At 48.0% G+C, this 268,395-nt stretch overlaps 41 protein-coding genes across 41 annotated transcripts; 18 read left to right on the plus strand and 23 right to left on the minus strand.

Annotated features, from left to right (window-relative positions):
• Positions 1-24,152: 24,152 nt before the first annotated feature.
• On the plus strand, positions 24,153-24,416 carry PtA15_8A377 (uncharacterized protein; the record flags this gene model as incomplete). Its single annotated transcript, XM_053171800.1, has 2 exons — positions 24,153-24,265; positions 24,341-24,416. The coding sequence occupies 2 exons, from the start codon at positions 24,153-24,155 to the stop codon at positions 24,414-24,416; spliced, it is 189 nt and encodes a 62-aa protein (XP_053023028.1).
• A 656-nt stretch (positions 24,417-25,072) lies between these two features.
• On the minus strand, positions 25,073-28,803 carry PtA15_8A378 (uncharacterized protein; the record flags this gene model as incomplete). Its single annotated transcript, XM_053171801.1, has 9 exons — positions 25,073-25,180; positions 25,440-25,469; positions 25,578-25,682; positions 25,841-25,931; positions 25,996-26,197; positions 26,573-26,593; positions 26,678-26,822; positions 26,940-27,191; positions 27,619-28,803. 9 exons carry the CDS (start codon positions 28,801-28,803, stop codon positions 25,073-25,075), a joined length of 2,139 nt encoding a protein of 712 aa, XP_053023029.1.
• A 10,109-nt stretch (positions 28,804-38,912) lies between these two features.
• PtA15_8A379 (uncharacterized protein) lies at positions 38,913-39,516 on the minus strand (the record flags this gene model as incomplete). Its single annotated transcript, XM_053171802.1, has 2 exons — positions 38,913-38,920; positions 39,186-39,516. The coding sequence occupies 2 exons, from the start codon at positions 39,514-39,516 to the stop codon at positions 38,913-38,915; spliced, it is 339 nt and encodes a 112-aa protein (XP_053023030.1).
• Positions 39,517-46,072: 6,556 nt separating this feature from the next.
• PtA15_8A380 (uncharacterized protein) lies at positions 46,073-47,332 on the plus strand (the record flags this gene model as incomplete). The annotated part of the gene is made up of 1 exon (XM_053171804.1): positions 46,073-47,332. The coding sequence occupies one exon, from the start codon at positions 46,073-46,075 to the stop codon at positions 47,330-47,332; it is 1,260 nt and encodes a 419-aa protein (XP_053023031.1).
• Positions 47,333-48,604: 1,272 nt separating this feature from the next.
• On the minus strand, positions 48,605-49,894 carry PtA15_8A381 (uncharacterized protein; the record flags this gene model as incomplete). The annotated part of the gene is made up of 1 exon (XM_053171805.1): positions 48,605-49,894. One exon carries the CDS (start codon positions 49,892-49,894, stop codon positions 48,605-48,607), a length of 1,290 nt encoding a protein of 429 aa, XP_053023032.1.
• A 4,497-nt stretch (positions 49,895-54,391) lies between these two features.
• Positions 54,392-56,380, plus strand: PtA15_8A382 (uncharacterized protein; the record flags this gene model as incomplete). Its single annotated transcript, XM_053171806.1, has 5 exons — positions 54,392-54,731; positions 54,806-54,850; positions 54,954-55,168; positions 55,250-56,248; positions 56,309-56,380. 5 exons carry the CDS (start codon positions 54,392-54,394, stop codon positions 56,378-56,380), a joined length of 1,671 nt encoding a protein of 556 aa, XP_053023033.1.
• A 1,815-nt stretch (positions 56,381-58,195) lies between these two features.
• PtA15_8A383 (uncharacterized protein) lies at positions 58,196-59,192 on the plus strand (the record flags this gene model as incomplete). Its single annotated transcript, XM_053171807.1, has 5 exons — positions 58,196-58,562; positions 58,638-58,731; positions 58,846-58,893; positions 58,973-59,005; positions 59,090-59,192. 5 exons carry the CDS (start codon positions 58,196-58,198, stop codon positions 59,190-59,192), a joined length of 645 nt encoding a protein of 214 aa, XP_053023034.1.
• A 773-nt stretch (positions 59,193-59,965) lies between these two features.
• PtA15_8A384 (uncharacterized protein) lies at positions 59,966-61,222 on the minus strand (the record flags this gene model as incomplete). Its single annotated transcript, XM_053171808.1, has 1 exon — positions 59,966-61,222. One exon carries the CDS (start codon positions 61,220-61,222, stop codon positions 59,966-59,968), a length of 1,257 nt encoding a protein of 418 aa, XP_053023035.1.
• Positions 61,223-66,733: 5,511 nt separating this feature from the next.
• On the minus strand, positions 66,734-68,275 carry PtA15_8A385 (uncharacterized protein; the record flags this gene model as incomplete). Its single annotated transcript, XM_053171809.1, has 4 exons — positions 66,734-67,296; positions 67,388-67,449; positions 67,521-67,800; positions 67,876-68,275. The coding sequence occupies 4 exons, from the start codon at positions 68,273-68,275 to the stop codon at positions 66,734-66,736; spliced, it is 1,305 nt and encodes a 434-aa protein (XP_053023036.1).
• Positions 68,276-74,370: 6,095 nt separating this feature from the next.
• Positions 74,371-76,840, plus strand: PtA15_8A386 (uncharacterized protein; the record flags this gene model as incomplete). The annotated part of the gene is made up of 7 exons (XM_053171810.1): positions 74,371-74,395; positions 74,555-74,593; positions 74,665-74,728; positions 74,795-75,097; positions 75,181-75,677; positions 75,752-76,023; positions 76,103-76,840. 7 exons carry the CDS (start codon positions 74,371-74,373, stop codon positions 76,838-76,840), a joined length of 1,938 nt encoding a protein of 645 aa, XP_053023037.1.
• An 804-nt stretch (positions 76,841-77,644) lies between these two features.
• On the minus strand, positions 77,645-78,093 carry PtA15_8A387 (uncharacterized protein; the record flags this gene model as incomplete). The annotated part of the gene is made up of 4 exons (XM_053171811.1): positions 77,645-77,732; positions 77,772-77,879; positions 77,941-77,980; positions 78,051-78,093. The coding sequence occupies 4 exons, from the start codon at positions 78,091-78,093 to the stop codon at positions 77,645-77,647; spliced, it is 279 nt and encodes a 92-aa protein (XP_053023038.1).
• A 1,357-nt stretch (positions 78,094-79,450) lies between these two features.
• PtA15_8A388 (uncharacterized protein) lies at positions 79,451-81,663 on the minus strand (the record flags this gene model as incomplete). Its single annotated transcript, XM_053171812.1, has 9 exons — positions 79,451-79,826; positions 79,902-79,990; positions 80,176-80,241; positions 80,362-80,459; positions 80,545-80,633; positions 80,746-80,799; positions 80,884-80,921; positions 81,017-81,275; positions 81,395-81,663. 9 exons carry the CDS (start codon positions 81,661-81,663, stop codon positions 79,451-79,453), a joined length of 1,338 nt encoding a protein of 445 aa, XP_053023039.1.
• Positions 81,664-82,288: 625 nt separating this feature from the next.
• Positions 82,289-82,997, minus strand: PtA15_8A389 (uncharacterized protein; the record flags this gene model as incomplete). Its single annotated transcript, XM_053171813.1, has 5 exons — positions 82,289-82,357; positions 82,458-82,484; positions 82,627-82,641; positions 82,755-82,803; positions 82,870-82,997. The coding sequence occupies 5 exons, from the start codon at positions 82,995-82,997 to the stop codon at positions 82,289-82,291; spliced, it is 288 nt and encodes a 95-aa protein (XP_053023040.1).
• A 7,228-nt stretch (positions 82,998-90,225) lies between these two features.
• Positions 90,226-93,244, plus strand: PtA15_8A390 (uncharacterized protein; the record flags this gene model as incomplete). The annotated part of the gene is made up of 10 exons (XM_053171815.1): positions 90,226-90,231; positions 90,302-90,388; positions 90,482-90,550; positions 90,630-90,690; positions 90,773-90,903; positions 91,051-91,713; positions 91,845-92,070; positions 92,175-92,502; positions 92,606-92,761; positions 92,842-93,244. 10 exons carry the CDS (start codon positions 90,226-90,228, stop codon positions 93,242-93,244), a joined length of 2,130 nt encoding a protein of 709 aa, XP_053023041.1.
• A 1,366-nt stretch (positions 93,245-94,610) lies between these two features.
• Positions 94,611-96,052, minus strand: PtA15_8A391 (uncharacterized protein; the record flags this gene model as incomplete). Its single annotated transcript, XM_053171816.1, has 4 exons — positions 94,611-94,706; positions 94,772-95,395; positions 95,508-95,683; positions 95,806-96,052. The coding sequence occupies 4 exons, from the start codon at positions 96,050-96,052 to the stop codon at positions 94,611-94,613; spliced, it is 1,143 nt and encodes a 380-aa protein (XP_053023042.1).
• A 737-nt stretch (positions 96,053-96,789) lies between these two features.
• Positions 96,790-101,837, minus strand: PtA15_8A392 (uncharacterized protein; the record flags this gene model as incomplete). Its single annotated transcript, XM_053171817.1, has 9 exons — positions 96,790-96,924; positions 97,002-97,493; positions 97,568-97,761; positions 97,836-97,969; positions 98,037-99,153; positions 99,227-99,550; positions 99,622-99,776; positions 99,856-100,091; positions 101,697-101,837. The coding sequence occupies 9 exons, from the start codon at positions 101,835-101,837 to the stop codon at positions 96,790-96,792; spliced, it is 2,928 nt and encodes a 975-aa protein (XP_053023043.1).
• Positions 101,838-108,275: 6,438 nt separating this feature from the next.
• On the minus strand, positions 108,276-109,805 carry PtA15_8A393 (uncharacterized protein; the record flags this gene model as incomplete). Its single annotated transcript, XM_053171818.1, has 1 exon — positions 108,276-109,805. The coding sequence occupies one exon, from the start codon at positions 109,803-109,805 to the stop codon at positions 108,276-108,278; it is 1,530 nt and encodes a 509-aa protein (XP_053023044.1).
• A 9,711-nt stretch (positions 109,806-119,516) lies between these two features.
• On the minus strand, positions 119,517-122,718 carry PtA15_8A394 (uncharacterized protein; the record flags this gene model as incomplete). The annotated part of the gene is made up of 10 exons (XM_053171819.1): positions 119,517-119,584; positions 119,689-119,743; positions 119,844-119,907; positions 120,003-120,108; positions 120,200-120,494; positions 120,565-120,713; positions 120,824-121,680; positions 121,783-121,952; positions 122,027-122,177; positions 122,264-122,718. The coding sequence occupies 10 exons, from the start codon at positions 122,716-122,718 to the stop codon at positions 119,517-119,519; spliced, it is 2,370 nt and encodes a 789-aa protein (XP_053023045.1).
• Positions 122,719-138,540: 15,822 nt separating this feature from the next.
• On the minus strand, positions 138,541-140,814 carry PtA15_8A395 (uncharacterized protein; the record flags this gene model as incomplete). Its single annotated transcript, XM_053171820.1, has 10 exons — positions 138,541-138,561; positions 138,687-138,763; positions 138,858-139,140; positions 139,215-139,323; positions 139,408-139,517; positions 139,591-139,642; positions 139,709-139,843; positions 139,929-139,961; positions 140,044-140,224; positions 140,304-140,814. 10 exons carry the CDS (start codon positions 140,812-140,814, stop codon positions 138,541-138,543), a joined length of 1,512 nt encoding a protein of 503 aa, XP_053023046.1.
• A 5,818-nt stretch (positions 140,815-146,632) lies between these two features.
• On the plus strand, positions 146,633-147,861 carry PtA15_8A396 (uncharacterized protein; the record flags this gene model as incomplete). Its single annotated transcript, XM_053171821.1, has 2 exons — positions 146,633-147,035; positions 147,524-147,861. The coding sequence occupies 2 exons, from the start codon at positions 146,633-146,635 to the stop codon at positions 147,859-147,861; spliced, it is 741 nt and encodes a 246-aa protein (XP_053023047.1).
• Positions 147,862-158,002: 10,141 nt separating this feature from the next.
• Positions 158,003-158,582, plus strand: PtA15_8A397 (uncharacterized protein; the record flags this gene model as incomplete). The annotated part of the gene is made up of 3 exons (XM_053171822.1): positions 158,003-158,165; positions 158,263-158,375; positions 158,502-158,582. 3 exons carry the CDS (start codon positions 158,003-158,005, stop codon positions 158,580-158,582), a joined length of 357 nt encoding a protein of 118 aa, XP_053023048.1.
• A 565-nt stretch (positions 158,583-159,147) lies between these two features.
• On the plus strand, positions 159,148-159,398 carry PtA15_8A398 (uncharacterized protein; the record flags this gene model as incomplete). Its single annotated transcript, XM_053171823.1, has 2 exons — positions 159,148-159,259; positions 159,349-159,398. The coding sequence occupies 2 exons, from the start codon at positions 159,148-159,150 to the stop codon at positions 159,396-159,398; spliced, it is 162 nt and encodes a 53-aa protein (XP_053023049.1).
• A 1,011-nt stretch (positions 159,399-160,409) lies between these two features.
• On the plus strand, positions 160,410-160,970 carry PtA15_8A399 (uncharacterized protein; the record flags this gene model as incomplete). The annotated part of the gene is made up of 3 exons (XM_053171824.1): positions 160,410-160,572; positions 160,681-160,775; positions 160,893-160,970. 3 exons carry the CDS (start codon positions 160,410-160,412, stop codon positions 160,968-160,970), a joined length of 336 nt encoding a protein of 111 aa, XP_053023050.1.
• An 860-nt stretch (positions 160,971-161,830) lies between these two features.
• On the minus strand, positions 161,831-164,440 carry PtA15_8A400 (uncharacterized protein; the record flags this gene model as incomplete). Its single annotated transcript, XM_053171827.1, has 3 exons — positions 161,831-162,841; positions 162,912-163,163; positions 163,247-164,440. 3 exons carry the CDS (start codon positions 164,438-164,440, stop codon positions 161,831-161,833), a joined length of 2,457 nt encoding a protein of 818 aa, XP_053023051.1.
• A 126-nt stretch (positions 164,441-164,566) lies between these two features.
• On the minus strand, positions 164,567-166,568 carry PtA15_8A401 (uncharacterized protein; the record flags this gene model as incomplete). The annotated part of the gene is made up of 8 exons (XM_053171828.1): positions 164,567-165,078; positions 165,155-165,284; positions 165,377-165,562; positions 165,674-165,808; positions 165,925-165,949; positions 166,021-166,151; positions 166,211-166,409; positions 166,495-166,568. 8 exons carry the CDS (start codon positions 166,566-166,568, stop codon positions 164,567-164,569), a joined length of 1,392 nt encoding a protein of 463 aa, XP_053023052.1.
• A 142-nt stretch (positions 166,569-166,710) lies between these two features.
• Positions 166,711-167,978, plus strand: PtA15_8A402 (uncharacterized protein; the record flags this gene model as incomplete). The annotated part of the gene is made up of 4 exons (XM_053171829.1): positions 166,711-166,912; positions 166,999-167,157; positions 167,265-167,488; positions 167,583-167,978. 4 exons carry the CDS (start codon positions 166,711-166,713, stop codon positions 167,976-167,978), a joined length of 981 nt encoding a protein of 326 aa, XP_053023053.1.
• A 687-nt stretch (positions 167,979-168,665) lies between these two features.
• On the plus strand, positions 168,666-170,076 carry PtA15_8A403 (uncharacterized protein; the record flags this gene model as incomplete). Its single annotated transcript, XM_053171830.1, has 5 exons — positions 168,666-168,861; positions 168,955-169,194; positions 169,295-169,395; positions 169,481-169,909; positions 169,993-170,076. 5 exons carry the CDS (start codon positions 168,666-168,668, stop codon positions 170,074-170,076), a joined length of 1,050 nt encoding a protein of 349 aa, XP_053023054.1.
• A 963-nt stretch (positions 170,077-171,039) lies between these two features.
• Positions 171,040-171,851, minus strand: PtA15_8A404 (uncharacterized protein; the record flags this gene model as incomplete). The annotated part of the gene is made up of 4 exons (XM_053171831.1): positions 171,040-171,196; positions 171,308-171,483; positions 171,613-171,696; positions 171,810-171,851. The coding sequence occupies 4 exons, from the start codon at positions 171,849-171,851 to the stop codon at positions 171,040-171,042; spliced, it is 459 nt and encodes a 152-aa protein (XP_053023055.1).
• A 28,392-nt stretch (positions 171,852-200,243) lies between these two features.
• PtA15_8A405 (uncharacterized protein) lies at positions 200,244-201,776 on the minus strand (the record flags this gene model as incomplete). The annotated part of the gene is made up of 4 exons (XM_053171832.1): positions 200,244-200,434; positions 200,523-201,363; positions 201,435-201,464; positions 201,555-201,776. 4 exons carry the CDS (start codon positions 201,774-201,776, stop codon positions 200,244-200,246), a joined length of 1,284 nt encoding a protein of 427 aa, XP_053023056.1.
• A 4,071-nt stretch (positions 201,777-205,847) lies between these two features.
• PtA15_8A406 (uncharacterized protein) lies at positions 205,848-206,781 on the plus strand (the record flags this gene model as incomplete). Its single annotated transcript, XM_053171833.1, has 3 exons — positions 205,848-205,898; positions 206,053-206,222; positions 206,364-206,781. 3 exons carry the CDS (start codon positions 205,848-205,850, stop codon positions 206,779-206,781), a joined length of 639 nt encoding a protein of 212 aa, XP_053023057.1.
• Positions 206,782-207,727: 946 nt separating this feature from the next.
• Positions 207,728-208,799, plus strand: PtA15_8A407 (uncharacterized protein; the record flags this gene model as incomplete). The annotated part of the gene is made up of 4 exons (XM_053171834.1): positions 207,728-207,904; positions 207,988-208,218; positions 208,301-208,392; positions 208,454-208,799. 4 exons carry the CDS (start codon positions 207,728-207,730, stop codon positions 208,797-208,799), a joined length of 846 nt encoding a protein of 281 aa, XP_053023058.1.
• A 399-nt stretch (positions 208,800-209,198) lies between these two features.
• PtA15_8A408 (uncharacterized protein) lies at positions 209,199-212,879 on the minus strand (the record flags this gene model as incomplete). The annotated part of the gene is made up of 10 exons (XM_053171835.1): positions 209,199-209,250; positions 209,321-209,534; positions 209,598-209,975; positions 210,036-210,378; positions 210,452-210,480; positions 210,553-210,639; positions 210,707-211,603; positions 211,667-211,712; positions 211,778-212,035; positions 212,727-212,879. The coding sequence occupies 10 exons, from the start codon at positions 212,877-212,879 to the stop codon at positions 209,199-209,201; spliced, it is 2,457 nt and encodes an 818-aa protein (XP_053023059.1).
• Positions 212,880-214,839: 1,960 nt separating this feature from the next.
• Positions 214,840-216,532, plus strand: PtA15_8A409 (uncharacterized protein; the record flags this gene model as incomplete). The annotated part of the gene is made up of 3 exons (XM_053171836.1): positions 214,840-216,152; positions 216,239-216,298; positions 216,394-216,532. The coding sequence occupies 3 exons, from the start codon at positions 214,840-214,842 to the stop codon at positions 216,530-216,532; spliced, it is 1,512 nt and encodes a 503-aa protein (XP_053023060.1).
• Positions 216,533-220,240: 3,708 nt separating this feature from the next.
• PtA15_8A410 (uncharacterized protein) lies at positions 220,241-221,759 on the plus strand (the record flags this gene model as incomplete). The annotated part of the gene is made up of 3 exons (XM_053171838.1): positions 220,241-220,286; positions 220,363-220,414; positions 220,592-221,759. The coding sequence occupies 3 exons, from the start codon at positions 220,241-220,243 to the stop codon at positions 221,757-221,759; spliced, it is 1,266 nt and encodes a 421-aa protein (XP_053023061.1).
• Positions 221,760-221,999: 240 nt separating this feature from the next.
• PtA15_8A411 (uncharacterized protein) lies at positions 222,000-223,666 on the minus strand (the record flags this gene model as incomplete). Its single annotated transcript, XM_053171839.1, has 6 exons — positions 222,000-222,099; positions 222,175-222,344; positions 222,413-222,678; positions 222,765-222,963; positions 223,070-223,290; positions 223,360-223,666. The coding sequence occupies 6 exons, from the start codon at positions 223,664-223,666 to the stop codon at positions 222,000-222,002; spliced, it is 1,263 nt and encodes a 420-aa protein (XP_053023062.1).
• A 553-nt stretch (positions 223,667-224,219) lies between these two features.
• On the minus strand, positions 224,220-226,540 carry PtA15_8A412 (uncharacterized protein; the record flags this gene model as incomplete). The annotated part of the gene is made up of 4 exons (XM_053171840.1): positions 224,220-224,725; positions 224,819-225,146; positions 225,232-226,300; positions 226,434-226,540. 4 exons carry the CDS (start codon positions 226,538-226,540, stop codon positions 224,220-224,222), a joined length of 2,010 nt encoding a protein of 669 aa, XP_053023063.1.
• Positions 226,541-227,473: 933 nt separating this feature from the next.
• PtA15_8A413 (uncharacterized protein) lies at positions 227,474-228,763 on the minus strand (the record flags this gene model as incomplete). The annotated part of the gene is made up of 3 exons (XM_053171841.1): positions 227,474-227,943; positions 228,003-228,312; positions 228,380-228,763. The coding sequence occupies 3 exons, from the start codon at positions 228,761-228,763 to the stop codon at positions 227,474-227,476; spliced, it is 1,164 nt and encodes a 387-aa protein (XP_053023064.1).
• A 480-nt stretch (positions 228,764-229,243) lies between these two features.
• On the plus strand, positions 229,244-231,728 carry PtA15_8A414 (uncharacterized protein; the record flags this gene model as incomplete). Its single annotated transcript, XM_053171842.1, has 10 exons — positions 229,244-229,324; positions 229,410-229,486; positions 229,594-229,836; positions 229,937-230,179; positions 230,252-230,432; positions 230,509-230,698; positions 230,785-231,162; positions 231,227-231,299; positions 231,367-231,445; positions 231,516-231,728. The coding sequence occupies 10 exons, from the start codon at positions 229,244-229,246 to the stop codon at positions 231,726-231,728; spliced, it is 1,758 nt and encodes a 585-aa protein (XP_053023065.1).
• A 9,655-nt stretch (positions 231,729-241,383) lies between these two features.
• PtA15_8A415 (uncharacterized protein) lies at positions 241,384-241,764 on the minus strand (the record flags this gene model as incomplete). Its single annotated transcript, XM_053171843.1, has 2 exons — positions 241,384-241,668; positions 241,717-241,764. 2 exons carry the CDS (start codon positions 241,762-241,764, stop codon positions 241,384-241,386), a joined length of 333 nt encoding a protein of 110 aa, XP_053023066.1.
• Positions 241,765-242,578: 814 nt separating this feature from the next.
• On the minus strand, positions 242,579-243,375 carry PtA15_8A416 (uncharacterized protein; the record flags this gene model as incomplete). The annotated part of the gene is made up of 4 exons (XM_053171844.1): positions 242,579-242,926; positions 243,019-243,117; positions 243,183-243,234; positions 243,326-243,375. The coding sequence occupies 4 exons, from the start codon at positions 243,373-243,375 to the stop codon at positions 242,579-242,581; spliced, it is 549 nt and encodes a 182-aa protein (XP_053023067.1).
• Positions 243,376-243,765: 390 nt separating this feature from the next.
• On the plus strand, positions 243,766-244,389 carry PtA15_8A417 (uncharacterized protein; the record flags this gene model as incomplete). The annotated part of the gene is made up of 4 exons (XM_053171845.1): positions 243,766-243,916; positions 243,984-244,102; positions 244,179-244,245; positions 244,325-244,389. 4 exons carry the CDS (start codon positions 243,766-243,768, stop codon positions 244,387-244,389), a joined length of 402 nt encoding a protein of 133 aa, XP_053023068.1.
• Between the last annotated feature and the right edge of the window lie 24,006 nt (positions 244,390-268,395).

The raw sequence follows: 268,395 nt of genomic DNA on the forward strand, positions 1-268,395 counted from the left end.
GGATAGCGGCCAGCGGAATGGGGCCACACTATAACCTTTTCAGGCCAATGGGAAAGAAACCACACCTCGACGCTGAATAGCGGAGGGGCTAGCTCCCTTACAAAGGTAAGGGGACGCGGCGATGACTCGAGCCAGGCGCCGTAGCTTAGAACACCAAAGGTTTATTTTCTAAGTTACAGGTGTGATAACAATCACCTGTAACTAGAAAATGCACAAGTAGAGGTCGAAAAAAGCTGTAAGGGAAGGATAAAGTTAGTTGATTATTGTAAACCCCACTCACTATTGATTTTATAGTAAGGTTGGCGGGTTTTGTATGTGTAATAATCTTGGGGGGAAATCTCTCTAGGGGAAAGATCCCCCCCTTTTATATTACAGGATCAGCTCCTCTCTTTGAGTCAAGGACCTGAGGGATCCTTAACTCCAAGGAGAGGAAAGATCACGGAATTCAGAAGGGGATTTACATAAATATGTATGTAATCACCCTATTTGTACATATATTAGGCTTAATCAGGACAAATACATAGAGAGATAAGATTATCTCTCTCTGCATAAACACATATGTAATCAATGTGAAATAAGTTTAATTATATACTTAAAAGAGTGTGAAATATGTAGTAAGTACATAATAATAGTACATTGAAATAAAAGGTACATAACTAATGTAAAGACAGGGAATTGAACTCTTGAATTTATGTACATGAGTCAATTATTGAAGCAGTCTTTAACCATTAGGTTATAAGACATGTACTGTGCATTGTAGACACATGGACTTAGTGTCTCAGTGTCTGACAATGAGCACACCCCAACTGTGTTTGCCCGTGCGCCTTGTGAGTTATTTCCTAAGTTGAAGCTCCCCAAGGAGAGCCGTACTTTCATAGAGGCCCATATAAGGGCCAGCTTGCCCCTCCGTTAACTGTCATCCCACTTCCACTGTTTCATTTCCTAGCATTACCCCCAGCTGCTTCCCCATCTTAGTGTTACTCAGGCCTGGTGCCTCCCTTGATTTTCAGCTTTGTTTGCAACCCTCCATTTTCCAGCTTTGTTTATTCTTGTTTGTGACACAAGCTACATACCTCGTTTTGCATATTTTGCCGTAATTTTGAGCTTCTACTTTATCATCACAGCACCACAAAACTTTGCACTTCCCCAATTTTCCCCCTCTTGACTCCGCACAAGTTTCCCTCTCTTGAACGCTCTCAACCCCTTTCGCCATCTTTCACCCAACTTTCCTCCTCTCAGCGCCCCTCAAGTCGACTCTGTCCGCCCAATCTCTTTGATTCCTGTCTCTCCGCTTCCCCCGCCAACAAAAAGCCAATCCAATCAATTTTGCCATCCTATTCCCCAACCATGACTGAAACCTACCCCTTCATTGCCAACATCAAAGATGTTGTACCCGAACCGACCACCTCAGAGGTGCCAGCCCCCCGCGGCACAAAAGCCCACCCCTCTGCAATGCAAATGGTCCAATGGCTAAATGGTGTAGCCCCATCATTCCCACAACACCCATTCAATGACATGCAGGCCACCCGTCTTCCTGTCTCCGTGCACCAGTGGGTTGTTGACCGTGTTGATTCGGGCATTGGATGGAAGGGGATTCAAAAGCTCCTGTTGGCCCCGGACCTCAACACAGTAAGACAAATTTCTTTTGTCTAATCGGACAAAAAAAGACACTGATTCCATCTTTTGACACATCATCAGCTTTGCAAGACCGTCTCTGCTGCCCCCGAGGTAAGGATGGCTATAGGGCGGGCCGCCCGAACCCGCGCGGGTTTGGGCCGGGCTCGGACACACATTTCAGATAATAATTTAAAATCGGCCCGGCCCATCCGACCCGTTTAGCAAACGGGCGGCTCGCGGGCGGCCCGCGGGCGCCCGTGGGCCGCCCCCGGTCGGGGGACCGGTGTTCTTCGAAGCGGGACTGGCTGCCGCTGGCAGCTGCAGTGCCACCTCAGCCAACTACCAGCTAGCCATCGACAGTCGACCGGTGACCAACTCACCCCCACGGGCCACAATGGCAAAGAGAAAGACACGCGCACACCCTGGTTTGTCCGAGGAAGAAGGCAAAACTGACGATATCCGCGTCGCCGAGAGATCGGAACCAGAAACTCCATCGACTACGCAGCAGGAGATCGATAGGCAGCCACCTAGAACTGATGCTTCAGCCCCCCAGACACCAGCCCCCGCCGACAGTTTGAGTGAATCACAAGAAACCGCCGAAGGGAGCTTGTTCAAAAAGCGTAAACTCACCAAATAGCGGGCGGCCTGCGGCCCGCGGGCTGCCCGCCACCCGCCCGTTTAGTAAACGGGTTTGGGCCGGGCTGCGTTCTTGGCTGCACTGGCCCGGCCCAGCCTGTCCGCTAACTTCACGGGCTAGCGCGGGCCGGCCCGCGGACGGCCCGAGCCCGCCCAATAGCCATCCTTACCCCGAGGGCCGGCGCATTATGTACGACCTTGTTCACAATCTCATTCGCACCCAACATATCGCTCCGGCAAGATGGGATCCGAACGTCTTCACCTCCTTGGCCCTCTGGCAATCTTACCTCGACGGGCTTGGGTGGTACACTTTTGCCCTGGCACTTACATGTTTCTCTTTGCGCTCCAGTCCCCATGGCAACACGAGATGATGCTTGCACACGGGACCACCATGCTGTTTGTTGACAAACCTCACAACGCGGTCAGCAACCATTTCCTTTCAGGTGATTGGAAGGCCAGCCTCTATACCATCATGATCCGCAATCCGGTCACAGGCAACAGATTGCCGGTCTGCTGGGCTTTCATGGGATCACTTTCAATGTCAGTGGCCCAATCTCTCATTCTTCCTTGACTCACAGCCCGCTAATCTCTTCTTGGCTTTCAATCCCACGCTTTAGTGAACCTTTGGAACAGATTCTCAGGTGGTTACGGTCCCTCGTGCTGTCATGAGTGACTGTGCATTGGCAATCAAAGCAGCTGTTTCCTCATGTTTTTGCAACCTTGTGGACGGAGCACCAAGGCACTATTGGTGCTACTTCCACGTCATGAAAGCCTTCAAGGCAAAGGCAAGATTGTATTTGGGTCAACGTTCAGCCAAGGCAATCAGCAACTTCCAAAAGCTGATGCATGCAAAAATGTTCCCAAAAAGTCGAGCAATGATATTCCTCAGCAAATGGCGGGAAATTGACGAGCCCTTTGCAAAGTACGTAGACTCACAGTGGTACACGCATATCAAAAATTGGTCAATGTTCTACAGAGTTGTAAGTGCTACATTTTTTTCTTGGCTGTTTAATACCATAAAATCTGACTAGAGAACCTTTCGTCACAAAGACCTCTCAACAGAATATGCACACCAACAATTACACCAAAGCATGGCACCTTGTACTCAAGACCAAATTCATTCCCCCACCTGAGCGTCGTTAAATTGATGAGCTGATTCAAATTCTCTGTGATGTTGTCAAACCTCACTTCAGCCACAAGCTCTACCAGGTGGATACTGGATTCCACAAGCAAGTGGTAAATTTATACCAGGAACAATCAAAGACCTGGGCAAACGGATACACAAGGGAGCATTTGGCAGTGATTGGTGCCAATGTTCAAAGGTTTGCCACACATGTTAGTAATATTTTTCATTGTGCATGGAATTGATGTACACAATGTCTAATTGCAACCACTACAGTTTTTTGTCTCTTCTTTCTCATCCCCGGGCTCACGATTCTACCAAGTTAATTTGTGAGCCCCCTCCCAAGGTGTCACACAAATATCACAAGACACTCATTTAGTCCCCACTCCTCCTCACCTACCTAGCTCTGCGGAGATACTGATCTCTCAAAGCTAGGTATGTCCTCTTTTTCTCTTCTCTTTTCCCTCAGCTGTAGATAGCAGAGATACTTATCTCTCAAAGCTAGTCTTCCTCCATTCTGAAATAAACACAGTTGGGCACTAGAAACATTCAAGACGCGGTCTCTGTGCCATCTTAGTTCCTTCAGTGAAGAGTCCAAACGGGACTCTTACACTTTTTTTTTCTAGCCCAAGACCCAGAATTTTTTCAAACCATCCCTTCAGTTTGAACATGCTTACTTGCAACAACTAAGACTTATTGTTGCAACCTAGCTATTGGGCTGGTCGCACCCAAGCTCAAATTTGGCGAGACGCCGGAAAACCGGCCAGCCACGAAATATCAGCGACAACGCTGGTTAAATGTTTATTGGCCATCAAGGCCTGGCACCTTGACCACAAGAAGCCGTACCCAAAAGAATTGGAGGGGCGAGTTGAAATCTTTGTGAAATCAGCAGCTAAAGCGGACGCCGCAGCACCTAAAAAACCAAAAAAAGAGGCAATACACCTTTCACATATGGTGTTTTTAGCCAAAGAGCTGGTAGACAGCACGCCCGAAGAGAGAGCCGTCTTGGATCTTGCTATTGTAGCATTCTGGGGGATGGCCCGACTAGCAGAACTAACATACAACACAAACAAAGGGTCGCTACAACGCTCCATGAAGTTGCTGAACTCTGATGTCTCAACCAAAGATCCAGAACATACAGTCCTCACGCTACGCAGCGCAAAGACATGCAAGCCAGGGGAAACCCAGCAGATAAAATTGGCACGGCTACCGAATGCCTTATGCCCGTCCTGGGCAGTGCAGCGACGTCTAGACGAAGCAGGTACAACCGCAAAAACATCTCTTTTTGGTTACAACGCGGACGGGAAACGCCACCACCTGACAAGGTCGGCGGTAATCTCAATACTCACAAGGACCTGGACCAAAGGGAGGTTCCACAAACTCTCCGGACACTCCTTCCGAGTAGGTGGCACATCACTATGGATGGCCTTAGGGATTGACGTAGACAAAATATGCTCTCTGGGGAGGTGGAAGTCCGACTGCTACAAGCTGTACATCAGAGAATACACGCCTACCCAAATAAAAGACACCCTTGTCTTACTATCTGACCTGCAGGATAGGTGGGAAAACAGAAACTAGGAAATATAACACGTAACAACTCAGTCAAATGACCACCAGTATGTGGGGTATTGTGCGAGGCTCAGTGGTCTTTTGCCAGAGTTGATGGGTCTAGCACTGATCCCCCACTAGCGTGCTCCTTTTCTTCTGCTCTGGGGGGTTTTTCATTCCTCTCAAGCTCCAAGACACAAGACAAAGTCTGAGGTGTCTTTGGAGGCTCGGGGGACACGGGGTGGAAAGCCCCCCCAACCCACACACGGTGAGGAACTCTGGCCGGTGCTAGGCCGGCAGCAGTTCGGGGAGGGGAAAAAGAAAAGCTGAGATTTATCTACGTATGCCCTCCGGGATGATTGGCCGAAAAAGAGCGCTGAGATTCGTGTAAGCGTGAAGGGGGTTTGATTTTACGACGGCGGGAGATGCGCGTCGGCGGGTTTGTTTTGAGAGAGGCCGGGATACTGCCGGCAGGAGTGAGAGGTGTGATCTAAACCAGGAAGGTGGAGGAGATCGACGTTTTGCGGGGTAAAGAACTTAAAAGCCGTGAGATTCGGGCAAACAAATGCCAAGACGTGAACTTTGAACTTTGATGGATTGACTGAAAACTATATCGTTCAGAGTGGGTCCATGCCGCTCCAAAGCCTGAGTTCAAACTGAACTCAAACCTTGGAGTTGGTGACATGTAGCAGACATCTCATCACAACCTAGCGCGCACGCGCGCGCAACAACAACATAAGACAAAGACAGAAACAAAACAAAACAAAACAGAAACAAAACAAACCAACCCTCCTCATACAAAACCTATCCAACGCGCGCAATGCGAAAGAGGAAATAACAAAACATGATGAAAGATAAACTTAAAAGAAAACAGGACCAAGAAAGCCAAAACACAAGGAAGAGGGGGGGGGGAAAGAAGACCTGAAACGCCTTGAGGATGCGCGCCACGCCGCGCCGTTGAACTTGAGGAGGCCTCAAGGGCTGAAAGCTGAATCTTGATGTCTTGAGTCTTGACGTCCTCTGGCGCGCGCCGTGCGCGGCAAAAAGCTTGATTCCTCCGCGTGTACCAGATTGTCCACCACATCCACCCATGACTTGCAGTCTGTCCCTAGACTGCTCGTCCAATACCGTGCCTAAAAGAACTCCAAGTCCTAGAGAAAGAAAGGGAAACAAACCAGGGGCCTCCGCGGTGCTCACGAGCGTGGCATAGAGTAGGGTTTTGACGATACGCGGTAGTAACTACCCGGGAGATGCATACTTGGAGAGGAACTTACTTCTGGTCAAGAATGTCCTCGCGAGAATAAAACCGCTTGACCTGGTCCGCCGCAAACCGACGCTTGAGCTCGGTGCCGTCGAGTTCCTCCAATACATACGAGCCGCCGTCGACTTGCTTCACGATGCGGAAGGGCCCGTTCCATCGATGGGCAAACAACTGTCCCCACTGAGTCTCGAGGGAGCGGTTGTAAGCCAACACTTTGTCGCCCGGCTTGAGAGGTTCCCTCGCGACACCCGGCTGCTTTTCCGCCCAGTAGCGCACCGAATCCCCGCGTGAATCCATCATCCTCCTGTACGCCAATCCACGAGATTCTTCACTGCGCTCCAGCTGGCGAGAGCGCGCCACCAACAAGTCCGCCGTGGTCTTGACCGTCTCCCAGTCGACTCCCAGGTAAGATTCGATCTCCAAATCCAACGGGAGCACCGCACGTTGCCCAAACACCAACTCATACGGTGAATAGCCCGTAGTCCGCTTAGTGGAAATGCGATCCGCAAAAAGAACTAAAGGGAGGAATTTCCTACAGTTCTTCCCGCTTTCCCCGGCCAGCTTCACCAACGCCGCCTTGAGCGGTCCATGACCCCGTTCGACCATTCCTTGACCCTCCGGATAGTACGGTGTGGACACTCTGTGCTGCCCCGGCAGCGCCCGCAGCATCTCCGCCAACGCGCCTCCGAATTCCGATCCTCCATCCGTCGAGTAAGACTGGGCCAACCCGTAGCGCATGGTCCAATGGTCCTGGAGAAAAGCCGCCACTGCCTCAGACGTAAGATTATTAAGTATCTTGGCCTCTACCCAACCCGAAAGGTCGTCACGAGCTACGATTAAATACTTAGCTCCGCCCGCTTTAAGGTGGACCACATCCATTGAGACTCGCCCAAAAACCGTAGACTCGCCAGTCGGGTACCGCAGCTCATGCGGCCTCCGCAAGTCCTTCTTCTGACAGGCCTCACAACTCTGGCACCACTTGACCACCGCCTGCTTCAACGCTGGCCACCAAAAGCGCTCCGAAATCCGGCGATAGGTTTCCGTCGACCCCCGGTGACCCAAGTCCTCGTGCATCCTTGTCAGAATCTCCTGTTGTTTCGACGGCGCGGTGACCACTATCCTAGGCAGAGGGGTTCCCCTCTTCATCAGTCGACCAGCCTGCAGGAAAAAATCCGAAGACCGTCGCTTTAAAGCACGGAACTCCCTAGCGTCCATTCCTTCCGGCCTGTGCAGCGTAGCTAAAAACCTTTCCATCTCGAGCCAATAGCCTTCTTGATACCCAGAGTAGTCATCCTCCGCGCCCACCGTATACGAGTGTCGCGGTTTTATGTGGGGAGATTCTTCATCAAAATCCGAGGGAGGATCCGACTCATCGTCCCCTCTAGGTCGCCGAGAGAGTCCATCAGGCATTGTGAAAGACTTGCCCGGTCTATGCACAATATCAAAGGAAAACAGCTGGATGAACGCTACCCACCGCGTCATCGGCGCGTTGGGCAGACTGGGAGCGTTGATCATCTCTATCAGCGAGTGAGCGTCGACCTGGAGCTCGAAGTGCTGGCCCCACAGTATCGTCTGCATTTTCTTGAGGATACGCGCCACACCGCACAATTCGAGTTTGGGTTGAGAATAACGTGATTCGACGTCTGAAAAAAGAAGGGATTCATAGAGAGCCGGCCGATCTAGACCGTTCGCATCTTCCTGAGTGAGAACCGCCCCTGCTGCATGAAAGCTCGAATCGACCGCCAGCTTGAGCCTGCCCGCGTCCGGCCCGTACGTGATCTTCACCAGAACAATGTCCTGGCCCACCAGGATCTTCAGCCTTTTAAACGCTTCCTCGCACTCCTCTGTCCACTCCCATTCCGAATCTTTCCTCGTCAGACGACGTAACGGGAGGCATATCTCGGACAACTGAGGTATGAAGATCCGCACGTAGACCACCACTCCCAAGAACCCGCGCACTTCCGTAGGGTTTACAGGTGTCGGCCACGACAAGATCTTGTTCACTTTGACTTTAGACATCTTACGACCTTCCTTGCACACTACGTGCCCGACGATCTCAAGTGCCGGAACACACGCGGCCAATTTCGACGCCGAGACGGTTAACCCAGATTCTTCAATGCGAAACAGAATCCGCTCGAGAGTGGTCGCGTACTCCCAGATAAAACGACGAATTCCGGGATGCCACGGTAGACACTCCTGATCATAGTCGGAAACGGGACCTTTTATCCCGCCATCGTCTATAAATATCCCGGCGTACTCCGGGACTTCCTCCTGCAGAATCCAAAGCATCTGCGCCTGATACACGGCCACAGAATTAGTCGCACCCTGTGGGAGTCGCGTTAACTGAAAACGACCCAATGGCGTGTCAAAGGTTGTAAGCGGTCGAGAGATAGGGTGCAGAGCGCGCTCATCATACCCGCCCATAATGTCGCCGAGCCCGTAACACGCACGCCCAGCGAAAGATTCAACAAATTCCTCCGTCGCTGGAGGCACCCCAGCATCCTTGATGGTCACCTTGTTGAGGGCCTGAAGATCATGCACCACCCGAATCTTCCCGTTGCTTTTCAAAACGCAAAACACCGGGCTCGTATAGCTCGACGTGGACTGCTCGTACAGGCCCGTTTCCACGCGTTCACGTATGACCCGGATATACTCGTCCTTTTTAGCGGCTGGGATCGGGATTCGCCTCTTCTGCCAAGGTACGTGCTCTACCACTGGGATGATGTAGGGCAAGCCGTAAGTCTCCTTCAACAAACCCCGTTCACGTTCCGTGAAAGCTATTGAGAGATTTCTTTCCGCCAGCACGTTCTTGATAACGTTCAACTCATCCGGAGACAACCACCCCTCGGGGCCAAAGTTCACCACCTTCAGCCTTTCCTCAGTTACGCGACCCCTAGGCACAAAGGGCCCCGCCATGGATCTCGGCAACTCGCGGTAGGGATCCCTCGACAGCGGCGGTCTTCTAAGTGGCGGGTTAATCTCCTGCGGCATCGGCTGGTTAAGAGGCTTGATTTTCCGAGACACCGGCTTGTACTTGGCAGCGAACGCTAGAAATCCGCCCTTCGCCCAAGAGTCCAACAACACCAGTTGTTCGTGCCATCGCAATCCGCACTCCAGCAGAATCCGTGTTCGATGCTCGGACCGATCCTCGAAGGGTGCCTTCTCTGAATAAGAGAAACCAAACATTTGGGGATCGCTCACGAGTGTGGCACATGATAGAGTTTCGACAACTTCGGTAGTAGATACCCTCGGAGGTGCATATTGGTCAGAACTTACTTCTGTACCAATCTCCTCCCATGGAATCCCAAATTCCACCTTGCCCCAACCGCCTTCCAACACCAGAGAGCCTAGTTTATCCTCATTGCGGAGCGGCTTCTCGGCAAGCGCGGCCAACTTCGGACCTGGAGGGAGCCCATAACGAAATTGTCCAAGGCTCACATGTGTGGCGACGTAATGCTTTCGACAATGTAGTAGAGAGCCCTCGGAGGTGCATAACTGGGAGGAACTTACTTTCAGTTCTCCCGACCTCCGCACGATACCCATTTCTTCCTCCTCATCCGCCTCCACCCGGTCGCAACTAAACCCGAACCCACTGAAAGCCTTAAACGGAACCGCCAGATGATGAGAGTCGAAGGGAGATTGAATAGATTGAGGAGGAACTAGAGACGGAACCGAGTCAACTTGAAGAGAGATTTTTTTAGATTTTTGACGGTTTTGTAAATGTTTTTTGAATTCTTTTGCGTGTTTTTCGGAATGAACTTGAGAAGACAAAGAGAAATAGGGCCTGTGAGTCTCTAGTTTTGCAGTTGATTCAGCGGCTAGATGTCGAGACTCTAAATTAAATCTGCCGCCTCCCGAATCAACCGAGTCTACAAAAAATGGCGACCCTCCAAAGGGTCGTCGCGAGCCTTTCCCTTGTGAGAAAGAACCGCCTTGCGCCCCTGGCCAGGAAATTCGCGCTCCCATCGGCCGGAGTCCACTGAGCACAAAGAGACCTCGATCTTGCGGCCCGTTGAGTCCGGCAACAGAATACGTTCGCCTACTTGGTTATCGAAATTCAGCGTCGCGTTGAAGTCCATGAGAAAAGGCCTGCCGAAAATGAGCGGCCCATCCATACGCGTAATCCAGAAATGACAGGTGCCAACAATGGTCTTCCCTACTCGGATCGGGACATCCTCCGCGACGCCGACAAGCTCACACGCCTGGTTCCCGATGCCATAAACGGCGGAGCTAAAATTTACACGTGGGCTAATATTGAATTTGTTAGCCATCGTGTCTGAAATCAAATTCAATTGAGATCCCGAGTCAATGAGAGGAAGGGCGTTACTCTCCTCGTCGCCGACCAGACACGGCATATGACCCAACGGGCATGAATAGAGCTTCATGCCGTCAATCCTGCCTTCGCCCTCCGAGTCCTCCGCCAATGTCCCTGACGCGACCCTCATCTCTTCAGCTCCAACCTCCACACGCCGCCTTGAAACCCACTTCTTCATGCCTTCGGAAACCGAGGGAGAAATAGCCAAAATTTCCGAAACCGTGACGTTAGGAACTGGCAAGTCGAACATTTTCCGCAATACACCGTCCACTGCCTGCGGATGATCTCTAGCCACTCCTCGCTCAAATCTGACCTTAGGAGTGGGGGAGTTTGGCTTGGGAACTTCCGTCGCAACCGGGTCATCCTTCGAAGCATCGTCGTTGGCAGCGAGGGGCTGTCCTCGCTCGAATAGCTCTGGTTCCGCTCCCATCTCCTCGGTATCTGAGCCGGATTTGGGTGTACCAATGGACTTCTTCCTCGGCGGTCGCTGAGCTGCCGAGGGCGGAACTATCGGAGCCTTATAGGGCTTAGAAGCCTCATGCTTCTTCCGAGCTGGATCCGCCTGATAAACACCCGTGAAAGACTGCGAAGTAATCGAAGGCGGTCTCCACGGCTCAAGCGAACCGCACGTGGTCCTGAACTCGGACTCAGCAGCCGTCGCTGCAGACGTCTTCGGCTGGTAGGACGCCACCACGTGACGGATAGGACGAGAGTTGTCCACTGGAATCAGCGCCCCGTTTGGTAAGAAGAAACTACCTCCTCGCTGCTCCACCAGTTTTTCATCCTTGTCCTTCTGCAGCTCCGCGCATCGTCCCAGCCCGTGACCCTCTCTGTGGCAATAGTAGCACACCATAGGTCCCCGCGGCGTCGTCGGCCGAGCCTGTGCTGAAAACTTCTTCTCCAAGCGCTGTTCGAAGGACTGTAACATTCGCTCTATCTCGTCCACTGTCGCAGGGGCCCGCGTCTGTGTAGGAGCTTCTCGGGGGCGACGGTCCGATTCCATCTTCTGCATAACGTCGTTGGATTGCTTGAAGACTTCAGCAGGCACCGGAACGTCCGCACGAGAACCTTCAAAGGTAAGCGCCGTCTGATTCTTCATCACTTCTTCTACCGCCTTCTTCAGAATCTCGAAGGTGGGGAGCTTGAATCTATTATCCTGAGTTGTGATCATAGTCTTATCCTTGATCAACTGATCACGGATGCGCTCCTGAAGGCCCAATGAAAAAGACTGATAGTACAACCTCTTAATTTCCTCGACGGAATCGATGTGGTCCTTCCGCAACAGGTAGGACTGGATTGGCTGCCACGACTTGCGGAAGTCCTGAAAATCCACTACCGATCGAACGCCACCTTTGTCCTTCCACCCTTGCACCAAATCCTCCAGATCTCTAGTCGTAAAACGCGCGGTGTCGATCTTGCCCCAATGGGAGAGCATCGCCGCTTTGAGCAGAGTCCAGTTGGGAGGGTCGAATCCGTCTAGCGTCTCGACTACATCCTTCACCTCTGCCGTGCGGATGAAAAACCGGACTTGCTGAGCCATGTCCATCTCGGAGGCACCATCTAGACGTGCCGCTAGCTGATAGTCGGCCAAAAAGCGCTCCACGTTGGAGCCATCAAAGCCCAAAGACTTATCTTGCGGCTTGATCTTCACCATCCGCGCTACCTGTTCAGCGCCAACAGGTTCTGCCATCACGACGGCCTAATTTTAGTCTCCTGTGCCTCCGCCGCTGAACCCAAAGAAATAACAAAATAACACCTAAAAAAAAGAAAACAAAGACCGCCAAGCGTCTCGAGACCGTCCAAATCGCCGAGACTGTAAATCTTGAGGTCGCTGGTTCGATCCCGGCTCGGGGGACCAAATGAGGAACTCTGGCCGGTGCTAGGCCGGCAGCAGTTCGGGGAGGGGAAAAAGAAAAGCTGAGATTTATCTACGTATGCCCTCCGGGATGATTGGCCGAAAAAGAGCGCTGAGATTCGTGTAAGCGTGAAGGGGGTTTGATTTTACGACGGCGGGAGATGCGCGTCGGCGGGTTTGTTTTGAGAGAGGCCGGGATACTGCCGGCAGGAGTGAGAGGTGTGATCTAAACCAGGAAGGTGGAGGAGATCGACGTTTTGCGGGGTAAAGAACTTAAAAGCCGTGAGATTCGGGCAAACAAATGCCAAGACGTGAACTTTGAACTTTGATGGATTGACTGAAAACTATATCGTTCAGAGTGGGTCCATGCCGCTCCAAAGCCTGAGTTCAAACTGAACTCAAACCTTGGAGTTGGTGACATGTAGCAGACATCTCATCACAACCTAGCGCGCACGCGCGCGCAACAACAACATAAGACAAAGACAGAAACAAAACAAAACAAAACAGAAACAAAACAAACCAACCCTCCTCATACAAAACCTATCCAACGCGCGCAATGCGAAAGAGGAAATAACAAAACATGATGAAAGATAAACTTAAAAGAAAACAGGACCAAGAAAGCCAAAACACAAGGAAGAGGGGGGGGGGAAAGAAGACCTGAAACGCCTTGAGGATGCGCGCCACGCCGCGCCGTTGAACTTGAGGAGGCCTCAAGGGCTGAAAGCTGAATCTTGATGTCTTGAGTCTTGACGTCCTCTGGCGCGCGCCGTGCGCGGCAAAAAGCTTGATTCCTCCGCGTGTACCAGATTGTCCACCACAACGGCCAACTTGGAACCCCCCCCCCCCCCCCCCCCCCCCAAAGGGGTTCAGGCCGGCCTAGGTTCTGCGTGGAAGGTAAACACTTTCACGCGGACCTGAACCTGTAAGAAGCAAAAGTGAGACACAGGGAGGGACTCCTGAAGCCCTAAATGGGCAAGGAAGCCCTCCCCACTACCCAACCAAGGCTCCCGGAGGGTGCGTGAAATGGATCCCAATCAGCTTTCCAACTACTGTGTTTCCATGTACGCGCTCGCTCTGCTTGTGATTCCTTTATTGTCACCAATCTCTCCCCGAGTTCCATCTGATTCCATCGCCTTCTATGCATATTCATTTTGGTCTCAAACCCACAACTTGATCCTGTGTACATAGTCTATATCAACCCAGCCTAGACACAGTAATCAAACCTCATTGGTTCTTCTTCTTCATTATCCGCACCTCCAATTGGAGCCAATCCGGTGAGCTCTCATCCCCTCACTGTCCCTTCTCAAGCCCAAAGGCTCATCTCTGTTCTTTCTTTGTGTGGCGGTCTTCATTTGAAATACCTTCACAATTAACAGTCAAACTGCGTTCAGACTTTCTTCCATCCTCGCTCCCTGATCAACCATTTCTTCCAAATTGGTTGTCTGCAAAACCAAGATTCTTCTCACCAACAAGAATTACGCCCTCTGGCTTCTCCCAATCAAAGCAAAACTTCACAAACTCAAGTACCTCAACATAGTCAACAATACTGTTGCCATTCCCAATCCCAAGAAGGACAAGCACAACTTCAAGTTATACGTCAAGTACAACGAAGACGCTTATGCAGAAATCATTCAACTCCTCAGTCAAGAGGTTCTTGCTTATGTCAGCTCATCTTTACCGGATGCCAACAAATTCAACGGACAAAAACTGTGGTCGCTCCTCAAGTCCAAGTATGCAGGGGACGACCTCACCGCCAAGACCACTGCTCTCAAACAGTTCCTAGCAGTTGATTACAACAACTTACTTGCATTTATGCCATTGATCCGATTGGCCAATCAGAAGATCAACCTTTCCCGACACGTCCTTGATGATCAGGTCCGTACCATCTTGATGCTTGACAAGCTGCCTCAAGAGTTCCACACCTTAAAGACCAATATCTTGATGAACTTTGAAACAATCCCGTTTGACCAAGTCCTCAAGAAGTTAGAAGATTTTGCCGCTCAAAATCAGCTCAACAATTAAATCATTGACTGTATCTATCACTCAAACCTTGCTTCATAACCAAGCCTTGTTGATAATAGGCCGTGGAGGATCTGGATAGTGCTGTCCGCGGTGTGGTGTGCCAAATCTGTTTCAAGTATCAAATTACATAAAGTGATGGTTGAATACATGAGAAGGAGATATATTCCTAGATTTATTATTGCATAATTAGATTCTGTAAGTCATTTAACCCCTAGTCACTCACTTGAACCACTAGGATAGCTCCACTCAGTCAAAAGTTATTTTGGTTAAATGGTTTTCATCCAACATAAGTACATAGTATAGTAGTACATTGGTAGTACATAATATGGTATTAGAGCCAACCACAACTGAGTCATATTTTTTGTGCATATTCAATTAGATTTAGGGCTAGAACCACAAGTTGGCCATATTTGTATGCATATTCAATTAGACTTAGGGCTAGAACCACAAGTCGGCTGCCTTGTAGATAGACTATATAAGGAGCCCTTCCTCCCCCCTCATTTGAATTCAGCATGTGAATAGCAACCACCAACCAACCAGTCACTCATTCATTTAACAGTGTGATCTCAAACATTCACTCACCCAACACCTGTGATCATAATCAGGTTCTTAAATAGCTTGTGTCATTGCACATCATCTGCATTGTTTGATCTAAGTCTGATAGAGACTACTACACATAGTGATCTCTATCAAGGTTTTGCCACAACAATAAATAATTTTTGTTGTCAGAATCCTTGTGTAGTACAATAGAGGGGCAGGTCCTTCAAACCACCCGTAACATAAATATTGCTTAACTGCAAATATCATATTTGTTATCTCCCCCTCGGAGAACTGCCACCCGTCCCAAAGGAGTTCTCACAGCGGGTGGTGTTGGTTTTTTGATTTGGCGTTGCTGGTACTGGACAGGTTCCAATGAGATGATTGCCTGAGCCGCACTGGTAAAAGTGTTGAGAAGCCGGTGTTCCAAAATTTGCCGGTCAACCAGCCATGGTGTACACATTGTTGGGGTGACTCTTGATAGAGGCACTTTGTTGGGTTTGAGCTGACGCCTTGGCAGCAAACGTGCTTGGAGCAATTTTTGTTGTTAAGCAGCCTCGCGGCCTTTGATCTTCTCCTGGCATTTGTTGAGTATGTTGATCATCTCCACAAAAAGTAGTGGAATTTGTTGCCTGGCAGCCAATTCTTGGTTGATGCGGTAGTCAAATTCCTGTTGGAGCGGGGTACGGTGGCCTAACAATGCCTGCAGAAGCACACCAAAGAGGAAATCCTTAGTGAGAGAGGCGCCAGATTCTGTAAAGTCCAGAAAACACCTGTGGTAGGTAGCCGCGACCGTAGTAGCAGGAGTTGACAGATCACAGGCAATAGACTTGAGATCAATTCATCGATTCATCTGGGCTGCACGGCTGAATGTGGTTAATTGGCGGCGAATAGCGTTCATGATTTCAAAGCTGCTGTTTAGACCATCAACTTCTGTCTTGATCTCCTGGGATAGAGAGATTCAAAGGATTGCTTGCGCAATCTTTTTCACACCGTGTTGAGAGAAGTCCTTGAAGCAGTACTCCTTGTACTCCAAATTGAAGTCCGCCATTTCTTGAACATCCTTGAGCCAGTCATGGTAGTTGCCACCACTCGAAATGAGTCGTAAACCTTCAGGGAAATGCAGATAGGTGTTCTTTGTGATATGCTCCCTGTTTCAAATCTCCATTGCGTATGAAAATTCCGGAGTTGTTTCTTCATCACCCAGTGGAGCAGCAACAGGGGCAGGAATGACACGCGAAGTTGAGTCAATGTGATGTGCATCATTGCAACTCGCCCATACCATTTCCCGTTTGTTGTTGGACCCAGTGGGACTGCTTGCAACTTGTATTCCAGCGGGAATGATGCTGGATGCTGCATTTGGTGCCAAACCAGAGGATCTGGTAGCAATGGAGCTTGGGAAACGCTTGACGGGAGCCATATGTGAAATGTATTTGAAGTGTTGGTGGTGATACTGTAGTGAAAGACTTGTATAGAAAAACCGTGGGAGACACCATGGGAGTTTCCTCAGCACTTGTGTGCAAGTGCCATCTCTGAACTCAGGCATAGATTTGGTTGGATCTCAGTTAGATGCTGGTTGGAAGGCAATTTCATGTCTGCCACAAAGTGAGTTTATAAGAACTGGAATCATACCAAATGTGTTGTGCAATGTCTGTGTAAAATGTATGCCATACCTATGCTGAAAAACAGGCCAATTTAATGATGAGGTTTAATTGATCCTCAAGCTTGACAAAAGTTCCTTATGTATCAACTATCATGATTTTTGACCTCTTTGGAAACCCACCCGCCTTAAAAACCCAGGATTCAGGATACCGGCACCCGTGGGCGGGTACCCGTCACTGAAGGCGGGTACCCGCCCACGGGTGCCGGGTACCCGCCGACAGGTACCCAGTGACATCTCTAACGTAGACCATCACCCAGCCATATCATGCCAACATGAGTGCCCCGCGATCCCATGGGTGAATTAGCTGAATCCTTTAATAATTGTATCTGATTTTCATCCATCAGTACAAAAATCCTGTTGAGGAGATTGTAATGTACCCTCAGCAGCATTTTCTCCCGATCCATTTCATTATTCTCCTAAATCTAGATGTTGCAGCTACCAACTGCACTTGGGCAAACTATTTTTTCAAATTTTATCTTGCACCAAATTCCCCAGGTGTGGGTAGGCGTCTTTGAATTGAGTTGCACTCAAATTATGCCGCAAATCTGGGAACGAGAAGCTTTGCAAGTTGAAGGAATAAGAGACGGGGCCATGGGCGCGATTTTGGCGCGAAATCTCTATTAATAGAAGTGTTCCCCTGTGCCTAATTTTCTCAGCTGGTGACAGTGTGATTCAGGGGCCTCTAGCATTTCGCATCTTTAGCATAAAAGTGTATTGAAAAATATGAGATTTCGGAGCTCACAATCAGACTCGGAGGAAGAGAAAAAAATTTCCGACTTGGCACACAAATCTCTCGTCGCAAGTACTAGTGTCGGATCATTGAAAGAGGACCTCTTGCCGGGGACCTCGTCCCCTCCAATGGCGGACTTTGACATCCTGCCGGAGAGGATTAGCCGGGCTCTGCCGGGTTTGCCAGACAATTCCAGGAAATATGAAGTCTCAATTTCCTTGGTAAACGCTGAGACAGTGTGGTAGCTGCCATCCGCCTAGAACGGATAAGAGAGACGGCATCCTTCAATTCATTAAGTTTTATGGATTGATTAGAAAGAAAAGCCTGGATACATAACTTTTGCCAATCTGCAGAGCACAAAGGGAAACGTGACTCTTTGTTCAGCGTAGAAGCTCAGTCTTGCGTTGTATGCAATCCTCAGTATTTTAACCACGAAACTGTGAGAATACGGAATCAGGCCCGCAGCTATCCTCCGGGAAGCTCGCGCGGCTCCAGCAAAACCCAGACCACCCGCAGCAACCCTTGAGGAAGCTAGCGCGGACAGAACCAGAATTAGCCCCAGCTGCAAAAAGAGATACGGCAACCACACCGGGAACTGTAACGGGAAAAACAAGATCAGACCAAGCGTCCAAGTACGTACCTAGAGAGAGTTAAAGTTTGAATTACTAGCTAATCAACTTTACACTCGTAGAACCCTCGCAGACCAAATCGGTACCCAGAGCCAAGAGTCTATCCTCCATAGGATCTCATCAACCACCGCGCAAGGTGAGCAGAATCTCCTCCTCAAGGATTGACAGAAATAGAACAGACAGCTGACTGAACCAAACTCTGTTCGATAAGCAGACACCAGCTCAGCTCATCCGCATAGGCTGAATAAGACCAAGCTGTTCAGTTAGCTAGCCCCACCATCGGTGAGCTTGAAAAGAACAGACCAGAACAACGCCAGCGGAGACTCTAGCTAACGTAGGCATTCTTCACAGCAACGCCCAAGCTAGCCTTGCATAGCGACCGTCGCCGCACCAGCTGTAAGACAGGCAACTCCAAGAAGAAACTTAAACTAAGCCAAGCACCCAACTGTGCTGCTTTTAGGTAAAGATTCTTCAGCTCTTTGTCCCAAATCTATCATTGTAAATGTACATACAAGATTATTAAGACAAAGGAATATATTTTAGTTGTTCCAAATCTTTCAGATTTACAGTCTCAACCGAATCTCTTCTTTGACTACCTCACAAAACAACTGAAAGCAGCACGGTATGGCAAACACGCGAAACCAAGGGCCCGCCCCCACCGACAAAACCGCGCAATCCTCCAAGAGCGATGCTTACAGCCCGGACAAAGATCACGTCAATGTGCCAAAGTTCGACGGCACCAACTTCCCGCTATGGGAGCGGAAAATCAAAATGCATCTACGGCCTCGCCATCTCGAGACGTACCTTGAAAAGTTCTTGTCAAAAGAACCAGACAACGATGAACTGCAAGGTGCTCTCAGAACCTGCAGCATCTTAAGTGAGGCGATTTCCAATGCGATCTTCACCAGCGTCATCAACAACGACAACAAGACGGATCCCTTCCAAATATGGTCAGACATCAAGACCATATACGCCTCGGATTCCTTACTCTCAGTTTTCCAAGTATGGAATAAATGGTTAGATATCCAATTCAACAAGGATATGAACTCATACATCACCAAGATGGAAGAAAGCCTCGCCGAATTCAGCTCCCTCGGCCTTAGAGTCCCCGACGTCCTCGTAGGCTGCGGAATCGTCGGCAAGATCACCAAACGCCGGCCCATGCTCATGCAGGCTCTTTTCGCCGATCTCAAGGCTCTAGCTAAGCCGAAGGAAATCATCGCCAAGCTGCGAGACATTGGTCGGCATGAAACCTCCACCAAGAGGAAATTTGTTGAAGACGCAGAACCAACATCCACCGCCCTAGCCACAGGCCCTAGCCGAAAGCAAAAGAAACCAGGACAATCAATTATCAGGTGTAGTGGCGGTAAACATAATCCTAAAGCAACGACCCACACAGAAGAAACATGCTGGACGATTCACCCGCTCACTCGCCCACCGGACAAACCGCTCCAGGAGCGTGAAAGACCGCAAAAGCGCCAGCGTAACTCATACCACGCAGCCGCAGAAGAATCTGAAGAGGAAGCCCACCATACGATTGTCAAGCCATCCTTCACCTACAACACCTCCCCGAACTCCTCATCACCACTGTCAACTATTCTTGACTCAGGAGCCAGCAATCACATGCTGAACTCCCTCAGCTACTTCGCCGAAACCACCCCCGTACATATCAGCATTGTCACGGGCTGCGGCAAATTGCAATTAGTCGCTGTTGCTCGAGGCACCGCGCACATATCTCTACCATCCGGACAAGTCCTAGCTCTTCAGGAGGCGCTATACGTGCCGAATCTCTCAAGAAACCTTGTATCAATGATGCAGCTACTTGACCGGAAAGCCTCTGTTTATGAGACAAACGGCAGCTACGAGGTGCGGATTGATAACAACAAGCCGTTCAAAGTCAATATCGCAAACGATTTGCTCGAGCTAGTCGGAGCCGCCCCACCACCACCACCAGCTGTCAACTGCAACACAACAGCCATCACTCAGCTATCCGATTACCACAAGTGGCATAATAGACTCGGACACGCAAGCTCTGGCAGAATACGGCAGGTGGTACCAGACTCCCTGGACCTGACCAAATCTCACTCATGCACGGCTTGCATGCAAGGCAAGCTGACTAGACGGCCGTGCAATGGTCATTTCAAGGAAGCGGAGGCTCCCCTTAGCGTCGTCCACGCGGATCTCGTCGGACCCATTAGCCCACCAACCAACGGAGGGGCTCGCTACTTTCTGATGCTGACCGACCAATTCACCGGATACATCCACACCGTCATTCTGAAGGAGAAGAGCCAAGCAACCCAAGCCATCTTAGACTTTCGTCTCTTCTTTGAGAAACAGACCGGCCACGCCATGAGGAAACTCATATCAGACGGCGGAGGCGAATTCATTAATGGTACTCTCGGTGATCACCTGAAAAACGCTGGAATCCAACACAATGTGGCCCCAGCGTACACTCCGCAGAACAACGGTCTCGCGGAAAGAGCCAATCGCACCATCATTGACATGACGAGGTGCCTTATGATGCAAGCTAATCTGGTGCCAGAATGGTGGGCTGAAGCCGTTCAGACGGCAACCTCCACAACGAACTGCCTACCCTCTCTGGCGAAAGGCCGCAGCTGCCCCATCGAGCTCATGTTCAAGATCAAGCCTAACATCCATTTATTCCGGCCGTTTGGTTGTAGAGTCTGGATAGTTAAGCCAAAGCAGAGGAGGGAAGCTAAGTTCTCGTCAATATCTTGGGAAGGCATTCTGCTAGGATACGACAACAACTATTCATCCTATAGAGTCTATCGCATCAAAGATAAAGCAATTGTCACCGTCAAGCACCTACACTTTGACGAAACCACCTTCCCCGATTGCCCAGCAATGAGCAAGAGCCATGTTGCCTTTGGACCGAACAAGCTGCCTAGCTTCAATGAAGACGAACCACTGCCTTTTAGCGAAGAGGAATTGCTTGAGGCGGGAAACTCAGCCGAACAAGCACTAGCAGAAGAGGAGCGGGACATCAGCCAAATCATTCATGACTTGCGTTCAACATCACCGACACCTGCTCCGGACGCCGCCGCTCCAACCTCGCAGACGGAATCAACAGACCATCAGCAACCTCTGGGCCGCCGCTACGCTTGGACACTCGCACCGCCGCCAAAAGAAATCAGCAGCTCCATTGATTCCTCCAACATCCTGTCTGGCAAGAGAACAAGGCTAGCCTATCTGTTGGAAATCGAAATCGACCCGAAAACACACAGGCAGGCCATGAGCGGATCAGATCGCGCCAGCTGGATCCAAGCAGAGTTGAAAGAAATAGCTAACATGCTCAAACACGAGGTTTGGACTGTTCGGCCACGCCGAGATAGTGACAAGCCCATTCCATTGACCTGGGCTTACCGCCGGAAACTCGGACCAGACAATGAAGTCATCGAGTTCAAGGCCCGAATATGCGCTCAGGGTTTCCGACAGATCTACGGCAGGAATTTCAATGCCATCTACGCCCCAACGGGCAAGGCAGCGTCGTTACGGCTCCTCATCTCGTTCGCCGTCAACACCGGCCTCCAAATCCACCAGCTAGATGTCCGTAGCGCGTTCCTAACGTGCCCTCTAGAAGACACAGTCACCCTTCTTCCCCCTCAGGGTTACGACTGCCCCCCGAACTCTGTACTGGACCTTAATAAAGCAATCTACGGTCTCCAACAAGCCCCGCTAGTTTGGTACAAACGTTTGACCGCTTACCTCAAGAAGCTTGACTTTCAAATTTCTCTTTCAGACCCGTGCGTGTTCTGGAGGCGAGCTGCGCGGGGTAGGCCAGCCACCTGGCTCTTCGCCCACGTTGACAACATTGTCATCATCAGTAGTGACCCATTGGTCTTCAAACAGGAGATGGAGCGCGAATTTGACATCAAATACCCTGGCGAAGCAGAGTTCTTACTAGGCATGAACATAGAACGCTTCAAGGACGGTCTACAAATCAATCAAACTCAATATGTCGAGAGAAAGCTTGTTGAATTTGGCCTTGACCGCGAGCATCCAGCTTCATGCCCTCTCAACCCGAGAGAACGACTAAAGAAAGCCACCTCACATGAAGTCGACACCTTCAAGAAGCTCGAAGTGAACTATCGCGCCCTGGTTGGATCCCTCAATTATCTCAGCATACTCACCCGGCCCGACATCTCCTTCGCAGTCAGTCAGCTCTCTCAATACCTCGAAAACCCCGGCATCAAACACTACCACGCCGCAGTCCAAGTCTTCCGCTACCTCTCAGGCACGCGGGACACCGGCCTTACCTTCAGGCGCTCGGACTCGTGGGACCTGAAGGCGTTCTCAGATGCCGACTGGGGCAACTGCTTGGACACAAGGCGCTCCACCACCGGATTCCTAGTGGCAGCTGGCGACCACTTGCTTAACTGGAAATCAACCAAACAACCCACGGTTTCTTTGTCAACAGCAGAAGCAGAATATAAAGCCCTCTCTGACCTCGGCAGGGACCTAGCCTGGTTTGCAAGTCTCATCAAAGAGATAGACCTCAAGGACTCAATCGAAAACATACACGTCTCAGTTGATAATCAGGGAGATATTGACCTAGCAAACAGTGAAACCTCACAGAACAGCTTTCGGACAAAGCACATGGATATTTGCCTCCACTTCGTCAGGGAGCTGATCCACATGCACCTCATTAAGCTCCGATACGTCAAGACGGGCGATAACGCTGCCGACTTCCTCACAAAGGCCCTCGGTCGCTCAGTCATTTGGCGCTCACTCAAGCAAATCGGTGTTACCCGAATCTCAGACTCTGCTTCTAATCACACGACTAGAAGCATGGCAGGCTGTGAGAATACGGAATCAGGCCCGCAGCTATCCTCCGGGAAGCTCGCGCGGCTCCAGCAAAACCCAGACCACCCGCAGCAACCCTTGAGGAAGCTAGCGCGGACAGAACCAGAATTAGCCCCAGCTGCAAAAAGAGATACGGCAACCACACCGGGAACCGTAACGGGAAAAACAAGATCAGACCAAGCGTCCAAGTACGTACCTAGAGAGAGTTAAAGTTTGAATTACTAGCTAATCAACTTTACACTCGTAGAACCCTCGCAGACCGAATCGGTACCCAGAGCCAAGAGTCCATCCTCCATAGGATCTCATCAACCACCGCGCAAGGTGAGCAGAATCTCCTCCTCGAGGATTGACAGAAATAGAACAGACAGCTGACTGAACCAAACTCTGTTCGATAAGCAGACACCAGCTCAGCTCATCCGCATAGGCTGAATAAGACCAAGCTGTTCAGTTAGCTAGCCCCACCATCGGTGAGCTTGAAAAGAACAGACCAGAACAACGCCAGCGGAGACTCTAGCTAACGTAGGCATTCTTCACAGCAACGCCCAAGCTAGCCTTGCATAGCGACCGTCGCCGCACCAGCTGTAAGACAGGCAACTCCAAGAAGAAACTTAAACTAAGCCAAGCACCCAACTGTGCTGCTTTTAGGTAAAGATTCTTCAGCTCTTTGTCCCAAATCTATCATTGTAAATGTACATACAAGATTATTAAGACAAAGGAATATATTTTAGTTGTTCCAAATCTTTCAGAAACCTCCTAGCATTGCTGCCAAAGTCGGGCTCAGCATTGATGAAAAGTACAAGTAAGCGTACGGTTCCAGCCGCGCTACTATCATCTCCCCAAACCCAGTGTCGATATACAGTCAAACCTGTCTAAGGGCATACCCTTTTAACAGCATAATCTGCCTAACAGCATGGAAAAAGACTTCACCCAATTCTTGATTTCCCAGCAAAATTACCATCTCTAAGGGCATAACCTGCCTCAATTCATACCAAAATTCTTCTCCCAAAGGGTATGCCCTTAGACAGGTTTGACTGTACCCCCTTCCCATCTCACATTTTCCCAGACTCTAGCAGTTGCTCCAAATAACTTTAGCCTTTGATAAATACAAAATATGAACCAAGAGATGTTAGAGTCAACCGAAGAGGTTTCGTCTGACCTTGCGCATGCGGGTGCATTTGGCTCTCCGGAGGAATTCGGGGAGGCCTTGTACCATCTAATGGAATCAGCTAAGCTACGCTTACAGTCTGTGTTTTTTCTAAATTTTATGGATGATTCTGATTTTGCCTCTGGAAGAAGCTCGGGCCAACGCCCTCGCAAAGCGAAGAAAGCAGGTTCAAGAGCTAATGAACTCTTTTTCCAACACGACCGCCGCCACTTCGACATTGGGCAACGATGGAACAGCTTCGGAATGCACAATCTGTAAGGAAGAGGTCTCTCAAGTTGCACAAACAGTTGTTCAGCTCCCATGTCATCCAGTACATCTTTTTCACCGAGGATGCATTCAAGTAAGCAACTCTTTTAGCCCCAGCCTCCATAGTCCATTACTAATTTCAATGCTTTTCTCCTTTAGCCCTGGATAGAACTGAACACAAGCTGCCCCATGTGCCGAGTTGTATTCCAACTACCACCTCCTCAAACTCGGAACCCTCTGGTTAAATCAGCGGAAAGGCATTCTTCTCTTGTATCTCTGTCTGGTACGAACTTTTAGTGTACGATCATTCCTCATTTGTGTTTACATGGATTCTTAGAATAGTAGCAAGCAATGCATATTGCCTTGGTTTGAAATCGCGCAACAGCGCAAGGCTCTCCTTTGACTTGATCCGCTTCCTGCGGTCTATGTAGGCAGATCCAATGCCAACATGAAGAAGATGAATACGAAATTAGGCTCAGCATTTGTCAAGACGCAAGAGGCCTGGTGTTAATTTGAAGACAACATCTCTCTTCCAAAATCTTTTTGTCATAAGATCATGTTCTACATATTCAAACGTGAATAAATGTTGAAATGTACCCTCAACAGCATTGCCTCCCAATTTATTAGATTTATCTTTTAATCCCAGAGTTGACTACCAACTGCGCTTGGCAAAAGATTCTTTCCTTCAAGAACTCGTCTTGCATCTAAATTCACGGGGTGTGGATAGCGGCGTATAAGAATGACCAGTACACAAATCATTGCCAAGGACTGGGAACAGGCAGCTTATCAGCAGCTTATCAAACAACAAGAATCAGCTTCATGGGCGCGGCGGAACATATCATCCTCAGAAGAATGTGTGCAACGTTTTGCCCGCTTATGCCACAATGAAGACTTATTATTTTTAACTTGGCACACACGTCTCGTCGCAAGTAAGGTAAATGAGCGCCTCCTGCCGGGACTTTGTACCCTTCAGCGCTGGCCCTTGCCATCCGAGAGGATGGGCCAGGTTCTGCAGACGAGTCCAGGAAATATAATGTCTCAATTACATTCCAGTCTTGCAGCTGCCGCCCGCCCGTAACGTATAAAAGAAACCAGAGCCTTACCATCTATAGTTTTGGGGATTGATCAGAAATACCATCTTGGAAATACCATTTCACTCAGGCTTCTGAGCATAAAGGGAAGCTAGAATTCTTGTTCAAAGAAGGCGGCTTGACAGCGGAGAAAGGCAGAGCAACCCGTAGATGGTCTAGAAACCAGGCTTCACGTACGCGCCTTTGTCGAGCAAGCTGAGCCTCGCGCTGTATGCAAGCAGCAGCAGTCCTCAGCAATTCAATTAAACCGCGAAGTCTCCCCTACGTGCTGCTGAATTTGGGCTCAGCATTGATGTAGGGTATAAGTAAGCGTACGGTCCCAGCCGTACTGCTACCAATCATCTCCCCCAACTCACAACCAATCTTGCCACCTCCTTCCCATCCCATCCCCTCACAGACCCTAGCAGCTACTCCAGAACTCTTAGTATTTAATAAATACACAATATGGACCAAGACATATTTGAATTAGACGAAGAGGCTGGGTTGGAATTCGCGCCCGAAGGCGAGGCTCAGGTCTTGGCAGACGACCACTACGAAAGGGCTACGCCCGATCTCCTGGAAGACTTCTATCTGCACACCACTTCTCTGGAGCAACTCGCGGAGGGTGCGGCCCGCCTAGTGGAATTAGGTGAGATGTCTCTGGAGGACGCCGAGTTGGCCATGAACAGTCTAAGAGAATCAGGTAGGCCAAACTTAGATCATGTGTTGATTTCACGGCTGATTCTGAGTTTACCTCCCGAGCAAGTTGCCTTGGCACAGCGAAGGAGGCATGTTCAGCAGGGACTGGACGCTCTTCCCCACCCGACCGCCGCCACTGCGACACCGAGCAAAGATGGCGAAGCTGAGAGCTGCACAATCTGTCAGCTTGAACTCTTTCAAGTTGGTCGAACTGTTGTCCAGCTCCCATGCCATCCTTCCCACCTTTTCCACCAAGACTGCATCCAAGTAAGCACATCTTTTTATCCTCTATCTTCATTATCAATGACTGATTCAAATTATTTTCTGCTGCAGCCCTGGATCGAGCAGAACTCAACATGCCCTTTCTGTCGCGTTGTAGTCCAACTATGAACGCTTCCATCGGGCGCGGGGCTCTCCGGTTGAATCGGAGATGCTGGCATTCTTTTCTTGTATCTCTTCCTTGTATGAAATTCCAATGTACAATTGTTTGCAATTTGTATCTCCATTGATCCTTAGCAGCAAGGAGTTTCAATCACTTTGAATCTCAAACGCGCGAGAGCACAAGAACCTTCTTTGTCTCTCCGCTTTTTGGGCTCCAGACATCCATGGCCCCTGCGGAGTCAGGGACATACATACAACATGAGCCTGAGCCTCTGTCGAGATGGAAAACAGCCTTATGCAGTCGAAAATGCCCAGCCGTGTCTCTCTTCAAATGACATTGACATTAGATCACGTACGCATGATGTTGCGGAAATCACTGTTTGCAGTCCTGAAGTTGGACCGTCCCGTTGTTTGCCGCGCCCCGCGCAGTCGCGCAGCCGGGCCTCCAAGGTAATCGGCTCGGCGAGTCGGCCGGTCAAACAAAGTAGTAAAGTACTCAACCTGTACATAGCCGAGAGATCGCAGCCCAAGCTACGACTGGGGGCGGGGCAGAGGCTCGGTTTCCCCCGTCGAGAAGTAGATAAATGACTTCGAGAGCCAACCCTCAAGCGGGCGGACAACGATGCCCCTGCCTGGAAGTAACCGCAAGTCATCCCCGAATGACCAGGGCCCCAAGTAACCGTAAGCAGCCCAGCCGTGTATCATGCTGGCAAGAGGTCTGGGCCGGAATTGTTTCTTGGGCGCAGAACAAGACTTGGTTCTATGTAAATCCTGCAGTGGGCCAGGAGTTTGGCCAATCCCCACAACCAACTGATCCATTGATCCATTCTCCTCAACCTTCCCACTCCAAACGGGAGATATCTCAGTTTGCTAGATGAGCCTGTTCATTTTGTCTTATGAAGCTTTGCTCATGCTGAAGAGGTTTGGTGCCATTTTTTCTTGTTTGGTGACACAGTACATCAATACATTTTAGGATAAAAACCCAGTGTGGTGGAGGAACACGATTCCCAAGGACCAGAGGCGTTCGTTTTCTTAGAAGCTTAGAGGATGTCATCCAGTCCAACCTTGCTGGCGGGCCGGAATCACCCCGATACCAGCGTCTCAGATACATACAATGATCTTGGCAGGCAGGTGTTGATATGAGGGTGACCTAACCAATGTTCTTTTTGGAAGCTCACATCGGAGGCCATTAAACATCAGTGCCAGTTTATGTAGACATGTATTACGCATGGTTATGATCCATACTTGGAGAAAGAATTTCAACCTTAGCTGGACGTTATACTATAGTTATTTTAACTCTGTTAACGGCATCTGTGAACGTGAGCACAGCCAGAGTAACATGGTCTGACAATACAGAAAACAAAGACTTGATGAAAATTTCGGAGGAACAATGATCAGGAAGCGAAGTAGTAGGGATTAAAAGAATGCTCAACAAAGCACATGTCGAATGAAATTGGTCGGCAGTTCTCTGGCTTGACCACAACAATCCATCGAGATGTTGAATGTAGCGTCGTTCCTCCACGAGCATTAAATCCCGCCCCAAGTCCCTGATCAAGTAACGAAGCTCTGTGATTTCATCTGCCAATTTGTTAAATTCACTTGAATTGATCCTAGGCTTGAATGTCAATGGTAATTTGTTTGTTGCCTTCTTGGCTAGTTTGTTGAAGAAGATCTTGCATAGTTTGAAGAGTGGCAGTGCTGATATGAAAAGCTGATCACAGTGTGATGACGTGGAGATGATGGGTTGAGATGGGCTCTTGGTCTGAGCCGAATATAGTCGATCAAGGCAGTCTGTGAGATCATCAACACATTCTTGACAATTGAATTGAATAAGATCAAAATCAGATTGCTGATATTTACGAAGGATATCTTCGATGCGCGAGATGGCTTGGACCCATGTTTCAAATAAACTCTTCTTGTAATCAGATAGTCTCTGTTCATCGTCCGAGGTGAGTTGAGATGAGTTGGATAGCAGCAAAAACTTCTTCGAATACCAGAATAAAAAATTAGCATGTCCTACTAACTGATCTATTTCGTGGATAAGCAGACGTGATCGGTGATGTTTTACAAGTCCGAGATTATAATCGGTTTCTGGGTTGGCCGAGGCTGGATCATAAACAAATCGAGCCATTTTGTGGCGGAAAGTATTGATCTGGTCGAATGTTGGAATCAGTCTTGAGAGGATCTCGAGGGGATCGAGGGAGACCGGATCTGATTCCTCATCCTCCGGATCAAAAACGTTTAATGAGTCTAGTAAGTCGTCAAGCTGCTGGTAAAATGAGGGTAGATCCCGCGTATGAAGTTCGTCAAACCGAGTCCATAGTGCGTTAAGCTCATCGATTGTCATTCGTGGTTTTTCCTCATCCTCATCCACAGAGCGATAGAGCCTGCGTGTTTGGTGAGATATTCCGCGCCGGGATTCCAACTGCTTGACAACAAGATCTGTGAAACAAAATTGAAGGAGAAAGTCAGCCAAAGTCATCTTGTTCTTTTTGGGGAAATTCAAGTACAGCTTTGTACTTGCCGAGAGTTGTTTGACTGAGTACAGTTCTAGGAGCCATCCTGAAGTTGTACGGGTGAGTCCGGACTCAGAGTGGTTTGGGGGTTGCTGGTGTAAAGTTTCTCGAAGCCAGGCCCTGACTATCCATCATCACCGGGTACCGGGTATCAGTGGGCCCGCCCGTGGACCGTACCGGTGATACCCGAGGCCTGGAGGCCATCCCTGGACCCTCGCTGGGACAGGAACAGGGGACAGAAACAGGGTATGTACTGAACAGGAGGACAGGACAGGATTTGACCACTTGGTCGGACAGGAAACAGGGGCCACTTGGCCAGACAGATAATGTGAGCGGAAGATGAAGTCAGAATTCTGACACCTACAAAAACAATTTGGAGGCTTTATGTTGAATTTTGTATTTTTTATTGAATTAACCGGTGATTATATCACCTAAATTTATATCAGTGCCAAACGGGGCCTTATATTTTATTTTTGCCATTTAATTTGCAAAAATTAATATCCGGCTACCTTTCTGTACAGCAGACCCACATAAGTGAAGAAATAATGGCCAAAGGCCTGAGACTGAGAATGGTGAGCTGGGAAATGATCAAGCACAGAATCTGTGCAGGGACTCAGAACAACAGATAAGAAGTCTCAAAAGAGCATGTCTCACTGATATGGGCTCGGAACTAAGTGAGGGTTGTATTTCATGAGGGGACAAATGAAATACATGGAGAAAAAGGGGCCTAAGAGGGGCCTAGGGGGCTAAAGGACCCTGATGGAAAGAAAAGGAACAAAAAGGAAGTAAACCCTCTTCTGGGCATGGGGCATAATTCTAACAATAAGCTTGCGACTTTTGTCGCTCGCGTTGAAACTTTATGCCGCAGCTGCCAATCTTCTCACAGCAGAGATGGACCGTGCACGGGGGATCAGCACCATGCCTGCAGGCCCGCAAGCGCCCAGCCATCCCCCACACCCGACCACCATCACCACCACCACCACCACCAGCGCCACCAACCACCACCCTCACCGTCACCGTTGTCGCCGCTATCACCGTCACCGTCACCTTCACCATCACCGCCAGATAGATCCGGTCTTTAAATCAATCACCCACGTTTTTGGAAAGATTTAAGTGCGCCCAATCCAGAAGAATTTGATTGGGACACTTGGAACTACCCATGTAAGTCCATTTAATTCTTGCTTGTCAATGTTACTCAGCCACCAACTCATAAATGTCTGGTACTATTAGCCCAACAACGTCACCACCAGATTGATCCAGTCTTCAAATCAACCTTCTCCTGCGATTGGGACAAACCAATCCCATCCACCGGTTAGAACAATGCAACACAAGTGAGTTGTTCTTTTCCATCATCAGTTTCATTCTCAAACTGATAATCTCATTCTCTTCAGGATATCACGCAGTCGTTCCATCTCTCCATCTGAATACGAAGAATGGTTCCATCACCCCTTGACCCCACCCTTGGAGCGCCATGTGCCAGGCATTTTTGATGGAACTGCACATCTGGTCAAACTCCGCAATCGCCACCGTGAAGCCTTTGTGCAAAGCCAGCAAAGAGAATCCATCCTTGATCCATCACTCTTTGGACCAGTATCACTGGCCACGGACCGATCAACCAAATCAACTACCAACTCTCAGCAAAGCCCCCTTACCAACTCTCAACAAAGCCAACACTGTCCTTGTTCAGACTCAACCTCTGGCCGCCCCGAGGTTCCAATTGGGATTGACTTCATTTTATTTGTCCCCTGTTCCCCCCCGCCTTCTCCATGCAACTCTTGCAAGCAAAGAAGCCTCATCCCCAATCCTCCAGCATACAAAAAAGTTGTCGCCGAGGTGGGAAAACTAGTTGTCAATTGGCCTACTCATCATTACGATGTTGATAGCTTCAAGGCTGCTGCAATTTCTTCTATTCGCAACAATGAAGACGAGGAAGCTGGAATCTTTGCTGAAGAAAACAAGAATGATGGGAAGATCACTTGGTACTTGATCATCCCACATGGAGGCAGCTTTGCAGCTGCCCAGAAAAAGCGCCTCGACTCTCCAGAAGTCTTCCAACAGTTCATCGTGGCGGCTGAGGGCACTCCAGAACACTGCCAGATTGTATGTCGCTTAGTCCAGCAAGATCCAAGTGTTGTTGCTCAGGTAAGCTGTACATTCTTTCTACTTAAAGCTGTCATTTGTGCTCATTATCTCATTTTTTGTGTGAATAATAGAAAGAAACGGCATACAAACACCTCAAGACGGCTCGCAATGGCGGAGCTTCCACTTCTACCACCCCCGCTGATGGACCCTCTCAAGGTGCCCAGTCAGCCGCCTCTGTGGCCAAATTGGTCAACCAGCTATTCATGGCCCTGCGGAGCACCTTTCTGGAAGTCACAAAGACCACATTTACATCAATCCGGAGGATCCCAATTGATACTTTTACTTGAATATGGGCCGCGCAACCGCGTGGGCCAAAGCAATTGTGAGTTTTTTTTTCTTTGAATTTCTTGAATTTATGCAGCAACCTGACTTTGCCCACAAGTTTGAAAGAGAAATAATCCTGGCATATTGTTAAGGTCTGTTCTGTGGAGAGGAAGATGGAGTCTGGGTTCTGGGGTTCTGGGGGTTCTGGATCCAAGATGGTAGATTGCAGGATGAGGAAGAGGCTTGGATCTCCAGCCTCTCAAACCTTGAGTATGGTCCGTGACATGTACGTGTAGTCTATGTACATGTGAGTCTGCGCTGCGGAGCCCGCACTACGGCTCATAACATTATCCCCCCTTTAATGCCCAAGCCGCCCCCTTTTCTGGTTGGTCAATGAGAAAAATAAAAAAATAAAAAAAATCCTCCTCTTTTGGCTCTGCATTCTGTCCCCGGGCAGCATTAAAAAACCCAGTGGTAAAAAGCTTGCCCTCTCACTTTCTTCTCCGCGTCCTCCAATGCCTGGCCGCCGCCTCCGGAAATTTTGAGTTAAACTCCGCCAATAGGTCTCCGCTGTTCTTCAAGTTTGCCTCCGGCTCCCAAGAATTTTCCGCCGGTCCAAATCCGCGCCAGCTGACAAGGTATTGAGTTGTCCACCCTCTCCGCCGGCTGTCCAGTATTCCGTCAACCTCCCACTCATCTCCGCCGTTGACTGTTACTGGCTCCGGGGTCCGCCGCTGTCGGTGGGCGATCTCGTTGGGCTTGTGTTTGCGGAGTACTGACACGTGGAAAACTGGGTGGACTCCCTGCATGGAAAGCGGAAGGGTCAGTTTGTAAGCAGAGGTTGAAATTCTGCTAGCTATTGGGAATGGTCCAAGCCAGCGGTGTTCCAATTTGGGGCTGGGACGTGTTGTCGAGATATTGCGCCCATCTAGCCAAACCTCGTCTCCACTGTTCCATTCCGGTGTTTTCCGCACTCCGCGGTCAAAATGGCTTTTCATGGCCTCCTGCGCCGCTTCTAGACAGTTCTTCAGTTCGTCCTGTACCTCCGCAAGCTGGCGGAGTCGCTCCGCCACTGCCGGTACACACTGTCCCGCCAATGGGATTCCGCTGTACAATGGGTTGAAACCGTAATTTGCCTTGAATGGTGACACCCCTGTTGACGTTTGATCGTTGTTGTTGTAAGCAAATTCCGCCGTTGCCAGGAGCGGAGCCCAATCGTCCTGTTGATAGCTCACAAAATGGCGGAGATATTGGTCCACCGCTTTGTTTGCGATTTCTGACTGTCCGTCTGTCCTTGGATGGTACGCCGTAGATGGTTGGAAGCGGATGCCAAGTCTGTTGTCCAATTCCCGGGTGATTTGGGATACAAAAATGCTCCCTTGGTTGGAAACAATAGTCTTCGGAGTGCCGTGGAGTTTCCAAACGTGCTCCGCCATCAGGTTCGCTAACTGCTCCGCATTCATGGACTTCCTGCAGGGGATAAAGTGTGCCATCTTTGTCAGACGGTCAACAACAGTCAGTATGCTGTTGTGGGAGCAGGATTCAGGTAGGTCTGTGATGAGGTCATAGCTGATGTCCGTCCACGGCCCCGCCGGAATTGGCAGCGGCTCCAGTGTCCCAAATGGCCATTGCGTCGAGGCTTTAACTCTTTGACAAGAATCACATCCATCCACGTATTGGTTGACGAACTTCTTCTGGCCGTTCCACACAAAACTCCGTCGGACCAGGGCAAGGGTGCGGGATCGGCCTGGGTGACCCGCCGCTTTGGTGTCGTGTTGGCTCTTCAGGATCTCGGTCCGCCGGTACCACTATCCGCCCTTTGTCGTACAAGATGCCATCAGTCTCCGTGTATCTGTTCCGGTTTCCTGTGGGGGTTTTCAAGGATTCTATCCATCTGGTCAGTTGGGCATCGAGTGGGGTCAATTCCCTGATTCTTGCAATGATCTCCACATCAGCCATTGCCAGTTCATTTTCCGCTCCATGCTCCGCGTCTATCCCCAATACGTCTACCTCAAACCAGTGCTCCGCCTCCGCCAAGTCAATTGATTTGTCCTCGAACCAGGATTCAAACTCTGATATCTCCGCAAAAGTCCGCTCCGTAATGTTATTGGGCTTCAGCAGCTGCCCAAAGGTCAGTTTTTCACCAGGGGCGGGGGCTAGGTCCGGTCTTCTTGATAGGGCATCGGGTTTGGTGGCTTGGTGGCCCGGGCGGAAGATGATTTCAAAATCAAAGCAACCCATGGTCTTTGCCCACCGCGCCTGTCTCCGACTGAGCTCCTTGGTGGTCATGAAGCTTTCTAGGTTCCGGTGGTCCGTGTAAACAATGGCGGTCAGGCGGTGCGGGTTTCCTTCCAGGTACTGCCGCCACTCTTTGAAAGCGGCAACAATGGCCAATAGTTCCTTGTCAAAAATCTCGTAGTTCTTCTCCGCCTGCACCAATGATCAGGATAAGTAAGCGACGGGGTGGAGTTCTTTGTCTTTGTTGCAGACTTGAGACAAGACTGCTCCAAGCGCGAAGTCGGAGCAGTCCCATTCCAGAATAAATGGCTTATACGGGTCCGCAATCTTGAGTATTGGAGCGGAGGTGAAGGCGGTCTTTAGGCATTCAAAAGCGGAGTTACATTTGTCAACCCAGACAAAGCGGGTTTTTGCTTTGGTCAGGTCGTGTAGAGGTCTGGTCTTCCCTGAGAAGTGGTCAATGAACCTGCGGTAAAAGTTGGAGAATCCGATGAACCGCTGAAGTTCCGTAACGTTCCACGGTGCGGGCCAATCCGTCACCGCCTTCACTTTTGCGGGGTCCATTCTAATCCGGTTGCACGCAATTAACAGTCCAAGATATTCCACCTCCGGTTTTGAAAATTCACATTTCTCCGGTTTCAGCCATGATTGATGCTTGCTCAGGGTCTCCAGGATTCCGTTGACCGCCGCCGTGTGATCAGAGCCTTTCTGTGTGTATACCATAATGTCATCCAGGTATGCAGCGGTGTCTTTTCCAATTCGTCCAAGGAGAATGTCCTGCATGAAGTATTGAAAGTATCCCGGTGCTCCTGTGGGTCCAAACGGCATGGTGAGCGGAGCAAATTGCCCCGCCTTGCAGATGAACGCTAGCTTATCCTCATCTCCCTCCGCCACTCGGAGGTTTCCGTAGGCGTTGCGGAGGTCCAGCTTTGTGAAGGTGTCAGCATCTAGCAGGCTGTCAACCAGGTCCATGGTCAGCAGAAGGGGGTAGCGGTTCTTCACTGTCAGTGTGTTGAGTTTTTGGTAGTCAAAACAGGGGTGAAGGTTTCCGTTCTTCTTTCCGGTGAATAGAACTGGGGCCGCCCACGGTGATGTGGTCCGCCGGATTGTTCCGCTGGCCAGTCCTTCCGCAATCAGTGTGTCGAGTGCCTGGTTCTCCGCCGGTGAAAGCGGAATGATCCGGCTTGCTTGCGGTGTGGCTCTGGGGACTAGGTCAACACGGAAGTCATACTTTCTTCGTGGCGGTGGGCTCTTAGCGCTGGATTTCCGGAACATGTTGATGAATCAATGGTAGCACTGCGGGACAAGTTCTTTGACGGTCCGTGTTGCAATAGCGGCCTTTCCCGCCACTGCTAGCCGGGCGGAGGTCGACCACGATGTCTTGGAGGCGCTAATCTCTGCAGTGTAAAGTTCTAGGAGAGAAAGGGGCTTGCCAGCTGCTTTGGAAAATGATTGCGGAGAAACTTTATTGGACTCACATTGCAGGGGCGGTAAAATACACACCCCCTCGTCACAAATCCTAGCTTTCCCCATCATGGGCCCTTGGCCCTCTGTTGAGGATGTTTGCAGAGTGGAAAATACAGCCAAAGCGGCAGCAAAATTGTCGGTGGGGTTGGCAGGGTTCCATTCCAGCTGCGGGGGGGCGGGATTCCAGTCGGGGTGCGGAGTACTATCTACGGGGAGAAAAAGCTTGCCAGCCGTTTCAGGGAGTATGGGAGAGGGTAGTCTATTGAACTCACATTGCGGGGGCGGTAAAACACACACCCCCTCGTCACGAATCCTAGCTTTCCCCATCATGGGCCCTTGGCCCTCTGTTGAGGATGTTTTTGGAGTGGACAAAGCTGCGGAGGCAGCTGCAATGTCGGAGTGTGCGGGTGGTCCAGTCAATTTGGTGTCCGTGTTTGCGGATCCATGGTATCCCAAGGATGCCGTCGTACGTGTCTTTCAGCCGGGTGATGATGAATTTTGAAGGGCGGGGTTCTTCATTCAGGGTCAGGTCAATCTCATATGCCGCTTGGGATGTGGATCCATTGAATCCCGACACTGTCCGCCTTGAGGCGGTGGCGTTGCGGAGTAATCCCGCCACGGCGGCGTAGGACTTGCTCAACACGTCATGGGTCGCTCCGGAATAAATCAAAAAGGAGGCAGGGGGTAAGGGGTTCTGGGAGTTGTGATGGTGCAAGAGATGAAACATCTGGGATCAATTTCATTTCTGGTTAAAGTTTGACTAGCACCAATACTACAAGACAACTCTGCCGCGCTCAGGAAAGGCACAACCTTCATTCCTGAGCACCTCCATTTTTTGACGAGTTGGCCCGGCCTTTTCCGCCTTTATCCGCTGGTCCGCCTCCGCCTATCGCCGCCATCCCTTCCACTAATTGTCGGATCTGATCCTCCATTGCTGCAATCCTGGCGTTTCCGCGGCCTTTTCCCTTCTTGTTCGGACAGTCGCGGGAGATGTGGCCCTGCGCTCCGCATCGGAAACAGAGTCCTTCCCGCATCATCCGGGCCTTCTCGGAGTCGGATAGTCGTCCGTTTAACGCCAACGCTGTAACAGATACAATACGATACAGTATCGGACTATTTATCTGTATCGTATTGAAAATCAGATACATGTTCCAGCGACTGTCTGTATCGGATCGAAAGTGCGATACATTGGCTATGTATCGGATCTAAAAACCCAATACAATCTCAGATGTTTAGCTGTATCGGATTGCTAAACTGATACAATACAGATAAATATCGGTATGTATCGGGAAAAACATTGCGTGTATTATGTTTTTCAGAGCATCAGGAATCAAACACAATTTTTTGGGCGGGGGTGAATTTTCAGGGGTGTTGTTTTTGCGGGGAGGGGAATCAGAGAATATAAAATCAGGCCAACAAATTCTTTTCTTTCATACTAGCATCACACATGGAAAACGTGTGTTATTTTTTTTTTTTTTGGGGGGGGGGGGGGGGGGGAACTACTTGGAACTTGAAGTGGAAGCGTTTTCAGGGACATGGCGAGTCTGGGTCTTTTCCTGGTCATCCTTAACTTGAGAGATGATAGCCTGTGCAGCCTTGAACTCGCCATTGGGTTGGACTCCTTGGAGCATCCACTGGTGTGAGCTAACACACCTCTCGATTGTTTGCAACGCTAGAGCCCCTCGGTCGTGTCCACATGTATCCGCAGCGGCAGAGAAACAGCGTTCAACACTAGCTGAGGTTGAGCAACATGCCAAATAGTCCCTTGCCAGGAGGGATAAGACCGGAAACTCGGCAGAATGTTCCTGAAAGATACCGACTAGTCAGTTGCAACATTGATATATGTATAATATATAAATACGAGGTTGGAAAAAGTGAAACTGACCTTCCACCATGAGAGTGGATCGTTTGCTTGTGAGACTGGCCACTTGTATTTCCCACTAAGGTATAGGGAGAGCTCACTGTTGACTGAGTCGACTGTATCAGGGAAGAAATCGACTTCGTCGATCTCTCTGTGAGGCCGTGGCTGTTTGTTGTGATTGCTTTCAGTTGGTTGGGACTTGGGTGGGGAATGTGCTTTGTATACGGTTTGTTTTGCATCGAAAGCGGCTTGTAACAAGAGCTGAGTGTACGAGTAAGATTCTGGGAACCACATCTGTATAATAGAGAGACGATAACTGGGATTCAAAACTGTGGCCAGGAGGATTGCATCACACCTCAAAGCCTCCTGGAGATACTTGTTTGTCTTTGCAATCATTGCCCGGAACATTTGGTGGAATTCGGTTTTGGAAGGCGAGTTCAACTTCTTCGTGAGGAATGTCTTGATGAACCGGTATTCTGCAAGCATCAATCCAGCGGACGATATGTCGCCCTCCATCCGCTTAGTTATGAAGTAGAATTCTCCCAGTATGTCGTTGAGTCGTTTGACCAAATCCCAGTCGCCTCAAAAGATTTCCTGGTTAGCGAAGAAGTTTTTCCCCCCCTTTGGGCCCTCCTGCTCTAGACGATCCTTTTCGTTCTCAATCAGCTTGTTGATAATGTTCCGTGCCTGGTAGGCTTGATCTCGACTTTGGAACTTGATGTTCCATCAAATTCCATAGCCGGCGATGAGACTTGGCCAGAGTAGTCAAGCTTCTTTGCCCAGGTATCGAATTCAGATCGTTTAGCCGCAGAGGAAGTGATCTTCTGGATCACTGAATCTATCTTCTTGAGGATTGAGTCAATACTACGGACACCGTCAGAATCGGATGGTTGGCCATCTGGGCAACTACGCTGGGTTTGAGCCGGAATATCTTCCACCTCGCTATTGCTATCACCATTCAGCAAAGTGCTCTCGGGTTTGTCCTCCACACCTTCTTCTTCAAAAACCTCGGGATCAGTCGGAAGCTGAGATTCTTCAGTAATGGACCCAAGCCCAGGCACAAATCCAAGAGTTGATTTCTTCGATTTGACCAGGCCTTCGTTGGCCACAGAAATTGCTTTGAGGCCCGCATTGAGGATTAAAGCCACCTTGTGGCAAAAACATTTGATGTGGTTCCCCGATAAGTCGAGATCGGTGCCGGCTTTCTCAAGAATTAATTGATTGACCTCAGCAGCCATGGTCCCGTTGTTGGAGCCTGAGTCGGTTGTTTGGGCTAAGATGTATTGGACAAATAAGAAAATGTCAGCCTTCGCTGATCATGACCAGCTTGACGCTGAAGCAAAAAGTACTACTTATCTTATTGTGAAGGGAAGCCTTCATGATGATGTTTGCAAACGGGATCGCCAGATATTTACCCTTGTGGGTCCACGCGATGTATTTCAATCCAAGGTGAGTAATACAGAACTGCCAATCCTCCGAGACAAAGGCAGCAGATATCCCCATGAAGGCCTGTCGGTTGCCCTTAGTTGTCCAAACGTCATGAATGAGTGTAATCTTTGATGGAAGTTTCTGCAAATAACGATATAAGTAGTTGGTTGTGAGTTATGAGTATCGACCACAAATCAAACCAAAATGGAGGAAAAGGGGGAATAAGGTACCTTTAACTTGCATAGAACTTGTTCTTGCAAGTTGCAATAGAGCTTGTGAGCCTCGGTGGCAGCCCAAACTCAAGAGTGGAGTTTGATTCCTGGTCGAACATAGCTGAAAGCAACGGCCAGAAAGAAGTCGCCGATACAAGACCATGGCAAGGCGTTTCGAATGAGCCACATGACAAGCAGTTGATTAAAAATCTTCGTATCAAACTTCCCCGCGTTAGTGTATTTGATTATTGAACCGGACTCCTGCTCCTTCTTTTTGGCAGCAACCTCTTTGGCGGTCAGAGGAAGCTTTGCGCCGCCTCGGATAGCATCGGCTCGTGCGTGGCAAGGTGCCCGATTGACCGCTCCATCTCGGTGCTTGACAAGGTTTGCACGGGTGCCTTCGCCCTTCTTGTACATGCATCCACACCACTTGCATTCGTAATGCATGGGGTCGTCACCATTCTCAGCACTCTAATGAAGAAAAATAAAACAAGAAATGCTTCAGTATTACTATGAATCATAACTATGAGTATAGAAGCTGATATATAAAAACTACATACCTGCCCTTCGGCGTAAACAGGGGGAAGAAAATAGAGCTCGACGTCGTCAATTCCAAACTCAGAGTCTCTTCGGCATCTGGATTTTCTTTGTTTTTTCTTTGCCTTTGCGTTTTCTTCATCTGAGTCCTGGCAAAAGTTCATCGTGGATGGAGGCCGGTCAGAATCGATGATATCACGGCGTCTCTTCTTGGCCTTTGAAGCTGAAGCGTCAGTTGTTTGGGATCTGGAAGTGACAGATGGTCGGGCTTGGCTAGTGGAGGCAGAGGCAGGTTGTTGGGTCCTCTTCGAAACAACAATTGCACTGGATTCAGAGCCGGAATTGACTTCCACGGGTGGTTCAGGTCCAGGATTGGATATTTGTGGTGCTTTGAGGGATTTTCGAGAGTCGCCGCTAGGCCGAATGAAATTAGGATCTGTGCGGATGGGGGTAATGATACGCGTAGACTGGCGGGATGGGGGTCGGGGGGGAGTACCTTGAGGGGATGGAGGTCTAGATGTGCGCGCCATGGTCGAGGGATATAACCTGGTCAGCGATATCGGCCTCCATCGATACCGGAGATGCCTGAGCTTGTGTATCTGTTTGCTTGGTTCAACCGATATTCCCTGGATGGAAGATGCGGCGCAGTCTCACCAGTGTATCTGGTATCTGTGTAGACTGGGTCAACCAATACTTCCTGGATGGAAGCGCGGCGTAGTCTCACCAAATCCACTCAATTAAACCAGGCGATACATACCGATACATATCGGTATCAGATATGTATTGTATTGAATATCCGATACATGATCTGACATATGGATGTATCGTATCTAAAAATCAATACATCCAATCCAATACAGCCCAAAAAGTATCTGTTTTCGATCCGATCCCGATCCACAGGATTGGGACCATTTTCGATACGTTACAGATACAATACCGATTCACGTATTGTATCTGTTACAGCGTTGTTAACGCCAATAGGTCCATGGCTTTGGGGTCAATCTTCTGTTTAGCCGGCGCTGTTCTGGCCTCCGCTCCGCTCATTGCCGTGTCAAGCTCCAGGGCCAAGGTAGCAACCTCATTAATGGTTGTGAATGCGGTGCGGGAAACAATGAGCGCCATCTGGATGTCCCGCTTCAGACCTTGGCGGTACTGGCTGAGGAGGGTGGGGATTTCCCATCCTGCTGCGGAGGCGTGCTGGACAAAGGTGTGGGTGTAGTCCGCCACAGAACCGGTCTGCTTCAGCGCTCGGAGGGCTTGTTCCGCCTTTGCCTTCTTTTCCGGGTCAAAAAACATGCCCCGGAAGGCCGCCGTGAACTCTGCGTAGGTCAGGGTGGGTGGTTCCACTGCTGCCTGGTCAAGGAACAGGGCTGCCCACACGCCCGCGGGTCTGGTCATGTATGAGGACACAAAAAGGATTTGTGTCGTGTTGGTCGGGGACAAGTGCTTGTTCACAGTCATATAGATGCCAACCTGGCGGGCAAACGTCTCCGCCACCGCTCCGCGTTCTCCATTGAACTTGTCGGGTTGAGCAATCTTGGGGGTCTTGGTTGCAGTTGGGGGAGGGGGTGGATTTGGAGTGCGGAGTGCGTCCTCCAACTTGGCCTTGGCCTGGCGGTGTTTTTCCTCCTTGTTGTTGGCCTTTTTAGTAATGTCCGCCAGTTGTTGTCGGAGTTTGGCGGCTTTGGAGGCATCCATTGTATTGCTGTGTGATGTCGGAGCGGGATATTCAAGGTTTCTAGGAGTGGTTTGTGGGATATTCAAGGTTTTGGAGTCGGGATGTTCAAGGTTTCGGAGTTGGAGCAATATGTTTCTTGGTCTTTGTCTCCGTTAAGTAGATCCTGCAATATGTTAAGGTCTGTTCTTTGGAGAGGAAGATGGAGTCTGGGTTCTGGGGTTCTGGGGGTTCTGGATCCAAGATGGTAGATTGCAGGATGAGGAAGAGGCTTGGATCTCCAGCCTCTTGAACCTTGAGTATGGTCCGTGACATGTACGTGTAGTCTATGTACATGTGAGTCTGTGCTGCGGAGCCCGCACTACGGCTCATAACACATAGTAACCCTCCTGGTTCCGCCTAAGTCAGACCAGTTCCAGTACAAGACCAAGGGGGATGAACCACCACCTCCGCCGCCCCCACCTCTGACTCATCCATTCAATTTCCCAGCGATGTTCTTCAACCCCATGAACATGCCAACCACCTCGATGAATATGCCAACCACCCCCGACCAGCCAGCGCGGGCTTTGTCACCTATGACTCCGCCACACCACATGGGTTCCATTGATGAATTATTGCGATTCGCCCATGTTGATCCAAATTCCCCTGATGTCCACAATGACATGCGCGCGCTTGGGATCACACACTGGACAATGTTCAAGCATTTCACTGCGGAGGAGCTCCACAACAAAGGTATTCCTGAAGGTTCAGCCCAATCCATAGCTTACTCAAGTAAGAAGTATGCTCATCAATTGATGAGTGGGTCTAGAACCCAATGAGTAGAATATTTTTTCAAGTTTGTATTGTAAACTTCTTCATGTTCCTTTTCAAACTTATTTAAATTCCTTTTTAAACTTTTTTGGTACAAACATGCAAAACATCGTGAAGTGTAATGAATGGATGAAGTCTAGCAAATTGAGCAAAACAAAAAGCTTTGATTGCATATCTTCATCAGTGATGAGTGAGTCCATTGTAAGCAGTTTATGTTGTTGAGTCACACGAGCAATAATTGTTGCAGCATAATGTTCATGATCAATGGCTCCGCCAATAGTGATTAATGCCTCCATGATAGTTTTAAATTCTCCGTGTGTAGTTCATTATCAATGTATCTGCTGATAGTTTTAAATTCTACATGATTGATAAGAATAGGAAGAAGAGATACAAATAGAGGCCCCGTTTGGACACCCAGTGTGATATGATAAATTGCATCATAATATACATACCACCCAATGTGCAATCCAACTGTAATAAAGCCAATCAAGAAATGATTAGATTTATAACATGGCTGTTTGGCGCATCCGCTCCAGAATAATGTTGGAGTCAATTTATAACAGGCTGTTTGGAGAGCAGACAGTATCATACATGTACACACACCTAGTACACATCTTGATGACCTGTTCAAGTGGTTATCCGGAGGAGTAACACCCTCTCAATGACCGGTCATCTGGTCATCAAAAAGGACTTCACCTCTCAATGACCGGTCAACCGGTCATCGAAGAGGACCTAACCTCTGGATGAACGGTTCAGCCGGCCATCCAGAGGAGTTCACCTCTTGATGACTGGTTGATTGGTCATCAAGAGGTCAAGTCCTCTTTGATGAACGGTCCATCAAGAGCGTTCAGCTCTGACCGGCCATCCAGAGGAATTCAGCTCTTGATGACCGGTTGATTGGTCATCAAGAGCTGAACTCCTCTGGATGGCCGGTCGAACCGGTCATCTAGAGGAGTTCAGCTCCTGATGGTCGGTTGAACCGGTCGTCCAGAGGGCTTCAGCTCCTGATGACCGGTTGACCGTTCATCAAGAGCTGAACTCCTCTCAATGACCGGTCAGCTGGTCATGAGGACACAACCTCTCGATGACCTGTTGACTGGTCATCGAGAGGTGAAGCGGTTGACTGGCCATCGAAGAGGACACAACCTCTCAATGACCGGTCATCCAGACTCCCAAGGTTATGTCCTCTTTGATGCCCGGTTGACCGATCATCAAGAGGGTCTGTCCTCTTCAATGACCGGTTGGCCAGTCATCAAGAGGGTGTGTCCTCTTCAATGACCGGTTGAACCGGTCATCAAGAGGGTGTGTCCTCTTCGATGACCGGTTGAACCGGTCATCAAGAGGATGTGTCCTCTTCAATGACCGGTTGAACCGGTCATTGAGAGCATGTGTCCTCTTCGATGACCGATTGAACTGGTCATTGAGAGCATGTGTCCTCTTCGATGACCGGTTGAACCGGTCATCAAGAGGATGTGTCCTCTTCAATGACCGGTTGAACCGGTCATTGAGAGCATGTGTCCTCTTCGATGACCGATTGAACTGGTCATTGAGAGCATGTGTCCTCTTCGATGACTGGTTGAACCGGTCATTGAGAGGATGTGTCCTCTTTGATGACCGGTTGAACCGGTCATCAAGAGGTGAAGTCCTCTGGATGGCCGGTCAGAACGGTCATTCAGAGGTTGTGTCTGGATGGCCGGTCCAACCGGTCATCCAGAGGTTGTGTCTGGATGGCCGGTCCAACCGGTCATCCAGAGGTTGTGTCCTCTTTGATGATTGGTTGACCAGTCATCAAGGGGTTGTGTCCTTCTCGATGACCAGATGATCGGTCATCGAGAGGTGCAGCTTGATGAGTGGGGGGTGAGTACATATGTAGTCACCGATAGATCACCCGGAAATAGAGGTCCTGACCTCTATTTCCAAAATGGCGGGGGTGATATTTTTTTGGTGATGCATTTTACGATATCATTGGCAGCCCCAAACACCAAATAAACAGGTGTGATACCCCGGCCGCCCCCCGTTATAAATTGCCCAATTTATCACATTACATCGCGCGGCCAAACAGGGCCAGAGAAATGAAATTTCAGTCAGTGTAACCTGAGCCTCGGAAAAGGCCTCACATGAGCTGAGGGGTGAAGGTAAGCCTGGTGAAGGCCTCAATCTGCTCCCCGTCAGTTCCGCCACCATCAAGTTCGCCATATCGTTGGAGATTTGCCTTTAAGACGCTGAAGGCCTTTTCGATTGCGTTCATGTCGGGGGAGTAGGCAGGAAGGTACAAAAGTATACAGCCAACATCCTCAACAAGTTCCTCAATTCAGCCATTGTGATGAATTTGTGCATTGTCCATCACAAGCACGCTACGGGGTCCTGGAAAGGGATTCATGCTTGGAAGCTTCAAGTGCACAACAGATTCAGAATGATTTCATAAGTGGCAATCATTGGAAAAAACCAGACTCACCAAAATATGTTTGAGGTAGTGCTCAAAATCCACACGCTTGACAGTTTCTTGCTGTGTCATAATTGCAACCAGACCACTGAGGGCCACTGCGGGGATCAAGTTGAATCGATGAGTTGCCCGCACCACCGGAAGTCTTGATGTCCGCTCGCCAACTGGGGCCCAACCCCAAGTACAAATTACGCCATCCAGACATACACCACTTTCATCTTTGAGAGCGAGTAATAATATATACATAAGCTAACATAGGTATATCAAAAAAGAAGGGACTCACCAGTGAAGAAAAGGCAATGGGGGTCGTAGTTGGCCATCATGATGATGTAGTGTGCATGTTTGATTGGGTTTTGGTTGGCGTTGACCTACCTCATTGTTTTCTGGCTCATACAGAGGTGTTGATGGAGTTTGTTTGAGATAGTTTGTACAGAGATGTGTACATTACACTGCTCCATGAGGGATTCCTGGATTTCTTCTAGGTAGATCGTAGGATGGTTGGTGACCATTTCCAAGAGAAAGGCCCGTTCTTCATCATTGAGAGCAAAGGGCCGACCCCTGGTTTCGTAGGTAGCCGGATCGGTGACAACAGCTCGGGTTGTCTCATATAACGAACACCAGCGTCGCAGGGAATTGGAACTGACGTTGGATCCGTTTGCAAGATTGATTTCGGCAAGATTTTTCCCATCAAGGGCCGCCTGAACAACAATGTACTTGAATGGTGCGCTGTACTTGACATACATTGAGGCTAGAGAAGGGGAAGAGCTGTCAGCTAGGTAAGCAAGATGGTATTTGAGTTGAAACAAACAGAAGACAAACCTGTTTAAACTGTGCAATGACCGAATGGAATCGATTTAAAGACCGGATCAATCTGCACGGGTGGATCTGGTGGTGATGGTGAAGGTGACAGTGACGGTGATAGCGGCGACAATGGTGACGGTGAGGGTGGTGGTTGGTGGTGATGGTGGTCGGGTGTGGGGGATGGCTGGGCGCTTGCGGGCCTGCAGGCATGGTGCTGATCCCCCCGTGATCCCCCGTGCACGGCCCGCGCGCACAGTCCATCTCTGCTGCGAGAAGATTGGCAGCTGCGGCATAAAGTTTCAACGCGAGCGACAAAAGTTGCAAGCTTATGTGGGTCTGCTGTACTTTAATTTGTGACTTCCAACTACCAAAATGTGCCCGGGTCAGTTTTTGGTCTGCGCAACCCGGGCGCAAATTTGGGGAGTGGTCCTCCCAATGTAAACCGCGTTTGGTAGTTGGAAATCAAATTTTAGGTAGTCAATTAATTAAGACCCTAAAAAAACTCATCATGTGGGAATTTTGACATAAGGCATAGGCCTCCACTGGTGTGGACAGCCCTGCTGCTTGACCCCGCTCCCCAACTGTGCAGGCCTAGTTAAGCTCAAGGTTGTGGGTCTGTTGGTTTGGGCCCTGTTGGGCCAACATTGCAAATTTGCCCCAACAGCCAGCCCAAACCCAGCTGGGTTTTGGCGGCCCATTGGTGGGCCCGCCCAATTGCCATCTCTATATAGGAGTGTGATAAGAAAGTGGGCTCCATAAATATCCGCGGATATCCAGATGTCTGTGCATATCCGCTGGGCCAGATACCCCGGATCTCAGATATCTGGTGTGGTCCGCGTTCCTCCCCCAGATATCTCGGAATAATGCTTACCGGATAACCCGCACGGTTGAAGCGCGATACGCCGTGTCAAGCACAAAAACAAAAGAGCTACTGCATTTCCAGAAACAACTCGAGCTAAGGTGGCAATTTTTCTACCGACGACACCGACGAAGCCTCAAAGGTCCCCGAGGTAGCCGGTCAAGCATTGTTCGGCAATGCCAAAATGCTTCGCATAAGGAAATTTATCTCGAATTTTCTCTTTGATCCTTACTGCGCGGCACGTAGGACTTCAGAGGTATGCATTCCGTTCTGCTGTGGCAGTGTGGTACCGATAGGTTGCACCCGCCGACTGGCTTCATCCTTGGCTTAAACCGGACTATTAAAGAAGTTCCCTTTGCTCGATTCCCAGGGGAAATGACAAGCTATATAAACTCGTCTCCCTCCGGGCCAATCACTCTAATAGCTGTCTCATTTTCATCATCGTATTTAATATCATCATCGTATTTAATATTATCCTCTTTTCCCTGAACCATTCATATGCCTTACTCAAATTCTCCCAAGGACCTGCGTGTGCTCATTTCTGGCGCCGGCATTGGCGGTCTCGTCGCCGCTTATTGGCTGTGCAAGGCGGGCGCTTCTGTGACTATTCTAGAGCGAGCCAGCGACCTACGCAAAGAAGGTCACATCGTCGGTATTCGAAAGGAAGCCGTTCCGATCATCAACTACATGGGTCTTGAAGAAGAGGTCCGAAGTATGATGTCTCACGAGATGGGCCTGAAATTGGTCGATAACAACAACTCGACCTGGGCGGCTTTCCCTCCGGATGATTTGGGCTTCAGCTGTGGAGTGGAGTTGCGACGAGGAGACCTGGTGAATTCTCTCTACGAAAGGGTGAAGGATCAAGCCCACTTCATCTTTGGCAAGACGATCGAGACTATCCAAGAAACCGATACTGCGGTATGCATTACTCTTGGCGGCAGTCCTTCAGTCCTTGAGTTTGATGTCCTCATCGTCGCCGAAGGTTTGAGATCGCATACTCGTGCCAAAATATTCGAGGAAGACGTCGACGCACCTATTTCGAGTTTAGGCGTACTTGCTGCTTCTTTCTCGTTCAAGTCGGAGGACCCATGGGCTTATTGGTACAACATTCCAGATCATCGAGCTCTCTTGATTAGGCCCGATCGATTTGGCCAGTCACGAACGTTGGCCATCTGCAAAAAAGATGAGGAATACACCCCCTCAACAAATTTGTTTAGCTCGAAAACTTCTACAGAACGAAAGAAAGAATTCTTCATCCAGCGCTTCAAGTACACCGGATGGGAAACCAACAAGATCACCAAAGCTCTGGAAGATTCTGACGACTTTTACGTTCTAGAAATGGTGCAAGTGAAATGTGAAAGATGGTCGAAAGGCCGGACTGTCCTCCTCGGCGATTCGGCATACTGCCCTTCTCCTTTTGGGGGAATGGGCACGACTGCTGCAATTATTGGCGCCTATGGCTTGGCCGCCCAATTGGTCCAGAAGCCGGACGACCATAGATCAGCCTTTGAATCCTACGAGAAGTCTTTGAAGCCTTGGGCAGAGTCGATTCAGAAGCCGGTGACGACGACCATCCAATTCGGTTTGCCTAGCTCTAAATTTGGGATCCACTTCTTCCACCTCTTTGGCTATCTCGTCGCTTTGCCTCTAGTCAACACTTTATTACCTCTCCTCATCCCTTTCCTCATCACATTAGGTCTTCCTATAAACGCCGTCGCTCCGAAAAATCCTAAGCCATCGGTATTCGCAAGACGTTGAAGCCCCTCACTCTTCACTGAGCAGTCTAAAATGAAGCTCGCAAAAAATTATATCTTCAAAAAAAATCCACTTTGTGATCACGGACCGTTTTCTTCTTTGCATTTCCTTTTCCGCTCTTCATCTCATGTTTTGATTGTTTCACTTCATGCTTTCAACTTGTCATTCCGAGCCAAAGACCTCTCCGCCCTCTTGCTTTATCCTAAATTCCTCTGACAAATAGACCTAAAATCCATAATGAAATTATATAGCATATTTCCTGATTCAACTTTTTTGAGGATTTCATATTCTGACGTGAGTGAATTGCTGTTTTCAGAAAATACTACACCCGTCATGACGCTTTTAGCGGAAAACCCCGCTAAGATGCGGCATAACGCAGCGCAGCAGGCTTAGTTTTTGTTCGCGGCGGTTAGCGCTAGCTTAACTCCGCTAACAGCTAACAGGGAACCCCGTTAGTTTTAGTGAAATTGGGCTATGCTACGCGGCACTATTGCTAATGATAGCGTAGCTGACCCAGTATTGAGTTATGGTTTCAATTCCACCCACCCCAAATATCTCAATCTATTGGTATAGATGGAGGGAAAAGGTGGGGGGATTTCATGGCGAGCAATTATGATGAATATATCAAGAAAATACCGAGTGAACCACCATTTTAAAAGTTGAATTCCATGTATTTAACCCGGCATTTATTCAAATTCTGATGAAAAAATCCTCTTAAGCACGCTAATAGTAGAGGGCCTCAGTTTTCATTGCCCCAAAAAAAACAAACATTTATTCTCAGAATTTGGGCGCGCAAATGAATTCCGCAAGCTTTTTGGCACATGCGCATTGGGGTTTGCCTCCTCGGGTTGACCCAAATCCCCACGCGCAAGGAGAATTCCCCAGAGAATATAGTGAAATTGTAGAATCAAAAGAAAATGAGCAATAAAAATGAGATTTGATACAAAGTTGATCACCTGGGTTCTAGAGTACAAAGAAAAGCTTCGAACATAGATATCAGATCAACATTCATACTATCCATGAGCTAGTTATCGGCCATTGTTGTAAGGAAAATTGAAAGGGGAAAAGAACTAAAGAGATTTGGAAATGAGTGAGAAAAGGAAAAGTTACAGGATGCCAACAATATCGATTGATTCGGCCGATAGAAACACAGCAGATGCTATTTATTTCTACTCAATAGCTACAAGTACACTTTTTTTATTTTGGGAAAATATCTGATTGTCGGCGAGACTAGAGAAAAGGTCATAAGAATGATGAGTAAAAAAACAAGGTAGGCTATGTTTGGGTTTCACGTTTTTCGAAGATGGAGGGATCAGGAAGGTTCAAGGCCGTCTTTTTAGGGCCAGTGATATCGAAGTAGTTGGCTGGATTGAGAGGACTCAGGAGAGCGAGGAGCCTGCTATTGATGACGGTGGAGACGAGATACAAGCATCCAAGCAGGCACTTGATTCCCCAGCCGGTTTGGGGGTTCATGAGCTTCGGCACGCCGGGCTGGAGCTTCTGAATCTTCTCGATCCAGCCCCGCAGACCGTCTTCGTAGGCGGCGAATGCAGCCCGATGGTCGGTGGGGTTCTTGACGATCTCGGCAGCGAGCACATATGCGCCTACGATGGCCGCGGTCGTACCCATACCGGTGACCGCCGAGGGGCAGAAGGCCGTGTCGCCCACCAAGACGACTCTTCCCTTGGACCACGATTTCGCCTTGGTTTGGGCGATCTCTTGCACATAGAGGTCGTTGGCCGTGCGGAGACCTTCGAGGATCTTGTCGGACTCCCATCCTGTGCCCTTGAAGATGTTGATGAAGTATTCCTTCTGCTTCTCGGTCGAGGTGCGCGAGCTGGCGATCGTCTTGATAGCCTCCCCTTCATCCATGCAGCTGGCCGAAGCCCGTACTCTTCCAAAACCGTCCGGCCGAACCAGGAAACTCCGGCGACCGGGCATGTTGTACCAGCGCGCCCAGTCCTCGTCCGACTCTCCCTGTTTGTAAGAGAAGGAGGCGACCCAGAGATTCAAGCTTCGGATCGGGGCGCGGACGTCCTCATTGAAAGCCTTGGCTCGGGTGCGTGAGGTGAGGCCCTCAGCGATGATGAGGATATCATACTCCATGCTCCTCGTGCTATCCTTCTGCAAGGTGACCTTGACCGAATGGCCGGTCTCTTCGATCGACTCGATCGAATCCCCGAAGATGTAATCGATTTTGCCGCCCGAGGCTTCGTAGAAGACCGTCGCCAGCTCGCCCCTGACGATCTCGAATTCGCTCGTGAAGCTGCCCTCGCCGGACTGGGGGAAAGCAGCCCACGTTTGGTTGCTGGAATCGACAAACTTGATCCCCAGTTCCTTGGTCGTCAGTCTGCGGACCTCCTCCTCGACCCCCATCCATCTCATGATCTTCACCCCCTCGTTCCGGATGTCCACCGTTTGTCCCTCTTTTCGGAGGAGCTCGCAGCGCTCCAACACAGTTACTGAAACGCCCGCCTTGTTCAGCCAATAAGCAGCCACAGGCCCGGCAATTCCGATGCCCGAGATGAGCACTCGCAAGTTTTTTGGATCCGATGGGGTTGCCATCTGGAAGAGTCTGAGCTTTTTCACCGCTTTTTAATCCGAGAGTTTCGTTTTTGACGAAGTCCAAGCTGTAAGAAAGAGAAACTCGTCATTAAAATCTAGCCCATGGTTGCTATGTAGCTCTCTATTTCTTACACTAGCCTTTATCCGACAACCGGATGTGTGATTTGTTTTATCGTAAGAATACTAAAAGGGGATCTTCTGAGGAAATATGTATGCAAGTTGATCGGTATTGATTGAGTAGTGCACTTACACAGGATGTTTCCCAGCGGATTTCAAGAGAATGATGTTGCTGTTAAACACAATCGAGAAAGGATGCACCATTAGAGTTTGATTAAATTTGGCGCAACACAGCGATTAATCTCCGCCCAGTCCCAAGGCTCAGGAGGACTCAGGAAACCCCCCATAAATGACTGTAACCAAAATGTATGGATTTTTGGGCAAAAACCAAAAATGGTACGCACAAAATGTGTATGAATGACCTTTTTTTTGGTCAAACATACACACCACAAAGGTATGCAAAAAAGCCTGGGGATGGGAGGGTAGTAACTCAAAATGTATGTGAGTCAACAGGGAAAAGGTCCTAGTGCTCATCTTTGCACCCCCCTGCCCCCCCCCCCCCCCCCCCTTGGTACACAACCCGCTCAATGACCGGCACATACCAGTCATCAAGTGGGGTTCCGTGTGCTGGTCATCAAGTGGGTTGTGTACCCTCTTGATTACCGGTGTGTGCCAGTCATTGAGTGGGTTGTGTACCCACTCAATGATCGGACTGTGCCCATTGAGCAGGCTGAGACCCACTCAATGACTGGTGTGTGCCGGTCATCAAGAGGGTTTAAAGATCCTCAATCTGAGTTTTTTTTTATGTTTATGCAGGCCCGGTGCCCCCTGCGGGCAAAAAATGGTAGGCACGGAGAATGTATGGAAATTTGGGAAATACTCTGAGTGTACGCACAAAACGTGTATGAATGAGGTCAAAAAATTGTTAGAGTAGAGGCGTCAGAATCACGGTTTACAAGATTACAAAAACTATCTACAACCATAATCTTGTATTTAGTTTATCCTACCCCGGGGGATTCCCCGGGCTAGGACTGCGGCCACTACTTAGCCTGGACATTCCCGCGCCCCGGCTCCAAATCTTTTCCTCACCGAGATTTGGAGACCGGGATCGACTAGTGCCAAGCGCTAATCAGCGATGGGGCTGTTTTGTCCAGGTGAGTAGTGTTCCGGAGTTTGTCAGCAATGTCACCGAGATTTGGAGACCGGGATCAACTAGTGCCAAGTGCTAATCAGCAACGGGGCTGTTTTGTCCAGTTCCCATTTACCATACCACATAGGGCATCTTATAAAAATGTATGAATTTTGGCCAAATTCTGGATTTTAGGTTACGGTCATTTATGGGGGTTTTCCTGGGTCCTGGCTCAGGTCCGGATCATCATCCTCAAGGGCGGTGCGATTTTTTTTCTGCTTCTTACCGGAAAACTGACCATTGGAACACCTTTCAACGCCACCAACAAACGGGCTGCGGCCTCAATGCATAGGGTTTGTTGAGCCCTTTGAAATGGTCTTATGTGGGGGAGTGTCGGGACTGAGTTTGAGCTGCAGGAAAGATATGCGAGCAACTGGTCGGAAATCTACAAAATCGTGACGCAGACGGGATGAAATCCAGACGTGCTTTCTTGTCTTTTGCAGCTTCGATCTTTATCTCCTCTTCACGGTCCTTGCGTCGTCGCGAACCTGTATTGGAATTTTGTGTGACCCTTGGGGTCAGAACGGTTGACGGCGGCCCGGCTAAAAGCATTCGCATTGGTCGGGTTAAATTGCCGGGTTAAGGCAAGTTAACCCAACCAAGCCTGATTTGCCACCATTGGTGCTATGATTGGGTTAGCAAACCTGAAGTTGAATTTCAGGCTAGCAATCACTAAGTTTGACGGCCGCTAGCCCGAATGTTAAACTGGACAAATGTGACGTGTTTGAACTTTGACGCTTAGCTGGTTAGCTAACCCGGGTTTTCTAACCCGGGTTTGCTAACCTAAAATTTAACCCGTCCAATGTGAATGGTCTAAAAGACCAGATCATGAGCTAGCTGCAACTTGTTCTTCACTCAAGTTTTCCTTCAAGACCAGCGGATAGTTCAAGTCAAAAGGGAAACATGCCCAGATTCTTCCAAAGCAATACAAGATGAGATAGTTAAAGGAAGCAGTGCCTCAACACCAATGAAAAATGGTATCCTTATTCTTCAGGGGGGGGGGGTCTGGGTTTTGTCAAGATTCTCAATCTAATGTCTTCTTATATCATTAGAGCATTCACATTTGTTGTGTAAAGTTGACAATTTTGGGGAACATAACCCGGCCAGCAACTGAATTTGTCCGGGCTAACCCCAGGTCAACAAATCTCAGGCTTGATTTCAGGTTTAGGCTTGCTAAATTTATCTAGCCTAAACCTGAAAGCTAACCTCAGGCTAAGCCATTTCTGATGTCAGTTAGCCTGAAATTGACCAAACAAATGTGTTTGCCCACGCAAGACAGGAATCCACCAGGTGCCAATACCATGAAAATTTCATGGGTCATGTGTCAGTGTATGTACAAGTAACAGAGATTCCCCTCCTGCCTTTGTCTAATTGTATGAGGCCTGTTGGATGGCTTTGGCCAATTTTATGAGGCCTGTTGGACCCACCTGAGTGGTCCGCCTATTCCCTCCTTAAAGGATGTCTTCCACACTCAAATCATGCATGTTGATTTGCCCACTTTTTTTTTAAAAAGAAAAAGTTGTCTTGATAAAAATGAATGCTTTTGGCTGGAGGTCCAACTCCCAAGAGAAGTTGCAGTGTGTGAATCTTATCCAAAAAAATTAATGTCTGCTGATTTTCAAATCTTCTTGTTGGCTACTCAGACCATGATTTCTCTAGATTTTCTTCACCAAATGAAAATTTTGGTCTGAACTATCATATTACAGGAGGTGGGCATCTAATCACACTCTCTGGTGCGTGGACTTGGGTCTGTTGATGTGGGGGAAAATGGCCACCCACAGGCACTAGGGGCATTTTGAGGTGGGCTTAAGTCTTGGTTTGATGACCTGATCAGAGCCCCAAAAAATAACTGTTTGTGCCATTGAAAATCTGATAGTAAGTTCTCTAGTGTTCAAATGGGAAAATATGGAGGAAGTTCCCCATGGTAAACCTCAAGATAACTGGGCATCAAGCTTGTTTACCAGATGAAATCACTACAAGAAAAACTCACTTGCAGGTTACTGCTGTGGAACTTCTGCTCTAGCTCCACCCAAACACACATACACTTTTTCTGCACAATGACTGTGCATTGAAGCTTGTTCAACAGTAATCCTTGACAAAAGCTTGTGTAATACCACAAACTTGCTTGGAGTTCTTGCATGTCAACTGCTTGCAGTTGCTTGACTTTTTCTTGCAGTGAATGTGAAAAATGAAGGAAAATATCTGAGTAACATTCTTGGTAGAAGCTTGAAAAAGTACAAGATACATTTTATCTCAGACCTGCCATGCTCCATCCTCCAGGAAACAAATCAATCAATTCCAGCTGAAATGGTTCAAATAATTTCAACCCTCCATTCCCAATTTCCTCCCAAGGTGCAACAATCCCATTGAATAGGGTAAGGCTGACAAAAGGTGGAATATTGCTTTCTGTTAGTTGCATGATCTTTTGACAGAGCCACTGGCAAAAGTGTCATAGCATGGTATAAGGGTCTGGTGTTCCTGTTTTGATTGATCCCAAAAGAGTTCAATGGATTTGATAACTTGATTTGAGAAGCATTTCTCTTTTGATAAATGTTTTTGCTGGCTTTGATGAATTCTTCTGTAGTAGTTGAAAACATGCATAACTTTCTCTTCCTCTTAAAAATTGTCCAGCCAATGGCAATGAAGGATGAGTGCTTTTCCCAATGTTGGATAACAATGTGTGTTTTTCTGTTTGGCTCTGAAAAAATGAGTGGGTGACTTCCCGTCAAGATCTGAGGACCTCCCAGTCGAAGTAGTCTGGAGCCCCAATAGCTAGATTTCCCTATGAAAATCTAGAGTTTTTGGGTTTATCTCATTCCCCACAGCGGTCTCAGATGAAGGGAAGTTTATCCACTTTACAGCTTCACCTGGCGGCGGCACCCAAAAGTTTCCCACGGGGCCGCCGGGGAGAGCGAGAGGCCCGGAATAGATTCTTTCCAGACGAGCCGGAGCATGTAGTCCCGGACCGGAAAAAACTCCTTCCGGACGGACCGGCGATGGATGCTGGCAGTTGGCTGGAGGGATTAACCTCGAGTCATTCATGCAGCGAAAAAAAAGCCAGAACAATTTACCCAATGTCGAAGATTCGCCACCTTGATGCAGGGACCGGTTGCCAAAACGAGCTCTAGCGTGGGTTTACAAACCAAACCGATTGTCGCAATCTGCCTTACAACCTAATCAACCCTTCTGCACACACATTTCCATTCACCCCCACAGGAAGCACCAGACGAGAAGATCAACACCCATACCAGATGGACGGACACGAAGGAGCGCAGAGCTCGTCTGATCGACGAACGACGAAGAAGAAGCCGCTGGTCATTCTGGGGAGCTTCATCCACTCAACGTCGATCGACCGGCTCGCACTGGTCGAGCAGAACGGCCTGATGATTGTCGACTCTGCCGGGACCATAGTCTGTCTCGAATCCGCACCCGTCAAGCCTTGGACCTACCAAACTTTGCAAGAGAAAATCAGGCAATCTTTGCCCGACGGCTCTCACGAAGACCAGTTCGAGAACCTGCAAGAATCCGTCAGGTTGATAGCCTTACGGCCCGGTGAATTTTTCATACCTGGTTTCGTGGATACTCATACCCGTCAGTAGACACATTTCCTTGGTCAACTCCACTTCCCAGAAGAACTAACCCAGGTGACATTTGAATTGATGCAGATGCCGTCCAATATCAGAACATCGGTCTTGGACAGCAGTATACTTGTGAGTCATTCCAGCTTCTCCCCTGATTGTTTCACTGATATAGGAGGGATAGGCTCACGCAATTCATCTTCCGATCATTTATTCCGGGCTTTAAACCAAACAGTACTAGATTGGTTGAAGAATATCACATTCCCCGAAGAGATGCGCTTCGAAGACGAGCTCTACGCTCAGCGTATGTTCGAGAAGGTGATAAGCCGTTCGATCCGGGTCGGGACGACGACCAGCTGCTACTACAGCTCGATCCATCTGAGCGCTGCCAAGATCCTCGCCAAAGTCTGCCATCGGGCTGGCCAGCGAGCATTTATTGGGAAATGCAACGTGAGCGACAGAGGGTCTCTTGTCGATGTTCCTTCCTGAATACATTTTTCGAGCGACTGACATTCGTTGGCTTCGGCATAGATGGATCGCAATGATTCGGTTGATCAGTACAAGGAAGCTTCTGTCGAGCAGTCGCTGGAAGATACAATCCAGCTCATCAACTTCGTTCGCAAGGAGTGTTCGACACCCAGCCACATTGAGCTGGAGAGCAGCTCAGCCGAGTGCACATCACCGGTGTCCTCGCCCACGGGCGGAAGGCAGGCCATGGTCCAACCGATCCTCACGCCGCGATTTGCGCTTTCCTGCACGGATGAGCTACTCGGTAGATTGGGGGAGCTCATGAAGACGGACAAGCAACTTCGTCTCCAAACACACCTGAGCGAATCGCTCTCGGAGATCGAATATACCAAGAAGATGTTCCCGGCGTACTCGACATACAGCGAGGTGTACGACGCCTTTGGGCTGCTGACCGACCGGACGATCCTGGCCCACTGCATCCATCTCGAGCCGAGCGAGGTGGAGCTACTTGCCCAGAGAGGATGCGGGCTGAGCCACTGTCCGACCTCGAACTTCAACCTGAGCTCGGGGATCTCCCAGGTCCAGAGGCTCATCGCCGCCGGGTTCGAGAAGCTCAGCCTCGGCACCGACGTCTCGGGGGGATACGGCGTGGGGATCCTGAGCACGATCAGGGACGCGGCGTCGGCCGCCAAGGCGCTTGGTTTCCCCCACCCCACTCTGCCCGCCCCAGCCGATAATGCTCCTCCCCGGCAGCTGTCGATTGAGAACCTCGTCTATTTGGCCACCTTGGGCGGCGCCCGCGTCTGCAATCTCGATGACTGTGTCGGCAACTTCGCGCCCGGCAAACAGTTCGACGGCCTGCTCATCCAGACCGGAGTCGCCGCCCCACTCCCCCATCAACCCTCCGGCGCATCTAGTGATCCTGATCATCGCCGCTTCTCAGAATGGATCCTCGCCTCTCAAGCGAAACCTTATGTGGATGGCACTAACCCTAACTTCTTCATCGATGACCAAAAGAACCAGATAGACCTCTCACACCTGCTCGAAAAGTTTCTGTTCACAGTTAGTCTTCCCCCTTCTCTTTTGCCCCTTCATTGCTGATTATTGGCATGCTTTCTTTAGGGCGACGACCGCAACATCAGCTCTGTCTTTATCAATTCAGTCTGTGTCGGTGGATCCAGACCTCTAAGTTAACATGACCGACACACCTGTCATCTCCACAAATCTCACTTTCTCGTTACCCTAATTACCGTTCTTTCATAGAAAAGAAATTTGTATCGCCTCATTCCTTGACCAAACCATCAACGCATTAACATTACAGCTTCCAATGTACAATCTCTCTCTCGTTTATGTATCTTACCCTCCTGCCTGTCTGATCAACGTGTACACCAGTATTCTTTGATAGACCGCCATACGTAATGTCTCTTTTTATCTTCCTCCATATGGATGCAATGTATGTTTGATGTGTTTGTAAGAACCATAAGCCTTTTCCGGAACCGAATCTAGCTCGAGATATGGAAGATCAGGAGTGGCCAAAAAACAAAATGCCTCCTGGGCTGTCAGAAGAAATCCGGACTCCGGAGTACATCCCAACGCCCAGCTCAGAGGTCTTCGGCTGGCCAATACTTAACGACCTTCTGGAGTGACTGCATCATTGTCCCGCCGAGCCAAAAGTAATCGACCCTTGCAGGGATTGAACCTGCGATCTTTCTCTGATTCCAGGTTGCCCATCGAGCTAACCGGAGGAGAACACCTTACCACTTGGCCAAAGGGCCTGCCGATGATGATTGGACCCTCACACCGGAGTTTGATCTGCCACTAGACCGCTGCGCATATGGGCCAATTGTTGCTCTGCTGAATTGATGAAATTTTGAAGATAAAGATAGTGGCACTGTTCATTTCTCAGAAGATTTCTTTCTTTCGCCGGAGGAGGATACGGCTGCACATATACCCCAAGAGTGTGGGATGGAATGGTCTCAAGAGTTGGGCCCGGCCTTGGTCTGGCCGTCCCGATGAGAGCAATACCCAAGCCGGTCGGGGTGTGACCTCGCTTCCTGGAACAGTTGGTGTCGCTGTGGGGCAAGTCTTCCTCGCACAGCACCTGCTCGATGGCAAGGGATGCGCCGGGGCCGACGCCCTCGCTGGGCTCGCTGCTGTTCGGCCTCTCACGGTGGAGAAGCCAAGGGCTCACAGTGAAAAAATAATCGGGCCAGGCCCATAATCCTGCACGGCATCCTCGATCGAACTTGGTTATACACAAGCAGGAGCATGTGTCTTTCTCCATAGTGGGGTCGGCTGGTCCCAGCCAGGGGCCAAGCTTCAACGCGAACAGCGTGTCATCGTATTTTTAAATGTAAGCTCCCATCGATGACAAAGAATCCTTAGAGATAAGGATGTGGGTTGGGTGGCCTCCTGATTGCCTCGTTTCCATCCGGGCCCTCTCCTGGGCTGTTCCTTGCTCGTCATCAGCGGCAGTCTCTCTGGCCCACATGAGTGCTTGGTTGCCAGGATGGCGAGGCCATGTCTCCTCCCGCCCTTCCATCCAACGCCGCCCAAACCGAGCATCCCCCTTCCAGTCGATTAAACTTCATTATATCCTGTGTCCTCCCTACCGAGCTCCATCCCCACTGCCCCCCCCACATGAACCCAGATAAACCATGCGCATTCAAAGCCCACACAGAAATTAAAGATTGGTATGGTATCCCCCAATTATAATTCTTCATAGCCTCCGACCCGGCTCGCTTGATCGTTCCCTCTTCTTCTTGTTCGAGCCTCCATTTTTTTTCTTCTTATTTTTTCATGTGCGCTTGTTAAAGACAGCCTAGAGGAAATCCATACTTGCTGTGTGTTTATCGTGTCTGCCCTTGCCTCGCCTCCCTCTCCTTCCCCTGGCCTTTGCCACTGGCCATCTGCAATCGCCAACTCTCCCAGTGCAGTGAGGACGCCCATCCCAACAGTAACCTTATTTTTCGAATCCATCCACCTTCACATTCCAGCACCATCAGCGACATGCCGCCTAGTCTCATTCCTACCGGCGGGCTAGTCTTAGCCGCTCTCGCCGGGCTCGTCGGGGCGCGGGTGGACTTGGGGGGCGGCCACATGGGCCTGGCGATGGCCGGGACGACCTGCAGCGGGGCACACCGAGTGGCCTGTACGGAACTCGGCGACGACTGGCCCGACATGGGCCTAGCCTGTCCACGCGCCCACCACGACATCCCCCGCCACACGCTCGCAATGATGTCGGCAACGATCATCCAGCTCGGCCACTATAAACCCGTGCCCGTCGAGCAGTTCCCCAGCCATGAGTGCTACACCACCCCGCCCAATGCGACCGTCGCCAGCTACGGCTTCATCAGCCAGGGCTCCTTCGACATGTGTGCGTTCTCTGCCGCTCTTCTCTGCGATTGGCTTACCTTTGCTGTCCACGCTGACTCTTGTTAAATCCTATCAGGGTTCTTCGCGCACGACAAGTGCAACTGCGAAGCCGAACAGATGCCCAAATGCGGGATCAGCGCAACCGAAGAAGAGAAATGTAACCTCCGAACGTTGGTCTCTCTTCTCTCAGACATCTTTAGCGGAAAATATTCCAAAACTTGATCACTATTCCTGCGTGTATTTTGGCGTTATCCTTCTTTACTGACTCTTTGCTTCTGACGTAGGTTTACGCTTTGTAAAGTGACCAAAAAAACTGAGATTTGTAAACCCAAGTGAGTCCTGAATCCTACACAGATCGAAGTTGACAAAGCAGATCTGACTCCTCCAAAAAAAAAAAAAAAAAAAAAACAGACATCACCCAGGATGGAAGCCTATTAGCGAGGCGTCCGGCGTTCAGAAATCTGGAGGAGAAGGAGCAGAGAAGGAGAGCGAGAGACGGAACGAGACGGTAGTCGAGGTTGAGCAAAGATTCAGGTTCGACCCGGCCCATCGCCAACAGGCCATGTTCGCCGATGTCACCAGCTTCTGGTGGCGGGTCATGGAGCTCTGGGGCTTCTGGGGCGCCATCTAATCTCAACCTGAAGCGAGACGGCTGAGATACATATGTACTGTCTGCGATGCACGCTTCAATCGGTCGCTTTCTTCATGACAAGCTGCCTCCACACCCTGTCGTAGAGCCTACATGTGCTTCGTCTCTCTCTCTCTCTCTTCATTCCAAAAAGCCCCGCTCTGCTTGGCTTCCCAGAACACGCAGAATCCCAAAAGTCACTCGTCACAGAGAAGCGGAAAAGGCTCGGGTGCGGATGACAAAACTGGACAACCTCTTACTCGATGTCAATCATCACACATCTCTGAATCTGCCTTTTTTCCCACCTTGTTCTTTTGAGAACGCTAGACCTGTTGTATCTGCATAGTTTCTCTAGACCGGATCTCGTATGCCATTGATTATGGGCTTCTTCTTTCTTTCTGTTTCTTTCCGGCTATACATGAGTGCAAATCTAAGAAAAAACATTGAAAGAGAGAAGATTGCAGGAGACTCATGGTTTGGCAAATGTGTCTATGAACCACACACCAGCAACAACAAATAGGAATGGCGGCAGTATTGAGTTGCCAATACCTACGATCAATCTTAGTGTGACATTGGCATGCTAGAAATATATATACTCGAAAGGCTGGGAGGTATGCGCAACTCAAAAAAAAAACCATCCAGACAGCCGAACCGCGGAGGATCCTTGAGTACAATTCCTGAGGAAAAGAAGTGTTGACACAGATGATGTTACAAAGAAAGCAAACTGAAAGAAATCGTTACCGGGCCAATCGGTGGGGGGGGGGGGCGTTCCCATGTCAAAAAGAGTTGAATACCGATGGCGATGGGATCTTGGGAATGGGTGGGGGGTTTGATTTCAAGAGGCCTAAATGTTGGAGGATAAGGATGATCCACAAGAATACATAACGTGCAGGAGAGGTGAAGTAGAGGTGTATGAGCAGGTGGAACGAAAGTATGCCGAAGCGAGTCTCCGGGAATCCGCGCTTGGCCACCATGGGTCCGGGTTTGTGAATGAATTCGATCCATGGACGCAAGGAGTATTCGTAGGCGCGGAAAGCAGCCTGAGGATCGGCCGGGTTCTTGGCGAGCTCGGCGGCCAGAAGATAGCCACCAACGATGGCAGCCGTCGCGCCCATGCCGCCGATTGGGGATGGACAATAGGCCGAGTCGCCTACCAGAACCGTCCTGCCCTTCGACCACACCTTGCACTTGACTTGGGCCACCTCTTGGATGTGGAGATCCCCGGCTTCACTGAGATCTTTCGTGATCTTCTCCGACTCCCATCCGGTCTTCTCGAAGAGCCGCAAAAACTGGCCACGCTGTTGCTCTTTGGATGTCGTCGGGCCGACCAGCTTGTCGCTTGCTCGACAAATGGTATGCGCGTGCGAGATACCCTGCCGATCAGGCCGAATCAGAATCGCTCGTTGGTTCGGGATGTGATAGCAACGTGCCCATCGTTGATCCGACTTGTGCGAGAACGAGGCAACGACGAGTCCCAGCTTCAAGATGGGTGCTTGTGATCCTGCGTCGAATATTTTGGATCGGGTACGCGATCTCATGCCCTCGGCGACCAGGAGCACATCGCAATGGAGGGGTTGGGACTTCCGATTGGTCAAAGTGACGCATAGGGTATCGCCGATTTCTTCAATGGTATCGATTGAATCGCCATAAATAAAGCTCACTTTATCCTTTGTAACGTCGTGCAACGCTGACACGAGCTCGCCTCGATGGATCATCAGTGGAGTGGTGAACCCAGCTTCGCTGACAGGAATCGAAGCCCAGGCTCGGTCGAGGCCATTGACGATCTTGAGGCCCAATTCCCCAGTCATCCGTTCACGAAGCGTCTCTCCGAGGCCCATGCTTTCGACAATCGGGATAGCCACTTTGCGGATGCCGATGATGTGCCCCTCCCGCCGTATCTCGCTAGCCCGCTCGAGTACCGTCACTGAGGCGCCGGCTTTAGCCAGCCAATAGGCCGCAACCAGACCTCCAATCCCACTACCTGAGATCAGTACTCGCTGGTCCTTGAGAGGCGGGTGATTCGAATCGGACATCGCGAAGGCTGATCAAGTCTGTTCGGAGAGCCTAAGGATTTGAACGGTAAGCTTGACTCGGGTTATCTGGTCAAGGCGACTGATGTGTCACTTGGACCAGACCGAGTATCCTTTTTATAGATTCACACCTGGCGAGTCGGACCCAGTTACGCACACGAAATCAGCGATGCAGATCGGACAAGGCAACCTGGTCAAACTCAACCAGACTACGTAAAGATGTATACAAATACACCACGAGAGCGATTCCGGCTCCCTCGGACCGACAACCCAACGACAAAGGGACACACGTCGGCCTACCGTGTGAATGCAGGGCAGCACGGCGTCGGGGTATCCATCCCGAGCTTAACTAAGCCTCTCCGAGCAGGTGCGAAGCGTCTCCGAAGGAGAGGCTTGCCTCTAAAGTCACACCATTGGCCCTACAGACTCCAGAATTTCTGGCAAAAAAACACCTATTTTCTTTTCGTTTTTAGTGTAAAAAAAATCGGAGTAGACAGACTTGTAGCCTGCAATCTCAGCTTCCATTTCACCATTTTTTACCCAACTGGCCACCATGATTACTAGCCCACTCCTCCTGCTCTGAAGTGGTTCTGGAGTGGTGATCCAGCCGTTTTTGGGCTCAAAATTTGAAATTCCCTGAGCCTGCGCGGTCTCAAAGGGGGGGGACTGGTCACATAAATCTGCCATGTAAGAAAATTTACAGGACATTTCTTGCCAGGGGGGATGGATATAATGGGGGAGTTTGAAGTGGGCAAAAATAAGCTAAGAAGCTTGCCATTCCAATGGTGCAAAGGGCGCGGGGTGAATCAAGAGGAAACAGGGAGGTATTGGGGAAAATATAGGAGAGTGACACCTTCCCTGCCATTTGTCTTGATCCTGTAGGGCGAGACATGCGACTTTAGAGGTAAGTCCCTCCTTTGGAGGTCGCTACGCTCCCCCAAGGAGGGTATACTTGTGTTAAGTTCATGCAAATGCAGGGCAGCACGTTGTTGGGGTCTCCCACCGTCAGGCTGCCGTACCTCTTGACAACAGGCAACCACCTCGGTCAATCCGCCGCATTAAGCCTGCCGGTCAGTTGCCTGGCAGCGACCCGGTGGCTCAACCCAACTCGCGCTGCCTGTCAGCCGCCCGGTAGCCGACCTTGTCCTGGGCTCCCTTGCAGCAACAACCCAACAACATAAGACATACTGGATGACTTCCCGTGGGCTAAAAGGCCAGATCTACGGAATCCAAGAGACGACAGCAGTTGCACCAAATCTTGCAAGTCGCAACACAGTGATTTTGGGGGATCAGTCTCAATTTGTGAGAAAATCTCCCACACTATGTGCACATCACCCCCTAGAACAACATCACAGCAGAAGGAACGCTACATCACGTGTATTGATACATGTGCATTGGTACATCAATACATTTGTATTGGGTCACTGATACATATGTATTGCTGCATTGATACAGATGTATTGCCACCATGTGTATCAGCATATCAGTACATAAAAATCTATGTATTGATAGATCCATACCTATTTATTAGTTGTCCAATACAGAAGTATTGGTACATCAATACAGGTGTATCAGTACATCAATACCTATGTATTGGTACATTGATACAGATGTATTGGTAAGTTGACACAGATGTATTGATACGTCAATACATGAGTGTTGCTACATTGATAGAGATGTATCATTAACTATTGCTACATTGATACAGATGTATCAGTAACTCAATACATCTGTATCAATGTAGCAATACTTATGTATTGATGTATTGATTTGCGCTGGAACCCGTGCCCAAGGTGCCGGAGCATACCCGTGGGACGGGGTTTCAGGCCAGTGCCGCCCCGCGGGAATGTGGACCTTGCCCTGCGGGAAGGTGAATTGTATCCCACGGGAAGGTGTATTGTGTCCCACAGGGAGGTGTATTGTATCCCCCGGGGGCCACAGGTCAGCAGGGTATACGGTATACCCGTGTCCCGCGGGTCGGCAGGATATATACTCATGTCCCGGAAGGCCCCGCGGGGTATCCCCGAGTTGGTACCGGGATTTTGACGGGCGGGAATAAATCTGCCCTGTACCCCGCAGGTCCAGCACTGAATTATTTGATATTGATATATCAATGTAGCAATACATCTGTATTGATCTACTGGTACCTTTGTATCAATTTCAATCTACTGATAAATCTGTATCCATGCACCAATACATAGGTATTGATGTACTGATACATCTGTATTGATGTAGCAATACATCTGTATCAAATTACCAATACAAAGGTATGGATGCATAGACACATAGGTATTGATGTCCAATACATATAAATTGATGTACCAATAGGCCAGTACACATGTATCGATTCAGTGATACACATGTATCAGTGTAACAATACACATGTATCAATGCAGCAATACATATGTATAAGTGTACCGATACACATGTATTGATGTACCAATACACATGTATTGATGTACCAATACACATGTATTGATGTACCAATACACATGTATTGATCTACCAATACCCCTGTATTGATCTACCAATACCCCTGTATTGATACATGTGATGTAGTGTTCCTTCTGCCATGATGTTTTTCTAGGGTGGGAGATTTTCTGGGGATCTGCAACACAGTGATTTGGCGCGATGGCGCGACTGCTGTTGTCTCTCAGCTTCTGTACAGATCTGTCAGGCCAGGTTAAACCTTACTGACTGGTGAGAACTTGATCTCACTTTTCACCAGCCAGTAAGGTTTAGATCTGTGAAATTCTAGTCTGTACAGGGGGCGTAGATGCTACGGGAAGTCTTCCACTGTTGGGCTGCCGTGTGAATGCAGGGCAGCACGTTGCCGGCGTCTTGCAATGGCCAGTCTTTTTTCTGACACATCTGATACTGAAGACTTGAGCTCACAGGGCTGTCAAACCAACCCAGAAGCTGTCTTGCCAAGGCTCACCCGGGTCAGGATGACTGCGTTTTGCCGCCGGCTTGCCACCAAGGCCTCCCTCAGGGTTGCATTTCCTATTCATCTCAGAGGTTATTCTTTCACGCAAGAGCTCGAGAAAAAAAAATGAAGAGTTTTTTTTTTGACAAAAAATTGGATCAGCCCATTTTGAGGATGCCACACTCAACGGTGAAACAGATACAATACATGTATCTGTATCTGCCTGTATTTGTATCTGTTTTGCACCCAATACTATTTATTTGTATTGTATTCAAAGACCAATACTATACAAATGTATTCAAACTTTGGTATCTTGTAGCAAATACAGCCCAATACAAGATACTTTATTTTTATGTTTTTTGCTAGTTTTTCTGTATACAGTCCACAGTGGCCAAAAACAAGAAAATCAAGTTTTAATAATTTATTGATACAATACTATGGTATTGTATCTTCAGGCAGATACAATACATTTGTATTTAAAATTTTGTATTTTTCAACAGATACAATACACAAGTATCTGAAGATACTGTATTGTATAGTATCTGTTTCACCGTTGCCACACTCTATCCTCAAATTTTACCTTACAAAATTTCCTCAAATTTTCCCTGATCATTGGAAGATGCAGTGCCTCCAAGCTCAAGCTGCTGCAGCAACATGGGTTCAGTCCTCACTTGGAATATCTTTTTGCCGCGCGCCGAGTGTCTCATGCCTGGAATCTCATGGCCTCTCACGGCAGAGGTGCAAGTACATGATCCCACACACCCATCACATGACGGGCCGCTCCTGGCTGCCCAAAAACAGAATCTCACAACCTGGAGAGTTGCTGAGAGATTTGTTTGAACAATGGCAGCCTGTTGACAACCTGCTGCCTTCAGATATGCAGCAGCGCTTGTGGTCTGCAAACCGCAACACCACAACGGCGGCCAGAAAGAAGGTTTGGCTGGTTTGGGGAGAGTCAGGTTGCCTGCAAAAACAATCAGCAAACCAATGTCGGCACACTCCCGTGGTGTACATATGGCATCTGCCAGTCACAAACTTGACTGTCATGAGCTTGAGCTTGAACAATTTGAGATTTTGAGCGGGCTTATAAGAGCATCTGCATTGGTTGCGGATTAAGGGGGGATTAGCTCAACTAATCCTCCTTGGCAACCAAATTGGGGGGGACTTAATTGGACTAAACTCCTCCCGGGAGCACAATTTGGAGTAAGCAGGAGTAAATTTACTCCTTGCTAATCCTGGGAGTAAGTGCTGCATGCATATTCACATGTATGCAGACACTCCTCCCCAACCAAAAGTATGCACCAAACACAGCTTACATAAGCTGTAGGTGCATACAACATACTTACACAGCTTTTTATCCCACACCAATGTGGTTGCCAGCCGGGATTAGCGCTAATCCAGGAGCAAGCAGATCCCTTGAGTTACACCTGCACCAATGCGGATGCTCTAAAGTTATGACTTTCTAGTCACAGAACCAGTAAAGCTTTGTTTTTCTGCCCAACACAGCTGCAACCTTGGTCCTTGTGACATCACCCTTCTATTATTGCCAAGCATAAAGTGATAAAAACCTGATCAACTCAAAATACCAGGATTCCATGAATTTCTATCAAACTTTTCCTGGAATTACAACAATTCCAGAGCACAAAGCACCCACCTCTGAGCTGGAAGGCCAGCCAAAGTTGCCCATTACGCCGCGGGTCATGGTTAAAAATGGCTTGACATGAAAATTTGTGTTGGCCCGCCCCTCCCGCCCCCGCCCACAGATTTGGCTGTGCTCCCTAGCGGGAAAAGGCACGGCGTAAAACCACCCCGTCCACCGAACTTACAAGTCCCTCCTTGGGGGAGCGCAGCAACCTCCAAAGGAGGAATTTGTGCCCAATGTCCCAGATTTGGCTTGAGGCTGCCCAGCCAATTGTCCAAATTCCCTTTTGAACCCATGTATCACCTGGCACACCTCTGATTTCCTCACAGCCTCTGGCACTTTGAGAATCAGAATTTGTTTCTACACATTATCATGTTTTGAAAATAAGAGTTACCCCCATCCCTTGGAAAAAAATTGGATGTAAAAAATCCACTTGAGAGTCTATATCCGGCCCAATGTTCCCCGGATAGCCTGCCCGGCCTAAACACATGAAAATAAGATTTGACATACCTCCAGTGGTAATTCTGTATTGTCAAGAGACCTGTCATTCTTAAGTCAATACTGAAAAAACCTGTGAGAGTGTGTCCGACCTTGAGCTTTGGATGACCAGACCTTGCCAGAGTGTCTTTCCCTGTTCATGCGGCTCTCCGCCTGTTTCGTCCCATTTTCAGAACAATTGCCCAAAATTAGCCGACGACTCCCTTCCCTTATTAAAATGAAACAGCCAAACAATATACTGGTATGTCAAACGTACAAAGGATGACAAAAGGGCAAGGAGGAATGGAAAGACCGGTTGTAAGTATTGATATACAGAAAAAAAACAAGATACATCGGACGAGTGAGAATGAGGCAAAAAAATTATTGCAGTATCTGTGTATAAACAAACATGCTATCTCTCTCTATCCTTTTCGTACAAAAAACCCGTTCCCAATCGAATCAAGAAGATCTAACTCTCACCGAAGTTCAAGCAACCTTTGAGCAGGTCGTCTAATTTCTTCTTTTGAATCTGATCGATTTCAAGAGAATTCAACTGAGATTCGAGTTCTTTCCATTTAGATTTTTCGACAAATGTGAACTGATTGATTTGAGGGAGGCTCTCGTGATTATTATTAAGTTGACGACCAAAGATATTACTATTATTGGTATCCTGTACGTGTTGGTCGACAAGACTAGAGGAGGTGGTACTAGGCGGGAAGAGTTCCGAGAACTTCGAGCTGAGTATCGTGGTAGCTGAGGCCGAGGTCGGCAGGGCGTGAGTTTCAGCAGGAGCGTAGGAGATCACCGGGCTCCCGTTGACACTCAACAGACTCTCGTTCCGTCGGGCCAATCTGACCGGCTTGAATTCCGACATCTGTGGTGTCGAGGGCAGTCTAGGATTCAAATCGGTCGGCTCGAGCGACGAGTTGGATTGTTTCCTTGCGTGTCCTGCTTGGTTCGAACGTGATGTCGGCGGTTTCGAGCGCGAGAGTGGACGCGCAGTACTTGTTCCGATGGATGGGTCTAGTGGATCTATCAAAAAAAAAACGATCATCTTCTTGGTCAGAGCATTCAAATCAAAAAACGTGATTGGGGGTATATATATATTGGTAGTGATACTCACCGACAGTGTGTTTGCTCGATTTAGAGGATACAGATCCGGAGTTATTTGTCAGCTGCCGTTTACTGGAAGGAAACAAGCGAGAGATGGATGAGTGACGAAGGGAATGAGATGATCTGATAGATTTCTTGCGCACCGTTTACGATGATGGCTTTTCTCCTTCTCGTCCCAGATTTGTTCTTGTTGACTCTGACTGCGTTTCATACCGATCGAGATGGTCTTCTGCTCGATAGCCAGACGAGCGACGTGTTCCATCGTATGTCTCAGGACGCCTTGATCGCGTTGATGGTAGTCAAGCGCCGTGACGTTGGCGATGCTTGGAGTGATTCGAGATAGTTCGAAGTCTAGTCGCCGTCTTAATGCTGGTCTGAAGTGTGCTTGGATTCTATTTCGTAGGAGATTGGTTCGTGTCGAGGCTGAATCCGATACAAAAAAAAACAAGTCTAAAATGAGAACAGCTTCGCGGCGTATCTTGCGACGATTTAACTTACTTTCGAGAAGATAGTTTTCCATGATTGCTTTGCATTGTTCATCACCAAGCGGGTCTTCCTCTTCGCTTTCAGTTACAACTTCTTGCTCGGTGCCCTCTTCATCTTCATCCTCCTCTTCATCCTCCTCTTCATCCTCCTCTTCATCCTCCGAGTCCTCCCCCTCCTGCGCCGAGTCCGATTCTTCTACTGATTTGGTATGCTGATCTTCTTGAGGCGATGATGGAGAAACCTCCTTCGATGGACTGGTGATTTGCATGGGGAATTTCTTGAACAATCCGAATAGTCTTCCCGATATTCCTTGAGTGGGCGCGGGTAATGGACTGGATGGTTCAGTGACTGTCTGCTTGGAAGGCGAGTTAGGACGCGTTGGTGGTTTTGTTTTCGATTTGTGATGAGCCATTTCCCGATTCGTTGGTTGGTTTTTCGGATGCCAATTGGAGTTGGAGTTGAGGTTGTTTGCTGACGGGGATCCGAGCCTCCGAGGCGAAGCGTGAGCCATAATTTTTGGCACGGCGTAAAACGAGTGACACACCGGGATGCATACATACATGTCACCAGCTCACCCCAACAATCAACACCACCAATACCCCTTCACCTCACCAAACCTGCTGTACCTTTTTCCAGTTCTTCATTCTCCATCATCCTTTCCCACTCCCTCTCCATCCCGCCTGATAACTCCGTATTTTTTAAAAAATTATCCAATGAAGCAAAACATTGCAATTTTTTTATTTAATTAAGGTGTTCAAAGTTGAAATCATAAAATTTTCAATACATAAAATCATAAAATCATAAAATTTTCAAATGATGATTTTATATGTACCATTTTAGAAATGGTGCTCTAATTTAAGTGTTTGGGTGGTACATATTTTTTTCAGCTTAGATTTTATGATTTTATGGTGTTATGATTTTATGCAAGACAACTTTGAACACCCTAAATATTTTTGACTGTTTGGTATGTATGCATGTAGTGAGAATTGTTAGGACCCTGGAAACCCCTGAAGTAGGTGGGTAACCTAAATGTATGAATTTTTACATTTTTTTGCAAAATGTTAGTCACGAAATTGGTATGAATGGGGTTTGAAACCCAAAAGGGTACACACCAAACATGGCATTTATGTATGGATTTCTGCTGATACTCAGTTAAATCCCCTAAGACCCGCAGAACCCCGCTTGACTTCGGGAATTTTGGGATCCCCGGGGCAATTTTGCCCCAGGCATAGGCACAAAAATGTATGAAGCAGCCAAAAAAAGCCGATCCCCGGTGCCCCCTGATGTATGAATTTTGCCAAAATCTTGGATTTTTGGTTGCCCACATCTATAGGGGGTTTCCAAGGTCGTGAATTGGTGCTTACTCTGCTGCATCAGCCCCTGAGACCCTCTGAGAAGATCTCTAAAAGTCCTCCTTGAACCTCAAAAAGATCAGAATGGGGCGCCAAATATTGTAGTGCACCCACTGTACACAAACAGTTTAACATGATACAAACCAGAAGCCACAACACAAAAAAAAGGGCAGTGGCTCCCCTCTCTCACTCCAAGATGTGGGTATTGTCCCCGCACCGCTTGGCTCTTAAGCAATTGGCACCAAAAACAGAGCCAAGTGATGCCTTTCAAATGAATGGAGCCCTTCCCTATAAATAGTTTTGAGAATCTCTTTTTTTCTCATTGGGATACAACTGCACAACCTTTGGCTTTCTTATTCCCCTCATTTCCTTTTCCAGATAACTATTTTATGCTATTTTTTTCCTTCCCAAAAAATTATCATAAAGTTAGTCACAGTGATAATCAGCTGAACAAGTACTGGTTCAAAGTTGAGCATGAGCTGGGCTCCAAAGCTGCGCATGAGCTGGGCTCCAAAGCTGCGCATGAGCTGGAAACCAAAGCTGAGCATGAGCTGGAAACCAAAGCTGAGAATGAGCTGGGAGCCAAAGCTGAGCATCAGCTGACCAGAAATGAGTATTAGCTGGGCCCAGCCAAAACTGAGGAGCTCCTGTGGAAATTATGGAAGGTGAGTAGATAGGGGGAGATGGTGGGTGATGGTTAGCAAGCTGGAGCTGGAATGATGTCACTTGTCATCAAGTGTCAATTCTTTTCCTAGTGAAACTTAAAGTGATCAGACAACATGCCTGCCCCTGCTGTCAACCCCAACTAGGTCTGTGGGGTGTTTCCTTTTGTATCATAGGGACTGCACACACTTTGGACTTTTGGTAGAACAGCTTGGATGATTATAATATCTTTTGGGCCCTGTTTGGCAGCAGTGATGTTATGTAATAACCACTGATTTTCTATAACCAGGCCTCACCAAGGACCATCTTCATTTGCACATTTTTAATTTTGAGAGGTTGTGAGGGTCATCACTGCTCATCATCCCAGCCATTCCCCATATTGTACCCTTGGGGGTGTATTTGGACTCTGGAGTCATATTGGCATCCTAAACCACACACCCCCACCCTCCCACAACACTCTTGGTTGGCTACTTGCCTCAATGGCTGGTGCAGACTTTTTACCAGCCATTGGCAGGATTATGCACTCCCATAATTAAAGATTAAACTCTCCTTTGAGGAGGGGATTGTGTTAAGCTTGAGAGTATTTCCCCCTTCAATGGCTGGTTGGACCAAAGTGTGATAATGATGGTGGGTAGACATACCAGCCATTGAAGCAATGGTACATGCAGCCTTTTGGCCATCTGAGAGTCAATGACCAATATGGGTAATCAAAGGGGCTGTGCATTCTGTTGTGACACTACTGCATATCTTGACTGCAGAACATGCCACAGATGCTTGTAGATAGACTATGTGGTTTTTTTCTCTCTCTACTTGATGCAAGTATTGATTCTTGTGAGCTAAACTCACAACACATTCAGGTGCATTAACCTCAATGACTGATTGTGTTGGCCATTGAAGGGATGGTCTATACCCTTGCTGACCAATGACCAGTTGTATTGGTCATAAAGAGGGATGTCCAATTGTACGGGCCATTAACAGGAGTCAAATGGTAGTATAACCCGCCATTACTACTTAGGGATGTGCCAGCCATCAATGGGAGAGTACTGTATGCTGCTTGATGACCAGTTGTTCTGGCTATCAAGAGGATGACACACTCCAATGCCCACTATGTGCTAGAAATTGAGATTATAATGTAGAAATTACATGATGTTGTGACACTGTCTTAGATCTCATCTCCACTGCAACACCTGTCAGTGGCCACAGCACATAAACTATTTAGTTAGATTTCCTCACATTATGAGTAAATCATCACTACTCTCAAGCTCTCACTCCAACTCACATGACTCAAGTGGCAGCCAAACACTTGAGTTATATTGAAATATATGAAACATGTGTACAGTGACCCTGCAATGTAAGCATAAGGATGGGGGACAAAAATCCTATGATTACATTGTGGTATGCTTTCTTATTGAGGTAAACTTCCAGCAAAAACAAGAAAATAGTTGCCAGAAATCTACATTTATGCTATGCTTAAATTGTGATTATGCTTACATTGTGAATGCTTAAATTGTGAATGCTTCTTACATTGTGGGGCCACTGTGCCACATTACAGGGGTTCACAATTGAAATTTGCTTAACTTGGCAGATTTTGAGGTGTTTCTGAACAAATTTTATAAAAATTGTTGAATTGAACTGATTTATCAGAAGCACCTATCTGGACATCAACATATTTCCAATATTGAATTTTCTTTTGTTCATGAACACCTTAAAATTGACTCCAAAGTTCTGTAAAATTCAAAAAAGTTGACTTCAGAGTTTTGTAAGAGCATCTCCAACGGTCCCTGGATCGCGCAGACCCTGGGTCACGGCCCTGGACCACATGTAACGGGGTATCCCAGGCTCGGTCCACAGCGGACTCGCCAGAAATCGAGACCCGACAACAGGCTGGACCAACTCGTTGTCGGCAAGACCACACCTTGCCCGTCAAGCCACACAAGTAGATGACCAGCTCCTGGTCATCCTTTCGATCCTCGGAGTCAAACGCCCGGTCATCCTATCGATGACCGGCCATGCATTGATCCCGGTCATCAATAGGATGACCCGTGATTATATTGATGCCGGTCATTGGTCTCGATGTCCGCTCATCTATGTTGATGCCCGGCCATCGGCCTCGATGACCGGTCATGGGATCGATGACCAGTCATGGGCATCAATGACCGGTCATGGGTATCAATGACTATCGATGCCCGGTCATCGGCTTTGATGACCGGTCATGGGTATCGTTGACAGGTCATCCTATCGATGACCGGTCATGGGTATCGATGACAGGTCATCCTATCGATGACAGGTCATCCTATCGATGACAGGTCATCCTATCGATGACAGGTCATCCTATCGATGACCGGTCATGGGTATCAATGACCGGTCATCTTATTGATGACCAGTCATGGGTATCAACGACCGGTCATCCTACCAATGACCTGATGTGAGGATGGGCCGGTAGGTGATGTAGCGTTAGGTGTAGCATGTGTGGGGTGCGAGGTGCGGCCCAAGAGGGCCGAGTGTCGGGTTGGAGCAGACTCGCCACAAGTGGAGGGCTGTGGCGAGTTGAGGCGACTCGGGAGGCGTTTGGCGAGTCGTGTAGCGAGTCCGTTGGACCCCGAAAACTCGCCCGACTCGCTAAATTGGGGTCGCGAGTCCCGCTTTAGCGAGTCCGTTGGAGATGCTCTAAAGCTCTTTTGCCAAAACCCTTATCAGGCAAGTGCATGACATCACATAACATCATTGCTGCCAAACAGAGCCTTGGTTTTTACCAGTTCAATGCTCAAAACAATCATGCCCCAGCGGGGGCCACAAAAACATGGTCAATATGGGGATCGAACCCATGACCTTGGCATGACAGATCAAAGGAATCTATTCTGACTCTATTAGTACCACGCTCTACCGACTAAGCTAATCGACCGCCCGATGACGTAGGAGGCCTGTTTGAGCCGGTATATTTAACGCAACATTCTCTAAATTGAACTTGGAAATAGATCAGGTGTTGCAATCAGAATCCTACATCTCGTTCAAGCCGGCGAGATTTTGAACCGGCTATAGATCGTCGCCGTCTCGTTCAAAGAAAAAAACTTCAGAGGGGTGAATATTCATTTGTGAAGGCACGCGGTCCAACGCCGGCAAGTGCATCAGCGCAAGCTTGGGACAGGGGCTATATAGGGTATAACGGTTGGTTGGTCGGCCCATATTCAGTGGCTCTATAGCCGACGGATGGCAATCGAGGGTACGAGTAGGAGTAGCTCAGCGAGTTTAAAGAGACTACGCGGCATATCCACCGAGCCTAGCCTGGGTCCGGTCTATGCGAAATAGTCGGAGTCGGACGCGGTTGGATTTGGGACGATGGCGAGAGTGAGGCTCGAGCAAGCCAACCAAGCTGACGTAGTTTCAGGGGCCGAAAACTTCAAAATGAGCAGCATCAAGACAAGCATTTTGTTTTCACGGTGGAGAGTTGCGTCTGACAACCTTGGTTTAGAATGTTTAGAGACTTGAATAACACCCAGAGATACACCCCCGCAATCCGCAATCCCAGAGAGCCTCGAGTCGAATGTCATTTATAACCCAACGTTCAAGTTCCACGATTTCCATTCGTTTTCCTGGACAAAAACAAGTGTCAGACTCAGGATGATGAAGAAAAGATGAAGACGGTCAGACTGACGCTCGTTCGGCTGATGTGCTCAACAGACTGCGACAGGCGGGAAGTCATCTCCGTTCGGCTGAAATCAAGTCCCTCGGGCTCGACCTGGATGTGCCGCGCAGGTTATACATACATGGTTAAATCTTGGCGAATCCCTTCGCTGCAAGCTCTACAATCTAAACCCTTCATAGTCGTACAAAAGAAGCAAAAAAGGACGAGATCATCGTCCAAGACGATCCAGGTGTGCGGTGATCGAGTTTCATCCATAACTCCAGGGGTCAGGTGCACCAGACGGCAATCGGCAGGCCTCGGACCCTATTGCTTTACGTTTTGGGGATGCACATATTACGGTGAGCAGCCCTGGACTCAAACTCGAATCGCAAGTGCCAGAATGTGTATTTGGACATCTCAGCTGATCGGGTATAGCTGTAAACTCAATCAAGATGAAGCTCGATTGTTGTGTTTGCGAGGAGCGATCCCGGAAAAGTCCGCTACCCCCACTGTTGGTTGCCTGGTTCTGGTCCAGCTTCACTCCGACCTTGTTTCGTCTTTCGTGGGTCAACAGCTCGTCTTCTCTCCCCCTTTCCTGAATCCCGTGAGCATATTTACATTGATCTGAATCAGAGCATTGGCTGACCATGGCGAGCTGCTTGCATCCAGAACCACTCACTGCTTTATCGGCATCAGACGATTCTGCATCCACGAAACGAGTGGGATAACACTTTGGACTACAAAGACTCACGATGTACGTAACCGCCTTCGACTCTTTATGTCATTCGAGCGTTGTAGATCACGTGGCTGATTTCGAGGGCGATGTACATAACCAAAAGTCTGGTCGATCTCCAAGCTCAACCCTTTATCATGAAGCATCATAGCCAAATTCGAGGTCGGTAACCACAATAGTTACTTCAATCCAACTGCTACTCTCAGCCTGAAACCTCAATCCCAACGTGCCATTATCGTGCTGGTTCTGATCATTTTTGTTTTTTGTATATTTTTTTCGCCCACCTACGTCCAAAAATCATGTTTGCCTGCTCTACTCCAGATGCCAACGAATCACGCGTCTTGGTTCTTTACACCGGAGGTAAGATTTCATTCACGCGTCTTCGAGCGGGCTGTCTGCCTAGAAGTCTCACAGATTTATTTTACTCTTAGGTACGATTGGAATGCTATCGGGACCGAAGGGATATTCCCCACTCTCCGGATACTTATCAGAGCAGTACATCCGTCAATTTTCCACAGTTCTCTTCGGGGTTCGCTATCTGACAATCAACTTTTGTTTCAGCCTACGCTCCCAGCCGCGTTTTCATGATCCAAGCTCGAGTTCCTTGTGCACCAACAGTCAAACCGTGGATGCCTTCCGGTCCTGGCAATCGCTGGTATCTCTCAATTCTCCATCATCAGCCGCAACCAGCCCAATGCACCCTTCCGCCAATAATCCAGCTTCCCCATCCAGTGTTGAAGCTCTGCCTATGACGGATGAAACTAGCAGGTATAATGGGAACCAGTTGAAAGTCATCACCGAAAGTGGCGCGCAATGGTTGGACAGTTTAGTCATGCAAGCAAGTCATGGATGTCCAAAAATTCGGTCCGTTCTTTTTGCTGGATGTGTTAAACGCCCTTTGCACTCTCGTTCTGATTTTTCTTGGCATCTTCAAAATAAATTCTCAGCTATGCGATTCTTGAATATGAAAGACTGATTGATTCATCCGAAATCGAAATATCAGATTACTTGAGGATTTGCAATTCGATCCAGTCCAATTACTATCTGTATGACAGTTTCGTCATTTTACACGGGACAGATACGATGGCGTATACGGCGTCGGCGCTATCTTTCCTACTAGAAAACTTGGGCAAAAACGTTATCCTCACGGGCGCTCAAATCCCACTCTCAAGTCCCCGGAATGACGCCGTAGAAAATCTGCTGGGTGCCTTACAAATCTCAGGCACCTATTTGATACCTGAAGTCTCTTTGTATTTCAATCATCGTCTATGGCGGGGAAATCGGTCGATGAAAGTCAGCAGTGTCGAATTCGATGCGTTCAAGAGCTTCAACCTCGAACCTTTGGTCAAAATCGGATGCAATGTCGAAGTTAGATGGGACCTAATTTCTAGGCCTGTTGAACGCCAGGCCTTCAGAGTCCATCAAGATATGTGCGAGAACGTGGGTAAGTGTATATTCACCCCGAATGAATTTAATTCTGTACAGCTGTTGATCAAGAAAGGAGTCCTCATTTTGTAGCCGTCCTTCGTCTCTTTCCGAGTATTACACTTGCTTCCGTTCGTGCCTTTCTGGCTCCACCCATCCAAGGGATAGTTCTAGAGACTTTCGGATCTGGCAATGCGCCTCGAAAACCAGCTCTGCTGGAAGCTTTCAAAGAAGCCGCCGACCGGGGGGTAGTCATCGTCAATGTGACCCAATGTGTTGTTGGGACCGTCTCCAGCGACATTTATGAAACTGGACGGGCCTTGGCTGAAGTGGGAATCACTGGAGGTCGAGACATGACGACTGAGGTAGGTTTTCAGCTGGTTTGAAATTCACGCCGGCAGGAAGGCAGCTTATCAAGAGAACTTCCATTATCTCATTCCGCAGTGTGCACTCGCCAAACTAGCTTATCTCTTATCAAAGCCATCCTTGTCGCCAACAAAAATTCGCACCCTAATCAGCCAACCTCTTCGGGGGGAGCTCACTTTACCCGCACGCGTACAGTTTCAGCCTCAGCCGGTTGAGGATCGATTGAATTGGCTGATGAAGCAAATTACATCTCTTAAACTGACCAGCCACAATTCCCCCGTCCCCAAGGATCAAAATGACACCATACCCAAGCACGCCCCACAAATCCCTTCAACCATCATTTCAGACGATTCAACCCCGCTCCTCCAACGGTCACCCAACCTTGGAAGGCTCTCATTTTACCAAGACGTGGGGGTAGAGCTTGAGACGAGTGAAATGTTACAGAGAGAGCAAGACCTGACTGAACAGTCGTTGTTGCCCATAGCTCTGACGGCCGCCTCCGCCCGCGATGATTCAAGTCTCTCTTCATTACTAGAGATCTGCTCGGACCAAATCCAAACACAAGGTCTACTCAACTTGCGCATCGCCACCGGGTTGGGCCAGACCGCATTGCACTTGGCAGCCTTCTACGGACGCTTCAAAAACATCGAGTTGCTCCTCGATCATGGCGCCTCGGTTCATCTGAGAGACGATACCGGGCACACTCCACTCTTCTATGCCATAAACAACCATCATAAAACTTGCGTCGACTTGCTTGTTAAAGCTGGTGCTCATCTGACTGACTTTGAACAGGCCGAGGACTGTACGAGTGCTTAGTCTTACAGAAATGTTGACTGCATCAATCTCATATCCACTCTGGCTGTCCATTCGCCAGTGCGCTCTTTCGCTCCTCTGCTTTTATTTTTCCCTCAGTACTACGGCTTCATATTTTCTTGCCAGTGGCAACGCATCCTTTCCGCTTGTCTCTCCCTCTCTATTTTGGTTGTTTCAATTAAAAAATTCTTGCAAGTATCAATTCTGGTTAGGGAACAAAACAAAAATCTTGGGCTCCCACATCTTGCTAAACAAAATTGAAAAAATGGGAATGAAATGACAACGTAACAGTGCGCATAGGTTCAGCTCCTGCTGGTTATGTTTTGCCCCGCTTGGCTTGAGGTGTATGTAGTTGAAAGTGACTTGCATGTGCAGAAGAAGGAAGAAAAGTTCAAGCTATGGCAACAGGAACTGCGCGCCTGGAGTCTTGGTGGCGATTTGAGCCCTGGAGGCTCCATGGTGTTAACGAATCCACCCCAGCATGTGTTTCCTCCGACCATGTCATCCGGAGTCGCCAGCTAATGCAACCTAGCAACGCTTCCCGTCCGTACGTAGATGGCCCATAACCATAGAAGACAGCGGCCCTGCCTATAGAGAGGTTGTGCCTCAGGCCTGCGCGTGAAGCAAGCGGTATCATTTTCGTCAAGCTCGCCTGGCATGTAGCTAACTAGTTTGACACAACGAAAGCCTTGCACGAAGCATAATGGTCTTGAAATAATCACCCTGTAATTGCGCAGTAGCTAGCTACTAAAAGGCACCACATGATTCGTAAGAAATAAAGTAAAGAATATTGAAACCAAGCGACCACTACTGTTCGTGAGGAGCACCGAGAGTGAGGGTCGCCGCTGGGTTGAAATTAAGTTCATACAGTTGAAACTGGTCAGCTGCCTTGCGGCTGCATGTGATTGCAAGAGAGTCAGTTGGCTTACTTTACCACCAGCCGTAACGGTTGTAGCCGTAAGGGTTACCATAAAAGCCGCCGTAGGGGTAACCGCCGTAAAATGGTCCCCATTGGCCAGCCTGGCCAGCCTGAGCAGCAGCTCTATTTATGTACACCTTCAGTTTCGTGGGCAGCTCATGTGTGCACTGACAGGGTTACTTACTGGGTGTTTGTTTGCTGAGACAGAGGACTGGCAAAGACGCCTGGATTGTACGTTGAACAGACTTCAGTGTCATTGCAACGAGCTAAATTTCTTGATTCACCCGAACTTACCAGTGCAGACGGCAAGCGCGGCAGCTAAGGTAGTGAATTGCATGGTGGCGGTGGTTTAAAGGTTGGGGTGTTGAGAAAAAGCTGTGAACCTGTCAAGCGCGAAAGGGTTGATTATGCTAAGTTGGGGTCGAAATTGAATGTTTTGAAAGTGGATGAAGAAAAAGCCTAGGGTGCGACGCAACGGCTCTTTTTATGGCTTTCTCAGCTGAGCAGCGTCTACCGAAGCACTCCATCTTGAGGCATCACCACTTCTGAGAGAGGAGAGACTCGTGCTGTTTTTCCGCGGCGAACGGCTATTCCACGTAGGTATGGGTTTCACGATAGGGAAACCCGGGCTGCAGTTCGAGCGCTCGCGGTATCGTTATGTTGTGATTTCTCGCTTGACTTGCAGGCCAAATTGTAACACGCGTAAGTAAATTTTGTGCCGCGGGAAGCGAGAAACCTTATCGTGAAACCCCCTCATTTTCCATGCGGGGCTGGATCCGTGTAAGCTTTCCCTCTGATTCAGCCAGCTTGATCTCATCCTCGCGGCCTTAAAGGGAAACCAATTTGCGAGGATTTATCTGGGGCATGATGGCTTGCCGAGAGTTTCCTCTTGTTTTCAACTTTTTTCCCATTGCACCGAAGATCAATCCATCTGATGATTGACAATGACATGTAAACGAAATTCTAAGCGTAAAACAGCGGATGGGCGGGTTTAGCAGTGTCATATTCCGTCCTACATAATATTGCTGGTCAAAATCAATTCATCAAGCTGGTGGAAAATCATTCCCTGGTCATGCATGACCACCTATACCTTTGTATCTAGCAGTTCTTACCGATTTTCTCTACCGGCATAACATGGGACGCTTATTTGATTTTTAGCAAGTTATCCTGGAGTTCCGCTCATTCCATCTGAACATTTATCTTCATTTATATAAGTTCCGATAATTGTTAGCATTAGAAGGACTCGTCACCAAATGTATGCAGTGTTGAAATGGACAGCAACAGCAACAAGTCTAACTTGTTCTTCAAAACGATAGAAACCATTGATATATGTTCATGAAAGATCTGAAGGACTTGTTTTCAAAACATGGCTAAAACTTAAAAGATGCAATTTATCTAACCAAGAAATAACTTGCAAGTAAACTTTCTTCGCGGTTGAGAATTCTGAGCGTAGTAAGTCGTGAATGTTATGTTCCGGTCCTACGAACAAGATTGTCGTAGTTCCATGTTTGACCAAACCCTGCACGTCGAAGGCCCTTCTTCCTTATAACCAACGACTGGAATAACTACGATTACAATTTGAATACAAGAGGTACGCGAGGCGAAGAACTGCACGGAAGAATTTCAGCTTTGAAGGTATGATCCAATTGCGCCAATTCCGCCATACCCTTGTGATCGAAACTCATAGATGAGTTTTAATCTGCCTGCGGTCCGATCCAGTATAACGCTTTTTCTTCGCCGAATAAGATCCCAGGACCGCAGGGCCGTTTGCGCTTCAAGGTTGGCGGCCCGTCCAAGAACCAAAATTCGGGCTCGAAGTCGTCAACGAACATCACACTTGATGCAATGCGACGAGTGGTATGTGTGGCGATCGGCTGTAAGCCGAAACCACAGACTGGCTGGGACTTCAAATCCCAAACCTTGATAGTTGAGTCGCGACCTGGCATGCAGACCAGGTTTCTATCCTTCGAAACTGTGAGTCCAAACGATTGGTCGCATGCGTTATCCCAGCCGTCAAGACTCATCGTCGGATCTGATGTTAGATACCGAATATCATGAAGTTTTGCGTATCTGTGTGAAACACCCAATTAGCTGTTTTTCATTCATGTCACGATTATTAGGATCTCTTTGTCCATTTTAACTTACCCCATAGTCCCAGCTACTAGGAATTGATGATCATCGACGCGTTTCAAGTGATAAATAGAACGACCTTGAAGTAATCCATTCCTATGGAGCTGATGTGCAAGATCCAATTGTAGATAGCAATCAGCTTAGGAAAACGTGGCGAGCTGGTTATAATATTGATTTACAGCCTATCCGAACAACAACAAAAAAACCAATGAATATGGCAAATTACAAAGGGAAGATGGTTTCATTGATTCCAAGATGGATCCCGAAGAAAGATTTGGAATATACTCACAAGGTGCGGTGAACGTATATCAAACTGGATTAAATCCCCTGATCGAGTCCCAAGCAAAAAGTTAAACTGTAATGTATTAGATTAGTCAGACTGCCGAATGTATAATAGTACTCTTGATAAATCTCCTTCTGACGTCAAATGTGGGTAAAGTTAGAAAGTAAGTACGAAATCGGTCAGGCGGCTTACATCATCACTTCTTTCTATGGTAAACACAGACGATTTCGGATTTTGGGAAACAACAGTTTGGCGATGATAGTCGTAAATGGCCAAAGATTTCTCACAGCCTGATGAAAAAAGTAGGAACACGTTTACTAGCCGTTCTGTATTGATAAGCTGTTTGCGGTGAAGTCTTTAGAAAACAATGCTTACCCATCAAAAGATATTGCGGAGTCAAGCACAGCGACCAAGTAGTATTCGTGAATGAAGCACGCTGTATCAAGTCTGGAAGGCCTTCATAACTAATGGCAGAGGCCGGTTGAAAATAATCCCGAGAAATGATCCCTCAGTTTAGTTCATGTGAAGCAAAATGTTAAGAGAGCCTGAGTCTTTGGTGATTCTGAAGTTTCTTACTCTGATGTCATTGGATTTGGTGTTGTGATGACACATCCCGATGTGGCAGCAAAGCTAACACGCGATTGGATCAAGGATAAGCAATAGCAGTCACAACGCCGAACATGCCAAATTTCTTTCAGAATTACGAAGGCTTACCAAGTCACACCCCCATTAGAAGCGATTGAGGTAAATGGCTGCAAGAGAATGAACGCTGTGAGTCAGTCTTGAATATGGTTTGGAGCAAGCCAAAACAAATGATGTGATAGCACCGCGATGGAAAGAAATGTACCTCTGGGGAACCACTCATTATACATGGTGACAAATCTACCTGAGCCCACGCTAAAGAAGGGTGACGATGTAGTAGTTTTCCAAAGTCACATAAGAGTGCCTCGCTGTGATTTGATCCAAGCACTAATATTTCATTCGAGTGCTCTTCAAAGTTGGACACTGCAGCCGTAACGATACGGCCGCTCAGACCACCTCTCTGCGTTGGAAATGCAAGATGGGAGGGCTTTACTGATGATGAACAGGCTTTTCCATATGAAATTCTGTTTGATACGACAGCAAATGAAAAAAAAACGTGTCAGCATGAAATCAGGGAGAGATCTGGATGAGCTCTCGCAACCTGTCGATCAGATAAGTCATGATAACCAATGGGCTGACATACGTTGTTGCGTGCCTTGACCGCTTTGAGGCGGAAGCCCAATCGGTTTCAGGGTTAAATTCTAGCCTTGTGGGACGGCGGACAGATGGGCTTTTGAGATTGGTTGGAGGCAGGGGGGGTCCATCTTGACGATCAGAGACTGTGGTCGTTCCACACACGGCACCTCGACCCGGGCCTGATGGTGGGCATTTGAAGAATCGGTTCAGAACGGGGTCGTATTCGTATCCATGGACTGCTGGAGGGATTCTGCTAGAGCTTGAAGGTGGGCTCATTCAATTAATTTCGATGGTGGAAATTTGGTACCCGATGTCAATATGTATTCAATGAAAGAATAAACTGAGTGTTGGCTTGAGTCGGCAAATGTCGATAGCAACCAAGTTTGAGGTCTGGGTTCCACTCAGACGCGGCTGGCGTGGACCTGGTGATCAGTGACTTGGCTGCAGAGGAGAGCATGGTTGGGAAGCAAGTCCGTTTTGAATAGGAAAGGGAAGTGTTGCTCAAAAGGTACAGCCCGGCACTGCGGCACAGCATATGTATCTGAGGCGCTGGAAAAATCGTGCATCAGCAGAAACTTTGCATTTGAGACCTGCCACGGGTTCTCCTTTTTGAATGCATACTTCTTGCAAAAGAATGGAGCACTTGCCGTTCAAAGATGTTGTTTCAGACCCAGAAAATCTACATAATTTGCGTGGAGGTATAGTGCCACAGCCAGTAGGCCTAACTTAAAGAAGTCCCTCTATTGATTTGGAGGGGAGAGGCTGACCCGCAGGGACCGTCCGAAAGAGGATCATACACATAAATATGTATCATAACGAAGAAAGAATTACGGAAAAAATGTAAAAGGGTACTTTAACACGAGTATATGACTACATAGATTTATATTCACATTGTGAAAAATCAATCAGAAGATGCTAAGCCAAACCGTTCGAAGACTTCGCCTAAAGTTTTTCCCTCGATTGAAGCAATCTACGGACGACAAGTCCATCACGATGAATCAAGAAACAGATCAGCAAGGATGCTGTGCGTGAAACTCGGGTTGATATTTTTTTTTCGTTCGGCAGCTCACTGCCTTGATAATGCTTTGAGTATGTTCCTGAAGGATCAAATCATCCGAGCCGGGATGGGAAGGAAAACGATCAGAAATGTGTTGGAAGTAGGGGAAGTGCGCTTTCCTACCCATTTACCTTCGGCAGAAGGAATCAGAAAGATCAAAGATAGAATAACTAAGGACGTACTTTGCAGGTATTGTACTTTTGTTTGTTTGTTGAAGAAGTTGAGGTCGGTTGGCGAAACATAAAACTCACCATGGTGACTCAGTATGGCCGGCGCTCCTCAGTTGAGATGCTTGGGGGAGTATCCTCACCTTGTCCAGGGCTGCGATATGACTGGCGGTCAATTGCTTCGCTCGCTGCCTTTGTGGTATTGATGAAGGTCGAGTCAGTTGACCATCTTGTTTTGGAGAGATGAAGAGGACCCACTCCGTCATGCCCAGTTGGGATTGGTTCTCAATCGCTTCTTTCAATTCTTGAATTCTATCCGAATGATTGGGGCCATCACGATCGCTGGATCTTTCGTGACCTTTTTGTGTGTTGGTTGTCTCTCCCATCCTCTGCTATTAGTCTACCGAAGCCATCGAAGGAAGACGGCTTCCCAGTGGGGTTCCCTAGCACGGGGTAAAACGAGTGACACCCCAGGTGAACCTTTCTACCAGCCCACAGGCTCACAGGCTGCTGACTTAAGCCCCCTGGGACTGGGGGTACAGAGCACCCCGAACTTAACCCAAGTCCCTCGCTGCTGCGGGCGTCTGGTCTTGCGAAGCAAGCCTCCGATAGCCCTCGGCAGGAGGGACTTACGCCTTATCAACCCGTTTTGCGGGGGCTAGATTTTAAATTTAGGTGGCAGGAATTTTCAAACCTTTATGCTTCCTTGCTTCCGTAACATTTTGTGGAATAAATTACCTTGGGTGATAGCCCTGCTTCTTGCCATCCTCTCCACCAAAACTGTGATCAATCATGATGATCCTGCCTCTCCAAATAAATTTCCCCATTAAATACAAACTTGAAATCCATCGGACTTTGTTTACAGAGGGGGTCCGTGAATATCTAAGCAGGTCCAAGCGCACGAGCATATATACATAACGGTCATCTAGCGATCTAAACGTGAAACCAAGATCACATAATTCTGAGGGTCTGTGCGTTGCAGAGATGAAAGAAATTACAGAATTGGCTAAGATTCTTGGTGACTCTATACATTGCATTTTTCTTATTTTAATTCTAGTAAAATACTGGTATGGAAAAGGATAGAGAAAAAATACCAAAATTTTGCTCAGCATGTTGGGTCTTGAAGGAAGTAAAATAGTAGCAACATGTGAGCGATACGTGATCTGTGGAATTAAAAAAAGGAAAAGTTGTCTGAAAATTTCATTCTAGCCACGCGAGCTTGGGTCAATATGGTGTAAGTTCCTCCTGACGGAGGCTCGCTTTGCGAGTTCAGCCTACCCCCCGCTGCCGGGGGCCCCAAGTCTTGAGGGACTTTGTTAAGTTCGAGAGCACCCCAATGCAAAGCATCTCCCATTCCCAAGGACGGTTCATGTAGGGCCAAAATCAGCAAGACCAAAATAAAGTTTATCCCACGGTCCCAGCCAATTTGGCTGGGAAGGCTTGCTGATTTATAACATCAGCAGGGTTAAAAAATCCCTACGTGAACTGTCCTAATGAGACTTATGAGTTATCAGCATTTTTCCGCATGAGAGCTTTGGCAAAATTGTGGCTTTTGGCCAACTTTTTAGATCAAAGTGACATTACACAGCAACCACTCATTTTGAGATAGCAAGCTGAAGTGCAGAGGATAGATGGAAATCTCAGCTTCATTGTACTCCACAAATGATAGAAGTTACACCGGAGGGGAAGTCTTGCCTTTGCCCAGAAGTGGAACTCTTGCAGCCTCATGTACACCCAACCATTGAGGGGGGGGTGTACTCCTCTTGATGAATGGTTGTGTCAGCCATTGATGAGAGACTTTATAGAATAGGGCCAAAGATCTATGGTATTCAAAATCAAAAATCAAATCAAAGCAATAGTTTACATATTTTCTACTGCAGAATGCTTGGATGTTTTCTCAAAATTTCCAGTTTTATAGAAAATATCGAGATCAATGGGCAGCACTACCCATTTTCCAAAAACCAACTCATAAGGAGGTTCCCTGTAGTCAGCTTAGTCAAGATCCAATTGGCAAACAACACCAAAGGCCACAAACTCTTGCCACTCTCTCCCACCAACTTAACCAGAGCAGCCTTAAGCAGAGTGTGTCCACTCTCAACCATACCTTGATCTTCAGGGTAATATGGTGTGGAAACCAAATGTTGCCCTTGCGGGGAAAACAACATGTCCACCAGAGCTTGGTCAAACTCAAAGCTGCCATCCATTAAATAAGGACCCACCAAGTCATACCACATCATCCAGTGCTGTTGAAATAACACTGCCACCCATTTGGAGGTGAGATCTGTGAGAATTCACGCCTAGGTGAACGGTATCTTTCCCACAAAGTGAGAAAGATGCCGGGATCTCAATCAGCTGCGGAATCTGGTAAGCAAAGCAAACCATTTTCCGCAGTCAAATCAAGCGCCGCGGGATCGTAAAACTGAAATCATCCTTTGATGAAAACAGGTCCAATCCACGTGAGCAGCAAGATTAGGCTCAAGGAAAATCCCGGCCCCAGATCACTATCCAAGAGAATTACAACCAGTGCCAAAGGTAAGCGGTTTAATTAAAACTCAAGGATAGATGATTAAAAAGGAGTCGCTAACGCGATACATAATAGCTCTAGACAACGTCAGAGAAAGCCAGACCAAACACACCGAGTCCACTCAAAGAGTTGGGAATACCGGTAAGAGTGTTCGCTCTTAGATCAGGCAGACAGAAACAAAAGGCTAAGAGAACGACACCGTTGAACTTTTACAGACAATGTTGCAACACTTCTCCGCCGTTTCGCTGTCGCTCAACCAAATAGGATATAAAAAGGCAAAAGCCTTATCCGAGTAAGAGAGATTGCAGCTCAGATAATAGTCAGCAAAGACTGACACTGAACTTGCTCCATTCTTTCAGATCATCCTTAGATCATCGCAAGCCAAAGAACCATTCACGGTTCCTCAAGTTCTCTTATCTCTTATTGAGAATAACTTCCATCCATCCTGTCAGATATTGGTCTTGAGTCTGCTCTTAGGTAAAAAGGAGATTTCACTTCTTTTGCTTTATAACATAATTGTAAATACAAGATAAATTAAACCTGAATACTAATAAGAATAAAAATCTCAGTTCTCTGAATTCTTTCAAGATCATTGAGGAACTTTGCTTTAACCCGGCCGGAGAAATAATTACAAGTCTCAATGAGGTACTTGGCACCACCTGCTTTAATGGGGACCACATCCATAAAAACCCTCCCAAAAACAGTGGAATCCCCAGTTGGATAGCTGTACTCTAACGTCCACCTGAAATTGTGCTTCTGGGAAGCTTCACAGCTCCAACATCAGCGCACAACAGACCAATTTAAAGATGGCCGCCAGAAGCGCTCCACTACTTTACAATAACTCTCCAACAATCTGTGATTTTCTAAATCCACATGTAGCTTCTACAGAACTTGTTCCTTTTTGGTCAGTGCTCCTGCCCCACACGCCCTTGTGCCATGGCTACCCAGTCCAGCCCCTGCCAGTTTGATATCTCACTTCCATTCCTGGGGGTTGGTGCCTGAAATAGCACATCTGAGCTTTCCCAATGAAGGTGGGTACCAGTGGTACCTGGTGTCTGTTTTGGGCTGAAAATTGACCTGGCACACATACCCACCGGTGTTAAACAGGTACAAATTTCCATCTCTAAATCCAGGTGAGCCCCTGAGTGCAGGTGTTTGGGGAGATGCTGAAGTATCCCCCTGACCCCTGGGTGGTTGGTTAGTAGGCAGTGGGTGTGCTTGGATGTTCAATCAATTAGATGGGCTTGAGCCTGGGGGATCTGGATTGGATGGTCTTTGGATTTCTTGGATGGATGGGACATGGAGCCTCAGAGGTTTATTCAAGTTCTATGGGGCCTCAGTGATCTTTTGAGGCAATCAAATTATCCCTGTTGGTCACCTAGATGGTGAAAAGGACAGACAGACCAAGGAAATTTTATCTCCACAACTGATGTGGTTTGGAGTGATGATCATCCCATTATGATAATATGAGAAACCCTGTAGCTGGCTAAAAACACAACCTTTTCAAAGTTTGCAACCCTGCTGCAGTGTGGGCACCTTTGGCCTGCTCAAGATGTGTAGAAATGCAATATCTCTGCAGGGAGAGGACTTTGACTAAACAAAAAATTTGGGCTGACTGGATCTCCACTGGATCTCCAAGCTTTGGTGGTGGTGGATGTTTTCCCCTCATAGCTTTATAACCACCAAACAAGTTCTCTGTCAACTGTGGTCAATTGAATGCCTGCTTCTTCCTGTAATGTACATCTACTCAGAATTTTTTACTTTAATTTTCATCACCCTTTTATGTTTCTTTCAAAACCTTGGATTTGTCACTTTGGTTGGAAAGTGGCAAACCCATGAACTTATCAACCTCCTTTTTTAATCCATCTCATCTTTTGATCTCTTTTCATTTAATGAAATCAGTATGGCATTATTTCAAAATGCCCATAGGCAACAATAGGTATGTTACAGATAATGGTAAGATAATGGTTTCTTAGCTGTTATCATTACAGTTACTCGTAATGGCAGTGTGTTACGTTACTGCCGCAATGTAAGAGACAAATATTAATGTTTGTGGAGTTATTGGTGCCTTCAGAGCGCCAGGTAACTGATCAAATTTGGGCTGGAAAGAGCCTATTTTGGCCTGTTCAGTGGATAACGTGCTGTAACAACCTCAAAAAGAGGGCCTGTTATGTTATGTGCGAGGCCAGAAAAGATCCCTTTACAGATAAAATAAAAGGGTGCTGCCAGTGCAGTTATGTTCCCCAAATTGTGCCAACAATGCACCACAACATAACTACCCATTATTGCGAGAGGTCCAAGCAAGCTTTTAATTGTCACAAAAAAATTTAAAAGCTCAATTGGACCTGAGGAAAGGAGGAAAGCCTTTATTTCAAGAAATCATTGTGTGAAAAAAATAGATAAAATTTTATGAGCTGTAGCACAGGCTCTCATGTACATAGCTAGCACATAGATGTGATGGACTGCACACCTGTGGTTTGAGAGGCTGGAGAACCGGACCTCTTCATCATCCTACAAGCTACCATACTAGGATCGAGAACCCCAGAGCCCCTGTCCCCTGAACCCATCTTCCTCTCCACTAGAAAAGACCTTAACATAAAATGTAGGAGATGAAAAGTTAGGCAGGAAGGAGTTGCTTCATGGTGGTAGGTTGGAATTGGATGAAAAGTGTTTGTTTTTAGTCTGAGGAACAAAGAAAGCTATGGTTCCAACTGAGATCTTGTCACATGGCAAGCTTAACTAAGCCACTTGTGGTGAGCGGGTCTGGGTGGCAGCCCAGGCTCACCAGAGAGGCTTGTGCACTAAAACACAAAGCTTGCGTGAGCCAGATGTGATATACACACCATTAATTCTCTCCTGGTTTCTATTCCACTCATCAGAATTTTTCTTTTTTGGTTTTTCTGACAGGTCACCATCTGCTTGATTTTTTAGTAATTTTTTTTATTGTTGTACTCTCCCTGCTTCATATTTCAAACTCAACAACAAGAAGTGGTATGACTGCGCACGGTCCTTGCCCTATGGGACGCAAGCCAAATCAAAGTTCAAAATTGTGAACTTGGACAAATTTTTTTGGGTCAGCCTAAATGCACTCCAAACTTTTACTTCATGCACTCCAAATTTTTGGCTTTGGGGGGCCAGCACTCCAAAAAAGTTGGAGTGCCTTGATTTTGTACTCCCAAAACATGGAGTCCCCAGATGGGCACTCCATGTTTATTGGAGTACACAACTGGGTACTCCAAAATTAACCAAAATAGGGGAGTGCAGCTAGATGCACTCCAAAAAAAATGGAGTGAAAGCCCAAGCACTCCACCTTTTCAGTGCTTTGCTCTCCAGCTGGCAAATACCAAATGCAGTGCATTGGGGTGCACTCCAATGTCTCCTTTTTTTTGGAGTGCCCACAATCACACCTCTCGATGACCGGTCTGGACCGGTCATCAAGGGGCACACGACCGGTCATCCAGAGGACTCATACCTCTCAATGACCAGCGCGGACCGGTCATCAGTCACACCTCTCGATGACCGGTGTGTACCGGTCATCGAGGGGAGGTGCTACTCTTGATGACCGGTCTTTACCGGTCATCGAGAGGAGGTGCTACTCTCGATGACCGGTTGGTCTGGCCGGTCATCAAGAGGTGGGAGTCCCCTCGATGACCGGTCATCACCGGTCATCGAGAGGTGTTATTACCCTTGATGACCGGTCTGACAGGTCATTGAGAGATGGGACTCACCTCAATGGCCGGTGATGACTGGTCATCAAGAGGTGTTGTTACCCTCAATGACCGGACTGACCGATCATTGAGAGGTGTGAGCCCTCTTGATGACCGGTGATGACCGGTCATCAAGAGGAGGTGTTATTAGCCTCAATGACCGGTGGTGACCAATCATTGAGGTGTGAGTCCCCTCAATGACCGGTCTGTGCCGGTCATCGGGAGGTGTGACCGGTCCGCGCCGGTCATCGAGAGGTGTGAGTCCCCTCGGTGACCGGCACAGACCGGTCATCGAGAGGAGATGTTACTCCCCTCGATGACCGGCACAGACCGGTCATCGAGAGGAGATGTTACTCCCCTCGATGACCGGCACAGACCGGTCATTGAGAGGTGTGATTTCCCTCAATGACCGGCGGTCCGGTACAGACCGGTCATTGAGAGGAGATGTTAATCCGCTCAATGCCGGTCTGTACCGGTCATGGATATCAGGAGGATCAAGTGGGGTGTGTTTGTACATAGCCCGGTTGAAGTTGTAGGCACTCCAGCTCTGGCTGGAGTCCACAGTACTGCACTCCCCTTTTGAGGAGGAGAAATATCAGGAATGGAGTGCTAGGGGAATGCACTCCAATCTGATGGAGTGAGACTCATGGGCACTCATTACATTTCCTGGCCACTGGAGTTCTTTGTGGTGCACTCCAAAGATTCTTGAGTCCCCGGTTCTGCACTCCAATCGAGTTGGAGTACTCTAGTCTGTACTCCAACAATCATTGGAGTGCACACTCCATACACTCACTTTTGGAGTGCTTTTGGGATTTTTTTGGAGTGCATTTAGGCTGACCCATTTTTTTCACTGGATACAATCATGAACATTTTGTGATAAAAAAATAAGGAAAAATCAAGAGCATGTGGAACTATGATGTATCAAAAACTAGAAAGATTGTGTTGAGTGTTGAGAGTGTGGTGATGCAAACAAGGCTTCTCCCAGCCAAACCTTGGAATCAGCTCACGGGAGAAAAGTGTTTTAGTATGCAAGGCCCTCCCTCCGGTCGGGGTCGCGCCAAATGCTGCACGCCAAGGTCGGTCACACGGGCTTCTCGTTGTTACCAATGTTAGGCAAAAGCCCCGCTTGCACCTGGCTTGGTGCTGCCGCGGGCCTTGTCACGCTTGGTCAACAACTCTGCGAACAAATTGTGACCACCCGGGTGGACCCCGTTCCAGCCGGGTGCTCTCGGATATAGGATTCCCGAGCCTGACCCCCGCTCGGCGGTTGTTCAGCCGAGCTGCCGACTCACCACAAAAAGTTCAACTGAGAAATTAGAATCACATCACGTCGATCGAAATTGGACAAACCTCGAATATAAACGCAGCCCGAGTTCATCATTCATGAAAGTAAGCAGGCCGCCCTCATTGACCCATCAGTTGACTGGAACTGAACTGAGTGTACGTTGACTCTGGACAGTTTCTTCTCGAACTGATCCAATCTCAATCTCATGACGCATCAGAATTAGTAGCAATCAGTACAGATGCCCGAGAAAGTGGACTAAGAGTTAGTGAGAGCTCACGTGAATTTCTCCTTGTTTCTTGAGACAACTTACCCTCGACTCATCTCCGTGTCGGTTTGGAATCGGCGGATGTTTAGGACGAAAAAGCTACAATACACGAGTTCATTGATACCTTGGAACGGATCACCAATGAACTGAGATCAGATGTCAGGTTTTTAATTCTTTATACACCAGAGAAAGCAAACTGAAACTGACTTGCTGCAATCGCCTCTATTAATTTGGTAGCCCAATGCAACTGCCTTCCTGAGTAGGGTTAGGAAAGCTGACGCAGCTGATTACTATGATGGTATGTGTAAAATTAGATTATAAAAAAAATGTGCAACTCATTTTTGGGACTGAAAACGTTTCTTTTTTCCCCTTTTGTCAAGTAATCAAAAAACCAATGGATCTGGGTACGGTACTGAAGAGAGTCAAAGCTGGGGTATACAAAACAAAATCAGCATTCAACGATGATCTGGAATTAATTTGGACGAATTGCTTCACCTACAATGAAAATAGGGTTCGTTCTTTCTCATTACTGCCTATTACGTTTTACTATATATATTTTTTAAATATAGTAATAAAAGGAATATACAGCGAATTCCTTGAAGCGTAGTCCAGCATTTCAATTAAATAACAGAACGCGTGCGAAAAAAAACCACCTTAGAACCATCATCTTCGTGCAGCTGCTGAATCCTTAAGGAAAAAAGCCCAGGACTTGTTGAAGTTTGTCAGCGAGCCTTCAATCAATCGATCAACCCCCAACGGAGCATCACAACTCGCCAATCGGGCGGCGCAAGCAGTTCCCGGTCCCTCAAGTCCTTCCACGACACCAAACTTACCACTACTGGGGCTGAAGTTGGCAGAAGAACGGTGGAGGAAGACTGAAAGAGGTCGTACAACAATAACCGAAGAGCCGCCACTGGAAAGCGAAAATCCACCAGCATCTCCAAGCTTTGAACAGAACGCGTCTGATCTTCCTCAGAGTAGCGGTACAATCCCAACATCACAATCTGAGCTTCGATTGGAGCAGCGAAAGGCGCTAATTCGAGACCCTCAACAAATGCGAAATTGGTTTGAATGCCGAGAAGATGAACCATTTGAGATCGTCGAGGCGGACTTACTAATGACTGGTCTGCCCGCTCTACCCTTCGCTCCTCGCTCCATCTCTAAACCGCGTGAACGAAAGAAAGACAAAAGGAAAGAACAACAACAGTCTACTACACATGAAGGACTGAAAACCCCGATCTCAGCTAATATCAACACTTTATGGGAGATCAAAAAGGTCTATCGAAAGCTTTCGAACTTGCTGATGGGCAACCCGCTTAGAGTATGTCAAGAATTCACTTGACTTGTTCATCAGGAATTGTTGTCTATTTGTTTTCTATACAGCAACAATGTTCAACGAAAGCCTGACATTTTCTTCATCAATACCCCCCAAAAAATGGTTTTAATAAACAGAGTGAAATGGGAACAGAACAAATTCTCGAGGAAGATGAGCGGGTGAAACCAATTGGGTCGGACGACAATGGCTCCGATGAAGAGGAAGAGGACGAGCCTCAACCGGCGAAGTTTTTAAAAAACTTGCCTTCGGCTGAAGTTTATGAAACCTGTCTGGCACAATCTGCCGCCCAGAATGCAATGTTACAAATAATTACCATGATGATTGCCCATGTTGGGTTTGACGGTAAGCCGCCTCTAAATTTTGTTCTCCCTTCATTTCATGTGTAAGATTTAATACCCAATACTTCCATATTCACGCTTCCCAATGTTGCATATTTACTCGAACAGCATCACACACGGGAGCGCTAAATTGTCTAACAGAGATCGCGATTCAATACTTATGCAACATTGGCCGGACATTGCACTTTTTTGCCGACCGATTCTCATCAGTGCTATCCCCCAGCGAAATGGTTTATCAAACGCTACGAGCAAATGGTGTTGGTGGGCTGGACGAATTGGAAAGCTACGTAAAAGATGATGTGGATAAATATGGGAACAAACTGAATGATTTACTGCGTAAATTACAAGCCGGCTATGGAAATGGATTGGCTGGAACAGCGGCCAAGGTGATCGGTGATGATGACTTCTTTTCAAGGGACGGTGAAGCTCTGATGACGTTGGTTTCCATCTTGGCAAAGTACTTTTTTGTCGATTTTATTCGTGCTGACTGACTTGCTTGTTTCCCTTACCTTTGGATCGCAACTCGACATACTGAAAAGTGGGGAGTTTACGAGTGAACTGGGTGAAGATTTCTTCGGCTTGCGAGACATTGGACTAGATTCAGAGTTAGGATTGTCCTCTTTGAGGATCCCAAGTCGGTTATTTCACGGGCGGCCCAAACCTGAAGACAATCAAACATCAGCAGAAGAAATCGAGTTGAGTCGCGAATGGGTGTTTACTCATCAGTGAATGTGAAGCTAACTGTTAAAATTTTGATGGACTTTTCGGTCGACAGGGATAAACCAAAACCTGAGCCAAGGTTTATAAAACCCCCGGAATTTATACCCTTACAACCAGAGTGGATAGAAGAGCAGATTGGGCTACTGCGACCGATTTACAAAGCGAGACTAGAGACCAAAGATTTCAAACTGAAAGATGATACTCAAGTGACAAGATTGCCAAAGATCATCCGACCTAAGGTCCCTCCTTCCGGCAAAATCCCTATCAAAAGAAGAGCCGTCCCTACTCCCCAATCTAACCACAACTCCGACTCCATTCAAACTGCTAAAAAGAAGGTTAAGCTTGATACTGCCCCTCAAGTTCTTTCAACCCCTTCTAATACTCAAAAACTCAATAAAAATCTCATGGTTGATCCTCCCAAAAATAATGGGACAACTGAGGATGTGGTCATGAAATGATTGGTTTTTGTTTTGTTTTGTTTTTGCTATAATCTGCTGACACCTGCACATTGTGAAGGGCTAAGATAGTTTATCAAAATAAAGTTCATCCTGTGATACTGAATGGGTTTTTGTTTTTTCGTGTTTGTTTGTGTCCAAGGATTATTTCTTAGTTGTTGTCTTTTTTTGGTTCTTGTTTGTACATCTGATGTTTTATTGTGATGCATATCAACTTGGAGACTAGTCTCATATGCAGACAATCAGGGGATCTCAGGGGATCTTACCAATTAAGATCAGAACTGATGGCAAGCGAGACAGAATCATCCAATTCAAGATAACATTGATTTTGAGCTTCAGCTCCTGAAGAGTTTGGTCAACTGGGTGGAATTCCTCCTAGTGAACCAGGTTGATGTATACTGCATCAACCTGGCAACACTCCTCCCAGTCAGCAAGACTGCACAGTTCTTGTCTAAAAATGAATAGAGCGGCATGTTTGAACAGAAACACATATGTATTTATTGAACAATCTCTCTCTATACGATTCCCCTTCGTCCTCTGCCTTTGGAAACTTCAAACGGCAGGATCAGGTCTCGGACCTGGACTCTCCAAGGCCAAAAAAATATGAAGAGAAGTGCACTGAAAAGTACTTCCCTTGTTCTGGTGGGCTTCTCAATCTGCTGAACAGCCTTCTTGAAAATAGGAAAGTTCCTGGAGCTCTACCAGGACAGACCGCTGGTTCCCCCTTCGAAGGACGTTCGGAGTGGCTGGTTCCTCCCGCCAAGTCAATTGAGAATTCGAAGTGGATTGCTTAAGGGTCAAAAGTTAAACGAATGGTCGGACAGATTTTTCTGTCACATTCGAATGTCATTCGAAGCATATAAAACTTTGGATGGCATTCAAAAGACTTCCGAAGGACGTGACTTCGATGGTTCTCCGAATGAAAAACTCTACTCCGGAAGTTTTTGGGAGGAAAACTCAAGAAGTTGCGTCCGCCATGTATGTACTGGCCCAAAAGACTAATGCAGCAGTCGCCAGCCGGGCTCAATCGCGATAGACACTTCAGGGTCTCGAGGTTCCTCATCTTGAGGGAAGCTCAGAGTCCGGTTGGTTTAGTTTGAATTAAACCCTATTGAACCCCAATCTCCGGTGTAAAGAAAAGACACCGGGAATAGGTAACTGCAGGATGCGACTTTCAGAGACAAATCATATTCATGAAATTTAAGTCAAGACTTATTTATCCTTGAAGGGGGTCACGTTGTTTATGCTGCTTAGGGTTTCTGTAACATACGCTCCCTTTCTATGCAGTTGCGCTCAAATGCTGTTGGTTGAGGTTCAATTTGGGATGCATTCGGTTTGTATTATGTATTCATAATCTTTTTTTTCTTGGTTACATGGGTGGAGAAGGCGGGGTAAGTCCTTTCAAAGAATTTTCATCTAACGGAGACGATTCTAATTGGATTCCGATCCCAAATTTAGATTGAGACTGTATAGATAACCTTCCGTCAGTGATGCACAAGAGGAAAGAAACAGCGGAAGACATAAGCTCACCTTAGCATGGTCGAGTTCGCCAGCAACAGAGAAGGTGAACATTGGGGCGATGCGCTGCTCTAAAAGCATGGATACCTTTCCAGTACTATCGGCTTGGGCTCTAACGGTAGCTTGTCTGAAGTCATACTTCAACCCGACGGTGCTGATGGCCTTGCGTTCGCGGGGGGACGGGTGAGGAAGGAAGCTGAGGTCGACAGCGGCTTCGACTTGGTCGGAGAGTTTCTGCCAATAAGAGGCCTGCAGGGGGCCGGTGGCTTGAAGGGTGAGTGTGGAGATCCACTCTCGCTTGGCGGATTGCCACTTCATGAGGTAGGACATGCTGGCATCCTCCATCGGCGGCATCACTTGCCACACAGACTCGATTCCTAGGCTGAAGCGGGGATGCAAGGACTGCAGGTATTGGGTAATGAAGATACCGGATTGGTTACTGATGTTTGGGTTGTATGCCTTCATCGAGAGTGCATAGTCCTTCCCGTGTCGCTCGTGTTCCACTTGGGTTACCGATGGGTTCGTGGGATTCGAGGGCCATTGGATTTGTAATTTCGAAATGTCTTTTGGACCCCATCGATAATTGAATCGACCCATCAAAGTCGCATCGTTATCGATCGTGCCTTGAGCGAAAATCTGGGCAGAGGCAGATTAAATAAACAAAGCGAAAAAAATTAGACTCTTTCGAAACCCCTTGAAGCGAGATCACACAATTGTGAATCGACAGGGCAGTGTATTTGTCTTTTACATTGTTGGTCGCATACATTCCACCAAAGCTATAAGTACCCGGGTTGATTCCACCCATCGCTCCACCTTGAGCACCCATGTTGAAGGAATGAGTGACATTGAATGCCGGACTCAATGAGAGCGCTTTAGCCAACTCGGCACGAGCTCCATCGAAGATATAGTTGGTCAAATGCACGGCTATCAAAACGAAATCCCCATGATACGGTACGGAAAGACAGATGTGAGTAATCCTTCATGTCGCTGGAAGCTTCGGTTTGAAAAAAGGAGGAGCGAGCAGACAGCGAAGGAGGGTAACTAACCTTTGGCTTCCCTTCCGACTTGTTCGTAAGTGCCGGGGTCGGGGAGATTCAAGGCGTCTCTCCACTTGGAGATCCGAGCAGTGAAATCATGTACCGGTCCGAAGAACGAGCTGCACCCGATGCTTGCAGTTTTTTCGTAAGCGTTCGAGCTCAGAAGGCTTCCGGTGGCCGTCGGGATGGGGGTTTTGATGATCTGGGCCGTCGAAAGATCGAGGTGAGAGCTCGAGGCTGTCGGTTCGGCACTCATGGTTGTTCTGCTCGCTGATGACGGTCAACAGCTTTCGCTCACAGCTGCACCACAGCTGTGGTTGTCGGTGACACTCATGGCGCGCCGGTGCGCCCGCCCCGCCCCGCCCCGCGCACCCAGTCCGGACCGAACCCCCGACGACCTCACACTTTGTTCATTCCACATGCGCTGGCGAGTAAAAGTGAGAGCCCCAAGGCAAACTTCACACATGTAGACCCTCCTGGGGGGAGCGTAGCGACCTCCCTACAGGAATGAGCCAAATGGCAGGGAAGGTGTCACTTTCCCCTATTTCCCCCAATACATACCTCCTTGTAGACTTCTAATTCTCACTGTGCCTTTTGCACCATTGAAATCAGAAGCTTCTTAGCTTATTTTCCCCCAATTCAAACTCCTTCATATCCATCCACCCGGGCAAAAAATGTTCTGTAAATGTTTTTACATGGTGGACTTTGGTAGCAATCCGCCCTAATCCTAGTGAGAATTGAGATTCAATCACGGCGCCTTGTACAAGACTTCAACCCTCATGGCTGCACCCTCGTGCTTTGAGGGTCTGCACTCCAAAATAGCTGGCCCCAGCATATGCAGGCCACTGGAGGCAGCATTCCGTGCATGCGCAAGCAAATCCAATTAGAGAAACACTAATCACCAACACCCACAACCCACCCACCAAAGACTAAGAATACAATTTCAACCGGATCTATTACAAAATAAAGGGGGGGGGGGGATGAGGAGATCTATTATGAGGAGGAAGTAGAGGCGAAGCTCTTAGTGATCACGCCTTCTTGGTCACGTTGTTGGAAGGAGTACCCATTGGTTCTGAATAGTTGCGATTTCAGGAAGGGCGCGACGTCGTATATCTCGACTTCTTTAGCCTACACCAGACAAAAAAAACCTGGATGAGCATGTTTGCGTTTTATTTGTTGGATAAGGGGGAGGGTGGGTACTGAACTCGTTCCTCCAATTCGGCGACCTTGATAGTGACCGATTCGGGCCGTTGTTGCTCAGCAGAGTCGCGTTGCAAGCCTCTCAGTTTGCCGACATGGAACCGGATCTTCTCCTTGACGATCTGGCCGAGAAGGAATCCGAGGAGCTCCTGGTGGTCGTCGGCGACTCGAAGATACTTGCGGAAGCCGCGCTGGAGCTGTTTCTTGATCGAGACTTTCTGGCACTGGATGAAGCTGTTGATGGCCACCTGGATCGCCAGGTCGATGTCGTCCGACCGCACATATTCGCGCAGATGTAGCTTCGCACTCGCCTCTGACATCCGGATCATCGACTCTAGATGCCGCACCGTGATCGGGATCGAGCCCGTCGATAACGACTCCCGTCGGAGCTCTGAAAACAACTTCGACATCTTATCTTGGTCCATCTGATGCAGCTTCGGTCGGATCTTCTCGCGCGCGTATTGGATATACTTGCGCAACATATCTTGGGGAATGATCTAATATGGAAAAACAGATTCTTCTTGTCAGTCCTCTCTGACCCCACCCCCATCTCCACGTTCCCCCAGCTTACGTCTTGATCCAATGAGGTCTGGACATTGACTTCATCGACTTCGGGGTTGAAGTTCGGGTGACTTCGCAAATGACTGCCGACGACAAACTTGGCCAAGAGTTCATCGACGATGGGGTCGCTGTTGTCTCTGACGACGCACAGGACGTCGAATCGCGACAAGATCGGCTCAGTCAACTCGACGTTTTGCGAGAAGGCTGTCCGGAATATACATCCGTCCCGTCAGGTTTCTTGTTAAGATTGTAAAGCTCTCTAATCATATACCACTCACGGATTTGCGAGTTGTATCGGCCCCGGATCGGGTTGGCTGCTGCAATGATTGCACATCTGGCTTGGAGACTGGTCACAATTCCAGCCTTGGATATTGAGATGGTCTGTTGCTCCATAGCCTCATGGATCGACGTTCTTTTTCAACGAGACAGTCTGGTTAGCCCACCGAATGAAGATATTCTGGATATGTAGGGGCACCCACCTATCTTGGTCGTTCATCTTATCGAACTCGTCGATCAGACACGTCCCTTTATCCGCAAGCACCAACGCCCCACCCTCGAGAGTCCATTCTCTGGTCACCGGATCTTTCCTGACACTCGCCGTCAGACCGACGGCACTGGCACCTTGGCCGGTGGCGAAGACGGCTCGATGGGCGGTTTTTTCGACGTATTTCAGGAATTGGGACTTGGCCGTCCCGGGATCGCCGAGCATCAACACATTGATGTCCCCGCGGATCCGATGCTTGTTGTTGATGTTCTTCGAGACTCCGCCGAAGAGACTCAAGGCTAAAGCCGTCTTGATATCCTCGTGGCCATAGATCGAGGGCGCAATCGACTTGATGATTCGTTTCCCAATCCGGTCGTCCCTGCTCAACGCTCTGATCGCCTTTTCATCTTCTTCGGTCAGTCGACCGGACGCAAATTGATCCTCTTTTCTGCTGATATGGTTGGCCTCCAAGATCGTTGCAAAGACCGGGAAGCCGTTCTTGATGTTCAACGAAACATCAAAGTTGTTCTTGTACACTCCGATCACGTCTACCTCTTCTCCAGGCTTGACCCGGTCGATCAGGTCCCAGAGTAAGATGACCTCTCTATGACGGGGTAATCGACCGGCGGGCACCGAGCCCGGCGATTCTTGGAGCGTCATTTTCTGGTAGTTCCGGTAGACTGTCTGTTCGGAATTGACGGTGAAGGGGCCCTTGGAGGCGCAGTTCGAACAGAAACTGATCCGAACCTCTTGGTTCGCATCTTGGAAGAACGGGCCCAAGGTTTCACCGCATTTACCACAGTCGAACTTGACATACTTGAGTTGGGGGAAAACACCGGTGCGACGCGTGACGACTCCAGTGACTCGGACCAGTCGATCGAGATGCTCTTGTCGTAACTCACGCAGGGTATATGACGTCGGCAGCTCGGTAATTCGCACATGGACTTCGGTGTGTATCCGGTCGTATTCCGGGTAGTATAATAAAATCGCGTCCAATGCGACCGTGTCGAAATGCGCAAGCATTGGGGTGGGACAGTTGGCTAAAAAGTATGCTAAGATCGCTTTGGAGTCTGACAGGTGCAAGAAAGACACCTCGAGAGATTCAGAGTTGACTGATGATAAGAAAACACGCGATTAGTATGATGGCACTATTTGGCATGCTCAGACTAAGAAGGGATTCTGAACCTTCTCCTAAAGTTTTGATCCGCTGGCCATAGACACTGGTTCCATTTTCGTCGACATAAGTCATTAAGAAATCTTTGAACGCTCTCATGATCGTCCGACTGACGGCGGGGACGTCGATCCATTCCTTGAGCGAGTTAGATTTGATATCGCTCAGCTGTTCCAATGGAAGCTCATCCTCGTCTTCGCCTTCGCCACCTTCGACCACTTCTGGGATTTCGTCGTACTGCCGTCGTCTTCGTCTCCGCGTCAAAAAGTCATCCGGATCTTCCCCAATGTCACTGTCTGACTGGAGGAACGCCGGCACTCGTGACCTGCCCTTCCGACCTAAAAGCATCCCAAAAAGAGGTAAATTTCAAGTTTGTGTGGGGGTTGAGTGCTAGAATGTCAGGACTGACCTTCTCTGCCCTCCCCTCGCCCATCGCGTCGGTCTCGTCGGGCCATCCTGGCTTCAGCAAGAGCACGTGTCTCGGGGTCCATGGCTTCAATATCGGGGTCATCGTCGATATCAGCCACATCGTACTGATCCAAACGAGCGTTTCCCACGTAGTCCCTAGAGAGAACAACGAAATCTTTGGTGAGCAACTTTTCTCTTTGGTTTGAGTTGTCAGACAAATAAGAAGTGAGCTGACTCCATCATCTCATCGCCGAACAAGTCTTCACCATCCTCAGGCTCCTCGTCCCCGCTTCCGCCGATATCGATGTCCTGGATCTGGTCGAGTTCGTCGACCACCCCGCCGTCGCTCTCGTCATCGCTCGTGAACGGGGGTGGGGGCGAGGAGGGCGGGAGGGATGACTGCGGGGTGGGCGTGTCGACTGGCGGCTGGGGCGAAGAGTTCCTTCTGCGCTTCGATGTCGAGGGTTGGACCTGGCAGCCAGAGCCTGATCAGCTTTGGGTCGATAGATACAGCTACCAGTCAGTACTCACCATGTTTGTTCTGCTGCTGGCTGTTGGGAAGTCGAGTCGAGAGTCGCGTGCCTCGTCAGTCCGAACTTAACGCAAGTCCCTCCTCGGGGGAGCGCAGCAACCTCCGACGGAGGGACTTTGGCTTGAGGCTGCCCAGTCAATTGTCCAAATTTCCTTTTGAACCCATGTATCACCTGGTACACCTCTGATTTACTCACAGCCTCTGGCAGTTTGAGAATCAAAATTTGTTTCTACACACTATCATGTTTTGAAAATAACAGCTACCCCCATCCTTTGGGAGATAATTGGATGTAAAAAATCCACCTCAGAGCATCCTTACCGGTCGAGCTATGTTGGCGCGAGTTTTGACTCGCAGCTGTTGCAAACTAACTTAGCGACAGCGATTCAGCCGTATCGGTTTGGCTTGCGCGGGGTGGAGCTTGTAAAAACCCCGGGGAAGGAAGAAAAGGTACCACCCGACTACACGATCGTAGCGGGCATCAACTCTCCCCCGGAGAGGTATACACCAGGCCATAACACTCCCCCGCAAGCCAATATCACTGATAACAGAGGTGATATTGGATTGGACACCAAATGGACTGGTGTGAAACTACATACAAATCTAAGTGTTACTCCCCGACAGACTTGTTAACTGTCAACTTTCACGCATACTGGCTACTATACTAATGCTATTTTTAAAGACTATACTATGATTTATCCTAAAATGGGACTTTTGGCACCCATGAACCGTGGAACTATTTTGAGGCAACCACACTCCTAAATCAATAATCAATAATATGCTTATATATAAGACTAGGAGTAGCTAACACAGTTATGTCATGTTATGTGAGGGTTACAAGCTGGGGAGATGTGACATGTGCGAGATGCAGGCAATGGGAATTGAACACGCGACAGAGGTAACACTGGGCTCATAACCTGTAAAAACCCCGGGGAAGGAAGAAAAGGTACCACCCAACTACACGATCGTAGCGGGCATCAACTCTCCCCCGGAGAGGTATACACCAGGCCATAACAGAGCTGAGTGGTGGGCGCGGGAAATGGCAGTTAGCTTCGAGCTAACCGTCACTACACAGCGGTTCCACATCGCCGTCAATCCGGCCAAAGTTCGGCCGTCAATTTGACGGTTCCCCCCCAGCCAGTGTTGACCGTTCGCATGCCGGCCTCCCGTCAACCGTCAAGCGGACCGACGAATTTGCCAGCACGCCCGGCGATGCGCAAATGGACAACACGCTGGCAAAAGAAAGGGCGGGTTGACCCATCCGGCAATCTGCCGTCGAACCAATTACTACCCCCAGCCCCGAAACGGGTCGTTCCAGCCTCGATCGCTGCTCTGTGCTGCTGACCAGGCTCTCTGTGCTCATTTCAGCACATTGGTACATTGTTTTTTGTTCTTTGATTGGTTTTTTTTGGACAACAAACTACTGTTAGAGAGGAGAGAAATGGAATAGGGAAGAGAGGTGGAAGGAGTTATGCCGGAGAGAGTGGGAACAGGGGAAAAAGGATTGCAGCGCTTCCTGAGCTGCCCGGCTGGCTAGGACAACCGACAATCGTATTGTGTGGACGGGGAAGGGCGAGCTCAGAGGAGGAAGAGGGAGGGGCCATGACGTCTGAGACTTGGTTGACGACCACGACAATCAGCCGGTATTGGTCCGCAAGCACCTTCAGCCCATCCGCCACTTGGTTCATCTCCGCCGCTCACTCCGTCATCCTGAACTTCACACTGCTCTGCTTTGACTGCTCCAGATCCGCCCGGAAGATCGCCCCGATCCCTGATCAATCGTGGGTGTTGAGGAAGAGCAATAGTCGGGGGAACGAGGCTCGGAAGGAGCCGAGCGAGGTGCGGAGCTCAATGGATGGAGGATGTGATGTGGAGGTGGGCGTGCTGTGGATGGGGAGATGGAGGGTGGCGGTGATCCAATGAGCGGACTTAGAGAAAAGGAGACGGGTGGATGGGCGAGGGCCGAGGATGACGTGTCCCTCTGATGGGCGGACTTTGTCTTGGCCCCCTCTGCCCTTTTTTTTGGGTTAGCCTGGAGGCCAGCACAAGCGCGTTTGTCTGCAAACCAACCCCAGGCAAGTTATGTTAAACTTGCCTGAAGTCAAGTGCCGGCCGTTTGACTGTTAATTCGGCTGGCAGTTTGACGGCTGACGGGAGGCCGACAGGTGGGCGGTCAATCAGGCGGGTCTTTTGTCTTTGACGGCAGTTTTGACGGGCAAAACCTTAATCCGCGCAACTGCCGTGTAAATGTAGTGACGGTTAGCTGAAATTCAAGCTTCTCACTAATTTAGCTTGGGCTTAGCTACACCCGGTGTGGTTGAGATTGGTGGCTAAACTAGCTAATTTCGAGCTAAACTAGTCACCAGTAAGGATGCTCTCAGAGCCTATATCCGGCCCAATGTTCCCCACATAGCCTTCCCGGCCTAAGAGCATCTCCAGCAGAGCTTGGACCGCGCGAGTTTTGGACTCGTTTGGCAGGTCACTCCACATTTCGGGGGTCCAGCAGACCCATTAAACGACCTGTGATCGATCCAGGTCCATCCCATCCCAGACCGCGGCTGGCTACAAACCCCATCCCATCGCCACCCGGGACCCAGGCTGCTACACACCAGACATCGCCCACTTGCCAGTCATCACCCACGCCAACAACATGATTGATCCAACTCTGCAAGATCCTGCTCCTAGCCCTCCACCGAGAACACCGTCTCCACAAGTTGAAAATCATCAACCCACTCAAGGAAAGAAAGCCAACAAGCCTGCGAACAAAAAAACACCAAAGACCAAAAAAAAATCCACTGCTACTTCTACTGGCGCTACGACTGCTACTTCTACTGCCGCTACGACTGCTACTTCTACTGCCGCTACGACTGCTACTTCTACTGGCAATTCTGAAAAAAAAGAAGACATTGAAGAGAAGGAAAAACGAACCAAGAATCCAAACTGGCGAATCGAAGAAGATAAGATCTTATGCATCTCTTGGCTCAACACAAGCAAGGATGCTGATATCGGAACGGGTCAGAAACTCTTGGGCTTTTGGGAAAGAATCCACCACTGCTTCCTTGACATGATGAAAGAACACATCAACGATCATCAGAAAGACAAGAACTTCAAGCCTTTTCCGATCCGACTTCAAGGGGCCCTTGAAAGTAGATGGGGTATTATCCTCCATTGAGTCAACAAATACTGTGGATTCTTTTTACAAGCGGAACGCCGACTCGGAAGTGGAAAGACCCGTGACGAGATTGTAAGTTTTCATCGCTCTTCACTGATCTGATCATTTCTAATGATCCTGTATTTTTTAATCTCAGGCCGTTGATGCTAAGGAGATGTTCAAAGTTGAGATGGGGTTCGCATTCAACCTCGATCACTGCTGGTTGATTCTTCATCACTCGCCAAAGTGGCAAGACACTATGGATGAACTCACGGTACGATCGAAGAAAGAAAAACGACCTCTGAACTCTCTCCCAGCCTCCGAGGCTACTAGTGTCAAAGGCAGAGATGCCGATGACGAGGACAACGATAATGAATTCGAGTCACTTGGCGCTTCTCGACCCGAAGGACGGAAAGCGGCGAAAAGAAGAAAATTTGAACAAGGCGAAGCTCTTGAGGCACAAAAAGAGCTCATCAAGATATCGCGTGAAAAAGCTGCTGCTATGCAAACGGTTGCCGACGACTTAATTATGTCTAAAAACATGAGCAACATGGATCCTATCTCGCGTGCTTTTTACACCGCAAAAAAGGAAGAGGTTGCCAAACGTAATGGCTTGCTTCCCTCCAGCTCATAGTAGTCCTCTCATTGCTTCAGTTGCACTCTCAAGTAGTCCTCCTGTTGCTTCTGAATAAATTTTATCTTCTCTCTGGTGCTGAAATATTATATTTAAGTTGTTTTATGTTATGCCACAAAGACTTAAATTGATTGTGAGTTTGAGAAAAAATGAAAACAAACAAAGAGAATAACAACTGAGAAAAACAAGGAGTTGATCTATCAAGTCAACAATGAGAAAGATAAGGAAAATACATAAATAGATATAGGGCCAAGTTTAATCTTGATCGGACTCATCAGAGCTGCCAGAGCTTAGGTCGACCGGAACATTTCCTAGCGCACGACGTAGCCTGACTCGCTTGAAGTCGGATTCTGGTCTCGGTTGGAGTTGCCTGAGTATAATTACTAGGCTGTTCATACTCATGATTGTCTTCGTCAGGTGTAGTGTGGTAGGCCACAAAGTCGTCGTTGTCGTCCATGAAGTTGAGAACTCGACCGAATTCATCCTGGTGCTGTTTTGCAGGGCAATCTGGCTATCCACCCCCGGTGTGATCGCCAGTCTGCTGTGGAGCTGCTGTGAAACAGCTGAGACAGTGGTGTGAAAGGTGGTCCCGGTCGGCTATAGCTCGCAGGTCCCATCCCCGCTCTGCTGGAGATGCTCTAAAAGCCACCTACAGTGGTAATGCTGTATTGAAAAGAGACCTGTCATTCTTGATTCCATACTGAACAAACCTGTGAGAGTGTGTCCAACCTTGACCTTTGGATGATCCAATGGCTTCATCACATTGCTCAAGACAGCCCCTCATAGGAATGGCCACTGAGCGGCAAGTTTTTGACACATTTAATTGAAAAAATATGTACAAGAAAGCTGAGAATCAGGGCTAAAAAATGGTATAGTAGGTGTTGAAAGGGAAATGAGTAAAAGAGATGTAAACACCAAAGTCATGATTTTCTGTGTAAATGTGTCAGCTCCGGTTTCTTATGTGACACGGAGTTGATAGGGTTTAAATTTGACACAGTACAGTTACACTAGTAAAAATTGGAAAAATTCCAACTTGACACCGGGGGGCGGAGGGACTAGCACCCTTACTTAAGTAGGGGACACAGCAATGATTCAAGCCTAGCACCGTTGCACTGCCAGCAAAATTGGCTGGGCTGAGGTTATCCCAGTTGAACTGGGATGCACTCAACCAAGTGAAACTGGGTTGATCTCAACTGATGAAATTTAAATCCAAGATACCCCCCTTGGTTGAGATCAACCAATTTTAAATTTGGTTGGGGTTGCTCCGGTGGCTGAGTTGCCTTTGAAGCCGTTAATTTTGTTGTCAACCCTCAACGCCATGTTGGCCACTTCTGCCAACGTTGCAAACTGAGTTCTTGACAGAACCAGGGCTAAACGGACCTCCTTCTTCAGTCCTTGGCGGTATTGACTGATCAGCGTAGGGGCTTCCCAGCCCTTGTTGTGGGCGTAAATGGTGAACTGATGGGTGTAGTTGGCAACGGGTTGGGTTTGCTTCAGGAGGCAAAGAGCCCTCTCAGTGTTGGCTTGTTTTTTGGTGTTGTAGAACATTGCTTCAAACACTTGAGTTAATTTGTGGTAGGTGATTGGCTGGTTATGGAAAGCTTTGATCAGCATGGGCTGGGCCCAGCTGCTGGCCTTGCCGGTGAGGTAGGACAGTGGAAAGACAGGCAAAGACAGCTTTTGATTTGTTGTCCAGGAATGCTGTTGGGTTGGCGGTGATGTACAAGCTGACCTGGTTGGCATAGACCTCTGCCTTAGTGCCTCTCGCCCCACCGTTCTTATCTGGCACGCCAATCTTTGGGCCACAAGCTGGGAGTTGGGCTGTAGCATTCGGCCCTACAGCTTCAGGTTGGGCAGCTGCCTGCTGGAGGGCTGCTTTGGCCTGCTGGTGTCCATCCTTGGCCGCCTGGCGCCCGGCCTCCGCTTGTCGTTGCAATCCCTGTTCTTTATTCACAACTGCCATGAGGTTGGCTAGTTGCTGTTTGAGTGCAGCGGCATCCATTGGGCCTTCTTTGGTCTGATTCTGTCTGGTTTGTTTTTTGTTTCTGGGTTTGTTGTTCTGGTTCTGTCAATTGGTTCTTTTCCTCATCCCCATTGGTAGATCTAGCAACATGTTATGGTCTGGGTTGGGGAGGGGGACTGAGTTGGGTCTGCTAGCTAACTAGGTTGATTTCTAGATGGGGAAGAAGCAAGGATCTTCCCCCAGCTCTCCCTTAAAGAAGAGAGCCATGAAATGTATCTACAAGTGTGACATGTCCTTGGAGTAGGCCATGGCGCGCGCGGGAGCGGCTCATAACAAATGTTAAGATTAGGGTGTTCAAAATTGATTTTTTGAATATCATTTTACATAAAATCATAAGATTTATCAAAGTTTTGAGAGGTGCTTGAAATGAAGAGAACCCTCAACTTTCACCCCATCAAAATTTTGGACATGTAGATCTTATGATTTTATGTAGAAAGTGGTTTGAAAATCCATTTTGAACACCATAGATAGTGTATGCATATCCTTGTAGTGTGGTATGCTTGAACTATATAATTATACACCCACAACTTGGCCCATACTATGTATCTATATAGTCTGGTTGTTTTCCTTCCTCACTGAATGAAAATTAGACTTTGGCTCACTGTGCATAGCCTATGCCTGACATCTTGTCAATCTCTCACTTAGTCTTGTGTCACCTTTTGTTTCCCTCAACAGCCAATACTGGATGACAAAGGTGAGGTTTTTCTTGAGCTAAGAAACCAAGCCTTGCAGGACTTGCTGGCTAGTTCAAGATTTACCTAGAAGGTGATGGATGCTCTTGTGATTTGATTTTTAATATTATGCACTTACAATTCCAATTTTGAAGACCACTGTTGATTTATGCATGCATAAATCATAAATTCATAAAAGCTTCTTTGCAGGGGAGCCCACCAGTTTGATTGAATATGTAATCCCACTGAAAAAGTTTTATGAATTTATGATTTATGCATGCATAAATCAACTTTGAACACCATCAAGAGTATGTGTTTAAAGTTTAACTTAGCAAAGTCCCTTGAGAACTTGGGCCCCTGGGGGTAGGCTGAACTCGCAAAGCAAGCCTCTGTCAGGAGGGAAAAAAAACCAACCACCAATTGTGCACCCAAGCTGCAAGGTACAGCGGGCAAGTTGAACACTGCTTGTAAATCCAGCTGTTTGGGGATTTTTATGGAATTTATGTGGTTGGCAGGATTTTTATCAACACCTAAAATTATGTAGGTTGGATGGGAAAAAGCAGGACTGCAACCTAAGCTATTTTATTCCAAAAAATGTCAAGAGGGCAAGGAATTCTAAAGTTTCAAAAATCCCTCCCAGCCAAACTCAGATTCTTGGCCCCACAAAATGGGGTGATAGCGCGCAATTCCCTCCTGCCAAGTGCTGTTGGACGCTTGCTTTGCAAGACACACACCTGCAGCCAAGGGACTTTGTTAAGTTTGGTTCAAAGTTGATTTGTATGTACTTTTTTGAAAGTAAAGATTAAAGAAATTTGGTCTGCTTTTTGGCGCAATGAACGTTATTGGGTCTTCTCCCTTGGAGAACTGCCATCTAGTAAAAAGAGTTGATAAAAAACTTCATGACATTTCCTCCCCAAACAAATTGCTTCTATACATCATTTTTGGGCCTGGCTCTCCCTCCTCTCAACAGTTCAGAACTTCACAGGTGTGGCTTGTGAGTTTACCAGCCAAAATATTTGTCATGAAAACTTGCTTGCAGGCACTGTGCAGTTCTTAACACCAAGCAAGACATCTCTTGAGCTTTATAAAGGCTAGATTAAGAAATTAAGATCAACATGAACTTCTTGTGAGGCATAATCACTTAGGTTCAGCACTCACAATGTTCACATCTTTGATTTAGAATTGGGATCTAGAAGCTATCATTTGGATTGCAGTCACACACCTGGAGGATTTGTATTTTTTTTTTCATCTCATGAATCAAAAATTTGAAAGACTAAAGAATTCGCGAAAAAATGGCCGCCGGTCATTGGTTTGACATGTATTCAAAATGTCTTCATCGGGTCCATTTCTCTACACAGTACCACTAACGGGTCTACTACACACATGCCATGTTTGATTTTTGGTCGTACAATCAGGGATAGACGAGGCTGAGATACTCATACTGGTATGATTCTGCAAGGTCGTTTCCATTGCTCTTGAGACGTAAAAGCCGGTCCGAATTTCAATAGAGGTTTCCAGAACAAACGGCACCATCGATGGCCTTGTTGACTGACTTACCTCCACTCCTTCACCAAAACCAGCTAGCTACACAGTTGAAAACTCAACCGAGGAATCGCGAGTGAAATTTCGCGTCGTGTAGTGTCCATTTTATCTTAAGGATATGGAAGTTTCAATTTCATCGTCCGAGTCGATATTGTGTTCTTCTGATTCCGTAGAGCGATTGTAATCTTGAGATCCAGCGGAAGTCATTGGCAGAGGTTTTGGTGGCTGCAGGACTTTCGAGGCACGAGGTCGAATGCACGTATATTTTTCAACAGGTACCGCGCCATAAGACAGACAGCTGGTGACCCATTTAAAATCCATAATCCAAATCAACTCGTCGCCCGGTGTTTTTTCCAAAGAGGCCAGACACATTTCTTTGATGGTTTGTCTTTCTGAAGGGTCAGATACCACACTTCTGATTGCACGGAGACAAGAATTCCAGGATGTGTCATTTCGAACAATAATGTGAGTGACTTGTTTTGATCGTAACTCTGGTTGAATTTGAGCACCAGCTTCAAAGAGCCTCCGCATCCTCATTCGATCAGCATCGTCCAGATTATGTTGAACTGAAGGATCGATGAGATAATAAATACGACATCGATTCATGAAAACTTTGGCTTTACTCCTTTTCGAAGATATCCTATTCGAGTGGGCAAGGAAGTCTGCCCACATTTCAACTCTCGGAAATCGAGCCGATCGCTCCTTAGCCGTTAATTTGTCGTATGCATCCAATGTATCGATTTCTTTGACTTGAGACTCTCGCCGGGAACGCTTGGTAGTTTTCATCTTGATACTTGCACTACTCGTTTCACTCGTCGTGCGATGTAAGCCAGAACTGTCGAAAGCTTCCGACCGACTTGAAACGCGCCCGAAATTACTCCACCTTTCGCGAACTGATGAGCTGCGATCTACCAGGTTTACAACGTCATGAGAAGTTGATTGCTTGGTTTTTTCACGAGAAGTTGATTGCTTGGTTTGTTCACAAGAAGTTGATTGCTTGTTTTGTTCATGAGGAGTTGATTGCTTGGGCTCATCAGATATCCCAGGGGTAGAACGTATTCCGGGAGACCGGGTATGAGTAGGGGCCTTCTTGAATTGGAAGATGCTTGAGGAAGATGCCGGAGTCTCTGGTGCAAGTAATACACTTTTTGTTTTTAGTGCGAGGGATAAACCTGGTGTCTCTGGTGCGAGCAGTATTCGTCCCGAACGCGTCTTGTTGTGACTTTGAGGTGAAGTAGGCGATGAAGGCCCATTCAGATCTACCGAATCCATTTGGGGGTGCTCCCTAGTAGGTTCAACCCCACTTCTAGTTGCATGAGGGGCTGGCACTACGGGAGGGGAAATTTGTTGGGCACTATCTGATCTGGTCTGGTCTGGTATGAGAATGGGCGAGGTTAAGCTCAAGTATTTTTCAACTGGTCCAATAGGAAGCCGGTTTCGCGCAAGACACTGAGCTACTTTCTGATCATGAGACTTTTTCCACGCTATCGAGGATCGTCGCCACTCATCGATCTCCTCGGATGAAGAATCGAATAAGTCTGGTGAGCTGCTCGCGACTCTCTTCCGACTAGTGGATGGTTCGCAGTAGGATTGTTTCAAGGATGGCACAAACGAAGACTGGCTTGGAGAATCCATCTAAAAGAAAAATTTCATGAACGAGTTAGTCAGACCAATGGACGGGCGACAAAAATGCGTATGTCAGAACAACACAACGCAGGTAAACATTCAGTCTTTGGATCATCAGCTTGTGAAATCAACTGCACATCAAAACGAACAACAATCACCCTCCAGGAAATGAAGTTGAGAGGAATATATCAATAAAGTAGAGAACTCACCCTTGGAAGTTCCAGGTTTCTAGATTGGTTGTGACTATGAGGTGATTTGAAGTCAGATCAAAATTGGGGAGCCGAGGGGGGACGGCACCCAATTTCCGAATGTCACAGGTGGAGATAGGTGGTACAACAAGGTGCGATCAAGTGTAACACCCCTTTCACTTCTCTCAGGCTTTTCAGGGCCTTTGCATGGAAAACCAGTCAAGGGAAAGCCATCCATGCCTTGGGGACTGAGCCTTATTTCTTACTTGGAAATGTGTGACTTCCCGTCGAGATCTGAGGGCCTCCCAGAAGTTATCTGGAGCCCCAAAAGCCAGATTTCCCTACAAAAATATAGACTTTTTGGGTCTATATCCTCAACTGCAAGGGTCCCAGATGTGACAGGAAGTCATCCAATGTTAAAGAGTTTTCTGGAGAAGGGTATGTGGTTAGGTGTAATGGTAAACAATATTTGTGGGCCTCCCAGAAGTGATCTAGAGTGCCCAAGCCTAGATTTCCCTGGCAAAATCTACATTTTTCAGGTCTGAGTCAACATCTGTGAGTGTCCCAGATATGACAGTTAGACATAGTGGATAACTTCCTGTCAGCATTTAGAGAGCTCTAGATGGCCTTTAAAACTAAGACACCTACCAAAACCCCAATCCGTGCACATGAAAGCAATGACCTACAGGCTTAGGAAAACATTTTCCTTTTTACTGAAAAATAAGAGTTTGGGTGTTTAAATTGAGATCTGAGAGGCTCCCAGACTTCACATGAGGTCATCCAGTCACCCAGCTCCTACCAAGCCTGTTGAAAAGGTGACATGATGGCATCCTGTCATCCAGATTCCAGAAAACCAGTCCTCCCAAGAAAATTTGGGCATAAAACCTAATAAGACTACTTGGATTAAAACCTAATAAGACTACTTGGATTACAGCAAGCACATGAGCAAATTTGAGGAAGTGATCAAAAAAATTACAACCAGGTTTGATATCTGTTGAATGACTGTCACTAGAGGCCAAGGTGGCCTCGCCGCTGCACTCTCATGGGATATAGTGTTGGAGCCAATTGCAAATTATGGTACCACAAATAGGTTTGGGTTTTTCAAAATTAAGGAATTAACACTGGATACAGATTCAAAGAGATACCCGTGGAGAGAGCATGAATTATGAGGCCAATGGACATGTTACCATTTATATCTTTTGGATACCAAACATATGCATATAGAAGCCAATCAGCAGTAAATTGATTCACAGCTTTTTACAATGCATTCTCTCCAGAAGCTTGATTTTGATTTTTGAGACCAGTTATCCAGCCATTTATCCAAACCTGGAAAAACTGAAAATGTGTATGGTATGTCAAATTTCTCACAAAAAAGGTGCAATTTTCATTACAGCTGAGGAGGTATTTATGTAAGAGGAAGAAAATTATGAGAAACTGTCATTCTTCTTAACACCAAACATCTCCACAAAATGATATGGTGTGAATTTGAATGCTAATTACAGATGAAAGATAGATAGAGATAAGAAAGGAACACTGTAGAAAATTGTGGTGGGGTCTGGGCCTCCACAACACAGTTGGCAAGGGCCATTCATAGGCGTGAGGATAGAACTGTGTCTGTGAAAAATGATTTAGGTATGTCTATGGTTTAGGCAAACACATCCCTTTACCCTAAACGCACTCAGGACATGCCTTGAAGTCCCGGAGCCGCACACTTTTTCCAAGGAGCAAATCCTTAGAAATGAAAGAAAAAAATGTTTTGGGGGGTTTTTATGATGGCAAAGATGTTGAAAGGAAAAGCTTCATGTCCCAGGGAACCTTGTAAACGCTGAGGTTCTGCTACCTATCGCGGTTGATGGTCGTCCGGCGCTGCTTGAAGAGGGTCCGGAAGGTCTTTCCGTCCAGCTCCTGGTCATATTTGTGCACAAATATTTCATTGAAATGGCTTGTCCTGGAAAAAGTGAGTGTTGGTGAGGGCCCAGGCGCAGCCCCTCCTGTAGGAGGCCGGGCCGAGCGACGCGCCCGCGCTGAAAAATTGTCCGTTCGCCCAGAACAACCCGATCCTCCGCCAGCAACAGCTTTGTATAGAAGTATGGTCAGTGATGCTGGAATCACAGTGGTCAAGAGTTTTGGGGGAAAAAGAAAGACTGACTGATATCCAACTGGGGAATTTGCCAGCGGTGATCAAATCGCGGACGGTCTTGTGGCGACGATTGAGCCTGCTGACATTGGTTCTTGTGCCGCCGATATCGAGTCCAATGAGGAAGTTTTTGATGAGCTCGAAGGCGGTGCAGGCGTAGCCGACGAAGCCACTGGCGGGGCCAGACAGGGCCGAGTGGAGGACGCAGGAGTGCGCCATATCTGTCGGCCCGCCGTCCAAGCAAACCAACTTCTCCCGCGTCTTCCGCTGCCGTCGGTCTGTTGGTCTTGCTTGGCATGGAGACTTCTGTCGAAGCCGGCAAAGAAGTGTTTCAGGCAACGACAAAAGTCCGGCGTACGTGGTCAAGAACATCCGGCACGCGACCAGCTCCATCATCGGCATGAAGAGCAACATATATCATCAAGCTACAGCCCTTTGGCGAGGGATCATAATGGCTATGAACTTCTCCGGGCATCCAGGTTTGTACAGGCCTGAAATGGGCCTAAGAAACAGAGAGAAGTGAGTTTCCATGCGCAGGTCTCATCACTTGGGACCCTGGCCACAACGGGTGGACGGCTTCCTGGGGGAGGTTCAGAAACCCCTATTTTGTCTGCTTAGGTGCAGGGCCCTGGCAACCGAGCTGAGGTGTTCATGGCAATGGTCGTTCTCATGGTGCTGACAACATATTTTGATCCAAGGGTCCTATTGCGAATGCCAAGGGTGGAAACGCGGCCGCAAAAGCAAGACATGGAACACCATTGTGTATGAAAGGAAGGGCTTGATGAACATCAATACTCCCAGGGCGTCCTCTGCCGCTGCACTTCCAGCGGACGGTTCGTCCTCGCCTCCCTCCGCTGTTGCACGTGCGCAGTCTGAGGGGCTGAAGAGTGGGCCCCCCATGGGTCTGCAGCCTTAGCTGCGGGCCGGGGGCCTTCACGTCCATCACTTTTGACCCGTGCGCTTGATGCGGGCTGGGTGGTGAGCCTGGGGGCACAGCTTTGCTGATGTTGGAAGGCTGGTAGAGATTTACTTGTCAATAAAATCTGATTTTTCTTATGTAAAATCCCCCTTTTTTGTATCCTGGTTTTTGTAGTGGGAAAACCCCACCTGTTTTTTTTTTTTTTTTTTGGACTTTTGTTGATGGGGAAAACCATGATGTTTTTTTTCTCATTTTGTATAATTGTAAGGGGGAACCCTTGATATTATTATTTTTGATTTTGGAAAAACTGTGTCTTTAATAAACTTGGATTCTGTTCTTTTTGTGTTGGGGTGGGGTTTCAAACCAATGGATATGAGATCATTTAAAAAACCCACACATTCTCTCCAAATGATCAACAAGCCCATTCCTTTTGGGACCTTGCATGGTGGGAGCCAGGATACTTCAAAAGCTCAACACACCATGGCATGTATAACAATGCAATGCTCCTCAGAGCTGGGGGGGGGGGGGAAGGGCATCATATAGATCCAGAGAGAGAGAGAGAGAGAGAGAGAGAGAGAGAGAGAGAGAGAGAGAGAGAGAGAGAGAGAGAGAGAGAGAGAGAGAGAGAGAGAGAGAGAGAGAGAGAGAGAGAGAGAGAGAGAGAGAGAGAGAGAGAGAGAGAGAGAGAGATAAACAGAGAGATTAGAAATGGAGAGATTTCCAGATTGTATGGCAAAGAGAAGCCTGATAGATTAAATAACCTCTGTATACATGGCTGGAGCCTGAGATTCTTAAGAAACTCAACATAAATTATCAGAGTGGCGGGAAAGCAGATGATTTTGGGAATCTCAGCAAGCTTGTTGCCATAAACCTTCTTCCCCTCAGGGTAGCTGCTGGTGGCCTGTTGTAGGAATAAATTGGTGATTTTGGTTTAAACTTTAAACATGTTCAAGTGAGCGTTCAAATTTGTAATTGATGCCCTAAATATTGTGTTGAAAAAGATTTTGAAAGGGGTTCTTATCTTGTTATCTGCTCCAAATGCAATTTTCATCAACCCCTCATACCCTGAGTTTTTCATCCAAAATTCTGCAAAGGACCAGGTCAAAGAGGCTATGCGCTGGTTGCGCTGGGTGCTATCATTATCTTTGTATGTTCTAATTAAAGAGGAAACTGCAAATTTCTCAAAAAATTTCTTGGCATCTTTCAGCAGTTCTTCAAAAATATTTTTTTCATTCTTGTACTGAATACCATTAGATTGGTTTGGCAGTACAATTAAAATAAAAATCATTTGAACATAATAAAGAAACACTGGATAGGTTTTTTCCAGGAGATGTGATGGGAATTCTTTGTTTTGCAATAATTCTATTTCAAAGTTAAGATCAACTAGATTGATGTTGTTGTTCTGCCTTTCCCAGAAGTTTAACCACAAATCTTTGACTTCCAAAAATTCATCAAATGTTTTAGTCTGCAACTTCTGAGAGAAATTCAGGTCTACCCTTCTTATATTTTTATGATTGTTTTTAAAATGACCATGAAGTTCAGTCCCATCATCTGCAGATTCAATCTGGAAAGCTTTTTGTATGTCAGCAAACCACCTGGGAGCAACACTTTCATCAGCCAATCCAATACTTCCTGTTCTTGGATCTACTCCAATTTGTCTGAATATCTCATTAACTGCTTCTTGGATGTTTTTGTTTTCATCTTGTATAAAAAGGCTGTCTTCATTAAAATACATTCTTTCCATATGAAATTTGCAAGTAAACCTCAGGTGATTGTTCAGTTGTTCAAATGAGGATATCAAAACAAGGTTGAAAAATGACTTGAAATTTGCTTTGACACCTTTTGATCCATTCAGAGCAATTCTTTGCACTTGCTTTGTGCATGAGTTCTGAATCCAATATTTTAATAGGATCCAAATCTTTCCAGGAAATGATTGTCTATCATGATATGCAGTTGGTTCCTGACTCAGTAGATGTGGTGCAGAAGCTTTAAAGATTTCTATGGCCTGTATAATCAGACGTGGAGTATCTTCAATCTTCTCTTCCATGGATTCACCAGGATTCATTATGTGATCAATCATTTGCACATGGAAAAGAAACAAAGGAAACATTTCTTTTGCACTTCCGCCAGATGTGAATATTTTATTTGACATTTCCCTTTCAAATTGGATCTTGCCATTAGTCTGTCTCTCCCAGAATTTAAACCATATCTGTTTGTTTTTTAAGAGTAGCTCAAATTTATTTAAGCACATTCTATGGTTGAATCTCTGCCTGCCACTCAATCCACTTTCCACAAGGTCCTCAAAAACCATGACCCTGTGAGTAACTGAGTGTACAGCCTTAAGAACAACAGTGCAATTTTCAGAATCTAATGTGATACTTCCTGTTTTTCCCAATCTTATTGAGGAGAGAAGTTTCTGAAATTGATCTTGAACATTCCTATATGGATCTTCAGCAAAAAGGCTATCTTTGTTAAAATACAGGATTTTCATCTTTGAATTGGCAATCTTACTGGTAAGTTGAAAGTTGTGTCTTTTATTGCGGAGAGCTGAACATGAAATGGCTCTTGATCGTTCCTGTGCTGACAGGGGAGCCTTAAAAAGTTTTTCCACAAGCTCCTTTTCAGATTTGTTTCTGCTTTTTGGAGAAGAAATTGTGTGGCTTGGAGTGCCTTCCTTGGAGCACCCAACATTGCTTGATTTGGGTTTAATTTCCAGAAATATTTTTGATTTAATTTTTTCTTTCAAGGCCCCTGATCTATCTGCTGATATCTCAACTTCTGCAGATGATGCTTTGGTTCTTAATTGCTTCATAGATTCTGTCACCTGCCTGATCCTGGCTGGATTGGTTTGAGCTTCAGATTGTGAAGGTGATTTTGTAGGATTCTGGCTTTTATCTGTGCTGTTTACTGAAGTAGATAGAATCTTCTTATAACCAGGTGTTTTCTTATCACCAGGTGTTTTCTTATCACCAGGTCTTTTATTTAATTTAGAACTAGATTCAGTGTTGAAATTAGAATGCTTGAGTGCCATTGTCTTCAGAGGGACTGATTGATCTGATTTTTCTTTAGAGGTTTTTGAGCCCATTCCATCCCCCATCTTGTTTATTCTACCCATGTATGGACCATTATTTGTAACTGATCCTTTGGGGAGGACTGATGATGCTATACTTACTGAGCTCTTTGATCCCAAAGATCCTGTTTCTTCAATTTTCTTTTGGTTGATGTTCTTTTGAAAAACTTGTGATGGGTCCATGCTGGGTTTTGTTTTCTTCAACAATCTTTGTTCCAGCTGATTATCACAATTCTTTCTAATCTTATCATTTCTCATAGCACTAGAGGTACCATGATTGAAATTGTATAGTACTGGGTGATTTGATTCAACTTCCTGGATTGAAATGAATCCCGTTCCTTTTTTAAAATCAATTGATCCACCTGAAGAAGAAATATTTATTTCTTTGAATTTTTTAAGAGTGCTGGATTGTCCTATTGAAATGCTTTTGGTATTTGATTGTTCCAGAGAAATCTGTTCATGATTTGTATTTTGTGTCACAAGTTTCCTCAAATGGTGGTTGGCTCTAGGCTTCTTGTCTGCTGGTCCAAATTCAATCAGCTGACTATAAGGAGCCTTCTTGATTTTAGAACTTTCCATTGAGATCCCAATCTTCTTAATTGCATTTGATTTCAAGTCCTTGTGTGGAGGTTGATATTGTGAGGAGAGTGGTTCTCTGTGTTTTTTAAATCCCTGGACAAGTGCAGTTTTCATGTAGGATGATGTAAACAAATCTCCTAACAGATCAACCTTTGTGTCTGTGTTCCTGTTTTGGTTTTTGGTGATTGAACCTTTGAGTTTTGTGTTAGCCATTGGTTTGACTTCTGAGAAATGATGTGGATTGGAGTCTGCATTGGTAATTGGAAATTCAGTCCCAGAATCATAATTGATATCTTTTTCTGGAAATGGGATCCTCCTTGCCATTGAAGATGATGAAGGACACCCAAAAGGGCTAGACCCATCATGGTGTGTTTGCTCTTGAGCTCCAATTTCTACATGAGCACTATTTCTTTTAGCCTGGGACTGATTTGTTGATAAAAGCACGGGCTGCCTAGAATTTCTGAGACCTGATTGTTTGGGGGCAGTGTTTTCATGATTCATCTGTGCCAATGGTTTCATAATTATATTTTCCTTGCACTGAATCCCTGATTTCAATGATAGTTTACCAGAAAAATCTTTAACATTTGTCTGTTCAATCCAATCTTCCTTATGGGTTAAAGGACTAGTATCCACAGATTCACAAAAATCAGGCATTGCATTGCAAGAAATAAGAATAGCCAAAAAGGCCAGGATGTGTTGCACTTTAGGCATTGATTTTGTTCTTGTGAGTGGAATCAATTTTGTTCTAGTTGGGCTGACCAAGTGTGTGATTTATACATTCAATCTGGTAATTTTTGGGAATGGGGAGTGGGAAGAACAAAATAATGTGTGAAGTAAAAAAAAAAGTCAAGTTTTCTGTGGCAGCTTGCACATACACAAGGTAAAACTTTATGTAAAAGTTAACTATCCAAGGAGTGGAGTTGTGAAACAAAAACCCAAAATTTCATATCCAAGGATCGAGTGGAGTTGTGAAACAAAAACCCAAAATTTCAAATAGGGGTGGGGAGAAGATTTTGCATCTGTATGCAGAAGATTTACATACTCCTATGTAGTTACACCAAGGCTTTCATCCCCAATCATGTAACTGGGTGGACATTCCTACATTCAGAGAGGGAATTTGAGTGGCAATTTACTGCTTTTCAATGTTCTCCTGAACATTTTCAAGGTGTAGCAACCCAATGGGAAGACATCCAGTCTGCTGTTAGCCATACTCCTGATTGGGAGGGTCTATCTGGCCTGTGTTTTCATGCTTCAACTTGGTCTAGTAGGCTTCCTAGGAGATTCTAGATGTGTTGGCCTGTCCCAGGAGTGTTTGATCATCCTCAAGCCATCCGGATTCTGGAGACTCCTCTTGACTCTTGAGGCCATTCTCCACTTGTCAGGGGCACTAAGTAGGTTTCTAATGTGTCCCTGTTGAGTTGACACATCCTGAAATTCCCCAGGCTTATCAGTTGCATGCCTTACTCTCATGAACATTGGAGCCCAGCCAAATACTCCGGGGTGCTGGAGCCTGGCTCCAGACCTCTTGCTTCCATCCCCTTTAGACATATGTAGCACATCATGCTTCAGGTTGGATGTTACTAGTTGGCCCTAGACCAACTGGTTGGGTCTGGTTCTGGTAGTGTGCATGAATCTAGAGTTCTATGCAACCAGACCATGAAGGCTTCAAGTGCAACCTAGGTTGTGGGGGAAGCCGGCATGAAAGCCCTGATGACAACCGCTGCTTTTGGATAAACAATATGGCTTTATGGGTCTTGACAGAGATATCTCTTGGGCATTATTTTTGAAGAGAGGAGAAGTTATACACAGAGAACTAACAAACCTGATTACCCAGTTGGTCTAGGGCCAACAAGTAACATCCAACCTGAAGCTTGATGTGCTACATCTAAAGGAGATGGAAGGAAGAGATCTGGATTCCTCTGCTACATACGCCCATATGTATTCCCAATTGCCAAGCTGGATGGGTGTTCAAAGCTGTCTTGCATCAAATCATAAAAATCTAATCTGAAAAAAATATGTTCCACCCACGCACTCAAATTAGAGCAATATTTCTAGAATGGTACATATGAAATCATCACTTGAAAGTTTTATGTATGATTTTATGATTTTTATGCATTGAAAATTTTATGATTTCAACTTTGAACACCATGTTCAGCTTGTCCTATAACCTTTTTGTTCCCCACATATATGCATGCTTGAGGAGTCCATTGAAATCCTCTTATACAGCTTTCTTGAAAAATATTTTAAAGCCTAACGCCACAGAAATCAAGCCGCTACTTGGTCTGCATATACATCCATATGTACTGGGATGTCCATTTCATGTTGAGAATAAGCTCATGGGTTGACTCCAAACAGATGCTCTTGGATTGCGACACTTCAACGAACTTGAGACCCTATCACCACAAGCCATCGCTGAGGACCTTCGTCACCCAACTCATCAGTCGGCCCACCGAAAATTCACCAAAAGCTGCGCGAAGACACTTCATCAAAGCAGATATCTGGATGTGTATATTTCAAGTTTAGGTATCTAGGGTCTGCATGTATGTACTTGTGGTCGAGGCTTTGAACAGTGAGTATTAGGAGCGGTCAAGAATCTAACGTACCGATAATGACGACGATATATCAAGAATAAATCATTTGTATTCACATGGGCGGGTTAAGAGCAAAGAGAAAAAAGAGGAAACAAGATTAAACGAAACAGAAAGTAGCACTTCGATTCGATTCCCAGTGATTTTTTTTTTCTTTTGTTGGAATGTGATAATTGCTCAGTTTGTTTGGCAGTCATTGCCAGGCCATTGAGCTATGAGGCGTTGACGGAGGTCGGTGATTATTGCAGGGTGATTAAGTTTTGAGGATCGACTGAAGCCCCCTCGATCTTTCGCTTCATATACGCCACTATGTTGATCCGCGACGTTGAAAGGCAGATAAGAGATCAGTCAGTCTTACGGATAAGAAGTAATTAGGAGGGAGGGCATGAGTTGGTTTAAGGTTGTGCTTACCTTCTCTGCTGAGTTTTTGGGTAGTCATGAATTCATCTGGCCATAACTGGGACAACTAATGCATTACAGAAGAGTCAGTATGAGTCTTGTGGAAGGCAAAACTGGAGAGAAGATGTCGTGAGAAAGTCGGCTGTTTAGACAGAGATCTCACTGACCCTTAGATAAAACTGTCTTCGGTTACTGTTATCCTTCAGGGTGATATTCTTATCCACGATTTTTCTGCAGAGCGACGAGAAGCAGAAACATCCAGATCAGATTCAGACAATCGCGCATGAAAAGAAAGGAAACGAAGAATACACAGATGTTTGGCTGACTGTGTATCTTTGATTGTCTCGCATAGTTCATCCTCCAACTTGATCAACTCGTAAATAATTTCCCGCATCGCTGTATTAAGCTTGAAGGACTTTGTAGGAGGCTTAGCTGGATGGCCAAGGACATTCCTGAGTCAACTAAGGTGGATTGAAGCAGCTCGAGGTGTATATGAGATCGTTTAGGAGTACTGTCAACTTACGCGGCTTCTCTCCGGATTCAGCCGGGGTTTGCTCGAAGGGATTGTCGGGGTTTTTCATGATGGTGTCGCCCAAGATGGTCGACGCATTTGTGGGCAGTGGGCGCGCAGGTTCGTCCCTGTGGGTTTCTCGCCATGCCTGCATCGCCCTTTCGTGCTCGAGTAACGCCGCTTCGTAATCAGCTCGGGCCGCCGGCATGCCTTCGATGATCATCTGCCTCAGTCGCGCAATCCGCTCATCGATTTGCGTCTCGTAGTACGCTTTCCGCTGGGGCAAAATCTCGCGCTTCACAAACTTCTACATCATTGCATAGGTTGTCAGGATCTTGAAGAGCTACTTGTAAGGCTTGCTGGAGCCATTGGCGTACTTTTATTGTGAAGGTGTTGTATGGGAAGAGTTGGGCCAATCTGGCGAAAAAACATTCATCATACTCGTTCATATCTAACGCCATTTGCGCCACTCGTAAAGTCGAAGGCTTTAATTCGTTTGGGAACTTCTTTGGGACGAACGGGGATACTGGATAGAAAACAAATTAAAAAATATCGGGAAACGAAGGTCAGCTCTATATGTTCATTGAGCGCTACTTGATCAGGACATTGACAGAACGGAATACACCAAATCCATACCTGCTTGAATTTCAACCTTGAGGCTATCGAGCGCCTCTTCTAGGGCCCGTGGTAGTGGGCCAGCCGACTTGCGCTCTGGCAACGAACGTGATTTGAGGTAAGGTAGTCGGACGGACTTCCCGTTTTGCTGAGAAGAACTAGCGACCACCATGGATGTTTGGGTTGAAGGACCAGCGACCGCCATGGATGATTGGTTAGACGGACCAGCGATCGCGCTGGAAGATATGTCGGATGCATGGATGGAAGGTTGTTTCACTTTGGAAGAGGATGGCGTTGTCGTTTGCCGTTCTTCGTCGTCGCAGAGGTAAATGGGGTCGTGTGGTGTTCCAGAGTGACGCTGGAAGGTACCCGGGCGCTGACGAGGTGTAGTTGAGCAAGCCGCAGCAGGACTATCGACAGTTTTGACGGGTGCTTGGGTGCTGGCTGACGGTACTTCGCCGTTGATCGGTTTGGATGTAGTGGGATGGGACGCCGGGGCAGGATGAGAGATCGGGCGAGTATCTGGAGGACGAGCGGTTGCAGAGTTGGGCGGCTTGGACGTGCTAGGCTGAGGCTTCTGCGCAGGCTTTTGTGGTTTGGAGGTTGATTCTGATAAATTGTTCGGAAGTGCCGATGGCAGGGGAACTTCAGATCTCGACACCGCGGCATCGGGCTGCTTTCCTTGAACAGGCTTCTGCGGTTGAGGGGTCGATTGTGCTGCGGAATTGGGCAGAGCAGAAGATGGCTGGAGTATGGGGTTGAGCGGAATAGTCTGCTTGGTTGTCAAGGGATCGCTGGGTTGGGATGTGTGATTGAGGGCCGTAACGGGAGCTGGTTTTTTTGGACCTTTGGCGGCTGGCTTACGAACTCTGGTCTGTCTGGAGGATTGAAATGGGATAGATGTTAGACCAAAGACTCGAGGGAAACTGATGAAGGTTTATCGGACTAAAAAGTTAAAAGAGAAAAAAACGGAGGCCTACTTGGAATCGGCCTTGAGCTCGACTACGCCCTCAATGACGAAGAACCCATCGCGAGCAGGAGGGTGATAATACTTGGGTTCCATGATGAACGCTTCCGAGTCATCAACGAACGGGTCATCTTTATCGTAACCTTCGTCTCGTTCCTGGATCCTCCTTCGTCGACGTCGTTTCTAGCGTTTATGGTGAAAAAAAATATGAGTGATCATCGCCGTCGGCAGGTTGATATGAATAAGAGTGAACTGACTGGTGGTGGAGCAATGTCCAGAGAGGTATCTGCTTGGGGTGGTTGCTCAGGTTGGGGTACAGCAGAGGCCCCAAAGGTGATGGCAGTGTCAGCCGGTAATGTGTAACCAGCCTGCTTGGCTAAGAGTGAGACGCTCTGCTCAACAGGCCGCCTACTCGTAGGAGTGTCGGGTGACGAGACTGTCCTGGTCAGAAGTGCATGCGCGATGCGAGTGAGGAGATAAGGAAAACGACGTACTCGATCGGGAGACTGAGAGGTAGGGCTAGAGTGAGTCGGATGGTCGGGATGGGGTCTGGTTTTTTGGGACGGACCTCCTCGGGATCACTGTCCGTTGTTCCGTCGTCGTCATCGTCGTCGGCCTCCTCGTTTGGTCGGCCGGGATCGTGGTCATCCGATGGCTCGTTGGAGGGAGAAGGCCCGAGAAGGGGGACGAGACTGTCGAGGTTGGTTGGATGGTGCTCTTCAGCCTCGTCGGACATCTCGCCGGTGGGATCTTGAGCAAGATATTCGAGCTCATTGTCATCAGATTCGTAATCCTCAGCTTGAGGAGGATTGGGGTGGGCGGGGTCACTCTGGTTGGACTCGGAGCTCAGGGGCGGCTGGATGGAGACGTCGGGATCTGCACGGGGAGGGGAAAGACCTTGCGTGGCGCGTGCTTCACGCTCCAGCCTGGCGATGAAGCTGGGGTCCATGAGAAAAGTAGGGTATGAGTCCAGTTTCTGATGGTCTAGCAACAGGATACCGGTGAGTGTGTGGGGAGAGATTTCTCAAAATGATATGTATGGGTCACGGCTCGCTCCTAGCGGGGGGAGGGCGTCGGGCTTGGGAGGGAGCGGGCAAGGCGGCGAAGGGTTGAGGATGGTCGTCTCAGGGGAGGGGATTGGGTGTTTCTGGGAGGGAAGTGGGGGATTCAGGAGGGGGGAGAGTGCTGCTGCTCCAAAGGGACTGACTGCCTTGTCCAGCTCTCACTTGCTGGTTGTATTTCTTCTGGAGAGTGTTTGTCTGTTTCTATTCTTTCTCTTCTCTTTTGACTTGGCCAAGTGCCAGCTCACCACTCCAGTCTCCGTTCCACCTCATCAAAAACTACGTATCACTGGAGCCATCTCCAGCCGCCATCAGCATCCATCCTGCCTTCTGATTCAGCTTTGTTTGAGGGTTGGACAATTCCAGTCTTCCAATACCCTGCCACAACATGCAAAGAGAGCTTTGAGAAAGAACTTTCTACCCTTCCATTCATCCCTTCCCAGATCAGCATCGAAAGTAGAACCATTGAGTGTATGCCGATATTTCTGGGCACTTCCCCTTGATCATGAACTTCATGAAAGCTCGTTGGATGGCAATTCTTGTCCAACACACCTTTGTTGGGCAAAAAAGCCATGCCAGCTTGCCCCTTTTTTTCCGACGTCCAGTGGCTGGCCGCCTCATGCCGGGCATACCTAACTACAGGACGTCCTTGCACAGAACTGCACTGGTGGCCCGGAATCTTCATGAACAAATTTCCATCAGATCCACTTCAGTTTTGGTTGGGTTTTTGATTTTTATTGGAGGACTTGAGATCCTGTTAAGCACTACAGATCCTGATCTGCAGCCTCTGGGACAGCATGTCCCCGCAAAAATTAAGGCTTTCTGGCTGCAGATCTGGTTCTGCAGGGGGATGCAGATTGATGGGAAGTCCTCCAATGGAGGGCTTCTCCTATTGAGATCTACAGACCCTGCAGAGCTACATCTGCAGCCTCTGGGACATCATGTCCCCACAAAACTTAAGCTTTTCTGGCTGCAGATCTGGTTCTGCAGGAGGCTGCAGATCAACAGGAAGTCATCCATTGGAGGACTTCCCGTTGACTTCAAAGAAATCTGGAATTCCAGATTTTGCTGGGGAATCTGAAATCTGGAACTCTGGATCACTTTGGGGACCATTAAGATTTCACTGTGAAATCTGAAATCTGTCAGCTCAGATCTGGATTTCCAGATCAACAGGAAGTCCTCCATTGCAACAGATTTCAGATTTCGCAGTGAAATCTTGGTCCCCAAAGCTCCCCAAAGTGATCCAGAGTCCCACATTCCAGATTCCCCTGCACAATGTGGAATTCCAGATTTGTTTCACCAGGGGAGATATGTTCCCACTCCCCAGGGAGTGCCAGAGTTGAATTTTATGTGAGTTTTGGTCGGATGTGAGCCTGATGTGGATTAGTAACTCATCCCCAAAATAGTAAATAGGATGGAGAAGTTAGTGAAAAGTCAGTCACAATTGATTTGGAAGTCAACACAATTAGGGTGTTCAAAGTTGACTTGCATAAAATCATAACACCATAAAATCATAAAATTCTAAGCTGAAAAAAATATGTTGCACCCAAGCACTCAAATTAGAGCAACATTTCTAGAATGGTACATATGAAATCATCACTTGAAAGTTTTATGATTTTATGATTTTATGCATTGAAAATTTTATGATTTCAACTTTGAACACCCTTAATGTTGTGTAGAATTCTTTTGTTTTCTATGCACAGCTGTAGGAAGAAATATGATGAAATGATATTTCACCAAAGTCCAACTCATCAATTGCTCCTGTTTACTGCTTTTAAGGATAGCAAAGCAAAATTCCCATTCTCAAAAGTAATTCCTCCGAAAAAATGGTTTTCTTGTAATTCACATTATATGCCCTGATGTACAAAATTAAACAAAAAGTCAACTTGGTATTATTGGGTTTGAATTTTTGGAATGTGGTAATGTTGCAGTCATTGAAATTTAAACCCATTTTCTTGGAAATGCGGGAATTAATTTGAATTTGGCTGATAAAAATGACAAAAAACTGTTTTAATAGGGTGAAAGTCTGAGTTAAGTCAAGGTTGGATTGCGGTGCCAATTCAATTTGGCCAGATATCCTGTCCTCCTCACAAAAATGATCTAGTGAATTTTGTATTTTTTTGCTTTTCAAAATTCACATGTGCACATGCAAGTTAACTTTTTTGCACTTTGCTAATAGTCACCCTGATGTACGCGCGTACATTGAGGTGGAAATATCACAGGATGGGCCTTTCACAGCCACATGAAAAGTAAAAAAATTGTTTTGAGACACCAATTGTCCCCCTGATGTACGCGAGTACATGAGGGGGAAAAAAATCACAGGCTGGGCCTTTCACATCTCCATGGAAAAGACACACTGGTCATGCACTGCCAGCATAATTGGCTGGGCTGAGTTTATCCTAGTTAAACTGGGATGCACTCAACCAATTTAAACTTGGTTGATCTCAACTGATGCAATTTAAATCCAAGGGATCCCCCTTAGTTTTATATTTCATTGGTTGAGATTAACCCATTTTAAATTGGTTGAGTCCATCCCAGTTAAACTGGGATTACTTCAACCTAGCCAAATATGCTGGCAGTGATGGAGCCAAGAAAGGACTATATTCTGGATGAGTTCTGGATGAATTATAGATGAGTCCTGGATGATTTTTTGGCAAGTTATGGTTTATTTCAGGATGATTTCCAACTGATTTCCACGCTGACTTCCAGTCTTGTTTATACCTATTCAATATTGCTTTACCAAAGGCCTTAAGCACAGTTATGGAAAAAAGTTACGGTGAGGCACCCCCTGGTGAGTGGGAACATATCTCCCCTGGTGTTTGAATTCAGCAGGAAGTCCTCCATTGATCAGCTTCAATTTGGTATTTCAAAAAGATGGTTTACCATGATGTAAAATCCAAAGCTGCATTTGAGTCAAAATTGAAGGACTTCCCATTGGTTCTGCAGCCCACTGCAGGACCAGATTTGGTCCTGCCAAAGATCAAACCATTGCAATAGGGGGGTTCATGCAAGCCAAATTTCAACATCAGTGTCAACCAATTTTGATCGTCCTCTTCCAAGGAATTTGTACTGGCCAAAGGTCTGTCTATTTTCTCTTCTTACAACATTTTCTTTGCCGCTTTAATGCACACTTTCTGCTGATATTATGATGTTTGGTTGGTTGCTAGACTACTTCACCCAGCCGGGTCATACACATGACAGGATCAAGGAAGGATTCAAAATATGCAAACCTGTTCAGAATTTGTCAAAGACAGCCAGCCAAACCTCTGGCCCTCAACCCCCTTTGTCACCAGCTCCATTCAATGATGAGTCCAGTCTCAACAAGTACCTCCGCTTTGTACATGTGGATCCAAGCTGTCCAAAAATCCAGGAGAATCTTGATGGGCTTTTGAGGAGGGGAGAAGGCAAGAAAGATGAGAAAAATGGGGGAAGCAGCAAGCTTTTCTGATGTAGCTGTACATAAATTCATAAATGGCTTTTGGCTGGGATTATGGAAGCATGTCCCTGCAAAAGTTACTTGTGATTTTATGTTTATGAATTCATGATTTCAATTTTGAAGACCACTAGTCAATACTACAACTGTGGCATCTACCTGGGTGCACATAGGTCATTTCTACCTAGAGATGACCCCAGTGGACCTGGGCCATACTCAAGCAAAAACCAGGCACCGGGTTGTCTTATTCAAAAAACAGGCACCTGGTACTGCACACGGCACTGCCAGACAGGGTACCAAGGGTGCAACCGCTGCGCTGAAAGTAGCGGCCCCACCCCTTGCGCTACCGCTTTTTGGGCGGGATGAAAAGCAGGAAACCACTAATTTCAGCAGTAGTGCAGCAGTGGTCCTGCTGTGCTACTGCTATTTGGGCTAGCCTTGTAGCGGTCCCCCACTGGGCTGGGCTGAATGACTGCTTTTTTTCAGCAAAGCACAGCGGTTACACTGTTTTGGGTATATAGCTCTATTAAGAGCATCCACATTGGTCATGGATTAAGGAGAGATTAGCATAACTAATCATCCTTGGCAACCGCATTGGGTCCAATTTAGTTGGACTATACTCTTCCCAGGAGTACAATTTGCACTAAGCAAGAATAAATTTAATCCTTGCTAATCCTGGGAGTAAGTGCTGCATGCAGACACTCCTACCCACTCAAAAGTATGCACCAAACACAGCTTACATAAGCTGCAGTTGCATACAACATACTTACTCATCAATTAAGCAGAATTAAGGCTGCAGTGCGGGCTTTGCACCATGCGGTCGACCACCTGCATTAGTGCTAATCTGCTACTCCTGGAGTTACACTCGCACCAATGTGAATGCTCTAACAGTAAGTACTTTTTTACAGAAAGCGCAGCGGTTTTGCCGGCCGCTGTGCTAGGCTGAAAGTAGCGGCCCCACCTGTTGCGCTACCACTTTTTGGGTTGGATGAAAAGCGGGGACGCGCTAATTTCAGCGGTAGCGCAGCGGTGGCCGCGCCACGCTACCACTATTTGGGCTGACTGCGCAGTGTTACCCCGCTCTGCTGCGCTGAAAGGCTGTTTTTTTTAGCGCAGCGCAGCGGTTGCACTCTTGATGGTACTATGGGGGTACCAACGGTGAAACCATTACAATACATGTATCTTAATGGCTGTTACATTTATGGTATTCAAAATTGCATAAGATTTTTTTACATAAAATCACAAACTGCAATTTTGGCTGGGAGATGTCACTTTAAGTTTTATGCACGCTGAAATCTCCCAGCCAAAATGGGCTTTATGATTTTATGTAAACAGTCAACAGGAAAAAAGAACAATCACTTGCCAACAAGTGACATAGCAAAGTAAAAAGGGGCCTTTGTACTTTTTGATGTCACTTGCAGACAAGTGATCATTGTTTTTTCCTGGTGAGTGGCATATGCAATTTTGAATACCATAATTGCATTGTAATTGGCAAAAGATACACATATGTTTTGGAATTTGTAGCGCATTGCTGTGTTGATGCGCTACCGCTGCAATTTATTGGGCTCACAGAACATCATGTCTCAGCGCATGGAGAAATCTTGGCCGGCCGCTACAAATGAACTGTAGCATAGCGGTCGGCCAATGCGCTACCGCTGCAATTTAACCGCGCTTTTTTAAGATACCCTACCGGCCGCTGAAAATACATTTTGCGCAGCGGTGTGGTGATCAATTCCAGAACACATGTCAAATTGTCCACAGAGCAATCAGTGCGAGCGCAGACAACACAGAATGGAACAGAGCGGAGCGCACAACTGAAGGCGGCGGCGCGCGGAGCTCGACGGCGGAACTGGACTCAAACTGAGCAGGCCAGCGCGGACTGGCTAGTGAAGGCGGTGATTGGGGGAAGCCGTGGCAGCCAAAGCGGGCTACGTCAGCGGGCGTAGCTGGGGCGGAGGCGGTGTGTGGGATCCTGACATCATAGGCTAGACAGGGGTGTGGAAGCTAGGGAGAGGAGTTTGATGGTGGTCAAAGGCAAGCGGTGGAGACAACAGGAGTTAGTGTGAGAGCGGAGCTTGGCGGATGACATGTGTGTGTGTATAGCGCTTGGTGGATGACATGTGTGTGTGTATAGCGCTTGGTGGATGACATGCGTGTGTGTATAGCGCTTGGCGGATGACAAGTGTGTATAGCGCTTGGCGGATGACAAGTGTGTGTATAGCGCTTGGCGGATGACAAGTGTGCGCATGTGAACAGAGTTAGTGGATGGCGTGCGTGGGAGGCGGGAGGATGATATCTTTTAGTTCTCTTCCTTTTCTCTATAAAAACCACAGTGGGGGAGGGAGGATTCTGCATCATAATCCCCACAGACTCTCTTTTTACGGTGTGGTAACCCTGTTCCTGTTCATACCACCACTTTCATATCTCATAAACCCTTCCAAAATACCTCATTATTACTTCATATTCAGATTCTACACCCCATTTTACCCCTAGTCACCCACTCATTCTACCTAGGATTTCCAAATGGATCAGCAGTTATTGGCATTCATAGTTTTGGCAGGTATTTTCTTCATACATATCCTTAGCATTATTACATACATCATTCATTAGTATCAAAGCTACATAGGACTGCAGATTATACATAGTTTAATTACACATTTTTCCCTTCATATGATATCAGCAGTACATTCCTTCATAGTTCCTGTAGATATTACCAAATGCTCATCTTCATTATGTACACTTCTTGAACCTCATATCTGTTACTCCTGTTCATCATTATTTCATCTTCTACATAGTTACCTTTCATGTACACTCCTTGGTCATTGTACCTTTATCATTACTTCTCATCTTCAGATATTGTTACTATGTGCTCATCATGTATTACCCCCCTGTAGTACATCTCACATATATAAACACCCCTCTAGATGTTGTATCCCCATCATGCACTTTCTACTACATCCCCTCTGTAGCACTTTTTACACCACCCTTATATGCACTTTCACCCACTGCACTTTGTATGCACCTTTCTCCCACATACACCCTGTAGCTACCCTTTTAGACACCCCACTTAGATACAGTTTCACCCCATTGAAATATATCTCCCAGCATATATCTCTTTACCTTTTACCTCAGAGCCTTGAACCATCTCCCAGTGTCTCAAGAGCTTCTGCCTTTCCCCTCATCTCACTTCTCCTCTCTCACTCAGTAGGATTGATACACCTCAAACCCATTAGTGTTAAAGCCATCTAAGTCAAAGATGTTATAAGCCACACCTTTTCTTTTTCTTAGTGTAACCCTCTCTCCATCAGCATTAGTCAAGAGGGCAGCCTCACCAGCACCTGTAGCTTCTTCTACATTATTAGTAGTGTAGTTGACTATTTCCCCTCACAGCTCTTTCCTGATTGTTTAGGAGTTCCACAACGGGTTTTTACTTTACTTTGTGGATTGTTGTGCTTATTTAACTTTGTGTACGTTGCGGAGCAGAATTTTACATTGCCAACTTGCTTTATGTGTTACGGTTGTGCTTTGTGGAGTTTTTGTGCCTGCTTTACGGCTGTTTCTTGCGTTTTTGCGGAGTTATCTTCCTCATGCGGCGGAGCTTTATTTTTACGGTTTACGTTTGCGGAGCTTGATTATTTTACGTGCTTTACTTTATTTTTACCCTGCTCAGAGCCCTACAATGTTGGCGGAGCTACGGAGCAGAGTTCTCCAAATCACCCAACTTTACCCGGGAATCATCTTGGAGCAGCGGGGTCGTGCCATTTCTACACAGGGACAACTTTTTTTCACCACACCAGTAGATACACCAGTCTGGCATGTGCCCAGACGCGCTTGATGTACTATACTGTACTTACGGCAGTTTTATACATTACTTTATACAACTTACTTTGTGTATTGTGTCTCACTACTCCTATGCGGAGTGGAGCGGATTTATCCGGGAATAATCTTGTGGAGGAGGTGTCCCAACACTTTTGTGTCAGCAGTCACTTTTTTGCACCACAACAGATTGGCCTCTGCTGCAGAACGTCACGTAACTGCAGCGGTTTATTAGATTATCAAACTCCTGCTGCCACATTATTGATCACTTTTCTGGGAATAATAGACTGCTCCATGATCTCACTAAAGCCAAAGTCCTCTTTGTGTGGGACACCAGATGTGACTCCACTTTTGGACCTTGAAGTACACCTTCACCTCTGCTCCAGTACTCAAGATTGCAGACCCGTACAAACCATTCATCCTTGAATGTGACTGCTCCAAATTTGCGCTCAGAGTGTTGCTATCCCAGGTTTGAAACAAAGACAATGAACCTCAACCCATTAGAAGAAATATGAGATCTTTGATAAGGAGTTGCTGGACATTGTTGCCGATTTCAAAGAGTGGTGGAAGTACCTCAAAGGAAAACCTCACCACCTGACCCCAATTGTCTACACAGAAACGGACAACCAGAACCTGGAAAGCTTTATGACCACAAAAGAAATCACCAGGAGACAAGCACAATGGGTAGAGACCATGGGGTGCTTTGACTTTGAAATTATATTTTGCCCAGGCAGCCAATCCACCAAACTAGACACCCTTTCCCGCAGACCAGACCTTGCCCCAGCTCATGACAAGAAGCTGACTTTTGGACAACTTTTGTGAAGCCCAGCAACATCACAGAGTGGAAATTTGGGGGGGGGGGGTGGCATAGTTTGACAGCTGGTTCAAAGATGAGACAAGGAGGACGCAGAACACTGGTTTGAGATTGATATACTCAGAAGTGGGCCAGCAGAGGCAGAGGCGGAGGATTGGGCCATTTTGGACGCAAAAATCATTCCTAAGATCAGAGAATTGATTCTGCTTGACCCCAAATTGACCAAATGGATTGATTTGCTACGCAAACTGGCAGGGGAACCTGTCAGATATGTGGAGGCAGACGGGATACTCTACAACAAGGGAAAGATTGTAGTACCAGTGGATGTGGCCTTACAGATGGAAATCCTCAAGAGCAGACACAACACCAAAGAGGCCAGTCACCCATGGCACTCCTGCACCTTGGCCCTGGTCTGGTGGAGCTTTTTTTGGAACGGGATCAAGTTTGTTAACCAATATGTCAATGGATGTGACTCTTGCCAACGGGTCAAGTCTGCCACCCAGTGGCCATTTGGAACCTTAGAACCTCTTGCGATCCCAGCGGGGCCCTGGACGGACATTAACTATGATTTAATCACTGATCTCCCCAAATCACATTCTCACAACAGTATACTCACCATTTTTGAAAACCTGTAGAAGATGGCACATTTTGTTCTGCTCAGAAATTCCATGAATGCAGAGCAACTGGCCAAGCACATTTGGAAACTCCACAGCACTCCACAGGATATTTTATCCAACTGCGGCAGTATGTTCATCTCTCAAATCACCCGCAAATTAGGCAACCAACTGGGCATCCGCCTCCACCCCAGGACCAAAGGACAATCAGAGATTGCAGAAAAAGCAGTGGAGAAGTACCTCCGGCACTTGGTGTGTTACTGACAGGAAAACTGGTCACCACTTCTAGCAACGGCAGAGTTTACCTAGAACAACAATGACTACATGTCAAAAGGAGTGTCCCCTTTCAAGGCAAATTACGGGTTCAATCCTTCCTACAGAAGAGCAGTGCATACCGGCAGTAGCAGAGCGCCTCCGCCAGCTAGAAGAGTTACAGACAGAGCTCAAAAACTGTCTAGTGACGGTGCAAGAGGCAATTTGACAGGAGTGTGTGAGACACTCCGGAATGGAAGAGCTGAGACAAAATTTGGTTGGACCAATGCAAAATTTCAACCACCCAACCCAGCCCCAAACTAGAACACCGCTGGCTAGGACTGTTTCCAATAGCTAGCTGAATTTTTTAAGTTGGCGTATAATCTGACCCTTCCTCTCTCTATGCAGTGTGTCTATCCAGTTTTCTATGGCTCCACACTCTGCAAAAACAAGCCGGAAAAAGTGGCAGAGCAGCAGAGGCGGACCCCAGAGCCAGTAACAGTGGATGGTGGGGATGAATGGGAAGTTGCAGAGGTACTCAAATGTAGGTGGAGAGGGCGGAAACTTCAATAACTTGTCAGTTGGAAGGTATTTGGACCAGAGGAAAACTTGTGTGAGCCGGCGGCAAATCTGACAAACTGCGGAGACCTATTGGCAGACTTCAACATCAAATTCCCGTAGGCGGCAGCCAAACACCAACGGACACGGAGAAGAAAGTGAGAGGGCAAGCCTTTTCCCATTGGGTTTTTTAATGCTGCCCGGGGACAGAATGCAGAGCCAAAATAGGAGCAATTTTTTTATGATCAGACTTTAAAAGGGGGAGGCTTGGGAATTAAGGGGGGGATAATTTTATGAGCTATGGCATGGGCTGTGTAGCACAGGCTTCATGAACATAGCTTACATGTACATTTCACTGACGGTGTAAGACTCAAAATTGGTTGTGAAACCCTTTTGCTGAATGGAGAAGGGGATGATGGAGGTGCAAACTCTGCCCTTCTATGCTATCAGTCAACAAGACCAACCAAGCTATGCTTGGCAAGTTTTAATCAAGTGATAGGTCTGGTCTAGTTCCAGATGAAGTTGTTTGATGACAGGTATGTGAGATTTGAGAGTGAGTTCAGTAGTTATTTGCAAATATAAGGGTTGTAGTGATGTGTGGTGGTGATGGTAAGTGTGAAGGGTGGTATGTAAATAACTGGTGAGTACTGAGCTGAGGAGCTGACAACTGGGGAGGAGAGAGCTCCTTATATAGACAAAAGTGGAGCCCCAGAGGGCTTGTTGGTTAAGGGTTCAACTAATCTAGACAACAGTGTGAGGTATTTTAGCTGGTGGGAGTAGATACAAATGATCTCATAATATGTCAAGGGTACATAAGCAATGTCAGAAGAATGCAGTAGGGCTGCATTAAGGCTGCGTAAAGTGACAGTAGACTGCCTGATTTGACAATTGGATGCAGGGGGTGCATAAATGCAGTCTAAGGCTGCAGAGTCAGTGTGTGATGACATCATAATATGGAAATAGAAGAGTACTTGATAATATGTAATGAATGTAGTCTGATGGGGAGATGTATGTTTTTATCCTGTGATGTGTATAAGCATAATGCTGTGATCCTTGACTTGAGGCTTGTGACAGGTTGGTGATTTGGTATGTTGAACGTGTGATGGGTGTCCAGTGTCCAAAGAACTGTAGGTTCCAATCCAGAGGCGCTCCAGTGATGCCTCCAGTAGTGAATAGAGGTAAAATTGGCCGTAGAATCCATTTCTGGGGTCCATTTGGTGGTATCTTGAGGCCCAGTATGAGTAAATCTGTTGACAAGGAAAAAACTTTTGATTTTTCACTTTTCCATCTACCACAACGGCACTCTCAAGGTTCAAGAGCCTGAGGATCCCAGACTGCTTCCTCATCCTTCAATCTATTACACTAAGATATTGAACCCCTGAATACCAGACTTCCTCTTTCTCTCCCAAGACCAGACTATAACAGGGTTTCACAATAAGAATTCCTGGTTGCCTTGGCACAAAGTCTGCTTACTCATGAGTGATTTAGTTGCTTAAAATTTTGGTGTGAATTCCAGCAAGAAATTACCCCAAGCAACTTCATAACAATACTTGCAAGCACTCAAACTCCTTCCCAGTTTTCCCTATTGTGAAACCCATTATTGTAATGGCTGTTGTGATTATTTATATAGGCAGGCGTGGTAGAATGTCCACTCAGAGATAGCGTGGGCAGCAATGCACAGAGCGGCTGAGCGCAGAGTGCATTCTGGTGACATAAGCACTGAGGATGATGTCAGAAAGCACACTAAGAAAGCTTACGGAAAGTTGTGCACGGATGGAATGCACAGATCACGGATTTTGGATCAGATAGTGTCAACCTTAGAGCCAGCGCAGCTGGCCTGAGGTCTGCCCCTTTCTACTTCATTATACCTAAATTACTTTATATCTTTTTTACCTTAAGGTTTAACCTTGGTTTGAATTCAGATTCTGTTTTCTCATGTAATTTTAACCCTAGTTACAACTTACCACTTTTCAATAACTTTATTCCTTCATAGAGCTCTTGAGTTGTGGCGCGCATGCACAGCAGTGAGGTGTAAGCGCTACCAGGCGCTCCAACCACTTGTACATATGTAATTATGTAAACAAACTGTGAAAATTTTTGAAGTGAGGATCCCCCATGCAGCTGGAGGATCCACAGACTTCAGACACCAGACAACCAGCCAACCAGGACCGCAGAACACCCTTAGGACAAACCCCAGGATCACCCACAGAGGCCGCTTAGCTCCCAGTATCAACACCAGATATTGACAGTAAGTTCCCTCTCTGACTGAACTTGTTTATCCAGATTTAACTCTGTTTCTCTTGACTGCTTCTCTCCCTGTTTGTTTCTGCTCTTCTATTTTTGATCACAGGTCATCATATATCCAGACCTCTTATCCCAAGGATCCCTCTGATTGCATATCCTTCTCTTTCTGTGGTTTTTGTCAATAACAAACCACATAGGTTTCCCTTTAAAGAACCTTGACTATCCACAGAGAAGTCTAAAAAATTGTGGCTGATTAGACTTCTCTAATTCAGGTACCTTCCACGTTTCCATTGTGAGAAGAGGCTGTTTCAATCTCAGGCACAGCTTGGCAGCACTCCCTTAAGGAGTAGTATTGCTAGTGGATTTTATTTCCCACCTACAGGTCAAAAGAACCTTGATTATCATAACTCAGATAATCTCTTTCTTTCTCTCTCTTTCTCTCTTACTGTTTGTTATTTCTTTATCCCAAGAAATTCAAGAAGTTCCCAATCATATTTCTTGGGTCCTGCTGTCACATAAGAGGCACAGGCTCACAGATAGTCAGACTGGAGCAGAAAGACAGGGCTAGACTGTGGTGGACTGGTAGCAGCAGCGCGTCAGCAGGTGAGCCACGGCAGCCAAGGCGGGTTCCACCAGTGGGCAGAACTGGGGCGGAGGTGGTGGCAAGAGACTGACTAACGGGGGTGTCAGCCCTTGGCTAGTCCCAACAGCGCCAAGGCTGACACTGCGCGCGCCACAGAAGAACTGGGCGCGCATAGTGCCGCTTCAGGCACCACACAAGCCAAAGGCAACAAGTGCGCGCGCTAGCGCACTGAGTAGAGATTTGACAACGTGTGAATACCTGCCCGTGGGTGTCATACCCGGCAGAGTAACACTCACGGGTTTTCAAGCTCAAGTGAGCACAATCCACGCGAATGTTCCACACGTGTAGATTAGTTCAGAACATAGTGACGACACGAAGTCCAAAGTGTTGCCTTCATATTGGCTATAAAAGACCTGGGGCCTCCGCCTTACAAAAGGTTTGCTAGATTATTATAGATTACTAAGTCTGTCTTTCTTGTTTGATACAAAACGACCAGGACTTTATATCTAAGTTATATCTCAACCTTTTCCATCCTCAAGACTCCTTCACCTCGACTCTCCCGCCTCCGCCTCCGCTAACTCTTCCACCCTTGTCGCCAACTCCTCCATCTACAACCCTCCACCCTTTCCAACTTCTCTTCACTCGCTACCTTCTTAGGTAAGCTCGAGTTTTCCTTTACGAACCTCTGCAGGTTCAGGTACGACGTAGCTCTACCAGCCCCTCCAACGGAGGCGCGGCTTTCTCCTCCCGCATCGCGGTCAAGTCAAGCGTGTTTTCCTTTTTAGGAACTCACAAATTGTTCTTTTCCATTCAGGGCATTGCCACTTTAGAGACGCGCCCTGACAGGGGGCTAGACAGAGGGTGTGATAGTTCAAGTGTTGGAGAGGAGCAGAGTCTGGGATAATGACGTGTGGGAAAGCAGTGTGGTGGACAAACCGGTAGTCAAATTTATTTTCAGTCTCCAATCTCACCGGTGCTCATCTCAAGAACCAAGACTCAGTCTCAAGCCTCAAAACTCAAGATCAAGACCCTCAAGGCTCAAGGTTCTCAGGCTATTTCTCCTTCCCCTTTTCTTATTCCTCACTTCCTTCTTATTCCCTTCCTCTCTCAAGACTCCCCTTTTATTTTCTTGGTCCTAACACAGTTTGTACTGTGGGTCTATTTGTTTGCTCTTGATTCCTTCCCTTCTTTCCTTCCTTCTTTCTGGCTTCTGTGCCTTCTCCTCCTCCCTCTGCTCTGGTTTTCTGCTTTCTTTTGTGATTGTTCTTTATTATTTCATTGTTTGGTGGCTGGTTTCTTTTCTTGTCTTCCTTCTTTTGAGTTTTGCTGTCTTTGTTTTCTTTTCTGTTTCTGTGTTTGTTGTGTTGCGCGCGCACGGCGCGCAAGGAGATGATGAAATGTATGTGACATGTTGTCTCCCCAAGTCCAAGTTCGCAGAACTTGGAGGAGGGGAGCGCCATGGCATTCTGATCCACCATCAGGAGTCTATTGTTCATCACGAGTTCAGCATTCCGCCAAGAATCCCCAAAATCCCTCAAAAACAAACTGCCGCCGAGAATCCAACCCTTGGAGAACTCTCAAAACCACCCCACCACAAGCTATTGCCTTGATTTCCCAACGACTCATCCTCGGATCATCCGTGAGGGCAGCCACCAGGCATCCATCCCCTCCCAGCGCTGTCGCCGGCCTAGCACCGGACGAAGCTCCACAGCGGGCAGAGCTGGGGGACTAGTGCGGGAATGCGGGATTGGGTGGGAATGGCAAACTGCGTGGAGGTTCATGGTTTCTCTTCTCTTTTCCTTTTCATCATCTTACTTACTACTCATCATTGTACTTACACTTACAGACGTACAAGAGTATTAGAAGATTTTTATGTGACCTTATCTTTGCTTACGGAGTGCAGAGCTTTATTCACTTGCGGATTACTACGCTATAGATCAGGCTCATTGAGGAGCGCTGAAGGCTAGTGGAAAGTAGCAGTGCGGAGCCAAGATACCAATAATCACTCAGCCCGGACACATATATTCTTGAAAGAGGCGGATGGTTGACTTTTCTAACCACTAACCAGCTTTTATTCTCACACTGTCACAATGCATCATAATTTGGCACCAATACAAAAAATTCCAAAAAGGGTGTACAGACTTTTTGAGTTAATTAGGGTGTTCAAAGTTGACTTGCATAAAATCATAACACCATAAAATCATAAAATTCTAAGCTGAAAAAAATATGTTGCACCCAAGCACTCAAATTAGAGCAACATTTCTAGAATGGTACATATGAAATCATCACTTGAAAGTTTTATAATTTTATGATTTTATGCATTGAAAAATTTATGATTTCAACTTTGAACACCCTTAATGCACACCAATGCAAATGATTGGCAAAGGAATTGGATTTTCTGATACAATTTCAATTGATATGCTATGTTAAAATATTGTTTGTATTTGTATTTTTTTTATTTTCTGTTTTTACTTCTTTGACTCTTAACACCAATGCATGAAAATTTTAATGGCAATGCAAAAGAAATATGCTACAGGCCATTAGGAATACATTTAGCTTAGTCATTTCAGTGTTACCCAGGGCCACCATCCTCCAGTAAATGGTCTTGTAGTTGAGATAGTGAAAATCTGAGTTCATATTCTGAACCAGTGCAGCTTGTCAACCAACCTGATCATGGTTCCCACCCCTCAGGCCCCGGGATTTCGATGGCTCCTCTCTGCTCCAATGGATGGGAATACCAAGGGCTGGCCACTACACGACTGAGTAAACATGAAAGCTGTTTGATATCATATACCTTGATGATCTTCAAATTCTGGAATTTTCTTGTGGAGGTGGAAGAAGAGGTGAAGGCACTGGCACTGGCACTGGCACAAGCTGAATACAAGTTTTTCCTCTACTTTTGTGGATACCACAACATGCAAGCTCAATTCATCCTCTAACCAGAACTGGATAAAAACTTATTTTTATTTGATACACCCCTTTTCAACACCCAAGTCATATCACCATATGCTATATTAGTATTGGTCATTGGTTCAACCAAGGTATACTCAAGATTGCTGCATGCTGACTGTTGCCAGTTATTCAAGTCTCTCTTGCAGTTCCAGGGCTTTTTTCATGGCTTTTATTTGATGGATTAAAAACCATGATGTCTATGTAATTTTGAAGAAAGAATAAACTTGTAATTAACAATAGGATAATTCCAGATGTATTCAGGGTTGAAAATAAATTAAATATGAATCATAAAAAATAATGGGGATAACAGAGGAAGAATACATTAGGAGGTTGCTCATTCATAATCAGTTTCATGTCATCTTGAGACCTGCTCAAATTGATGTCTTCATTAAATCTATTATATTCAGAAGTGTCAAAATAAAAATCTATGTAGATGAGCTCGTTTCAAGCATCCCAAATGGAACCCTGGCGAAGAAAATCGAGTGAGAATGAATTGTTGTGGTTAGTATTGCGACTCTTTCTTTTTCCTCTTTTTTTTCTTCTCAGGAGGGAGCCAACTTCATGTCGTGAAGAATTCGGGCGCAACTCACAAAAACAGGAATTCCACGAGCTCTTGATGTCCTCAACACACTCTTATTCAAAGCCGGACTTCCAATGAACAGTGCGACTGGATAAGATGAATCAAGAAGTACAGAAACAAGCAAAACCGTTCAGCTATCTATGTGATACGGGCTGGAGTTGTTCATTTGAAAGAAACATACCTTGAGCGTTCCATTGTTTGTAGACTTTTTCCAATTCGACATTCACATCAGGCCTACCGAGAGGGCCTTTGGTATCCCAAATTAAGAGTCGCTCGGGTTGAATCTTGCTCTTGATAAAATTGATGAACTCTGTTCCATAAGTTTTCTCTAAATCGGCTCCAATCCAGATCAGGAACCAATCGTCGTGCTGGATGCATGTTGATCCAACGGCTCCGATACCTGATCCTGTACAAATCGCCACCCCTCTGTTGAAAAGCCTAGAAAAATAAGGTAGCCCACATGGCTTTGATTAAGCAGGAACAAGAAGTTAGCATATGAAAATTTGCCCAATGGATTCTGCGAACATGTTGAGCATACCTTCCATGTTTTGGTGTACAACTTTGCTGGTTGATCTTTATTCATCGCTCGAGTAAAACCACCTTGAACTGCCATAACAATGTAGTGGCAATCTGCATGCTTTCCTTCACTGTTATTGGATAAAGGGACCGTAGCACTAAGGTCAGCAACCCAACCTTTGAAATTGGACGTGATTTTTTTTTTTTTTGCTCACCTGATTGAACCAAAGATGTGCCATTCTCTCAACCCACCACGAGAAACTCGAGTGTGAAGCCCAGATGTCAAGCCACCAGGAACTCTGATTACCGAAGCTTTCCCAGAGGGCTTCACCGAGAAAAAACGAGTGAGAAAACTCAGTTGATTATTCCTGAAAATTGGTAAAATGAATTTGGCTCACCGCATTTACTGTGACAGGTACATGACGAACAGTGATCCATTGGCCTATAATTCTGATAGAGAAAAACACTCCAATAAATTTCCTGTCATTTGTAGGGTTGAATGAATTGTGAACTTACAGAGGTATGATGGCAATCATAAACCAAAATTCCTCTTGTCGTACCAAGTATTTGCCGGAGGTTCTCCATGTTTGCGTGTTGATATCCCACCAGCTTGATACAATTACAAAAATCAAACTGGTGATGATTCCCAACCTGAACACAAGAGCCAATCTCGATCAATCCACCGAAATGAGGAAAAAAAAGATAACAGCACGGAGCATTACGAAAGGTAGCTTACCATCCTAAGAATCGATGAGTAATCTCGAAGATACTGTGAGCAGAGAAATAATGTGAAAAACCGGTAAGAATCAAGTTTGAGAGTCTGAAATCACTGTCTGGAAAAGCTAGCGTACTTATGGTGGATGGCTCTGACTATGGGTGTTGCAACAAAGCAAGTGACAACAACGACAACCATAGAGACAAACAAGGACGCCATGACGAGAGGATTGTAAAGATCTTTATTCATGATGTGATATGTCCAAGAAAGTAGGAGCCACATCATTGCAGAAATACCACATCCACTGTGCAAACCACCTGAAGAAGTGAATAGATTGGGTTAGCACAAAGAAGGTGAAAGTTTGCCCAAGAGTTCAAATTGAAAAGGTATGTTTACCAATGTGGTATAAGATGGCCACGACCAGGACTCTGAACTTTAGGGGAGTCCATCTCCTGAACAACTTGATTGAGATCCAATAGAGCAATCTCATGACCCATTCAGATCGAATTGCAATAGCCACTAACAAATTCCCGGTGACTAACGCGGGCAGATGGGTTCTAGCAAAGTGCCATCCACCGAGCAGAGTGACTATAATCATCAGCGCTTCGACGACAACCACAAGCACTAGCATCTGTCGATAAGGGCTGAACCATGTCCAAAATTTTACCGATTTATTGATGTCAAGCGGAGGAGGATTGGGAGCTGGCTTAGGAGCCAGAATGATTCCTTTTTCGTAGACTTGTGTAGCTGGATGCCTTTCCTTCTCATGTCCTGGATAGCCATACCCGGGAAACTTTGTCCCCATTGGCGATAATGGAGCAGCGTAACCTTGTCCTCCAATGAGTGGCGATAACGGGGCATTTTGATTGTGCATTTGGCTGGCATCTCGACCGTAGTTTCCCTCCATGGCCTATTGGCAGTCAGTTGGCAGTATCGATTCGGGGCCAGTGATTGAAAATAAATGAGTAAAAAAAAGCTATACTAATCTAGAGGGAAGAAGTCGGCTTCGAATTCAAGTGGATGTGATATTAGGGGATGGACAGAGGAAGAAGTGATGCAAAAAGACGGAAAGACGTCATATTTCTCTGCACTTTTAAGGTCAGATTCAGTTCTCCAAGGCGCTTTCGCCTTAGACAGCAATCGCTCCGGTTGGCCTGGCTTTGCATGCCTTGCCCGCAGGCGTAGTTGAACGCCGAGTTGAGAGATGTTCGTTGGTATTAGGGTTGAGAATTGGGCCGGGTTGGCCCATGGGCAACCCGCGCCACAAGCTATGGGTTGGCGCGGGTGTGATTGTCCAAGCGGCTCGCCGACTGCTGTGAGCGCAACGGCGGGCTGTACATCAAGCTGGGCCAGGCCATCGCCATCCAGGCCGCCCTCCTGCCCCCCGTGTACACCCAGGCCCTTGCAAGCATCTTCGATGCCGCCCGGCCGATGCCCTTCCGCCACGTCCGCCAGGTCTGCAGCCAGGAGCTCCCCGGGGGCATCAACAACCACTTCGAGACCTTCAACCTCCCATTGCCAACAATGGGCCTTTACTATACAGATATTGGTATAGTATAGTTATCGTATTTTTTTGGTCCAATAACAGTACTGTTATTTCCATTTTTCTGTAATGAAATTTTAATACTATATCCAATTGCATGAGGATTTTTTTTTTTTTTTGAAAATACTATATCCAAATGAAGGAAGAAACAAAAAAAATCTCAATACTATACTGGCCAGATGTGGCCAGTACCACTACTCAGTAGGGATGAAAATCTATCTATTTCTTGGGCTTGGGAATCAGAGCACCCAAAGCCTTTCTGGCCTCAGCAAAGTCCCCTGAGAGGGCAAAATCCTCAAAAAGCCACATGAGGCTGCTGAAGAATTTTGAAGTAGTTGAAGGGAACAGACAACCATGTCTGGAGCCACAGAGAACAATCTCTCAACAGAACAAGACCTACATGGTGTTTCTAAATAAGCCCTTGCTATTGCCGCAAGGACCAGGTAGGTGGCATGGTTAACTTCACCTGTACAATCATCAGGAGCCCACATGTCATTGCCTTATGTTTACACCTGGTTAAGTGCGTTATCGCGGTAATCATGGGCAAAAAAAGTTACTATACCTGTATTTTTTGTTTCAGAGAAAAACCACAGGATACTATACGGGCCAATACTAGTACAGCTATTAGTATAGGTTGGTACAACCAGACCTATACAATAACAGAAAGGCCTGTTTATAGTAGAGTATAGTATAGGCCCATTGTTGCCATCGCCAGCGGATCCTTTGCCAAGGTCCATCGCACTACCCTCAAGGGCTCCGCCACACCTGTCGCCGTCAAGGTCCTGCGGCCCAACATCCCCATCCAGATCGAGCTGTCAGCCCTAGAGATCGCCGAGTGGACCCGGGTACCCCTGGTGGGTGCGGGTACCTGCGGTCATTTTGGGCATATTTAGATACCCAGACTTGGACCCGGCACCCGTAGGGCGGGGTACCGGCGGTACCCGTGGCGGGTATCACGGGTACCGCCTACGATTCAACCCTCTAGCCGGTCTATGCCGGCTTCAAGGGTGGTGTAACCTCTTGATGACCGACACAGACCAGTCATCAAAGGAGTATATACCCTCTCGATGCCTGACCTGGGCCGGGTATTGAGAGGGTGTATGTATACCCTCTCGATGTCCGGCCTGTGCTGGACACCGAGACGGCATATTGGTGTCCAGCACATACTGGACGCCGAGAGGGCATACACTCTCGATGTCCGGCACAGAGCGGACATCGGGAGGGTGTATGTATGCCCTCTTGATGTCCAATGTGCTGGAGACCAAGGGGGCATACACTCTTGATGTCCGGCACAGAGCGGACATCGGGAGGTGTATGTATGCCCTCTCAATGTCCGGTATGTGCTGGACACCAAGAGGGCATACAGTCTTGATGACCGGTACAGACCGGACATTGAGAGGGTGTGTGTATACCCTCCCAATGTCCGGTCTGTGCCGGTCATCAAGACTGTATGCCCTCTTGGTGTCCAGCACATACCGGACATTGAGAGGGCATACATACACCTCCCAATGTCCGCTCTGTGCCGGATATCGAGAGGGTATGTCTGCGTGTGAATTCTTGATGTCTGGTCTGGGCCGGACGTCGAGACTGTATGCCCTCTTGGTGTCCAGCACATACCGGACATCAAGTGGGCATATACACCCTCCCGATGTCCGCTCTGTGCCGGACATCAAGAGTGTATGCCCCCTCGGCGTCCAGCATGTGCTGGACACCGAGAGGGTTAGGTTAGCGGGGGCCATGATCGCGCTGCAAAAGGTAGTCCGCGACTGCTGGTCTCCAGACCTTTTGCAGCAGGTACCTGGACGGGTACCCGCCATCCAAAATTTACATACCCAGACCCGCACACGGCACCCGCGGGCCGGTACCTGCCGAGGGCTGGCGGGTACCCGCCCACGGATACCGGGTACCCACGGGCGATCTCTAGTCAGCCCCTCCAACCCCCCTCCACCCCACGCACACTTCCTTTTTTGTAGAGACCTGTTCGCCTACCGCAGCCTGCTGTACGTCTACCAGAAAGTCTTCGACCTGCCCGTGTACTCCATTGCCTAGTGTAAGCCTCCCACCCCCCGCACGCACCTCGAGCCTGCGTGCTGACAGATGCCAATTGCTTGATCTTCCCTGGTCAGAAGCAATCTTTTGAGTAAGCATCTCCATACTTATCTACAAGAAGGATTGGGCCCTGTGGGATGGAACAAGCTGAGGAGTGTCTCTTATGCAGTACTGTCTGTTACCGTGCTCTTTACCGTTACTTCCGCGGCTTCCACTACTTTAGGGCTGCATTATTAGATTTTTTCTGCTTCTTGTGTTTTAATGCTTGGAGCTCGATGTTTACTGCTTGCACTGCTTGCTACTCAATGTACTTGATAAAAAAATACTACAGCTATTACTGATGTACCCGTTATAAACCATTGCACCTAGCAAAAGAGACAATCCAACGATCTACCTTCTTTCAAACCATTCTGCCAACAAAAAATGTTTCAGTAAACATTTGTCCAAACTAAACTTGATTACACAAATATTCTCTCTAACCAATGATGGCTGGAGGAATATTTCTAGCTACCAAAATGGTTCTTGAAACCATTTGGCCAACCCATTCTGGTTATACAAACAGATTGGCCAACCAAAATAGTTCTTAGAACCATTTGGCCAACAATTTCTGGTTATCCAAACCAATTAGCCCGCCAAAATCATCATCAAAACCATTCGGCCAACCGATTGTGGTTATCCAAATTGATTTGGCAACCAAAACGGTTTTTGACACTAATGGCCAGACCAAATTGGTTTTGAAAACCATTTGAAGTGGTTGGAAGAATATTTCTCCGACCAAGAGGGTTTTTGAGATATTTTCAGGACAGCCTGAGGCAGTTCCAAGAATATTTTAAAAATATCTGAAACCGGTTAGTCTGACTCGTTCCTCAGGACGTCCAACACGTAGTGTATTGGAAATATTTTGAAAACCATTGAAATTGGTTTTCAAAATATTTTTTTACACCCGTGGTGTATTGTCCATTGATTGGTGTTGCTGCAGAATTGATGCATGGAAAGTTCAACAGGTACAATATTGGAAGCCATTGCAAACTTTTGCTTCCCTAGCAATTGTTTTTGATCTGCACAATACAAGCTTGACTTTATCTGGTTTTACTTTTTGAACAATCTTGGACTCGGTGAAGATACAGCCAAAACCAAAAAGCTTGCGGGTCCGGCAGCCTGAAAATCCGACCAACAAAGTTCTTCATTTCAGCCACCCACCCTGTATCCTTCCAAAACTTCTTATCTTCACACGTCTTCCCTCTCTCCATCTCTCCCATACCCCCTACCCCCTTCCCCATCAAAAATGCCCCCCAACCCAGCTCCCCCCCCCGCTCATCCGGACCCACCAACAACCCAGCCGCCGGAACCGCAAACCAGCCAGCCGGAACAATCCACCAGCCATCCCACCCGGAACCCCAGCCACCCAACAAAACCGTCCAACGCAAGTGAGTCCCGCCCTTTCTAGCAGTCCGATCACCCGCAGCGCTGATCCCTTTTTTTTTTCCCCCCCCTCCCAGCCGGAACCTCCCGCCCGCCAGCCCATCCGGAACGCCCACCGCAGAAAAACCCCTATCCCCCATTGGTGAGCCCCTCTCCCCCCTCTCCCTTCCCTTCAATCCAATCCTCCCCCTCTGCCTAGCAGTCCGATAACCCAGATGACTGATTTGGTTGATTCCCCTGCCCCTCCAGTGTTGATTCAGGTACCAGCATCATCCACCTTGTCAACCAACGGGCCGTGTCCACCTGCATAATGGTATGTCCCGAATGTTTGGAACCCAAAGATTTGAGCAGCTGATTGTTTTTTTTTGGCTTCCCAACCCTCATTCCACCAATAATCAAGTAACCGACCAGTTTTTTACCCTCACAAGCCGCCTGGATCCGCTCCCATTCGCCAATGCCCATGGCGAGCCGGAGGAGTCGTACCTACCCAGTCAGCCCGCAGACTCGCAGGCCGAAGGCTGCAATTTGTTTTACAAACAATCAAACCCCCACCGAGATGATCCCGCAAGCATGGGTCCCATTCCCAACACGACTTGCCACAAGCTGACCCGCGTGGCTGCTGCGGCTCCACTATCGGACTCCAGGCGCCCGCCTGCGCCCTGGATCATCCACCTCAATCACCATGTCTACCAGTTGTCCGCGGCAAGCCAGATTGCCCAAGTGAATCCGCGGAACACAACCGCGGCCAGCGCAAAAGCTTGGGAGCGAGTGATCAGCAAGAACAAGGTGGTGTTGAAGACCATCCCGCAGCACATGACGTGGCCCAAAATCATTGACGACTGCATCGACGGCCTTGACAAGATTGTCCCGCTCCTGGGGGCCCATCTCCACCGGATGGAGGAGCAGAAGCTACTCAAGTGGCAATTCATCATCCCAAAAAACGAGATCTTCGCAAAGGGAAAGAATGTATTTGTCTTGTCTGCGGGCCAATTGGCCGAGTTCGTTGAGCAAGCGTTGGCCAACCCCACCGCCCAACTCACTATCAAGGTGTGTATGCAGGACCCGCAGAAAAAGGCCAAGGGGGAATTGGCGGTGAGTTCCGCACCGTTCCCTATTTCTCTCCTCTGCAGGGGTGGGTGGCTCATGTGTCTGTCTATTCAGGCAAGGGCCCAGCAGGACGCTCTCGCGATGAGTTATGGCCCTGATGACACGCGATTGGCCCTGGAGCGCTCCCAGGCGTGCGTGGCGGTAAATGTAAGCGTCTTGTGTGATGTGGAGCCTCACGGGCTGGGATGGGCCATACTGACAGGTTTCACCTTCCCTCCTCCGACAGCCGCTGGCTGATTTGGATGAGCAAGAGCGCATCCGGATCGCAGCTGATCTACATGTGTACATCACTGGGAAGTATGGGGCTAACACTGAGTTGATGAGAATCAAGGACCCCAAGAGCCCAGGCTCCTCAATCCGCGTGACTCGTGACGCACTCACCAAGTGGAGTCGCTGTATGCTTCATAAGATACCCGGTGTCAACCAGGACAACCCGCCCAACATCCCCGAATTCTTGAAAGACAAGCGTCCCGTGTTCACTCTCGCCGAGCTGGCCATGAAACAAGACGCGCGCCTAAGCAAGCACAAGTCTGCAGCCTCCCCCTCAAAATCGTCGGCCGCCTGTGCGTCAGAAACCCTAGGCCAGGCGAGAACCTCCGGGGAAATGGGGTCACCAACAAAGGGGCCACCTTTAGCGTCTGCTGATCCTGGCGTGGGGCCAAAGACCGAGAAGGCAGGACTAGTGTTCACTCCGGTGCGAATCTCGTCCGCAGGTCGAGTCATCCCCAGGCGTTGGGTCCCCGCGTTGGAATCAAAATCTTCGTCCGGCATTCCATCCCCTGGTGGTCAAATGATGTCTCAGCCTGCTTCCCTCGCACGTGCAGAGGCACCTGCCAAGCGGTCCCTTGGAACAAGCGCGGCGCCTGCCCTCCGGTATGACTTAACCGGATTGGTTGACGTTGGGGGCTATCCGGACGATCGTGAGACCACCAGTTTGGAATCCGAGTACCTGGCTGGTGTATCTGCCACGCATTCAGTGCCATCAAACCCATCAACCCGTCACACCCGTGAGGTGAGCTCAGATGTTGAGGTCATGCAGCCCTCGCATATTGACAGTGGGATCCATCGGTCACCCGCTCGCAAGATGCCTCGCAGCCCGGCCGCGGAAGGTATAGTGCAGACCGTGAGTCGGCTCAACTTTGGGCGGGACCGTTCGCCCCCACGATTTGCACGCACTCGCAAGGTCCCAACCCCCCGATTGCCCTCGGCTAGTTCTTGGATCAGCATGACGACCCCGAGCTCCCATCTGCGACTGAATGATGCCGGCAGATCTTTAGGGATGGAAGAATTCCTCCAAATGTGCAATGTATCGGATGACGACCCACTCCCGCGGGGGTTAATCAAGCTGCACCACATCAGTCGCTGGGGCTTTTTCCAGGACACCACTTTGATCGCCCTAGCCAAGCTCAACTTTCCCGGCCCGCTGGCATCACAATTGATGAAGGGGGCCAGATGGTTGATCCCCACCCACACTCTGCCTGCTCATAACGCCCAGGCCATCAGGACCTAGTTAACGTGCCCACTCCGAGCGCGCAGGACCAAGTCAGCGAGGCCACCCCTGGATCTTGCCCCTTGCCGCAGGCCCTGGGCCGCGAGCGCACATCTGACAGCGGTCTCTCTGTCTTGCAAGTCCCCGCAGTCCCCGCGGTTGGCCCCCCGGCCGGAAATTGCCACCCCTCCACTTCATCCACGCCGTTGGCCAAGGATTCCGTCCAAAATGCGGCTGGCGAGGATGATATGACCGACGATTTGTCTGACAACTCCGAAGATGACTCTGAGCCTTCGCATTCTGCTGTGTTGCGGTCGAAGGTTGTGCCCACCCAGGAGATCTGATCACACCTGCATGCTAAATCGGCCCAATGGCTGTGGTAAGTAGCACCACACGTGCAATTTCTCTTAAATGGTTCCAAGTCAACACCTTATTTGGTGTTCTTCTTTAACTGGCAATAGTCCCTAGTTGTAGCTCCACGAGGTAGCCCCATTTAGCCCGTCCTTATTGATGCAATTCAAGATATAACGCTGGTTGAATAAAACATTGATTGCCCGTGGGCATGTATGTATATGTACTTGGCGCAAGAATGCCTCAAGCCCTTGTCCCAAAACCATGGACACGAGCCGCGGGCCAGGCCTGGTTCATGGGAGGATGACACTGCCTTGTTCTTGGGAGGATCCCGCTGAGTCATCCCGGAGTCAGGCGAGGCCGCGGTCATGACATAGAGTTGTGCAAGACGCTAAGTCCGCGTACCGTAATGAACCAGAAGTCCGCGGACTCCCATGGCTAGGGCACCACGGCTAAGTCCTCGCAAAGGATACATGGTGCTCAAAGCAGCAGCAGCTCAGTGCTCAAAGAGCGGTGGACCAAGAGATTTCATTGATCATTTAATGAACAAACAGACATACTTTGCGCACACAAATATTTCAAGGCACTGGGGCGTCTTGCCAAACAATCAGCGGCAAATTATTTAAACTACGAGGTGATCAGCTAAGATTGATGAGGAGTGATCATACGAGGCAGTGGAGCTAGCAGGTAAGGAACCGTGGAACCACGGCAAACGGAAGAAATAAAGATTAAACTTCCAATCAATCACCGCCCAAGTAACCAGTCCCAAGGAAGATCCCTCTCATCAACGCCGGGGTGACAATTGTTGGCAGAAACTCTTTGATTATCTCTGCATCCACGCGGGTCCCAGTGAGAATCTGGGCTCGCTTCAATTGTGACTTGAGCGCCGAGAAAACCTTTTCGATTGGGTTGTAGTCCGGCGAGTACGTTGGCAGGTACATCAGCAAGACCCCTGCGTCTGCACAAATCTGCGCCACCCGACCGCCGTGGTGGATCCGCGCATTATCCATCACCAGGATGCTGTTGCAACCTGGGAACGGATTCATCGCCGGCATCTGATACATAAATAGATCCCATAATCAGTGCCTATGGAGCACAGGAACAGAGGTGGCTAATGGGCAAACGAGACTTACTAGAAAGGTTTCAATGAAATATTCCATGTCCAGTCGACACATGGAGCCCACCTGGGCTATGCTCCCAAGCAGACCGTCCAGCAACACCCCTGGCATTAGAGTCACTCGGTTGGCTCAAAGCGCCTTTGGGATCCTAGTCTTACGGCACCCACGCTGCGCCCATGCCATGTTGCAAGCGTGTGTCCCCAGGGAAATGCCACATTCGTCTGGGAGAGGAAGTGCAAATCACATTGAACATCTCACCTAGCACATAGCACAGAACCACACCAGACTCACCCAGAAATAACAAAAACTCCGCTGGGAAATGGCCAATCCGGTCGGTAAAACGGAACCAGGCCGCCTCATCTTGATTGGTGTTGTAGGTTCGGGCCACTTTTTTGGTTAAGAGGAGCCGGGTCCTCAACACGGCCGATATGGTGCTGATTGGATGGCAAGTCCCGGTAATTGCCTGGATGTGACTTTGAATCTCATCCAGGTACAGTGTGGGCTCGGCCTCGAGTGCGGTCAATACGAAATCGGCCTCCTCGCGTGAGAATGCCAACGGGCGGCCACGTTCTAGATATAGCACCGGATCTCTCACCACATTCCTTGTGCGGCAGTATAAATCGTTCCAATGGGTGAGGGAGTCCGGTGAAACGTTGTAGCCAATAGTTGCATTGATCTTGGGGAGGCGCATCCCACCCTGGCTGAGCCTGACAACGATTGCCTTGACCTCTGGGGCATATTTAACATAAACCATGTTTATGTCTGATGGGGCAAAGCAGATGGCGAGCAAAAAGAGCTGAATCAGCTCTCCAAGAGAAAGAGGGGGGATGGTTTGGAGGAAAGGGAGAGGGGGGAGAGGGTCTCACCGGTGACGGAATGGTTTTTTTTGCGGTCGGGGTTCCAGATGAGCTGGCTGGGGGGAAGAGAAGACAATTGGATCAGCCCTCTGGGTGAACATTTTGCTAGTAAGAGGGGGGAGAGGGGCTCACCAATGGGGGATAGGGGTTTTTCTGCGGTGGGTGTTCCGGATGGGCTGGCGGGCGGGAGGTTCCGGCTGGGAGGGGGGGCAAAAAAACAAAGGGATCAGCGCTGCGGGTGATCGGACTGCTAGAAAGGGCGGGACTCACTTGCGTTGGACGGTTTTGTTGGGTGGCTGGGGTTCCGGGTGGGATGGCTGGCTGGTTTGCGGTTCCGGCGGCTGGGTTGTGGGTGGGTCCGGATGAGCGGGGGGGGGGGAGCTGGGTCGGGGGGCATTTTTGATGGGGAAGGGGGTAGGGGGTATGGGAGAGATGGAGAGAGGGAAGACGTGCGAAGATAAGAAGTTTTGGAAGGATACAGGGTGGGTGGCTGAAATGAAGAATTTTGTTGGTCGGATTTTCAGGCTTCCGGACCCGCAAGCTTTTCGGTTTTGGCTGTACAAGCAAAGTGCAATTAACTCGCATCAGAGAGCTCCTCAATGAATATTTTTCTAGCTATGCACCCAAACCAGAAACAATCCCACCTAGAGAGAAAGTTGCTTCAAATTCACAAAATCTTCTTGACAATGATGAAGATGATGAGCATGATTTGTTTCTATTCAAAGCATTTTCTGGTTTTTGTTCAACCAAATGAATTTTTCTTTTTTATTTGTATCTATGTAATTTCCTAAATTATGAAACACTCTCAAATAAACCCAAAAAGCTCATTGGATGGTCTTTTTGGGTTTTGTAGAATGGTCACTGTGATGTTGCAGGGAAATACTGTGTGAGATGAGAGATTTTTAGATAGACAAAGGCTAGAAGTCAGCTGCCAACGGTCCCAGAAGAAACGGATTACCAGAAAGTGTGACTTGAGTCGAGGTCAGATGTTCACTGACTATGTCGCAAGTGCTTTTTTGTGGGTTCTGACCCGAGTCTGGCCCAAGTCCGACCAATCAAATCAGTAACCCGGCCCAACCCAACCATTTTGAGTTGGGCCATTCCAAGAGTCCCACAGATGTTGGCCCATCCATTTGGGCTCAGACCCTTGTTGGGCCAAACAGAAACCTGAGTGGGCTAGTATGGGCCGGCCCTAGCTTAACTAAGCCTCTTGAACGGAGGGTCCGGGGGACCCTGCCCGGAGGGCTCTCCACAGGAGAGGCTTACGCCTAATGTCTGAAGTCTGGCAGGGAAAGGAAGGATATTCAACCCCAAAACCACTAAGTAATTATTTAAAAATCAGCAAAATATGTACAAAAAAAACTGAATAGACAGTTTCATTGGCAGTGCTGATGTGCACCCTCACCCAAAACTTTGAGCAAAAAGCTCCAAAACTGATTCGAGGAATCTGTTTTGAAGGTCAAAGGAATCCTGAAGGATATTACATTGCTCTGAAGATCCATTTTTGGATTTTCTGATAATATGTACAATTGAGTTTCCTATCTGCAACAAAATGCAACACTACATGTGTAGGATCTGCGGGTTTGAGGATCCAGGATCCACCAGGCATGATGGTTGCGCATCCTTAGTTTACATTTCTTCATATTTATTTATTTATTTTTAAACCATTAGTACAGTGCAAATGGTTTGGATTGAGGAGATGAGACCTGTGCCAAATGAAAGCTGAGGTCAAGAAGCTCTGGGGCAGGTCCACAGGACCTGAGGCTACCTGAGGGGGAGGCTGGCTGAGGCTTAATATTTTCCCTCCAGCCATTTGTGATTTCTTTCCCAGCCAAAATCTTGACATTACACGCAAGTCCCTCCCTGCGGGAGGGGCCGCTTTGCAGCCAGCCACAGCGAGCCTCCCACCAGGGGGGACTTGTGTTAAGTTAGCGGCCGGCCCAATTCTCAACCCTAGTTGGTATATACAAAAATAGGTCGATGTCACCATTACCCTTTGCAGTGTAACAAATTCACTGCCAGTTCCAGGCCGGTCCATCTCCAGGCTGCAGAACTCCTCAAGACGTCAGACGATATCAAAACGCGCTCATCTGGGCCGGGTGGCTTCCAGTGCCACTGTCCAAAACAAAGTGGAACATTACTCGATATTCGAGTTATGTAGTATGTAGCATGGCTAATCTTATTTTCTGGTTACAGCCTTGCTTAAACAATCCAATTTTGGCTCCTCCACACGCTTGTTTTTTTGCCCAAAAGGTTGTCTGGTTTGATGAATAAATGCAAAAAATGCCAACATGCACTGTCATCTGGCCCTTTTTTTTTTTTTTTTTTTTTTTTTTTTTTAAGTGTAATTTGGCCGTTTGGCATTGCACACTATGAATCTAAGTAACAACCTTGTGAAATGAAGAAACACATGATCAATCTAACACAACTACAAATGATGCTAGTGTTATAAGGGTGGAGGGGAACTGAGGATAGGCAAAGAACAAAAAAGGAAAAGAAAGGAGACCGAAAACAAGATGTGTTGGAGAAAATGTTATTTGGGAAAGTGATCCGAGAAACGTCTTGAGTCTTGAAGGAATCTTGCCAAGGCCACTTCAGCTTTCCGGTTTCCGAGAATCAAATCGAGTCGTTCCGCCCTGAAGCGGACCCGCCGAAGTCGCAAATGTTTCCGAAGAGCCACCCTAAAGCTTTTAGCCTTTGGGCAAAAGTTCATGAGGTGAACAACCGTTTCCCTGGCCCCACAATTGGGGCACAGGGGATCAAAAGACCTGTGTATACAAAAGAGGTGGTGATTCAGTGCGCAATGACCCAAAGCCAGCTGGTTTATCAAAGAACTAAAAGCAATGTGGAGACCCGAGGGTGACAATCTCTTTGAGGGGAGGCCTGCCAGGGCGTTCCAATGAACCTTCTTAAAATTGCTCTTGACCACCATGTGTTGCGCTGAGGGGGACTCCAGCGCATCTTTTGCTAGTTCATCAGCCATTTCATTTCCAAGGATGTCCCTATGACCTGGGCACCATACAAAGGTCACCTCCAGATCACCCGGAAGCGCTGCTAAGGCTTCATCGATTTCCAAGAATAGTTGCTGGCCCGGTTTGGGGGCCGAGGGGTCGTTTATCCTTCTAATAACACCCTGGTTGTCAACAAAGATAAAGAGGAGGTGTGTGTCTTCCAAACATAACTCTTTAGCCAATCCCAGTGCCGCAAGGACTCCTGCCGCCTCACTCTCATGATTTGATACAAGAGAGTTGCCCCCTAACAAAACCGAACTGAACATATTCGCAGCTGGACAAACTGCCGCTCCAGCACCCCCTTTCTCCGGATGGAAAGACCCATCACTGAAAATGATCAAAGTCCTCGGGTCACCACTGTGAGATGAAACAAGCGACTTAACAGAATTGATTGCGGCCTCCTTAGGGGCCTCCAAGTTCAAGAACTTCAGAGCCCGAGCTGGACACGCCCTAAAGTCAAAAGACAGCTTGATTATTTCGGGATCCATCGCCAGGGCTTCCTCCACAATGCTAGATGCAAGTCCAACCCTTGCTGAGTCTGCAAACCGGGCCACTGTATCTGCCCTACTGCTTAAGATGAGAGAGCGTATGACATTATTAGCCTTGGTCACAACAAGTTTTCTATAGAAGAAAGAGAAACTGGTCCTAGTTATTTCAACAGCAAAATCTGGCACTGTTGATCTGGTCTGGATGAAACTGTTAGACGTTGATCTGAAGACTCCAAGGGTGAAGATTCCTGCAAGCCGGTTGACTTTCAAGGCCAAGGCAGCAACCTTTGCTTTGTTAGGGTTGGTGGCCCACAAGGCGGCCCCGTATAGAATTCTGGGGAATAGAACACAACGGATCAGTTTGGCCCTATCCGCTTCTTTAGCGCCCCATCGAGAATTGCCAAAGATTCTTAGCTGATTTATTGTCTTGTGGGCTTTCTCTTCAAGAACTTTGAAATTCTTGTTGAACAGGAGCTTGCTGTCAAGCCAAACTCCCAGCCATTTGACCTCGGATGCCGGGGTCAGAAGGTGATTACCAAAAGGGAAGTCGCCGTCGGGTGTCTTCCTCTTTGTCAGCCATAAAAATTGGGCCTTGGCCTGGTCAAAGATCGCCCCGTGGGCATAACCCCACTGTAAGGACCGATATCCCTCAGCCACCAACCCTTCCTTTGCCTCTTCCGCCGAGGCCCCTGCAACTAGATGGACAACATCATCTACATAACCTATTGAAACTGAGTCTCGAGAACCAGAAAAATCTTTGATCAGCAGAGAGTTGTTGTAGAGAATATACAAAATTATGGATAATGGGGAACCCTGCGGCAGGCCAATCTGAATGGGAAAGGCCTCTGATACATAATCGTCTAGCCTGATGGTCGTCGACCTGTCTTTCAGAAAATTGGCGATGATCAGAACCAGGTAGGTTGGGCATTTTGCTTGAAAGAGATAGTTGATTAGCCTGGTCGGGTGGACAGAGGGGTAAGCCGATTTCACATCCAGGAAAAGGGCTGCCACCACCTTGCCCTCCCTCCACTTAGCCTTGACCCAGTGCTCCAGGGCGAACAGTGCGTCCTCAGTTCCAGAACCCTTTCTGCCCCCAAAGTGACCTTTGGCAAGCACCCCTGATTCCTCGGCCCATGCCGTGAGTCGCCGGGCTAGGATGAGCTCAAACAGTTTGCTCATGGTGCTGAGCAAAGCAATCGGCCGATACGCAGTCAGGCTCGTGTAGTCAGGCTTCCCTTGTTTCCGGATGATAGTGGTGACCGCAACCTTCCAGGCAATGGGGAATTTACTGCTGGTTAGTAGGTTGTTGTACAGCACGGACAATTTTCCAGACGGGGGCACGGAAAAAGACTTAAGGATCTCATTGGCCAAACCATCGATACCGGGAGCCTTCTTGGGTCTGATTTGCCTTATGGCGGACGACACCTCTGCCTCCGTCACGGGCGGGTAGCTGACGAACCTGCAGGACAGATCAATTTGAGTATCTGATAGATCAATGGGAATGTTAGTGACAGAAGTGCTGTTGAACAGCAACTCAGCCTGTTGATTTTTGTCGTGCACTATAGCCCCGTCCAGACCTTTGAGGGGAAGGACCTCTCCGCCCGCCGATCTTGAGGAAAACCAAAGGACCCGATAAAGGTCACCCTCACCCGGATCCTCCAGGAGCTTCCGCCAGCTACGTTGCTTCAAGGATTCGACTAAAGAAAGGAAGTAATCATTCCATTGCCTGTAGCATTCAATGGATTCAGGAGACTTAGCTAAAAGCATCCATTTGCGGGCTCGGTTGCGGGTCCTCAAGACCGGATCCAATGTTTTGCGGCACCACCATGGTTTGGCTTTGGCCTTATTTGACCGGACTCGCCGACCTAGTTTCTCCTGAGCATTCTTGAGAAAATAAGTCAACTGTTTGGCTTGGGAATCAGGGGACTCCTCCTGAAGGAGGTTCATAGATGATAACTCAGCTGCCAGAGATTCTACTTTCTTGCGTTCCACCTCGGGCCAGCGAGGGGCCCGCCAATGGTAAGTTGGGGGGGGGGGCGCCTGATCGAAAGTTGAGTATGGAGCGCTTGATGATCTGAACCAAAGTTATCACTCGAGACCGATATCTCCCGAATTAACTTAGAACCCAAAAAATTAGCCCAAATAAGGTCAATAGTTGACCCTTTTCCTTTGACTGAGAAAAAAGTAGGGACGTGTTTTGGCGAAGATAACCGAAACCCAAAGGAGGAGAGAAAACTCAGCAGGTTTCTGGCCTCAGGCTCGACCTTCCCAACTCCAGGAGGGTTCCAATGTCGGTGATGGAGGTTTGCATCCATGGAGATGATCATTGGATGCTGTCGGGAGTAATGGGACGTCAGCCAGCATCTAAGCTCTTCAACCGCAGAGAAAGAGGAAGGAGGATTATAGATATTGAGAAATCGGAAAACTTTCCCGGTTTGAGATATTTCGACTCCAACTAGAGTTTGGGAGCCCCCCTCTAGCAGCCTTATCGACTCAGAGGGGATTGTCCGTCGGATGTAGATTACCGCCTTGTGCCGCTCGTGCCAGCAGGTTGGGGAATGTTCAAAAGCTACAAAAACACGCCAAGCCGAGTGACTTGGCGGGCAAAGATCCACTGGGTTAATCCAAGGTTCTTGTAAGAGAAGAAAATCAAAAGCAAACAACGAATTGAGAACACTTAGCGTGACTGATTTCGAGACATGACAGTTGAGTTGAAGACAAGAAAAAGACTCGGGGTTGAGATCGAGGGAGGTTGAGGCCGCGACGTCTTGACGAAAGGCATCGAAGGTTTCTGATGAGGGAAGAGGAAAATGGGAAACGGCAGGGATGAACGAGTGTTGAGGATGTGGATTGTGATCGTGGGTTACGGTGGTTGTACCAATCATTGAGGCGGGAAACGTTTCTTCTCTAGCCACGCCTTCTTGAAGGGGCAGGCGGGGTTGAAAGGAGTGTGATCGATTTCTTTGATGCCTTCAATCTTGTTCTTGAGTCCGTCCTTGCATAACACACAAGATTTGACGTTGCCGAGGCCTTCAGGGCACTCATTCGTGGGGTGGTTGCTGCCGCACTTAGCGCATCGGGCGGGTTCTCGGCACCATTTGCCGAAGTGACCCATCTTCAAACATTTGAAGCATTGAGGAGGGCGTGGCTTGAATCGTTCAGTTCGGTGAAAATCGAAGTTCAGAAAAACACCTGATTGTTCTACCCGGCGAGCTAAGTCTTTGTTGGTAAACGATAAGACCAGAGACCCAGCCTTCTTTGCCGACGGTTCATTGGATCCCATCCAGCGGACACGCGCCAGGTCCGTGACCTGAAAATTGTTCTCGGATGCCAGTTGAGCCAGACTGGTCGGTTTGCCTATGTCGAAAGTCTTGGGGACCCCATGGGCCATAACTGAGTAGGTACTAGGGGTCGACTCCAGATCCGGGTGAACGGTTTTGGACCATAAGTGCTTGTTGTCCATTAGCCACTTTTGGTGCGCCCGGTTTTTCGTGTAGAATGACACGTTGCCTGAGGGCATCACACTCGCCCCACGGATAGCCACCAATTCTCCCTCAACACGAGCGTCGAGTCCGAGTAGAGCCTCGTTTGCTTTTTGGACCAGGGCCCCGCTGGGCACCTTGAGGGTAGGGTTTGCGGGGTTTGAGTGTATGATCACGCATTTCGGTTTCAACGAGGCGATGACCTGAGCAGGGGGGGGACGCGTCTTCGGCGCGTGAATGGAACCATCGAGGTTTGCCGAGGCGGCAGCCGCGAATGATTTGCTCGCGTTAGCATTGGGCTTGTGAACGGGTTGGGTGGGGGGTCTTGAGCCGGATTTTAAGAGGGTTTCGACCTTGGCGAGTCTTTCAATCATGGGGTCTATCTTGGCGTTGAGTTGGTTGATCGTGGCCTCCAAGCGTTGCATCATCCGGTCGTTGTTCGCCGATAGATCCAGGACGAGATCTGCAAATCTGCCATCTAACAAAACCGCGCCATTCTCATCCCGGGACGTGACGCCGAGCGCCTTGGTCAGCAAGATGTGTAGGCTGGATGATGGTGGTTGGATGGCCGGGCGGGGGGGGGGGGGGGGGGGGGGGGTTGAACTTCCAGGCTGTCCATCATATCCGAATCGTCCGCGAGGGGCGCGCCGGGCGGTCGAGATTGGTCGGGGGGGCGGTGAGGAGGGGGCATCTGGCTGCCCAGGGAAGGGGGGGGGGAGCTCTTTTCTGATGAATGAGGGGGAGGGGGTGATGAGTTTTGGTGTCGACGCGTAAGGTGGGGTTTTTGGTGGTTGCGGACAGAAAAGTGGCCCACCTGACATCTGGCCCTGTAGGCGCTGACCCGGAAGGCAATTGCTGGCAATGGTCACTTGACAGGAGCACTTGACATTTCAACTGTCTTCAATCTCACGTTGTTCTCTGTTCAAGACGTGGGCTCGGTCTGCATCGGAGATCGGAAGGGCTGCTTTCCTCTGGTCGGCAGTTCGGTCAGTTGTACATATCACGGATCATCTTGTTGAAATCCAAGCTGTCGCAGTCCCCAGCAATAAAAGCCCAGCACCAGCGCATCCCGCCAGCGATTTCCCAAGTCTCTCCTCTTCTCTTCATCGCGGCCATCAACCCAATTTTTTCTCAACACACCAAGCATAAATATTTCTCTCCAAGTATCACCAGAAATCATGATGTCAATCAAACTACTCCTCCCGCTTTTCATGTTGATTGTGCTGCAAAGCCAAGCGGTCTATAGCGTGTCGCGCCCGGCAAAATGTCCTAACGCAGATCATGCGCAGGCTATATGCGCTCGTCTGATCTACGACAACGGCTCATTGGTTGGATTCCATGGTAAGCCTTTTGTTCATATGGAACCATTTCTGGTTACACGCGGCTCTTGGAGATCCGGACGGTGATGAAACTTTTTGTGGGTTTTCTTCTTATTCAGCGCAAAAAGGGGAACAAATCGACGACTGGTTTCATTGCGCTTACGTTGCTAAAAACCAGCAACCTCGACCCAACATCATCAACATGTGCTGTAGTACCGATTTCAAACTTCCCGTCAGTAGTTCAATTTCCGCTAGGCATTATTTATGGCTGCCTTGGCTCTTTGCGATGTGCTTTGGAATGCAATAAACTGATCAGCAGTGCGGTCTTCACCTTTTTCCTTGGCTGATGCTCACACAGTCAGCTTCCAAAATTCAACTCGTGCCAATCGGTGTGGAAAATTACGGCGATAATTGTTTCAACGCCAAAAGTTTTTGTTAGACGCCATAGTTTGTAGTTACAATACATCTCTTCTCATCAAGTGCCTCTCTTGCCTCGCAACGACGTGCATGGACATTTCAGTCATTTCACTTCCCTCATCTTTGCCAAGTTCATCCACCCCCCTCATGACTGTTGTCTGCCAGAGTCATTTATGTAAACCGGCCGGCCGAAAGTTTCTCGCGGTCCGGGGAAAAAGGAACAGGGTGTAGATGTCGACTCAACTATCTTCAGGCTGGCAGTCTCTAGCCGTTGCTCACACGGCATGGAGTCAGTGACAATCGTGTGTTGCGACAGTGCCAGAGCGTGCCACAGAAACTCGGCGGCATTCAGTGGGAATATGGACCTCAGCTTCCAAGGCAGTGTACCAAATTCGCAATATGATGAGATATGAAGCACCAAAAAGGATATATAATCTGCTTCATCCAGCTCAATTCCCGATCGCACAACAAACAAACAAACCTTACAAACTATCCATTTCATAGCCTTCCATCTGGCGAGTCAAGCTCCTAGTCCCCCGGCCATAACATTTATCAAAATGCGCTCTATCCAGCCTTTTTTGACCATCATGCTTATTGCAGCCATACACCTCTATGTTGCATCTCCTGTCCCGCTCGGCGACCACAAATCACTTAGTGACGAGAAGAAAGAGCTCTATCCAGAAGCCTCGGGTATCCCCGGTGAGTAGAATCCTTCATTTTTAATTATCCGCCTGACACCGTAAATTCTCTTGTGTTCTTCATCTGACCTTTTATTTACATCAATGCAGGTCACACTGGTCCCAGGCCTCCTTGTAACCCGGAGTCGGTCCATTGCTAGACCATGATCACTGGCATCAGGCCGCGCAGATCGATTGTTTGATAAAATCGTTGTCCGCTCCCACCTTTCGAAGTCCCCCGTCCATGCTTGAATCTCGACATTCAGAAATGCAAATCATTTGATCCCAACAGTCTTGACTTGTGCACTCTGTCACTGTCCTATTGCTGCCTTCCTGCCAAAATCAACTGACAATGCTATCACCAATTCATGCACTACTTACAGATTCTTGATTCCCAAGCAAAGTGATCCTTCAGATTTGTTGCATATAGTCCGCGGTGAAAGCAAGCTATGTTGAGTCTTGACGATTGTTCCTCTCGTCAACATGCAGTGAATATGCCCCTTTCATATTCTTGATGTGAAAACCTGGTTGACGTGAGCAATACACGGGGTTCTTTAACTTGTGTCTTGGTTCGGGCAAAACATCTCTAGCCACTCGTCTGAGCTTCGGAACGGTGCGCCTATGAACCCTAGGGAAGTGTTTATGAGCCGAAGCTGAAAAATGCTAGCTGGCGATGAGCAGAGGCAAGCAACCCTTGGTTGATAGACTCCGTCACAGTCCAGCACTCAGCCCCAACGATTCCGAGATTGTACAAGTAAAGTCGATCTCATGTCAGTCAATGGAGCGATAGCTGACGAGGATCTCTCTCGGTGTCATACCAGCCGGGGCGCCGCCGGTGACTCCCCCCGGCTTTGTTTTGTGCAATGATGCGTCTTCGAATTCAGTCACTGCTCCTACGCTTCCTATTGTGTCTTCAATGTCAATCATTGCTCATCATCAACGACGTAGACTATGCCATTATGTATTTGAAACATTTGCATGCTTTGCAGTAGCAGGCAGTAGCTCAGATGTATTTCGGCAGAGCTGCTCCCGTCTGTTCGGCTCCTCTCCAGAAATAAAACGCTCAAGCATACATTCCCCTCGTGGACTCCATCCGGCCTTCAATCCCAGCAGATCTCAGTGTTTTCGACATCCATCAATATCTCGCTCCAAGTGTACCGCCATTCGACAACATGGTGGCCACCAAACTGATTCGCCCGTTTTTCATGTCGATTGCGCTCGGCAGCCAGGCGGTCCATGGCGAGTCACGTCCGGGGACATGTCCTGACCCAGATCATGGGCAGGGTGTATGCGCTCTCCTGACCTACGACAACAACCAATTGGTGAAATTTGAGGGTAAGCTTCAAATCTCTTGGACTGTGCATGTGGCTTGTCTAGCCTCCTCATGAGACCCGGATGAGCTGTGGACTGTTTATGCATTTTCCCCTTCACGATTCGGTGTAGTGCAAATCGGGCAAGACTTGGGCGGCTCGTTTTCGTGCGCTAACGTGGCTACAAATATCATCAACATGTGCTGCCGAAATAATTTGAAACTTGGCGTCAGTTTTTCATATCCCTTGCAGGAAAACCTCTCCGTTCTAGAAATCCCAGAGCTCCAGAGGAAAAGCTGATCAAGAAGCTCGTACCTTACAACTTTGCTCGTTTGGTGGCCACAGACAGCGGCCAGAACCCAGCTCGTGCCCATCGATGTGGCCAATTACGGCGGGACTTGTTTCAACGCACCGACTTCCTGATCAGCACCGTGATTTTTACAAAAACACATCTCTGAAAGTGTTGCAACAGAGCGATAAAATTGCATGGAAATCTCACCTATTTCGCCCCCCTAATCTACTTTGTTAGCTCAGGAGAGATGTGTGCGTGCAAGGATTAGTGGCGCCACAAAGCTCATCTCCATCGTTGATCTCCTGTTTTGCCGATATATTTACTGGACCGAGCATCATTACATAGACTTGATCTTGCAGGCGGGCCCCACGCGTGATTTAATTGGTGTGTAGAACCGGTCAAGAGATATTTACAAAGTTGAAAGAAAAGTAGTACTAGTAACAACTTCCAAAGTTGACTCTGGAATTAGCGAACCAACGCCGGGAAAAAGTAGGTCGATGTACCCGTTGCATGACGTCGCGCACCCTTCTAAGAGCTGCCATTCTGCCGAGCTTAACCAAGCCTCTCTGGAGGAGAGCCCCGCAGGGTCTCTTCGGAGGCTCGCGCTTCGCGCAAGGGGCGCCAGCCTGCCAACTCAGAAGGGAGGACTGACTAAGTTCGCCATTCTGCCCCACTTCGAGAGCGTTTCTCTCCCCAGTCCAAGGGTCATTCACCCAAGCTTCGTATATGTATAACAACATCTAAGAAAGAAAGAGACAAAACACATGGAAAGTCTTTTTGTGATGATGATGATGATGATGACAGACAGACAAGAGGAAGGAAGTAAGAAGGACAAAAGAGAATAAATACAAGTAGATGAAGAAACAGTGTCATTAACTGATGAAGAGGACGCGCTCGCATAGGGAGGTTTTATAGCCTGTGGATCTGTGCGTGTATATGAAGCCACTGTGGATGGATGTTAGAAGGATGAAGGGGTGTATCTGGATGGGAATTATTTTGGATGGTGGACAGCGAGGCCTGAAGGATCAGGGCCAGGGATGAGCGACGGCGGCTGGGCACCGGTGTGCGTGCGACTATCCGACGAAGAAGAGGCGGCGGAGGCGGACTGGAGCGCGGGGGTATTTGAGTCCGAGGGGGCAGAAGCGGCTGGATGGGACGAGGAGGAAGAAGAGCCGGCCATCGCGATGATCTGTCCGAGCAACAGGCGTGAGTAAGAGTGGCTGTTCCGCAGCCGATGGTGGTTACACGCCGTCGGCGGCGGCGGCGGCGCGGGGTTCTTGATGGCGCTCGCCGGCCGGGCGAGGGTCGAGGAGGTGGAGGTGGAGGAGAGGCCGGGGGCCGCGGGCGGGGAACAGGAGGAGAGCAGGGAGAGGGTGGATGTGAGCGAGGAGTTCGTGCCAGCCAGATCCGAGGGCCCGGCCGAGAAGGGATCATAGACCGTGATCTTCCGCGCCGCTTCTCTAACGAGCACGTTCTCCGCTCCTCCTCCTCCAACGGTTCCGGGGCGCTCTGGTACTCCAGCGCCAGAAGCCTCGGTTTCGCCCGCGTCTCCTGCTTGGCCAGCACTAGCCACCGGAGCTTGGTCTTCCGCTTCTTCTCCTTCTTCGTCCGAATACCAGTCATCAGCATCCTCCTCTTCGTCTTCGTCGGCATCCCAAAACTTGTTGCAGCCCAAGAAGGGATATCTGAACTGGACGCCGGCCCATTTGATCGACTTGATCGGGGCAGCAGCCGAGCAACCCGGTTTCTGGCCGGACGATCGGAGGTCGTTCTTCTTCTTCTTCCCGCTGGCTGCTGCCCCCGATCGACGCTCGATCTCTAACCAGCCGGAGATGTCGACATACGAGACGCGCTCCAGCGTCGGTACACAGCTCCCCAGGACCATCACTTGCGCCTTCATTCCCGCTTGGACTTGCATGAAATCGTGGCAGGTGAACGGACTACAGTTCCATGTTAACCTGCGCAGTTTCTCAAACTTCGATAACGATTCTGCCCACGCATTCTGGTAAAACAAGTTTCTCTTTTTGAGTTGCGCAAGACAGGGGGGAAAAAGGGGGGGAAGGATTGCTGACAAGTTTATGAGGCCACCAACGACGCAAAGGGGTCTCCAAGATAACCTGAAGGTCTTCCAGATTCGGAAATCGTTCGGCAAGTTTTTCGAGCAGGGAAGGGTTGAAATCATGATCGCGCCACAGTGTCAGTCTCAAGGTTCTTAGGACGGGGGACTTGAAGGCTTCCAATAGCCGAAGGAGGTCGTTTGTCGAATAAGGTTCATCCAAGTCCAATGTGTGAAGGTTGATCTTGATTCCGGTGTTGGAGATCATCTGATGAAAGGGGGTGGATCAGGTATATGATATATACATATATCGAGGTTTGTAGAAGCAAAAAATAAAAGAGAAAGACTTACTTGCCTACTCTCCCGCAAGCTGGACTGTAATCCGACGACCGAGTTACCATACAAGCCTTTGAGTCTTAGGCTCTCGAGAGTCGCCCACTGTTGGTTGGAGAGCCAATGGTCGATGGAGGGATAGCTGACGAGGAAGTCTCTCCAGATCCGGAGTTCTTTGAGCGCGGGACAGCGTTTGATGAGGCAGAGGACCGAGTCGTGGACGGCGATGAGATGCAAGTTCTCGAGGCTGGCAGGCAGTTCGTTGCGGGTCATGGACGGGGTCTGGTGGGCGGGCGATCGACGGGGTGGGGGTGGGGGTGGCTGGAGTTCGAGGCCGGAGAGGTAGAGGGTCTTGAGCCGGGCGAGTTTGGCGATGGATTGGAGCAGGGTCTGGTCGATCGAGAGGAGCTCGTACGGGGAGCGTTCGGTGACGAGTTCCAAGTTCCTGGCGTAGCAGAGGAACTCGATCGAGGGGAGATGGTGCTGGAGCAGGTCTGCGAGGCTGGCGTACCAGTTCCTGCGCGCTCTGGACGAGTTTCTGAGGTCGTCGGCATGGTCCTTGATGAGCAGCTTCCTGACCCACTGGGTGCGGTTTGGGCTGTGGTCGACGAGCTGCTTGATCCGCTGGGTGGCTTTCGAGAGCGAGTGCTGGGCGGAGCGGTCGATGGTCAGGGTGAGCTGGTGGGAGGTGAGCTTGAAGCTGAGCTGGCGGATCGTCCTGCAGGTTGCTGAGAAGTTGAGCAGGTCGTCGGCAGGCTGGTCCCACTGCTCGATGGTCAGGGTGGGTGCCAGGAGGAGCTGTGCGATCTGGAAGATGAGCTCGGCGGGCAGATGGAGCAGCGAGGTGCGTTGGCTGATTGTGCTCCTCCTGCGCTCGGTGTGCGTGGGCAGGTGGTGGTGGATGAAGTGTGGGGATGATGCTGATGCTGAGGAGTCTGAGCTGGGGTGGGTGTCGGCTGAGAGGGCTCGTCTGTGTCTTTTCGCCGTTGCTGCTGTCCTCTGCTCGTCTCTCGCCTTCGCCTTCGCCTTCGCCTTCGCCTTCCTCTCCTTCTCCTTCTCCTTCTCCTGAGTCTGTGTCCGTCGTGTTGTGGCTGTGGTTGTTTTGCGTAGTTCGTATACCCTGGCGACTCTCCGCAGACTGTTGGCCATTCTCGTCGTTCCTGGCCACTGAGCCCCATCCAGGTCATATGACCTCATACACATGCCCAGCATCCCCCGCAGGAGCACCCCGGGCTCACAGCCATCCCCCGATCAATCATTCTTAACAACCAAGTATCCAATCACAAGCAAGAAACACAGTAGTAGGATTGTATGCAAACAAAAAGACACGCCCATCCCTCAATCCCAGCCATCCGAGCCTTCGCTGCCCTCCACCTCCAGCCAGCGACCATCATCCGCCGGCCGAGTTTCCTCGGCGCAAGGATGATGAGAGGAGGAGGACCAGCGGGGTCCAACAGACTTGATCTCGACGCCCTCGCTGCCCCGTCTGACCAACGGCCTCCTAGCCACCACCGTCGGCTGATGCTTTCGACGGGCAACAAGCGTACTCAACGGCTCCTCGTCATCAGAGCCCGAGAAATCGACCACATGTCCGTTCGCAAGCCGGCCCGAGTCCGACTCTTCCTCCCACTCCCCATCATCATTCTCCAGCGCGTAGTCCGCATGGTAGGGCGAGACCGTCCGGCGGGGAACGCCGGCATGGACGGACTTCGTCCGGCTCGGAACAAGCTCCGGATTCAGCCGCTCGTCCCCATACGTAAACGCTTCCTGCTCAAACTGTCTCCTCCTCAACTGCGGCGCTCGGCGTGTGAACAGGTCCCGGGGAGGCCACAAGTACTGCTCCAACGGATCTGAGAGAGAAAGTCCACCAGCCCCCAAACCATCAGTCTCCGCTGTTCTCCCCTTGAATAGCATAAACTTCCTAACCTATCGCCGCATCAGTAGGGTATCGGAGTCCATCGCCTGACATCCGCTGAGGCAGCCACCACAACAACGGGTTACGACCTAGTACAGCTTGCAAATTGCGATAGATACCTATCGAAAAAGGATACGAGAACTGGGATGGATGGATTTATTAAGCCGTTTCCACGTCCCTCAGCACTAAACGAAACGCAGACAGATGTAAGGGAGCCAAAGAAAAATACATACCTGTTGGATCCGACCCTTCCTGCGTAACTCGCGCGCCTTCTCCTTCTCCCAGCCCTCGATCGTCGTCGTGTTACTGACAGCTGCCCAGAGGTGGTAGAGACTGAAGACCCCAACGGCCAGGATGACCGGCAAACAGGCCACATAATTCAACACTAGAAAAATCATCTCCGTCTTGCTCGGTTCAGGCTGTTCATATTAAATCCCAAAATAAGATCAGTTTTTTTGTTCTTGTTGCAAATAATGTTTGGGGGGGGGAGGGGGTAGGAAAAAAGGTGGAGTGTGTGTATGTATATATACCCCATAAGCAAATTCACCAAAGACTCGTTTACTGATCATCCAGATATGATACCAACACGCCAGATCAACAAATCCCAGGAACCTCAGAAAATGACCATAGTTATGATATCCTACACAATTATTAACCCATGGACACTATTCTTTTCCAAAAAAAAAAAAAACAGCAATTTGTTGCTCAGTTAGATTGTCAGTTTCCGTGTGTGATGAAATTCTAGACAGAAGGGGATGCTTGGGGTGTCGAGAGGACGAACGTGATGATCCATTTTGAGTACACATCTGCAGAAAGAAAGTAGGGATCAATACCCGATAAATCAACAAACTTTGTGTGTGGGTAGAAAGACTCTCACCTCTTACAAGTTCTACAATGGTGAGCTCGCGGAGGTTTGGAGACTTTACAAGCCCTACAGAACCTGAGCTGACCAAGCGAGAGTAGCTTAGCGCGACCATTCTCCTCACTCTCGATCAGCCCTACAGGATCCTGCGAGCACCGAAAGAATCAGACCAAGCCATGATCTAATCGGGAGAGGGAGCGCGAACCCATTCCTTCGGTACTCTACCGGGATCGGTGGTGATGCAGAGGAAGTAGTGGATGAAGAGGAGGCCGACGAGGATGTTGAAGGGGACGAGCAGGCCCAGACAGTCTGGATTGGTCGATGGATGGTCGAAGAGTGGGATGATGATGAAGATCTGGGGGCTGAAGGCGATGAAACTGATCAAGCTCGTCGTCCCGATTATCCTGTGTGTGGAGACAGAGCCAGCATCAGTCACAGCTCTTGCTTTTGTTACTAATTTCCACGCGAATGGGTGGTGAGCTTACTGACCATAGTCTGCCGGTGTCCAACATCAAGAAGGAAGGTGTCGAGGTGGTGGTGGTGTGGCCGGTGAAGCGTGACATGGCAGGAACCGCCTGGAAGGTGAGTCGGCGCGTGACAGGCAGGGTGGGGCTGTGACAGGTCCAAGGATGGAAGTCGAAGCTTCCGGGAAAGAAAAACACATCCTCCGAGCCAGCCAGCCAGCCAGCCAGCCAGCCAGCCGAGATGAACCCAGCCCAGGACCGACGACCGCACCGGCGCCACCACCAGAAGCCGAGCGAGCGGCCGGCAGAGCTGATCCAGATCAGCGAAGAGACGGCGCGGTTCGGCTTGCTCCGCCTGATCGCGACCCAGCTGAGCGCGGCGGGGTTCACGCATGTCTCGCATCGCTCGGTGGTCGAGGACCTCGAAGGACTAGTCAGTGGCCGTTGAGTTCCATCTCCTCCTGGATGAGCCCCTCTCTTCCTCTTCCTCCGCGCCCTGACTTGGTTTTTTTTCTTTTCTTTTTGATAGTCTTGGACGGGATCGTGCAGCTCGCTTACGAGCTCGCCCAGCTCTCGAACCGCTCCCGGCCTAATGTTCGCGACATGCTTGCGGCCTGCGCCGACCAGGGCATCGAGCTGCACCATCTGAACGAGATCCTATCCATCGAGCAGCCTGCGCCCAGCCAAGGTCCGTCCACGCATCCGCCCCCTTCACCAGGAAATCATGAGCCTAGAACCTCACGTTGGGAGGGTTTTTTTTTTATTATTATTTGTTTACTTTTTTGGGGTCTCCAGAAGTCAAGTTCGAGATCCCGAGAGCTAGGTCCGAAAAGCCGTCAGATCCCACCCTCGATTTCCTCCCCTCGGACCCAGAGAGCGAGGACGCACAGGATGGCAACGGCGCCGACATCGTGATGGCCTCCTCTCATCCCAAGCGACGCCGGCCGAACTCTGAACGGATCGGAGGCCTGCCCCATCTGCCCTCCTTGCCCGCCAAGCATACATGGATACACACCGCTGTAGATGCTTCCTCTCAAACGTCGCCCAAACAAAGCTGTTCCTGCTGATTTGCATATTTCTTCTGGTTGTAAAAAAAAAAAAAACTTGCAATAGTCCATGCCGTCCTCAGCGACAGTCATCCCACCCGAGCATCTTACACGCCAACAAACGACGACGACCCAGCCGATGACGAACCTGCTGACGACCGAGTTCCTGAAGGCGGACGAACAGGACCCGAACACGCCGAGCTGTCTGGGCTTCCTGAACCGGCGGATCAGGGATACCCGGCTGGTCGAGCGCTCGCTCACCAACCTCGTCCAGCCCAACTCGATCCTCTCTTCCTCCGGATCTCCCCCCAAGCTCCCCCCTCCTGTCCTCCAGCTCCCCCCGTCTAGCCCGCTCAGATCGCCCCCGAAACTCGCCCTCTCAGAGGCTGATATCCCGATCATCAACTTCGAACACGATTGGTACCCCGATCAACACTCCCCTCTCACCGATCGACAGTCATAGTAGTAAATCATCATCCAACTAGAATCCTTTTTGCTTGGCTCGATGGATGTATCCCCGGTCCATCTCACACTGTACCCATCTATGTAATCGATTGCTTTTCTTGGCGTTGTTTGTACATCAGTCGATAACCACATCTTGCCCAGGGCAACTGCTCTAGGCCCATTTCTTTTTGTAAAGAAGTGGGTGGTCAGAGTGAGACCGCTTGAATTGCTCAGTCAAACCCCTTGAGAAAGCCGTCTTTGGGACCATCTGCTTGAGTATCCACCACATATTCTCTTTCCTGTGAGCCGTTGCTTCGTTCAAGGGGATTGAAGAGCATGTCGCAGCCTATGAAACACTCAAGGGGGTGGTTTAATGATGTCCATCCTAGATAAAACGTCCTGGCTGTTTGTGTCATGAAAAAAAGAAGAAAAAACAAGACCAGCATGGAATTGAGACCTGAAAAGTGCACCATCTGCTGATGTGCAGTTCGGAGAATTCAATGACGCTGGCCGGGGTCGTCTCCGAGCCCCCCGAGCCGTCTCTTCGGTCTCTGGTAGCCTGGTTCGGGTGAGCCTGATTACGTAAGGATGACTGTTTCCTCCCAACAAGATCTCCGACTTCCACTTGGCATGAGACTGGCACCCCTCATCCTCCATCCTCAGCCAACAACCAACCAGCAAACAAACCGCTAGATATTTAGATAACATGTCTACTTCCGAATCCCCAGAACCTACCACTTCTTCAGCCGAGTCTGCTACTGAACCTCAGATCACTATCAACATCAAAGCTCCCTCCGATTCGAAGTTGTCGCTGTCGATCAGCTTGTCAAAAACCGTCTGGGATCTCAAGAAGCTTATCTCCGAAAGCACCAATCCAACGGTCGAAGCCGAAAATCAGAGGCGTAAGTAGACAGCTCAAATGATGTCTTTGTTTCCACACCTGTATCCTCTAAGGGGCTTATCTTGATCACTAAACTGATCTGCAAAATCATCAGTAATTTACTCAGGTCGAGTCCTCAAGGATGAAAGCTTGCTGTCTGAATACAAGATCCAATCAGGCCACTCAATACATATGGTCAAAGGCGCGCCTCGACCTTCAAACCCAACACCAGCCACACAGCAGATCCCCTCGAACTTGAACGCCGGACAACAGATCGCCGGCAACCCGTTGGCTCCTTTGCTCAATGCTACCAACCAAATTCCTGGCTTCAACCCGTTCGCCGACCTCGGGATCAGTTGAGTTCTTCTCCTCCTTCTCTCAGCCGCCAAGAAGAGTAATTTTGTAAATTGGAAGCGCCACCAACAGTACTGATTTAATTACTATCATTTGATTAGATACCAATGATCCCAATATGGCAATGAACATGATGAACAATCCTCAAGTGTTACAAAGTGCCGCTAGACTGTTGGAAGACCCTGCGATAGTCGAGCAGATGGTCAGTTAGTTGGACTTGAAAGGATGCACGTATAAGAGTGTTTACAGAAATTGTTTTTTTGTTTTGTCTTTGGTCGGCTGAGCAGATTGCCAGTGATCCTCGACTTCAATCCATGGGGCCTCAAGTGCGAGAGATGCTGCGATCGCCGATGTTTCGACAGATGCTAACGAACCCTGATCTGATGCGAGGCATGCATGGAGCGATGCGAGGGTCGGGAGGAGCAAGCCCGTTTGGGGATATGAACCTCGCTGGGGCGGGTGGTGCGACGGACCCGATCGCGGCCGCACTGGGTGCACACGCGACGACCCCGGGAGCCACTGCCGGCGCTCCCCCCGCCAATCCGGCTGCGGGACTGGGAGGAATGGACCCACTGGCGTTGATGAATAGTCCGTTGGGACAGATGATGCAACAGGGAATGGGATTCCCTATGGCCGCTCCTCCACCTGCCGATCCACGACCCCCTGAAGAACGGTTCGAGGTCCAGCTCGGACAACTGCAAGGCATGGGATTCACCGTAAATGCCTCCTCTGCCTCATCTGACTCCAAAAGCTACTCTTATTCTAGTCCGCTGATCATCCTCTTTCTCTGGGTCCGTAGGATGCTAGACAGAACGTGAGGGCTCTATTGGCTAGTGGAGGAAGTGTCGAAGCAGCAATTGAATACATCCTAAGCGGTAATTAGAAGACTCAGGTCATAGTCAGAAAGTGGGAGAGGTTTTTAAGTCGATAAAACATACACACACCTGCAATTCAAAGCATTTATTCATTCATAAGAGAAAATTGATCGTTTGGATTAGCTCTCAACTACCTCTCTCTCTCTCCTTCTCTCTCTCTTCTCTCTTTCCCTGCCTTATGAGTGTATCCAATCCACTTATCAAACACTAGATCACTTATTTATCTACTATCCCAACTTATCACTATCAACAACAAACATCCAGAAACCACGATAAAAAATGAGCTGAATTCCTCGGAGATTGATTCCCTTTCTTAAACCTACCAATTTTCCTCTATTTCCATTTTTGTTTTGTTTTCTTGTCTGTGTGTAATTATTTTTTTAATGCTCATTCCTCCGGCCCTCAAATCTCAACAAAAAAGAGAGATAAATTCAAAGTTGTTCTTTCTGCCAGCACTGAGCAGGACAGTCAGGACCCCGTGACACACGCACTTTCTTTTTCTTCCATCCAACTTGCCTGATCTTTCAATAGTGAGTGGGGGACATTGTGTTGACATACCAATGTGAATGAGGAAGGTGGGACGGAAGATCCGCCTGATGTTTTTAATCTGTCATCAAACCATATATACATGTACATATAAGCAGTAGCTGAACAGTTTTCTTTGTGAACAACGTTAACTAGACCTGAAAAGGCCAAACTATTCCTACTTTGCAAAACATCATGTGCAAAAACATGAAAGAACCAGAAACTATTACATGTGTGTGTATATAACTCACCACGTAACCAGGCCTTATTTTTGTAGTTGATATCTTGCGATTCTACTACTTCTGTAGAGCCAAAAATATACAGTACAAAGGTGAAGGGTCACATTGAGCCGACGATCGTAGTGGTCAAAGTTAAAAAAAAACATTTTGCGGCTGCGGTGTTACAGAGAAGAGGGTTAAGGCACTGTATGTTGCTAGACGATGAAGTTAGACGCTGGGCTGTAAATCGGTCGGCTGGGTGGGCTCAATTGATTGTTCGGCTGATGGGTGGACGCTCGCATCAGTGACGATAGCGTTGTCGATCGATTCCAAGACCGCGCCATCCGCCCCGTGCTTCGGCAATACCCCAGCATTCGCAGGATTGCTAGGAAGTAGATGCAGCGGGAAAAAAAGGAGGGGATGGGCGAAATGGGCGCTCAGGAAGTGCTAGACTCGAGTGAGCTTGGATTTGGAAAAAGAACATTATAGTACTTACCACTCCGCATTCGGGTGATTCATGACCGGATGTTGGGCTGTAGTAGGAGTGGAGATAGTCGAATGGGTGGCATGATGGATATTTTCAGGAGAAGGTATCGTTGTGCCGACCGATTGAGGGGCCGTTTTACCGGCTTTCGATAAGGCGTAATCTCCGGAATCGAAATATTTACGCTCCTGTAGACCGTCATCGTCGAAGGGCAACATGGGTTAGAATTCCCACATGCGTTTGCAAACTTTGGATGGCTTCTCGAAAAGCAGGGTATATGCACGCATGATGGGGTCGTCTGTTCTAGGTCGACGTACCATTAGATTGTGCTTGGCAACGTTTTTCTTCGGGGGAAGTTTGCCGTAAAGACGGAAGAGTTTCTGTTCTTCCTCGGACATGGCCTGTTATAGCAGCGATCAAAGGTACGAAAGAAGAGCAAAGTTAGGGTTTGAAATCGAATAAGCACGGGAGACAGCTTGGAGGAGAAACCAGGGTGATGCTTGAGATGACTGACACTGATGTCTACTTTCTTTTTTTGATGAGGGTTGAGGGCCATTCTGTTGTATTGTCAATCGCCTGGATCGGAGTGGTAACTGGTTTAAGTTGCTTTGTCTTGGGGTGATGACGACGGTTTGCCACTGGCTGACTCCACACCACCTGTCACGCGTCAGAAAGTAACACCTCCGCATCACCTGTCACGCATCGGAAAGTGTCATATCACTGGTGTCACCTGGTCGGGGCGGCGGTTGTACAATTTAAGGTTTCATCCGGACACCGCCACGGACGCGTCCGGGCGCCTTCAACTCGTCATATTTGGCGTCTTGAAAGGACCCTGGAGAGCCCCTACAAAGCCATCTCATGTAGCACGTATCCTGGGGACATTTTTTTGCAAAATGCTCCCCATGTAAATCACCGGATACATATCTAAATTGATTTACTTATCCAAGATGGTAATGTAACTGGTACTTTTGGGGGTTTGCCTGGAAAGAAAAACCAAATATTTAGGTCTTGGGTTCAATTCCCAACCAGAACAGGCTTTATTTTGTCCAATTTTGCCATGGTGGGCCTTTCTCCCAAAAAAATCCTCCTCATGTACTATGTATCTAAACCGGGTCCAATTGGGAAAAACCCAATTTCCCCATGTACCCAAAACACGGAATTGGCAAAATTTACATGAGGCGGCTTGGTCGGGGCTTTCTGGGGTCCTGTCTTGAAGGCATCAATTTTGAATTCAGTACATCACTGCTCAAATCTGAATTCAGATTTGCATTGGACAGGTTGCCTCTGGCCAACACTGGGTCGCTACGCTAACCATAGCGGTTAGCGTAGCGTAGCGCAGCGCAAATGCGCTATTTTTTAGCGTAGCGTTAGCGAAATTGCACGCATATGCGCTAACGCTACGCGCACGCGGTGCGCAGCTATTTTAGCTGATAGCGTAGCGTTAGCGCAGATGCGCGCAATTGCGCTAACGCTACACATGCAGGGCGCAAAAGAGCGCGCGCTACGCTGCGCTACAGCGCCTTTAGCGGGAAAAAAGGGCATTTTTCCGCTAAAAGCGCTGTAGCGCAGCGCAGCGTAGCGTAGCGACTGTAGCGGCGCGCTAACGCTAACAAAGAATTGGTGCGCTGTTAGCGCCGCTGAAAATTAGCGCAGCGTAGCGGCGCTAACAGCGCGCTAACGCTATGCAAAATAGAGGGGCGCTTTTTGCCGCTACGCTAACGCGTAGCGCTGAAATAGCGTAGCGTAGCGTAGCGACCCAGTGTTGCTCTGGCTGCGCAGTCAACAAGCGGTCTGGCTTGACCGCCAGAAATCGGACTGCAGAGGCAGGTCAACACCGGAGAGTTGGTCTGACCCATCCAACCAGACTGTCATGCCAACACCGCCAACATGTGTTGGCATAACAGTTGGGTCAGCCAAGTGTTGTGGCTTACCCAGCCAACCACATTTGGGCCTGGTGAGCGGGCCAATGGTATTTATGGTATTCAAAATTGCATATGCCACTGTTTACATAAAATCATAAAGCCAATTTTGGCTGGGAGATGTCAGCGTGCATAAAACTTAAAGTGACATCTCCCAGCCAAAATTGCAGTTTATGATTTTATGTAAAAAAAACTTATGCAATTTTGAATACCATAATTGCTGAGTTGGGCATGCCAACAAGATCATGTTGGCCTGACATATGCTCAAACCACAACAGCTTGTCTAGATGAGCAATTCAACACCATCAGTGGGTTGAGGAGAACTTAACTAAGTCCCTCCCCTTCCTGAGGCTTTGCCGGAGGGACTTCTGACTAATCTGCAATTCTTGCATATGAGATCTGGATAATTTACCACACTCATGGTTATATTCCTCATAACTCCACCATTTCTCAACCCTTCCTCACAAGACCCATTTTTTCTGAATGGCATTGCTCTCAAAAAAGTTTTCATGTATTTTATATTTCTTGTATCTAGCTCATCTATCTGAAAAATATATATTTTGAAAAACAGAATAAAAATGAAAATAATTGTGATGTCAAGCACATCACTCCATTTGGTATTTCCATACTGCACTGTGAAAGATTTCAGACGACTAAAAGAATTTTATTCCTTAGTAACAGTTTCTAATTACAACTTGATCATAATTAGGTAGAAGGAATGAAGGTGAAGATTTACCTAAGAGCAGGCAATTAGGCCGCTCTCTTAGCGTGAAGCTGATAAGGATGGGATGAGTAGATGGACGGCGGTTCTAATGTTTAACCTGCGTTGGTCTAGGCAGCAAGTACCGTTAGCTCATCTGTTCTTGTCTTATCGTTCCTCAAGACTTAATTGTCCTTACCCAATTTGGGTTTCTGGCCCTTAGGGTCCACTTGGTTGTTCTAGGCGAAACGGCGGAGTAGCGACGCTGTCTTGTCTGAGCGGAGCATTACTCATTAGCCTCTTTGTTTCTTTTTTGCCAGCTTGGGACACGACCACTCACCGTGTCTCTCTACTTCTCTTTGGTAGTAGGCGGTGCGGTCGGTTTTGTCCTCCTCAACGATGTCTAGGGGATTTGAGATTTTCATGGAAGAAGCATTAGCTTTCCATGTTGCTTTCAGAGTTTCAAGATGTCAGCCACTCACCTTTGGTGTTGACTGATATTCTAGCTCTTAGTTGATGAGAGCCGGGATCAACCACGAGCCTGATTTTATTGCTCGCTGGTGTCGGACCTGCATACATCAAATTTGATGCGTCAGTTTTACAACGCCTTGCGGCTGTTTTGGACTGCAGAAGATGGTTCGCTTTGCTTACCAAGCTCCACAGCTGATTCAGCTCCGGGCCGCTCTCTCAATTTATGAGCGCTAAGCCTTTCGCCTTGGTGAGAAATCTCACACACTGAACCAACCCCAAGAGACCCAAGTGCTTTTATAACATTGTATCAGTGAATGGACCTTGAGATGACGGCGCACAGGCGGTTATTTTCTGATCTGGTGAATTCCAAGAATTTTGAGGAAATGGTTGTTTTGAAAGAATTAAAGGAGGGTGAATATGCAGGCGGGTGAGATTGAAATTATATCAGAAGGAGGGGCAGATGCAGCTGTACCATCCATCAAAAACTTAGAAGGGTTGAGTTCTGGTGGTTCAAATGAAAACACCACTAAAACTAAAATATCTCTCATGCAAGAATTGCAGATTAGTCATAAGTCCCTCCGGCAAAGCTTCAGGCGGGGGAGGGACTTAGTTCAGTTTGGGGTTGGGTTTGCGTTGAGCATGGGTCACTATTGGCTTTCTGTCCTTGTTGGGCAAGCAATAATTGGATTGGTCTTTTTTTTTCTTTTGATCAAGTGTCCTATAACTCTTTTGCGGTGGGAAGGAGGCAAAAAAAGTTTGTCAAAAAATCACAGGCACCGAGGTTTCTGGATGTTGGTAAACAGTGAACAAGAATCAAGCAATTTATATGACAGAAAGCTAGCATAGTGGTTAGAGCATTTCCACTGTGGGCCCTATTTTGGGCCCCTATAATTGACCTTTGGGACTGCACAGCCGGGTCTACTGCCCCAAAATGCTGTGGCATAAGCCGCAAGCCTCCAAAGGGATTCTCTAAAAAATCATGAAACTTCACATGTGCATACACTTTGTCAATGACCAGAGCCCAACCAAGGGCAGCATGTATATAACACTCCTTGATGACCAGCAAAAACCAGTCATCCTGAATGAATGCACTTCACTTGATGAACATCTGAGGCATTCATCAAGAAACCACACCTTATCAATAAACCAAATTGTCATTGAAGGGAGACTGGGAGTACTCTCAAGTCTCCGGGACTGGCTAGTACAACCGGGTCCATCAGGTTGTTTAGACTGATGATCAGAATGAATCATTGACTCTCTTGAACAAACAGTCTCAGCCTGGACTCCCTTTGACAAATGGTTTGCACTGATCATTGAGTGAATTTTACAAGGTTGGAGTGTACTTCAATGAATGATGAAATGTGTTGGTCAAATGGGCCAGTAATCAAAGTGATGTTGATTTGGCCAGTGACCGGTGTAAAGTTGATCAGCAAGGGGAATCAGACACTTTTATCAGTTTGCTGTGTGAAAGGGAGTTGAGGTGGGGATGGACAAGTCCCTAATTATTCCCTTGGATTCCATACAAGTAGGGACTCAAGGATGATCTTTAGGGACAGTGGTTAATTTTGGATGCGAATAGGGCCTGCGGTGGGTTGTGCTGAGGTGGTAAAATCCTGAAAATTTCAACTCGTGCCTGTGGTGGAAATGCTCTTGGTGGGCACCTGTGTGATGAGCTTGCACCATGTGATGTGGCAAGGTGGTTGGTTTTACCCTGCTGTTAGAGATATTTTTGGGGTGGTGATGCATGCTGACCCTAACTTAACTAAGTATCTCCCATGGGAGGCCTTATTGATGAAATTTTCCTGATAGAAATGCTGATGATCCTTCCTTTTTTATGTAAGGCCCCCGCACAGTGCCATCTTTGTGCAATCACCCTCAACATTTATACTTAGGCTCATCAGAATCCTGGCTATCTCCTGCCACCTTCATTAGTATTTTTTTCCCTCCCAAGCTAAAGATACAAGGCATGTAGTAAAAAAAACTTCATGCTGGCTAAAAAAGGCAAGTCATCATTGTTTTGTGAATTGGCTCCCTTGGTATATGGATTGAACTGGGGCAAATGTGTATTCCCACAAGTATCCTGCACCTGTTCTTTTTTTTTTCTCAGGAAAGTTACCACCATCTTCAATATGGTATTACAAGCAAAGCAGGAGGACCTAAGTTGATTTTAATGCATCAAAAATTAGAACAGATGCACATCTTTCAGATGATCAAGAAATATTCATGGATTCATGGGAGGTTGCAGAACTACAGCAAAGTTTGTGGGGCATGGTGGTTTTGGGAATTTCTCTCAGTCTTGAATCCCCAAGACTGCAAAGTCCCTCTGGTGGAGGCGCTTTCCACCTCCACCTTTGGACTTAATTTTGGTGCTGACCCTCACAGCAATCCACCTTCAGAAGATCAGCTGATGCCTTCCATTGCACAAGCCCAGCACAATTAGTTTTGTGTCTCACAAGGCCTGCTTCACAGGCAGAGCTCAGTGAGCACCCAATGCTGAAAGGTTCTTTGGTGGCAGAAGACACCAAGCCATTGGTCTTGCCATTGCTGATTGATGAGCTGGGCCGGATGGCAATGAAGCCTGAGGAGAATGCTAGCAAGCTTGTCATAAGCATCTTGAACTCGCCACCAGCAACAAGTTCAACCACTGCAATAGCCCCAGTCTCAAGATCCCATAGAAGATTTGAGTCTTTTGCCTCTTCAGGGTCAGAGTGCTTCCTTGAAAGTTGAGGGTCTTCATGGCCCAAGGCTGAGTGAGGGGTGTCAGCCTTGAACGCATTGAAATACACCTCAATGGACCATGAGCTTTAGTACAGCCATTTTCAAAAAAGATGTCACACTGGACTGTTGCTACCGTCCAGGGCCCAAAAAGCATTGGTAGGCACAAGCCAAATCTCAAGCTATAATCTATTGCCAACCAAAAACATATTTAAGCAAACAGGGCCCAATGGTTGATTCAAACGGGAAGGTTGTTTACAACCCTTTGAGATACTGCAAGAAGAAATTCATTGGCTTTGCTTTTGTTGGTATTTGTCATATCATTGGGCTATGTCATTGGCTTTGCGTTTCCTGCAGCGCCTTGCACTGGGCTGGAGAGTGTGCCTTCAGCTACAGGCATAAGGCAAAAACTGATCACAAAATGTGTTGCGGAAAGTGGCGGGCTGTTTGTGGTCGTGCCATTGAACTGTGCAGCGCGCCAGCGCCTGCGGCGGCGGAGCCGCATTGTACTCTAGTATAAATTAAAAAAGAGAAGGTTGAGGTTTTGAAGCTATGCTTCAACAAGGATTGAAACCAAGAGGCTTGTGAAAGGTTTGTGAAAACAACTATGACTTTGAATTGCAAGTAACTGTGAATTGCAAGTAGCTGTGATATGTATGTGTAATAAATAACTGTGACAAGTGAGTAGATTGATTGTGGGAGCCAGATGGCATAAGGATCTGAGGGGGAATTTCCCTTCATGGGATGAGGAGGGAACAACTGGCAGGTAGAGGCCTCCTTATATAGGAAACTAAAAGGGGGTCTAACTTCTAGGTTACATGAGTATCATATAAGCGACCGAGGCCACGTCGGCGTCATTCCTCCGATCCCTTCTGGCCCGCCCAGAAAACCAAACCCATGACGGAAAAGTTGTTATGGACACGATGCTAATGTCCTTACTACTTCAGCTCCTGGACAGCGAAGCCGAGCAAAAGCGCATGATCTTACGTACGATGGAAGAAATGCGCCAGACCATGCAGGAGATGAAACTCGCGATGGCGGACCTTCGCGAGCTACCAGGACGCGTCACAACCATCGAGGCAGGACAATTGACGCGAAAACAACCCGCAACGGTCAAATCCTACGCGTCGACTGCAGCTAAGCCGAAAGCCCCGCCCCCCCCTCCGACCAAGACTGAGATGACAGCGGCTCGGCCGGGCCTGACGATCATTCACGCCCGAGCGGGCACCACACCACTGAAGGAAGTAGACGCTGAAATCGTTGTCCGGAAAGCGAACGAGGTCCTCGACAAGATGAACGCCAACGTCCAGGGCGAGAAGGTTACGGTTAAGGCCGTCCGGTTCCTGCCATCTGGTGACGTGTCCTTCTACTCGAAAAACCGCCAACACAAAGAGTGGCTGATGCGCAACAAACATGAGTGGAGCAAGCAGGTCCACCCCAACTTAGAAGCGTCGCCAAGCACATATTCGGTCCTGGCCCACGGGATTCCCCGGACATTCAACGTCGACGCGGCAGCGAGTAAGATCGCCATCGCTGCGGACAACAACAATTTTGGTTCAGAAAAAATCTTCAGGATCCGATGGCTGGGAGGCTCCAGGGACCCGACGGACCCTCGGCAGGCCGGTACCATTGTTATATCTTTCACTGACCCTGCAACCGCTGACCTATTGGTTAAACAGCGAGGATTATTTTTGAGTGGCTGCTTTCATAGGGCCGAACGATTCAAGAAATTGCCGCCGCAGTGTTTCAAATGCCTGCAAATGGGCCACTTTGGCAAATGGTGCCGGGCTGACCCGAAGTGCGGTAAATGCGGAGCTAAGCACGAGACTCGGGACTGCCAGGAGGCAGCAAGCTCAGGAGGAAAGCTGTGTGTGATCTGTAAGGACGCCGGCAAGGGGAAGGGAGTTTGGGAAACCCACACGCCTTTTGATAAGGCATGTGAGGTGAAACGGGCATGGCTACTTTCTAAAAATCACCTCCGCAATGAATAATATAGGCCCAATACTAACCCCTGTTGTTCCTAGTTCCTCAGTTGTAGATACTCATCGTTTTGTGCCAAGCAATAAAGACTTCGTGCCCTCTTCTATTGTGCAGTTGAACTGCCATAATAGCCGAGCGACAACCTACAGTATTCTCAACACTGAGCTTAGCTCGGTGGTTTCTCTTATTATTCAAGAACCTTGGGTCAATCCGCTGACTTGTCTTCCTCCCGACCACGAGGCTTGGTGGACCTTTTGTAGCCCGGAACATCGACCAACAGATCTCAAGGACAAGCACCGGACGGTGACTTACGTTCGGAAGTCAATTGCCTCTCAGGACATTAATGTCCTGGGAGGCAGCGGTAAGTTTTTTATTGCCTTAGAGTTAACCTTGCTGACAGGGACCCGATTGAGGGTTTTGAATGCGTACAATCCACCAGGCACAACCGAGGGAGTCGACCGGATCAGGAGCTGGCTGGAAGTCGCCAACGACCGGCGCGTGGCATCGGTCATTGGTTTGGACTCCAACCTCCACCACCGATCTTGGAACCCACCGGGCTACACACACGCCCATAAAGAGGCGAAGGCTTTAGTTCAGATGTGCGGCAGACATGGGTTTAGGCTGATTTCTGAAAAGGACGCCCCCACATTCATTTCCAGTCGGGGATCGAGGACTACTATCGACCTCACGTGGTCAAATTTCCGCGCCTCCCAGTTAATCCTCCGTACGCTGACCTCCTCGGACAACCACGGGTCAGATCACCAGAAGCTCATCACGGAGCTACGAGACTCCCCACCGGCACCGGTATACCGGGTGGCGGCCCCCAGGCCGGCGGAGCTGGACCGAGAGAGTTTACGGGAAACGGCACGGGACACACTCAACCGGCTAAGTTCCCTTTCACCACATCTAAGCATTGACGAGACTGAGGAGAGGCTGACTTCGGGGCTACTCGACGCCTGGCTGGCTCAGGGAAAACGGAAACGAGTCAACCACGCCAAGATCAAAAAATGGTGGGACAAGGAGATCCTCGGGCCCTTGGTTAAGATACGAAATAAGTGCCGGCGCCTTTTAGTCATGGCCCCTACACAGGTCAATACTGACCGTTTCAATTATTGGAACGACAGGTTCCGCGGAGAGGTTAACAGGCTCAAACAACAGCATTGGCGGAACTTTCTGGCTTCGACCGACGCAACAACGGTCTTTCAGGCCCTACATTTCACCAAACCAAGGAGCGGGGGAGGCGTTCTCCCACTGCGCAACTCGATCGGCGGCTTCACCTCAAACAAGGAGGAGCAGGCGGCGCTCCTCTTCGCCGGCACTTCGGTTGTTGAAAGCACATGTGATCTGTCGGATGTTCCCCCAGCGGAACCCTCCTCTTTTGTGGTGTACCCCCCCATCACGGGCGAGGAGGTGGCAGGGGTCCTTAGTAGACTGGCAAAGAAAAAGGCCGCAGGCCCGGATTGCATCCCAAATGAAGTTCTCACGATTCTGGCACCCGAGATTGCTGACCCCCTTGCTTCCTTCTTTAATAGGTGCATCAGGGAGGATTGCTTCCCCACCGGGTGGCGCACCGCCACCACCGTCATCATCCGGAAATTTGGAAAGCCTGACTACACCGTTCCAGGGGCGTATCGACCAATTGCCCTACTCAGTTCCACCAGTAAGGTGCTCGAGACCGTCCTTGCTGACCGTCTCACTTTCTGGGCAGAATCCAACACCATCATCCCCGACGGACACTCCGGAGGTCGTCGAGGGAAGGGGTGTGACGACGCGCTGATGGCGCTTACAATGTGGGTGAAGAGAAAATGGAGGGAAGGTAAAACGGTCTCGGCCCTCTTCCTCGACGTGAAGTCGGCCTATCCATCGGTCGACCCCCGGCGCCTCGTGCACTCTCTTCGACGAAAAGGATGCCCGACGTACCTTTGGAAGATCATAGCACGATTCTTGGAGGGTCGCCGCACAAAGCTGCGGCTGGCGGACTTTGAATCAGCTGAGTTTAAGATTGAGAAGGGACTCCCGCAGGGTTCCCCCTTATCAGTCATTCTGTACATACTTTACAACTCTGATTTACTGATCAAAGAGTTTTGTTTTGACAGGGACGAAGTCTCCCTGGGCTTCATAGATGACGTGGTCCATCTTGTGGCGGGGAAAACTGCCGAGGGGGCCAGGACGGGTCTCATGACGCTAGCGGAGGCTTCACTTCGGTGGGGCAAAAGCCACGGAGCTATTTTTGACAGCCGGAAAGCTCAATACGTGGCTTTTACCCACGCCAGATCGGCTAAGTTACCTTTTGTGTTTGACGGTCAAATCTTGGAGCCCCAACGGGAGGTCAAATGGCTGGGCCTCTGGCTGGATGAGAAGCTGACCTTCAGTAGACAGCTAACTCAGGTGAAAAAGAAAGCTGACGACACGATGGGACAGCTTCTGAAAATAGGCAGTTCGTCCTGGGGGGTGAGGGAGCAAGAGCGAGGGCTGCTGATCTCGGCTGTCCTTGTCCCTAGGGCCCTCTACGGGGTACAAGTCTGGTTCACCTCCAGCAATAAGGCGAAAGTGACGGCACTGCTCGGGCAGATTGAGCACTCGGCGGCCCGGTTCGCGTTGGGGGCATTAAAATCCACGCCGATTAAATATCTCGATAAGTACCGGCCTTTTAGGAGTATTGTGCAGACGGCCACAAATCGGATAAACAACTTCTTCCTCTCGAAGCTAACCAGGTTTGCGTACAGACCTTCGGCGATTGAGCAACAGATCAGAACGGAACTGGCGTGGCAGGCTAGGTCATTCCCCAGCCCGGCGCATGCGGCCATCACGCGCGAGGCCTTGGCGCCCTTGGCGACAAAGCGGCTTGAGGAGATCAACTTCTTCTTTGAATCCCACCCCCCTTGGAGTCTAGGACGGAAATTGGAATTGGTGGTCGACAGGGTCAACAAACAAGAGGCTAAAAGATCGATTTCTTCTATGCTCAACTCATTGAATCCTAAGTCTGACTTGGTTATTTTTACGGATGGATCAGCCCACCCGGAGGAAGGGTTAGGAGCGGCGGCAGTGACGGGGGATGGCTTGTCGAGCAGGCTCGCTTTCTTGGGCCCTCAAGGCACGGCTTCCAACTTCGAATGCGAATTGGTGGGCATCAGGCTTGGGCTAGAATTGGGGCGCATGGCACAACTCCCGATCTCAGGCGCTCGGGTTATCATTTTAACGGACAGTCAAGCCGCGATTGAACGGCTAAAGTACCCTAGGGCCCCCAAACCGGGCCAATACCTTGTTTCTCAGATTCAGGAAATAGCTGACGCCATCCCACCGTCGACACAGGTGGTGATCCGATGGTGTCCGGGTCACATAGGGATTGAAGGAAATGAGATGGCGGATAGGAAGGCGGCGGAGGCCCGGAACCCCGTCTTTCTCGACGAATCCATCAAGGGCAGCGCGACAGCGGTAAGATCTTCGCTGACCCGGAAAGAGAAGCTATGGCGGAAGTCGCCGCGCACGGCCTTCGACGCTCAGGCCGCTCTGCACCAGCTACGATCAGGTCACGTCCCACTAAACGCTCACCAGTTCAAATGCAAGAAGGCTCCATATCCGATATGCTCGACGTGTGGGGTCGTAGAATCAGTTGATCATTATCTTGTTTCCTGTTCCAGGTTCCGCGGGGCAAGATCGAGTGCAAGAAGGATCCTCTATGCTGAAAGGATCAGGGAATTGTCGGCCAGAACCCTCCTCCATGACGCGAGAGCATTTAAGGCAACAGAAACATTCATCCGAACCTCGGCCAGACTCCCCCAGTTCCGCAGGGTAGAGGACGCCGAGGGAACCCACCAATGATCTCCTCAAGACGGCAACCTCACCGAACCCCTGGATCTTTCCTCCCCCCTTTTCTTCCCTCTTTTTCCCTTTTCTCATTTCTCATCTCTCAACACCATACATTAAAATAAATGGCGGTACCCTCCACAGAAATTTAGTTGTTCTTCTCCTCTCTATTTACATAGATACTGTTGTCACTCTTCGACAGTCTTTGTCAGTCAGATGAATATGCATAGTGCGCAATGTTAAACCAAATCTGCACTAAAAAAAAAAAAAAAAAAAAAAAAAAAAAGATATCATATATATACAATGTGAAAACAGCGGCCAACTTGCGGTTGATAAAAGGAAGGAAATAAAATAAACAAAGTAAGGGCCTGTACCATACAAAATCTGTTTTTCCCGCACGCGGAAAACAGCTTTCTTTTTTCAATGTTCAGTTTATCAAGAGATAAAAACATTGTACCAAAACTGCAGGCTTCCTGCACTGCTCTCCTGGACCAAACTGTTTATGCACATACATAAATACTTAACAAATGGGTCCGGGGGGGATGGTAGGTCCTCAAAACTAGACCAACACATTCATTGTGTATCTGTCCAAGATGAGAGGATGTGGGCTCAAACCTCTCCCTTCCTCTCTGATTAATCTATGAAGTAATTGTATTAGTTGGAGAGGAAGAATGAGGGAAATTTTCTCAGACCAGTCCTTCCGAGGGAAAAGGGGAGATAGATCTCATCAGACCAATACAATGCATTGATCTGAGGGGAACACTCCCCTTCTTCCTCTTGGACCAACTGTACATTGGGAAGAAAGGAAGAAGGGGAGGATTCCTCTTGGACCAATCCAATAGAGCGGTCTGAGAGGAAGGGGGAGAGAGATACTTGATACATAATATTGGTGGAAGAACCCTCTATCTTCCTCTCCAACCAATCTTGTTGAATTGGTTGGAGACAACGGTGGGCCAATACACTAACATTATTTGTTAGTGTAGTGTATTTTAGCCAAAACCAGCTAACAATAACAAAATTTTCTGTTATCTTGTTTTTTGTGTTTCTAACAATACAGGAACTTTCCCAGGAAATAGTGATGGATAACAGCAATAACTGTTATTGTATCCTGTTAGTAGCAATAGAAGGCCTGTTATTGTTGTTAGGGTCAATCTAAATGCACGCCACTTTTTGACTAGATGCACGCCAAAAAAGTGGTGTGCACGCCTGTACGCCAAAATAAATGGCGTACAGGAGCAGTGCACACCATTTGTTTGGAGTGCGTAGCCCTGCACGCCAAAAATACTCCTTTTTGGAAGAATTTTGGCGTGCACAAACCCTCCACGCCATTTTTTTTTTGGCGTACAGGCTTTGCACGCCACTTTTTTGGCGTGCATCTAGTCAAAAAGTGGCGTGCACCATGTTGAATGCAATTTTTTCGGCAGGAACTGTCAGCCTCAAGCGTGTTGAGGATGTACCTCAAAAACACGCCATAAGGCTGCAAAAGACCTATGCAAGAGCCATAGCGCTAAAACGGGAATTAGCTATTCCCGTTTGAGAAGAGAGCTTCTTCATTGAGATATCTAACCGAGCGAGACGCGTCGGTTAGAGATCACTTAAAGGAGGAACCTCCTCGGCTGGAGGATTCCCCAGTTCATTTCATTGAGAGGATATTCCCAAAACTGAACAATACCAAGCCCAAGCTATTACGACTCTCGTTGTGATTGGGGCTTTCCTAGTTATATTCCCTTTCTCTTTTCCCTTTTTCCCCGTTTCCCTCCGTTCTCTCTTCATCGCCTTATCTCTTCTTTCACCGCTTGTATCCTCTCCTCTCTTATTTGTAGTCTACAATAGTCACCCTTGTAGTCTTATACGCTATCGCCGTTATTTTCTATATTCAGAGGTGAGTCACTTTAGAGACCACCCCTGACAGGAACAGTTGCGCACAACAAAATAGGGTGTGACCACTGCGGCCCAATGACATATTTCATGTACTATTCATAGTGCCTCCGCCAAGCTCCGCACTATGAATAGTGCCTCTGCCAAGCTCCACCACTATGAATAGTGCCTCCGCCAAGCCCCGCCACTATAAATAGTGACTCCACCAAGCTCGGCCACTATGAAAACTATTCATCCTGGCACTATTCATAGTGGCGGGGCACTATTCATCATGCCGTTGGGGCGCAGTGGCCAACTGTGCCGCCAAAAAAACTGCATGTAAAAAGGTGCACACCAACTTTTGACTATATGCACGCCAAAAAAGTGGCGTGCAACGCCTGTACGCCAAAAAAAATGGTGTGGAGGGTTTGTGCACGCCAAAATTCTTCCAAAAAGGAGTATTTTTGGCGTTCAGGGCTACGCATGCCAAACAAATGGCGTGCACTGCTCCTGTACGCCATTTATTTTGGCGTACAGGCGTGCACGCCACTTTTTTGGCGTGCATGCCACTTTTTTGGCGTGCATCTAGTCAAAAAGTGGCGTGCATTTAGATTGACCCTTGTTGTTATTGCTGTTATTTCCTGTTATTGTTAGTATGGATACTGGTATCTCAGATAACAAATAATGTGAATTTGGGAGTCAATAAAATGGCTACACTAACAGTTATTGTCCAATGACGTTAGTGTAGTGCAGTGGCCATATCAGTCTGGGAGGATAGACGGACCAATACATATGTTGCATTGGTCCGAGATGAGAGAGAGACTGATACACATGTTGCATTGGCCGGGGAGAGAGGCCCCGGTGTCTTGGTTGGAGGGGGCTCAGCAGAAGGAAAACACATATGAGAAACAGGGTCAGACCTGTTTCTGGAAATTCATCATTTTGAAAGAAAAACAAGTTCTGGTTTTCCCCACAATCAGGTGCCGTGGTACATGTTTCTAAGGGGAAAAGGTTTTCCGTGAGCAAAGTCGTTTTCTGGCTGAAAAATAGCTTTTCAAGCCGCTATGGTACATGTAGAGACTGTAAAATGAAGATGTGTCTGGTGAGAGTTGAACTCACAACCTCAGCTATGCTGAGACACATACTAGAGTGCTGCCTTTACCAACACCGCCAGCAAGCAGCTGACGTAACCCGGATTTTGTTGCGCTGACAAAATCCAAACTCAAATTCAAACCCGCGCCCCGGGTGTGTCGTCACCTGTTGTGGATTTCGTCACCTGTGGCAGGTGCAAGAGAGCACAACTCCCTCAATGGCGGTGCTAACCGGTCATCAAGGGGACACACACACCTAGCTCCCTTGATGGCCCGTCTGTACCGGCCATCAAGAGGAACACCCTACACCCTCTCGATGGCCGGTCAGTACCGGCCAGCAAGAGTAAAGCACTATTTATACTCTCGATGGCCGCTACTGACCGGCCATCAAGAGGTGATACACATACCCCTCGATGGCCTGTCAGTACACCGGCCATCGAGACAAAAACACTAAACTCTTGAAGGCCCGTACTGGCCGGCATCAAGAGCAAAACTCTCTTGGTGATGTGTATACACATCACCCTTGATGGCCCGTCAGTACCAGCCATCAAGAGGAACATAATACACTCTTGATGGCCTGGACTGATCGGCCATCAAGAGGAAATACACACCCCACTCGATGGCCCGTCAGTACCGGCCATCAAGAGGAATATACTACACTCTTGATGGCCTGCGCTGACTGGCCATCAAGAGTGAAGCGCTTTGCTCTCAATGACCAGTTGGGTCACTGTGCGAGATGCACATGTCCTCTTGATGGCCGATCAGTCCAGGCCATCAAGAGTGTATTATGTTCCTCTCAATGGCCGGTACTGACAGGCCATCAAGGGTGATGTGTATACACATTGAGAAAAGAGTTTTGCTCTTGATGGCCGGCCAGTACGGGCCATCAAGAGTTTAGTGTTTTCGTCTCGATGGCCGGTGTACTGACAGGCCACCGAGGGGTGTATGTGTCACCTTTTGATGGCCGGTCAGTAGCGGCCATTGAGAGTGCAAACAGTGCCTTACTCTTGCTGGCCGGTACTGACCGGCCAACGAGATAATGTTATGTGTTCCTCTTGATGGCCGGTCCGGACGGGCCATCAAGGGAGGTGTGTGTGTCCCCTCGATGACCGGTTAGCACCGGCCATCGAGGGAGTTGTGCTTTCCTCTTGCACCTGCCACTGAGAATGGCAGGTGACAAAATCCACAACAGGTGACGACACACCCGGGGCGCAGGTTTGAATTGGACTCTGGATTACGTCAGCGCGACGAAATCCGCATTACGTCACCTGTTTGCTGGCAGTGCAACTAGGCTACAGACGCTTGTTGTTGTAGCCTGTTACGTAATGTACCATTACGTTACATTCCACACTGTCATGGTAAGTCATACTGTCATGACTTACCATAGACATGGGACTTTCCCATGTTTTCCTCGACTTGACAGCGCTCATCCATTACATACATACTACATAATAGCATGTATATATATAGCCTATGTTTCAGCATTTGTTGTATTTTTCTCATTCATCCTGTTTGTTCTCTTCTCTCAAAATACATTCTCCCGCTGTCAGACTCTATTAGGTTATGAGCATTTTATCTCACAATTTTTCATTTACACAGCTATAAAGAGTCTTTATCAGTCTATACCCTCCGAGAAAACCTTATTGAAAGTCTACTTTAGAGTTTTGTGTTGTGTCGTGTTGACAAGTGTGCAGTGAAAAAGTGTAGTGTGAATATTCTTTAGTGTTTGTACCCGTGGTTAGTCTTAGTATATAGTTTGTTTCCGCCTTCCTACCTCGATACCCCAGAAATTTTTTAGCTCGTCATCCTTCATCTATTCTTTCCGCCATGGCTCCAGTAAACCGATCCCCAAGCTCTATTGCTACTCGATCCACCAACGCTGCGGCGGCCACTTCCAGCAGCAACGCGGCCGGCAAACGAGTCGCACGTAGTCCACCGCCAACATCTGACGACGAAATCGACACTGTCAGAGCACCACGGGAAGAACCGCCGCGCCAACCTGCTCCCAGAGTGAATTTGCCGGACGACAATGCCCCCCTGCCTCCCGACTTCTCATATGCATTGGACTCCAGGAATAAGGACCAGATCATAAAGCACGCACATCATTTGTTCCCCGAGTCCAAGAAGCTTCTACCGTCTGGCTCAAACTTCCGAACCTGGCTGATGAAGATGGAGGAACTGGCTGATTTCGCCCTTGACTATTGTAATTTTTACTTTGAGGATTTCTCTCGTCACCCGGTCAACCACATCGCCCGAGTGATCTTTTGCATTGCCCTATCTGACAAAATTAAGGAGGACATCAACCATCGGGATTCCTGCTACGCGATTATGATCTCCATTCGGCGGCGTTTCACCACATTTAGCCGCGCAGCCCAAATCAATCGATGGGCAGCTCTGAAGTCTATCGAATGTGACCAAGGGGTACCTGCCACGACGATTGCGGCTACCTATTGACGTCGTTTGTTGGATCTCAAAGAATTGGGTGCTTCCTTGACCCAGGACTTGATTTTCGGGATGATGCTTCAAGATTCAATCGCTCAGGGTTCAGCCTTGCAGCAAGAATTTGACTATCGAGTCGACCAAGAGCTAGCAGCACGTCGCCAAATCCCGCTCCTATTCGTCGAAATGATTGACTTTTTAAACGATTGTCAAGAGAAGGTCCGCGGTCGGGAAGCAGCCCATCGCGGTTTGGTGCCACCTTCTACTTTTGAAGCTGAACCACAGCCCACGCCGGTCCGGACGAATTCCATTGAAAGTCACCCAGACAACGTGTACACATTGGCCGCTCGCCCTACGAAGTTCAAGAACTCACCTTCTCAAATCAGACATTGCTTTTGTTGTGGATCCAGCGCACATCTAATCAGTAACTGCCCTGTTCCCCCGGAAACTGCCCAAAAGAGCTTGCCGGCCAATCACCCAACTCAGAACCGTCTGCAAACCCCTCAATACCAGGCTTACTACCCGATCCTTGCTCCACCGGTCCCGGGTTACGGCTTCCGGCAATTCTATCAACCAATCGTACACACAGGTAACAGTCCAGCGAACACCAGTCAACCTGCCAATAATTATCGACCGGTCTACCCGCAAGGTCACCAACCACGACCCGCGGCGTGTGAAGCATTGGTTGAGGTAGGTTGAGGTTCCACCGGATGGCGCGCAAATGTTTGTTATGCAGCCGACACCCCAAATGTTTATGCCCCAGGAGGCCCCTCCAATGTTTGGCATGCATCCCGCACCACAGATGATGTATATGATGCCTCAGGGCACACCTTTGTCAACCAACTTGCAACCATTGGCTCAGATGTTTGAGATGGATTGCAATGTTGGTTCGGCCGCGCCTTCTTTTGGAGCTTTGTCCTTCTCCGCCGCATCTCCTGCTCCTTATGCAGATTCGCCGGCTATTTTTGATACCGGCGCTACTCATCACCTCACTGGTGACAGGTTAGCCCTGACCAACTTCACTCCGCTAAGTAAACCCATACCGCTTTGGGTAGCCACTAATGGCCCTCCCCGTTTCATTACAGCAAAGGGGACGCTGACTTTTCCGGGGTCAACTTCAACCCTTACACTGATCAATGATGTATTATTCTGCCCTGATGCGGCGCACACGCTCATCTCCCCGGCAGCATTGCGACTTGCTGGCTTTTCCCTTTCCTTCCAAGCTGATTCTTTCTTCATATCTCACGGACGACACTTCTGGACACGGTCGTCTCTTAATCCGGTTTCCAGGAAGTGGGAGCTCCCTTCACCTATTCACTTGTTTACTTGTTCTTCTGGTCGTCCATTAATGTCTCATCCTGTCGTTACCCGGTCCATGCCTGCTGTTCCTCTTATTTCTTCTGTCTCAACATACAATGTCGGTTCTGTCCCACCCGTTTTGTCTACATCATCCACTCCTCAGCCCACTGTTTCTCCACGTTGTTATCCTACCGTTTCGCCTGTACCGCCAGTTGATGTGTCAACCGTGATTGTAAATAAGGAATACATTCCTTTCAAGTACTCTGTCCCTGTCGCAACCAATCGACCGTTTGAAATGCCTCACCTCACCGCCGATGAGGCATTGCTGCTCCATGTCCACAGACGCTTTGGACACGCTAGCCTCCGCACCATACGCCGTATGATGTCTCTAGGCGTGGCGTTAGGTCTACCCAAGACGCTACCTAAAGGGGAAATTCAATGCCCTTCTTGCATGATTTCCAAGAGTGTGAACCGGAATACCCTGATGTCGGACCGCCGTGATTTTCAGCCTATGGACGCCTGGAATGTTGATCTGGTTGGACCTTTTGAACTTGCAGCTCTCGGTGGTGGACTTTATGTGTTAACTATTTGGGATATAGGCTCCGGATACGCTGAGGCTAAAGTATTAGTAAAAAAGTGAGGCGTGTACGGTCCTCCAAGACACTATTTTAAGACTAGAACGCCGTACTGGCCGATGTCTGAAGATCCTACGTTCCGATAATGGGGGTGAATTTAACAGCAAGATACTTGGTGACTTCCTTACAAAAAAGGGTATTACCACTGAGTGTTCTGTTGCTTATCACCATTATCAGAACGGCACCATTGAACGTTTTAATCACACACTTCAAGACATGGGCCGTACCATCCTGTTGGACAGCACCCTTCCAAAAGAATTCTGGGGCCTCGCTTTTGTATGGGCCTGTTACACTCTTAACCGCATTCCCAACGCAGCGAGTGGCGATGTAACCCCTTTTGAACGATTATTTGGGATCAAGCCAAACGTGGACCGTCTTTGACCTTTTGGCTCGTTGGCTTTTGTACATGTACCCGCCGAGAAACAACGGAAACTAGATGAACGTGCTCTGGAAGGTTACGCGGTGTTTTACCTCCCCGACTCAAAAGGGTGGGGATTTTGGATTCCGGAGATTGGATCCTACTGCCATTCAGCTGTTGCCACCTTTCCAGATTTCCCCAGTTCTATTTCTGCCTCACCATCTTTCTCTTTCGCCGAATCTCTTGTTCTACAACTCGGTAGTTTCGAAGACAAAGTTTTAGTTCAATCTCAGGATAACATGGTTGATATTATTTGTAATACTATTCCGGAAATCTTTGACGCCTTGGTCCCTACAACGTACAAACAAGCAACGAAGGATGCTGATAGTGCCAAATGGCTTGAAGCCATTAACAAGGAACTGTCAAATCTACGACGTCTTGGCGTATGGTCAGTAAAGCCGATACCAAAAGGAACGAAGATCCTCCGGGCTAAATGGGTTTTTAACAGGAAACTATCTGCCTTGGGAGTGGTGGTCAGGTTCAAAGCTTGCTACGTGGCGAAGGGATTTGCTCAGATTGAAGGTGAACATTTCAACGGCACTTTTGCCCCTACGGCTACATTCGTGTCCATGCGGCTGGTGTTATCTATAGCGGCCATGAACGGCTGGCCTGTCCATACATTCGATTTCGTCGCTGCATATCTCAACTCGCCTATCGATGAAGAGGTCTGGGTGGCCCCTCCTGAGGGTCTAGAAGTACCGGCGGGACATGCCTGTCTGCTCCATAAAGCCCTTTATGGCACTCGGCAGTCAGCCCGATGCTGGTGGCAACACCTATCGGCGACTCTTGGGCGGCTCGGGTATGAGAGCTCCCAATTCGATAGCAGCGTGTATATGCTCCGCAGACGTGACGGCCCCTCTGTTATCTGGATACACGTCGACGACGGCATTGTTACCGGGTCGTCTACCCAAATTCTGCGTGAACTGGAATCGGCTTTATCGGACAGTTTGGAGATCAAGTGGTCATCTTCTCTGTCTGATGTTGTTGGTCTTCAAGTTTCTCGAGATCAACACGGTTTCAGTCTTGGGCAGCCAAAACTGGTATTGAAACTGCTTTTGTTGCACTGGGATGGGGTCAGCCATGCTAAAACCCCTCTACCGATCGGAAATTTGCCGCTTTCATGCAATATGGACAAAGGTTTGGAATTGTCTAAATACCTCTCCATTCTTGGGTTTCTCAGTTACCTCTCCGCCGGATCTCGGCCTGATATCACTTTCGGTGTGAATTTCTTGTCCCGGTTTTCTAAAAGTCCCGGCACTGAACATTGGAAATGTCTTCGCCACCTTGTCAACTATGTGGCGGCAACTAGGGACCAACAATTAGTCCTGAAACCGAACCCCGCCAGTCCTCGCCTTGTATGTTTTGCGGACGCTAACTGGGGGGGCGAATTTTTGCGGTCTAACTACGGCATCCTCATCTTATTTCATGGTAGTCCCATACACTGGGTAGCCCGCCGACTGGCCACCATTGCGTCATCCACAGCACACGCCGAATATATGGCGCTAGGCCATGGCACGAAGCAGCTGCTATGGATTCGTCATCTGATTGCAGATATGACTGGTTCCGAAACAACCGGTCATTTGTTCTGCGATAATCAAGCAGCAGTGAAGATCTGCTCCAATGAAGCATCCAACAAACGGACCCGGCACACCGACCGAGAATTCTACATTACAAACCAAGCCCTCTTTTGAAAACAAATATCCTTATCCTGGGTCAATACTAAGAACAAATTCGCGGACATATTTACGAAGAACCTACCAACCCTCACTCATCAGTATCAGGTACGGGTAGCTCTTGGAGCGGTCTTGTCGAGTGGGGGGGTGTTGTAGCCTGTTACGTAATGTACCATTACGTTACATTCCACACTGTCATGGTAAGTCATACTGTCATGACTTACCATAGACATGGGACTTTCCCATGTTTTCCTCGACTTGACAGCGCTGATCCATTACATACATACTACATAATAGCATGTATATATATAGCCTATGTTTCAGCATTTGTTGTATTTTTCTCATTCATCCTGTTTGTTCTCTTCTCTCGAAATACATTCTCCCGCTGTCAGACTCTATTACTTGTGGCTGCCATCTGGGTGGTTGGTTGGTAGTGCTCATGGGTCGATCCAACAGCCCTCCATACTGTGGTGATACATCATGGTAGCAGACTAACAGACAACTCAACAGTACAGGCCCTAATTCATCCACCATATCCAATATCCTATGAAAAGTATCCTAGAACTGAACTTGAGTGTGAACCCGTGTGTGAACTCCTATGTGAAACTTTCCCAAACTGGTATGTGAGAGGTTTTATTTGTTTATCTTCTGATCTGGTAGAGATATGAGGGCGGTTTCTTGGGCACGTGGAAGATCCCGGCCAGAAATCCCTCCTTGAGAGAATCTCAGCTAGCACCAAAGGTAAGCGGCCGAGTTCTCAAGATGAGTTGACCAGATAGTAGCTAACGCTCCATATTTTTTGTTACCAGACAAAATTGTCAAAGACAACCAGACCAACCGCCCCAATACCGCTCAAAGAGCAGGAAAATTTTTTGGTAAGAGTGTTGTGTAATAAAGTTAAAAAAGTCTAAAAAAGGCCTTAGCTGATGCATTGCTGCCTGGTTGAAGATCACATTTCTCAACTACTAGTGAAGGACAAATCAAGTCAAAAGACTATCTCAAATAGAGCTAGGATCTTTCATTCCTCTTTTTACAATCTTTCCTTCTTAATCTAGTAGAGAGTGGCTCTGGTTCTGCTCTTATGAAAATCTCAGATCCTTAGTTTCTTTCTCATAAAGTAAAATGTAAATACAATTATTACAAAGTCTAATTAGAATAAAACTCTTAGTTCTTTGGTTTCTTTCAAATATTTTACAAACTTTCTGGGGCCTTTGGTGCCCCATGAAGTCCTTTTTTGTGACTGAGAAGTGTCCACTTCATTGTGTATTGCACGTTTTGCACTGTGAAGAATCCAAACTTGATAATTTTACAACTCTGATTGCAGCTCAACCAGAGGGGTTGAGGATGAGGAAAAATAGTATAAAGATGGGGACAGCTTAAGCCATCCCAGAAATTTAAATTAGAGCAAAAAGGTTTCAGAAACTCATGTGGGAGATTGTTTTGAAAAAATTCCCCACCAAAATGCATATTTATCCACTGCAGCGGGGTCAACATAGCACAAAAGTCCCTGCTTTGGAGGTTGCTTTGCTCCCCCAAGGATGGAATTAGATAAGTTAGGATGGTAAGCATTGAATATCAAACAAAAAGATCTATGCATCTGTTTATTTATTCCTTTTAAGATTTTTCAACAGAATTTAAGAGATGCCTGGGAAAAGTAGCAGAATTTTATGTATTTCCCATTAAAAAATATGTTGTGGAGTTTTGTGTAGTGAAAAATAATAAACAAATGCAATGATGACACAAATACCAAGGGTGATGATAATTATTGAACCAACACAACGGTTGGTTGTGGCTGCTATTGCTTGTTCAGTTTTTCTGAGTCCAGTTTGGTCACATTCTCCTCTGGTAAAGATCAATCCATTTTGTTTCTGTGTTCCTAAAAGTTGTTGCACACAGTGCATCATCAAATGAATTTTGTTGCCCTGGACTAATTTGTGGGTAAAATAGTGCTTACCCTGGTTACTATTGGACTGAAGGGAATTTTCTGCATTCAGCTGAATTTCTGGATTGCAAAAAAACTCATAGGGATCTGTTTGATGATTTATTCCTCTGTCATTCTTCAGTATGAATGAACCCAGTGTCAGAATCATTCATAAATTCATTCAAGACTCCAATTTTTGATGTCAAGCACAGGGCTCACTGCAGGGATCTCAGAGGTGATGCAAAATGCATTGGGCGGGAAAATTGATGGATTTATTGTAGGTGGAGGTGCTCCAAAATATACCGGACCTACCTACAGATGGTATATCCCCAATAAGCTATACTTTCAAAAGCAGAAGATTAATGTTAGTCATAGCACTGACCTCTTTTTGAGAGCTTTTTAACAAGTATTTTGATGATGAGACTGTTGGATTGACTTTAGGTGGGCAGGTTTTATACACTGGACCATACTCTGTGGCAGCAATTTGTCCAATCAGCTGTGTGTTCAAGATTATCAGTCCAGCATCAACTTCATCTGAATTTGGTTAAAAAATTGAGGAGGAGAACTCAACAGTTAAAGGAAAAAATAAAGGAGGGAAAAACATCATCGTTTTCCTAAGCAGTTGAGGAAAGTGTGTTTAATTTTGATGAGTTAGGACTAGAGAAGGAGGAGGGTAGATTTTAAGATGTAGATTGGCTGTTAAAATATCATACTAGTCTTACTTGGGAATGCCTCACAATGTATCAATTGATAGATCTTTGTTTTTTAGTAGCAAGGAGGATTGTGTGGGGAAGAAATTCTGAGCCTGAATTAGGAATATCAAAGGTGTATTATAGTCTGCCAAACCATCTGGACAATAGACCATTTTAAGTGTTTTGACAAGTCAAAAACCTTTTAAACACCACCGTCACAATTAATTGGCCTCACAATAGGCTTTGACTTCCCAGGAATGATTTCCCGGTTTCACCATCGTTTTACTGAATATTTGCTTTTGAAAACTACAAATACAGCCTTGTCCGCAGTTTTCCCAGTTGATCACGTCGATGCTGCTTTGATTTTCCAGTGCTGACTTTGCAAGCTTCCGTCATTGATTTTTGTTGTCAACTCGACAGCCACTTGGGAGGCAATGGTTTGGCTGGACGAGTCGGGATGGACCGTCCGTAGTTCATCTAGTCTCAAAAACTGAGGCAAACGCCTTGCGCCTACGCAGTTACGCTGAATTGCACACGAGTTGCAACCAAATAGAACCAATCGGCCGTGTTTATTCCGAAACTCCGCATGTCAAAGCTTCGCTACCGTATGGGTGTCCGTAACACCGCAGCTTGTAAGGAGGAGATAATAGGACAGTTCACATAGGGCCGAAATCAGCAAGATCAATATAAAGTTTATCCCATGGTCACAGCCAATTTGGCTGGGAAGGCTTGCTGATTTATAAAATCAGCAGGGTTAAAAAATCCCTACGTGAACCGTCCTAATGAAAAAATTGGCGCGCAAACAATTGGTGCACAGTGAGTACGGCTCCTGGCGCAGTTTGAGTAACGCTGAAAAAAAGGGACAGTGCCATAAAATCCAATTTTTATCAGCTCCTTGTGCGCCGTGAGTGCACTAATTATGCTTAGATTGAAATTGAAAATTCTTCAATTCTTACTAAATTTTTCCTGGCAGGGTAAACTCAAACTTAACCCTTGCTGCTGCGGGCTTGTGTCTTGCCAAGCAAGCCTCCAACAGCCCTTGGCAGGATGGACTTGCGCGCTATCACCCCTTTTTGCGCAGCCAGGAATCTGAGTTTGGCTCAGAGTGATTTTTAAAGCTTTATAATTCCTTGACCCCTTGGCATTCTTAGGAATAAAATAGCTTAGGGTGTAGGCCTGATTTTTCCCATCCAACCTACATAATTTTAGGTGTTTGATGAAAATAGTTCCACCCACAGAAAATCCATCAAAATCAACAAACAGCTGGATCTACATGCAGTGGTTAACTTGACTGCTGCACTTTGCAGCTTGTATGCACAATTGGTGGCTTGTTTGTTGTGTAGCTTTCTCTCAGACAATGCTACAAGCCCTAAAGCACCACACTTGTTCACCAGCTGAGCCTGTGAGCATAACTGGGTGAAAGATAAAAAGTGGCATTCTTGCTGTGCCAATGTGGGGAGGTCATAGAGATGGCACTTGGGTACCCGTTTGCGGGTACCCGGCACCCGCCAGCAGGTACCCGGAACACCCGCTCAGCACCCGCCGGCGGGTGCGGGTGTTCAGTTTTTGGGCAGGGAGAAAAACGGGTACCCATCCGGGTACCCGCCCATCTTGGTGGGCCAGATGGATTGGAGGGATCTCTCTGTTTGAAGAGGTGGGAGGTGTACAGACCACCTCAAGCGGAGCGATCCCTCCGCCCAGAGGTGTGTACGCCTCCTCGACCGGAGGAGTCCCTCCGGTCGAAAAGCTAGTGCACCTCTTTGACTGGAGGGATCCCTCCGGTCAAGGAGGTACTATACCCCCGGGACTCTGGGAGGAATCCCCGGGTCAGCAAGTATATTGATGACCGGTCATTGATATAATCAATGGCTGGGAGGACTTGCTCCCGGTCATTGATATAATCAATGGCTGGGAGGACTTCCTCCCGGTCATTGATATAATCAATGGCTGGGAGGACTTGCTCCCGGTCATTGATATAATCAATGGCTGGGAGGACTTGCTCCCGGTCATTGATATAATCAATGGCTGGGAGGACTTGCTCCCGGTCATTGATATAATCAATGGCTGGGAGGACTTGCTCCCGGTCATTGATATAATCAATGGCTGGGAGGACTTGCTCCCGGTCATTGATATAATCAATGGCTGGGAGGACTTGCTCCCGGTCATTGATATAATCAATGGCTGGGAGGACTTGCTCCCGGTCATTGATATAATCAATGGCTGGGAGGACTTCCTCCCGGTCATTGATATGATCAATGGCTGGGAGGACTTCCTCCCGGTCATTGATATGATCAATGGCTGGGAGGACTTCCTCCCGGTCATAGATGTATAATTGATGGCTGGGAGGACTCCCTCCCGGTCATCGATATAATTGATGGCTGGGAGGACTCCCTCCTGGTCATTGATATAATTGATGGCTGGGAGGACTTCCTCCCCATCATCGATATAATTGATGGCTGGAAGGACTCCCTCCCGGTCATTGATATAATCAATGCCTCAATGGCTGGGAGGACTCCCTCCCGGTCATTGCAATGAGCTTGCTGACTGTGGGAATCCCTCCCGGTCAGCAAGTGTATGTATTGCTGACCGGTGTGGTGAGACCAATCAAAACCAAACCCTTTAAAAATACATTAAAACACAAATTACATATATTACATTCCTGTACACACCGTCAAAAGAGTGGAATAATTTAGTTTACAAGATATAAGATAGTTACATACAAATTATATGAGAACTGTTCATCTTAATGTGCTCAAAAGCGCTGAACACCCTTGAAATTTCTTGTACACAATTTTGTTTTCACATGGTGTTTATTTTATCACAAGTTCACTTAAAAACCACTCATATCTTGGCAATCATCTCCAAATGGCCATGTTTTCCCCAATAAAGACATCAGGTCAGCCACCAAAATATTTTGGTGGGGTTGTGGTGTTCAGGCTCCCCATTTTGGCTGCGTGTAAACTGCAAACCCTGGTGTAGAGTGTAGGAAGTTCCAATTTTGTGCACCTGGGCACCAAAAATCTTAAAACAGGGTTTGGCGCGCACCCACTTATGTAACCTACTTTTGAAGAGAGCAGTGGAAAAATATTCCGATTTCCAAAAAACTTGAAGATTATGACTCAAATCATGCCTCAACTCATTGAGCCTGAGGTGACCAATTACTGGAGGAATTCCCATGCAATCTGGGATCTCCAAAGATGTTGGTTTAGAACCCCCCCCCCCCCCCCCAATAAAAAAAAAAAAGAGACTTTTACAGGGAAATATAGCTTTTTGGGCTCTAGATCACTTCTGGGAGACCTGCACATCCTAACACAAAGTCATCCACTACCAGCTTGAGAAAAAAAAAGAACATACATTCTCAATTTTAGAATATGAACACCTAAAATGTCATTATATGACACCTTGGTAGAAGAATTTGAAATTTGGGTTTTCCCCCAAGAAAAAATGCAGGAATTTGTTGCAAGAGAAGAGGTTTTTGTGGAAAAAATATTTGATCTCAACATGTGAGCATATTTTCTCAAACATCTGACAAAGGAAAATTTTCAACCTTGACAAATATTGCCATATTACAGGAAAGACCTTTTGATTCTAACTGGGACGCAAAAGATTTTTTGGTCTGACCCTCAATCAATTTCTATTTTTTCACCTGGATTTGTTACCAAAAATCTTGCAGAATCAAAACTGTAGGCTGAAGAATGCCATGACTCCATTTTTGTCACTTTTTGGTGGATGGCCTACTTGTAACAGACCCCACAGTAGGCCTAATTCCACCCAACTTAGCTCTACCCAAATGAGATACCACCCAAACTCTGAACTTGAACCTCCTGCATGGGGAGGAACTTTGATAACTTATAAGTTAGCCCAAGTAGGGACCTGTGTTAAGTTCATATTCCCATTGTATACTCTGATCCTGTAGAGATATGATGAGGATGTTTCCAGTGAGTTACTAGATTTCATTTTGGCCTTATATTTCATTTATGATTGTGATTTGGCTTTATTGTGAGGTGTTTAATGAGCAAAAATAAAAATTTGTTTTTTTCTCCTGCAAACACAGGAATGATGACCACAATGCAAAGGATGATTCAGATTACTCAAAATTCAAAGACTGCCTTACCAGGGAAACCTCAACAGATCATCTTACATAGTCTAAAGAATATACTATGTAGTTATGTGGGAACATATCTTTTTTGTTTTTATGACAAAGATGAGTGGACTCATCTGACAAGAAACATTGCAGTGACTAAAATTAAACATGTCTTACACACAGGAGGTTTTGATGGTCTACTTGTGCATTCCTTTAGAGTTGGAAGAGCATCACTACAGAACACCTTAGGAGTCTCTATGTAAGATATTTGCATCTTGGGGCATTGGGTTTTGAATGGTTATAAATTATATTCAAGGGACTATACAATTTTTCAAGTGGCAGAAAGAAAGACAATCATAGCTGAGCTGAACAATTTTTGGGCACAGGAATGAATTTCTTGCAAATGTTATTCTTGGATTTACGGCTTGTCTCTTAGGCTCAGGCTCTTCAAATTGTTATCTTTAAAAATTTCAACTCCTGAGTTTCTGGGCTTTTCCTTTCCAAGCCACATCCAAATAACAGGTTCCAGTTTTATTTCTTCCCGTGGCAAAATTCTTCACTTTGCCTTTTCCACCCACACTCAGGTGATAGGAGAAGCTCACACTTCACAATACCCTAGGGAGGGTGCTGCAGTGCACTCCTGACATGAGTTCCATGCATAGGAAGTACCTAGATGCAATGGATGATGTCAAAAGATTTCATGGGAATCCACTTTTGTACAATTATCTGTGCCCCAAATTTTTGTGCTTCTGGGACATGTAACAAAAAAGTTATTCCCTCAGCATGTACACCTGGCACTGGGTGTCAAAGTAAAATACAATAGGAATGTATTTATGGAGGATTTGAAAAAGTCCCAACAACCACCGGGGACAGTCCACACTGATTTAATCTGAAACCCGGGTGAGCTCAATATTCAGATTTTAAACAGGGAGTTTCGATGAAAAGCGGATGTTACCATCATATTCTTCAAAGTGTAGGAAATACACTCAAAATTTTGAAAGACTTCAAAACAAGCCGGGAAAATTTCATTTGGAAAAGTAACCACAGGAAACCACGTGCGCTGCACAGTCCTGGGCCCCCGGCTAGCCGTGGTTTTTAAAAACCACGTTTTTTTTAGTAAGGCCCTTAAGTATTTAGGGGTTATTTTTGCTGTGCCGATGGTTTGGAAACCATGGCTCATACAACATACTATTATTAGACAACTTCTTTCAATTCCCAATCTCGAGATTGAAGAGAGGGAAGGAGATCTAAGCCCATTCTCTAGGCTCCTTCAAGACCTCAAGTAACTCCTTCTCTGCAGAGTTGGCCTCCGTCCCTAGATCACTCATGTATTCCCATCGGCTAGTCAACGGCAGACTCATCAGAATGCTCTCAATCCGGGCTCCCGGTGTCGCTAATCCGAACTTCGTCCCTCGATCATACACCAAATTAAATTCGACTAAATCCAATCCACCACCCATTAAAAACCCCCAAAAGTTGTTAATGTTGTGTTGATGGTGGTATTGTTTGGAAGGAAGGAGACCTACCGTATCGGCCCCGACGTAATTGTTGCCAACGTTTGTGATGGTCTGAGAATCTCATCCATTGACGACGCTCGATGATGGGCAGATAGCTAGGCAAAAAATGGTCGCCGAGGTCGCGAACGAAGTGGAAGAGTTGGTTGGGATCGCCGGAGAGATCGTCGAAGAAGATGCCACCTATACCGCGGCGTTCGTTGCGATGAGGGATCAAGAAGTAGCGATCGCACCAGGCTTTGAAGTCCGGATAGAAGCTCGGGTTGTGTTTATCGCACTGAGTTTTGAGGTGTGTGTGGAAGTGTTTTGCGTCGTCTGGGAAGAGATAGGAGGGGGTCAGGTCGGTTCCTCCGCCGAACCACCACACCTTGGGGTTGGTGGTGCCTTCTTCTTGGGAAGAGGAAGGGTCGAGGACCTCGAAGTAGCGGTAGTTGAGATGGACCGTCGGGGCCATCGGGTTGTGGGGATGGACGACGAGGCTGATCCCACAGGCGAAGAATGGCAAGTCCTGTTTCCCGTCCCACCATCCGAACCGGTCCTCGTCCAATCGGTGCCGCATCTGTGCTACCGCCGCCGGCGGAAGACTGCCATGCACGATCGACACATTCACTCCCGCCTTCTCGAACACCGCTCCCTCCTGTAATATGCACGACGTCCCCGATCCGCCTGACGCTCGTTCCCAATGATCCCATCGGAACGTCGTGCTCGGATCGACACTCGTGAGACCTTCGACTATCTGCGATTGCAGCAGCTCGATATACGCCGACATTCTGTCTCGCATCGGGAGCTTGGTATCGTCCATAGTTGTCTTCAGTTCTTGTCTTGATTTCCGAATCATATTTTCGTCATTCAACTGTACTTTGGTGTATTTGTATGTATTGCATTAGCGCTTTATTCGTATGAGATTTCCTCATGAGATCTTACCAAATTTTCTTCAGTTGAGTTATGGATGGGCTGGAAATAAAAAGGGCAAACGAGTTTATTGGTCAGCGCGATGTGGTCCAAGCGAGGCAGAAGATTGATAAGGGCCAAAAACTGACTGACTTTCGACGAATATTGGTGTAAGCCAACGGCAACCAGGATCGAAGAGAGCAGTCCAGCGATCCATGGCTTCCGATGAGTCGTGGACTGACGGCTTATGGTCGTCTGTCCGGTCGACAAGTACCGCGAAGATCGAAGGTCGGCTGTGCCAGAAATGACACTTGGTCGAGCCCGGCTGATTGTCCTGATCGGAATGCTTGATGCGGTCCTGGCTATCGAATTCATGATATATCTGCAATGGTTGTCGATGGCATTGCTGACCGGTGACCCGGGCCGGGTTCGGTTGGAACTTGGTCAAGCCTGTCCAGTGATGGCCTGCAGGTTTTCTTCCTCCCCCGGGGTTTTACCAAGCTCCCCCGTATAGCACAATTCCCTCCCCTGCAAGCAAATTCACACGAACCTGACACCATACCACACCACACCGACCTCATCATACCCCAGCATCATGGCACAGTCCGCCGACGACCTCATGGACACCTGAGTTTCTTCCCTACCGTCTGCGAAAGCGTCGCACTTCTCGAGGGATCAAAAGACGGTAGAAGAGTTCTCCAGCCGTGATAAGAGCGGTAAGCAAACCAAGCACTAATTGAGGCCTCGCTATATTCACAGAGACATCTCTGTCAACCATCTCATGATTGACAGCCGTACAGAGGATCCTGATCGACCTAGATGTGGTGATTGCCTACCTTATTGTAAATAATGAAGACCGCCACGCAAGAACTGGCATTAAAGTGTTATGTCAATCAATTTGCTTAGACCTTGCCCACACTTTTGTGCATAAATTGATTGACAAAGAACTTTGGTGCCGGTTCTTGCGTGGCAGTCTTCATTATTTACAATACGGATAGGGTAGGCAATTACCACCGAAGGTCAGCGTCATGTGGTTGATCAACTTGCAGATGCTCAATGAGATCAATAGGACGACCTGGGTCAAGGGATCGCCGAGACTCATCAGATTTTGATCGGTACTTGATGGTAGACCAGGTCGAGACTTGTGGAAATTTGATCAAATAGGAGGCCATTTTCCAAGACTCGAAACAGTGATTTGGCGAGGTGGTTACTGATAACCTAAGCAACATTGATCTGAACAGTGAGCTCAAACCCCATACATGACCAACAAGTAGAGAACATACATTTGTTGATGATGGCTTTGCCAGATTGACTGAATCGATCGACGGCATGACTTGCACTGCTAGCCCCTTCGATCTTCGTCAACTCTGCTTGGTGGCTGTCCTGCTTGTCTCAATCAAATCATTCAATTTTGATCTCGTGTCACCTTCCTCCCGTCTACAAAGCCTCATCGAACAAGACTGCATCAAGATCCGCAAGCGCTCAATTCGTCAAACCCAATCAGCCACTTCAAACGTCCAGCCATCACCGCTTTTGGTCCAGATTCACTAATCAGCTGGGTGAAGGGCGCCTCTCCGGGGTATCCGCTGGCGGCCCCGACTGCGACGGCTCTCCAGCGATCAATGAATTTGATAGTCGACGGCTTCAGTTTAGGTTTGATTTGGAAATTTCAGCGTTCAAAAGGTACAAAAAGGACACATGGATGCTTTTACAACATGCAAAGTGTGCGCAATATTCGAAGATTTTGTTCTTGGAATCGTGATGATGCTTTCATGTGTTTTCTTGCAATGTCTGCCAAGTTGGTCATCAACATCACCGGGGATGGTGACGTTGGCCCTTTCTTGGTTGCTCTCCTTTTTTTAACTCATGAGATGGGATGTTTCTCATAATCCTGTATGCTTTTCACAAAGGGAATTAGCTCAACTTCAAGCAAAGACTTGAAGAGTGATTTTGATGATGTGGAAATGAAACAATTTTGTGTGAGATTTGAAATGGAGGAGACAATTATCAACACAAAATTTCCAAGTGGGGGGCATCTGGACTGGGCTTAGGGCAGCACAGGGGTTGTGGTGACTCCTCCAACACATACCATTGGAAGTGTGGTGGTGTAGCCACCTTGGACTCTAGTTTGTTATTAAATCACAATGTGTCTTGAAAAAAAAATGTCCAAAAATTCAATGAGGAAATCACTGGGAAATGCTATGGAGGTCCTAACTATGACTCCTTCACTTTGGGTCTCCACATGAATTCTTGATGTCATCATTACTAACAAGAAACATTCCCTTGAGCTTCAGGTTGTCCTGTTTCAAAATGAATCTCAACTCCTGATGACCTGGCGCTTTAAGATCCAAATCAGAGCAAAATGAAACTTACATCCAAATTTATACTATCAGGGCAACACTTTCCATCCATTGAATGCCCAAAAGCATCAATATCGACGTCCGCGCAGACAAACTGATCCAAGTGTACAAGAGAGGGTGTTGCCTTTTGCACTACAGTTTATGAGGTAAAAAAGGGCTCACATCAGTAAGAGCTTAAACTACTGTCATTTTTGGCCAAACTTGAGTCTGCGGTAATATATGACATCAAACTGAAGGTAAGACTTACCACCAACTTGACTCAAAGTTTTACGGAGATTGCCAGAGTAAACACACAAAGCCTGTCGTTGCGTAGAGTCTGGACATGAAAAGGATGATATGTCGACATGAGCAGCTTGGACATGAATAATGGTTACCATGAAAGCTGAGAAAAACAAGAATGACTGCATGTTCTTTTAAATAATCCAACGATGGAGTAAATGAATGGTAACTGAAATGAATGGAATTGTTCTAGATAGTGGGTACTAAGGCAAGCGATACAATGAATGAATGGTATATGAAAGGATTGACTGTTGAAATTGTCCAAGATTCCAATTGGGTAAATTGGAGGTAAGTTACGCTTGGAGGAGACCTTTTTATGCTGCTGAGGTTAAGGAAGTTTCCTGTTGTCACCGGCTCCTGAAGGAAACCAAAGTGATCCCAAAAACCGGTGTGGTAAGACTAATCCACTTACAAACACGTCAAAAATAGGGAAGAATTAATATAATAGTATATTATAAAGTACAAACAAAACCCTTCTAGTACAAATTAACATACAAGCTACAGATTACATAGAATTGTCAATTAAATTATCACCCAGAAAACCAGTACTAGTCTATTTAGTTACATACTCAAGTACATAGTAGAATTCTAGTTTTCACATACAAATCACACACATTACATAGTACAAATCTACACTAGGACTGAAAGGGACACTGCTGAAAGATTCCATTATCACATGTTAGAAAATCTACTCTTAGATCATGTTTTCACCCCAAAGAGGAACAAGCCAAGTGATCACAACTCAAAGTAGAATACTATTTCACAAATATCATGTACAGCATCCCAATATAGGTTATTATTTCACACTACAACTGTACAGCATCCCAAAGTAGTATTCTATTTCACACTTGTAAAATCCACTCTCAGACTAGATTATTTACTATATAAGGAGGCCTCTTCTGCCCCTTCTTGTTCCCTTTCTTCCCCATGCCAGCATAAATAGTAATATTAAGAAATTACTTCCGCTTCCATCACCCATCTAAATAGTAAGATCATAATAGTAATAATTATAATATAAATTGAATTATAAATTGAGAACTTGATAACATAACAAATATAAATTGACCCTTCTAAAAAAAAGTCACTTACGTCAAACTATAACATCTCTCATCCCACGCACAGAGTCCTGGTTCTTAGGGTCTGTAGTAGAAATATTTAAGAATACTTCTTCTGATTTAGCCACACTAAATTCTTAGTGTAAAATTCTTCCAGAGTTTATTATAGGAAGGCAGCCCTTCAAGCACCTTTAGCCTAAACTTACTTAGTTTTTGCTATTTCCCTTCCAAGCTCAGATCACGCCCTGCGTAGAAGTTCCACACCGGGAGGTTGAAACTGCTGCCTTCGATCACCATGCAGTTAGCTACAGCAACCTCGATTCTCGACGTCAATCCCAAGTCACCTCATCTAACTAGCCCTCAATCAGGTAGCAGTTATCTCAATCTCGGATGTCAGAGGGAAGCCAAATGACAAGTCAGAGCCACATGCCCCAGAAAGGTCAACTTGTCAACCAATGAAAAGGGGCAGGTTTGACCGGCCATCTGGATTAGGTCGCCCTAGCGCGCCTGTCGAAGGCGCCTTGCGAGCCAAATTATAATTATTTATGCTCTTCGAAGCGAGAGACTGCCAAGGGGACGATTGTGTTGACTCGGGGGCTATCGCTACCGCAGGGATACCCGAGCTCCCCGGAGCTACATATAAAATCTGGCGCCCCGCCCACAGAACACAAAAACCCGAACTCCGACATCTGGCCAACAGCACAACTGCCGAGTGCACATTACGGCGGGAGTAATAACCACCTCACCAAGACATGCCAGCTGCGAAGAAAAAGCAAGCCGATCCCTGTGATGACTGGGAGGATGTTCGTTTGAATCGTATATATTCCATGAGCAGAATCGGTGATTTCGACCATTCTGAAACGGATCTTATCACTCCCCCTCGAGAACTCTTGTCGACTCGGATTCTGATTGTCCTTATTTATTTGTCTTTTTCTGCCGATTTGCGTATCGGAGTAGCAGGACTACGATAGTCCGACCGGTGGTTCGATCTCGCCTATTTCTGGGAAGATTTCTCCATCAAACACACTTCCATCCGATCCTGAGCCTGTTTCCTCCTCGTCAACCCTTCCCACAAACGTCGCTTCTGATCCAGTCGAAATAGAAAACTCCGCGATGTGGAATAATGCGTCTGTATTTTCTTTAACTTTCAATCCATTATTTGCAAACCTAATTCCCCCTTTCTGCCATTTTCTTTTTTCTCTTAGCATCTATTAATGCTTAAGATGCTGATGAAAATGCGCTTCTCTTTTTTCTGCAATCTGTTCCAGAAATCGGAATCCTCAGTATGTTGTACTTCCCGCGAACGCTGCACATTCAGCAGTAACTGCCAACCGCCCATTAGTTCAGGACACGATGTTCGGAAAGGCCAAGGTGACGATTCTAAAGCGACCGAAAGCAGAATCTATGAATCAGTCGTCCAGCCACTCCAACTCCTCTTCGTCCTCGAACCTGAGTATTAGTTTGCGAGAGAAGGCTTATTCGGAAGCCCGCGAGAGGATCTTTGGTTCCGCATCAGGTTCCGACGATCAGTCGTCTTCGAAACCACTCAAGATCAGCCCAACCCCTCCTCAGATTTCTCGCGACTCTTCTTCGGCCAATATGGTCGTCGTTCAACGTCAACCTAGTGGCCCTGTATCCTCAGACCAGAAAGGCTTCAATTCTCGACAAAAATATATCCCCACCTAAGTCCTTCCGGCATATCACCTCTTTCCCTTTTTTTTCGCATGCATAGGTTTGGATATGTGTCGCCTGTAAAAACTGTTGAGCGCGTCTTGCTACGGCCCGTTATCAGATCAGGCTGTCCTTGCCGGTCCTCTGGATTGATCGAGTTTTATTTCTATTCGACAGCTAGTCCGCTCCAACCGTTCCAGTTTTTTTAAGCATGATGATAGTGTACATATACCAGCCTTACTTTGTGATTTATAATCCTCCTCTTGTTTCACCATTGGATGGATGCAGAAAGAACAGATCTATGTAGTGTTTCAGTTAAACAACTCTCAAAGTTGGTGGGCATCCGCAAACCATTGCAGGACGCCGTGCGCCGGCCGTGGGGACTTCCTTGTTTTGGGGGAGTTAAATTCTCCAACTTTTAAGCCGGGGCTGGGAGTCGTTCTCCTACTTCCTCAAATATTCCTATAAAAAATAAAATACTCCATCACTTCTTACAGATGTCGGATCACATCAGGCATTGGTTGTGAGAGTGTGGCCCATTTTCCTAATGAGACAAGCAGGATGATTTTTTATGCCGCACAAGAGTTCACAACTTTGAGAAAGCTCCCATCCTGCTTGCTGTTGAATTAAATTTACTTGCATTGTTTACAGATTGGAATCAATCCTAGCAGGCCCGGGACCCGTCGGCGGGAGAAATTGTCTTCGGAGCCCATGTTGGGCGCCGCTCGGCCTATTTCATTCTCACGGTTTTTCTCGGGACGACGTCAGGGTGGTCCTGGGTGGTCCCGACGCTAGCCGGGGCGGGGGGCGTGGACCGGGAGCTCCACTATGCCGGTTGAACAACTACCACTGCACACCGAATTCCTAAACGAAACCACGCTTAACCACGACATCAGAAAACTCGGGCGGAAGTTGAAGGGGAAAACGCGGTTTCGAACAGTGGACCTCTCAGCTTGACAACATGGGCGACATGAATGAAACCAACCACAAAAGAAGACTATCATCAATTGACGACTCGACTTCGATGGACAATTCATCATGTGTCACTTCCCGAGAATCCGAGCACATTAAGCTCAGTAGTACCTCCACTTATCCGGCTATCAAATCAATCAAACAATCAGACCTATCTGCTCCATCAGTAAGTGGCTAATGAAATCCTTTTTTGCGTGCAATGGACTATAAGGGCTGATCAACGCTTTTGAAAATATTGGCACAAGTTAGATTTGTTACACCTGTAATCTACCACCGACCTGCAATCCACCCAATCACAAACCTCCTCGATTTGAAAATCCAAGTGAACTCGAGTCTCATCATCGAACTCATCATGCTTTTACCTGTTCTTCTACGGGATGCAATCGGATCTTTCCTTCCCAGCACTTCCTAGATCTGCATCTGAACGAGGTCCACGATCCAATCCTGCAGGTCCAGCGAGAAAAATACGAAGCCAAGATTGTAAGAGACGTTTTGTCTGTTTTGATTATTTATCCTGAGACGCTGATGAACGTCCACAACACAAAACGTCCTCGAATTTCAGTTTCGTTGCTTTGAACATAATTGTGAGAAAGCATTCAGTAGTCCTAAGAACAGGAGACTTCATCTGATAGATTTTCATGGATATCCACGAACGTAAGCTCTTTCTTCTTTATGCCAACAAATTTGGCTAACCCATCATGCTACTTCGGAATAGGTTCTTCTTCTCACTACCCAACCAAGGCTTGAATGATTTGTACAGGAAATTTGGGTCAGGAGTCTCGCTGGTCAGGCCGAACTGGAAAGCCTCGGCTGCGTCGTCGAATACACCATCGAAATCATCAGCCGGCGATTCGAAAGTAACCCCCCACACCGCCCCGAAGCTTAGCATTAGCGAATCAAGATCCAGCTTGGGATCAATCGGAAATGACGACCAGAAGAAGCATATAGACGGCAACAAACAACCAATCGATTCTGTGATTGAATCTATTCAACAACTTTCGCTTGTACCTCGTCAGATACAATTTGGGAAGAAAGCAGGTTCTAAATCCTTTCAACGATAATACCTTATGTACTGCAGCACAGAATCGGTAGTAGTGTGATTTAGATGTATGTACAACAATCTAACCCTTCCCTTCACCTGGTGGTAACTTTGAAACATGGCACGGAGACTATTGATTGACCATGACCATTGCTTCGAGCGTATGGATACAGAGTAACTGAAAGTTGTGCAACACGAAAGTAGAAAAATTGCAGTCAAAAGGAGGAATGCATCCATGCAACAGTGGCTTCGCACGACTTTATGTTTCTATCAGTATGCAGAATATAAGCGCAGTAGTAATGACTTGGCTACAAGATATACAATTTAGTTAAATACATGCACCTGAGAGACGACTGATACAAGAATATAACCAATAACTAATGTGTGGCTGGCGGAGGTAAAGGTAAGTTAGAAAATTGTATCAAGAGTGCTTCAGAGCTGCGCCAGAGGTGACAACTTGAGCCGAAGAAAATCTAAAAAATCACAGGTGTCAGTCGAGATGGGCCAAGTTCACGATGATTTGGGAGAAATCAACGCTCTTACCTGCGTAGATCACGTTCGCTCGTCTTGACTTGTCCGTGCAGGGATCGTCGGGCCGCTTGCGAGTGTTCAGCACGTTGAATGAAACTCATCCTGTTGTTGTAGAGGGAACCGACACTAGATTGACGCGCCAGCGTGTTTGCCTCTACCGCCACGGGTTTCAATTGTCGGGATCGGAACTTCTTGAGTACGGCACGAGTCGCGAACTTGATGAGATCTAAAATAGATAGGGCTTGTTAGCATTTTCCGACGTGTAGCGGATGAGACAGGCGGTACAAACCCATTGGGAGGAACCAGATCAAGTTCCAGGCCCATGCCACGCCTACCCATGACAATGGGATGGCCTGCACGGCTGAGAATTCCATTGTTCCGAATACGGCTAACAACGAGGCAACTGTTTGAGCAATGCAAAACGCGCCAACCAATGCCAAAGAGGGCCTCTCCATGAAAAACCAGCTGTGAGATCGGGTGATGAAGATCAACGCTTGTGAGATAATTGCGACTTGAAGGTAAATGACCATGTGCAACTGTGGGTCATTGGCATCCTTTAAGGGAGACAGGCCGAAGTTGTCCTCCAGGAATGTCGTGTTGACGATGACTACAAACAGGAGGATGGTTGACAAAGCAAGGTGAAGGCCATATGCGACGGCGTATGTGACTGCCAATGTGAGGAGTAATTTCAGTATGGCTACAAATGCTGAAGGCCAAGATTACTCACAGATCTCAGCCAGGTCCCAGTGATCAGGTTCGTTGTTGGGTAAGACGCGATCGAGGGAAATAGTCATCACAGTTCCGTCATTCAAGATAGCAATGACCAAGACCATGAAGGGGGGGAAATCAAACTGGAAGGCAAAAGCCATGATGGCGAAACCAACGACGATACGGATGGTGACAGCGCACGCGTAGATAGAATAGTTCCGCATCCGCTGGAAGACGATTCGCGACTGTCGGATGGCGTGTACGATGGTTGAAAGACCGGGCTCGGTGAGGACAATGTCGGCGGCTCCTCTGGCGGCATCAGTCGCACCCTCAACGGCAATTCCGACATTGGCTCGGGCGAGCTAGATAGTCAAACAGCAAAAAGAGATTAATAGGATGTTTTGAAAAGGTACACAAATCACAATCTGAACTTACAGCAGGAGCATCGTTGGCACCATCGCCGGCTGTGGAGGGGAACCAGATAGTGTTGAATTTAGTTGGTTTTTGGTCAAGCAGAATAGATTTGAAACACTCACTCATAGCAACCATGTGACCCAGGCTCTGTAATCTTTTGACGATATCGTACTTGTGCTCGGGGTACACTCCAGCAAATCCATCAGCATCTGTGCGCATAGAGACTTGTGAGCCAGTTTTTATCTTAGGGCAACATGCTCAGAAATAGAAACGCACCAAGAATCATGCTGTCCACCGATGAAAATTTGCTCCCAGGTGGGGGGCCCTCTTTAAGCACCTTGGATGCAAACATGTTGTCACCCAAACCCAATCGTCGTCCGGTTTCCTTTGCAATGGCAAGTTGATCACCGGTGACCATCTTGACCTTGAGTCCGAGGCTAACAGCGTCATCGATGGTTTGCTTGGTGTCATCACGAGGAGGGTCGAAGATTGACAAGAGGCCAATGAGTTGGAATCCACTTCCAGGTCCTTCGGCGTCGCCACTGGGAACGTCTTCGTAAGCAACAGCCAGAGCTCGCAAACCTCGGCGGGCAAACTCTTCAACGTCGGCTTCAAGCTGGTGTTCAATCTCGTCGGTCTTGTTGTAGGTGCAAAGGTCCATGATTTTTCCGGTCATACCCTTGGTGACTCGGCGCATTTCCCCAGTGGCAACATCGATGTAAGTTATCTCCGTTCTTTTTGAGACTGGATCGAATGGCTTGAAGTCCACGAGCTTGATCCCTCGACGCGCCACATCAGCTCCGACAGTGCCGACCACGCAACCGTCAATAGCATCCTGGTTTTCAATCCGGGAAGCGTATGAGGCCAGAACACAGACGTCTTCCGGTCCGACATCGGAGTAGGTTTTGATGGTAGATTTGTCGATTGTAAGCTTGTTCGTGGTCAGAGTGCCGGTCTTGTCAGAACACAGGATAGTGACACCCGCAAGTTCTTCGATGGCGGTGATACGGGTGACAATGGCCTTGTACTTGGCGAGCTGTTGAGCGCCAACAGCAAGGGTGACTGATAGTACGGTGGGCATAGCGATTGGGATACCGCCGATGAGCAGCACGAGGATGTTGTCCAAACCGCGGCGGTATGAGTAGCGGAATGCCCCATAGAGAACGATGAGCTCTGCAAAAGACCGGGAGATCAGAGGTCTGGTCTGCAATCAAAGAAATGATAGAGATTACTCACCGAGTGCAATGGCAATGCCGATTGAGACAAGACAGAAGCCACCAATCTGTGCAAAGGGGAAAAGTCAGTCATCTGAATTGGTGTAAAACTCATAAGGCAGCTCCGAATAACCTTGGCCAAAACTGCTTGCATGTGTCCGGTAGAATCATTTTCTGCACCGACCAGGGTGGCTGCTCGTCCGAAAAATGTGTTGGCACCGGTAGCACTCACAATCCCCTCAGCCTCACCCTGTTTGCAGATGGATCCCGAGAAACACTGATCGCCGATTGATTTGGAAATCGGAAGTGATTCACCGGTCAAGGCTGCTTGGTCGATGCTAACGTTAATTGCGTCGTACAGACGACAATCTCCGGGTACCACATCACCGATCTAGAAAAAAATATGGCAATCAGAAAATCTAGCACAGAGATTATGATCAGCATGACCAAATGGATGAACTCACCTTGAATGCCACGATATCGCCAGGTACCAGGTCAGCTGAGTCAATCTCCGACCAGCTCCCGTTGCGCCGCGCCTTCGCTTTCGGAGCTAGAGAGTCCATGAGGGCTTTGACTGCATTGCCAGCGGATCTCTCTTCGTAGTACCCGATACCGGAGTTCTTTGGACAAGAAGGTCAGACAAGACTTTCACGTATATTTCAATGCCATGAAATGACTTACGATGAGGAGTAAAGCCATAATACCAACAAAATCCTGCCAGTCTGGAGGACGGTTTTCTCCGTTGGAGAGCGCAATCGAGACTATCGCCGCACCTTCCATGACCCATGACAACGGGCTATGTAATAAGATAGTTCCATGGTAAGTTCACGCCCGTTGGAATCGGATGATAGGAAACTTTGAACTTACTTCCACATGAAACTTAGGAACTGCAAGAACGGATTGACTGATTTTTCTTCCAAACGATTGGGACCAAATATTCCGCGTCGTCGCTCGACTTCAGCGGCATCCAGGCCATTTTCGCTTGTCCTGTGCAGAAGGAAGCTCGTCAGCAATCGGCACATTGGAATCACAGCTGATTGAGACACTTACTGCAACAGCTGCCAAACATCTTCAAGCTCTACTTGCTCGAGGTCGACCTTTTCGCGATCGTAAAGGTCCTCGGCATTCAACTGGATCGTCTTCATATCAACCAGACATCGCGTCGCCGCTTTTTCTTCTTCGAAGGTCTTGTCAAAGTTCCGGGCGGCTTTCGGTGCGGCGTTGGACTCGGCCATCCTAGAAGCGTTGAACTTGGATGTGGAGGCGACTTGGAAAGAGGTAAAAAGAATGCGACGGCGGAAAGATGGAAACTTGTTTGTACTTCAAAGTTGAAGACAGCCGGCGATCAACGCAAGGCTTTTACAAAAAAAGATAACGGTTACACGTTAAGCTGGGAAGAATTTTGAATGTCCGAGTGAGGACCTGTCGGGGAGGCTTTAGCTCACAACTACTGGAGTGAATTTTTGAGGTTACACTGTTCCTGCACACAATATTCCAGAAATTTAGTGCTTGGAACGAAACTAGGACCGCGTCTGGTGGAGGGTATGTGAGGACTGGGTGAGGTCTTCAACCACATATAGTTGCCCTTTATATATGTACCCCGCTTGCCTGACTTGCAGAGATACGTGCTGTACCGCTCGTGAGCCCATCGCTCTCTTGGCACTCAATATAGCTCCGAGCTACATACGATGATCCAGTCAGAGGGGCGCGCTCGTCGATCAAAAATCCAGTTGACTTTGATCTCTTGCTATTCAAAATATGTAGTTCATACGGATCACTTGATAGATGATGTACCGAGTTGCCAGATCTACAACCTTCTACAACCTCGGAACATGTTTTGGCCTCGGGCGCTAAACGTGAATGCTCTTACCCCACGGAAGCGATTTGGGCACCCTCGGACCGACAACCCGACGACAGAAGCCAACCTGTCGGGCTGCCGTGCAAAGGCCGGGCAGCACATCGTCGGGGTCTCGCCACGGTCAGTCCGCCGCAGATCTGCCGGTCTGTTGCCGGGCGGCCACTCGGTGGCTTGACCCCGTCCCCACCCGGCTGCCGCCAGACCTTTGACGGACACACGCCGGGCAGCTGCTGACTTGCTGATTGTCGGCAGCCCAACGACCCCCCAGGCTGTTGGTCAGCTGATATGTGCATGCAAAACCGTATCCGTCACAGAATCATCAGGAACCGGACTATCGAGCACTAGAGCTTGCTTTGTTGTTCCAACGGACATGAGTGTAACCGAGATCCATCATCCTCCGACACCGGATCGGGGGAGCAGCCCCCCCCCCCCCCCCCCACATCTCGTGGGGTAGCCTACCGGCAACCAATGGCCGGCCCGACTGCAGACCCCGATCTCACGATCTGATCAACAGGTTCCTCGGGATGGCGGCCTGACGACCGCCTGCCCATCCAATCAGTCAGCGTGACGCCAAGATCGGGGCAAACCGACCACAGGGCACCATCAGACAAGCATCGCAAGAGGGTATCTCACGAGGGTCTGGCTGACGACGGCCTGCCCCTGCGGCACCGTTTGCGGGCTGGAAATCCCGACAGCCCGACAGCGGCCTGGAGTAAGGTTTCGCAGGGCCGGGGAGGGTTGCCGCAGAAAACAACCGGCAGGTTGCGGTCGGCGCACTTCCGTGGTGTAAGCATGATCCTCAATCAATTGTGATTTTAATTTTGTGCAAGAAATCCAAGCCCTCGAAGAGGAAGCTGTGTCATTGTGTTGGTGGCCACTCTTCTTGAATAAGCGAGATGGAAATTCAACGCATTCAAAATGGCAAGTGTGAGGGGAAACAATATTGTAGGGCAAGTTGAACATCCCACATCACCCGAGAAACAAGACATCCTAGGGCCTGTACCATAGCTAAACTTAGTCCAATACTAGATGAATTTGTTTCGATGAGGCCAGGTTTTATTAAGACAAGACTTGAAAGAAGAAGGTGTTTGATTCACCTCGCCGTGACAATGTCAACAGGCACTGGGGCCGGGTGGTCATCGGTTTTCGATGTGGCAACCTGTGTCAACCTATCGCGCAGTTGGACTGATTTATGCTATAAAATAATACCACCGTTTTTCTGCTATCGTTCTATGCCCCCCCCCCCCGAATTTTGTCGATAATTGTCATGAAACTAGATATCAGTCACACATATCGTTATTAGATATTTACTTACCAGTCCAACATAAATTTTTCGGATGAAGTACTCGCTCCAAGATATGCCGCAAATCTCGATCATTTCGATTGGGATTAACCTCCTGTTGAGCTTTCATAATCGTCCACCTACCGTACTAGGAGCCTTCCGACCAAACGTGTTGATTTACCCGCCCCCCGATCCTCCGCCATTTGCAACAGGCCAGACGGCACCAGTGATCGGAATGGAGCACCTGATGAATATTAATAATATGCCACCACCTGTGTTTGGGCAGCCAGCACTTTACCCACAGGTTACACCAGAAGGATTTATAACTCACGCACCAGTCCACTTTGTGGACAATTATCAAATTGAGCCATTCGCGGGAATTACCTATAATGGAATCGTACCTCATGCAATACATGAGCCCCATACAATAGTAGAAAACCATTATTCAACTCCACCTGTTCTGGTTCCTGGGACCGGATATCCACCAGTTCCGGCTGGGGTGGGGTATCCGCCAGCCAACCAGTCGGGATACTTCCACACAGCTCAATACCTTCCTCAGGTGAGACGTGTAGCAAAGCTCTCAGCAAATGCACCAGATTTTGTGCCGACAGCATTACGTGGTAACCCCCCCAAACAATCCCTGGGTGTTTTGGCATATAGTTCAGGAACTGGAAGGCCAGAGGTTAGGCAAGATGCAGGAGACTGCAGCCATCAGAGCAGTAGCTCAAAAGAATCACTCACCAATTCCAAGCTTCCCAAAGATGATGGATCTTGGAGTACGCAACCAAAATCAGCTGAGATTGACTCAGAGGGGGGAGCAATGGTTCAGAAATTGGCTGGATTGCCTTTGCTTCAAACTAAAAATTTGATTGGATCATCATCTATTGCAAATGATGCTAAGGGGAAGTCATCTTCACCTACAGCCTCTGGAAAACTCAAGACTGCAGAGGGATCTGAAGTGGCATCAGTTGAAGAGGTCAAAAGCTTAAATGAGCATGATATTCATCCTTATAAAGAGGAATCACAGAACAAGAAAAGAGTTGAAAATGGCCAAAACCAAGATACACAAGCCTCAGAAATGCAAAACAGTGTAAGAGAAAAAAAAGAGCTACAGAAGCTTAAAGATATTCCAACCATTGATCAAGGAAAAATGGATGTAGAAAGTAAAGAGCTCCAAATTGATTCCCAAGAGGAGCCCAAAATTTGGAATATATTTCCATCTGATTTGAAGAAACCAGAACTGAAACCTAATTCCAAAGAGTTGAATGCTGGAAAATATGGAGATGAGGAAATTGATGTGCCTCATGATGATGCTAGAACCATAGGAGATATGGGAGAAAGCTCAAAAATTGGGGCAATAGAAACTGAGTTAGCCATTCAAACTATTGACTTTCATCATTTCCACAAATTAAACTAGCACTGCAGAGTGCTAATCCTGGCACTTAATCTTTTAGGAAAGAAGATATTTCAGGAACAGCAGAGAAACCCAAATTAATTTCCAATAGTCAGGAAAGGTGAGACTTTTTTCAATTTATTCTCATGTGGATATTCATGTGGGTTAATTCAAATTGGGAGACTCTTGTTTTGAAAAATCATGACATTTGATTAGAACCACACGGAGGAAACAAAACAAAAAGTTACATTCTCTTTTGCATTCACAAATTTCAGGTGTTGAAGAGGAGTTACAAGGAAAGCAACCAGAGCCTGAGAAGGAGGATATGGGAAAAACCAACCAAAACAATATGTAGGTGATTTTTTTTAAATTTGACAATTGGAAAAGCAACATCCAGGGCCCTTTGTCAGAGTAAAATCCTCTAGCACCAAACTGCCATTAAGATTCTAGAGATCAAGCTCATGTCAAAGGGGTCTTGTTAGAACATACCCTGAAATTTTTAGAAGCTTGACAGAAGCTGACTAAATTGAAGCTCTGGTCCAAGTAGGAAAAATAAAAAACATTCAGAGAAGGAAGGGAATATTACACAAGCAGAGCAAATAAAGGAGGAAAAGGCAAGTTTTCTTTGGATTTTATATGCTTTTTGATCTCAATTTAAACTTCTCTTTGCTTATTGAACATACTGTACAGGGAATTGAGGAAAATGGATCAGATAGACAGACTTCATCATTAAAGCCAGTTGCAATTGGCTCCAATGAGGAGATCAGCAGGTGATTCATGCAAAATAGTCCTTGAATTTTGAGCTTTCAAAGTTTAATTATGAGTCATGTTTGGGGGTAAAAATAACCTTTAGAGAAGATGATCTTCTGGCTGACTATCATGACCAACAGTCATCAAAGAGGTGAGCACTAACATGGATTATATTCTTTTTTCTTTTTCTCTTTTTGGCACAATCTTAATAATGTTCATATTTTCATGTTTTTATAAACAATATATATTCATAACATGAAGAAGTAAAAAGAGATTGAAGAAGCACATCAAGAAGAAATACACAAAGGGCCAGGCTGATGTGGTGAGCAAAGGAAGTTTTGAGCAAGGAAAAGCTCTGTTATCTGAGCTGGTGGAAACAGAAAATATCCAAGCACCTAAAAAGTAAGCAGGCTGCATCATCTTCCCATACCCAAGAATGTATGTGTGGTTCAATTCTAACTCACTACACGTGTGGCAGTAAGGATGTCATGGATGGAAATAGAAACAGAGATCCTTTGAAACCATCAGAAAAATTGGAGAAAAATGCAAGTCTTTTGTATTTGTATTCATTTGTACTGTGCACTTTGACTCCTTTGAGCTGATGGGATATGTATATAAAAATTAATGTAGGGAAAAAATGGGAATGGTATTGATAAACCATCCACTTCCCTCCCATTAGCTCCAACTATAAATGATTTTTTTCATGATTCTCTTCAAAGAATCTATTCTACCCCACTAATCCAAGGAGTATTTTCTGGTCTAAATGAGTATCTTCGTGTGGCAACCAATTTTCCTGAGTTATCAAGAAAAGATGTATTTAATGTTAAACTCAAACTTCCAAGAAGGAGAATACTCAAGGAGATCTGGACTGAGGCACAACTCAAAATATGGGAAGAAAAGGATCTTGATTTTGACTACATGCACCACATCTCAAATCACTTGAAAATCAACAATGTCCAGAAGTACATTGAGATTGGTAAAATGGACCAAAAACTGTTCAAAATGATTATCTTTTTTGAGAGAATTAATCACAAAAAAGGTGCACCACTTCTAATGAGTAGAATTTATGATTCTTTACTTTTGAAATTGGATTCCAAAGAAGCACAGAGAAGAATGCTGACACTTTCAAAGCAAGTCACACAATCACTACTATCAAAGAGAGTCAAACAGAAATTTACAAATTTCATGGAAGAACTTTCAGAAAGAATTGATGATCAGTTTTCCCAATTTACAACCGGAGAGTATGAGAAAACATTTGATTTCTTTGGATATTATGGGCTCAATGATGAAGGAAGTGAAAATGGAAATTCTAAGAAAGCTCATAAATATCAGATAAATAAGGATTTAAATGAATTCTGTCATTACGTTGAACAGCAGTCTCCCACCTCCAAAAAATTGTACACAAAAATGATAATTTTTGTTGATACAATGAGTGATTATGAATACAGAGATAGATCTTCTCCAAGAATGCATTTTCCACTAGATGAATTTTACTCATTGTGGATTTCAGCAAGCAATTACATGAACCTCATTCAATCCCCAGAACTCATCAATGCACTGGATAGAAACGGGATTAGCTTGAATAGGGTTTTGACAGTTGTGTTGATTCTACAATTAGAAGAAGAAAGTTTAAATATTGAATCTCTAGAAGTGGCACATTTCTACTACATGGCAAAAGTTCTCTATAAGATCATGACGCCCCAACGTTTTAATCAGCTTGACTGGATTCATACATCAGAGAGAAACTTCTTGACAAATCATTATGAGAAAAAATATGCTTCTCATCTTGTAGATTTCATTTCAAAATTGAAATCCCTTCCTGAAAAAGAGGCTAAGGGATCCAATTCTGCAGCCTATCCATCACATTTAAATTGCTCAGATCAGGCCCAAATAGATGGCAAAGGCCTTCCAGAGAATGAGTATCTGAAGATAGCAGATACAATTTCCAAGCGTCAAGAATTTAGAACTGAACTGCAATCTCTAGATAAATTCCCACCTTCTTTGCTTTTCAAAAGATTCAAACAACTAGAACAAAACTTGAATTTTAGTGTCTAATTCAATAAGCATGTTCTAAGTTTTGAGTATAGATCTTTCTCATCAGAATTCTTATTTGATGTTGTATTTACAAAGATTGTGTTGGTTGGCCATTACAATAGCAATATCTGGCTAAAAATCAATGTATTTATGCCAACACATTTTCCATGTGATACCTTTAATCTCTACTGGCACATCATTCTTTCTGCTATCTAGGCATTGTCCCCCAGATCCTTTTTCCCTCTTGAAATACATATAGAGGATTTCTCGTCTGTTTTGCGTGTTGCTTCGCTAGACCTCCAGTTCCTGAAGAGCGCCGCTTCACAGTACGTTCAGATCTGAAGCGCGTACCTACCAGGCTGCCTGCTCATGAGGCACCTGGCCAGGCGTGATGCATCATCGTGCCGCAATCACTCGATGGCGCATATGTTTGACCTGATGTCGCCACGTCCACGGTGGTGCCGAAGCGGTGACCCTGGCAGGAGGGCACCCAGGTTGCGCTATGGAGATGGGGAGGTGGACCTGCGTCAGTATGACTGGAGCGGAAGGCCGGCGTCCCTCGTTGGCGGCACCGGAGGACGGCAGCCCGGCCATGACGCCTAGACAGCCCTCTTGGGCGTCCTGAATCTCCCGATGATGCTCTCAGTCAGTCGAAGCGCCCCCTTATCTCAGGCACCGTGACTCCTGGTCACGCTGGCGTCCTGTAACGCCCACGTGGCGCTGGTTTGACAGTCGGGCGCCGAGGCTTTCCTCGTTTCGTAGGTCGGACTCCGGAGCAACACTTCATCCTCCGGAAGAGGCCGAGGAGGGCCGAGCTGTTTGAGGTCCCTGTTTTTTCTGGATCGAGGTTCTCATATGTACCTAATCCGGCCATATGTATATGCCCCTGCGTAGTATCTGCTGCTATCATCCCCGACAGTTTACCTCCTTTCCAAAGCTGCACTCTGAGTGGACCCATACACTCCGCTAGAACCCTGACATCTTTCTGGAAATGCCAAAGAGCTTCATTGTTAAAAAATCAATAGGCTGACCAGAATTGATCCTCTAACATCCTAGCCTACAGCTCACAGAACACACTTCAACCAGCTCCTTGCCGCTAGATCTCACTGAGCATTCACTTTGACGCTCTGAGCGCCCTCCCGACGCCGACAAAGGAAAGGATACCAAGAAGCCAGAATTTTTGGTGAGTAATTGCTTTGCTTAACTCATTTCGCCTGGCTCTTGCCAGACCTAACTGTTGTTAAATTTTGCCCAGGGGACTGGTGTTGCTGTGAAAAGGATGCAATCGTTGCCTGAAAATAAATGTTCTCCATCCAGAAAGACATGTATGCACTGCTTTGCACCCTTGAATCGTCTTGATGGAAAAACTGACTGAGCAAACCATTAATTTTTCCCCTTTAGTACAACCAGTTACAGCTGGTATGAAACGCAAGGCAGAAGTCCTTGACCAGCAGTATGGCTTTCTAATCTAAGTAATTATTATTGAATGATCTGGTCACTGATATCGAACTGTCTCCTTCTGCTTTTCTATATTTTCTTCTTCTCCTCTTGCCTCCTTGTCTTACGCTTGCTTCTGTCCCTCTGCTGTTGCTGAATTACTCCTGTTATCCAATACCTGCTTGATGATTAGGCAACATGAGGTGAACCAGGAGAATTCCAGGAACACGCATGGACCAAAAGCAAAACGGCACAAGGATTGGCGCAAAAAATTTACTTCTAATACTTTGGGGACACAGATATCTCCTTCCTTGGTCAGCCGGAAATCGTTTCAGCTTCACAAGAAGTACGAAAGACTCGAACTATACCCAAACATCAAGAAAGCAAACCAAAAGTACACTCGGAAGCCCACGGCAGAGGAAGTGAAAAACGCGTACAAGATTATCTCAGACCCAAAAAAATGGAAGCTCTTTGATCGTGGTCTGAACATTCTCTTTGACAAAAGCCGAAAGGACAGACGAGTCATTGCGATAATCGAATTTGTAGAGTGGGACGAATTGACTGTCCAGGAGCGGATCGAGATCAATCATGTTTCAACTTTCTTACATAGCTCGAAAAGATTCCTTACCCCTGTCAAGGCTCGAGGATGGGGAGGGTACATGTGGGCGTTAGGTTACCGAAAGGCAATGGTCAAAGGCCAAATCTTCGGTCGGTACATCAAACAAGTGGCCATGAAAACTGCTCCGAAGTTGTTCGACTCTGTTTTCCGATCATCAGCTTGGGTTGGAAGTATCTTGGGGAACATGTTCGAGAACATGGGTAGTATCCCATTCAAAAAAAACCAAGAGACTATGAAGGAAAATGGTATTCCTGATTTTGCTGCGCTTTCCTTCACCGACAAATCAACCAACTCTTCTGGCTCTCCGCACATAACTTTTACCAGCAATGGCTTCTTTAACCCTCCTCACACCGACAAGAAGGATATCTCGGACTTCGCCTTCGCACTGTTTGTCCCAACATTCAAGAGTACTGGAAAACTGGCTAGTCCATCTGACGGCTGCAAGATTACGCGTGGACCATTTGTCTTCCCCGACTACCGAGCTGGTATAGACTTCTCAAGGACCACTGGAATCGTTCGAATGATATGGAGGGCTAGAGATTACAAACATTGTACATTGCCACATGAAGACAATCCATTTTTCACCCGTTTGGCAATGTCTCTCCAAATCAACAAAAATCTTTCCAACGCTTGTTTGAGATTCAAGAAAGGTGTCCACAAAGGCAAAATTATAGCTGATCATTATTACTACCTTAATAAAGTTCTCCAGCGTAGATCATCAAAACGACGTTACAAAAAGTAAATAAAAGTTGTTTTTCCGTCTTTTGGATCTATTTCTCTATCATACACATCGGTGTCTTGCCCACATTGAGTCTTGTTACCGAGGCAGTTTTTGTTTGAACAATAAAATCAGAAATTCCAAAGTGCAAATGACTGCTGTTGATCCATTGATACTGGTGGGTAACTACTAGGCAACTGGGGGCGGATAATCGTTGGAGTGCAGAGGTACTCGCCAGCGGTTGCGAAAATCCCACTAAGTTGCTCAAGATTTTTTGTATTGCAGTCCCCGGCTGTATAATGCTTTGATGCTGGAGCTGACATCTTGAATGGTTCGGCTGTGCTCATCAGGTAAAGCATTTAGACTTTCAATGGATGAAAGGGTAACATGGATTAGAATTGCCAAATGACATTGAATGAATGAATAAATGCTTGCCAACCTCATCTTCAAGACTGCCAGGACTTGATTGAATTCCTGATCATTCTTTGCAGACTTTGATAGATTGACCGCATTTTGAGCATGAGAGTGAGCCTCCTGCCACTTTCTGTAACTTGGTCGTCTTGGGTACTGATCCGGGTTGAAGCCTTTCTGCATGGCTTCTTCATTAGCCTTACAAAGAAAGAGGGAAGTGAATATGTTTTGTAGAGTGATCTCTGTGACAAAAAAGTCAAGCTTACTTCGTAGTTGCTTCGCTCCATCAGGGCACCTAGGGCTAGCAAGAATCCATTCAAAAAAAAAACCCACATGGCTCGAAAAGTCTCAAGGCGCATTTCTGTTTGAGAATCCGGGTCATTGCTAGTCACGATAAATGGGGTGGATACTGCGAAAGATGTAGCTGTGGGACCACCAGTGTAAGACCAAAAATACCAGGTTCTTGCACTTGCTAGGACTCCAAAAACTTTTTCAATTGAAAGGTTCCTGAGGCAGTTCTGTTGGTCAGCTGCTTCAAAGATAAGGATGAGTTTTGAACATCACACAATTAGTCATCATGCATCACTGTTTTGGATTTTTCTATAAAAAGAAACTCACCTTCCAGTTCCACCATAATCTGTGCAAAGTTGTTATTATTGTCTTGTCCATATTTGGCCTCTACAATCAGCACTATGCACAGATCAAGGACCAAATAGATGAATTCAACCCGTCCACCACCCCCATCAAAACCTCTTAAATTTCCCTCGTGATCATTGGAGATAGCTCCATCGAAAAGAACAACAATTTTGCTGATGACCTTGTTGCAACAAAAGTACAAAAAGTTGAAATGAAGAAGAAAAAAATGATGTCAGCTTTTGCGTTGCTGGGGCACTGGATTTGAAGAACAATGATACAAGGCCTACAAGGATAAGCCATGCCACAACCTTAGCCTCACGGTCCGCATCATGAAGTGATGATGTAGTTTTGTCCGCCTCATCAACCCGGGTGAAAAGCTTCAACGCAAGTTCTTCTGAAATGAAAGGAAGGTCCACGACAAGGACAGGGATATCACTAGGTGATTTCAAGCCATAAAGTCGTTTCGCGTGATTCCATGTGAGTTTTGAGAAACTAGGAGTGAGTTTTTCTAGAATAAACAACACATCACCCATGAATACAAGCAAAGAAGCATGAAAGCATGAAGAGATTCACACACCTTTGTAGTCCAGAAAGTTGGAAACTGGAAGCTTATGCTTCCTCGCCAGCTTGATCAACTCAATTGCCCCCTCAGGTGAGTTGGATAGAGATCGAAACCGTTCATCGAATTCTCTTCTCTCTTCGTTGTTGAGTGGGGGGACGTGGGGTACTCCTTTGCGGTTCTTCCGTGGAACAATCGGAGGGTTTTCAGCCATTTCCAGGAGGGCTGCAATCGGAGTTGAAGGGTGGCTGGCAGATCCGGGGAAGTCGATGGACAAGATTTGTGGGGTTGCCAAGCTGCGAAAATACAAATCAGCCCTGGCCATGCCCCACGGGGTCCTGAAACACACGGTCAGCTGTCCAGCGGCTCCCTGCTCCCACATTCCGATACATAAATACAAACAGACAGCAAGCTGTTCCAAAATCATACATTAGAATTATCTATGACCAGTTGTCAAGTTGACACTCCATGGGCCGACAAAACAAGGTGATCCCACACATATGTGCCCAGATATACCACTGAGATGCAAGCTACCCTTTCAACAAGGTTTTTTACCCCGAGTCAAAAGCAGTGGTGGGGGTACATAGGAAGGAGGACCGCCAGAACGTTATGGAGTCGAGGGATTCACACCAACAATCTATAAATTCATACTATGGTCGGAAACAAGCATCTACATGTATGTATACGGTCAATACTATGGAATACAAGGTTGTACTACATAGAGAGTCTTCCAACTATTTACACGATGTATGTGAAAATATAATAACAACAAATCTATCCATTTTGTTTTCCAAATTTTGAAATGGCAGGTAAAGAACGAGGAAAAAGAAGGTGAGTGTGAATACATGAGTGATTTAATGTCCAGTGGTAGGAAGTCTTCAAGAGGACTGGGGATCATCCCAGAGATAATCCGAGATGCGATTTTCGAACCAGAACGTGAGTCCAGTCAACGGGTCGAAATCTCTGACGAGTGGCGAGTGATCACGAGAGTCGCCAGCAGGGTTGAGAGGGTGAGGATCGCTTCGAGGAGACGGGGTCTGCTCGATCGACTCGATCAATTCGTTGGTCAGGTTGACACTCAGTCGTTCCGCCTGTGCGATTTCCAAGGTTGACATCTTCATGAGCTGCGCCGTCCTATTCAAAGGATCCCGCGCATTCGGAGCAGAACCACTTCCGGCGTCTTCTGCCCCTTCCCGCTCTTCTCCATCTTCCCTCGTGCTGCTCCTTAGCTTCCTCAGCAACCGATGCTCGAACTCCTGCACACTAAAATACGGCGTATGTAAGACCCGCAGGCCGGATTTGAACGTCCGCAGTCTGATCTCGGGGACCGTGTATTCTGGTAGATGCTGGCAAGCCGAAATCATCTCGGCCGGCGAAACAAGTGCTACATCATCAAATAGAATCCCCGCCCCCCAAACATAAAAAATGGAATCTTAGTACCGGTGTTAGTTTGAGAGGAGAGAAAGAGCAAACTTACATATCCCGCGTGCTCGATTCCAAATGCACCAGATCTCATCCAGGGGTCGGATGCCGACGGCAAGATCGTGGAAGCCATGAAACATGATGGCCGATTGACCGTTTATCGTGCGCGTCAACAAGCCCGCGAGCTCCTTAGCGAGTTCCTTAGCGTAAGCTTGGTCGCTGCTGATCATATCCGGCGTCACGGCTGGAGCGGGCAAGCCAAGTTTGACAAGTGAGGATCGGATCAGGCCGGCTTTCTGGTCCGGGGACTGCGCCTCATCGCCCGTTTTTGCAACCGCTTCGAGACTCGTCAGCTTGGCGTTGATGGATTGGGATAGTTGGACCTGGATGGGTGATTGGGAAATTGAAAGATACAGCCATCAGAAATCTGATGGAGTCATTGCGCATACGGCAGTCAGCAGCACTTACCATCTCTTTTGCTTTGGCCATCAATGCTTGGAGATCCTGGAGACCTTCGGTTAATTCGGTTTGGTGAGCTTGTTGCTGAGAATCCATAGTTTTCAGAATCCGATCGATCCCGATCGGTTTTGAGACGTACGCGGGATGGGCGTGTTGGGTGATGGTTTGCGAGCTTTCTTCTTCGAGTGACGCGGATGACTGAGCAAATTCGAGCCCACGTGTCAGTCGATTGGTGTTCCAAGATTTGCTTTGGAGGGCTTTTTTGAGACTGAAGTAGAAGGTCTTGTCTCCGCCTTTTCTGAACGATAGACGGATGTACGAGTCCGGAGGGAACGATGAGGGCGGCGCAGGTGTGGTAGCACGAGAGTGCTGGAGATCACTTTCTGCCGGGGTGGATTCAGACGGATTGTTGAGGGATAAGCTGTCGAGTTGAACAGTACCCAAGATCGAATCGCACATCTCACAGCGCGCCATCGAAGGGTGATTGAGAAAAGTACAAGACGGACATGGAATCTCCTTGTTTATTACTGGCTCCATATGCTCGAGCTCATGAGCTGGCCTCGACGCTTCGGCTTGGGTTGCCATTCCCCTGAGGTTTGATAAACTTTTTGTGTGAGACGGAGTATGATTCAGACTACTTGATATCGAAGATAAGTCTCTAAGAGAAGAAGGCGGCCGGGAGTTTGAAACAGACTTTGTTGCTGAGGACGATAAATCTCTTGGGATGCCACAAAGACCACATTTAAGCTCGGGTGGATTTGAGAATCCGCAGACGTGACAGGTCCAATGAGAGGCGGCAGGATGGTTGAGGATATGATTCGGATCTGATGCACACTTCAACGGGTCGTCTGTCATGGGCGAATCCTGTGACGTGTGATTAAAGCTCGAGCGACGAGTACCAAGTAGTAACGTGATCTTCGGCGAGCTCGCGAGGAAGCCGATCCAGTATTCGGTTTGTCGAATCAGGCTGATATCTAGGAAGCATGAATGGTGGTGTGGATTTGACCGGTCGACATAGATCAGTCTGTGAGAAGTCAGATAGAGCGTCCCGTCCTGATACCGATCGTCTTTATTTTTCCTATATATTACATGCGGAGAAAAACAAGAGAACGTGTCATTACGTTGAGTTAAACTTTTGGAAAGAGGAGGAGACCTGGAAATAATGAAAAGCTGAGAGAGTTATGATGGTTTATTAATTACCCATTATTTACCCATCATAGATTCCAATTCCCATTTGAGATTGCAGGATGGTTTCATTGAAGAACAGTTGTGCGTTGATTGTAAGGTTAGTCGTATCGATTGGCCGTAGGCGGTTCATAGTTTGGTAGGTTTGGTGTTTGCTGGTTGAAGGGGAAGTGGAGCCAACCCCGGAGAACCACACATAGGGCTCCCGAGGATGACGGCGCCAGCCCTGTGCGCCGATGTGCGCGCGCCTCTCCCTGCATGGGGTCGGATTTTTCCAACAATCAAAACTTAGAAATTCGTACTAGTAGTCTTACATCAAGGGAAGACAATTTCGTCAACACTCATAAGATTTGAGCTTGTCTTCTCCAGAGAGGCTGTGCTAAGCTCGTCGCACCTGCACCCGCCACGGGCCCCCGGGTGCGAAGTGCCAGCTTGACCCAAAACAAAATCATTACAAAAATGCTGGTTGAGGGAAATCAAGCAAGATCGTCAAGAAAAATGAAAGGTTTTTGTCTATAGATGGCAGATGCATAAGTATATGGGAGAAAGGAAGCTTTGGGCGCAAGAGTTGATATGCTGCAAAAAGGGACTAAAATTGAAAACGTATGTAAATCTGAGTCACAACTATAGATGGGGTGATGATGATGATGATGATGATGATGATGATAACTAATTGTGATATAATATATATCTACAACAAGAGCTTGGACAGTCTTTTCTGGGTTTCTGGAGACATAGAGCGGCGGCGACAAGGAGGGTACAGGAAAACAACAGCCCGTCGGGCGCAGAAGACGATGCACAGGAAGATGAAAGAGATGCGAGAGGGAGAGAGGCACAGAGATACGGCTGGATTGATCGATGCTTTTAATCAGAGAGAGAGATGGCTGGACATCAGCTGCGGCTCGTCTGATCAGATACCTCTATCGATTCATTTATTTCTGCTTTTTTTTTAATTATTGACCAGCGGGGGTTTTTTGTTTTGTTGTTGAGATGGTTTCTGTTGTATGTAGTGATGAGGAAGCGGACCGGTTGTTGCGTGTGATGTCTATTGAAATAAGGAGCATGGTCAAGATTCGATGAGCGGATTCTGATGAAGATGATGATGATAGTCCTGCTGCTGGTGGAGCTGGTGATTGATATTATGACTGAGGTGGTGATGGAGAGGAAGCTGGTCGTGATGGATAGACGTGAGATCGAAGGGGATCGGAGGGGCTTGGAGGTGCGGAGGCGCGAGGAGCAGGTTCAGGTTAAGGGAGTTACGATCGGCGATGGAGGCCTTTAGCTGGCGATCGATCGCGTCGATCGACCCGCTCCATTTACGCTCCCATATCGGCGGCGCTTCCTCCTCGAATTCTTCTCCGCGTCGGTATCGCTCTTCGTCTGTGTCCATCTCTGCTTGACTTTTGCTGACGATGTGGGTATTGCTGTTGGTAGTCTGGATCGGGATTCCTTTGGCTCGGGCAATCGATTTCAGGCGCGCCAGCTTCTCGATAAACAGCTTCCGCTCGGCCTCCAGCTCTCTGAGATATTCGACAGCTAGAAGAACTGGCCATCAATTTCTTGGCTCTAGATTAGCAGATTTAGGCGAGACATACTTTTGGCGAGGACGACTGCCTCGGATCTGGCGCCGGATCGATTGACTTCCAGGGGCTTATTCCGCTTACGCTTGAACGCGCCAGAGCTTGTCGGGTCTTCAAGGTGGTGATTGTTGTTCTGGGAGGAAGGATGGTCGTGGGGAAGCTCGTCGTCGACCGGCGAGTCGTCCCTCGAGACCGCCGGTTGTTGTTCGTGGGGACCATCGCCGGCTTCGATGATCGCCGACCCCGCTCCTGGTCCGATGGGCCCTCTCAATGCAGGGACTATCAGACATAATCTACTGTATCCCTGTCGGATCGCGGCTCTCCTCTAAGAAATGAAAATCGTCAGAATGACACGGCGCCGGTGCGGTTTTCATAGAGAGGAAGAGGCCGACTTTTTGTTCGCTGGCGATGTGGTTTGCTCTCTTCTGTTCCTGGCTGAGCAGGCCGGGCTTGTCCCTCTTGATGATCGAGGCCGGGACGGCAGAGACGAGGGGGGGTTTGGGTTTAGATTTTGACGGGGGATGTTTCTGGCTCGGCTGGGAGAGTTGGTGGGCAGACTGGCTGGAGAGTGAGAGTGATCGTTTGGTGGTGTTGGTGGCCGTTGGGCTTGGGCTTGGTTGCGGCTGGCTGAAGAGATAGTGGTTTGGCAGTGGGGAGTCTAGCGAGTGGTGGTGTCTGTGTCGATGGTGGGTCCAGCTGGGCTGCTGCTCTGGTAATGGGTGGTGGTAGTGCTTGAGATAGTCGTTCTGTGGGGGCGGTGGTTGTTGGGAGTTCATGGCTGGGTCTGCGTGGGTGGGGGGCTGTGTGGTGGAGCGAGTACCACTTTATAAAGGCCAGCTGGGGGAGAAAATACATAAAACCAACATCGACACTCTCCACCCGTCGATGACACATTGCGCCGACTTGACTTTCCCCAATGTCCTCTGATGGTCTCCCTGCTGAGTTTCCAGAAAAGCGTAATCCTTGCGTAACTTTTTGCATCCGCAATCCCGGAGACAATGTCCCGTCGGCGCCGGAGCCACGCCGAAGCAGCCGCCCGGGAGAAGCCAGGCTTACATAAGCCAGGCTTACATACAGAAAACATCCATAATGCATATTCAAAACCAGAATTACACAAAAAAAGCTTACAAGGACCAGGCGGCCATCGACCATCATCACCACCACACGCAAGACCAACCATGCTGGCGGCCCGAGTACTCAAAGCAGCACCCCCACGTGCACAATCCACACGACTCATACACACCTGCACTCCCACGATGGCTCCAAAGAACGCTTCGGCCCCACTCAACAAATATTCGAGGACGATCACTCAGCCCAAAGATCAAGGTGCAAGCCAAGTCAGTCAAACTCACCATCACTCTCCAATTCTGACTGCCAAGCAACTGAAAATGCGTGTGAAAAATGCGTGTTCTTTTCAACTAGGCTATGTTGTACGCAACCGAAGGCGTCGATTCTGAGGCCGATCTACAGAAGGCTATGGTCGGTGTAGCCAGCGTTTGGTCGGTATCACTAGACTCAGCCCATGTGTTCTGCGGCCAAGGATTAACAATCCCCCCCGTTTCTCATTTTCTGTGTGCGTGTCTTATAAAAAAACCCCGATGTTCAGGTACGAAGGGAACCCATGCAACGGCCATCTTCTAGGACTAGGCCAACGGATCAAGCGCTCGCTCGTCAACGCCGGTCTGATCGGATACCAGTTCGGGACCGTCGGGGTCAGTGACGGGATCAGCATGGGGACCACCGGGATGAGCTACAGTCTTCCCAGTCGCGATCTGATTGCCGATAGTGTCGAGTCGGCCGCGGGTGGCCATTGGTTAGATGGGATGGTCGTCGTTCCAGGCTGTGACAAGTTGAGCAAGTTTATCTGCTCTTTGGTTTCCCTAGAGCTCTGTCCCTACTCACGTATCCCCCGACGCTCATACATAGAACCTTGTACTTCCTTACTCAAGAAATATGCCGGGCACTTTGATGGCCCTCGGCCGGCTCAATCGGCCAGGTCTGATGGTCTATGGCGGGACGATCAAGCCCGGCCATTGTGCCTCCGTCGGCCAACTAGACATCGTCAGCGCCTTCCAGTCGTACGGACAGTATGTGGCGGATGGCCAGACGCCGGAAGCCGAGTCGCGTCGCCTGGACACGATTCGGAACGCTTGTCCCGGGGCAGGCGCCTGTGGAGGGATGTACACCGCCAAGTAACGTACACTCATCTTCTTCAGGGTGGGGCAAGACAACCGGTTGACTAACATCTGTTATGCTGTCTGCAGCACAATGGCATCTGCTGCGGAGGCCTTGGGGATGACTCTGCCCGGGTCATCTAGCTTCCCAGCCGAGTACCCCGAAAAGTTGGTCGAATGTGACGCCGTTGGAGCCGCGATGCGAAACTTGCTAGAGAAGGACATCAAGCCTCGGGACATCATGACGAGAATCGCGTTTGAGAATGCAATGGTACCCGATTCAATTTGATCATTTTTCAGGCCAGTGTTGGTATTGACAGGTAGCCAATCTATCTCTCTGTCCTCAGGTTCTCACCATGGTCTTGGGCGGCTCAACCAATGCGGTGTTGCATTTGATCGCGATCGCCCATTCTGTCGGTATCAAGCTAACCATCGACGACTTCCAAGCCGTCTCCGATCGCACTCCATTCTTGGCCGACCTGAAACCCTCCGGGAAATACGTGATGGAAGATGTTTACAAAGTAGGCGGTATTCCTGGTGCGGCAGCTTCCACCTTTCAAATCCTGCTTGATTTCTACCCCGTACTCACTCCAAAAATTGTCGGGGTTTCTGTGTGTGTTCAGCTGTCTTGAAATATCTCTTGGAACACAAGATGATCGACGGCACCCAGCTGACGGTCACTGGCAAAACGCTGGAAGAGAATCTGGCGGATGTCGAAGGATTGGTGGAGGGGCAAGATGTGATCCATCCGATTTCGTCTCCGATCAAGCCCACTGGTCACATCAGGATCCTGAAAGGCAACCTGGCCCCCGGGGGTGCAGTGGCCAAGATCACTGGCAAAGAAGGCTTACATTTCCAAGGTAAGGCCCGCGTCTTCGAGACCGAAGCCGGCCTGATCGAGGCTATCGAAACCGGATCTATCTTGAAAGGCCAAAAAACCGTCGTCGTTCTTCGCGGGATGGGCCCCGTCGGTGGTCCCGGCATGCCCGAAATGCTCAAACGTTAGTGCAGGATATTCTTGGACCTCCACAAAACCAACATCTCACCTTTCCTTCCTTTTACTAGCGACCAGTATGATTATGGGAGCTGGACTAGGTAATGATGTAGCCTGCTTGACCGATGGCCGATTTAGCGGAGGGTACAGTCACCATCCCTACTTTTTTTTGTATATAAGTTTCTAGGAACTGATCGTATCCGGTTTGCAGGACTCATGGATTCTGTATAGGACACGTTGTACCGGAAGCTGCCAAAGGTGGTCCCATTGGACTCTTGAAAGATGGCGATGTACGTACTTTTTTTCTCAAAAATAACTCACCACTGCGACTTCATAGCTTACAGGGGGGGCATGTTTTAGATCATCACAATTGATGCGGAGGCCAACACTCTCGACGTTGCTCTGACGGAGGAAGAGCTGAAGACTCGACGGGTCGGATGGAAAGCACCCCCGCCTCGCGTGACGAGTGGAACGCTTTACAAGTACCAGCGATTGGTCTCGGATGCCTCGCATGGCGCGGTCACCGACTTGCTGGACATCGAAGACCTGTCGGTTTGTCCTAAAACACATTAAGACCACCACAAAAAAATTGTAAAAAAAGAAACATATCTTGGATTTCCTTTCAGTATACCAAGCCATTCAGTCGCTTTTGATGCAATCTTAATGAATCATGAACATCAACTATAATTTGCATGCGCAGTCTGTCAACTCGACATAGGATTGCATGACTCGATTTCAGAAGAGAAATAGAAATGAAAGAATATAGGCTATGGATGAGACAAGTGACATGGCTTGTAGAAAATGGAAAAAGATCCTTGAAATTCTGGTAATTCAAAATGAGATTCAAGGTCAAAGATGTTAAGTGAATCTTTGTCAAAATGATAAGGAATTGGATCTGTGGAAAGTTCTGCATAGATCTCCATATGTGCTCTTGGATCTTCTTCAGTAAAATGATTGAAACCTGGTGTAATTCAAAATGGGACTTTGACAAATTCTCACAGTTTTTCATAAATACTTTCTTCTAGCTCAGATGTTTTGAGGGAGGGAAATAAAAGCCGCTTGATGCTTTTTACTTTTAAAAAGATTATCCTGTCAATTTCAAAACTGCATGAGTCATAATCAAATTTTGTAGAAAGTGCTGCTTTCTTTCTTGATAGATCTTCAAGTTGTTCTTGGATTTTCTTGAGCTCTGCTTCCGGTGTCAATCCTTCATCCTTACTAGATCCAAAATAATATTTGTACTCGGAAAGGGATCCATTTTTGAATTCATGGTATGAAAATGAATCAAGCCAGCTTTCAAGTCTCTCCAATTCTTCCAGGAATTGAATTTTGGAGGACATGACATTGATCTTTGTGATCAAGGCTTCATGATCTACCCCTATCCAATGACAACTTTCTAATAACACTCCTTCCCCAATGTTTTCCTGAACAAATTTGAAAAATGAGAAAATCACCCAGACAGTTTGAGGATCCCATTTCCAATTTTCTCCACTCCCAATCTGTGAAAAGAATTTGCATGACTTTTGAATGATGTCAATTAGATAAGGGGAGTCCAAATATGGATTGTTCTTGTATAATACTAATTCATCAATGAAATCTTCATCTTTGAAAATCAAATTATTGAATGCTTGAAGGCCATTTCCAATTGCATTCTTTGTTTCAACATTCACAAAGTTATGAAAAACAAACTTTGCTTTGTTATAAAAAAATAAAATCTTGATCTTTTCATTTTGATTAAGGACTGAAAGTTATTGGTTGGTGGGAAGCAATGAGAAGAATTTTATGATCAGATACACAGATGTTAAGATCAAGATGGTAAACACATAATAATGGAAAAAAATAAAACTGTACTCTTACCTTCAAGAAAATGATTCTTTGAAGCATCATTTCCCCCAGTGAGAGAGGAAAAGCTGCTGGAGTGGTAGTAATATGGTGTTTCATAATGGTATTGTGAAAAGAAGAGATTGAATCCTATGATTTCTGATATATCATCCATCATCAACAACTTTTTAAAATCTTCATGACTCATCAATCCATATGCATAAATATGATCCATTGATTCAAAGATAACCTCTTGAAGAGTATAAGTTGCACAATTGACAAAACTTCTAGGATCATACTGTTCCCCTTGCTCAAATGAACCCATGTTTTCCAAAAGACTCCTCAGCTTTTCATATAATATTCTAGATGAACTTTCTGGTTGAAATGCTTCAATTAGTACATCTTGCTCCTTCTTGAATCTGGCAAAATATCTTTTTAAGATACCATATTTGCTGTATTCATAGTCAGAAAGTGTAATAATTCTTTTTATGTCATCAATTGGACCATCAACTTTTGAAATCATAGAATTAAACATTTCCATCATTTCAGGCCAATCTGTTATTATTTCTTGATTTGAATTCTTTGTTTGTTTGATCACTGTAGAAATGAGAAGCTTGTATTCTCCAAACAATTTTTCAAAATGGATAATATCTGGAAGATTTGATTCATCCTTATCTAGACCTGGAAGGTCTTTTTGCATCCTTTGGATCTTCTCAACTTTATTATAAAGTTTCAAGTACACATCTGAAACTTTTTCTTTCTCATCACATATGTAGTCAGTTCTCATGCCCAATCACCCAAAGGGCAGTAACTTGCTGGATAGGGAAATTATTTCTCTATTTTTCAAGTTAGAGAGGAATAAGAATGAATATGTACCTTTCAGATTCTCTGCCACAGATCCCTCCAAATTTAATTCACTTGATGAAGATGGAATATGTTGATTCTCTTTCACCTCTGTACCTGTTGCAGAAGACTTGACTGTTAGTGACACTTGATTAGAGCTTCTTTGCTGAAAATTCATATCACCTGCTATCAAGTCAGCTCCACTGGAAATTCCAGCTTTTGACTCTTCAACCCCTTGAACAAGATTTAAAACAACCCAAAAATCATTTTAAGTTTTTATGTCTGAAACGATCAATTTGAAAGAAAGCATAGAAATAACTAAGAACCTTCTTGGGCTGCACTGGCTGCATCACCTTTAAAGCAGAAAATACTGGCATGAGTTCTTCCAATTTGCAGGCAGTATAAAAGTAGGAGTAAATTTTTGTATCTCCAAGAATTAGACATTGTAAATATCAAGTGAAGATATTTTTGTCAAACTTCACATGGAGAACAACAATAAACTCTTCAAATGAAGCACTGCATTTATAATCAGTGTGAATTCGATAGACACTCAATTTTATAGAGGTGGTGGCATGTTTTAAGGAGGGCCAAACATCCTCTGTGCAGAGTTTCATTCCACCATAAAACATTCCAAGTCAGGAAATTTTGTTGAGTTGGTGAAAAATAAGACATATCACCAGAACAGGTCAAAACATTACAGAGGCTTTGGTACCTACAGAGGTTTGGTACATACAGAGTTTTTGGTAAACATAGCAATTATTTTTCAGTACAACTGAAAAATATTTACATCACACCAGCAAAAAGGGGGTTACTTGATGGCAAGTGACATGATCCAGATTTTGTTTCAGCTTGAACACTCCTCCAACACTGCCCCACCAGCAAATCCCTCCCATGAATGCAGAAATTCAGCCAATATGACACCACAAGCGGATGCTCAGTGTCAGGGCACGTCTCTAAAGTGGCGACGCCCTGAATAGAAAAGAACAAGTGGTGAATTCCTAAAGAGGAAAACACACCCAACTCAACCGCGGTGCAGGAGGAGAAAGCCGCGCCTCCGGTGGAGGGGCTGGTAGAGCTGAGTCGTACCTGAACCTGAGAAGGTTCGTATAAAGGAACTCTAGCTTACCAGGTATGGTAGCGAGTGGAAAGAAGCAGAAAGAAGGGAGAGCTGGTAACGGTGGAGGTAACAGTGGTAGCGGAAGTGACGGCAGAGGCGGAGGCGAGGAGGGCGAAAGAAGAAAGTTCTTGAAGGTATAAAAGGAAGTAAGATGTAGCTAGATAAAAGCCCCTGTTGTTTGTATCAAACAAGGATGACAGGCGTAGTAATCTAAAATATAATCTAGGTGGGGCGGAGGACCCAGGTCTTTTATACCCAAATATGAAGGCCGTACTTAGTCGTCGTGTCTTCACGACGTTCTTGTTTGAACTAAATCCACGCATGGAACATTCGCGTGGATTGTACTCACTCGAGCTTGACAAACTAAATCCCCGTGTGGAACATTTGCGTGGATTGTGCTCACTCAAGCTTGACAACCCGTGAGTGTTACCCAGACGGGTATGACACCCAATGGCAATCTACTCAGTTGCGCTTACGCGCGCACTTGTTTTCTTTGGCGCGTGCTGTGCTTGGAGCGGCACTATGCACGCACAGTTCTTCTGCGGCGCGTGCAGTGTCAGCCTTGGCGCTGTCTGGACTAGCCAAGGGCTGACACTCAGCAAGCTGAGCATCAGGGGGCCAGGCCTGGGCCAATGATGACAGTACATGGCCAAAGATGAGAATCAGCTGGGCCAGGCCTGGGCCAAAACTGAGCATCAGCTGGGCAAAGACTGGGCCAAAGTCTGGATTTCAATGCTGAGAATGAGCTGGGAGCTAGAGCTGAGTATGAGCTGGCTGCCAAAACTAATTGACAGAAATGAGGATCAGTTGGTCCCTGAAAAAACTGAGGGACCCCTGTGCTTCCGGTCATTGAGAGGTGTGTTTACTCCTCTCGTTAACCGGGACAGTTCCGGTCATCGAGAGGAATGTGTAATCCCCTTGATGACCGGTGATTTGCACTCCATGTGCGTGCTGGCCGGTCATTGGGGTAGTGTGCATGTACTCCGCTCCGGGACCAGCCTCGGGGGAGTGTGCATGTACTCCGCTCTGGGATCAGCCTGTGCCGACCATCCGCACGGCGAAGTCATGGGGTATGTACTTCTACCCCTCAAACTCTGTTTTTGAGGGGCTGTGTACCCAATCCATGGCTTTTTGAGAGGAATGCGTAATCCCCTCGATGACCGGTGATTTGCACTCCACGTGCGTGCTGGCCGGTCATCGGGGTAGTGTGCATGTACTCCGCTCCCGGACCAGCCTCGGGGGAGTGTGCATGTACTCCGCTCCGGGATCAGCCTGTGCCAACCATCCGCACGGCGAAGTCATGGGGTATGTACTTCTGCCCCTCAAACTCTGTTTTCAAGGGGCTGTGTACCCGATCCATGGCTTTTTAGTTCATCCATTCCATGCCTGGGGCCATCACTACCTCAGTGCTGAAAATCAAATATTTCATGACCAAAAAGGATTTAATGATCAGCACTGAGGTAGCAATGGCCCCAGGCTTGGAATAAATGAACTTGTTCCATGTGGTCAAAGTTCTTTGGTGACAGATTGTGGTTGGAGTAATTGATGAAGTCATCAATCATTCCCACATAGCAGTGGAAAAGAGTTGCCAATTCTACTAATTTTTGAGAAGCTGGAACAAGTCCATGATGTTGGGTAAGGAGAGCTTCAACCTGGTGAAGGCAAAGAAAGCGAAATTTGGTGATACTGCAATTGCCACAAACAGCTGGCAAAGAGATTCAAGGGTACTCTGAGCTGCTGCCATGAATTAATCTTGGTCAGATAACTGTTGTGCTCATGATTGGAATTGCTTGAAGCTGCCTCTTTGTTATCAGGGGAGAAATTTGGAGCAATATCAACCTCAATTGGGTGATGCTCAGCAGCCGACAAAATTTTGTGAGGTCAAGGAGACACTGAAATGGCCATCCAGTCTGGCAACTGGGTCCATGTCAGGGTGGGTCTCTCTAGTGAACCCGCTTTGGATCTAAACTTAGCTGATCTCAGCTACCTACGAGACTTGACCAGATGGTGTCCAATGACAAGAGAGAGAGAAGGAAAGCTAGGAATTACTTAATCAAAGGAATGCCTGGCAGAGATTCCAAAGCTTGAAGATGAAAGAAAAGAGTCGGTATAAATGCCTCAATTTCAGTATTTGGAATTATCAAATGCTAAAATTTAGTCAGGTGTGGTATATCTCAGTACTGAGGAGTCTTCCTTCTCATTTGAGATTGGGGAATCAAATCTGATTTTTTTTCAAAAACATATCTTTGAAAAGAACTGATCCAACAGCTTGTCTGGAACTGGGCTTCTAAACCATGCTGGGCTAAAGGGCCATGTACTAGTGCAACCACACTGTGTTATGCTACACTACAGCAATTTTAGCCACAGAAAGGGGCAACGTACCACTAAAAAAATCTGGAGCATGGCACAGAAAAATGTGAATCTAGAGCTATTGAAGATGAGAGATCATATCAAAGTTCTCATACACATCATCCCAATCTCCTTTGCTGAATAAAGCACCTGTGGCACTATAATTCTTTGGCTCTTAGCGGAAGAAAAATGTACATTTTTCTTTGGCTAAAAGCCAAAGGAGCACTGGAGCTGGCCGGGCTTGCAGAGCTGAGTTCATGGGAACCTAGTCACAAAACCTGGGCAGCGCAACCAATGGTTGTAATTAGCCTAGTAAACCTCCTTACAGCAAGGTTGCTGGTTCCATTCCCACTGCCCCCATGCCCCATTTGGGGGACAGGTGGTGGGTTTTTGGGGATAGGGGTTAGGGGTTAGGGCAGTTTTTTCAAAAAAAACTTGGCAAGGTGTATAGTACACTGTATTGGATACATATTGGTATGTATTGGATACATATCAGATACATATTGGATAGGTATTGGTATGTATTGGATACGTATCAGTATGTACCGGATATGTACCAAATTCAAATGTATTGGTATGTATCAGATATGTATTGGTATGTATTGGATACGTATTGGTATGTAAATTAGGGGTGTTCAAAGTTAACTGCATAAAATCATAACACCATAAATTCATAAAATTGCAATCTGAAAAAAATGTGTAACACCCAATCACTCAAAAAAGAGCAACAATTCTAAAATGGTACATAAAAAATGATCACTCAAAATTGTTATGATTTTATGATTTTATGATTTGAAAAAAATATGATTTCAACTTTGAACACCCTTATTGTATTGGTATGTTCCAGCGCCAGCCAGCGCTAGCCAACGCCAGCCAGCGCGCCAGCTCCGCTGTCCTTTGGCTTTTAGCCAAAGAAAAATGCATCATTTTCTCCGGCTAATAGCCAAAGGAAAAAAGGGACAAAACTCTTAAACTTACACAGAAATACACTATTAGTTTTGTGAAACCTTTTAGTAGACAAGCACCACAATTATTGTGGCCTTTTTAGAATTATGCAAATGAATTGTTTTTTACAGTATTTTGCGATTGAGTCTGATGAACCTCACAATTTGGTTAAAAAGGCTATGAAAGTCCTGAGGTTGGTATATCTTTGGTGAAATTATTTCCTGTTTTAAAGATATCTCTTCATACCAGTACCCCGCTAGTAACAGTGAAATCTCATTTGCAATGTTCTTTGATAGTCTTCCTGATTTGAATAATTGCTTTGATAAGTATTTCTGAGGACTCCCAAACAACTCTTCAGGTGGCTGAGAAGATGGAAGTGGAAATGGAATTTTAACCCACCCAAAAATAGGTAAACTATCTTTAGTGTGAGTAAACAAAACCTCCAGAAACCATTCAATTAATGCATTATTATTCAGTCGCATCTCGTCTGGTAAGATTTTGGTAACAATGACCTGCAAAACATTGAGCGACTCCACAATCTGAAAGATACGGTTTTCAAGGAATTGTATTTGCTGCTTCTTGTCTCTTCTACTATTCTCAAACTCCTTTGATGAAATAAAAACCTCACGATTGGTGTTGTATTGGTCATCAGAAAGGGGAATTAGATAGATTGGTGAGCCGTTCAATACGATTTGGTTCTCAGGAACTAAATCAAAGCGACTTCTTTTAACAAAATCTCTGACATTTTTCTTGAATTTCCCCCTTACTTGACTTGTGATACCCAATTCAAAACGTCTTCTAAATGAATTGAGTAAGTCAAATACTTGCTGAGTTATTAAGGATCGAGCTTGACCAGGAGTGAAAAAATCATCTTCTGGATAATTGTACTTGACAGGAACCTCATGTTTCTCAGATTTTAGATCACTTTCACTAAGTTCAGCCATTAGTTCCCAGTAAACCTTGAGGTGATCTTTGTCTCTGAGGTCTAATCTATCAAGTCTCGAACCGATTGATTTATAAAAAGCACCTAACAAAGAAAGAGCCACTTCAAAGTAATCGTAGGGAATTGGATATTTCCAGTCTACAAGTACTATTGAAAGGACTTTCTGGATCCTACCAAATTTCTTTCCGCCTAGTGTGGTTGTCCATGAATCTGATGTGCCCTTGAACCACCCCAGTAGCGGAAGGCCATCTTCAGTTTCTTCAAAGAAAATACGCTCCAACCATTTCATCAACTCAGTATCCTCCATCCTGCATCCCAAAATTTTGCTCTCTACACCATGGAACCTGGCCAATCTACGAAAATATTCCAACGCTTCAAAAACTCTCGTAATTCGTGTTTTCATCCGAGTTACATCATCTATCACTTGTGAATTCAGACCTCTGACTCCTACTGGCTGAATCATAAATTTTTTTTCAATATCTGACGAGAGGTGATCAGTTAGGATATTTATTGGATTCCTGTTTACTCGAGCAGTTTCATAATTTCTTTCTGGATCAGCTAATAGATAGTTCATTTCCTTTAATCTTTCATCAAATTTATCGAGAAATTCTTTCGTACGTCCTGAATTGTCAGTATTTCCAATGTTCTTATTTGCTGAGAAAAAAAGGGAATCCCATTTCGGATCTGAGTTCATGATTTCAAAGTCTCCAGGTTTGTGGTCGTATGCAGACTTCTTCAGTGCATTTCCCTGATTTACCGAGCTGTCAGAAGTCGAATGGCCCCACTTGCCAATTCTTTTTGTTCTTTTGAAGGGTGGGTTTTCCCGGTGAATTTCTGATCCACTGGTCTGAGTCTGGGCCTGGCTATCTCTTGATTGCTTGTTTGACACCAAAGCATCTTGGACCTGCAGTGTACTTTGGCCATCATTAGACGCTACTAACTCGGGTTGGGAAGGTGACGCTCTGCCTATCACCCCTGGCGCTGGAATACAAAAAATATCAGTTCAATTAACAGACGTAGCTCTACTGTCACAAGTTTCATGACTTGCCTTCCTGCTCAACTTGAGCACCCCCAACTGGGCTCACAATGTTATGTTTTGGCACGCTGCCTGAATAGTCTCCCAAGACTTGCATCCACCATTCACGATCTATGTAGCGCAAAGCCAGGGCCGGTCCCAACAAGCAATCCAAACAAAAAGCTGAGTCAAGTCAACCAAAAACAATATCAGAAATTCTGCTTACCTTCTAGTTCTGAATCAAAGTACCACCCCGCATTCATTGTGTTGAACAAATCATCAGAGTCTGAAGTCACGGACGTTAACTCTTTCATTTGACCATAGTGTTTGAAATCAGAACACCCAACAGTTTCCAATTGACCACAACTGACGCCTGGGACATGTTCATCACCAAGGCTACCGAGTCTCAGGGTCTCAGGCTCAACGTGAATGGGCGTGGGTGGTGTACTGATTGATGACTTCAAGTAAGAACTCAGGATGAGATGAGCGCCAAGTAAGCAAGGGTGGTAACCTGATTTCATCGTGGTGGACAGAAATTATTAGATGTATGTATCAAGAACTGTGCAAGTCGTCTGAAACAAAGATGGGCTTTCTGAGCAATAAATTGTAGCTATTGGAGCCGGTGCTAGGCTAAGTAGGCCAAAACTTGGGGCCTTGTGAAAAGGCTTTAAACACGTGTTGACGAGACAACATCTGAACCAAGTATTACATACATGAATATGTTGTCCATCTGAGGGGTAGGCAAGGATCATGGAGGATCCCGGCAACTGCTCGAAACTCGGCAACCTCCGGATTCAACTTAAATCTCACAGAAAAAAAACCTGAAACAATTCTTGTGATTGCGTGACCCTTGAATTAGCCCGGTTCACGACGTTACAACCAGACACACTTAACAACATTTTGTCTTAAAAATGTCGATCCGCACGGCCATTTTAAGCTCCCCATTCTTTTGACCAGCAAGTGTGATCTTAGTTGAGAACTACTGCCCCAACGTGAACCGGTCTATTACCGGCCAGAGGTTTGAAACAAAATGGAACCGCAGTAGGCAAAACAAGACTCAAAACAACAAAAATAAAACCAACTAACCCTACCCGCAGCCTGCAGGCAAGCTTAAAAAAACCTGCCAGGCTTCGCCGGAGGGATAGAGTTCTTGTATGACATGTCTGGAGTTTTTAATCAAAATTTTGATGCATGGCTATGTCTGGCCTGCAAACGGGCTTTCTTTTCCTTGCACTCGAATTGCAACAAGCTTGAGCGGGCCACATATCTCCAGCCCCGTGTGCACGGGTCCACCAAAGAGGGTGTGGTTGGGGAGAAAAGCACACATGTTAGGGTAGTGGTCAGGGTGGCCATTGACAGTCAGTGGACATGATGGCGCCTGTTCCAGAGAAGGAGGGGGGCTGATTGTTGCCGGCCCGCCCCGGTAGGTCGAGCCGACTCCCAGCGCGGCACCAACCGAAGCCCGACATTGGCAGGTCTTCTAACCGTCAGCACCCACGTAAAGGCCGGCGGGGGAGGTTGCGCTAACGGCGGCTGCCGATACCTCCCCCAGAGCACACCAAAGATTTTGAGCCATGTCCGGGGTCACCACGATAGCACTTTCCTTGGTGATGTAAACAATTGATGTCCCAAGGCTTGAAGGTTGCTGTGGGGGCTATGTATGTACATGGAAAAGAAGAGACTGATTGGATGCCTTTGGCTTCTACGATGCCGTCCTTGGAGTCGCCAGATGAGATATACATACCTTGAAGAATAAGAGGGGGTATTTTAGCTGATGTGTGTTTTATGTGAGTTGGTTTTTGTGCGATGGAACATACGCGAACGGGTGAGGTTACTATTTGCTCGAAATGGTTCAGGAGCAGAGTCACGGAGGTTGGAGTCGATCTTTTGGGAAGGTGGATAGGTCCATTTGCTGGCTGGTGTGGTTTCTCTGCTCGGAGTTGAGAAAGCTTATCTGATGACGTACATGTTGTCACTGAATCCAATGGCTGCATGTACCAGACATAGGTTATACTCCTGGGGCGTAGATCAGGGACTGCAAGTCTGGAATGCTCAGCATATTAGCCCCAGTTGCTTTGATAACTTAAGAATTCTTGGTTGTATTTAATTGGATATTAATTTAGTTCCTGATGGGCAGAAATACATGGACTGCAAGACGAGGACGATTAAGACTACATGGGGGCATGCAAAGATGGATGGTAAAAACAACAACAGAGGTAAGGAAGTCAAGGAAACAAATACGCAATACAAAATGAGTTCAAGTGAGCAGGTGGATTATACGGGTTTCAATGTGTTGGTTACCTCCTCGTGCAAGGTGATAGCTCGAGAGATCAGAAACAAGCAGAATGATAGCGATGGTAAGAGGCTAAAGACTGTGGGCCCCGGCTCATTTAAATCACTTTACAGATCGTTTCGTTCGCCCCGCTGAAATTTTCTTGGGTCTCTTGGATGTTTGCTGGCTCGGCTGGAATACGGGCAGAGAGCGACATAGGGTTTGATGTTTGGCTTACCATTCGGGATGTCCCACCTCTGCCGAGGGTCAAAGGCCAGCTGGTCGGCTCGGTGGCTTCTTCGGTCTGGTAGTGGAGATGTTCGGAGGATTGCCGGGCAGCGGCCTCAATACGTCGGAGAATGTGTGCAGGCAGGTCTTTCGACTTGCGGGTGTTTTCGACTGCAGCGTCGTAGAGGGCGGACTGCTGGCGGATCATTCCCTCGTTTATAAGGCTGTATCGCATGACCTCGTCAGCGTTGGTTCGATGGGCTCCTTGGTGTTCTGTCGCTTAGTATCATGGCTGCGATGCTGCTCCCCGGAGCCATCCCCATTGCAGACCGATCGGGACGAGTCTGGGAACTCTGGCGGGGGTGTGAGAGGACGGCTGGCGGCGAGCAAGTTTTCCCTGATGAATTTTACGGCATATTTCTGGAAGACCTACGTAGATCAAGTTAGGCAGTCAGCACAGATTGCTGGTGGGCACATTTGGAGAACGAACATACATCCATGATGATCGATTTGAGCGTCAGGAAGTCTGGGCTGCCGATTACGATGCTGTTTTCGTGACATCCGCCGATAAGATAAGAGCGAGTTGCTCGCGCACTTGGCCGACGAAGCGGGTGTATGTAGTCAGGCCGAGACGAACTGGGCCAAGCAGGTGTGTGCTCCGGGCATCAAGCTTCCGTGTGCCGACATCGTTTCGTAGCGAGTGGTGAGCCAGGCCGAGGAACCAGGAGGCCGAGGGCGGTGCTCCCGTGCCGGTGGCCGGTGTGTTCCGTTGTCGGTGGCCGGTGGTCGGCTGGCTGCGGACTCACGCGCCCGCCGGGTGGTCCGGCCAGCCTGACCAATCAGAGGGCTCGGTCGCGTCCTGCGGGGAACTGCCGGGAGCGTGGCCTGGGCGAGACGCGCCCGAAGCTGGCCAGCTGGGCCTGTCACACACTCTGCCCTGGAGAGCGCCCTCGGGTATATAAACCCACCAGCACTCCCCCTCTCTACCCAATCACCACCATCCAACCTCAACCACTTCGACCCAACCACCACCACCACTCCAACCCAACCCACTCAACCCATCCAACTTACCCGAAAATGTCAGGCGGCAAAGGAGGCAAAGCCGGTGGCGAGAAAGCCGCTAGCCAGTCCCGTTCATCCAAGGCCGGTCTCCAATTCCCCGTCGGACGTATCCACCGACTGCTCCGAAAGGGCAACTACGCCCAACGTATTGGAGCTGGTGCACCTGGTGAGCCTCTTAACCTTCCTCTAACCATCCCCGGTCACAGCCCCCTGACGTGCTCTCCTCATTCCAGTCTACCTTGCTGCTGTCCTCGAGTACCTGGCTGCTGAAATCCTCGAATTGGCCGGAAACGCTGCCCGGGACAACAAGAAGTCTCGTATCATTCCCCGTCATCTCCAACTGGCCATCCGAGTGAGCACTGGTTGTCCATCATCCCAAGTACTACTCATCATGACATTCACTAACCCCTACTGTTTTCTTTGATCAGAACGACGAAGAGTTGAACAAGCTCCTTGGCCACTGTGTTATCTCACAGGGTGGTGTTATTCCTCAAAGTAAGCCTCACACCCGTCCTCTTCATGCTTTGTCTCGCAACCGAGTCCTGACTTCGCTTCCGTCTTGCCTCCTGCTCAGTCCATTCCGAGCTGCTGCCGGCCAAGTCAAAAGACAAAGCTTCCAAGGTCTCCCAGGAAGTCTGATTTGTCCCTCAACTTCCTTTTTTCGCTTTCCCTCTTTCTCTATTTCTTGCCCTTCTGTATTGTTCTTAACCACTTGAGACAGTCCCCTAAAACCCGCTCCTCTGTAATTCTGTGATCGCAAAATACTTTTTTTCAAACTTTGAGCTGTTGTAAGTCCCAAGGAGAGGAGCACCCTTGGAGTGTATCGCACGTGACCCCTGATGATCATCAAGAAATGCGTCAAAGTACCAATGTTCGATGAGGTTCGATAACTACAGACGCAAGCAGCCCTCTGTGCTCGGACAAACACATGTCGGTGCCGTCTTCCGCCCGCTTCATTGCACTATTTGCGCCGTCCCGGGGCATCTTCTGACCGTGCAGAATGTCCATCACGTGATATCCTTATGAATCTTTCCACCCCGTGCATTCTAGTGAGGTCAAATCAATTGAGAAATGTAATCCTTTGTTATCAACTGCTCAGTGGAGGACTTCCCGTCGCAATCTGGGAGCAATCTGAGAGCCTCCCAGAGTCTCAAAGCCTAAATTTCCCTGCGAAATTTGGCTCAGATCTGGGTCTGGAAGGGGTTCCCTGATTTCCCGTCAACTTTGAATAAATCTGGAATTCCAGATTTCGCAGGGGAATCTGGAATCTGGAACTCTGGATCCCTGCGGGGAGCTTCGGGGACCGAGATTTCCCTGCGAAATCTGAAATCTGGCGGCTCAGATCTGGATTTCCAGATCGACGGGAAGCCCTCCAGTATTCCAGTGTGCCGGGAAAGACAGTAATCAGGCAGATCAGTATTCTCCTTCTTCTTCAGTTGTTCATCGTTACACTTGACCTTATCTATCCACGTACGGTCCTCACATGGTGGTGACATCAGAGGGGAACGATGTACATATGATCCCGGATGCAATCCATTTCAAAAAAGAAACAATGAGAATGTTCAGAAGTCGGGGGCATTGGAAAAGAAGATCAAACCTCTTGGAAAAAAACCAAGCAAAAGAAGAAGAAAACCCTAAAAGCTCAATTGAAGCAAGTTCAGGACAGCAGGATGTGGAAGATGCAAAAGTGTATGTTTGTTCTTGAATGATTTTACAGTGATTGATTCATAGAGGGATCCACTCATGACAATCATGCTTGTTTTTTTTTCTGGAAGTAGTGTCTTGAAAAATCCAAAAGAGAAGCTTCCACTCCAGGAAAGCATGATCAATTCCAGGGGGTTGGTGAAGGCCACAACAAAAGGAAATTCAGAGCTTACACCTTGGTAAGTAACCCCTCATGAGAATTGAAACTTTGCAGCATGGCTAATCTGAAATTTGTGCTTTTGTGCATCACTTGTTTGATTATTTACAATAGGGGGATTCAAAGTTGGCAATGCACGACTTGCATGCACTTTTGCAAGTTGTGGTTCAAAGCTTTTATTGAACACCAAATTTCAAAAAAAAAACATCCAAGCAGGCTTAGGCCCAGGGGGTGTAGTACAGTGTGGCTTGCATGCACTTTTGCAACTTGGTGTTCAAGAATGAACTTGAACACCAACTTACAAAAGTGCATGCAAGTTGCATCTGGCCAACTTTGAAAACCCCTAATAAAGCCTCAGCTGTTAGAGCTGTTGCAACATGGGTGAAAAAGTGAAGCCTGAAGCTGATACGTAAACACTTAGAAGATGACAATATGATATATGAACAGCTGTACAGGTACTTGGCCTTTTGCCCTGGATCCCATCTCAAGGAGGATGTGATTTTCCAAAGAATCAAGAGGCCCAGGCCCACATACAAGATTGTTGAAGCAAACACTATCCAATCTCTGAGGGGGATCTAATGATGGCTACTGAAACTGACCCAGCTTATAAGGTCATCACAAAGGAAAAAGGAAAAGCCTCCAAAAGTAAATCAGTAAACAAGAACAAAAAACTTCAGAGACACCTTGAACTCTGCAACTCTAAATGGGTAGAAACATGGAAGAAGAAAAAACTTGATCAAAATCTCATGGACAGTTTATTGCAGCATTTGAATGTTCAAGACCAATCAAAACAATTGCCTTAGAATGACATGGTGCTTGATGCATACAAACGGTTTTGGGATGTTTGTACCCAGAACCAAAAGAAATTTATGGCAGGTCAGTTCTGGATCAGTAAGATACTAGGTGTCAGAGAAACTCAACAACAAGTTCAGACCACAATCAAATGATTTATTTCCAATCTCACAATCTTTGAAAACTGGAAAACAATAACAAATGAATTTCTTTGTAATGGGAAGCTTACAGAAACATCAGTTGAGCAGATTGAAAGGTCCTACATAGAGATGGCACTTAGCACCCGCTGGAGTAACATTCTAATGGTGCAAAACGGGTCCTTGTGTCTGAAAAACCTTGTCTTGGATCTGAAAATCCGGGTGATGAAGGTCTGCTAAGATGCAGAGGGGCAGCTCTAGTCTGGTATTCTAGTGCATTGGTGAGTTTCTTTACTTTCTCCTTCAACTCCTCTGTCTCAGTAGGATCCTGAATGGCAACCTTTTTCTTGGGCCCCTCTTTTTTAGTGGATGCTACCTTGTCATTGTCAAAGTCAATAATGATTAGGGCCATGTCAACATATTTCTTTAACTTGTCCAATTCCGGGATGATATTACGTCCGTCTCTGGTTTTCTTGAGTTCCTTGGCATGAGCTAACTCTTTGGTGACTTCCTTCTTCAACTCATCAGAAAGAGCCCTCCAAAGAGGATTGCCGCTTTCTGGATTCAAGTGACTGTATCCCATTTGAGTAAAATAGCCTGTCATTTCTTCAAGCTCACCAATGAACTTCTTATACTCAATTCTAGTTTTGATACCCTGACTGTTGCGGGCCTTCTGGATCAACTTTGGTATGGCATCTTCCCTATATTTCCTAAATGGAATAGCCCTGCCCCATTTCCTGATCATCTGCTTCTTCAGAAGCTCCCAGTTACCTGTCTCATGTCCGTCCATCTGCTCAAGAGCTTCACTTATCTTCTTATTATTGATGATGAGTGGCAATTGAAATGCAAGGTCAATTGCACCAGCGCCTTGAATTGAAGCAACCTTCTCTACCCTCTGTATGAATGTCTCTACTTCTGTGCCGTCAAAGTGAAGATTTATATTCTTGATGTCAAGTATAACTCCTTTGCACTTGTCTGGCAACATGATTTTGGTATGAGGTCAGGCCTGACTTGACTCTGGCGATGGACCTCCGGCCACAGGTAATGGTCCTGGTGACATCAAAAAGCTCTTGTCCCCTGCATCCAAAGTTGTCTCAAAAATTTGTGTCCTATCTGTGTAAGATGTTGACTCTGCAAATCTCAAAGAAGTTCTTTGTGCTAGAGCAGGTGTTTCTGAGATTGGTCTCTGTTGAGGTGTGTCTAGTACAGCCTGTATCTTCTCCTGATTTTTGCTCATTTCCCACATTTCTTCCATCATTTCTTGTAGATAAGCTTGCAACTTGGATATCTCTTTCTCTTTCTCCTGGAGAACCGCTGTAGGATTTGTTGATTCTTCAGCCATTGTGTGGTTTTCTTGTAGCCAGCTTGCTAGGGTTTTGTAAATATCCTTGTTGCCTTGTGGGACCTCATCAATGTATTTGCTTACAAACTTTTGTTCCTGTTCTGAAAAGCAGGGGTTGTGCCAAATCCGCTCCTCCTCTTGTTTTTGGTCCATATTGTTATCCACTGTTTCTTTATTTCTGTGTTGCTGATGGTGATTTGTTGTTGATCTTCTGAATTTTGTTGGCCACTGTTGGGACACCAGATGTGAGAACTCCTTTGGGACGGGTGGCAGTTCTGTGAGGGGGAAATACCAGTTATAATATTTCAAAGATGTAAGAAGCTATTACAACTGTTACGGGTGGTTTGATTCTGAAAGACCTGCCCCTCTATGATACTACACAAGAGCTTTCACAACAAATTTATTTATTGTTGTGGCAAACTAATGATAGAGAAAACTATGTGCAGCAGTCTCTTATCAGACCTAGATCAAACTTGAATTCAGTGGAAAGTGGATTTTGTATGGGAAATGGAGTCGGAGTGGTTTACAGCAGCCTTGAGTCAGATAATGGAAATGAGTCTTAACGTAAGATATGTTTTATATGTTTTTAACTTTTATATGTTTGTGATGTGAAAGCGGAGATAAACTGATACAAGACTTCTGAGAGAACTGATGTTATATGTGAACTATTCAAAGTGTCTTTGCCCTCTTCCATAACCTTCAGTTAAGAGCAAAATTGGTTAAGATCACTTTGACTTGTTAAGAGCACAAGTGGGTGATGATTGCTACTTGAATACTTAGAACTACTCTGAGGTATGAAAGATGTTGATGGGCAACTTGATTGAGATCACACTACTGGATTTTATGTGGATGCAACTAGTAACTCTGAGTGAGATGTGTGTTTTGGTTAGGATTGCCTGAGTGGCATGCTGAAACTGAGGAGGGAAAATCTCCTCCTTTATAGTAAAATATGAGGATTTTTTGCTGGTGGGGATCCTTGTGAGGGATTTTTGCTGGTGTGACCACCATACAGGTGTCCATGTGGTGATGGTATCCACGTGGTTGTGGTGGTGGTGCCCATATGGTGTCAACGTTGTGGTGATTTATATAGGCAAGCGCGGTAGAATGTCCATGCGGGGATAGCGCGGGCGGGGAATGCACAAAGCCGCTCAGGCAGAGTGCATTCCGGTGACATAAGCACTGAGGATGAGGTCAGGAAAGCACGCTAAGAAAGCTTACGGAAAGTCACGCGCGGACTGGAATGCACGGATTGCGGATTGCGGATTGCGGATTGCGGATTGCGGATTTCGGATCGGATATTCGGATTGGAGCGGAAAAGACAGGGCTGGACTGCGGCGGGACTACACACGTGGACTGGTAGCAGCGGCGCGTCAGCGGGTGAGCCATGACAGCCCAAGCGGGTTCCACCAGCGGGTGGAACCGGGGTGAAGGCGGTGGCGAGAGAACAACTGACGGGGGCTAGACAGAGGACGGTGGGAGGGCAAGCGTCGGAGAGGAGCGGAGTCTGGGAAAGTGACGAGTGGGATAGCGGGCGGAGCAGGCGGACTAGTGCGTGAAAGTGTCAGACGTGCGGGATCGGGTGGGAACGGTGCGCGGAGGGAAGGACGGGGGGGGGACTTTCTTCTTCTTCTTCTCATAACACATATCCTATCAGAGATCATCTTACGGATTACTTATCATTGTACTTACAACTATGGACGTACGAGAGTTATTAAGAAGATTATCTGTGTTCTTATCCTTATTCAAGAGTTACTTGCAGATTTTGTGCTTACAAAGTGCGGAGCTTTATTCACTTGCGGATTATTACTCTATAGATCAGGCTCAGTAGAGGAGTGCTGAAGGCTAGCGGAAAGTAGCAGTGCGGAGCCAAGTTACCGACAATCACACAGCCCGGACATCAATATTCTTGAAGGAGGCGGTTAGCGGACTCTCTTCACCAATTAACCAGCTTTCTTTCTCACAAGTGGGGGTCTGGCCGGGAACCCAACTTTGTGTTGTTATTGGATACTCGGGAACTAGACTTGCGCAGAAACGTTGAATGAACCCTTTGGAAGGCGAATTCTTTACTCCAGGCGACGAAGAAGCTCAGATCGGATCAGGCGGCTTGGACAGCGGAGACACAGTAATTGCGGAAAACGGAGAAGGCTCTTCTTCAAGACCAGCCGAAACACAATTGTGGTTAGGATTAGCGGGAGGACCGAGACTAGGACAGACATCTTTTTTGTCGGTGCAGAGTCAGTTTTCACCTAATCAGTCAATTGCGGCGAGGAGGCGACAGTTGTATCAGCGGAGCACTCTAAACGATTGACCAGCGGTGCCAACGGGAGGAACAACAAGCGGAACTTACGGAGTTCAACCAGAGGAGACAGAAGACGAGACCATGGAAGAAGCGCTAGGTGGACAACGGCCTGCTGCTCCTGCGCCGAGCGGAGCAAAGATACGGCCCAGGGATTATCTGCACCTTAAGTTTTCAGAGGCGGAGGTGGAGCGTTTTATCAACCGGTTCGAAAGAGCGGCTCTGCAAGAAGGTCTTACGGATGCGGATAAAGCGTACCAGGTGGTCAACTTCTTTCCAGAAGGCGAGGACTTGCAGGAAGTGGAGGACATGAAGGGGTTCGAGAGTAAGGATTGGACCAAGCTCAAGGAGGAGATACTTGAGAGGTGGGAAGACCGTGGACCCAGGTATTGGGAGAGCGACCTGGAGAAAGTGGCTTTGGAGCGTGCGGAAAAGGGTGGCGTTCGGACACAAGCGGAGTATGTGTCCTACATCACCAGTTTTGACCAGGTTCTGCGGTATCTGGAGCGGAACAAGATTGTGACGGCCAATATGGGTACGACGAAGCGGATTTTCTTGAAGGGATTTGACCGGACCTTCACTGAGAAGGTGCTTCGGGGACTGATGGTCAAACCACGACTTGGTGGGCCAAAACTGTTGCCCAGCATGAAGGAGCTGCGGACCGCTGTCAAGGCGGAACTCAAAGTGTTGGAACTCATGAACGACAGCCAAGGAGATGCGGTCGTGAGGGCAGAACCGGCTCCGCAGGCACCGGTGACGGTCAAAGACGTGAGTGACCTGGCGGATACGCTGAAAGAACTGAGGCTGTTCATGCAGAAAGCGGCGCACAAGCAACCAAAGGAACAACAGGCGGCCGTGGCACCAGCAGCTCCTCAGGCGGATGGTGCTCTGCAGGCTGGCGGGATGCCGCCGTGGAGGCAAGGACCTCTGGTGTGTGACTACTGCAAGGAAACTGGCCATATGCGGAATCAGTGCGAGTACTTTGAAACGGATCGGGCTGCGGGAAAAGTTTCCTCGTGGGGGCGCGCTTTCTTCTGGCCGGATCATACACCAGTGGATGGACCGATTCCAAAGGATGTGGTGTGGGCCGGACAACCTTTGGCGAAAGGAAAAGAGGTGGAAGGGAAAGTGAATATTGGGATGGTCAAGGGCATGGTGTGGAAGCCGCCGGCAGTGGCCAGCAGTGTGAAGTGCGTGCAAACGGGGGAAGTCTTCTTGGGGGAGCGTTTGGAGAAGATGGATTTGGATCCCGTTCCCGCTCCTAAAGCCAGACCGGAGCCGGTCAAGCAGCTTCCGGTAGCTCCGGTGGCGGGGGGCAACAATAAAAAGGCGGCAGAAGTTGCACGGCGAGCAATGGGCGCGGAAACCACGGTAGCCCTTACCTTGAGGGAGCTGGCGGCAATTTCCCCGGTGATGGCGGACGAGATGATCAGCGTGTTGAAAGAGGCGTCAGGTGAAAGGAAGCCAGCGGCAATGGCTGTCACTACTAACGGGGAAACTGCGGAAGTTAAGTGTGCGGAGTTCGGACACTTGCTGGATTCAATTCCCGTTCTACCACCTATGGCCGTGTCCTGCCCACTGGGATACGTGAGTATGAGGGTAGGAAACGTCACGAAATGGGCTATGATCAACACAGGGTCCATGATCAACATTCTTCCGGCGGATTTGGCGTCGGAGGCTAACTTGGTGCTGTGGAAGACTCACATAAAAATCCGCACGATGGGCGGGTTTACTTGTGAAGTGGACGGGATAGCGGAGGCGGCAAAAGTGGTCAAGAAGTTATCATTCCTGGTAACTAGGTCTCACGAGATCATCCTTGGTCGACCAGCATTGTTTGCTTTTCAAGCGCAACTGCGTTTCTGTCCCGCAAGGCAAGAGGAAGTGATGCGGGTGGAAGGGACTCACAGGAAGCAGTACGAGACGATCATCTGCCAGCCTCAAAGCGGAGATTGGGTGACGGAGGTGGGCAATGGGGCACTGCATCACTGTGCGGAGCCTCCCACGGAGGATTTTTAGTTGTTGGCCGAGCTATCCGGGCAAAGGAAGCTTCGACTCAGCCTGGACGGTCAACATTTAAGAAGCGGGAGGGTATTGGCAAAGGTACAGTGTGGTGCGCTATCCGGTACAGACGGTGTCAAGGTCAAAATGGGCGGTGGAGCGCGGATTGGCGCGCAGGGTTTCTTTTCTTCTATGTTTGGCTATGTGGCGGGTTGGTTTTTGTCTGAGTGTTGTTGGTTTTGTTTTGGTTTTGTTCTTTTGTTTGTTTCTTTTTTCCTGTTGAGTTTGTTGCGCGCGTGGGTGTATGATGAAGGTCCCGCTGCGCGCTGCGCCCGGAGTCTGAGTTCAGTTCGAACTCAGATGATGGGACGGCATGGGAGACACTCTGAACCGTATTTTTCCATCAGAATTTTATTGATCTTCAGTATTGATCGCGATCCTGAGCATTTTCTCCGAGCTTTATCCATCCCGCTGACTCGCGGGACTCTTATCACGCACGTGGCGTAGCTTTGTCGATCATCTTCCTGTCTGACTCCGCCTTCCGGCGCCCTTTCGACGATCCCCAGATCCTCAACTTTCCTCATCCTTCCCGATTTTTCCCTTTTCTTTCTCTTCTCAACCCAAAACCCCGCCGACGCGCGCTCAACGCCGTCGTAAATCAAACACTCCCCTACCTCATCGCTTACAGATCCCCCCCTTCTTTCCGCGACCAATCCCCGGAGGGCATTCCCCAACCTTATCCCTCCAACAACTGCCGCCGCCTGGCACGGACGGAGTTCCACATTTGGTCCCCCGAGCCGGGATCGAACCAGCGACCTCAAGATTTACAGTCTCGACGATTTTCACGGTTTCGAGACGCTTGGCGGTCTTCTTCCTTTTCCTTCTCTTAGTTTTTTTTCTTTTTTTTAGGTTTCAGCGGCGGAGGCACAGGAGACTAGAAATCATTCCCGCTTTTCGGCTCTCGCAATGGCGGACATAGAGACTGGAGCGCCTGCGGCGCGGATGGTGAAGATCAAGCCGCAGGATAAGACCTTGGGCTTTGACGGGCTCCACGTTGAGCGATTCTTGGCGGATTACCAGCTTGCGGCGAAGCTTGATGGGGCGTCTGAGCACGACATGGCGCAACAGATTCGGTTTTTTGTGCGCAAGGTGGAGATCAAGGACGTGTTGGAGACGCTCGACGGCTACGATCCTCCTAATTGGACGTCGCTAAAGGCGTCCATGCTGGCTTACTGGGGCCAGGTTGACACGGCGCGTTTCACCTTGCCGGATTTGGAGTCGTTGGTTCAGTCATGGATCTCGAAGGGCGGCGTATCGTCTGTCGTCGACTATCAAGATTTTCGACGTGTCTGGGAGCCAATTCAAGCTTACCTTATTCGAAAGGCGCACATAGATTCCGTAGAGGAGGTGCAAACCCTATATTATCGGTCCTTCTCCCCTGGCGTCCAAGAGCGCATTCGTGATCAGTTGATCAAAAACAAGACCATGATCATGACGCTGGACAATCGATTCAAACTTCCTGCATTCGAAATACTGAAGTCAGCGGTGGAGGAAGTCATGAAAGGACAAACGGCTCTCACCTTTGAAGATCCCCGATCCGCCATTCCTGTTCCTACGGCGCCTTTTCAGCAGGCAAATGACGTGATGAAGAAAATGGAGCAAGATCGTCGTCCTACGGGCTCACTAGTTCCTACCAAAGCGCCGGCGACTGTCGACGAGATTTCTCAGATGCTGCAATCTTTCGAGCAGCGGTTGGAACAGAAATTCGGGCCGCAAGCTTCTCAGCCTGGAGGAGCGGTGCCACCCAAGGAACGCGGTCCCATGGTTTGCTATTATTGTCACCGTGAGGGTCACGGTACCGGGCGGTGCTTCGAGCTCAAGAAGGATAAAGAGGCCAATCTGGTGGAACAGAAAGGCAACAATTTCTTCCTCCCCAATGGGGCCCTCATCCCATTCGATTCCTCGCGGCCCATCCGTCATGTGGTTGCTTCTTTTCAACCGCCACCTACCGCTAGCGTAGTCACGCCCAAATTTCGTGCTACGTGTGGCTCTCTGGATCCCTGGTACCCCCCAGCTGTTACATCTCAATCTTTTTCTGGATCCTACGAGGCGGACCCGGCGCGAAAGAAGCACGAGGCGCCGAAGCCTTACAAGGCGCCCGCAGTTCCCCCTTCTGCTGCCCGGAATCCGATTAAAAAGGCAACTGCGCGTAATCCCAATCCGGACGGAGAGGACTCCGACATGGAAACCGAATTGTTTGAGCGAGTTCCAGCTTCCCCAGTCGTAGATCTCCCTGCCCCTAATCAGTCAGCCGTTGAGGAGGCAGCCAAGCCAGCTAGCGCTACGCCGAAGGTGCGCTTCGAGCGTGGTATCTCCAAGGATCATCCGAACGCCATCGAGGGCGTGCTTAAGAAAATCTCTGGATTGAAGGTCCCGGATTTGACGGTTTCGGAGCTCCTGGCAGTGGCGCCGTCTGTCGCTGAAGGCATGAAGCGCTGGGTATCGCGCAAGCGTGTCGAGGTTGGAGCTGAGGAGCTGAAGGTTTCCTCGGGTACTTTAGCTGAGGGTGTGGACTTCAAGGCAAGCGGATTCGAGCCGCGGCTTTACTCTTGCCCGCTGGGATATTTGCCATGTCTGGTTGGAGACGAGGAGAGTACTGCGTCCCCCCTCGTAGACTCTGGTTCTCAGTTGAATTTAATTTCTGACGCGATGGCTAACAAATTCAACATTAGCCCGCGCGTCAATTTCAGTTCGGCGGTATATGGTATAGGCAATCAGGCTTGTGAGTTGGTTGGCGTCGCAGAGGACGTTCCCCTCCGCATAGGGAAGACAATTGTGGGCACCTGCCACTTTTGGATCACTCAAATGGGCGGCCCCATGATTCTTGGCCGTCCCTTCCTCATGGATTTCGACGCGACCCTCAGCTTTTCCGCGGAGGTAGGAGAGAGGATCTTGCTCCCAGATTCGACGGGAAGGCGCATTGAAGTTTCCCTCTGCGCGACGGACTCCGGGCGATGGGAGCGCGAATTCCCTGGCAATGGGAAGAAGGCGATCCTGACGCGCTCAAGCACGGCGCGCGACGACCCTGTCGAAGGGCGTCATTTTTTATGAGTCAAGTTGATCCGTCAAGCGGCCGTGTTAATCTAGGATCTCGCCCACGCGCCGCTGGGTCAACTTATCACCAAGAGATTCACCAGTCTTGCTTTCCTTTCTCACTCAATAATCAAAATATCAAATCCAAAAAACATGAAGAAAATACAAAAACCCTCAAAAACACATCTTCAGATCTCAGGTCACTTCTTTTTTCTGGCTCTCTTGGCGTTCTTTCTCACGGTCCTTTTCCTTTCTCTGGCGCGGCTCTTGGCGCGTTTTCTTTCGGCGATGGTTTATTGGAGCAGGGTGGAATGGAGGATATGGGGAATTCGCGGAGGTTTGGGAGACAGGAAGTAAGTTCCTCCCAGTTATGCACCTCCCAGGGTTCTACTGCATCGTTTTTAGCATTACATGCCACATCTGTGAGCCTTGCCGGTTGTTCGCCCCTATTTTCCGCTTTAGGCAACTTCCCATCTTCTCAATCTCGTCTCCGCGACGAGAATAAACTAGCGTCTCAATCCCGTCTCCGCGACGAGAATAAACTAGCGTCTCAATCCCGTCTCCGCGACGAGAATAAACTAGCGTCTCAATCCCGTCTCCGCGAAGAGAATAAAATAGATACGTCCTATGGCGTTCTCCGCAATGAGATTAATCTAGTCAGACTCCGTGATGAGCCTAAACTCCCGAGCCTCCGCAACGAGGAAAAACTAAAGATCCTCCGAAATGAGGTGAAACTACGATTTTCTTTACATTGCGAGGGCGGCGTGGTGGAATTTGGTGTTCCGTGGAGGCAATTGGGAATAGAAGTAAGTTCCTCCCAATGTGCATCTCCGAGGCGTGATGCTGCGCAAGCTCTCGAAACCTTACCTCGTGCCACACTCGTGAGCAAAGTCTTTCCGTTTGGTTTCGCGTTCTCAGATAAGGCCGCTTTCCGGGATCGCGAGGAGCATCGCACGTGGAGTTTGATGGAGCACGGTCTGCGCTCCCACGAGCAAATGGCGCTGGTGGATGCGTGGGCGCGCGGGGATTTTCTTTCCTTCGCCACAAAATACAAGCCGGTGGCGCGCAAGATCAAACCAGTCAATCAAGCTATGCCTCAAGATCTGAACCTCCCTCTTCAACGCCCGCCTCTTTCACGCGATCCGTATCGCGGTCTTCCTCGCTTTCTGGCTGGTCCTTTTGTTCCAAAGGGGCGTGTCACGGAAGATCGGCTTGCTGTCGTCAATTTCGGTCCTGATGGCTGGCTCTGGCCGGCTGAGTTGGATTTGATCAAGAATGTCTTGGCGGAGCGGAACCTCTCAATAGCATTTACGCCGGAAGAGAGGGGTCTGCTCAAGGAGACCTACGGCTTGCCTTACATCATCCCCGTTGTGGAGCACAAGCCGTGGCAGAAGCGCAAGATTCCTATCCCTGCAGCTAAGTTGGATGAATTCATCAAAGTCATCCGTGAGCGCGTCGACACGGGCCTTTATGAGCAGTCGACGTCAAGTTACTCCTCCCTGGTCTTTTGCGTTCTCAAGAGCAACGGCAAAATACGCGTCGTACACAATCTTCAGCCACTGAACAAGGTCACGATCAAAGACGCCGGTGTTCCACCAGCCACTGAGGAGTTTGTGGAGTCATTCGCGGGTCGCGCCTGCTACGGGCTGGGTGACATTATGGGCGGCTACGATGAGCGCGCGTTACATCCAATCTCTCGGCCTCTCACTACTTTCGACACCCCTCTCGGCAGGTTTCAGCTCACGCGGTTGCCCCAGGGAGCAACGAACTCGGTTGCGGTCTACCAAGCGCAGATGGTTTGGATTCTCCAGGACGAGATTCTGGATCACGCGGGAATCTTCATTGACGACGGCGGCATTAAGGGCCCCGTGTCGGATTATGGTGGCGAGGTTCTTTCGTGGCATGCTGGCATACGCCGCTTCATCTGGGAATACGCCACCACTTTGGAACGCGTACTCTTTTGAATTGAAGAATCGGGTCTTACGGTTTCCGCGTCCAAGCTGGCGGCTTGCGTGCCTGCACTGGAGATTGTAGGACACGTCGTGTGTAAAGAGGGTCGCAGGATGGCGAAGAGCAAGGTGAATAAAGTGCTCTCCTGGCCGACTCCCATCAATGCATCAGAGGTTCGCGGATTTCTTGGCGTGGTAGTCTATGTCCGGATATTCATCCCTTCCTTATCCGAGATCTGCCTCCCTCTCCGGCGCCTGACGCGCAAGGACGCAGAATGGATCTGGACGACGGAGTGCGAAGAGGCTTTCCAGAAACTCAAGACAATTGTGGGCCAGGATATTGTGCTGGTCAAGATCACTTACGGGCCGGACGCGGGCAAGATCAAACTAGCTGTGGATTCCAGTTTTCACGCCGCGGGAGCCGTGCTCACGCAAGAAGATTCCAACGGTCTAGATCGCCCTGCTCTCTATGAGTCCTTGCTGTTTTCCGACGTGGAGTCTCGGTACTCGCAGCCCAAGCTGGAGCTGTGTGGCGTAGCCCGGGTCCTCAAGAAGCTTCAGACGGTCCTTTGGGGACAACACTTCGAGCTTCAAGTCGATGCACAATCCCTCATCCAGATGATCAACGCCCCGAGCTTACCCAACGCGCCGATGACGCGCTGGGTCGCATTTATTCAGTTGTTTTCCTTTGATATCGTCCACCGCCCGGGCAAGTCATTCACGATGCCGGACGGCCTTTTGAGGAGGCCCATGGACAAAGATGAGTCCATTCCAGAGTCTGATTTTGATGAAGACGAGCCGCACATTCGACCTTTAGCCTTCTCCTTAACCGCTGCTAATGGCGAGTATTCAGGCTATCAGCAGGGATTCTGGAGACAACTGGAGCAATATCTCTTGGATCTCGAGGTGCCGGCTGGCATGCACATCGACGACTTTCGGGCACTGAAGCGCAAGTCTGTCGATTTCTTTGTTCAGGCGGGCCGTCTCATGAAGCGGGCTTCCCCGTGTCCGCGGATGGTGATCACCATCCCTTCAAAGCAAGGCGAAGTACTCGAGAGCTTGCACGAGGGTTTGGGCCATCGTGGCGAGGTGGAGACGTATCGAAGAGTCTCGGAGAGATTCTGGTGGCCGTCTTTGAAGAAGAGCGTGGTGCGCTGGTGCAAGAGCTGTGAAGCCTGCCAGAAGCGCGACCTACGTTGGCCGATGGAACTTCGTGGACCTACTGGCGAGAATTCCGTGTTTGGGCGCGTGTCCATGGATGTCGTCCATATCAAGGCAGCCGGCGCGCAGTATCTTATTGTGGCGCGCGACGATTTTTCGGGTTGGGTGGAGGCTAAATTTTTGAACACCCTCAGCTCTGAGTCCGTGGCCATGTTCCTCCACGAAAATTGGACGATGCGCTATGGGTTGGCGCGCTCTTACTCAACGGACGGCGGCTCTGAGTTCGGTGGAAAGCTCGCGGAGATGCTGCGAGAACTCCCTGGCCAGCACCGCGTTTCGACTCCCTATTATCCTGAAGGTCAAGGCATGGTAGAGCGCGGCGACGGTCCCCTCAAGGCTGCCCTCGTCAAGCTCGCCGGCGAAAGCGGCAAGAACTGTAGGAAATATCTTCCTTTGGTCTTGTTTGCCGACAGGATTTCAACCAAGCGGTCAACTGGCTATTCTCCTTACGAGCTCGTCTTTGGTCAGAGGGCCGTCCTGCCCATTGACCTTGAGATGGAGTCGTACCTTGGGATTGATTGGGACGAAGTTCAAGACACAGCGGATCTCTTGGCGGCGCGCTCCCGGCAATTGGAGCGCAGCGAGGAAGTGCGCGAGCTAGCGCACCAGAAGATGATGAAAGCGCGTGAAGAATCGATCAAGTACTGGGAAGAGAAGTCTGCAAGTCGGCTCAGGACGCCTTTGAAGCCCGGCGACATGGTCCTCGCGTACAATCGCGCTCTCGAGGTTCAGTGGGGCAAGTTGTTTGCCAACCGCTGGAGCGGCCCCTTTCGTGTGGTTCGACAGGTGCGCGGAGGTTCTTACATCCTGGAGGAGCTCGACGGCACGCAGTTGGCGCGGCGCTTTTCAGCGGACCAGGTAAAAAGGTACTATTCCCGCGGAGGAAGAGGAGACCAGAAGTAAGTCCTCCCAATGTATGCATCTCCAGGGTAGCTACTACCGTTTCCCAAAACCCTACTCTATGCCACATTCGTGAGCACCGCGGTGGCCCTTGGTTCTTTCCTCCCTCCTGGTTTTTTTCTGGATCTTTCTAGGCGCGGATTTCCCTTTCAACTCCGACAACAGGCGCGTAGCAGTCTAGGGACAGACTGCATTTGGGGAGGAGATGTGGTGCGCTATCCGGTACAGACGGTGTCAAGGTCAAAATGGGCGGTGGAGCGCGGATTGGCGCGCAGGGTTTCTTTTCTTCTATGTTTGGCTATGTGGCGGGTTGGTTTTTGTCTGAGTGTTGTTGGTTTTGTTTTGGTTTTGTTCTTTTGTTTGTTTCTTTTTTCCTGTTGAGTTTGTTGCGCGCGTGGGTGTATGATGAAGGTCCCGCTGCGCGCTGCGCCCGGAGTCTGAGTTCAGTTCGAACTCAGATGATGGGACGGCATGGGAGACACTCTGAACCGTATTTTTCCATCAGAATTTTATTGATCTTCAGTATTGATCGCGATCCTGAGCATTTTCTCCGAGCTTTATCCATCCCGCTGACTTGCGGGACTCTTATCACGCACGTGGCGTAGCTTTGTCGATCATCTTCCTGTCTGACTCCGCCTTCCGGCGCCCTTTCGACGATCCCCAGATCCTCAACTTTCCTCATCCTTCCCGATTTTTCCCTTTTCTTTCTCTTCTCAACCCACAACCCCGCCGACGCGCGCTCAACGCCGTTGTAAATCAAACACTCCCCTACCTCATCGCTTACAGATCCCCCCCTTCTTTCCGCGACCAATCCCCGGAGGGCATTCCCCAACCTTTCCCCTCCAACAACTGCCGCCGCCTGGCACGGACGGAGTTCCACAACGGCGAGGCAGTCCAATACCAAAGTGAGCATCTCTGAGTGTGGAAGGATCAAAGCACTACCACAGCGCCACTGTGGTGAGCCGTTACTCTGCGACAGGGACGAGTGACAAGCAGAAAGTGGGAATGGGCGAGGGCGGAAACCGGGAACTGCGCGGCGGAGGCGAGCAGTGTACAAGTAAGTCCTCCCAAGTATGCACCTCCGAGTCGGCTTTCTACAAAACCCTACCATTGTGCCACGGTCGTGAGCAAAATGAGACATCCGCGCAGGGGTTTGATTGTGGCTAGGACAATCGGCGACAACAGTGAAGCAAGAATGGGCCGAGTCAACGGTGGGAGGTATAAACCGGTGGCGAAGAAGGTGCGGCCGCGGAATGTGGCAATGCCGCAGGAACTCAACCCGCCATTGAGGGAGATCAAGTGGATCCGGGATCCGTTCAAGACACCTCTGCATTGGATTCTGCCAAGGTTTGAGCCGACGAAGCGGATTACGGCGGAACGGATGGCCAGTCTCAACTTTGGGCCACCGGAATGGCTCCAGGAGGAGGAGTTTCACTTATTGGCCGAAGCTATTACGTTGCGGGAGAAGGCGTTGTCATTCGGACCGGAAGATCAGGGCTTACTCAAGCGGTGTATTGGGGATCCTTATCAAATCCCCACGGTTCCGCATGAGCCATGGCAGATACAGCCCATCCCTATACCAGCGGCAATTTGTGGGGAGATGACGGAACTGGTGCGGGAACGGTTGCGGACAGGGTTGTATGAGCAATCATGCTCCAGTTACTCTAGCCCAATATTTGCGGTAATTAAGCAGGACAAGAAGAGTCTGCAGATCGTGCACGACTTGCAGCGGCTTAATTCAGTCACTATACGGGACGCTGGATTACCGCCACGCATAGAGGAATTCATTGACACTATGGCGGGGCGGGTTTGCTATGGCCTGGTGGACGTGATGGGCGGATACAACCAGCGGGAATTGCGCGCAGAGTCAAGGCCGCTGACGGCGTTTGAGACGCAATTGGGGCGCTTGCAGCTTACTCGGCTCCCGCAGGGGACTACCAATTTGGTGGCGGTGTATCAGGCGCAGATGTCCTGGATCCTTCAGGACGAGTTACCTCACACGGCGCAGATATTTATTGATGATGCGGCCGTGAAAGGACCAAGGAGTGACTACGGCGGAGCGGTGTTGGCGGAAAATCCTAATATTTGTCGGTTTATCTGGGAGTATGCAGTGGCGCTGGAGCGGGTTTTGTTTCGGATCAAGGAAGCAGGCCTTACGGTTTCTGGGAAGAAGTTTGCAGTTTGTGTACCGGCGCTGGAGGTTTTGGGGCATGAGGTGTCTAAAGATGGGCGACGGGTTGCGGAACCTAAGCGGAACAAGATACTGGATTGGCCGAAACCACGTACGGCGTCTCATATTCTGCAGTTCCTTGCGTTATGTAGTTTTGTGCGCATGTTCATCGAGAGGTTTGCAGAAATTGTGAGTCCGATGTGGAGATTGACGCGCAAGAATGCGGAATGGAACTGGACCCAAGAATATGACGAGGCGTTCGCAATGCTGAAGGACATAGTAGGCAGGAAGATCTTGTTAAAGGAACTCGACTACAATAACAACGGAATTCAGTTGGCAGTGGACTCAAGCGAGTTTGGTGCGGGCGGAGTACTCACCCAGGAAGAGGACGGGAAGGATCGGCCCGTGCTGTATGAATCGGTGACGTTTACAGATGTAGAATCGCGGTATTCCCAGCCAAAGCTGGAGTTGTGCGGAGTGGCTAAAATCGTGCGGAGATTGCAACACATCCTGTGGGGCGTCTATTTCAAATTACTAGTCGATGCGGATGATCAACTGTCCATCGTTGCCTAATGCCCCTATGACGCGGTGGGTGGCATTCTTGCAGCTTTTTTCTTTTGAAGTGGTGCACGTGCCGGGCAAGGCGTTTACGTTGCTGGACGCGCTTTCCCGCATTCCCCTGGATGACGATGAGGATTGGTTCGCGCTGGCGGAGCAGCTGGACGTGGAGCGGCGGATTCTCGATGTGCGGATGGCAAAGGATGTGGTCGTGAAGGAGGGCAGAGGCTTGCCGGTGACTCAGACGCCGAGGTACGAGTACTTGGTGGAGTTCCTGACGACGCTCTGCTATCCTGCGGGAATTGGACCAACAGTTCAGCGCTGGGTCAAGCGTAAGGCGGCGAATTTTTTCGTGCATGAGGATCAACTATGGCGTCGGAGCGCACCGGTACACTTGGTGGTAGTGACTCGGCGCATTGATCAGGAAGCTGTCCTGCGGAGTTTACACAAGGAGCTGGGTCATCAAGGCGAAGCGGAAACTAGACGGAGAGTTCGGTCGCGGTTTTGGTGGCCGGGTGTTGCGAGGAGTGTGCGGCAATGGGTGCAGAGTTGCGAGCAATGCCAGAGGCGTAGTCAGCAACTGCCTAAAGAAGTCGGGAAACCTACGGAAACAGACACGCTATTCAGTAGGATATCAATGGATGCAGTGCACATCAAGGCAGGGAAGTTCAAGTACCTGATCGTAGCGCGAGATGATCTTTCCGGTTGGGTGGAGGCGCGGCCTCTGGTGAATCTTACGGCGGCGAAAGTCAAACAGTTTTTGGAAGAGGACTGGTTTGCGTGGTTTGGGAGTGTGCGACTTATCACGGTGGACGGCGGTGCGGAATTTCGTGGCGGCTTGCAGAAATTGGTGGAGTCGTGCGGTGCTAAGTTTGGCAAAGTAACAGAGTACTACTCTGAAGGTGCGGGAATGATTGAGCGTGGCCATCAGCTGATCAAGAGCGCTCTGGTGAAACTGTGTGGCAAGGACGGTAAGAAGTGGCAGCAGTATCTGCCCGCTGTTTTGTTCGCAGATCGGATTTCCACTAAGCAGACGACGGGGTATTCGCCGTACGAGATGTTGTTTGGGTGCCAGCCGGTCTTGCCGGTAGATATAGAGATGTTCACGTGTCTGGCGGTGGATTGGTGGAAAGTTAAATTGGCGGACGACTTGCTTTTGGCGCGAGCGGAGCAGTTGTTGCGGCGGGATTCAGTTATCGCGAAGGCGGCGGCGCGCCTTAAGGAGAGTTGTGCTAAGGCGGTCCGGTACTGGGACCGTCGGTGTTCTCATTGCTTGCGGGATTCTCTCCGCAAGGGGGAATTGGTTCTTCTTTACAATCGTAGCCTCAAGTCTCAGTGGGGCAAGTTGTTTGCTAACCGATGGAATAGTCCTTATCGCGTTGTGTCGCAATCCCCTGGTGGAAGTTATCAGCTGGAGGAACTGGACGGGACGCTTCTGAAGCCGCGGGCGGCGGCGACGCATGTCAAGCGGGTTTATGCACGGGGTTCTACGGATTTCGATCAGACCGCGGAATCGGATGACTCTGAGGAGGAGGTTTGGGTCCCTGAGGACACCCTGTCTTCAGCGGGCTCAGATGGTGCGGAGGACACGGGCGCGGCGGCTAGCGAAGAAGATTCTGGTTCGGAAGCTGTGTCGGAGGAGGAAGGTGTGGATCAGGCACCTCCGCCGTTGCGACGGAGTCGGCGTTTGCGGACCGCTGGGGACAGCGCTAAAAAGGCTGGTGCGGGGAAAGCCGTGGTAGGCAAAAGCCACAAGTGATTATTGGTGAGGGGGTGCGCTATCTGGTCTACAGCCAGGTTACATAGCCACCCCAGAATGTTTGTTATTTTATAGAGTTTGGTTTCAGTTTTGTTATACATTTCACTGGCTCGTTGTCTATCTGTATTTCTAGGTGCGGGGTACGGGGATTTTTGTGCGGAAAATCCTTCTGGGGCGGACCAGGTACCTTGCGGATCTTGTGGAGTGCGGTTTTCTCTCTGGTTTTCTCTCTCGTGGATTGCGGTTTCTTTCTGGATTGTGTTACGGTAAAAAGGTGGTGGATGTAAAAAAAAAAAAAAAAAAAAAAGAAGGATAAAAATGGAAAACGTAGTGCGGGGACTAAAGCGGTTCTCATTCTGGGGTGGTCCAGGCACTTATAATTTTTTTTTTTTTTGGGATGGCGGACCTTTGTTTTTGCTCACTTTGCTTTGGATTCTTGGTAGCTCTCTCTAGGCGGAAACTATCCGGGTGCGGAACTCAGACTGCGCGTGTATTACAAGCATTGTTCCCGCAGGATAGGGCTATATACAAGGGGGGAGACGACAAAAGAAAGAGAAGAAAAGCGGAGAAAGGGAAGCTAGGGAAGTCTGGAGTCAGAGGAGCGGCGGGTACGCTCCGTACGAATGCGCTCCGCAGGGATAGGAGCGTCATAGTCCGCGGCGGTAGGTTGTGTGGGGTGCGGTTTGTTCCGTAGCGCTTCCTCCATGTTCTGTCGAGCTCAGAGAGTACGTTTGTCGGTGGGAACAACAATGGCTAGCTCGAGTCGTTCGACGAGTTGGTTGATGCCGACGAGGAAGAATGCGTACCTGCAGCGGCGTTGTGCGGGTGTTATTGCGGAGATGTGAAGCAGGGCGCGGTACATAACGCAGAAGGCGCCTACGAAGTCAAGTACGGCGGCGGCGGGGAACACGGCTTGCTCCCAGAGGGGGTTGTCAGGGAAGGTGTTGCGTAGGCCGCGGGAGATTTCCGCGAGTTGGCGATTTAGCAACCCAGCTTCGGTGTCCGCGGTAGGCTTGGCAGGCGGCGGTAGATGGATAGGTACCGACAAGGCTCAAGGGCGTGGAGTCGGAGAGTCACAAGACGCGGCTCGAACAGTAGCTGGCGGGGCGAGGAGTTGAGGCGCCTTTGGAGTGGTATCGGCCGGCGGAGAAGGCGGGTCCGTGGACTCCAACGTGTGGATCGAGGCGGCGCAGGCAGTTCTGGCTTGCGGGATTTTGGCGTGCGGAACGGACTGCGGGGAACTGGGCGGCGAGCCGGAAGGAGTATGGGACGGGTCTTCAGGTGCCATCTCGGTGTCCCTTGCTGGGGTGGCTGGAGCGGAAAAAGCGGTCAATGGTTAGCAACGGCTCAACAAGTAGAAGCGGAAAGTCACTTACCGGGAGCCTGGGGAAACATGGGCTCTGGAGAGAGAACAATTGGCGTTGGGTCACGCGGACAAGTGGAAAAACGGGCTGCAAGACCTAGAGTCTGAGAACCGGCTGGGCATGGATGCTTTGAGGATCGATCCGTAGAGTCCGCCGAGGGGCGCTTCAAACCAGCAGTGGGAGAAGGCTCGGCAGCCGATGAAGGTCCAGCGGCAGGTGTTGATGCGGGTTCTTGAGGACGTTTGAGATGCTTGTTGACTAAAGGTCTGTTGACGCCGTGTTTATGGGCCCACACCTGGGCTTGTTGGACGTATTCTTTGGCGCTTGAGCAGTCGGCACAAGTGGGTGGCGGCGTCATAAGGTCTTCACCGTGTGTGGAGGGCGACTTGGTGCGGGAACTGACCGAGATAACAGACGGGGAACGTTCCGCACGAGAGCTTCGGGATCCAGACGGCGGTGGACGGTTTTGAGATTTGTGGTTTCTGCGGGAGCTGTCGGATTTGGGAGTGAAGGCAGAGCAGCGGCGTTTTGAATCCCTACAGTTGTTACACGCACGACCAGCGCGGGAGTAGACGCAGGGTAGTCCGAGTCGAGTGCAGCGATTGCAAGCTACCATATTGAACGGGAAGAGATGTGTGGTAAAGGAGGATGATGTGTATGGGGAATTTGTGATGAGTGTGTGGGAAGATCCTGGGGGCAGGCCTTCAAAACCGGGGCGGATGTGGTGATTTATATAGGCGAGCGCGGTAGAATGTCCATGCGGGGATAGCGTGGGCGGGGAATGCACAAAGCCGCTCAGGCAGAGTGCATTCCGGTGACATAAGCACTGAGGATGAGGTCAGGAAAGCACGCTAAGAAAGCTTACGGAAAGTCACGCGCGGACCGGAATGCACGGATTGCGGATTGCGGATTGCGGATTTCGGATCGGATATTCGGATCGGAGCGGAAAAGACAGGGCTGGACTGCGGCGGGACTACACACGTGGACTGGTAGCAGCGGCGTGTCAGCGGGTGAGCCATGACAGCCCAAGCGGGTGGAACCGGGGTGAAGGCGGTGGCGAGAGAACGACTGACGGGGGCTAGACAGAGGACGGTGGGAGGGCAAGCGTCGGAGAGGAGCGGAGTCTGGGAAAGTGACGAGTGGGATAGCGGGCGGAGCAGGCGGACTAGTACGGGAAAGTGTCAGACGTGCAGGATTGGGTGGGAACGGTGCGCAGAGGGAAGGATGTGGGGGGAATTTCTTCTTCTTCTTCTCATAACACATATCCTATCAGAGATCATCTTACGGATTACTTATCATTGTACTTACAACTACGGACGTACAAGAGTTATTAAGAAGATTATCTGTGTTCTTATCCTTATTCGAGAGTTACTTGCGGATTTTGTGCTTACAAAGTGCGGAGCTTTATTCACTTGCAGATTATTACTCTATAGATCAGGCTCAGTAGAGGAGTGCTGAAGGCTAGCGGAAAGTAGCAGTGCGGAGCCAAGTTACCGACAATCACACAGCCCGGACATCAATATTCTTGAAGGAGGCGGTTAGCGGACTCTCTTCACCAACTAACCAGCTTTCTTTCTCACAACGTGGTTGTGGTGATGGTGTCCACGTGGTGGTTTCCATGGAGCCTACACAATTATGGAGGTGTCCACAGGTGGAACCATGCCGTGGTGCATGGGTGGAGCCAAACAACAATCATGGAGTTGTCCACAGGTGGAACCATGCCATGGGCAGAGCCAAACCATGCCACTACATACACTATTAATATGTCCTTGAGTCTAATTCTATACTATGTACTATCATAATATCTCTACAGTATGTAATTATGCTTATGAACACAGTATAAGACTAGTAACTTTTGACTGAGTGCAGCTAGCCTAGTGGTTCCAGTGAGTGACTAATGACCTGTAGAATTCAATTATGCAATAATACATCTAGAAATATGTCTCCTTCTCAATAGTAAACTGTGACTTTATGTGATTTGATACTTGAAACACATTTGGCACACCACAGCGGGTACCTGTCACACTTCAACACATAATTCTATGTGCCTGCAGGTTCCCATGGCGGGTGCCAGGGGTTCTATTTTAGTAAAAATACATGCAGGGAGCTGCCCAACCCCTCTGCAAGACCAGACCAATCTTAATCCAATTTGTTTATCTATTTCCCTATTTCCGCATTGGCTACATCCACTTTGTAATGGTCTTAATTTACAATGGATGTTCAAATAATTATTTGAACAAAGCTTATCTCTATTGAGTGGAGTAAAATAGATGACAAAACATAACACTGAACAGTTGTTTTTTTGTGGATTTATGAAATTTCTTTATATTAGAAATGTGTCTTGATTTTCTCTCCTGCATCCATTTATTCATGATTACTGGTGATCAAGCCAGCTTTTCCATCATCTTAGCACAAGTCCCTCAGCTTGGCATGAAGCACATTGGATGAAACGGTGACCCTACACTGCAGTACAGGGAGTGTTACACCCTGAAAACCAGATAGTATTCAATTTCACATCTGGTGAGATCCTTGGTGGTTGATAATGCACCAGCTTGCGCCATACCATGATCAAAGAAGCGGTAGAATACTGCGCTACATGATTGCTACATTTTGCACCCTGGAATGTGTACATACATGCGAGATTGATAAAAGCCTTAATATAAGGAAAGAAGATGATGTATATGTTGTGCATGACTTCAGAGGTAAAATACAAGGATCAAAGGAATGGATAATGCCTTCAAAATTTGTGCTGCAGTTGGAGTTCAATAAAAATGATTCAATGAAACCGTTTTCATTTTTTGAAGTACTGTGAAGCTGAAGATGACAAAAAATTAACATGCGTCCGTTATCGGCACATGCGACACCAAAGCAAGCCTTGGTGAAAGGACCACTTTCCCAACGGGGTGTGGTTGGATTGACTCTAGTCAACTACCCATGTGCTGTGATGCTTCGACCATTTTCTTCCTATCACTGCGGTACCCGACGCGACCCGCCCTCTCCGCGAGCCTGTTTCTCTATTATGAGTGACTTGGACCGCTAGATTGGACTTCCCTCGCGTCTGCTACGAGCATCCGTCGGCCAATCAAGGCCTGCGTCGGCGTGGGGTCCGAGAACCAGAAAGAAGGCTAGCACACTATGACTGGGTGGGCGCGCATAAAAGCTCCGTGCAGCCGCAAGAGTTGCCAAAGTCATTGAGGTGGGCTGG

This window comes from Puccinia triticina, chromosome 8A (assembly GCF_026914185.1).
Source record: "Puccinia triticina chromosome 8A, complete sequence".
Lineage (NCBI taxonomy): Eukaryota > Fungi > Basidiomycota > Pucciniomycetes > Pucciniales > Pucciniaceae > Puccinia > Puccinia triticina.